The following is a 219,073-nucleotide window of genomic DNA, read 5'->3' as shown; positions in this document are numbered from 1 at the left end:
AGGTTAGATCCATAGTTTGGGGGATTTTTATCACATCTGGTGACATCTGAAAAATGGCAGATTAAAATACAGCTCAATCTTAACCCTGCCTGCAGATTAGCATTTTAACCAAGTTCCCCCCGTGCTGGATGAAGTGCATCAGAGCTCCTTTCCTTACAAGAAGCTACTGCTTGAGTGCAACTGTGATGCAAGAGCAGATCAATCTGCCCCTTTAGATTGCAGCTGCTCTGAAGTTTTGCACTTGTCCTGAATACAGAATTCAAAACAAAGCTTGAGAGCCTGTGTTGACTGAGAATAAGGTTTGTGCAAACCCCTGCCAAGTGATAAGGCAGCTCCCCCTGGCTCTGAGAACGGAGCTTTCATCCCCAGCAATGCTCAGGTGTGAGGGGAAGCTGGAGCTCCTGTGAGAACACCCAGTCCTGCAGCTCTGGGGTATGTGGAGTCTCTTGAAAAGTGCAGACTGGGCGTCTTTCACCTGTGGTTTACCAGGGAGGCAAATCAACAATTTGCTTAAGAAAATATCTTTACAATCCAGCACATCGATTATCAAATGTGAAATAGATAGATGCTTGAAAGGTGCCTTGGTTTTGCATATCTAGGTTTGAATTCTGATATGGTTTTCCCAAAGCTGCTTCCTGCTGTGTGTTTGCCTCAGGCTTAGATTGGTCACTGGGGCTCCAGATTGCAGAAATCAGACGGGTTGTGCCCATCTTTGTTTTCAACAAAGGGACAAACTTTGCCCTTTGCAGTGCCTGCAGAGCGGTGAGCGATGAGTGTTTGTGGGAATATTGGGTAGCTGGGCTAATAACCTGCCTGACCTTGCTGGGGAGAATCCCTGCTGCCCTTGCAAGACAGAATGAGTCTCCCTCTGCAGCTGGGAGTCACCTGCCTTCAGGCAGTCTCACAGCAGAGGGCATGGGGAGATGCTGTGGGTGGGGGAGGCTCTCTCTGCCTGCCTCTGTGCCCTCTGAATGTGCAGAATTGCTGTCTCTGTTGTGAGTGTAGGCATGAACAGTCCACAGCCATGCAAAACTTCACCTTAAAACTGAGAAATTTCCCAGTACAGCTGGGAAAAAGTTGTGCTCTGTTCTGCTGCAACAAAGCCCAATCTACCTGCTTTCAAACATCCCCCCTGCCTGGTGTCTGTTTTGGTGCTTCTTCTGCTCACTTTTTCTGCTGAATGCTGCCCCTGCCCTGGCTTTGGTGATGTTGCCCCTTCTGCAGCAAAATGTCTCTTGTCATCCCTGCAAAGAGGCCCTCAGCTTTTGGGGACAGGTTCTCTCTTTCTGTTCTCAGGATGGATACATCAGTGTATCTTCAGAGTCTCTTGGGAGGTTTCTGTAGGAGGAGAGAGTTTGCACCTGGAGCCTGGGATCTCATTTTGCACTGCTCAAGGCCTTCCTACTGTCGGAGAAGGTAGGAACTGGGTTTCAGACTAACTCTGGGATTTAACTTTAGGATTCACTTCAGGTGCCTGGCTTTGCCTGCCCATCATCCCAGGACAGTGTCACGCTGCACCAGCAGCAAGATCTGTGACAACAGAGCTGCTGACCTCTCTTGCAGAGCCCCAGATACTGAGCTATCAAAAAGAAGTTAATGAGATAATCAGAGCTGACATGGAAACAAAATATTGCCCTCCAAAACTCTTCCCCTTGTCGTTTTCATGCATGTCTCAGTGCATTTTGTGGTTTTCTGCACTGCTTGTGCACACCCTGATAGCTGAGTACACACCTTCTGGTGTGGCTTGTCCTCCTCCATTCTTCTTGCTCAGCCCTCCCTCATTGAATCTGATTGACTCTGAGGCCATTGATTTTAAATAAGGTCTTGGGGGAAGGTCTGAGGGTTTTGCTCTGGTTGTGTGCAGCAGGCTTTGAGTTCTGCTGGGGAGCCACTGAGCACTGCTGCTATATTAAATGATGGTCAGTGATAGGAACACAGTCATCGTTTAATACCCCAAATTGCTGCTTTTAAACGGGCAGGGTTTGGCTCCTGGCCAGATCTCAGTGCTCCTGGCAGAATGATTCATTACCTTGTTCTGGCAAATGTATTTTCATCTGCTAGTTTAAATCTGATTTCTAGTACTCTGTGTGGGTCTCACAGCTGAGGAATTTCCTGCCCTTTATCCGCCTGTTTTCTTCCAATCTAGGCTAAAATCAATACACTTAAATAAATAAAGCCATTGGGCTTGCGACTACCTCCTGCTGTGTCAGCAGCAGAAGTAAAGCTGGGTGACCAAACATTAGTTAAGCCATTTTCTTCTTCTTTAAGTCAATTTGCTGTTGTTGAGGCATGCTAGACCTCAGCAGGGTGTGTTTGCCAGCCTGCAGATCCAACAGCATGTCCTGGCATCCCATCAGTGGCAGCTGCCTCTGTGGGGCAGAGGCCCTGTGCTGGTCTGTGGCCACCCATCAGGGTTGAGCATGGTTTTCTGCCATAATTTAATGCCTTGTGATGGGGATGTTCTGCCACTGAGCTCCATGCCAAGGGGATGGAGGCCACAGGGTGTAGCCCTGTCCTTCTACAGCACTTCCCAGGTGTGCCTTTCACTTCTGCTCTTCCCTGGCAGACGTGATTTTCAGGTCTGCTGCTTCTGAGAGGGTTATACACTGCATGGCAGGGATTTCTCCCACAGCTCCTGTCTGCCCTGCAGAGGGAGATGCTGGCAGGAGCGTCACACACCAGCATTCACACATCCATTTCTTGTGGGGCTAGGGAAAAAGGGAAGAGTGGCATGAAATGAGGTCTTCTCTTTCTTCCCTAATGCCAGGAATTACCCCTGAAGCACTGAGTTCAAGGAGCAAAAAAAAACATATTTAGGATTTCGAGACCAAGCCTTAGGGTTTGTGCAGCCCTGCCCTCATGTGTGGGGGGTGGAAGAAAATGGGGTTTTGTTGGTGAGCTATTAAGTGTATTCCCTGCCCTGGGTTGAGTTCAGTGCTGTACGCTGGGCAGAGAAAACATTAGTGCATTGGAAAACAGATCCTCTCCTGCCTTCCTGGGCAGTGCCCTCAGTTCCCCACAGAGCCCACAGTTCTTCACAGAGCCCAGTAACTCAGCTTTGCATTCATGTGAAGAACAGAAATTGTGCTCCTGGGCCTCAGTCTGGTGCCAACTTCCAAATTACAGTGTAAGCCCTGCTCCAAAGGTCTCCCCTTGACTCAGGGCAATCATTCAGGGATGTCTCTGTGCAGCAGCTGCAAGGATGGAAGGAAACTGCCTTTTTAACATTCTCTGTATGTGGTGGGGTTTGGGTGTTTGTGGGCTTTTTTTTTTTAAAGGAAAATTATTTTTAACTAAATTGAAAATAGTGACAAACACAATTTTTTTGTTTATTAATAGAATCATAGAGTGGTTTGGGTTGAAAAGGACCTTTAAAGGTCATCTATTCCAATCCCCCTGCCATCTGCAGGGACAGCTTCAACTTGATCAGGTTGCACAGAGCCCTGTCCAACCTGACCATAAATATTTCCAGGGATAAGGCATCTGACTCTCTGGGCAACCTGTTCTTATGTTTCACCACAATCATTGCAAAAATTTTCTTCCTTATATCTAACTGAGCTGGCACTCCTCAAATGTAAAACCCCTTGTTCTATCACTACAGGCCCTGCTAAAGTTTGTCCTCGTCTTTCTTGGCAGTGCCCTGTAAGTACTGAAAGGCTGCAGCAAGGTCTCTCCAGAGCTTTCTCTTCTCCAGGCTGAACCACCCCAGTTCTCTCAGTCTGTGCTCACTCACAGGAGAGGTATTTCACCCCTCTGATCCTCTTTGTGACCTCCTCTGGACTCGCTCCCCTGCCTTCCTTATGCTGGGGACAGAGTTGGATGCAGGATTTCAGGTGGGATCTCAGGAGAGTAAAGGGGCAGAATCCCCTCCCTCAACCCCATGCCCATGCTCTCTGGATGCAGCCCAGGATGTGTTTTGGCTTTTTGGGCTGCCAGTGCATCTGGCTGGCTCATGTCCAGCCTCTCAGCCACCAGTACCCCCAAGTTATCCTCTGTGGGGCTGTTGATCCATCCCTTCATGTCCCAGCCTGTGTTGGTTCCAGGAGTCAGCATGACCCAGGTGCAGCACCAGCACCTGGCCTTGTTGAAGATCATAAGATTCCCATGGAGCCACTTCTCAGGCTTGTCCAGGTCCCTCTGGATGGCATCTTTCACACACACTTTCAGGTGTGTCAGCTACAGCACACAGCACACTTTAAATACAGCACACAGCTTGGTGTCACCTGCAAGCTTGCTGAGGGTGCACTCGATGCACCCTTTGTCTGTGTCACTGATGAAGATATTAAACAGTGCCTGTCCCCAGTATGGACCCCTTAGGGACACCACAATCACTGATGTCCATCAGGACTCTGAGCCACTGGCCACCACTTCTGGATGTGATCTCCCCCTGCTATTTGCTGCATGATGAAGAACAGTTTCATCAAACAACTTCCCACTTTTTCTTCTGTTATCATCTTTCCAGCTCTGGCTGCAGCTCACTCTTGGGAGCAACTGGATGTGTTACAACCCAGCAGCTCAGCACAGGCAGAGAATGAAAGTGCAGAGCCTCCCTCCCTCCTTGCCAATAATTGCAGGACCTGCAGATGAAAGCACTCGGGGGTTGCAGCACCAGGCTCATGGCACACAGGTAAGTGGGATGCCACATCATCACTTGCAATTCCTTGACAGTGTGTGGGATTTTCCTGCCATGCCTTGGTCTCTCTGGGCTGAGCTGGGATGCCCTCAGATGTCCAAATTGGTGAGGTCACCGTGCAGTAAGTCGTGCTGTGTATGACAGGGCTGCCCCAGGAGTTCCTCTGAAGCTGAGTACAGGTATCACAAGCTGTGCCCCGATCTGGAGAGATGCAATGGAGTGGAAAGGAGACAGGCTCTGTTTACACACAGATACCTGTGCAGCCAGCAGTGTTACTGAGAGAAAACAAAAAAGGACATGACAGTTACACTGGGTTTTCATTAAATATTAAATGGAGTGAAGTTTTCTAGAGTGTGCCTGGGCTGTTTCCAGTTGTCTGTCTGATGGCATGAGAGAGAAGCCAAGTGGGTGAACCCTGGGCCTGGAGGTGCAGGGTTTCCTGCTCAGGAGCTGTGTGACAGGAAGCATTTGTGTGCAGGCTGCCCCAGGAACTCATTTCACCCACAGCAGCAAACCTCCTCCAGTTGTCCCACTGCTGGTATGGCCCAGAGAAAGGAGTTAACTCTTGCAGGAGACTCCAGCAAGAGGTCAGGGAAGGGAGGCAACTGCTGCAGAGGTGGCCCAGGCTGGAGCAGCAATGGCAAGCAGCAAACATTTGCCTGGTTGCTGGCTGGGGATGGGGAATTAACCACCCATGTACCCCCTTTCCACCAGGTCTAACACAGAGCCAATTCCCAGTATGTAGGGAATACTGAACAACTGCCATAGCTTCTTTGGGCTTTTGGGTTTGTTTTTTTTCTGTGCTTTTTTCCCCCCACTTTTCCCCTGCCCCAGGAGCTGCCACACAGCCTGGGCACAGCCCAGCCATCCCACTCCATCTCCTCAGCAGCCTTGCCTTTCCTTGTGCAGGAGCTTAGCAGGGCAGCAAGAAGGAATCTCCTAACTTGGATTGGGTTAATAAGTTAAAATGCAGAGCCTTAATCCTTGCTGCTAAATCAGAATGTAATTCAGCTTATAACCACAGCCCAATCCATGTGAATTACAATCACTTTAAATACAGCCAGGACTAGCTGGGATTTAGCATCCTCCCAAGAGATCCTGAAAATGAAAACTGGGACACTGCACTGCTCTGGGTGAACCTGCCATCAGAGGGAGCCGAGGCAGTGGGGCAGAGGGATTTTGTTACCTCCCAGGCCCCTGAAGAGAGGGAACCTTGGGTGCAACCCTTGGTCAGGGCACATGGCTGAAAGATGCATGTGAGCCTCCTGCAAGAGCTTATCTGTGGGGAGGGGGACACAGGCTGCCAGCAAACCCACAGCACTTTTATCTTTAATTTAGAATGTTTATCTCAAGAGATTCTTCCAGCTTTAAAACAAACATAAGGAGATCTTCATTTGCCTGGCAGCATCTGACCTCTGAAAGCAGGCACGTACAGTACAGTCCCAGCAGCAGGGCTGATAGGGAGGGCTTGTTCTCTGCCTCCTTTCTCCCAGCTTTAACCTCTGGCAGGATGAACCTTGCCCTTCCTCTCCCTCTTTCAGGGAACCCCTAGAGAAAATGGATCTTTCCAGAGCTTGAATCCACAGTGGGCACCTGGCAAGTGTTCCCATAAGTGCCTAGGAAGACCTTGCACTGCTTTCACTGTTACTTGATGAAGTCCTGGCTTTCACAGCTTTGATGGGGAAAGAACAATTGTTCATTGTCTTCCTGCTCCACCTCGGCCTGGGGAATGGGAGCAGCCGAGTTCTTCTGCCACCACTGGCCCACAAGCTTTCCCAGGGAGCCTCCGGCAGTGTCTGGGAGCATGCAAATTCAAGGGTTCCACAGAAATTGAGGGTCTTAATGGATGCTCTTCCAAACATTGAACTGGAAAGTCCCTGTGGGAACAAGGCATGACTCTTGTAGGCTGCCAGGCACAGATAAAGAGTTCAAGGCATCCAAGTTACTACTTAAATTAGTGGGTAGAGGTTAGAAAATGAGATCTTCTACTCAGACTGGTGCTTATGTTTGAACCTTTTTAGGAAGAAACTGATGGTGTTTTCTTTTCACATCACTCTTTTTTGTGGTTTCCTTATATTTCTCTTTTTCCATTGGTGAAAGGCTAGTGCTGTTGTGCTATCACCTAGCCAAAATGAGAATGCATGGCAATTTTTCAAAGCCTGGCACACAAAGTGCCTGGTGCACTGGGATGGAGAGTTTGTGAGTTTTCTGTGGGTGTGATGAGGGAATGGAAATTATCTGAGTTCTTGGGTGCTTTCCCAAACCCAAGCTAGCCAGTTTTCTATGTTTAGATACGGTTTACTTAGCAGCACTGCTAGAGTGGAGAGGAGAGCAGAGGATTTTCAGGCACCAACAATGCCTCCTGATGCAGCCTGAGACTGTTCCCTGCCCCAGCCAGTGCTGGGGCCTGGGCTGGAACAGGGGGAACTTCCCAGCTCCTCACACAAACAGCACGGAAAGCTCCCAACCATACTGCTCTTTGCTCTTTACAGAAATACACAATCAGCTGAGCAATCCCCTCCCAGGCAGCTGGGCCAGCTTGGCCCCACCGTTGTTCTGACATCCTCCCTGTGTCCTCCAAGATGCACCCCAGGGCCATTGTCCCTCTCAGCAGCTGCCTGGGCGTTTACCAGACTTAAGAGTATGGGCTTTTTTTCTTTCCCACTGAAGTCATCAGAAGATTTTGAATTTTTGCAGGGCTTCACAATCATGTTTTTTGTTTCCCCTGAGCTTTTCAGAGAGAGCTGTGAGCAATGCTTCGCCCTATTTTTGCTGGTCTAACTGCAAAAAGGAGAGACATCCTCACCTGAGTGTGACCAGGATGGCACAGCCAGGGGATCACACCACTTCCCATCAGGGCTGCCCATCTATGGTCACTGCATGTTGGAAAGGGAGGCCTCATCTCTCTATGGACGACCCACACAAGGTGCTTTGAAATGAGGGTGGTGCCAAGAGCTTGTACTGCAGGAAGAGGCCAAGCTGACCCTGGAGCTGGATATGTTTCTTGGCTTTGCCCCTCTGGTGCCACCAGCAAGGATCTGTCTATGTCAGGGTGAGAGGTATGACAAAGTCCCAGGTGTCAGGCTGATCCATGCAGCCATCGTGGCTCAGGGCATGGGGATGACACCTCTGTGCTGGATGCTCAGGGTAATTCAGGTGGAGCACCTGCCCACCTTGGAGAAGAAAGCTGTCCTCCCCCAGACCCACCCCAGTGGTGATGTCCCTGCAGCTGAGCCTGGGAGTGTAGCTGTTTCCACCTTCCAGGCCTGGAGATGCTCACTCCTCCCAGAGGATGGTGGTGGATTTGACCTCACCTCAATCAAATAATTTGTTTTTAATGGTCATGCTGTCCTGGCTGGAGGTTCAGACTTCCTGGGGAACTGCTCTGTACAGGCCCTGCTTTGAGATTGCTGCTTCTATGCATCCCCCAAGGATGCTTGGCTAGAGAACAGCCTGAAGCTGCCAAAGGGCAGTTTGGGGGGTTTTGTTTTCTTGGGTTTGTGTTGGGGGTTTGTAGGCTGTTTTGCAAGGTTGCTTTTGAAGGCTTGAAGTCTCTTCCTATTAGGCTTTTTTTCAGGGTGAATGTTAAAGGGCACATCTTCCATCAGGAGACTCCAGAGCTCTCAGACTGGGCAGACTGTCCCTGGAGAGGGCACAGTGCTGTATCCCTGTCATTCATCATGAAATTATCCCTTCTCCCACGTGCTGCCACACACAGGTGGGCATTGACAAAATAATGCTTGCAAGTGACTCTTACAGGGAATTACAACATCTGCTCCCTCCTTCATATGAACTGCAATACTGGAAGGACCAAGCAATTCCATGTGAGTTTGGCCCCAGCTGCAGTTACTCCTGTGCTGGCAGAGGTGTGAAGGCCATGATGAAGGCTTCAGGGAGATCATCCTAGAAGAGAGGAGACTGGAGATAGCAGGACCACTGTGTGCTGATCCCTGCTCCCTGCAGTGGAGTGAACGTACAAAGGATAATGCCAGGACAGGATGGCCTCCAACTCTTGCCTTCTCCAAAGATGACTTCGGGACCAGAGCACTCTCATCAGCAATCAGACTGGTCCCTACTGGTGCTGAGACAGGGCAGGGTCCCAGAGAGGCACAGGACTGGCTTTTCTCTCCTCTGTTCTGGATGCACCTCTTGGCTGGGCCGCTGCTGAGCACCAGGATGCCTCTTGCGAATAACAAATAACCAAAATGCTTTGTCAGCATGGAAGCCCATCACACCAGCAGAGGCTGTGCCTGAAATACAGAAGCAGTGCAGTTTTTGCTGAGGAACTCCCCCAGAGACAGCCAGCTCCTGCATTATTAACAAGGGTGCTGATGAATCCCTGTTAATGAGACGTGCTCGCTCAGCCAGCCGGCCAGGAGGCCGTGGCCATGCTGTTCTCAGCTCCACACTGCAGCCTGTGCCTTGGGGAGCAAGAGATGATTGCTCTGGGGAGCAGTTGGCAAGGCTGTGCTGTAAGGTTTGGCTACTCTCCCTAAAACTTGCACATGCCCTGCCAGACTTGAGCTAGGTAGACATGGAAATGCATTGCTGGTTCTTTGGTGGCTGTAAAAAGTGAGATAAAATGCTGCCATCCCTATGGGCTTGTGATAGAAAGAAAGATCTGTGTCTTGGTGTGTACTCTCTGCTCTAGGGAGCAATGTAGGCCATATTCTGTGGTCTGTTCTTAAATGGCTCAACCAGGGGAGCTTCCTTCTTCTCTGGCTCAACAGATTTCCATGTTAGGAAAAATCTTTATCCATTTTTTTTTAAGTCAATTTCATCTCGCTCCATTTATCAATTCTCCTTTTGGCTTCTGGATGCAATTACTCTCCCACTGTGGTCATTATACCTCCTAGGATACTTGTAGAAGAGGATTTTATACAGCCTTAGCTGACGTTTGGCCAGGAAAGACATCTTAAATTCTCAGTTTTTGCTAAGTCAAGCCTCCTCTGAGCTTTCCTAGCTGTGTAATAGTTTTTTGACAGTATAGCACTTGGGATGGTATTTAGGAGCCTGTGTGTATACAGAAAGACTGGTCAACCTCCAGTTCATCACATAATGCCAGTCCAGTCCAGCACGCTGTCGCCTGTTCTGATCAGACTGCAATCTTTGTTAATTCCCCAGCAGTGCCGCCAAGACACTTCACTCTGCACTGCAGACACTCTGATGCCTTCCAGATGCCACAGATGATGTCACATTCCCCATGTCACTGTTGCCTTCTGCAGAACAAATCTGATAACCCAATCTGTTTGTGCTGCACCCTTCTGTCTGTTGGTGGTTTTCTGTAATGTGAAGGGTGCTGATCTCCAGAGTTTGTCTGTGCAAGTGGAGGGCAAAGCAAACCCTGCAGGAGCTAAGAGGGCTGGTTAAGATTGCACAGGAATAATTTGAGTAGCACTTTTTCTGTTGGTGGGTTGTTTTTTTTTATTTTGAAGCAGAACTTCCTGCAAATCTTGTAAGGAGTCTGTGGAGTAAGGGCAATGTGGAGCCTGCAGAGTTGAGGCAATTAAATGAAAGGAGCGGTGCTGGAAGAGCACCAAATCTCCCAACAAGATTATGCAACACCAAAATTATTGATAAATTTAAAATATTGAAGTTGTCTCTTTTATACTTTCAGATTTGAGGTGTGTGACAAGAAGAGAGGCTAAGGTAGCCTTGAGGCCCTGGTTTTGGCAGCAGAGTTTTGCAAATGTCCCTCTCAGCTCACATGAAACACCAAGAAACCCTGACAAGATCTTGGAGAAGCCTGCAGCAACTGATGACAAAACCCAGGGGTGCTTTGCACTGAACCACAGGGAGGTGAGATGGTTTGTTTTGGCATCAAGGAAGGCAGAGCTGAACCTTTGGAAGGGATCACAAAGTGAGAGATACACTGAATGGGCTCTCTGCCCAAGAGGCAAGAGAGGCAAAGTCTTATCTGTATGCAAAGTGGTGCAGCCCTGGGTAAAACATCACTGGTGTAGGAGTTGAACAGATCAGATGTGTAACAATGAAGAAACAGCACTGCTAATTCTGCAAGAACAGCACTGCACAGACCCTCCTGTTCTCATGCCGTGTCTCCCAAGCCAGAGGTGAGTTCATCTCCAGAGCAGCCTTGGGCACTGCAGGGGAAACAGAGCCTGAAAAGGAGACAGAAGGCTCCCAGGGTGGGATGGGGAAAGGGAATGAGGCAGTCTCCCCTGAGCAAGAGACCAGCTTTCCTTCTTGCCTGCAGAAGCTGTAACTGTACTGACAGTCTGTGCCACGTGTTGAGTCCTCTGCAGGACCGAAATATCTTGCTTAATTGGTGGCAGCAGGTTAGGCTATCTAAGTTTTGCAAGCCTATTGATCATGCTCTAATCATCTCAAAAAAAGGAACAGGTTAAAACGAGGCCTGCCACTGATCCCTGAGGTGCCCCACCACCCACTCCTCAGTGCCCTGCCTCTCCAATTACCATCCCCTCATGCTGGCTCACTGTCGCTGTGGCAAAGCACCTGGAAAAGCCCCACTAAAATTCCTTGTGAAAGAGGGAACATGAGCACAGAGCCTGGCCTGGCAGAGCTGGGGGTGGTCTGTAATTTGGATATTGCTGCTTGTGCCTCTTGTGCAGTGGGGCCACTGCCTGCCGAGGGTCTGCTCCTCCATCACCCTGCCCTTTTGGCACTAATTCCCAGCTGTGTGCCAGGAGGGGCCTCTCTGTAGGGCCGGGTGATGCTGTGGGCCACCAAGCCCGGTCCTCAGCTGTGGGGATGCCGTGGGGAGGTTTTGGGGCCCAGTGGAGCTGGCCGGGGAGCTCCATGCACAGCGAGCCTGCTGGAGCAACCCTGGGCGTGAGGGCGCGGAGCCCCCATTCCCAATTATCGCCGCTGTTTCGGGAGGGAATGTCTGCGCTGCCAGTGTAACCCATGGCAACCATCTGTGGAACCGGCGTTCCTGCTGGCTGGGGAGGGGGACTGGGGGTGACATGGGGGCCAGGGCAGTGCGGGGGGAAGAATTGGGAAGGCAGCATGCCCTCCCTCAGGGCGCCTCTCCTGCCCCCGCCGGCGCAGGAGAGGCGGGAGGTGTCGGTGGGCCCACCGGCATCCCACGCAGCTGGATAATTTATGGGCAGCGGCAGCAGCTCACCGTCACTTTGTTTGCAATTTGCCTCTAAATATAGCCGTGCTTTAAGGGGGGAAGGCGAGCTCCTGCCGCCGTCCGCCCGCGTCTCCTCATCGCCACTGAGGAGGCCCTGCAGATGGGTCACCGGCGTGGCACCTTCTCCATCCCACATCCCACATCCCTGCCTCGCAGGAGAAGGGCAGCGATGAGACACAAACCTCTGGGGCTGGTGGTTAAACACTGGCGACAGCCTCCTGCCCGGCTGAGACTGGCAGCTTGCCTGGGTGCACTGAGCCCCACCACTTCCCACAGAATGAGCTCCCAGGGGAGGGTTTCTCTCCGTGCTTTCTTTGCCTTTCAGCAAAAAGTGCGGTAATTGCATTAGTCCTGACAGAGGGATGGCACCAAGACTGGAGTAAAAGATTGCCTGCGGATATCACCTCGGCTAATTCCCGTGCTAAACCCAAATCTGCTCTTGTTTATCTGCAGACAAGGGGACAGGCTGTGGTGACAGCACCCCAGTGGTGACACCTCCCAGCCTGCGACTGGGGCCAGGTAAGGAGGCATTCCGTGGCCTGGCATTCCTCATCCATACTCGTGCAGGTGAATGCAAGGGTCTCCTTTCCAGGCTGCAAACCACTGTTCTGACCAGGGTGACACATCAGGAGCTGAACCCAGCTCTGAGGCTGATGGGAAAGGAGAGGTGCTTGAAGTGCTGACGAGGCATTATAATAAGTACCGAGCAGAAATAAGAACCTACTTATGTTTTAAACATAGCATTAATTAATAAAGAAAAGGGTACATTGTAGATACTAAAAGCCCTCAGATACTGAGGAGAAAAAAATCTCTTTTGCCCATAATTTAGAAACTGCCAGAGCATAGTTTCCTAGACCTAGATGACAGCATGGTTACATCTGGGAAGGGGATCCCTCTGCAGACACACTTGCTCTGCCCCACAGAAGAAGGGCTCTCAGAAAAGAGAGTGAGGATAAAAGGAAAAGGTCATTTTCAGACCGCACCACTCCATCACATCAGCATTAATTCCTGTTGGCCCGTTACTTTGGATGTAACCGAATGCAGTGAAAAATGACTCTGTCCCAGTCTGGCAGTACACTTCAGCAAACCTATCTAATAGGTTTATTATAGTTTATTGAGCAAGTGTTAGCCCAGAGTAGATCAGAGCAACCGCCGAAATGCTAAATGGTCTCAGGAATGATGGCATTCCAGGAAGAATTATTGTGGCAGGATGGGTAACTCAGTGTCTAGGGCCCCATGCTACCTCCATCACTGTCAGAAGAAATAATGGCCAAATTTCCTTCTGAGCCTCATGGCCCATTGGACTAATCTGCAGGGGCCAGCCTGTCCAGCACTTACAGTACTTTCAGCTCCACCAGCCTGTAGGATCCTTTACAGTCCCCTTCTGTGAACAGATTATTCTCAGCATGAGAATCCATGATCCTGCCTCTCCTGCTACACAGTGGATGGAAATTCCCTTCTCATGGTGAAGCAGCGAGTGTTACTGGGCCACAACCCCTGTGGGGAAAATGTGAAACTTGTGTCCCAGCTCTTGGTAATGACACAATTAACTCTGGCTGGGAAAGACTTGAAAAACACTTTACTCTTTCTGAAAAAATAATCTCTAAGCCTTGTAAAAAAAAATGGTCTTGAAAATCTTCTTTATAGAGAGACCATATTTTATTACCAGACAGAGTTAGCAGCAAGGTTAGTTTACTACACCAACATAAAAGTTAAATGTCCAATTACTGTCTCTGGAAACAATGCTAGGGAGAGAGAGGAAAGGCTCCACCAGCATCTGCCTGCAACCTTAACACCATCCTGCCCACCAGATCCAGATTTCTTTCATTCAATGTCCAAACCAAGGGTTTATTCTAGGAACACTCTCCCTGCAGAGGGAAGCTGCAAGAAGCCACCCCTCCTTTCCTTACAGTCCATTATTTATGTCCCTATCTTTTCAGGAGAGTTGTAGAGTGAAAATAGAGTGCTGAATGGCATCCTGGGGATTTTACAGCAGCTTTTGACATTTCAGTGCAGGTCTCCAAAATCCCCTTATTTTATGCTAATACAGGGTCTCCAGAGAGGGCTGTGGCTTCAGCCACCCAGCATTTGTGAGACTCCTAATGCAGTGCTTGCAAGCTTATCTGAAAACAGAGAGCTCTGCTGAGAAGAGGGACTCTGTAATCCTTATTCTCCAGCCTCTGCTTCCATCTCTTCTCAGTCAGTTGATAAACTTTCATTGCACCAGTCTCCCAGTTACTGAGTATATGAGTTCTTCAGCATCCCACAGCAGTTTCTCTTTTGGATGCTCTGTTTCTCAGCAGAATGACTTGCAACATGCTCTCTTAAGTGATTTCATAACCACCTGCAGAAAAATCCTGTACTTTTTTCCTGATTACAACCCCCACCTCCCCATAACTAATGCACTATTTCTGACACCCACAACCTGAATTACCCTAGTGCACTCCCACAGAGACTGCATCAGATGTATTAATGATGCCTCCAACTGATTCAGCCCCTGGCACAGAACCATCTTCCCCACTGTCAGATTATAAGGAACAGAGGTTTCCCTCACATTGGCCCAGCTGTCAGCATCAGCCTGGTCTGAATTTTAAGCTCGCAGCCCCTTTCTGGTGTGCATGTGCTACCCAGGAGTACCTGCCTTGAGAAGTTTCCACTTGAAATACACCAGGATCAGGTATGGTTGTACACTAGACGGAGTGCAGAGGGTGGCAGTATCATGTACATATTCATATAGATATAAAAATCCCAGATAATGAATTGACAGGACAAACTCAGCTGAGCTTTGTGCTTAATGGTGTTTCCAAGGAGTACTGCTTCTGCTGCTTGCAGAACTGGGGGTGCCAATGGTGCGTGTAATTGAGGTCTCTACTTGGTGTGCCTCAGTGAGTTATTCCAGGGTGCTGAAGGAGAAGGAAGAAGGCCAGAAGAAATCAAACGTGACCACACTTTTTCCACATATGACCATAATTGTTAATGGTACTTGAGTGATAGCACAGGGCCTGATGGCTTCTGGTGCTGCTCTGTATTAACAACCAAAGAGGAACTTTGAGGCAACTTATCCTCAAGCCTTGTCTTGTTATCCCTCATGTCAGAAGCTAAGGGTATCCTTCCCTTCATCCCCCCCCCTTTTTTTTTTCCTTTGACTAAGCAGAGAATTTGCCTTTTTCCGCCCTGTTTTAATTACAGGAGCTGTGTGACCCTTCCTGGAGCAGCTGCCAGAGACTGTACCAGTGCAAGATCACCAGGCCAGCAGACTCACAGAAAATATGTAAGTAGGTTACAGGGCGGGTGGGGGAGGCTATTAGACACAGCAGGATCCACTTAACAGAGCACCTGCTAGGGGAACAGGCAGACACAGCAATACCTGCATGGCTCTCCTCTTCCCAACAAAGCCTGGCAAGGCTCAGGCAGGACTGTGGGAAGCTGGGGGTGTGGGAGGTTGGCAGGGAAGGAGTTGAGGGTGTTTGGATGCTCTGGGCTGGGTGGCTGGAGGTCTGACACAGCTGACATCTCTCTGCTGCTGGTGAAGAGCTTTTGCTGCAGGTGAGCAGGGAGCAGCTTGCCCTGATCCCATTCCTTCTGTGGGCACAGGGGGGTTGTGTCCTGTCCCCAGGGCAGGGGACAGCAGCAGTGAGGGCAGAGCCAACACCCTGCCTTTAGACCTGGGCTCCTTTGTAAAGGCTTTTGGGGAGCTCAGGCAGACTTCTTCTTTCCTCACAAAATGTGTTTAAATTCAAAGTTTTTAAGGGTGGTGTTTTGACATTTCCCTAAATAGCTTAAGGGCTGCCTTATCTTTTGGAGAGAGGTTCCTCTGGCCACCTGGAGAGCATCTCTGGCATTTGACTAGCTGGGAAATGTTTTCCTTCTCCTGACCAAGGTAAAACTGCTCTTAGTTACGTGCAGCATGAGGAATTTTTTTTCCTTCAAATCTTGTATTTATATAATCTGTCTGCTGACAGATATAGCCAAATCAAACATCTAAATAGGATTAATGCAGGCAGCTTATTACTGGCTCTTGAGGAAGGCCAGGAATTATGGTTATCAACCATAACAGTGAAGTTGGGGTGTCTGACCTCAACAACTTATATGTGAAAAATACTGTACAAATATCTTCTGAACTGGTGAAAAGTAATTTCATATTCACTGAATAACAGAGAAGAGTGCAAACTAAAATAGCTAGATCTGAATATCAGAGTATATTTTGGTTTTTTTTCTTGGTGACAGGAGGATGAACATAATTGTAAGTGAAATAAGTTTTGAGCCATATTTAACCCTCTCAACACCCCATCAAGACCAAACATAACTGTGTCAATCTTTCCAAACACAAAAAATTGCCTGACCACAGCAAACTACAGGGTCTGTTTAGTTTTGGGTCCACTCTGCTATTGCAAGGGAAACACTCAGTGATGTTTCCTGCCTTTGGATGAGATTTAGCTGCAAAACCTGTGGAAAAGCTGCCTAGATGCCTCCTGGTTGACAGGGAGCCAGGTGGGGTGAGGTGTCCAGGACATTCCACATCAGGCTTATGGCTGGATGTGATGGCCCTGCACAGTTCTGGGCTGGGGAACGTAGTGCACAAGGGCATGGTAAGGAATGTACATTTTTTCCACTCCAGATGGCTCACTCAAATTAATCCTGCAGTCATTCAGACTGGAAGTACAGTTCTTACCTCCTGATGGTTACCAGCAGCCTGTTTGAACAGAGTTGATGACTCCCAGTGGTGTTCTTGATGGGCAATGTCTCCATCTTTTAAAATCATCCTTACAGACAGGTGATTAGTTCCCTTATTGGCATTTTCACCTGCAGGAATGAGAACTGAATGGGCTGAATGATCATTTTGCACAGTAATTTATGCATGTAGTCCAATATAGCTCATACTGAGGATCTATTCCTCTTTTATAATTGGGACAAATTCCATCTCTAGAAGCTCTTCTTCCAAGAGAGGATGAAATATCTAAGCCATCACCTGTCTAACACCATTCAGCTGGTATTTATTTCTGACACGTTCATGTCAGTAGAAGGCTTTCCAAGCTCACAGAGATATTGGGAGGTTTCATTTATACAATGCTGTGAGATTGCCTGATCAAAGGCATACAAGTGGAAATCATTACTGTTATTTTCAGACACGTCTTTAATCACAGCCTCTCCCTATTCATCGCAATCATTGCAATTGTAAATCAGAAGTGAGTTCCCTCACCACCTGGCCACTTGGTTCTCTTTTAATTTCTGCCTGTTGCCTGTACAGTTAAATTCCTCCTGCATCCTCCTCCACCTCTCTGTGACACAAACATGTGCACTAAAATTTGCTACGACAGCTCCACTTTTATGTGGATTTGTTCCTGCAAAGAGAGGTGATATTGAACTTTCTGAATCTCTCCCACTAGGAAATGGGGATAATGCTTGGAGATGTCAATGCAGGGACCATACACCAGTGCCTGGCAACCTTGCTGAAGTGCCTGAATTATATTCCTATCAACAGAAAGTAGGAAATTAGTTACAGTGATTTAAAGATGGGAATAGAGGAACTTGACCTTCTTACTACAAAAAGGAATAAGCTTGTTAACACCCTGTTTTCTTGATGATGTATATAATTTTTGTATGATCGTGCACTGAGCCCCAGTGCTGGGGTAGCTTCTGGCCAGGAGAACTAAACTTACTCCATTCTGTTGTTTCTATGGGATTTGTGCACCTGATATTGTGGTAGAGCTGGTCTGTGGTCCCTCCCAAAACCAAGGGGCCCCTCACTTCAAGAAAGGCATTGAAGTGTTGGAGCAAGTCCAGAGAAAAGCAATGGAGCTGGGGGAGTGTCTGGAGCACAGTTCTGGGGAGAGATCTGGGGGTGTTCAGCCTGGAGAGGAGGAGGCTCAGGAGAGACATTTTCACTCTCTACTGCCTGAAAGAAGGATGTAGCTGGGTGGGGTTTGGCCTCTTTTCCCAGGCAGCAAGTGACAGGAGAAGAGGACATGGCCTTAAGCTGTACCAGAGGAGGTTCAGGTTGGACATCAGGAAGAATTTATTAATGGCAAGAGTGGTTAACCATTGGAATGGGCTGCCTGGGAAGATGGGAAAGTTACCATCCCTAGAAGTGTACAAAAAACGACTGGATGTGGCACTTAGGGCTGTGGTGTAGCTGAGTTTAGGTGCCTTAGGTGGTGATTGGTCAAAGGTTGGACTTTATGATCTTGGAGGTCTTTCCCAACATTAATGATTCTGTTATTCAATGCACAGCCATTTATTTTCTTTTCTCCTATCTGTACTATCATTAGAGATCTTGGGAAGTGTGGCGGGTGAGGATGGGGAATCTGCAGAAAGGCCTGTGTGAAAGTGCCCATGAGAATAATGTGACAACTGTGCTGGAGATCCACTAGGGCCAAAGAAGACCCTCTACTGCACTCCTGAGGTTTCTTTCGGAAGCTGGATTTTTATTTCCAAAATGTTACAAGCACACAGAGTGGGGTGGCTTTGCCCAGCAGCTCAGGCCAATCCAGGTTGACAATGGCAATCTGGTTTGGTTTTGAGCCTGGCTTTGATTTGGATCACTGGAAACCATAAGAGTGCCAAGAATATATTGATGTTGCTGACTGCCTCAGATGACAGCAAATCTCATACATCCTGCTGACTGCCTCAGATGACAGCAAATCTCATACATCCTGACCAGGGAAGTGCCTCCCTTCCAGCAGCTGCAGGTACTGACTGTTTCCATGTGTTTGTCTCATTTGGCTGAAGTCCTCTGTGCCTCTTTTATAAAGGCTAAGGTGTTTCCCAGCTCCCACAAGCAGAGATCAATGTCTCAGGAGGACAGGCATGGGAGTTAGAACCTTCCCATTTGAAATCACAAATTCTAGTCTGGGCCTAGGTCATCTGAAAGTTGTCATCACTTAGAATTTCAGTCTACTTGTATTTGCCCTGCATGATTAAATATTCATGCTGGGATATTGTGCCATGCACGATGAGAATATTCAATGTAACCTCACTGGAAAAACTATTCTGCAGATGTAGTCAATGTCCTGCTGCTTTCTGAAATGAATTCTACATTTGTCCATTCTCTAGCTTTTCTCTGATGAATGTCAGACTAGTCCCAAATGTCCACATGATCATCCCATTCTGAGAGACTGACTTTTTTACACACAAACACAAACGCCCTCCTTTTCTTGCCTGATCAGGCAAAGGGGGTAACATGCTAAATATCCTTCTCATTCCCAGAGGTGGGTGATCCATCTGAGAATGAAGAGACTGCTGGGGAGCAAACCCTTTGCTCAGGATCACAGCAGAACAGCTTCTAATGCAACTAGCTGATGGCTAATTTGCTTGGGGCTGGCAGCCTGGTGCTTTCAACTGCCTGAACTTCACTTAAAAAAAATTATAGTGATTAAGTAAACACAGCTATAATGGAAATCTTTACTCTGCATATTACAAACCAAAATGGCCATGAAGGGAGCAATTATGAAATCTCAGGACTGTGGTGAGGGGAGGAATCGTTTGAGCTGTGCTGTTGTTTGTTTTTGTTCATCATTTATTTCCCTTGGGAAACTTGGCTCTGAAGCAGTCTCTGCTGCATTGAGAGATTCCTTACATTTTTGTTAACCCAAATTCCCATCCAGTCTTAAGCAAGATGGGAGGAAATATAAGGGGGTTTTACATGAAATCACAAGACATGATGAAGTACCTTGGGGAAGGATTCCTAGATCCAGCTTCCAATTCCTATCCTAAGCTCCCAGCACACCAATTGCCCTCTCTCTTTTTCTGTTAGTCATCACAGTGACATGACTGATTTTACAAAGACTTAAGGGAGTGGTGAAGATAAAGCAGGAGTGGCAGTGTTAGAGCTGTGCTAGTGGGAAATGCAGTGATGATTCAGATGTGGTGGTCTCCTAGCCTTTCTGGAGATCTATGATTGGTCCTACTGGGTCTTTGTACTTGCCTGATTCAGGAAAATTATAGTGTAAAGCTGCACCAGGCTTTCAGCTTCAGCTGAGTTTTGCTGATATTTGTTCAAGACCAGAGAGAAATTAGCTGGTGAGCTAGTCAGCTGTTAGTAGAAAATTGACTGAGAAATAGAGAACACAGCAGAGAAATAGTTGGCAAATGATGGGATGAGTGGTAATTCCTAGGTAGCAAAAAGATTGATGCAATCCAAAAGCTCAACATACTTCCAAAATGTATATAATAAAAGAAGTTTAAGAGCTGCTTCAAGGGCAGAAACCAACTTGGAGACCTTTTCATTCACTCAACAGGCTTTAACAAAGAGAGAGAGTCCAGCATTTCCATTTGAGCCCTACTTAAAGCTGCAGATGTATCAGCACAGGGGCTCAGTGTGGTGTACAAATATGACAGCTAAGCAAAGCCACAGGCTAATGGTCCAAGATCTCCATATGAGGGCAAACATTCCCAGGTAAGGACTGAGTGTGTCTGAGGAATGGAGAGCAACCTCCCAGGCTTGAAAGAAGAAAGCAGAAATGTCAGACAATTCCCATCACATGGCTGTGTGTTAGCTCAGGAAGAACACTGCCCAGGTAACCATGCAGACTTTCCCCTGGCATCGTGGTGAGCACATCCCAGAGAGGCGGTGTGTGAAATAAGAGAACAAACTTTCTCCTTCCCAGGCAAAATGCACTCACTTCAGGTACAAGGCTTCAGAGCTGAGCTAGCTGGTTGCCAAGGCAGTCTGGAGCAGCACCAATGTGGGTGGTGTCTAGGGAGTAAGGGACTGAGTTTGGTGGGAGAGGGACTGAGGGATAAAAGAAAGGACTTAATTTTTAGGGATGGGAGTAAATATGGCAGGATGTTGACAGCAGGCTTCGGCTCTTGCCTCAGCAAACCAAGCAAAGAAAGGTAACCACAGCAAGCACACACTAAAGGAATTGTTACTATTACTCCCATTCCGGGGCAATAATAAAGCACATACCTGCAGGTTGGTCTGAAACCACCTCCCCTGCTCACCCTCACTTCTTCTGGAAGCCAATTAAGTCCTTCCCGAAGAGATGCTACATGAAACAGAGGTTTTCTGAGATTGGTAATGGCTGTCACCCCAGCAATAATCATAATGAATCACACTTGGGCTCCTGTTGAGCTCATATTTTCAAAGAGATGCTGGTTCTCGATCCATTCATTAATATTAATTAGCATGAAGTCACGTTTCATTTCCCACTTGTGTGCCCAACCTGCAGCATCCTTGTGTGTCCTGTGCTAACGAACCAGATGCCATTTACGGCTGGCACAAAAATAATTAGCTAATAGTTGAAGAATACGTATCTCAAGTTATTTAAATATTTATGCCAGACTTTTTACATTTTGGCTCCCAGCCCTCATCTGGGGGTTGCAATGCAATTTAGGGAGAATATGAGAAAGTTTTCACAGTTGTCTGCAGAAAGCTTTAATTATACATTCTCCATATGGATGCAAATGTTTGATGTTATACAGATGTTGGCACCAAGCTGACCTCCAGGTACCAGAGTAGAAATAGCAAACTTCAGCAAGCAGATCAAAATCAGACTCCCTTGTTGGGACTGGATGCTGCATAATGCAACAGTCACTCTTTCACCTTCTGATCCACCCTCTTTTGCTCAGAGACCTCTTCTGACAAACACTTCCAGCCAAACCTTGCTCCTGGGGGCCTCTGGAGGAGGCTGGGATCACAGAGATGTTATCAGTGAGAGCAAGGACATCCAGAACTCAGAGGAGCTGGGATTCCTGGTGTTTTGAGAAACTGAGGAGCATATCCCCCCTTCTGACTCACAGTGTCATGCAGGGATGTTTGTGTGTGTAATTCCTGCTGTGCCTCCCACTGAGGGAGCAGAGAAGGAGGCTGGCAGACAGGGATGACACAGGGTTGTTAGCTGGATTTCTCCTTGAGGATATGCATAGAACATCTACTCTGTTTACTACTTAATATGTGAATGACGTTGATGTATGAGGTCCCACTGAAGGCTGATTTTTGCTTAACTCACCTACCTCTCCTGTGTTCTGACCTTCCAATCTTAGCAGTGTAGAGATAATTTGCTTTTGTATAGTCAGAAGCTCAGAAACCCCGAATTATCTGTAATGTCTTGAGCACATAATTATATTGAGCTTATCGCTGTGATTCCTCGGCACTTTCACCTTACTGTGCCCTCAGAGAGGCACGGGCCCTGAACCAGCTCTGGTGGAGATCCAGTTCTGCTGAAGCTTTCATTTTTTGGAGCAGGTTTGGGCAGGGAAATGGTGGGAGGTGGGAAGGGAAAATTTGTTAATGCATATGTTAGATGTGATACCAGGAGAAAAAGCTCTTGTGATCAGTTCTCACATGAGTATCACGCCCTCTGATCAGGTAAGACGAGATGGCTGCTGTGTGAGCTGCATCTGGGTCCTGGGAAGGAGCAGTGACCCACACCTTTCCTGTTGCACCTGCAACCCTGCTGCTCCTGCCTCTGAGACTGCCCATTTTCACAAGTAAGCAGAAATGGGCTTACTCACTAGGTGGATGAAAGGACTTCTAAGGAATCTGTGGGTGCTCTAGCAGGTAGTGTTGCACTTCACTGAACAGAGCCCTTCCCTTTGAATCAGTCTCTGCTTTGGCGATTCAGCTTTTACAGGCAGCTCCCTTTTTTTTTTCTTTTGGCTAAGTTATGAAAACCGTGAAGGATTTCTCAAGGTTCCAGTTAAATTGCAGTTTTTGCCATTCCAATCCACTGTTCCATCTCTGCAGGCAAGAACAACTGCATTTTCCCTGCCACTCCTTCTGTGCTGTGAAATAGCTGTCAAGCTCTACCCCAGAGTTAGCTGCATTGTTGCGGGGGAAGAAATGTTTTTTTTCTGTCCATGCACGAAAGTGAATAGATAAATCTCTTTAGATGAAGAGGCAGTTATTTTGTCTCAAAGAGTGGGAAGTGAATGGAGGAAACAGTGAGAAGACTACAGCACGCTACAGCTCAAGAATCAGTTCAAGATATTTATTCCTTGCAGAGGCAAAGGAGAGCAGTCCCACAATTTTTCCTCTCTTAGGTCAGGAACACAGGAGTGACACCACAGTAACTCACTTCTTCCCTCTTGAGGGATGGCTGTAAAGGCAGTGGTTTTAACTTATTGTATTTAATAAGGAGCTGAGAGACAATAAAGCAACAAAATGAAACTTCTGCCCACCACGTAGCAAGAAGGGGAAAGAGGTTAGACAAAAGTCCAAATGCCAAGTCTGAAAAGTGGAAAGCAGGGGTGTACTGGTTACAAATCACTTACTCCACAGAGCTGGCCCTGTACACGATGGATGCACTCTCCTTTTGGTTGCCTACAGCTAACATCACTCCTATCAACATTTTCTACCATGGCAGAAGATCTGTGCTCTTTGCATTGCAATGCAGAACTGCAGGCACTAGGAAGGAAGAAACCAAAGTAGTCTTGGCTGAGGAGTGAGAAAGGCCTGCAGGGTTCAGTTCTTAAGGACTGGTTTGTGTACTTTAATATGTCCATCACTGATTTGTAGCGCCTTGCTGGGAAGGATGCTTGTGCTGCAGCACCCACCAGGGCACCAAGGCAATGCACAGGAGAGGCTCCTCAGGGAGGCCTTGAGAGCTGGTCTCTGGTTGAGGAGGTAATCAGAGACACCTGGGAATGCTGTAAGGCAGCTGCTTCTTTTTTTCATTGCTCTATAAACTTCTGTAAGGTGCAATATAGGCATTAGCCACACTGCCCACGGCATGAGAGGCCATGTTCTCATTTTCAGAGGCTGACTGGAGGTCTGTGCCTGTTTCTGCTATCAGTGATCTGCACTCCAGGGCAGAATAGCTGATCTGCACCCCCAGGATGCTAAGGAAGAGCTAGGAGGAGGATTTCAGTTGGGTATGTGCTTTCCCTCCTCTTCAGGGGAGTGCCTCCTCTGCTCTTGGTTGAGTTTGAAAGAAGAAAGCATGGAGGGCCAAAAAAAGGGAGTTGGCCAAGCAGTTCTGTAGGAGAAGTTCCTAAGGAAAGGAAAAATCCTCTCTCATTCTGGTGAGAATAACACACGGTGCTCTAGTTACTGGGGGCACGGGTGAAGGGAGCTAGTGAGGATGCCAGAAAAAGAGTGCAGCAGGCGTCATTGCATGGTGGTGATCTACTTTTAAGTGATACCAGAAAAACCTATTAAATATATAACCTCAGCGCCCAGAAAAATGTGTTAAGAGGTTTATTTGTGTAGGAAAAGCTTCATCTTATAAATATAGATAAGGGCTTCTTTTTTTTCCCTCTTCTTCTTTTGGATTTCCTATACAGAAAACATATTTGGACTGTAATTTCCCTTCTGGGAAGCTCTACCTAGTTATGCTGCTTTCTGTCTGGCAGGACTGTAAGGTCCATGCAAATGGGAGAGCTCAGTGTGGAGAGTTCTTCCTAACATGTATCCCACTGCATCCCATTCCAAGCCCCATCCTACAGAGCTGTATGCATGTGCTGCTCTGCAAGAGGGCTGGTAGTTTCACCAAGCAGATGTAGGACTGCTGTGTGCTGAGGGTGACGGATGGCTGCTGTTCTTTTCAGGATGTATCTGCTGCAGGGCTGCCCCTGACTCCCCTGAAAGAGAGGGAAAGATCCATAAAATATGAAGAGACAGATCCCACTCTTAGTTTCTCCTTCTCTCTCTCAGCATAGGCCCTGCAGAGGACATCAGGTGGAAATACTGGTGTGAAGATTAAGTAAACCTGCTATCCTCCAGGTTGCCACTTCCTTCCTCAAGAGTTCTCTTTCCTCTTTGAGAGGAAACAGGACCTCTCTGAGGTGCCCAGCCTCATCTACCAACAAAAGTCCAGCCACTGTCTTTATGCTGAACACAAATCAACCTGTGTCTCACCTTTAAATCCATGTCCTCCAGTCCAAACCAAAATTTAATTCTGTTTCTGTGTTGTTTCTTTATGGAGGGGTTCCCAAAAGCTCAAGCTCAGCAATGCTATTGTTCTTGTCCACAATCCCCACTGCTTGTGGGGGATTGTGGTCTCCCCACATGGCCTGCACTCAGGGCTACCAGGCAACTGGTCCTTCCACCCTGGCTGCCTTGCTGTCTTCCCCATCCCTACAACCTTGTCCTGTCTTGCTGATGTGCAGTCTTGTCTCATCCAGACACCTGACATCTCACAATGGCCCATGCCCTCTCCTCTGTCCTTAATAGGAGAGTTCTGAAAACCCCCTCAAAATGATGCTGGTCTGGGTCATTCTCCTCATGCTTGATTTTTTTGGCTTCCTCTCATTTTCCTTGACTTCCCATGCCTTCCCAGCTCTTCAGATGTTCCTGGGTTTCCCTGTTCTAAGTCACCTGGGAGGCATGGAGGGCTGTGCCAGCCTTCCCTCTGCAGTTGTCCAGACAAGCATTGTTGGGCTGTACCTGTATAACCCCTTGCCAGGGAGGAGCCTTCTGAGGACATCCACAATCATCTGCTGTCATCCCTTTTCACATCTCCTCTAAGTTCCTGAAATGTGTGTCTACAAACAAGTAAACTAAATAACTGCCAGTGTAGACACTCTTGGGGCTTAATCACGATGACTAACATTGCCTTATGGCTCCTTCATGCTCTTCTATCCACAACCATCTGCTGTTGCTTTGCTTACCAATCCATAACTCTGAATCAGGGCATTTCCTCTTCCCTTTTCCACCCCACCCCAATCTGCCTCTTTCTCCTAGGGCCTATGACAGCTTCCAAAATCACCCCATTATCACAGGCAGGGCAGCTCACGTCCTGTTGGTACAAGGAAGCTTCCTTTTATGAACATTAAGGACCATCCCTCCATGTGAGTTGTGAAACAACGAGATGACACCATGCTTGCATTATAATGCCATTGTATTTGGCATTATATTGGCCGAGGTGAAAGTGGAACTGGCTTATAACCTGATTGCAAAACTCTTGCCTTGCTCCTTCTCAGGCGCTGTCACTGGTCTGTGGCACACTTCCAAAAATCCCATTTCTGGTGGAGTGCTTTGGATATTTTTTCTGGTTAGTTCTCTGGTGGGTTGGGAGGGTTTTGTGTAGGGTTTATTTTGTTTTGGGGTGTTTTTTTTTTTGTCTTGGCAGTATGAAGATATCAAATCTGGTCTTTCATGGCTTTGTCCAGACCTCTGAGGTGAGTCCTGTCTCTGCATCCATGCATCCCAGATCAGGTGCTAGTGCAGGTGCTTTGGTGTGATCTTCTTCCCCTTCTGGCAGGGGTGCTTGCCAGAAAATTCATGAGACACCGCAGAGAGCATTACTTTTTGCTCCTGGGGTGGAAACCAAGGCAAAGAGGGGTGCAGTATCCAGCTGATTATCATAAAGCAAGCCAGGAGGAAAGGCAAGGTTGGAGTACAAGGCTTGGGCTGAGTGCTGCCACTTCTGCCATCCCCTTGGGATGGGGGCTGGTGCTGGTGGGCAGGCAGCAGGTGACCCTCTTTCCTCAGCTCCAACTGCCCACTGTGGCATTAGCTCTGCCTGGCATGTGTGCCTGCAGAGGAATTCAAACAGCACTTGAAAGAAAACAAAGCCGAGCAAACGGCTCTTCTTGAAAAGCAGCCGGTGAACTCCACTGGCTGGAGCCAGAAGCCCTTTTAGGGCAAGTGCCCTTCCCCTTCTCCCTCAGGGAAGAAGGATCTGCTACAACAGAGACTCCTCTGGGTGGGAGGGTAGCAAAGGAATCTGGCGAACATTTTACTGGAGTAACGATTCAGATTTTCAGTTTACAGCAGCCCTGCTGTAAATCACATTTCCAGGTGGGTGGGATGATCCGGGCAGCCCCAGCACTGCAGAAAACCTGTCCGTGCTGGCTGGCCAGGGCCATTTGGCCCACAGCAAGTCAGAGTCACATCCCTTGGGTTCTTGTGAGGGGGCCGTGACTGGGTCCTGCCTCAGGGGAACCCATGACCTCAGTTCTCTCCTGCTGTGCCCCCTGATCTGTCTTTTGCATCAAGGTAAAGTGGGAGTAAGATAATATCCCTAGGATTTGGTAACCATCTGTGTCGGGGCCAGCTTTAGTCACAGCAGTTGCTTTCAGGCAGGAAATTGCTGAGGACAGCAAATCATCCTGACAATAACCATCCTGCAAACCTGTTGCCTCTTCCCCCAGCTTTGCCCTGCGCCTGCTTCATCTCCATCTATGCAGCCGATGCAGGAGCAGAGTGCAGAGAGGGCAGCAGCAGCAGAGGGCTTCCCTGGACTCCCTCCTCCCCCAGCAGGGCCTCCGTGAAGAAGTGACAGGGTGCAGAGAGGGGGATCACACCAAAGAAGCTTCCAGACTCAGGAAGTTATTTTTTGCTCGCTCTTGAGAAGCAAATATCCCATGACCTGTGTGATGGAAAAGCTCCTCTCAGCACGTGTCAAACAGCATTGAGAAGTGAAGAGTCGGCACAAAACTGTGTTGGCAGTTGACATTTCATGAGCACATTGCCATGAGGCTCAGCTGAGAGAGCTGAGGAAACCCTGGAGCAGGATGGCCCCTTCGCCTCCCCCACCATGGAGCCTCTAGGGGTGCAAGATTTTATCATGTGGGCAAGGCACAAAGCTGTGAACCAAGGTCACCCCTGCTCCACACTGCAACTGGTGCCTTGTCCCCAACGTGGCTTCTTGTTTGCACAGAATTTAAGGAGGTGGCACTGAAGTGTAGGGGGTAAAAGGTATTTCTGGTCCTCTGGGGAGGATTTTTGACTACATTTTGTTGTGGAAATGTAAGTGTGCTTTTCCATCCACAGCCTGCCCTGCTTTAACTTTGCAAGGGTGACACCAGGATGCCTGGATAAGCTCTTGCCACAGCTCACTGCAAGGAGAAGGGGCAGTGCTTACACTGCCAGTGCACTAATTTAAATTACCTGGCTGCAGCACTAATGCACAAAACCTGTTGCCTCCTTTGGGAGACTCTGGGAGCTGAGAAGTTTGAGGCAATGAGTCATTTGCAGTGTAGTAGAAATGCCATTCATTGCCTGCCTGCATTGCAAGATATCTGGCTGCCTGTGCTGTGTGCTTTCAGCTCAGGTTGGAAGGGAAATAGCAAAGCCTGCTGTGTTTGGGAATGGCAGCCTCTTGGAGTGGGAGATGAAATGCTAAGGGAGGAAAAGAAGAAGGTGGTGCAGGGATAAACAGGAGACCAAGTCTCATAATGTAACATTCAGGAACCTCAGTAGAAAGTGAGACTCCTGGGCTTTCATTCCTGCTGTCATGAATATTTCAAGGTTTCTATAATGATTCTTGAATGTAAAATGCAAAAGAGTTGTGGGAGTAAGGGCATGGTGTCCTGGACTTCTCCCTCTTAGATGAATCCCAGACCATTTCTTTATTACATAAAGGTGACCAACACCCACAGCAAAATGCAAGCAGAATTGCTATCTTCCAGTATCAGCTGCTACCTTGCTGTCAGGCCAATACTGAGAGAGGTATGAATTTGCTGTAGTCACAGAAATGAAGGTGTGGAGTCTGAAACCTAATGATAACATATTTCTTCCAGAGTAACAATGAAAGTGCTTATCATAGCTAACTGGATGAAAGAAATGTTTTAAGATAAATGACAGCAGCTGAGAGACTGCTTTTTTTTCTCTTTTTTTTTTTTTTCTGTACAGTTGCCCAGAACTGTTTAGAAAGAATTCAGACACACCCAAAGAGTGTGTTAGATTGGGCCAAGAAATTTAGATTTTCTTTCCTAAAAATTATTCTATGGAAAAATGGGAAGTGCAACCAGGACCTGAAAATCTTGTGAGATGAGAGGCTGAAAGTGTACTTGGCAAAGGTGATTTCTTCTTTCAGTTTTTACTGCTGAAACACCCATTGTTTTGCTGGTTGGTTGCCAATGAAGAAATTGACAATGGAAATGTCCATTTGCCCCTTTTTCTACGTCACTTTTCTTCCCAGGATGGATAGAAAACAAAGATAAACCCCTGCTCCATCAATGATCTTGAGGTTTGGAGTCAACCTTTTACTCGCATGCCTTATTCTGGCACTCACTCTAAGCGTGGGAAGGTCTGAATTAACTGGCAAAGCAGCACAAAACTGGGAGCTGAGCTTGATTTCGGTGGGTAGGATTAGAAAGCAGAAAAGCAGTGTGTTCATTGCTGCCTACAGAAGCTTGGAAGGTCCCAGCAGCAGCTGCAGGTCTGGCTGCCACGAAGCAGAGCTTACAGCAGCTTGCCAAGGAGTACCTGGGGCCTTGTCTCTGTCATCTGTGCCTAATGAGCCCAGTCTTCTTGGCCCTGAAGGGCTCTGCCCCTGTAATTTGTGCATGCCCACGTCAGGACCAAGACATTTTAGCAGTGCAGCACAGAGGAACAGCCTTATGGGCTGCTTTCTGCCTGTTCTCAGAGGATGCAACAGCTGAATGCCACAGAACACAGCATCTGAGAGTTCAATCAGGAACAAGCAAAGCTTTGCCTCACTGTTGCTTTTTGCTCTCGCAGAGTGCTCACCAAGCTGCACTAATGCTCCAGCTGTGTCTGCAGGGGACATGTGGGAGGACTCCTGCAGCTGTCCAGCAGGGGATGGAAACCAGAGCTGACCATCAGCCCAGCTGGGCAGCACCAGCCCTCTCCCCTGCACTGCCTTGGCTCAGCCTGGGGGGGATCCAGCAGCCAGCAGGAGTGCTGGAGAACTGCAGGTCTGCTGTCAGGTAGCCACCTTGCCTCTGGCCTTCTTCATCTTCAGGAAACATCTTTCACTCTGCACATACTCCAAAGCTTGAAGCTGCTGTGTGTTTCTCAGAGAGATGTTTCCCTAATGTTATTTCCCAAGGTGGTAGTATAATGTTTTTCCTTGCAGATAGATCATAACCTCAGGCTGAGTGCAACATCAGACATGGGTACATTTATGAAAAAAATTGGCATGCTCCTCTGTCAAGCAACAGTTAAAAGAAAATCTGCAAAGGGATTAGCTGCCATACACTCTGGGGCTTGCTGACAGATGTCCTGAAAATCTGGAAATGTGTCGATCTATCTTTACACAGGGTTTTTGGTTGTTTTTTTTTTCTCATTCTGTCTCCTTCTCCCTCTCCTCCTCCATCTTCCCAGGGCACACAAATGGGAATTCCATTCAAATCTACAGGGCTTCCTGGGAACTGCCTTGATGCCATCCATGGATTGGCATATGGGTCCTAGGGTGCAATCTGGGCTGAGTTAAACCCAAAACCTCAGTCTCATTAGATGCCAGCTTCCCTGCAATGGCAGCAGTGCGGCTTTGTGCCAGGGCAGTTAGGGTTTTCTTTCTGTTCCAACTGCAACCTCTCAGCTCATTTTAAAGGAGCTTAAATGTTGGCCATTAAATATAAACATCTCCTTTTTCCTCTGGGTGAAACTGATGTTCAAAACTTCACAGTGTAAATAAGGTCTGGAGAAAATGTTTTAGGCAATGATTCTGTCAAAATTAATGGCTCTGGCCGTTCCTCCCCATTTCAGACCAGAGCTCTAGGTGCACCTTCTCCCTTTCACAATGTGACAAAGGAGGTTTGATCCAATTGTGATGTTGGATCACAATTGGATCAAAGCTCCTTTGCCAAGCACATCTCCAGACTTGAGTTCTGAGTTCTGTGGATTGTGTTGTATGATCTTGGACAAATCACATTGGATGATTTTTTAAGTGCTTTCTGTTTCTGGATGGTTTGACTCTGATTGCTCAATCTGAAATGCTCAGGTGGTCTCTGAGAGGAAGGGAATGTGGATACAGCCCCCTGTCTTTGAGCCACGCAGTATTTTCTGTTCTCCAGCTCTCAGGGAGAGAGTCACTCCTGCAACTGCAGTTAAATCTCCCCCTCCTCTTCTCCCCCCACGATCTCTTTCCCTCCCCTACAGGAAGGAAATAATTTCTCCTGACTTATGGAGGAGTCAGGAGTCTCCTGCTTTGCTGAAAACAAGACAGAGGTCTGCCTTGCTCTGTTGAGTCCAGTCCCTCTTTTTGCTATAGTTTATTGCCATTAGCACTCAGGTTACTGCCTGCTCTAAAATCTAAGCATTGCAAATCTGTTCTGTACCTTGTTCCCTCTCCTACCTGCTAATCAGGAGCAGGGTAAATCCTCACTGGGTCCAAACTTGAGGGTGTACAGCATTTTGTCCTGAAAAAGGACCAGCATTCCTGTTTCATTACGTACATAAGTTGCATTTTTGCCAAACCTCTTTTCTCTGAGGGCCAGACAAGAGTTTAACTTCACTGCTCATCTGCGGGCCACGGGCAGCCTGTGCTCATCGGGCAAGCAGCATGTTCAGAGTCTGGATGTTGATGTCACCCTGCTTCCCTCGGGCGAAGGACGCAGCTCTTGTCACAGCTGTTGTACTACAGCAGCCTCTGGCAATCCCGAGTTTGGGATGCATCTACCCTGATGGCTCTCGGCCACACAGCAGCCGCCCAGCCTCGCCTCCCACTCAGGATCCCGCTGGTTGTGCTTCTGCTAGAAAAGGCAGGAGCATCCCAGCTTTACAGAGATTAGGCAACTGAGAGGCGTTTTAAAAGATTTTATTCCATTATCAGTTTTGTTGAAGGGTGAGACATAAGAAATGAAAAACTCAACAATATTCTATCAGAAGCCAAATTATTTCCTAGTTACAATACCTTATAAATGTTTTTCAGCCTATTAGCTTTTGCCACTCAATGCTGCTAATACTCCTAACACCAAACACCTATATTTTTAGCCCACTTGGTCTTGCTACAATGCATCTTTCACAGTTCTAATTCTCTAAAATATTTGGTCTTTTTGCAAGGCCATCGTTTGAACTTGTTTCTAGTTCAATCTCTCTCTCAACAATGTCATCTCTATTCCATGGCCCTTTTAAGCCAGCACAACTTATCTCAGAGTTTGCATACAAATGTACAAGACTGCGTGAGCTTTCAGTCAGGTTTTGAGAATCCTTTACAAATCCATTTCTCACACATGGGAAGTGCCTGTGACTTGGTGTGAGCAGCCCAGCAAACGGCACCACGTGGGATCATTTCCCCATTGCCCAGTCTCAGCCCTGCCTGCCAAGGCAAGCCGTGGGGAAGCAAGTCCCAGCACACTGCTGGCAGTGATCGAGCACTGAGAAAGATGCTGGAGTGGGTTGTGACCTAATGAGTGTATCATCAGCATGGCTTGAGTCACGCCTGTCTGCCTCCAGCTCTCACGGCTGCCCCGCTGCCAAAGAGCAACCGCGTGGCCTGACCAAAGCGATCCTGCTGCTGCTGAATGACTCAGTTGTGCTGGGAGAACAAGGCAGCCCAGATCTGTCTTCCTGGAAAGCTGCTTCACGGTAGCCTTGTGCTTGAAAGGGTTTTGTCTTTGAGGCGACTGTGGTGCTCGTTCCCATTCAGCCGCGTGAGTAAACCACATGGACAGACAGACGTCCACAGGGAGCCAGAGCCCCACCATGTGAGCCTGAAACGCCAGAGCCAAGCCCTAGGGAGGGCTGCCTGCCTCCCTGGGCTACAGAAAGCTGTCCTGCCCGAGCCTCAGTTTCTCTGCTGATGCAGAAGTGAGGCCAATGTTTTCCCCAAAAGGGCAGGAGGTGTTAGTGAAGTCCTCTGAAGAGGGGCTCTCTCGTGAACACCAAGCTATTTTTATTATTGGGGTCAGGGAGGAGAGCACGTGCAAAGGTGACGAAGCTCTTGAAACACAGGTTCCCATTAATAGTCTTCAGCACACACAGTTCTTATTATAATCTAATTTGACTGGAATTGGATTAATCTTATAATGCTATAATGTCATTTTCATGGTCTTTTTATATTTTTATTGTTACTATGCATTAATGCAATAGTCTGCAAGAGCTCTGAGAAGAGGATGTGAGTTTAGTGAATCTCTGATAACATTTTTGCAGGGCATTTTTATGCTCCTTTTAGGCTTGTATGCCATAAAGTCACATAGTGCCTGGAAAATAGCAAGAATTCACATAAAATCATCTTGAATTATCTTCCAACAGGCTCCACTGGCAAAAGCAATGTATTCAGAGCCAAGACACCAGGCTTGTCCCTGACCTGTCCCTGGAAATCACCTGAATCATGTCAGTGTTTTCATCTCTGTCTCTTCATCTGAAGATGGAAATAATGTGTCCACATAGGAATGTCATGAATCTGAGGTCTATATCCCTTGCCATCTACAAAACTATCTTGTGTATCACAAAGCTTTAATACTTCCTTTTTTATTGAGTTTATCCTGCCTGTGCCCTGTATTTCTTAATTTGCCTTTTTTTTGCTATTATTTCTCTAGTTACATATCTTTTGAAGAAAAGATAAATTATCTTTATCCTGCATGAGTAAATGATCTTTATCCTGCCCCAATTTAAAGATGTTGGACGTTTATTTCAAAGTAGTTCCACAGTTCTTGCTCCAATACTCACGGACTTGTCCATGAGCACTTATAATAGGACAAATGTGACAAATATTGGGTAAGCTGAGCAATATTACAGTGGATGACATTTCACTCCTCAAATCACCTAAGAGAAAAGCCAAATAGACTGGTATTTTCTATGAACTCTTATCAACACTTCTGTTCCTTTTCCAAGTCTCACTTGAAGGCAGTCTCGATGCAATTAAAGCTTAAGGGCCAAAGCGTGAGCTTCATTTTCAGAGCAAGTACAACACTAACCCCTTCTCTCCCAGATCTCTATTCTGTTCTTTGGTTCCTCTGCTCAGAGAGCGTGGCAAAGCTTCAAATTAAACCTCCCACTCTGAAAATAGCACGCTTAACATTATTAGCCTGCAGAAACAGAATTTGCTGGGTCACTAGGAGCTGGCTACCAACGCATCTGCCACGACAGCCACGTTGGGAAGCAAGTCCATATGGCAATCCAGACAGCTTCTGACTTCTGCTGGGTACAGCTTCTAAGGACTTGGCATCTTTTATTAGACAGTTTGGGTTTGTGCTGCTTTCTGCCTTTCTGTGGCATAAAAGGGTTGGGTTCCTGCATTTGCATCACCAACACTTCAGTGGGGACACTCTGTACGTAGGCAGAAGGGTCTCCTGTAGAGGATCCTTGCAGGATGGGAGCACTAGGAGGGTACCTCATTCTGCTATTGCTGCCACTTCTGGCCTCCTTCTTATTTTTGTAAGCAAACAAGCAGCTAGGAGTTTCACTTGGAAGGAAATTTGAACGTCTGCACCCTTGAGAAGGGCTTTCTCATCCTCGTTTTATTTACAAACAACCTCACCCCCAGCGCCTAGCGTTGCCATATTTATGCATTTCAGTGTTTCCTGGATGTACTTTCAAAGCGCTTCTGCCATTGACACACTGTGGTGGTGATTGACTGGGCAGCACCCCAAGCGCAGCAGTGGGCTCACATCTGGAAACCTGGCGTTAATGCCAGCCCTGGATTCGGCTCTCGGCGACAGCGCATCGCAGCGGGACGGTCACGAGTTGATCCAAACTTGGAAAGCCCGGCCGTTATTTCTGGTTTGCATGGAAACAAAAGGGTGCATTTATACCATGTCCCAAGACGCCGGCTTTCCGAGGAGCGCCCGAGGACTCTCTTTTTTTTTTCTTTTTTTTTTTAATTTCTTGGTTTTCCTCCTTAAAACAAAGGAACGCGTTTTATCCCTGCAGCCCCTTCACGACCCCTACCCCGCGGCACAACCTCCCCGCAGCCACCTCGCTCCGCAGCGCCGCTCGCCGGGGCAGCGGCGGCCCGGGCCGGGCCGGGGGAGCGGGCGGGCCGGGGCGGGCCGGGGGCGGGGTCTGCCGGCGGAGGAAGCGCCGGGCACCGGCGGCGGCGGCGGCGGCAGCGCTGAACGGGCGGGTGGGCGGGCAGGTGAGGGCGGCGGGCCGGGGCGAGCTGGCGGCCGCGGCGCCCCGCTTATTTTTGTAACTTTCCGGGGTGGGGTCTTTTTGTTGTCGCTCGTGCCTCCCCCCGCCTCCTCTCCCCCGTGCTCTTTTTTTTTTTTCTTTTTTTTTCCGCCCCTCGGAGGAGACGTTCTTTGCTCGCTCTCCTCCTGCCTCTCCCGCGGGAGCCGTCGGCGCGGAGGGGAGGCGCGGCGGCCGCCCCGCTGCGGGGGCGATGCCCCCGCCTGCCTTGGCGCCTCCCCGTGCCGGCCCCGCCGCCTTCCCTTTGTGCCGCCGGGCCCGGCGCGACGCCTGCCCCGGGAGCCGGCGCCCCGCGGCGCCCCGCGGCGGGAGGTAAGGGCGGCCGCCGCCCCGCGCCCCGGCAGCCATGCGGACCCTGCGGCCGCTGCTCGCCTCCCTGCTGCTCCTCGGTAAGTGCCCGTGGCCGGCGGACAGGGGCGGGACGGGACAGCGCGGGGGTGCCCCGGTGGGGCGGGACGGGACGGGACCCCCGGTGGGCGCAGTCCCTCGCCAGGCGTGCCGGAGGATCGCCCCTTGTCAGTGGCAAGCGCCCGTCCCCAGGAGTTGTCACTGCCCGCGCTGCTCCTGCGGTCGGAGGGAGGAGTGGCGGAAAAAAAGAAAAGCCCTGTAAATATGTGTATGTGTATATATGTGTGTAAAATAAATCAGGGTTTCATCTCCAGCCGCAGTAGCCCGGTGGCCGTTCCTCGGCGTGCCCCGGGTTCCGGCCGGGGCGCGGGAGCGGTGGGAGCAGAGGGGACGGGCAGCTCCGGCTCCGGGCGAGCTCCGGCTGCAACTTGGGAAGGCGATCCAGGGGCTGCTGCTGGGGTCGGGGGTGTCTCGGAGGGGAACCGTAAGGGTAGGGAGTTACACGGCTCTGTGCTGAGCTTGCACAATGAAAGCGGAGAAAATGCCCGGGGTAAGGTAGGCTGCAGAAACAAAGTGCTCTGCGTGGCTCTGGAAGAGCGCGTTGAAATGTAGAGGGAAGGCAGTCCTTGCTGCCGTGAAATGCCATTTGATTGCTTTGTGCTGCCTCTGAAAGTGCTCCTGTAGTCCCTTCGGTGAGGTTTTGCACCCGCGCACCGTTAAACGCGTGGTTTTGTCCCGTCCCACAAGTGCCTGCCCCGGGGATGACTGCATCCCTAAAGTCCTTTGGGATCCCAGCGCTGGGTGAGGGATGCTGTGGCAGCGCGAGATTCCTTCCTGCAAATTCGGGAAAAAGCAGAACACAAGACACTTAAAACGCCTCTACGCTTTCTGCTGCAGACCAGTGTGCGAGGCTGAAGTGCTGATAAGTTGATAGGAACATTTGTGGAAAATACAGCACGGCACCCTCACGCTGCCTTCTGCCTGTGTATGTGCACAGCAACCTCGGGGCTGTTTTGATTTGCCTTTTCATCGGTATGATTTTCTGCTGGCATTAACGCTATTGAGGGAAGAAGCGGCAGGGCTGGCAATTTTACTGTCTTGAGAATTGTCACACACGTACCTGCTCTGCCAATTTGGAAACAAGATCTCTACTAGAATTGCAGTCATGCTTCGTGTCTGTAATTTGGGGCGGAGGAGGGGTGGGTTTGGTGTGCTCTGCCTGTCTTTAGCAAAGAGAGAGAGCGAACTCTTTGAAATGGTTTTGGAGATGGTTCAAACTTCCCCTAACCATGGGTTCCCTGGAAAAAAAGCCGTCTCTGAGCTAAGTTTATCCTTTGCTCCGTGAGCGCAGCGAGGCTGCCGTAAGCCCGCAAGATGGGTGTAGCGAAGGGCGCAGCTCTTGCTGCCTTGGCTTCGCACGCTCCCTCTGTGCTGCTGAAGAACAATAGCCCCATTCTGGATTAGGGATTCCTAATATGGAGCGCTCGGGTCTGTGGGTCGCTGCGCTCTCCCTCCGGAGCACGCCCAGCTGTGCGGCGGAGGAGCAGCAGAGGGCATCCCTCCTCCTGCCCGGGGCATCCCTCCTCCTGCCCGGGGCTCCCGGCCGCTGGGACCCGCCAGCCCTGCGCTCCACACCCCGTGCTGGTGCTCACCCGGAGCCCCGACCCCCTGCTTGCAGGAATTACCCTTCTGCCTTTGACCTAAAAGCGGCTCTAACCTGCCTTGGTGCTCCCCGGGGGATGAGCTGCGCGGTGTCAGCTGTCGCTTTGGGAGGATAGGTTGCTTTTCAGTGGCCCCCAAATCCCATGGACGTATCTAGTTCGTAAAAACATCGTGCTGGCCTCCCTGTGCTGAACGTGAGGCTGTTTTTAAGGGTAGGATGTGTACCACGTGTGTGCCTGGAGTTACTTTTTGTTCTTTTCACCTGGACTTCTTTCGCTGGTCGTTCCCCATTTGCCCAGCTGCCAGTTTTGATAAAGCTGGGGATGTGTGACAGTGCCTCAAAGCCACAAGTCACACAGAAGTGCTTTAGGTTGCCCCTTGTAAAACTGAGACATCATTTGGCGTAGTTGAGTAAAAATGCATGTTTTGTAACATAAATGTAACTGACTAGAAAATGACTGTTGCTTTCCAAACAAGTGGTGTTAATGCTGGAATATGGGGATAAGATCCTATGGGTCAAATATGCAGAAAAAGAAATGCAACTCATTCTTTCCTTCCCTTTCTGCAAACTCATTAAAATCACTGAAAGAGGAATTGTGGTTATGGAAAGAGGTGGTGGGTGATTTAATATAATACATCAAGCATTAACTACCTACCAAAATCCAAGTAACTGTGAAACCAGCGTCTGAAAACCCACATCTGGCATGTGGGTGTAACATTTATAGATCTCTGCTGTTTTTTCCCCCCTTCTTGCTGCAGTGTTTGTTACAGGGTTCTTTAAACAAGTGGCACTTCATCACAACAAGTACAAAATGGGAAAATAGAGCAAGTGCTGTAAATAATCCTCATGCAGCAATGAGACCATTAATACTTGTGCCAGCCAGTGCTAATCCTATGTGTAGTTGCAAGATTTACCTCCTTTTTTTTTTTTTTTTTTTGCAGGGAGGGATGCAAAGTCTGGTACTCATATTTATAGTGTAATATATAGGAAACACAATAGGCTTCTGGGGAACGCTGAACTCATTCATGTCAGTGACTGGTTTATGAATAGTTCTGCTTTTGAGTCTCTTGCAGTCTCCAGAATACCACCTGTGAATGCAATTTACGGCTCTTTGTGTTCAAACATTGCATATGTATATATGTACATAGACTCATTACCCTCTTCCTCTCTCTATTCATGCATAGTAATTGGTGATTTATTTGCGATTCCTAGAGGGGAGCAGAGCATGCTGTAAGGTCTTGAAACCGCAGCTCTCTTGTAAATGGCATGTTGGAGTGAAATACCCATGCCCGGGTGACTCTTGGAGAATGGAGGGGTGATCTTCCAGGCCTGTCTCCCGGAGGGGAAGGGGTGCTTGCTGGGAAGCAGCAGTGTGCACTTGGCTGCTGCTCAGGACTTCTGCTCCTGCACCCTCCTGCTCTTCTGCTGCCTGCCCCGGCACACAAGCCGAGGTGCAGTCAACCTGGGGGCTGCTTGGCTGGAGGGGAGCACATGGAGAAAACAGCGTAGTGGGTGTTTGCACACAGGGGGTTTGGGGGTGTTTTTGTTCACCACAGCTCACAGCCCAGGAGCGTTGCTGGCGCCTCATCTGCTCCTGGATGCATTGTCAGCAGCAGTGGCCAAGATCGTACTTTCTCCATCTGCGTCTGCCCCGAGTCCTGCGCCGCCAGCGTCGATGTGCGAGCCAACCCCGCTGCCCTCGTGCCTGTGCTCGCTGCCTGGCATCATTGTGCTGTGCAGTGCTGGAGCTGGACCCATCCCGAGCCTGCTGGGCTGGCCTGTGGCTCTGCTTAAATTGGGGAACGTGCTCTGCAGATGGCTCTCGCCATTGCCTCGTTGGTGAGGTGGCTCTGTGCGTGTCCCTGCAGGCAGGCTCCGCTCCTGCCCGTCCCCAAGGGTAATTCTTCATGGGCAGGCTCCCTCCCTGCAGTCTTGGCCAGACTGTCTGACATCTTGAGGCTCCTGCAGATCCTGTTTATTTACACAGGAGGTTTTGGTTTATGCGAATTGTTGTCTTTTAGTTGACCTTCCGTCAAGTTAGATGTCTTTATTAAAGCAGTTTTTATTGCAAATCGAATGTGTACTTCGAACACTTCTACCAGACCCATTATATAAAGTGAAAGGGAAAAAACAGTGCTGGAGACCACAGGGAAGGGGGTGGGAGAGAGGGGATCATAGGGAGAGCATCACTTCAGTGTTGGGAGGCTTGTTGATGTTTTTTTCTTTCACCAGGAAATTGCCTTTTTTGAAAAAAAAATCTTTTAAAGTTTGAAAAAAAAATCTTTTTTCTTTTGGTATTTCTTGGTTTCTTTCTTATCCGTACAAAACTGGTCAAGCATTCTGTCATTGATTTAAAGGTTATACAGTCTAGTTTGAAGGCAGAGGTGTTTTCATTGGTTTACCTTGGGTGAATCAGAGTGCTGTAACCTGAAAGAGTGCTTTTTGCTGTCTGATAGTTAGCAGTCTGCAGGATTGCTGCAGGATTCCTCCTGCCCAGGAACTTAAAGCACCAAGAAAATCTCCTGAAAGGCAGGAGAAGATTTTCTAGCACAATAGGGTTTTCTTATTGTTGCTAGGGTTCCTCAGCTCATGATTTGACTTGTCTACTGGTATCAAGGGCGTTTAGGCCCTCCAGCCAGTGTCTGGAAAACTGCTGTATTGTGATTTGCCTCTGGCTTTGAAGTTCCTAAATACTTCTTAATGATAACCTGCTAAATGGGTTTTGACTCCATTTTTATATTGGTATTTCTTTCCTAGTCGTATAAAATCTTCTTAAGGAATAGTTCTCTGTGTTAGAATATTAGGAGACGTTTAGCATCTGTTTCTTATCAGCCATGGAGAGGCTAAAATGGAGCCTTTCCTGACAAAGCTGGGTTTGATCACATTGCAAGGCAAAGAAATTGAGTCTGCAGCTGCCTTTGGTGGGTCAGGGGTGTCTGTGCATCTCTGTCATGTCCAGCTCTAACCTGTTGCTCACCCTGTCTCCATGAGGAGGAACGTGTTTCAAGTGATGTAAGTCAGTAAGCTTTTTCATGTTAGGTTTAATTAGCAAGTGGCAGTGAGACAAGAGGAACTCTTGCCTTTCTGGCTGTTGCTAAAGTCACATTTCAGTAAGTAATTGGACACGATCACAAAACCAGACCATCTCAGCTAAGTGATGGGAATCCTTTCTTGGAAAGGGAAAGGCTTTGACACTCAGGACTTGTACCATTGCTGCACAGAACTTAAACAAATGCCAAAAAGCAGGGATGCTCCTGAAAGGAGATGTTCCAGCCTGGTTCCTGCCCAGTGTGGCAGGCAGGGGAGGGTGCAGGTCAGGGTGCTCACATGAGGACCAGTTGGAGGGGTTTGATTGATCTCAAAGGCAGCTTGGCAAACGCAGTAAATACACAGAGGGACTCTGTGTGTGTGTCTGAAAGTAGATCTGTTTTTCATATGGTCCTGCAGATGTCTGTGGGATCCCAAGGGAAGGGGGTGCTGTGGAGGCAGGTGGCTGGAGGGCATGGCAAGTTTGGCTGACTGGGTTCCCCATTTTCCTTGTCCCAGGGCCTCATCACTGGGGTCCAAGGATGTGTGACCAGTTACTCAGCCCTCCAGCGAGCCCAGTGTTTGCTCCAGCCACTCTCTTAGGTGTTACCAGCCCCTGACAGAGGCTGCCTGCTCTGTCCTGCTTAGCACTTAGTCTGTATTTCTGGCTGAAACAGCTGCCTGGACCCTCCTGTCGCTCTTCTTTCCTGATTTTACTCCTGTGCTGGTAGTTCCTTGGTGTTTCTAGGTCCATTTCCAGCTCTTACTGGGCAATGATCCACAGGGAGGGAAAAGGTGGTGCACTGCAAAATGGAGGAGTGACAAAAGGATCACAGACTGATGGAATGATTTGGGCTGGAAGGGACCTTAAAGATCATCTAGTTCCACACCATTACACCAGGTTGCTTGAGGCCCATCCAACCTGATCTTGAGCACTTCCAGGGATGGGGCATCCACAGCTTCTCTAGGCAGCCTGTTCCAGTGCCTCAGCACCCTCTGAGTAAAGAATTTCCTCCTAACATCTAATCTAAACGTCCCCTTTTTTTCATTTAAAACTGTTCCCCCTTGTCCTATCACTGTCTGGCCGTCTATAAAGTTGTTCTCCATCTTTTTTATAAGCCCCCTTTGAGTACTGAAGGGCTGCAGTGATGTTTCCCTGGAGCCTTCTGTTCTCCAGGCCTAAAAAAAATAAAAAAAGGATGAGTCAAGGAAAGCATTAAGGGGGGAAGGAAGGTGAAGAACGCAGCTGGTAAGAAAGATAGAGGAGAACAGGCTCTGAGGGATTGATCTTGCCAAATGCCAGGCCTTGCAGCATGCCCATAGCATTTCCAGTGTCAAAGACTCCTGAATACAAAGGAATCTCAGATAGTGAGGATCTGTCTGTATTTGCCCTGTTCTGAGCAGCGTACTTACCTCTCCTCTTAGCTGACTTCTTTCCAAACAAGGTATTGATTCCATCTGGGACTTGAAAAATCATCTAGCACTTCTCCTGTCTCTTCTGATTTTGGCAGACTTAAGACTTCGCTGGTCAGGAGGGGATGAGGTTGCTGCTGAAGTGCAGGAATAAGGAGATTCTAGTGCAGTTCCTGGTGACAAAGTTGTCCCAGTTGGGATCCAGAGCAGCATCTGGGGCAGCTGCACAGCCATTAGCACTGTCAGACATTTCATTAATGCCAGTTGTTTGCTTTGCTGTTCTGGATGTTGTTTTTCTGCCCCTTGCAAAACAGCTCATCAGGCTCCTATGTGTTTGCAGGTGATTTTTGATAGCTGTTGTGGCACTGCTAAGTTTTGGGGGCTTTTTAACTAGTGGCATGAGCCTGGAATTGCTGTCATTTGCTTGCTGTTCCCTACTCTGCTCACAGAAGCTGATAGTTTTGCTTCCCAGCAAATATGTTCCCTTTTAGAGTCATTGTGATTACAGGGGCAATAACAGGGAATGATGGTGCGTCTGGGGGATTTTTGGGGTGGTTTTTTAGATTGTTCTTCCCACATTGCATTCCTGATGTGTCTGCCTGAAGCCTGCTGTCACTTTTATGGCTTTTGGGCTTTGTGTGGAAGTTGATAAGCTTGTCAAAGGGAGATGGGAGCAGGGGGTGAGGTAGATCTATTTTTCAACAGACTCTGTAGTGCTTTGAGAGGAGCTCAGCACTGACCCAGGCTGCTGCGAAATGGGTGGTTTCTGAAGCTTTTAGAGAAATGGAGGCTTGAAGATGAGATACTGAGCCCCAAAATAGAGAATTTTTGGTTATTTCTTTGGGAAAGAAGGGCTCTGATCTCTCATGACAGCAAGGTTATTAAGATTTGGCTGTTAGATAAATTGGGCTTTTTTCATCTTGGATTAATCATTTTGTCTCCCTTTAGCATCAGCACCATGAACATGGGAATCTGCCCAGTTCCTCCAAATCTCTCTGAAAGGGAAGCTGGACCTTGAGTATGAGTATGAGAAGGCAGTTGTTTGTTGCCAGAAGTCATCCAGAAGCTCAGTACTCTGGAAAATCATACTGCTGGAATCTGGCACTTATTAACTCGAGTTACCCAGTACCTAGGATCCAGCCAAAGGGCTCTGGCTGGCTGCCAAGATGAAATTACCAACCTGGGTGTCAGGCCTTGTTGGTTCCTTCTTGATAGCTTGAAATAAGGGCTTTCCAACCAGCATTTGTGCGCCAGCCTCTCTTCTAGTCATATTTCTCCTTACAGCTTTGTAAAGTGTTGGAGGTAATTATAGTACTTACTAATATTTATTCCGTTCTGAGCAATTATCTGAATGCGTTTACCTCCGGTGTGCTTTCACAGTGCTCTGCCCCCTCTCGCCACATCATCTCATCCCATCTCCCTGACTCAGTGCTTTCTGCTCCTTCCCCTCTCATATAGTCCTGGCCCCTCAGCTTCTTCCACCCTCCGGAATACGCTGTCAGGGTTAGCTTTCCTCTCCTGGAGGTTCCCGGATCCTGTTTCCCTGCTCCGCTGTCTAATCCCATTACAGAGGAGGGATGTTTGCTCCTTCTTGTGCGGGATGAGTGCTGAACTGCCCTGCCAGGTGCTAAGGAGCTTTCCCAACAAGGACATGGATACCAAGGGAAGCTGGGCTGGCATTGTGCCACCTCCCAGCTTTCTGCTGGCTGCTTGTGGCCTGCAGACAATATCTTGAGAGCTCCTGCTGAAGGGTTTGACCTTTATGCCTGCAGTGTTACCCGGCGCCTACAGCAGGAGTCACAGCGTGCAAATTCCACTGCTTTCTTCTGACTTGTGATATAATGGTAGGCAAGTCACTCTGCTTGAAGCAGAGAAAGTGGCTTAAAAGGTGTAGTGGGATTTTTTGGGAGGAGATATGCAGTGTTAGGACTGAGGTCTCGTTTGCTGTCTGTGAGAAAACAGGTGGCTTTTTTTCTTATGCGTGGAAGAAAACATGGCATGGAAGAGATTGTTACAGCCTGATTGATTTCACTCCTGGTGTTAGAAAAAGAAGAAAATGGATTTTTACTTTGAGCTCTGTGGTGTTACTTACCTGCACAAGCTCTCTTGGTTATCCTAGGTGAGGAAGAGCTCTCCTTGCCTCCCCATTAGGCTGGTGGGGCACAGCCCGTGTGACTGTAACGTGGAGCTGCTGTGATTCATCCCAGCCATCAGTGTTACAGCAGCACAGTTAATCTAGGGGTCACTGGCACCTCAGGAGCTGTTACGTCTAATCAGTCCCATGCCATGAGCTGCTTGGCAGTTAAATCTAATCTAGAGTGTGGAGCTGCCAAATGCTTGAAGTTTGCCAAGCAGTTACTCCCATCTGCTGTGAATGAGTTGGACTTGAGCAAGATCAGCTTCAGGTGCCTTTCCTGTGACGAGTACTCAGAGTCCAGCCTCAGATACCTGTGCTGCTGAGGGACAAAAGTTGTGCAGAGTCCAAAGGGCTACAAGGAGCACCTAAATCTACCTGCTCATCTTCATATTTAGATATCAAAACATGCTTTTCTCATCTCATGTTGCTCTTTATCCCACCTCTTCCCCTTGCTTGCATGTGAGGAGAGGTGTGTTTGGAGGTGATCTTTCAGATACTGCCATCATCATTAGAGCATAGAGGGACCTCATCTTGGTTCTTTTATAAGCCTTGCCTGAGAAGTCTAGTTTTTGTTCTTATTTCCTATTTTCTGCTGTTGTTACACCTCATCCACTCCTCTAGAATTGTCCAGTTGTGCCTGCAGGGTCCATCTGCAGATGCTACCCTGTGGCTCCCAAGCAAAGGAAGGGCAACCCTTACTCAGTGGTTATTCTGATTTGTGCCTGGCACTGGGGTTTGGGCTAATTTTTTGTCTTTCAGTCTTTGCAGGGCAGAATGTGGCTGCAAATGTGTGGTGGGAAGGAGGTTTGTTTCCTCCTGGAGCAGTGGGGAGACTGCCTGAGACTGCCCTGAGCAGCATGGGGTAGTGTAGGGGAGGCAAGGGGCTGATCTCAAAGAGGTTTGTCAGCTCTTCTCACAAGGCTGCCTCTGTTAAGCTATTGTCACCCTTCTCATCTGCATCCCCTTGGATTTTTAGGCTGGCTTGTTTTTGGGGAGGGTATAGGGAGGTGAATGTGAGGAAGGATTTTGCTGTGTGTCAAATGCCTAATAGCTGTTCTAGCAGGTCCACTGGGATACATTACTGAAAGCATCCTAATGATCTCAGTGTAATGGATTTGAGCCTTGGAAGGCCACTTGCTGGGAAGGGGATCCCAGAGCTTTGTGCTTGGCTCCTGGAGGTTGAGGGCTGGGTTCCTGGCAGCAGACAGGGCAGGCAGCAGGAGCTGCCTCAGAATCACAGGATCAATTAGGCTGGAAAAGCCCTCTGAGGTCCTTGAGCCCAGCCTGTGACTGAGCACCACCATGGCACTGAGTGCTGTGTCCAGTGGCACTTAGACACCTTCAGGGCTGGGGACTCCATCCCCTCCCTGGGCAGCCCATTCCAATGTTTCATCACCCTCTCTAGGGTACCCATCCCTCCATGAGGAAGTGTCAGAGAGGAGTCATATGCAGGGCTTTGGCGTGGCAGAAAAATGACTCAGTGGGAGGCTTGGCCAGCCACCAACTCCTGCTGCTTACCTCAGAAATGTAGATTACCAGAGGCTGCAGTTGTGTGGGTGCCAACTCAGTCCCTGAAGAGATGTAATCTGAGGAAAGGGTAATTTTCCTTGCAGAGATATCTGTTGGTGGAAGAGGGTGATGTGCATGACCATAACTGATACCAGCAGCCTGTAAACCTGGCTGCTGGCAGCACATGTGGGAGAGATGTGCTGGGGAATGTGGCTCCCACCCCAGCTGCAGGAGCAGCACCCTGTTCTGCTGCTCCCATTCCTCTAACCACTGCTGCTCCTGAGGTGGCATCATGTAGCCTTCTCCTCCTGGTACTGGTGGTGGCCTGAGAAGGAGGTGGGCTGTTTGTTACCTGCAAAAATGATAGGATTGAGGGTCACATGAGAAAGGAAGGTTCCAGTCCTGGAAGGTACCAGTGGAGCCATGAAGACCCCTGCAGTATAGGTGGGGATGATGAAGGGGCGGAAATAAGGGTGGGAGACAGCAGGAGTAGAGTTTTCCAGTGGATGGACAGATGTAAAAGAAATGCATGTCCGTGATCTTGAAAGTGCTGCAGTAGCGATTCTCCATAGTTACTGGGGTGATCAGCATCGTTTTCTAAATCGTCCTCCGTGTGTGGATGCGAATCTTGAGTGTGGGTAGGGTGAAGTGAGGCTTCTGGGGAAGTATGCTAGTGGGAGGCTAAAAATAAATTATCAAAAGAAAGAATTGAGAAATTAACAAAGCTAAACGGATGTATGCAGCTCTAAGAAAAGGGTGTCATATTTGAAAGCATATTTTTGAAAATCCATTTGCTTAGTCATCTTACAGATAAGTTAGCTATTTTTGCCTTCTTTGCTCTGATGACACTTCACTGTCTATATAATAGGTTTAGCATCTGCATTCTTTTCTAGTGTAAAGGGAGAATATATCTGCTAATTTTGAGTTGGCTTTGTAGAATTGCTTTACCTCTTGGCTGTGAAATAAATAAGATAGTGGGCCTAAAACTATTTTAAGGAGAATAGTTGGCATTATTTTCCTTCTAACTCATCTTTTTAACCCATCTGCCATGTCTGCAATCGAATTTGAATAGAGAATGTATACCCTTGCTATTTCATGTGTAATAATAACTGTGCCCTCAACTACTCCAGACATTAAAGTGATGATGTTTGGGTTCAGCACAGTAATCTACTGGGGAATGAATGCAAGATCAAGGGCATTTGCAGGTTTTTATTTCTTTGTGTTTGCAGGGGCTGTGGCACTGCTAGTGGGTTGCTCACAAATGGTGTCTTAGATTACCTCTTCTGCAGGCAGCAAGATTTGCATCTTGCCATTCCTATTTGATTTGCAAGTGGTGATGAGAGCTGTATACTTGAATTCAGATTTTTCTGAGTAGCAGTCTGCAGTCATTAGGGCAGCACTTAGACCCCAGAGGCTTTTTCCATGTTTTCATCCTGTTTCAGTAACCGTGTCTCTTGTTATCTTGTTCCTGAATATTTTCTCTAGTAAGAGGATGCTGTTTGTTGCAGCTGTTAAACCTCAAATGTCTTGAATCTCCCTTAGGGAAGAGAGGGGAGAGTTCCTGAGGTTTCTGTGTAAGCAGACTACAGAAACACCTACATGTCTTTCCCAAATATACAGCCAGGAGGTATTATTGGTGCTGTCCTAACCAGCTGATGGAATCTGGCTGGTTCGGCCTGTGATTCCTCCCTCTTGCTGGCTCACTGTGTTGAAGGGGTTTAGTAAGGAGACAGGGATAACAGAGATTCTTTGGGGGTTTTTTTTTGTTTTTTTCTTTTCTTTCTTTTTTTTTTTTTTTTTGTGGCATGCAGTGGTACTGGATGGCTCTGGTTGCTTTTGTCGGAGCAGTGTAGCTAGGAGGTGTCAAAGGAAATTATGGATGTTTGTTCGGTTTCCTGGCTGGATGCACCATGTGGGTTTTGGAGAAATGTGCATTGAATAAACATTGGGTAAATCTCCTAGGACTAGCACTGCCTGGGAGTGGTGTTGGGAGCTGTGCTTATCTTCATGGCAGGATTTAAAAAGAAACGTTTGTGTGAGAAGAGTTTTGTGCCCTGTGTTTGGTTCCCATCGGTTCAGCGATTTGTGATGTTGCTCCGTCTGTTCCCTTTAAAGCCAGCTGGCCAACCTTAGGAGAGAGGATTATCTGAGTAAAATTCTCCAAAGCCTATATTGCTGTCAGAATTCTTTCTTTCCCCCTCTTTCACAGTGCCAGAGGCCGACCCCAGCCCAGGTGTGACCACTGCCACATTTAAATAAACCTTGGGGCCAGCCCTTGGGATGCAGGTTGTGCCCTGTTTGTGCCCCTTCACTGGGTGGCCGTGGGTGAGAGGGCATGGCCTGAGCAGAGCCAGTGGGATGGACACTGCCAGGAGGGGCAGGAGCTCTGTCCCAGGTGGTGACAGCTTGGTGCCTTTGCCAGGGCAGTGTGTGCCATGGTTCCCTTGTCCCTGCTGCCCCCACAGGTCACAGTCCCTCCTCACCAGGGGACCTAGGGGATGCTGTGGTGGCAGGAAGAAACCCTGACCAAGTGCCAGGTGCCCAGGGCCTGGCAGGGAGCACGTGGCTGTGTGTGCATGGGGTCACCTTCCCAGCCAGGGACAGCCTGGCTTTGGCACGGGGCTGGCTCCTGTGTGCTTTGGAACACTGGCCAGGAGCAGCCAAGTGCCTGTGGTGCCCAAGCCGTGCCTCACGAGCTTGTGCAGGACATTTAATTTTGCCTTCACCTTGGGAGGTGACATTTCACAGCCATGCTAGTGGGTGTAACCCGTGCCAGCCCTCACCACCAGTCTGCTGCTGCTGTGAGGTGAGGAGGGGGATGGCCTCAGCAGCTCCTTTGGGATTGCAGTCCCGGCTTCCTGGCCCTGCAGCCCTCCCTTCTCCCTGTCTCTTTGCTGGTCTCCTCCAGCTGTGTCAGCCCTCGACAGCTCTGGAGCGTGTGTGGTGTTTGGGTGCAGCTGCTGAATCTCTTCAGCTTGCATCAGTCGGTCGCTGTTAAGGCTTATAATCAGTGTAAAATCTCTGGGGTGCAGCTATTTGCTGGAAAAAAAAAACCCACTGCACCCTTCCAGACTTGCATCAAACAAGAGTTTTATTCTCATTAATTGAATTCCTCTAGAGTCTGATAACTTGGGCATGTTGAAATCAGATAAATAAAACCCTCCCTCCCTGGTAGCTGTGTAAGCCTTTCCTTAACTCCCTGATCAGAGGGGACTAGGCTTTGCTAAGCAAGTAGCTGAAGATGAAAACTTCTGCATACGTCTGCTCATTGGGGAGTGTAGGCAGGAGGATGCTCAGCGTGGTGTATTTAGGAAAGATCTATCTCATCCCCCACTCTTCCTTTTCTCAGTTGATTAGGAAAGGGTTTTTTTGTTTAGTGACAAATGCTGTTAAGTCACCCTCAAACACATCGTCTGTGTCTAGCAGCTGGGACTCTGCTTTCTTTCAGACCTTCAGATAAACCTGCAGCCCTACAAAGTGGCAAGTCTGCCCTTGCTGAAGTCAGGGTGTATGGCCTTTGGAGCATCTCTCAGGCTGGGCTGCCCCATCTCATCTCATGGATGCTGAGATGTGTTGCTCTGGCAGGCAGGAGGGCGTTTGGACTGGTGCCCGAGGTGTGGTGTGGCTGAGCTGATTCTGTAATCCCGAAAAAATCCAACTTGCAGCTTTTCCCAGACTCCATACATCAAATGAGACTTGCAGTCGTTAAGGTCATGTCCCTTTCTGTGTTGCATCTCTCGTGTGTAGTTCTTGTCTCGGTGCTGAAGGCTGGGGCCCCTCTTGTTCAGCATATGCTGCTGCTTAGTCCAGAGTCATTCCTCCCTGTGCCTGACCTCCTTATGGTCACCCATGCCATAAGGTGACCAGCGAGGCTTGATTTTCAGTCAGCACTGCTCCTCCCCTTCAGGGTCTTTCTGTTTTTCTCCTCCCCTGCCACTCCTGCTGCTGCTTTTTTTGTGCACGCTGGATTTGGATTTCCACCCACTCCTCTTTTATCAGTATTTCTGCCCACTCTTATTATCAGTATTTACACCACCAATGCAGTGGCACGTCCCCTCATCCCCAGGACACTTTTTCTGCCCTCTTCCCCATCTGCTGCTCCTGCTGTCATGCAGTGGCATGAGTCCTCTGACCATGCTGACCTCCCCATCTCTGAGCTTGGCCTCTTCCCTCTCAGCCTTGTTCTCTCGTCAACTCTTTTAATTTTTGCCTTACTGAATGCTGATGGTGGTATTGCCCCCCTAGCTTGGATAGGCCCTTCTCCATTTTCAGATTTGCTTCTCGAACTGTAGCAACTTTATGAAGAGAGCTGGCATACGAATGATGGTCTGTCTTCACCTGTTAGTTTTCTCTGTCCTGCTTTCCTTCTCCATGCTTTTCACAAAGGTAGAATTCCTAACCTTTCTGCTTGTCTTAAGGGTCCCAACTAATTTTTCTTTGTCTCTGTAATTTGTTTTCCTGCTCACAGCCTCTCCCCTTCATTGCAAAGCTGCTTTATCCCCCCCTCCTCCAGCAGCTGCTGTGTCCTCTGCAAGCCCCATGGGATGCTCTGTCTGGAGCTTTTGCCTCCCAGCTCTCTGCCAGTGTAGTCTGTCTCTGTGATTTACTTCACAAGGGCTTTCTTAATAGCCCCCACTGCTCTACATCTTGGTTGTGAGCAAATATTACCTTTCTTGACATTGTAATCGACCTTGCACTGACCAATTTTGGTCTCTTCCTGGAGTGATTTCCTCTAAGTTCTGTTGTCTTTGTCTTTTCCTGCCTCTTGTAGAGCTTTTCTTATGACCTCATGAGTTTTCTCTGTATACCAGCTTCAGGGTTTGTTTTAGTGTGGCTACAAGGGGTCTATTCTACGACTCTGTCCAGATCTTCCTATAGTCCCTGCCTCTTTGTAATTTTGTCCACTCCTAAAAACTGGAGTGGCCTCTCTGTGCTGGTGTTACAGGCTTGCATTTCTGTTCAATTCAAATTCTAACCTCTGTCTCTGGTGCTTACTTACATGCATGTGCACGCACCTGGCTCTTTCTGCTTAAGGAATGTAAGCTGCAGCATTTCCTATCCATCTCTGCTTCCAAAATTCGTTCGGGTTTTTGGAGTTTTTTTGTCTGCTGGTTCCCCTGAACTCTCAAATTAGTTCCTCCTCCTCCTCTGCTGTGCCAAATGCAATATGTGTGTTTTCTCTTTTAAAGCCCTTCTTAGCCTTGTTCTGCCTTTTCTTTCTAGTGCTTCTTCCCTCTGTGGTTTTAGATTCCCAGCCTCTGCCTCTCATTGTGTTTCCTCAGGCTGGGTTCTCAGAGAAAGAGGACTTATCTGATCATGCTGCCTCTGCCACCCCTTTCCAGATAACCTGGAAGCCCTTTGGCCAATTTTACGCAAATTTGACAGGAGCAGAGAGCTCGGATATAAACAAGTTCCTGCAAGCCTAGTGAAGAGTAGGTGGCTGAGTCAGGGCAGTGGCAGGGGGCTGAAGGAGACCCTTTTCTTCAAGGGCCTCAGCAGTGCTTCCAAATGACTGTGCTGGCTGTAGGAGAAGCTCCAGCTGGAGCTGGCAGTCAAGCCATTAGTCTCAGAGACAGCCTCCCTCCTGAAGGCACGGGAAGCTAGGCTTCACTAAGCCTCCTGCTCCTAGGGCTGTTTGCTGAAAGTGGTGGCTTGGAACCCTTTTGTTTTACTCTCTGTGATGGGGAGTGACCTGCAGCAAGCACCTGCAGCATTTCTTCCCTTGCTGCCTTTGCATAAGGCGTGCTAGAGACCTGGCATCAGGGCATCCAGCAGACAGAAACCTTGGCACTTGCTCCCACTCTGCCCTGCTCTCCTTCCCTGCCCTCTCTTGACCCATCTGCTGTCTGGAGGTGCTGTCTCACAGTGTGCCTGAGCTGGTGCAATATCCCAACCCATTAAAAGGGTTGTTTGCCCCCATTCCCCAAAGAAAAAGGTGTTCCTGCTCTCTCAGTGAAAACTCTTTCCTTGGGTCATTCTTTTTTCAGCTCATGTAGAGGTCAAGCATGGGGAGAGGAGTGTGTGCATTTTGCTAGGAATAAAGTGAGTGGGAAGGCAAGACTGCTTTTTTGCTGTGGCAGCTGGTACCTAGATCAGCTTAGCTGCATTGTGAAACCACATTTTTAAACTGAATCTCCTGGGCTAAGGGTGTTTTTACCACCTTTTCTCTGTAGCTGGTGCAGTGAGGTTGCTCTGTGTAGGTGCTTGGTGCTGAGCTAAGGTAACTGAGTCTACAGCAGTGGTGAAAATGCAGTTTTGGAGAGTCTTTCACAGAAAAGTGGAGGTTGGAAGGGAGCTTTGGAGATCATCTGGTCCAAGCCACTTGCAGGTTGCTCAGGATCATGTCCAGATAGCTTCGAATATCTCCAGGGTGGAGACTCCACAATCTCTGTGAGCAGCCTGTGCCAGTGTGCAGTTACCTCTCACTGTTGTGTGTTGGTTTTGTTTGTTTGTTTAGTATAAAAAGTGTTTTCCTGTGCTTTCCAGCTGGTCCGTTCCCCCTGGTGATGGGCTTGTTCCTCCTCAGGGAGGAGAATTGCATGATTGTCCTTTTTACTCACTAGTAGTAGTACTGTGTTTAAAAGGAATGACTGTACCTTTCTCCCTGGAAAAATTAGTAACATAAATGCTTCTGCATGCCTTTGTTTTGTTTTGTTTTGCTCTGTTTTCCTTTCCAAATGCCAGAAAGCTCCTGTCCTCCTATTTGAAATGAGAGCCTTGATAGTTTGGTGACAACTGCTGATAGTCTGTGTAGCATGTCAAACTAATAAATTATAGTGTATGCAGACAAGGAGTTCTAACATCTTAATTAGCAATAAGAGGGAGCAGGTAGCTGAAGAATCTCCCTGGATCTTTGTCTGTCTTTCAGGGATGCTGACTGAATCACAGAAGTTTTGAGAGGCAGCATCTTGCTGCTGCTTAGTGAACAGGGAAGAATCCAGATGAATTTGTGGAGAGAAAATGGAAACTGACTGCTGCTATATGGCTGTACTTCATATTCCTGTGATCCTTTATGGTGGGGTGGGAAAACTATCTTGGAGAAATGTGTGCTTTTAGCCAATACACTTGACTTTGGGGATAAGTCAGTTTGCTGTTTGCCTGAAAGCTCTTTCTGCTGAAGGAATACAAGATGGCAGCTTTGCCTTGCAAACTGAATATTCTCTCCTGCTGATGGTCATGGCTGAGGGGCACAAATGTTTGTTCAGCATGCCAGAAGGAAGAGGGAGAGATTGCCCCAGCTGCATTCTTTTCTAGATACTACATTTTAGAACTATTTTTTAGTGTTGTTTCTGCAGAGCTGTGTGCTCCAGAGGAGGTGGGGAGCAGCCTAAGGATACAGCTGGAGTGCTGGAGGAATGATGTGCCCTGGGAGGTAGGAAGGAATGTGCAGCAGGGCACTTTGTCATCAGCTCTTCCAGCCTGTCAATATTTACCAGATTGTTGTTAAGTTTCTCTCTCTAGAAGGTAATCAATTGGGGGTTAAGCAATTAATAAATGGCTGCCTGAGGCTTCCAGTTTAGAGGTGAAAAGGAAATGCTGCAGCCCTGCCCAGAAGGACAAAGATGCAAATAAAGGTTATAGAGAAAAATAAGGGTGCTGAACTCCTAAGTGGTGTCCTTGGCAAAGTAAGGGAAAATCTGGAGTCACTTGGAGAAAGGGGAAGGACAGGAAACTAAATGAGCAACTTCAAGGAGTGTGGAACGATGGGCCAAAACACTGGTGTTTCTCTTAGGAGATGCAGGGAGGCACTTGTCTGTCTGTCCTTCCTCCCTATGCTTTAATAAAAGAGAACAAGAAGCTTTGTTTTTCTTTAGGAAAAATAAATTTGAGGGAAGGTAAGAAACCAGGCTCTCCACACATCAGATGTATTTTAAGAGCTCTCATGAAAGAGAGGGAATTCCTTTAATGAAAGCCTGGGTAATAAATGCTGTTTCCTTTTGGCAAGGATAATGTGAAGGTGAGATTTGGGACTCCACACTCTTTTCTCCTGGGAGAGTATTTAAGCATCTGGGATGTTATGAGGTGAATTACAGCAATAATAGGGACATTCTGGTTTTTAATATTGGAAGGGATCGCAGAGCATGCAGGAAAACGAAAAAAGAAGTGACATTAAAACGTTATTGACTGTGAAACAAAATGAAGTTTCTTATTGTCTGAGAGTGAGTGATAGCACAGGGAATAATGTTTGACAATTCTTCGAGTGACCCTAGACGTTGAACATGTAGGACTTGAAGACTAAAAAAGGATAATAAAAAGAAATACAGGGGCTGGAGGGCATAATGAACTATGTCAGAAATTTCCTGCCTAGCTTTGGTGCTCAAAACAATTTCATTTCACCCCCTCCTCTTGATAGGCTGGTGGGAGCACCAAGGGTTCAGCAGTCCAGAATGCTTCCTTAGTGTTGGTGCTTCATAGATTTGGTACTAAAATAGCAGTGCTGAATCTTTTAGAGCAGTACTAGAGGCACCAGGGTAAATGGTGTGTCCTTACATGTATTTTAAGAGCTAGCTACAAGAACAGAAGGAAAAGCACACATAGGAATCTTTGGAGACTTCACTTTTTTGTGCGGGTCTGCACTAAATCTTACAGGGAGTACGTGTGGTGACAGCTTCAAAACTCAGGCTGGGGATGCACTAATGAAGCCATCACTGCTTTTCATTGGAAAATATAAAAGTAGGCATTGCCTTGGGCATTCCAGCAGGCTGCTGTAAATGCTGCTTTGTATTGTAGTGCTTAACCAGACCTGGAACCAGCAGCAGTGATACAAGTCACTAGGGCATGGATTCAGTGGGCTGTGTGGAAGGAGAAACTCCTAAGGATAAGGCACGAGGAGCAGTGCAAGTCAGAAGTACTGCGTGGGCAATCCAACACTTCCTGCCTGCATACTCCCAATATAAGCATAATCTGCCAGGGAGCTTCTGCTCTGTTCTTCCCTTGGTGATAAGGGTAGCAGTGGTACTGTATGTGAAGAACATTCCGATCTGGGAGATGGAAAAGGGCTGCAAAGGTCGTGTGCTGACCTTGGAGGAAGAGAAACAGTTGAATAAATGTTTCACAGGACAAGCTCTACCTTAGGTACAGAAAAGAGCCAGCATTCTGTGGGGTTAGTCAAAACTTTGGTGAATACAGGGATTGCAGGTTATAAGGGACTCTTTTTTTTCTCAGCATCTTTGCAGGAGATTAATAAAACTGCAGTAAGCAGTAGGTGTGTTGCACGAAGATTTTTGGGTCCCCAGCATTTACCATTATGACTCTGAAGCAGCAGGGCAGCCAGCTCAGTCTGTCCCTCGTGCACCAGCATGAGTTGTTACCTTTTACATCCAGGTACATCCTGTGCCACCAAGTGCTTCAAAGCCCTTGTGAAGTAAGGAGGCTGAGCACCACGAGCTCCAGAGCTTGGGGATCTGTGTGCAGAAGGACTGCCCAGCCATCCCCTTTCCTTTGGTTATTATGGGTATTGCTCTTTTTTCTGACCACAGACGTGTCTGGCTGGCTTCTGGATGCTGAGTACTTTGACTTTTCAAAGTAAAGCTGTACTAGATTAAAGGGTAGTTTCAGGCTTCTGTGCAGCAAAGTAACTTTAAATATACTTTCTGGTGGGATGATTGAGAATGATAGAACTGTAAGAGCAGGGAGATCTTGTGTCATGCATCCCCTGGGGCAGGTTCATCTCTGCCTTATGGTATCCTTGAAGAAAGTGAGTGTCTGTTAGAGGAAGCTATAGTGTAAGATGCCTCAGTCTCACAGAGCAGTCTCTCTGGTGCCTCACTTTCCTAGCTTCTGGGAAATGGAGCATTTAGCTAGCTCCCATGACCAGTCTGAATTTCCACTTTTCAAGTCCAAGCCTATTGTTTTTTGTTTTCGCAGGGTCCAACGTAGATAATTAAATATTATTTAATCCTTTCAGCATTTTTAGAAGTTTAGAGGTTGTAGTAATACAGCAACCTTGATCTGTGGCTTAAGAATCTGCTGTTCTAAGGTGGTGTTAAAACTAGCATATTTTAATATGCCTAATTGTAGAACAGGGAAGGAGCAGTTAGAGGAATGTGACATCCATATAGGATGCAGTTTGCTTAAAAAAGGGGGTGGAAGAAATCACAAGGGCAGATCACATTTTACACTGTGCATCTGCAGAATACCAATGCCATACTGGGGAAAATAAGGAAGTCTTCTGTCAATATAAGGGCCAGATCTGAGAAGAACCAAAGGATGTAGAAACGGCTCTGATCTTGGCGAGGGGGTCGGATGTCTGACTGGATGCATATTTATAGCAGAGGTACAAGACCTCTTTTACAGTCAGAACTTGGGAAGCTAGTCACAGGCCACAGCAATCTATGGTGATTAAAAGAAATGCCATCTCTTTCATATTTATTGAAAACATTTTTCTGAAAAGGCAGTAAACATCTGCTGTGGATGTGAGCGGCTGTGAGACGGAGCAGCGAGCAGAGGCGAGGGAAGGCAGTGGTGTTGGAAGAACAAAGAGCTTCACTGGCAGCTCCTGTCTGCTTTGCCCATGCTTTGATATTTCCCCACTGATTCTGATATTTCCATACCAATTATTGTATAAATTGCTCCTGGCTGACCTCGCCACTTAGCCATCCTTAGTTGGCTCAGCAGTGGGAAGAATTCGAATGAGGAATGAATAGCTTTATGAGATGGTTTAGGAAAGATGGTCCATGTGCTGGGGGTGGTGGGATGGTGGCAGGAGTGGAGGAAGGGGAGGATAGGGGATCAGGCATCCTTTTGGTTGCACCATTTAAACATGAAAGCAAAAGGGTGGAGGACAGGGACAGAGTTGTTCTGCAGGTGGCTCCAGCCAGCCTTTCAGTACACTGAGCTCTCTTGGCATGAGAAAAAATACCCCAAGAAAACACTGTATTTTCCCAGAATGAGGAATTGGGGGAATGGTGGGGGTTTACCACATGTTTTCTTCTGATAGCATTGTTTTTATCCATCTGGCAGCAGGTTGCAGTGTATGGAGATTGTTCCTGCTGTGACTCATTTATGCAAAAATTAGGCTCAAACCTAATTTTTGGTTGTGTGCCTTAACAGGAGACTTCACAGAAAAGCAGGTGTGTGTTGCTAGAAGATTGTCTCTGCTTTGGTGTTGCCGTGTGAGGCAGAGTGTCTCCCTCAGAGCTTTTATTAGCCTTCAGCCCATGGCAAAAAAAAATTATGGTTGCTTGGGGAAGTGTTCTCAGTGGCTGGACAATGGTGAGTTTGGAAGAGCCTTCTTGAAATGAATGACTGTTTTGTGGGTGTCAGCTATGCTGTGGAGTCCAGGGGAAAAGCAGGGACTAAGTAATGGGCTGGGTTTGGCAAGAAGTGTCTACAAGCTCTGTGGGTGACAGAAGGGAGAGAGGAAGGACCATCCCCTGGGAAGCCTCGTGCATAAGTGAGGCTGAAAAAAATTAATCTGATTTAAGAGGGAATATGAGGTGGCAGGATGCTAACTGTCCCTGAGTAATTCACTGGCAGCAGAGGCTTGTGCAGTGCTGCTGCTTTGGGGCAGGGGAGTCAGAGCACTGAGGATGCCGCAGCCTGCAGCTCCTGGGCAGCAGGACACGGGGAGCTGCAGGGGGAGGTCTGCTGGTACTTTCCTCACCTTAGATGGCACCATGCCATGCACTGGAGGGCAGTGGCCAGCTGGGTGGTCAGCCTGGGCTCCTGCAGCTCCCCTCAGGCCTGCAGGAGGGCAGCAGTGGCCACAGCCTGTGGTGCACTTGCACCTGCTCTTGGCTTGAGCTTGCCTGGAGCATCTCTGCAGCTCAGAGTTAGACTCTTTAGCATAACTGCCCTTTAGCACTTAGGTCTGAATTGTCTTCATTACTGGGGACTTTCTGCCAGGTCCTGTGGTCTGCTGCAGATGCTAATTTGTCATAGCCAAGTAGGATTTGTGCACGCTCCCCTTCCCTCTCCTGCCCTGCACAGGGGCACAAGCTCCCATGTCAGGTCTAAGGATGTTTTGAGGGAACCAGTGTGGTTGTTCAGAGCAGAAATAGTCATGGTCTTGGAGAAGAAGCCAAAATAGTACCTTTTTTAGCTTCTGTTGTAGTGTAACCAAGGCATAGTCTGCAGACCAGATGTGATCCACGTTGTTGAAGAGTACATGGGTTGTGAAAGGGGGCACAAGGACAGCTGTACTATTCAGAGTAAATCCTGCACCTTGCTCAGCATCCAGGCTCAAAAAGCTGTAGGCAGGTAGCTGTGCAATTGTAGCTTGTTTTGGGAGCCTTATGAACCTGGTGTGATTTACCTGTTTGGTAGCCCTCTTTCATGTGCTTGTCCCACTCATATTTTGACCCATGTAAATTTTTTCCATACTCACAGTGTCCTTTGGCAAGGGCGTTCACAGGTCTGCTGTGTTCAAACTGCCTCCCTTGTTATAAATCTGGATCTGACCAGTTTCAGTTGATGGCCCTTGGTATTTAAACTAGAAGAGATGGTAAAGGGTCAAATTCTTGACCATCTTTGCCATGGTATATATATTTGTGAAAAAACCTTTACCAGATCCCCTTCAAGTCACCTTTTTTTTTTTCCTCCAGACTCCATTATTTCTGACAGAGAAGCCATTCCCTAGTGTTTATCATCATTGTTCCTCTCTTGACACTTTTTCAGGAGTGCCTGTAAGTTGAACAAACAATAGCGACAACAACAAAACCCAGATGCGTGTTGTGTGTTTGTGAAAGGGAGAGGGATCTCCTTGGAAATGTTTTCTGTCTAACAACTGTAGTCAAAGGCATAAAGTAATTTTTAAAGGAAATTTAGGATTAATATTGTCAGTTATTGACAAATAGTACTTTAGAGATTCTCAGTGAAGGAAAACTTCTGTAAAGCTGCAGGGGTAGAAATATCCCCTCAAACCATGTAATCCATTTGGTGTTCATCACTGTTAACCCTAGAGCTTATAGAAGATATCTATACCAAGAAGATATGTATATCATGACTTTTTTTGTTGCTGCCTAGTGATCAGAGACCCAGGATAATACTCATAAGAGCTCAAGTTTCTCCTTCAGATTAAATGACTACTGGCAGTGATTATTTATATCTGTCTTTGATAGATAACTTGGTGCAACTGCTGCAGCGGTTTTGGATATGGTGCAGACATAACCCATATGGTCTGAGATGGGGGGAATATTTGTGCAAGAGGCTCTTCATCATTCTGTCATGAGTTTTTATTTATTCTTTTGAGCTGTCAATGCTGTGGCTGAGTTTTTGTGTGCTCAGGCATCCTTTTATTACACCCACCTGTCCTTTGCAATAAGCCTTGAGTCAATGTTCTCAGCTAAAATTTTGCACACATGTTCTTCTGAAAGGGACCTCCTTCCCAGAAGGTAAATGTTTGGCACTTTCTGAAATGGGGCATCTTCAAAGTACTTCAGATCAGGCACCTGAAATGACCAGTTGTGTGTGGAAAACCTGAGTTCCGAGCTCTGTGTGTCCCTTTGGAAAGGTCAGATCTTGCCAAAATCATCTGAGATTGCTCTGAGGGTACAGATTTTGCAAAGACACCATGTACTCAAAAGCTGAGCTGCAGCACTGCTGGGGGAGATGCCTGGCTGGCAGGGATGCTTGATGCTCCTTTTTTGCTCCTTTCTTTCTTGGAGAAGCATTGAAATCCTGGCTGTGATGTGACAAGGGGGACTTGAATGGCTGTGTGACTCTGACATAGCATTTTTGTCTTGCCTTTCCTGTGCTTTTCAGAGCTGTTTCCTGTGACATTTGCAGTGGCCCTGCTGGGAGAGGTGGCATAGGGCAGCTGCAGGGACTGGGTGTCTGGTGTTCCTGGGTCCTCCACTGTCCCTTGCTGCCTCAGTCTAATCACCTGGCTGCCCTGCCCTCTCTTGCCACTGCTTTTATCCCCCTCCAGGGCTTGGGAGATGCATAAGCTGGTAGCTGCCTGGCTGTTGTTTGGCTTGCTCCTGGCTCAAAAGGCTGGCAACAATAGCACGGATCCATAGGGGATAAGGATCAGGGGATGGCTTCCTCCTTGTCACATGGGATTTGCTGTGTTTTGGAAAAAAAACAGATGCACAAACCTGCAATTTCTTATTAATTTTAAAGTAGCACTTGGCTCTCTACCTCCTCCCTATCAGCCCTTGTGTTGTCAGTAAATTATATTGGATTTGCAATTAAAAGCCAGCTGTGCCCGTGCAGTACCAGCCAAATGCCACCATCACTGTCTCCTGGGTGTCCTAGGGAAGGTGTGGAGCACACAGCTCCTCCTGTAGCGAGTTCTTCTCTCACTTCAAGAGGGAGTGATAAGAGTTTAAATGGGATCTCAGACATGTTATTTTTGCTAATCAGAGCACTTGCTCACTAAGAAATGCAGTTCTCTTCTTAATACTGTGTGACGTGGATATAGCAATTCCCAGAGCTTGCAAAATGCCAAACATCATGCAAAAGGTAGCACAACATGTACTGGTGGATGTCTGCCTCAGGCTGATTGTTTTTCTTCTTTCCTTTCTTGATTAAAATATTTTTGGGGAAGTACTTCTGCTGTTTGGGATTTAAGTGTTGAGAAGCATTTGTGCCCACCTGTGTTGGAGCAGGAGTTTGCAGCCAGGCACAGGGAACAGCACTGAGGATGTGCTGCTCCCTGCTCCTCTGGAGATCCAGCCTGTTCATCCAGCTTCTGAGCCTTTGTGTCTCACCTCTGGGACAGCAGCCTGCTGCAAGTTGCAGCAAAAGCCTGACTGTTTTGTTTTCTGTCCACTCTGGAGCTGGGCAGGAATTTTTCTGCACTGTCTCCTTCTGTCCCTCAGCTTCTTAGGCTGCTGCAGCCAGAACTGGAGGCAAGGAGCCCTTTGGCTCTTAACTCCCTCACTTTTGGCTGCTTTAGGAAGGTGCAGCAACCCAGTTCAGGGGGAAATAGAAGAAGAGGAATGTAGAAAGTGGGTCTCTTTAGAACCTAGAGGAGGACTCCAGGTTAGACTTACCGTGGTGATCCTAAAAGCCACTGGCAAGGGAAGAAGGAAGCTCATGTCAGTGAGAGTGGTTAGATTTGACATCTACCAAAAATCTGTGCTGTGGGTCCCCAGGGTTGTGGTCTTCCAGTGAGCTCTGGAAAGTCCGATACCCATCTCTGATAAAATGATATTTTTTAACTAGATAGCTGGAAAACTCTTATGCAAAAAATCCAGCACCATGTTAAAAGCCTGATAAACAAGTTGTGCGCTTAGCTGAGAAATACCTGATGGAGTGTTGTGTGTGGAACTTCTAATTCCTACCACTGCATATTTGCCTTGTGGTGCAGTTTTAATTGTCATTGCAAGTGGGATACGTGTGTGCTGTAGCGAGGCTACATGTGCATACAGAAATTGTCTTATGAGCTGTCTTTAGGCGTGTAATAAAGATCTTGTCCTTCCTGCTGCTTTGAAAACAGTTCACTTCAAAGGCTGTAATATTTGCTTTGTCCTTTGGCCTTTGTGGGGTGAGAGAAGAGGCTGCCTGCACCGTAGATGTGTTAGTTGTCTCTAGCAGTATCTTTCCTTGGGATGAAGAGATTGGTACAGCAAACAGTGGGGGAGTGTTTGCCTCTGTTGTTCCTCTCCCTGTTTGTTTCAAATGTGCTAGCTTTCCCCGTCCTCCCCTTAAATCACATTATTTCATAAAGAGTAAAAAGAAACATAATTTGGAGCAGCAGCAAGCTGAGCCCAAGTTAATAGTTTGAATTGCACTCCATCTGTTCAGCTGCATGCCCTGATGGATGTGCTGAACCCATTTTTCACAATTTGTTTTAAGCTGCTAAGAACCATCTCTCCTGGCTCCAGTCCAGGCTGGCTGTGGAGAAAAACTTCGTTTCTGGACATTGATGTTCAGAGGGCAGGATTGAATCAATAAACCTCAGATTCAAGGCTACCTCTTCACCTGCAGGATGCCAGTTTTTGAAAGCTTAAATTCTTTTCTAGACTTGAGCATTGTTATTGAAAATTAGAGGAGGGGGGGAACCCCCAACACACAGACGCAGAGAGAGGATGAAATTTGCAAACGTGATTATGCAGGACCTGCTTTAAATCGGCTTATTGCTGTTTTATGATGGCAAGCAAGCAGTCACAGAAGCCAGGGTGATTGGCCTTGCCATGTGTGCATGCTGCTGGTAACTCAATAACCGATGAACACCCACCGTGGTCTCCAGACCTCGAGCCTTTGATGTAGCAACAAACAAGATAGATTGCTGTAATTTATCTGGCCCCTGGAGGGCTGTGCTGGTAATGTGCCATGAGCCCAAGGGCCGGCCATCCATAATCTGTGTAAAAATACGGCGGATCGCCGTCGCCGTGCTGCGGGGCTGGCTTTGTTTTGTGCCTCACGCCTTTGCCTCTGTGCAGCCAGGGCACTGGGCCCTGGCTTCAGAGCCAGGGGCACTGAGCTTTAGTGTAAAGTGCCCACTCCTTCCATTAACCTTAATTGGGTTTGTTATGTGCTACATGCACACCTTGCAAATTGGCTTGGGAAGGCAGTGCCGGAAACCTGATATTTCTCAGTGGGCCTTTATGAGAGAGAATGGAGAAGGTGTGCTGGGTTTGAGGAAGAAGAAGGGAGTTTTGTACCAGCTGAAGCCTCTGGCAGGTTTGCTGATGGAGGATGAGTGCCTGGGGCGTTGGAGTTGGGTGGCCCAGCAGCCAGAGGAGAGGGAGTGTAGCCCCCTGGCCTCTCTCCATGGGGTGATAAGTTGGAAAGTAAAAGTACTGAAAACAAAGACCTGTCACCTTGAGTTTCTGATTTGTTACTGCGTGGTGCATTGCCCTTTCACGCCTGGGTTCTTACCGCTTCCAAACAAGGGGTTTGTGTTACCTCAGAGCTGCTTCTTTTCATGGGGTGTTTTTTAAAACACTTCCATTGAGTCAGCAAGAATTCTACAGTGTGACTCGGGGGGAGCCTGATGTGCTGGATGTAAAATGGGCTGTGGGGCTTGCTTTGTCCAGGGACGTACCTGTGTGTAGGTGTGGGGGTTGCCTGCTGGTCAGTAACGCTGGGCTCCTCTCCTCCCCCAGGCATGGCGCTGGCCCAGCGGCAAGTGACGGTGCAGCAGGGCCCCCTGTACCGCACGGAGGGGTCCCACGTCACCCTGTGGTGCAAGGTGAGCGGCTACCAGGGCCCGGCGGAGCAGAACTTCCAGTGGTCCATCTACCTGCCCTCGGCCCCCGAGCGGGAGGTGCAGATCGTCAGCACCATGGACCCCTCGTTCCCCTACGCCATCTACACGCAGCGCGTGCGCGGCCGCGGCATCTTCGTGGAGCGGCTGCAGGGGGACGCCGTGCTGCTGCACATCACCGAGCTGCAGGAGCGCGACGCCGGCCAGTACGAGTGCCACACGCCCAACACCGACGAGAGGTACTTCGGCAGCTACAGCGCCAAGATGGACCTCGTGGGTAAGCTGTGCTGCGTGGCTGGGCCGGTGGGGTGGCAGAGCTTTCCGCCCCACGTGTGCGGTGTGGTCTGCCAGATAAATACCTGTCACCGCGATATTTTTGTGAAAACCCTTTGCTAGGATTTTTTCTCCTAGCTGAGAAGCCTCAGAAAAGAAATGTAAACAACTATCTGATGGCTGTGGAATGTGGTCTGGACATTGTTTACCAACAGGTGCATCTGTGATTTTTCCATGTGAATTGTTTCTACTTAATAACCAATCAAAGATGCAGCTGTGTTGGACTCTGAGAGTCACGAGGTTTTGTTTCCATTCCTTTCATATTCCTTTCGAGCTTTCTGATAGATCCTTTCTCTCTATTCTTTTTAGTATAGCATTTTAATATAATAACATAATATAATAAATCAGCCTTCTGAAACATGGAGTCAAGATTCTCATCTCTTCCCTCGTCCTGAGACCCTTGAACACAACCATAAAAATCCTGTGAGGGAGAGCGGGTGGCACAGTGGTGTGAATTGCTGGAAATCAAGGTATAGAGGCACAGGAAATAGCGAGCTTTCTTCACTAATAAGGCCTTTATAAAAATGAGATACCAGGCAGCCGGCTGGGCAGAGGAACGTTTGAAGCCATGGCTGAAAGCAAGGCAGATGTGGGACTGATTTACAGAGAGGGAAGGGAGCAGGGAGTCTGTCAGATGGCACAAGTCACAGACCACAGAGCTGCTTGCCAAAGGTGGTAAAATAACTGAGCAGGGAAGAGAGGAGTAGTAATGAGCAGCAGATAAAAGGGAACAGGAGAGATGGTCATCATCAGGCTCTTACAGCAGTGCTGAGTACGTCCTGAAACCACTGAGCAGATTGAGCTGTCTGTAGATGAGTGTGGAGAAGCTGGTTTGGGAATTATTTTTTTGGGGGTTTGTGTTAGAAAAATCAAAAACAGGTACTTTAAAATCTGGAGTATTTCCATGGCACCTCTTTGACTAGATGATTTGACCTTTTCAAGCTTCTGCTTGCTTTCTGTATCTCAAAGCAGTATTTGAAGTGTCTAACTCAGCTAACAGCAGTCAAATAGCTTCCATCCAACTCTTTGGCTGAAAAACTACTAAAAGAGTTCCTGTGCAACACAGACACCCCTCTAGCAAATTCAAGCCCACAGACAGCAAGCAGGCTTGCTTTCCTTAGGTGTCTGTGAGGCTGCAGCTTGGAAACCACTTTGACATTATCCAGCCCGTGGTGGTGTCGCAGGTTCAGGCTGTGTTGACACAAGAAATCCAGTGTGAAAGGAGCCAGGATATGATTGCAATCACAATAGCCTTCCTTTGGGTTGAGCTTCTTGCCTCCAGCCCAGCCGCTCTCCCAGGTGAAGCTCCACAGCATGGATGTAGGTGCTTATTTAGGTGCCTTTTTTGCCATCTGATGTTCATGAGTGGTTGGGGGGTAGATGCCTGAGTATTCTATTTTTTATTTGCAGGTCTGTAATTTGCTTTAGGTGTCTGGATTTGCAGTTCCCACTGCAGTTTAAACAAGACTGAGTCAGCGCTGCTTTTGTTAAGTCACCTTGGGGAGTGAAACCCATTGAAACCAACACCCACTGAAAAAACGTGCCTGGGGACAGGGTGGGGTTGGATGGGTTCTGGGTGGCTCTGCCAAAGAGCTGGAGCTGAGCACAGTCAGCATATCCAGTGGCTGGGCAGTAGGAAGCTCCTCCACTGCTCTCCCAAGAGTTTGGGAGCCATGGCTGGGTTGATCTGGTTTTGCTCTGTCCTTCCCTTTCCACAGCTACAAACCAATAAGATTTGGGAGTCTGTAGACACCCATGAACAGTGCTTGGAGGACATTGGCTTTGGGGCTTACATGTGTCAGAGATACTCAAGAAAATTGATCTAAAGTAACTTTAGTGGATTAGTTAAATCACATTATGCCCCTTCATGGATGTTTGCACTCAGGATTTTGAGCCCTAATTTGGTTTAGCTTAATTCATTTCGGAAAATTCACTTTGGAAATGACTTAGGGTCACTTGCATTTTGAGCATGTGCATCTGTGTAGGTTCCCTTCTGTGGGTTAGCCAAACTCCTGACAGAAACTATATTTTTCAGAGTGCTTCCAGCAATGACCTATAGACAGAATGCCCTTACAGAGAGCCTTCCTTCTGCCTCTCATTTATGGGAAGTGCTGCTGACTTCAACTTTTTTGGACCCTTAAGTCCTTCTGGGGAAATGGGCTCCTCTCTGCAGAGCTGGGCAGACCACAGGTCCTTTCTGTTTTCCTGTCTCAGCTATAGGTTGGGGTTTTTCAGGCTGATTTTGTTTCTGCAGACAGTATGCAAGAAGAGGTACAGAAAAGAGTTACTGTTCTCATTTTCTCGGAAAAAGAACCAAACTTTTTTTTCCAGTTATGAATCCAGTTATGAAATTTTAATTGACTCATTAGATTGAGTGGTTCTTTTCTGGCAGCAGCAAAGCCTGAAGGGAGACAGGTTTGTTAGCATCTCTATTCTCTCCACTTATGTGTGAAGTGGATGGCTTTGAAGCAGTGTTGATTTTAGGTTTGCTGCTCTGGGACCTTGGAATTGTTGTGTCCTGTGGTTTGAGGAAAGAGCTGAAGGAGAAGTTTCTCCTCTTTTCCACCTACATGATACAGCCCTGTGATGGGGGAGCTGCTTGGGACACTGGTGCAGCAGCACGTGGGGCTGCCGTCTGCAGTGGGGCATTTCAGCTTGCAGTGCAGCAGCTGGGATGTGCTCTGCTTCTGCCATGTGAGCATTGTTGAAGGCTGTGTCTCCAGGGCTCTGAGGCTGCTAAAAAATAATCTTGTCAGCTTCAGAGACATGCCAGTTTGGCTTGAAAGTCCAGCAAGCATGGGTAGTTGTCCCTCTGCCATTATTAATGTCACTGCTTCAGATTCCTTTTCCCTCACTGAGACTTTGGCCACAGTCTAGCACTGCTTTGAGGACCTGATGTCTGTGATGGCCTGGAGTAAGAAGTGCTCCCCAGGCACTCTGTGGGGCTCTTATCTGAATTTTAGGCATGCAACACAAGTGCTAATCTCACTGAAGCTAGGAATGAGGCCAGTCATGTGGTTCAAAGGCCTTCTGCCATTCGAGCATGTGTACCAAGGCTTAATCTTCTTCAGCAGTCTTCAATTGCTTCAAAAACAAGCCTTTCTGTGTCTTACTGCTTCTCTTCTCATCCCCCTCTGAGCTGCATCTTTGGGATGATGGAGTTGTGCTTGGGCTGTGTGATGTGTTAGGAGAAGAATTTAGGACATCTCAGACTGAGTTTCAGGTGCTGAGAGAGGTGGGGTAAAAAAAAAAGAGAAGGGGTACAGCTCTTCAGAATGTTGTGGATCCATGGCCTTGTGACTGATGTATGGAAAAGGATTAGCCCATGTACAAAGTCTGCAACTCCGTTGTTTGCCTTCACATTTTAGTTCCCTGAGACTGACACAGAATTGCTGAGACTAGTTCATGCTCTTTTACTCAGGGTGGCAGGAAAATATTTTGGAAGATCTCATGAGTTGTCTGCCACCTGTTTAACACCAGACTCAGTGCCTAAAGTAGATGTCCAGGCAACATCTGCCATCAGAAGGCAGAAAAAGACAAATCTAGAGAGCAGTTTAAATTAAGTGCATCGTTCTCTATGTTGACTAGAGAGAGATCTTACATGTTAGACTTGAGGTAGGCACTAGTGGCTGTAAACTTGGCTGCTTTTGGAGACTTGCCCTATCAGGCTTCTAAGCAACTGGTGGGAATTTTGACTTTGTGGTTGAATTGGGAAGACAGTTGAGTGTATTGAAGAGGGGAGTTACAAAATTTAAATTGGGCTGATTAAATCATGGATCTGGGGACAATGCACACAGTTGTATTGGAGTTCTGCTTGTTGCTGGCTATATGTACTTTTTTTTAAGAAGTTAAGAGACAGCAAAGAATTTGCAGGTGAAGGAAAGCAGCATCCCAGAAGTACAGGATCACCACTGACAAGACAACAGTATTTCCAGGTTGGCATTGGAATTATCTCTTAACTCTTGAAATATGGGCAGAAGAGGAGGTTTCTGCACAGTAATTTAGTTGGTGAAGCTGCAGGAGTGCTATGCAAATTGAGGTGCTGGTTTGTGCTTCTCCTGTTGATGGGTAAACTTGTGTTTTGCTGCAGGGTAGAACTGAGCACATGGCAATTCCTTCAAAGAGCGTGAGTCACTGCAAATTTGTACTCCACTGTATCTCTGCGATGAATTGTTTGTGTGCCTGTACCCTCGCTTAGATAACAGTGAAGAGGCCCAGGTCTAACCTCTTCAGAAGTTTCAGACTTTTATCTCAGTGTTTTTTCATCTGTGCTCCCAAAAACGTTGAGATCTTTTTCAGAGTAAGTGATTTGAGGGAAGAAATCTAGCTTTGAGGTTTTTCTTAAACAGGTAGCGATAGAGCGGGAGAACGGTTTCAAAGCACTTGAGGAGGTGGCAGGTCTTTTAGTCTTTATTTTGGGGGAAGCAGCTGTACAGCATCAATCCTAAACAAGTTAAAGCAAAAAAATGAAAGGGGTTTGGATGGGAGGAGACCACAGTCCCCACGGTACCACAGGCTGGGAAGAAGCAATGTCAGTGCAGACTTGAGAAACAAGGAGCACTCGAACACAGCTGCCTTTGCAGTGGGCAGGGGCTGCTGTGCAGCTGCTGGTAGTGCCTGCAGGGATGGTCACCAGGACCTTCTTCCAGCCAGGCTTAGGTCACAGAGGGCAGAGAGGCTAGGTGCTATTCAGTGTCAGCCTGGTCACACTTTGGCTCTCTGCTGTTTCTCACTGGTCTCATCCTGCCTGGGTGTGTTGGTGCCTTGGCCTCTGCCCTGTTCTCCTGTGTCCTGCATTACCTGTGATGGCTCCCAGGGGCTCTGTGTGTTTTGTTGCTGGTAGCCCCATTGTAGTGGAGTTTCTACACCATGCCAAGCTTGGGAGTTGGTGGAGGGCAGGGGCACTGATGGGTGAAGAGGCATCTGCATCTCTGCCTGAGGTCAGGGCTGGCTGTGGCTCTGCGTGGTGGGGTCTTGTCTCCTAATGCTCCCAAGGCACTTGCAGCTCTCTGCAGACCAGGACTTGGTCCATGGGCACTTAGACCATGCCTTTAGGAGTTTGTCTTCAGGATGCCCTGTGTCCTGCAGCTGTGGCATGTAATTGTGTGGCCACTTGCAAGCCTGTGGCTGGGACAGGGTGGACACGTGTAGGGTGTGTCTGAGAGGCTTTGGTGACATGGGAGGTGGAAGAAAGGTTTATGCAGGCCAGACACTTAGCACTAGAAAGAAGGGAGCTGTGTGTGACTCAGACAAACCTTCAAGAGAAGAAAGCAGGTCTCTTTTGTTGAACTTGCCACCAAAAGCCTCCAGGATCTCTCTGCTGTGTGAAAGAGTGTAGCGGGCAAGAAAAAAAAAGAACTTTTATTTTCCCATACCAGCTGCTGCTGCTTGTTGCCAGCAGCTTCCCTTCTTCTTTGTCAAGTGCTGCCATACGTGATCTGTCAGTGCACAGAGCAGAGGGAGAAAGTCACGTCACAGTTTGGATTTGGGAGAGCACAGTCTGCTCCTGGCAACCTGGCTGAGGGCAGCCACTTCTCTCCATGTGGGGCACGTGGACCTCGGTGGCTGCTGGTTTATTCCAGCTGTCAGCAGGGCTGAAGGTGGCTTTGCTTGAGGCAGGTGTCGAGGAGAGAGATGGCAGTCTCAGAGACAAGGACCCACCAGTTTTGATAGAAGTCTTTGGGGGCTCTCTTTCTGTGCTGCATTTTTCTTCTTTTTCTTCACCTGAGAGACAGGGAAAAGTGTTTGTCACTGTACTTGAGTGAGCAGCTTGTGTCCTGGGGAGACCAGGCTTTTTGCAGATGAGCAACAGCAGGGCAAAAATCGAAATAAGCAGTTCAGCCTGTCCTGGAAGGTTGCAAAGGCTTCATCTCTGGAGGTTTTCAAGACCTGACAGGATCAAGCTCTGAGTGGCCTTGTCTGACCTTACAGCTGACCCTGCTTGACCCTGTAGCTGCACCACAGACCCCCAAGGTCCCTTCCACCCTGAATTGTCCTGTGATGAGCTACTTAGCTGCACTGCAGAAAGGAACCACTGTTAGGCAGCATTTTGGAGGGTTGGTGCTAAATAAAGGAGTTTGGAGGGTCAGAGGTAAATAATGCCATAACATTGGTGATCTCAACCAGGTGAGAACACCAAGGACCTATTTTACATCCCCAAATTCTATTTTTTTTCTGGTATATTTTTTATATTTCATATTGTTCTTATTTCTCTAGTGAGGTTGCAGGAGTTTGTCTCTATTGTGCTCTGGTGTATGAAGGTAGAATTTGGAAATCCTTAGCACAGATGTCCTAATCTCTCGTAGTCTGTCTCAGCAGCTTGGCTACCTCCATGAAACATGTGTGTGCCTTATCTGGCCAAGCTGTGCGAGTTAACCAAAGTGAGCTGCCAGGATTGGTGTTGTGCTGTGTGAGTTACATTCATCTTCGCCTGTTTGGGCTGTGCTTGTTGCAGTAATTAGCTCCCCAGAGGAGCAAAATGTCCTTCACTTTCAAATTACCCTTTAGCTGGCATTAAAAAGGGATTTTTAAAAAAAAAAAATCAAATGCCTTCTTATAGGTGGTCCTTTGCAACTAGACACAGGGTATTTTGTTCTTACTGTCCTCCTTTACATGCCTAATTCTCTCTGTAGTAACCTTCACGAAATAATTGACCTATGGTCCTCTGCTATGGATGGAAAGGAAGTATTTGTCTGTTAACAGGGGAGGAGTGGGGAGGGGTAAACATATTTACCTCTGGCAGCTCCTGTGGCCAGAGCCTGGGGAATTGCACCTGGTTTGGATGCTACAGGCATACATTCTGCCCTGTTATGCTGCCAACTTGCTGCATGTCCCTGGATATGGTGCAATCCATCTCCCTCACCATTTATCCAGCTGGTAAAATTAGGGATAATAGCACACAAGCTTTTCACAAAGTCTATGCTAAATAATTGTGATGGGCTTTGAGCTCCTCAGATAGCGGGAGTTAAAAACAAAGGCTTACATTTCAGCTCTGCCTGGTAATAATGCTGAATAGGATTCATCTCCTGTCCTGCTTAGTCATTTCTGCTATCTTGAAAGTGTAGCTGCCTGAGCTCACCCAGTTTTCCCCTGGCAGAGGCTGTGAGGCTGATAGGCACTGCCAGACTGGGGGGCCGTGGGCAGGGATGTGGGAGCCCGGCACAGGAACCCTGTGCTTTAGTCATGTACAGTCTGGCAGTGAATTCCATGGGCTGGTTATTCCCTGTGCTTCCTGAACCACTCTTTTGTAGACAGCAGTCAGGTTAGAACTGATGGCTTATAACAGAAATCTTTGTGCATGCCCTCGCATAGTGGGACAGGGCTCACTCCTTTGTGTGTCTCTCTCATCCCATGTTACTGTGTTTTCCTGCTAAACATTTCCAGTTATTCCTGTTTCATTGCAGTGTGCTATCTCCTATTCTTTCCTGTTGGAGTTGCTTGCCTTGTTTTTTTCTTTCTTATTGTTGTATTACATTGCATCACTTCTGTACCTCTGGGTGTGCAGGAGAAATGGAACAAATGGTGGGCAGTCTGTGCCTAAAAAATGGGTAATCCATTGTATCCACTCCTTTGTTTCTTTCTGCAGTTTTTTTCTTCCCCTCCCTCGCCTTTCTGCCCTGTCCCTCAAAACCTCAAGCAACTTGGTGGCATGACATGCTTTGTGGGAAGGGCTCTCACTTGGGGATCTGATCCTTTCTTTTTTGTTTTTATGCCATCCACCTACCCATTTCTCAAAAACCTGGCATTAGACACATTTGGAACATATCCCTGTATTCCATATGTTTTTTCTGTATTGTCCCCTTTGAGGCAGAGGTACTTTTTTAAATTTAGCTAGCATGTGGAGAGCAATTACAATGAGAATATCTGTCCTTTTTTGGACATACCTGTACACTTGTACTGATGCACTGTAAGAAAAAAAAAGGTATTCTAAAAGCCACTTCTAAAAATGTAAATTAATACAGCCTCAGGCAATTGCACGGCCCTCTGCTCACAGATCTGGGCTTGTCTTTAAAATGAGCCCTCTTGCTTCCAGACTTTGTACATCCCTTCCTTGTCAGGAAGGCAGGTGTGGAGCCCTGAATGCTGACTTGCCTTCAGACTGTAAAGAGCTGCAGTGTTTTGCTTGGGTGGCTTTCTGTGCAGCGCCGAGCCTGAATCGTAACATCAGGACAGTCAGCTGAAATGATCTTTGAAAACTAAGCAGCCTTTCCTCAAAAAGCCTCTTTTCTGAAGGCTCCCTCCAGTCTGCTCTCCAGGCGTGTCTGGCTCCTCTCAGGCATCCCTCAGGGTGATGGGAATGTGGCATTTGCTCCTTGCTGAGCCCTGTGCCTCCTCAGTGCCTGTGAGGCTGCAGGGCTTGGGGTCTTCTGCTGCCCTGAGAGGAATTGCTGAAAACACAACCCTGCTCAGACCATGTCTTCTGTTTGCTTCTCCTGCTGGCTCTTCCCATGTGCTTTGCCCAGTTCTGATAAAATGAGGTGTTTGGTAATCATAATTGCTGTGTTTTATAAGATGCCTTTCAGTCTTTCCCCCTGAGTAGAGGGACTGGTGACATAGGCTAGTTTTGTATATTGACATAATGTGCTGAGAAGAGGTAAAGGATGCAAAGGATAGAAGAATCCTTAGTCAGAGATCCTGGTGCATCTGAAGACCAGCTCTACCACCAGGGGTTGCTCAGCATCCTGGGTTCAAGCCTGGGGCAAAAGGTTGTCTGGTGTTGAAACAGTTTAGTGCTATCTCCCATCCTGAATTCAGCATTTCCTCCTGATGTTGTCTGGGCAGTCCCAAACCCTTTTTTCTCTCCCCCCCAAATGGTTACTTTTTCACTATATGCACAACTAAGAGAAGCTCTGAAATACAAGACAAAAATGACTGCACACAAAAGGAGAGCCAGAAGGAGCTGGGCTGGGTTGGATGAGCAGGTGGTGGAGCCAGCAGGATGCAAAGTGGGATGGGCAGAGCCTGGTACCTGCCTCCCACCTCCTGTGCACTCGGCAGCTTTCCAGGGGCTGGAGGGGAGCTCAGGGACACCCATCTCTTCTTCCACCTGCACCTCCCCACCAGTGCTGGCTACTGAGCAGCCAGCACGGCCTGTGGCTCCCTGGCATGGGGACCCTCTCCCAGTGTCACTGGCAGAGCCTGCTGGCATTTCTGGCAGCTTTTTTGGAGAGCCTGGTGGCGGGGGAGAGGCTCAGAGTGTGCAGGTTCTGTGTCTCAGACGGGGAGAGCGAGGGCTGTGGGCGCAGCTGGTGACATATGGCACCCGTCCCCTGCCTTAGCGATTGCTCAGTGAACTCTGAAAGTGGAATACGGTCCCCGTGGCTCCAGCCAGCTGCAGCACTGAGAAATCCTGCAATGGAGCGGCCCCTTATTCGATTACCGCCGAAAACTTCGCGTTCCACGTTGACTGTTTTTCCTGCTGTGCTTCCCTGGGGAGGTTTTTGCTGTGTTTACTCTTCCTCCCACTCTTCTTTCTCTCTCTTTTTTTTTTTTAATTTGTTTTCCCTGGAGGATTGTTTTATTTGTTCTTTAATTCCAGCCCTTCAGACTTGGTTGCTGTGCACTTGTGTTGGTCTGCTGCCCTGAGAGGCAGGGGCAGCTGTTTCTGCTGTTGATGCTGATGCTTTCCTTAGTTCTCTTGGAGAACAAGCAGGTCTGGTGATGAACAGCAGAGTCTTCGTGTAGCAAAGGGTGAGTGCAGTGCCCATTGCTCAGCTCTGTGCCACAAAGTGCTCCCTGTGGTGTGGATGTACATCTTGTTGAAAAATTGCAAAACCAACAAAGTGGCTGGTGTTCAGGCAAACTGCAGAGCAGCACAAGTTTCTCCTAGGAGCATTACCAATCTACATCAGATCCTTTCTGTCATCTCAGATAAGATAGTGCTAAACTTGAAATCCTACTGCTTCTGTCCCACCCCTAGCTCTGATGATTTGGAATCCTTATCTCTAATTAGAGATGTTGCTGTTGAGCATCTGGGGGAAGGGGGAGATGGGGAGATTTCTTTAGGTTTAAAGCTCCAGAGGGTTTCTGCCCTGCTTATGCTACCCACAGGAGAGGTGGGAAAGGGAAGGCAATTCTTTGGTGGTTTGGAGTCCCACAGCAGCCCATTCCTCCTCCTTCAGCCCAAAGCCCTGGCAGGACTGGCCTTTCTCCCCTCTCCCTGCAGCTCCAGGTGGTGCAGGGCTTTGCTTTGTGCTGAGAAGGAAACCTGATCTGCCCTGGGACAGAGCTGCCCCTTGGTAGGGAGAAGTTGGGGAGAGAAATTTTCCATCTTGATTCTGTGTCTGCCCTGTCAGTTTAGCCCCCTAACAGTTTTACAATCTTTATCTGATATAGGTTTAAGAGGATTTCCCTGGGCGCAGTGGGATTATTATAAGTCAGAGAGCAGTCTCCAGCTGATATTCCTTCAGCAAGTATTTATTTTAAGTGGGTTTAACAGTATTTAATTTAAAAAAACCCAAACTTTCTGGGTTGTTTTTTTTTCATGGGTTGCAAGTAAATTGTTTGTGCTATCAGAGAAAGTAGAGCCTAAATAAAATGAAGAAATGTATTATTGCTTTCCAGGCTGGGGGTGGTGGAAGGAAAGCAGCAGCTGGAGGTGGGGAGGATAGCAGATAAAATAGTAATGTGGTGGGAAAAGTAACATTATTCCATGCAGCACTGATTAGTAATACTGCCAAACAGCTGTTTATAAATGGGAAATGTAATGGGAAGGGGGGCTGCAAGGAACATGAGAGTGCTGCAGGGTCATCATACGAAGAGGGGATGGCTTCTGTCAACCTTTCATCTGCCCCCTGGGGTACCAGGGGCTGTGCTGCTGCAGTCCCCAGGAGTATGGGGGGCTGGGGCTGTCCCCTCCACCCTCCCTGGCCCTTGTGGGATGGTGCTCAGTTGTTTTTACACATAACATGCTCCCCCTGATTTAGGAGTTTCATGTCACCTTCAGAAAAGATGAGTAGTGGTGACTTTTGGCTTTGGGAAAGCTGTGCCCTTAGGAGAAAAATCTCCTTTCCAGCCACATGTGGGCTGTTTCTTTATCCTCTTCCCCCCTCTGGCAGGCTTTACTGATGGCAGACGGCTCTGGGGCTGGATGTGTGTGCACGCATCCAGAAGTCGTGCTGTCACAGTGAGAGCCGCCTTCTGGCCACCTGCACCCAGGCTGCATCCTAGTCCTTGGAGCATTTCAGAGGATGCTAATGGAACGGGATTAGCCGCCCCACTTGCCCTTGCCATCAACAAGAGATGCTTCTGGAGAGCCTACAAAGAAAAGCCACAGCTAACAGGGCAAACCCGAACAAAGGCGCTTTAGAATGCAGAGAGAAGCGTGATTTTTACCCTGAGGAGGCAAGAGGTGGGGCTGCTCTGCTCCCCATTTGAAGTCTGAATGAGCCTCTGCCTTCAGGGATCGTGGATGATGAGTTGGTGCTAATGGGTTGGATGCCCTTCAGTGTCCCTGCTCTGCCCTGCTCCGCTTCCTTGACATTGTGGTTCAACATATTGCACCCTTCAGGGCTTTATTCCTTGCTGCTTGAGAGTTAAAATGATAACTTAGGGCTCTCCAAAGAAATGGAGAGCTAGGGATGCCTGCCCTGGGGAAGTGTGTCATGGCAGGCAGGGTTTTCAGGACAGGAATGCCTCTGTGCTAGGCACAGTGTGCTCTGAGCACTTAACTTCCTCAGACCCTGTCATCCTTCATTTTTAGCTGCCTATTCAAGAGAGCAAGATTTTTATGAAGGCATTTCTTACCAAAATCATTTCCTGATTGTAACTTGTAATGCCAAACATACAGAGGGTGAGAAGGTTTAGAGGGATTGGTTTTCTTTATGGCATTGTGCTGCTGCATGGAAGCAAAGAGATCCAAAAGCAGCAGGTTAACTTAGCAAGGGTTAAAGTTGGGCTCTGAAAAATTGCACAAAAATTGCATCAGCGTGCCACAGATGACCACAGGTGCTCTGGCAGTTTGTTGTCACCTTTTGAGCTCTCTCAGGTGTACTGATGCCACCTGTCCACAGACAGGAGTCCTTGCAGAGCTGCAGGTGATGGTTGAGCCCGACGGGTGCCCCACCTGGCACTGCGGCTGGAAGGGGGGAGCACTGGCACAGCAGTGTTTTCCTGTGGGGAAGGGAAAGTGGCTGGAGAGGTGGCATTATCAGGGGCATGAGTCCATAATTTGGAGAGATTCTGTGCTTTGAAAGAGCTCCTTTGTTCTGGGTGCAGGCCAGAAGGGCTGCCCTGAGAGGGGCAGGTGCTGTGGGGCAGTGTGAAAGGTGTGCTGTGGTCACAGGGGTGCTTCCAGTGTCTTATTTCTGCAGAACTTAGGAGCACTGCCCATCATCCAGCCAGCCCCTCTCAAGTGCAACAGCCAGATGAGTGTGTAAGCATATCCAGGGAAAAGCAGCCCTTTGCATGAGACGTTCCTGCCTCCAAGCAGAGTCCTGGGGTGCAGGGTAAGCTGAGCCAAAGATGGAGCCCTTTGGCTGCTGTGGGAGAGGGGATTATGGCACCCCTGCCCTTACTAAAGAAAGGAAAGGTTATGGTCATCCCAGTGCTGGGCAGTGTGAAGGAGAGAAAATGCAGGCATGCAAGGCAGAAAGTGAGTGGGCTGAGGGCGATGGAGGTGAGGGGGTTAATAACCAAGCAAAAGGTGAAAGGAGGGAAGAAAGGGAGCAGGAAGAAAAGCAGGAACAGCAGCACTGGGAAGGTGAGTGGAGGAGGGAGTGTAGAAGTGACAGGTGGAAGACCTTGGATGGGAGTTTTTTTTCTGTTAAGAGCAGTGGGGTGTGTAGGTTGGCATCTTGGAGGTACTGAAGCAGGGAGGGCTGAAATGGGGATGACCAGAGAAGGGACTGTGGCTGGAGTGAGTGTTCCTGCTCCCTCCTGCAATGGGAGGAGGTCCCAGAACTGCCAGAGACATGGGTCCCTCTCCATATGGCCTCCTTCTGCAGGGCTTTGTGGGGGCTCTTCCCCTACCATTTCCATGTGTCCTTCAGGTGCCCTAGATGCTGTTTCAGGCTTTTGACTCTGGAGCAGACAATGGGGGTTTCAGTGCTGTCTTCCATCAGGGCTGTCAGGATGCAGTAATTACCTTTGCACTGCTGCCTCCTACCCTTTATTCCTCTCCCTTTGTGACTGGGATGTCAGAGGCAGTGATGGTGCTTTGAGGAGCTCCTTTTGAAGTGACTTTGTGAGTCATAGGACTGGAGAGCAGTGGGGAGTGAGACGCTGGTGCCCGGCACTCTCAGATCCTTTCAGCTCCCTCGAGTCTGTGGCCAGAGCAGCGTGTCCTGCGTGCCCATCCTCGGAGACACCGGGCTGCTCAGATCTCCTCTGCTTAGCGAGCCTCTTGGTGAGGGTTTGGTGGGGATGGAGGCAAGGGGAGAGAAGGAACAGGACGCCAGAGGTGTGCTGGGCTGGGCAGCAGTGCTGTGGTGTTGGGTTGTGCCTGTGGGGCCGGGCTGAGATGGAGCCTGTTGCTGTGAAAAGCACAGTGCTGGCTCAGGGTGCTGAGCTGCCCCTGGCAGAAGTGGGATGAGTTCCTGCAGGCAGCCCTGTCACAGACCATCAGAGCAGCAGGATGGACTTGCTGTCTCCTGTGGTATGTTCGGGCCACGGGGTGCTCTGGTAGGGCTAAGTTCAGCCGGATAACCGTGGGCGGTTTGCACTAATGAGATGTTTCAGATGACACGTGTGCCCCCAGGAGCCACTGTAGAACCTTCCCTTCCTCGAATCTCTCACTGAAAGGCTAGAAGGTGCTTTCCATCACTGCTAAAGTGTCATGAGTTGGAGCCAGGCACCACAGTCCCAGCCCTATTACTGGTCCACTGAGCTGATGCCCACAGGGCCACCCATCCTGTCCCTTAGTATCTTCTGGTCGAAGTTGACAAGACTGAAATGTGAGTCCTCTCGTTGACTGCCAGGACTTAGCACTGCTGTTGAGCGTTCAGGGATGCTGTGCGGAGCAGCAGGACAGCCAGCCAGGCTGTCTGTGAAACCCCTGTACGCCAGCCAGAGCAGAGCCTGATTAAGCTTATGAAACCTGACAAGATCACAGCCCAAGGTGGTATTGCTGGAGGCTGCTTGACTGGGAACCATGTTCCTGTTGCAGCAGCTCGAGCATTAGGGATGTCTCTGGAAGCCTGTCATGACACACAGCTAGCCCCTGAGCAAGGAGCACGTCTCTCACAGCTGTTATCCTGCCAGCAGAGTGCAGGAAGAGCCTGCTCCCAAAAGGAGCACTGCCTGCATCTGCTTGCAAATGAGGAGCTGTTCCTCCTTCTCTGCCATCTTGGCTTGGAATGGATGGTCCCCTGAACAAGTAAATGCTGACCAGGGCACTGCTCTTTTGGCTCTGCAGGTACAGCAGCCCCTCCAGCTTGGCTGGTGTGTGTGTGTCCCCAAAATAATCAGGCTTTGTGACCCGTAAAGGACATCCCCATAGCCCCAGTGCTCCATCAATGGCCTGTGTGTCACTTTGACCCCAGATGAGGAGCTGCTGCCCATCTGTCAGGGCATGGCAGTGGGTGCCCGAGGGTGCTGTGTGCTGCCTGCTGTAGGTCTGGGAGCTGGCAGAGCAGGGACTGCTGCAGGAGGCTCTGTGCTCTGCTCACCATCAGCTAAAATAAGCTCTGAAGCGCGCTGCATCCTGTGGTACAACCTGGGTGGGAGACTACCTGACTCACCGCCTCTGCCTAGCAGCTATTGCAGGGATCTTCGTGCCACTTGTTGTGGATCTGCATGAAATCAGAGGCTTATATTTCCTAGCAATCAGTATTTCTCACGCAGGCACTGCCCTCGGATTCCTCCTGGTCGGATTTGTGGCCGTCTGGGAGAAGCAGCAGCTTCTTAAACAGACCGGCTCTTACGCCTTTGTTTCCTTCAGCCCCACAGGGTAAATCTCCTTCTTGGCACCTGATTATTTGTTGCTGCAGGGTGTGTTTGAAATTCTCATTTAGCTGGCTTTAATCCCCATCTGGGAGCTGTGTCCAGGTCCCAGGGGCTGGGTTAATACCTGAGCCCCCCCTGAGCAGCTCAGTCGCCTCTGCCTCTCCGTGAAGCTGGTGACTCTCGGGTATCCCCGAGGGAGGTACTGAGGTGAATGGACCCCTTCCCAAATGGTTACTAAGCATTCTGTGTTCCTTTGTGAGGCTGGTGAGCATTGGTGTTGCTGGCTTAGCAGCAGGTCTGCTGAGAGGCAGGGATGGAGGCTTGCAGAGCTGTATGGTCAGGTGAGAGATGGAGCTCCCCTTCTGCTCTTGCCATGAGATCCACTCCTTCACCTCTGAGGCACATCAGACATTGATACAGCTGGCAAAAATCACTATATCCCCACAAGCCACTAGCTTCTGTCACCCTCCTGCAGCTCCAGCTTTTTGCCTGACACTTCTGCAGGTAATGGCACAGTACTTTTCAAACCATCGCTCCATCTTTCTGCCTTCTCCTTCCACCCCAGAGATGCCCACAATGACCTTTCCAGTGTTCCTCTGCCACCTGCTTGCCTTGATGCCTGCTCCAGGCTGTCACCCTGCCATGTGTCCCTCTTCCAGTGTCCTTGCTCCTTTGGGCAAGACCATTCCCAGTGGAGCTCAGGGTGCTCTCTCTCCCAGCCCATGTGCCACCCCACAGGGAAGCGGCTCTGTTCTCCCTAACTCCTGCCGTGAGTTACCGGTGGTTTTTTAGGATGCTTGGTTTGCTCTCCCGTTGGCTTTCCCCCCTCCAGGTGCTTCTGTCGCTGTGTAAAGAGCTGTCCCAGCACAGAGGAGTGGCTCCCCGCTCGCTTTGTGCCTCTCTCTCTCGTGCTGCTCCTTAGGGATTGCAGATGGGGAATGAACGGGAGCGCTCTGAACGCGTGGCACCGTAATCCCTCCCTGCCCCCGCCCCTCTGCCCCCCTTTTTGCAGACATTAGTGTGATTAAAATTGCATGAGCCCACACACGGGTGTGTTTTATTTTATTTATTTGTCTCCTCCTAGTGAGTGACTGGTTTGAGGGCTGCTTTGTGGGAAAGCAGCCAGAGGGATGCTGGGGAATTTGGGGTGGTTTAAAAAACTTTCCCTCTGCGGAGCTCACAGCTGGTGTTGTGGGGCTGGTTGTACTGGTGAGACCTGCTTTTCCTGTGGGATGCTAAACACAAGCACCTCTTCCCAGCAGAGCCTGAGGTCCTTGCTGGTGGTACCTGGGTGTGTGCTGGGCAGGCAGGAGCCCCTTCCAGCGCTGCTGTGGGGCAGCAGCATCTGGAAGGGTGCAGTAGGATTGCTCCAGCAAAACTTCATCCAAGGCTTGCCACATTGCTGAGGGCATCTGCATGGCTGAGGGTGGGTGTGAGCAGCCAGTGTGAAACATAGGCATTAATTCACAGTATAGGTAAAACAAAAATAGATGCATTCTCTTTCAGCCAGGTTTGTGCACCCAGATTGGCCACAAGTCTACATTACCGTTTGAAGCAGCCTTCTGTCTCTTCCAGAAATTGAGAGAAGGCATGAAGAGTTGGATTACTTTGTTCTGCAGCTCTATTCCACTCTGTAAATGCAGTATTTTTGCCAATGCTGTGTCAAAACTCCTTGGTGGGCATTTATAATATAGGCTGTCTTACTACCTCACCCAGGGGCATGTATGGTTAGCTTTTGCATGTTTTCTCCCATTTTGGGAAAGAAAGACGCTATTTTCTTCCCTTCGGGAGGGTTTACTTTTAATTAAATGTTGCAAAGTGCAGTAGGACTCCTGTGAGGGCTCTTTTACACTCCAGGCATGGTTTCCTTGTCTGTATCTTTGCCCTGCCCTCCTTGGGCCTCTGTGTTTTTCCCCAGGTGGAGCAGTGAGCGAAAGGGGCCAGCAGCTCCCAAATGTGCTTATCCCAGGGCACTGAGTTGCCTGGAGGTTTCATCTTTTCTTCTCATGCACCACTGTGCAGCACAGGGCTCTGGAGAGATGGGCTGGGGTAGCTGATGTCCCAGCCCTGAACTCAGCCCTGAACTCCTCCAGCTCAGCTGCTCTGTCAGGTCTGCAAGCCCGTGCACTTCTAGAAGGTGGAAATGCACTGGGAGCTGTACATTCCCAGCAGGAGATGGCTTGGATGAAATGGTTGTGTAGTGTCTAAAAGGATAGCAAGGTTTCATGCAATAGCAGGACCCTGCTGGGTGCTCTGTGCAAGGGGTTCAGAACCCCATGAGGTCCTGCCCCTCTAAGGCACGAGGAGCTCCCCACAGCCCTTGCCATAATCTGCTGCAAGATGTGGCCGTCACCTGGTGTCCCCTGGCATGGAGTGCCTTCAGTGACACCACCATGTCCCCCTTCCTTTAGGAGGAGTGGGACCCTGCAAGAGTCCCTGTCAATGCCACAGGTCTCGCTGCAGGATGCACCAACTCCCAGGTTTGATGGGAGTGTCACCTGCAGGACACAGTTCCCTGGGATTCTTGGGAGTGTGGCTGCTTGCCTTCCCCCATGGGCTGGAAATCTTTGCTGGCTGGTTGGGGTTAGCATAACAAAGCATCAGGTGAGAGGGAGGCATTGAATTTCAATAAACCAGCAACTGGGGAATGAAATCTCCTTGCTTCTAATTTGAGCCCAGGCGTCCCTCTTGCTTACCTTGGAGCAAATCTGCTGTAATGCATAGGAAACAGCTCAGCAACTGCAGCTCTGGCTGTCATCGAGGTGCAGGCTGAGGTTTATTAAAGACCTGCAGAGGTCTGTAAAAAAAATTTATGATCTTCTTGGGCTTAGTCATTGCAAGTTAAATATTTGAATAGGTAGGGGCAAGCATTTTGCTGAAATTGGATGATCCCTTTCATATTTATGTTTGGTTACGCTTGCTCTGCGTGTATTGGATGCTTGGCCAGGGGCAGAGAGGGAGGTGAGGGATGAAAGGGACTTAGTACAGAGAGGGGAAAACAGGAGCAGGGAGTGATTAGAATGGAGAAGAAAGCAAAGGAAACTACTGCAGGTTAAAAATAATAACAATTAGGCTGGGGGGAACCAAGAAGAGGCAGCAAAATAAATCGGGGCCTTTGAAGAAAAAAGGGGATAGACAGTGAAGCCTTTTATTAAAATCTAAATGGCTGACTCTGAAGATAAATGAGGTTGCGAAGAAACAATGAAAATAATAAAAAGTGGAAGACAGGAAGGAGGGACATATTTAAAAGGAAAATGAGAGGTTTTCACAGGTGTGAGCGATTGAGCATGTCAGCAGAGATGCTCTGTAATCTGCTCTAATAATGTGACAGCCACTGGGGGCTTTGGAAAAACAAACATAGCCCAAACCTTGCAATTATTTTCCCAGTGAGGTGAAGTTTCCTGCATGTGTAAAGCTGATGGTGTCCTCCTTTTGTGTATCTCTGGGCTGTAGGTTACAATCCAGTCTTTCCTTTGTGGGATGTGTCAGGAGCTGCTGCAAGGACAGTAAGCAAAGCCTCTCCCAGGGCACTGCTGGCTTTTGTTCCAGGTGCAGGGAGGCTGGAGAGACAGTGATTCAGTGCTTGCCTGGGGTTCCACAGCCATTTGATCACACCTTGGGAAAATCCTGCCGTTTTCCACCCAGAGGTGTTGTGCTGCAGGGGCTGTCTGGTCTGTTTTGCTGTGTCAGTGGAAGTGGTTGGTGATTTTGGGAAAGAAGGACCAGGGCACCCTGCTTGCTAAGGAGGAGCCAACCTCCTCCTGGGCTACTGAGAGGATTTGTAAGGTGGTCACCTGGTTTTGTGTGGGTCCTTGGCACTGTGGGAGATTTCTTGTCTTGATAGGACATGGCTCTGATGGACAAAGATGTCAGACTCTGCTCTCTGATGGACAAAGATGTCAGGCTCTGCTCTGGGGAGGTGTGATGTGTTTGCATTTCTGGGAGGTCAGGTCTGACCCATGGACAGGGAGGTGGAGGAATGTGGGTGCTCCAAACCAGACTGGGGTCTCCAGTGCTGCCCATCTCCATGAGTAGCTGTGCACTGCAAGATGGGGAAGGACTGAGTTTGTTGACTTTGCTTTTCCTCCTTTCCCACTGGAGCAATTTTTTAAGGTGTGCCTGACTCCCGGCAGGGACAGTCCTGCTGCCATCCACCAGCCATGCATGCTTCAGTCCTTCTGTGGAAATAACATTTCCAGGAGGGAGCCAGTGCTTCATAGTTCAGTGGAAAGCCCCATCTCAAAATCTTCTCTCAGCAGTGTATTGGTCTGCACCTAGGGCAAAACCACAGTAGTCACCACAAGCTCTAGAGGTGGAAAACAGATAGATGACTCTTTTCCTTACAGGAAAAATGTTGAATCACAGGGACCTAATTGCTTAAAATAAATGCAGAAAATAAAAAAAAGGTAGGAGGAGACTGGTGGAGGTGAAACTCAGCAAGGAGTGCTGGTAGCCCCTGTTAGGCTGCACATCCACCCACTCTGTCTCTACTGCTGTGTTCAGGGTGAACATGACACATTTCTCGGGGATGAGGCTGCCTCTTACCCACTCTCAGCCTGTGTTTCCACAGGCAAACATCTCGTGGGCCATAGGAAAGAGTTCCCAAGCCAGGCTTACCCAAGCCAGTGGAAGGCTGTGCTCTCGATGTTCTCAGTGTGGTGGTGTGCACCTCAGCAGCTCTGTGGGTAAGGGAGGAGCATTTGCCAGCCTCCTAGGAATTTAATCTTCACATTTTCCTCATATTGTTTCTGGGTACTCTTGGGGGCTGAATTTGCATTGGTGGCATGAAAGGAATTGGCTTTTCACTTTGAACATGTGAGGTAGTGAGTTTTGCACTTTGCCTGTGTATCTTTTCCACAGCCTTATTACCCCCACCCCTTTGTGGATACCCTTAAATTCCTGAAATTATCAAGGTGAACTGCATGGATTAAAGTCTGCTACAAATATCTGTTTTAACAGCAAGGCTTAGAGGCTGCATTGGTTTAACTGAAATCACTTAGCGTGGAATTCTCTGGCATAAACCAGACCTTAATAGATCCAGAATGTCTGAGGATGATCGAGTACTCAAATAAACTTGCAATGAATTTCATGGGAAAATAGCTTTCTGTCTCTTTTATGTTGTGGTTTTTGTTTGGATTTTTTTTCAGTGATGGCTAGAAGAATGAGCATTTTTCTTAAACAAGGATGTTTGTTTTTTTTTTTTAATTCCTTCCTTGCTTATTTTGGGGCAGCAATGTACAATGTCTATTTTGCTGTAGAGAGGTGGCATTTCAAAGAGCCAGGCTAAAAGCTGTTTAGAGCCTCAGGTGTGGCCATCTCTGCTAACAGGCCACAGGTAAGAGAGTGTTTCCCAAAGAATTTCTTTCCCAAATGTGCCTGTTAATGGGAGCTATAAGAGTCCAACTGGAGCTCCCTTCCCTTATGTATTGATTTCCCCTCTCCCCCATCTGTGCTGTCATGGTTCCACTAGTTCTTCAGTCACCCTTGAGTTTGCCAGGGCACAGGAGACTTGAATACCTAATGTGCTCAAGAAAAGGTTTTAGAATACAAAAAATCCCCACCAGAATAATTATGTGGAAAAAGGAAAAAAAAAAAAAACTTCATACCATTTTAATGTAACAGAAGAAAAGGAACAGTCTAAAGCTCTTCCCTTCCTTTTTGAAGGCTGTGTTTATAGGAATTTAGCTGTGATCTGAAGTATGATAGCCTTCAAAACTGTTCTGCTTTGTTACAGGGAACAAAACAGTGGTAAGCAAGAAGGGAGGATGTGTCCTAGCTATGCCACAAAACAAGGCTCTTGAGTCTACCTTCATTGGTTTTTATTGTTGAGTGGGTCCCTTGTTTTAGACAGGATAGAATTCTGATACCAGTGCTAACTTTGTAGATTTTTATAAAAGAAAGAAGAATAAATGTGGGCAGAAGAACTACTGAAGATTGGTTTCCTGTGGGTTTTGCCTCCTGGTTGAACTGCTAAGTATCTAAAAAAGTGCAGTCACTGCTTTTCCCTGATTGCCATACCCCCATGGTTATTTTCCAGGTGACTCCTTTGGTGTCTAAAGTTGACCAAACATTTCACTGTTTTCCACAGAGAAATATTAGTACGTGGTGGGTATCTCTTCTGCTTCTCCAGCTATTTAATGAAACCTGTGGAACTTATTCTTGAGCTGCTGTCTTCCCTGTCATTTTGAGTACTTTAGCCATTCCCAAAGTAGTGGCCACTTGCTGAAGTTAGGTGGGAGACAGGTGCAAACACTGCACTGCCAGGTGGTGCTGTCTCCTCTGGAAGCCTAAATATCTGTAGGAAGAGGTTCACCTGAGAACATTTACCAGCCAGAGGCTGGTACAAAAGGTGAAGATGGAAAAAGGTACTGTCCAAAACTCCTGCGGTGCTGAGAAGCCCCTCCTGAAGAGTCTTGTCAAAAGGATTACCTTCTGTCTTGCTCCCTTGTTTTTCCTTCATAGCAGCCCAGCACATTTAGAGATCCCTCTTTCTGTAACTGCTTAGAACTTCCCTCACCCTCCTTCTGCTCCAGAGTCATTTCAGGCTGATGTGAGCTGGTGGTGTTTCCATTATGGAGTGCTTTCCCCCATCTGCTGAGCTGACAGCAGCCAGCAGTGTCTCAGCCAGCCTGCTGTTCCCAGGCTTTTCTCCCTGGGTGTCTCAGCCAGTTAAACACAGAGCCTGCCTCTGCCCAGGGCATTCCTGGGGAGCAGCCTAAGTGAAGTGCTTCATGCTGGCCATTTTGCCTTTTACCTGCAGGCCAGGGAGCAGCAGCTGGGAAGCTGGAAACTGCAAGGGCCTTTTGCACTCGGATGCAATGGTGAGACCAGCACAGAGTGGGAAAACTCGAGCTGTCTGGGGACAGGAGTGTGTCAGCTGTGCTTGGCCCTCATTCAGAGGCTTTACCAGGGGAAGGGCTGGAGGCCCTATAAATAAAATGCTGAATTCTGGTGGAGCCAGTGCTATTGATCCTGCACTGGAGACATCATGAAAACTTCCTATTTACTAGTTTATTTTGTGACTTTCTTTCTTTACTGTTTTGAGTGGGTTTCTTAATGCACTGCTTTGATGCACTGTGTGCCTTTGGGTTAGTGATAGGTGAGCCAAAAGCATCTTCTCCTTATTTTAATGAGAGATTCGTTTCCTGAACAGTTATTTTTAAATGCCCACAGTCTCCTGCAAAGGATTTGGGGTGTCCTGGAAAACTTGGAGCACTGTAGTGTAGGAGACCTACCTGTGTTTTGGAAGACTGAGCTTTTCCTTCTGACTGTAAGCATCAGTGGCCTGTCTGTGCTGCTGAGATCAATGCATATAGAAATAAACTCATTTATTAAAAGGTACTAATACAGAGATGCCAGACATGCTCAGGCAGGAAGTCAGCCGGTTGTACATGCCACATTAGCTTTTCCAGACTAGCTCATTGCTACACAATTACACTTTTTGCAGTCTGGAAAGCCCAAAGGTTTCAAGCAGAGCCATTTCACCTCCCTTTTATTTATTCTCTGTCCCTCAAATTACCACTAGCTGAACCAGACAAAGCTTGGAGAGGAGATATGACCGTAGCCATGTGAGTCAGAGGCCAAACTGCAGAAATACAGTAGAAAATAAACTCCTCAAGAAAACAGATTTGGAGAAGTGGATATTACATTGTTTTATCTATGCTACCTTGACCAGATGGCAGAAGGCTGTCAGCTGTTTGGCTGAATTTGCTTTATTCATCTTAATTCTGCTTTCTTCAGTTGCTAGTTAAGGAGAAGAGCAGGTGGTCTTTGTGGCTGGGGAACTTGGACTCCATCCTGCAAGAGCCAGACTGTGCCTTTCATTCATTATGAGGGTGCCAGCTTCAGAGTAACAGTTCTGACCTGCCAAAACCTTGTTGGAAGAAAGTAGCTTGGAAATATGCAAAAGAGCCACCACCCTTCCTTCCAGCTTCCAGAAATCCTTCCAGCTCCTGCTGGCTTTGTGGCTCACTAGATGGTTATTGTCTGGTGAAGATGTATGTTTGTGTAATATGTTAGAAATAATTTCCATGCTTTAAACAGGACTGATAGATGAAGAAAGGATTTCCACTGTCTTAGTTTGTATGGGTTTGGTTTTTGCCTTAGATTTCAAAACCTCTTCTCATCTACCTATTAACTATCCTATGTCTCTCAGTAATCTGCATGTGAAGGGTTGTGATTCTGTCCTTCCCTGTCTGTGCATCAGGATGCCAGTGTTCTCTCTTTGTCTTTCCATGGGAACTTGAGACCCAGACCTGGGCTGAACAGGAATTTTAGCTGTAATAATAGAGAGTAAAGCCTAATTCTATGCTTTCTTTGGTACTTTGCTTGTGAGGGTTAAAATGCTCCATTCTTGTGTGTTCAGCAGAAAAGTGGGTTTTGGAAGGGATAGACTCAGATCCTACTTGCAAAAACCATCTCCCAAGTGTGCCTTGGTCTGTGTTGTCTTGCCCTGGAAGCAGAAATAAAGCACTGCTGAGCCTAAGGAGTAGGACAGAAGGGGATACTGGAAGTGATCGTGGGCTTTGCACCTCTAGGGACGGGTTAGGTGCCCAAAGGCAGATGGGAGAAAGGTGCTTGCTGGTCTCAAAACCTTCATTATTGAATTAGTGAAGGAGAAACAGCTCTCACGTGCACACCTTGACCTCCTGTGTGATCTCTGCCGAGCTCTTGAAGTGGGGGCACTAATCTCTGAAAGCAGCTCTTGCACTCTTATCTGCTAGTGTTGCTTGTATAGCCGAGGTGGAGGAGAATGAATCCTCCTTGAAAATTGATTTTTGAGAAGGGTGACTTACCTGACTATAAAGCACCACAAACATTATTATAGTCCTGGGGGGAATGTGGCCTGGGATGTGTTTTGAAATGATACTACACGACTCTCCTTGTTCAGCTGCTCATATTGCCTGCCTGCCTAAGTGCACTAGGTGGAATGAAATCAGGCTTTTCAAAACATTGGAGAAAAGAGGATTTTCTAAGCTTCCTATTTCTGTCATTTCTTAACTTCAGCTTCAGAGGTGTAAAACATTAAGACAGTGTTACCTGCACAGCTTCAGAGGAGCCTGGGCTCCTCTGTGTTTGCTCCTTTTCTGCTTTCCCTGCCTGTCCTGCAGGCTCCAGGAGGCTGTGGCTTAGCAGGTTGCCCTGTGCTGGTTTAAGCCACAGCAAATTCCCACATCCCTGCTCTTAGCTCCCAAGTGCTGTTAAGTAAAACACATCAGCTTAACCCTCGGTGGAAGAGTTGCGTGCTGGCGCGCTCTGCCCTCGTGTTTGCAGTGGCTCAGGCTTGCCTTAAGCTGCGGTAGCTGCTCAGGATCAGCGGGAGAGCTAAACCCTCACAGAGGTGAGATTGTGGAGCAGGGAGGGAGGCAGAGGAGGGATTTCTGGTCTGTCTCACCTTGGCTTGCTGCTGGAGGTTGTTGTCTCCACAGGTGAGGGGCTGTGGCACATGGGGGTCTGCAGCCCACTGCTGCCCTCCCTGGGTGTCTCCCCCAGAATTTGTTTTGGAGGGGTCTGTGGGGTGCTTGTGGGGCTGGGCTGGGCTGGCCAGGTGTCACTGAGCAGAGCAGCTGGGTCAGGCACAAGTCCCAAGGCCAGTGTCATCCAGAGCAGAGCCAGGGGGTGAGCATTACCTTTAGGAGAGCTGTGAGAGCAGGGCAGTGCTGTAGTGTGCCTGGATCACATCTGGGGCTTCTGTGACCACAGAGCCTGTCCAGGAACCACCTCCTGCCAAGTGCTGGGTAATGAGAAAGGGACATACAGCTTTTTAGCAAGCACAAGTTCCCTCGTTGCAGAGAAGCAAACATCCATGTCCTTTTGGGTGTCATCTCTGCCACCTCCTCAAGGCTATTTTTTACTTGCAGGCTGATTTGCACAGTCCCTGCAGAGCGCATCTACCTCTCAGAGCAGGATTGCGAAAAAAAGTGTGCATGTGTGAGGGAATAAAGGTTCTCCTCCCTGAGCTGGCTGGGAGATGGAAGCAGGGATGAATCCTGTGCTCTGTGTCACACACCCAGCTCATGGCACTCCTTGGCTGCCTCTCTGTCCTCAATGTCTTTGCCCTTTGGGCTGCTGTCATCAGGGTTCACTCTACTGATGCTCCAGATAATTTTTGCTTAATGAACAAATGATGACTCCCACTGCTGGGTGCCGCCTTGTCCTTTTACCACCCCTTTCTGGTTTCTCCTCTTTTCTTTTTTTTTTTTCATTTTAATGAGGTCGCTTGAACTTTTCCACCTAAATTAGCTGTCCTAATAACCAGATGTACCTTGGGATGCTTTGGGACAGGGTGGATAGAGGAGAAGGAGCTTGTTAGCAGGAGCCTGGCTTCTGGTGTTCCCAAAAGCAGCTTTGGCTGAGGGCAGGGGCTGTGAGTGTGCTCCCAGCACCTGCCACACTGCACCCAAAGCAGTCAGGCGAAGGGGCTAGCATTTTTGGAGGGGCATCCCCTTAAAGGAATGATCTGAACAGCACTGTGCTGTTCAGATCTCTGGGGCTCCAGAGTAAAGCCCAAGGCAAAAGGGGTCCTTTTTCCTGCAGCTGAAGCACTTGTGAGAAGTTCAGAAAGCTTCAGCTCTCCCAGGTCCCTCAAGGACAAGCCAGAACTGGGGCTGAGCACATCTGCTCCCCTTACCCTCCCTGTGTACCAAGGGCATGTGTGCATCTCTGAGAAGGTCCTGGTGTACCTGCTGCCGGCCCCCATGGGCTTGTGTGGGGCTGGGGACGCTGCAGGAGAGCATTGCTGTCCTGTGTGCCTGGGGTGGGCGTGCTGGCTTCTGTCCATGATGTCTGAGGGGTCTCACAGAGCTCAGATGTGCGGGAAGCACCTCTTGCAGGGGGCATTGTGGAGACATGGAGCAGGTTGTGCAGTGGGACCCTCTGCCACTGCCTGGGAGGGAGCACAGCCACAGCCTCAGACGGGTGGGCTGGACATGTGGCAAGTGGAGCCCTTGACAGGCACGGAGAAGTTCAGGCCCTGAGTCAGAAAGCTGACCTAACTTCCACTTTTTGCATCTTCTCTCGGATTCTTTTCTCCCCTTTCTCTTACATTAGTTACTTCTCTTTAGTTTTTTTCCTGTGCCCTTTCTCACTTGCTGCTTGGACCCACCCAGTTGCATTGGGAGATGCATTTCTATTGGCATAATCATTCTGGGCAGTCGTTAATGTACCAACAAGGATACCATTGTAATAGGAGGATTTATTACTGCTGCTGTGAAACAACTGCCATGCTGTCTCACTTAACTCTTCAGCTCCCCTCCTGACTTCTGCCAGCAGCTCAATCAGTAGCAAACTGCCCTTTTAAAACAGCTGCAAGCATGCAACCCGGGGATGTGTTATTTTATTCTGGTTTTTTCCTGCTCTTACCATAGGATGCTGCAAGTGATATGAATGAGACCGAGTTCAGTGCTTCACCCTCTGTTTCTGGATTGAGTTGCAGCTGAAAGTGACTTTGCTGTTAAACTTCTCATTTAAAATAAGATTTAGATACTTCCATGAAGATGAAAAGTATATTTTGTCTACTTTTCTTTAGCCACAGCAGTAGTGTGGCCTAAAGAATCTTGCTAGACCTTGAAAGGAATTAGCTATTTCAAAGAAGTGAATGACTTCTTTTTTAGTTTAGTTAATTGCTAGTATTTATCTGCCTTTAACTATCCTTATTTTTCAGTGCAGAAGGGGCTTTGCTGAAGGAAAGTAATCCCCAAACAACCAGACTATTAATATTTGTTTTTCCCTGTGGTAGGCAGAGCCTGTGGCTGTATGTTGGTAGGCAAGGAAGAGAAGAGGGAAAGTTCTGCACAGAGACCCTGCACCCTCAGTCACAGTGAAAATACCTCTTGGGGTGGTAGGTTTTACTTCTCAAATTCTGGTCTCAGGTAGGACCTTGGGCAGTGGAGGGAACTTAAAAGCAGCAACAGCAGAAACACAGCTTTCCTCTGCCTGCAGCCACCTGAGAGTTTCTAGCTGGTGCTTAAAAATAAAACAAGCTAAAGAGATGCTACCAGTGGTGTGATCAGCTCAGATTTTTTCCCCCTTGCAAAGGTGACATTCATCAGTTTTGCAGTGTGACAGGTTTGTGTTTGCTCCCTGCTGAAGTCTCTACACGTGCTCCTGACTGACAGGGAGGAGTGCCTGGTGCTGCAGCAGGTATGGATCAGCATGTACAGCTAATTGCCAGGCAGGAGGGCTCCAGAGGATCACACTGCTAATCTAGATACTGCTCCTGTCTTACCACCACCCCCTCCCTCCCACTGCACGCCTGCACACCTGGATCCTGTTTGGAATAGGAATCAATATTGCTGTGGGGGAGGGATGGAAGGAACGTGCATCCCTGAGAGCTTCCAGTGACTGGGAGACAACAGACCCCTTCTAGCTGCTCCTGTGTCTCTGGTGGCAGCCCCTCCCTCCTTCCCTGGGGTGGCATGGGTGGCCACAGAAGGATTAGCAGATTTGGCAGAGTCTGGTAACAAAGTGCTGTGCTCCTGTTCCTCATATTCCCACCCTCACTGCTATTCAGGTGCCTCCCAGTGCTCTCCTCTGGCTTCACCAGGGTAGCTCTGGCATTGCTTTTAGCATCTTGTTTCTGTCTTGCACACACAGCTGGAGGGCTTTGGAAGGTTTGTTGGTGCTGAGCTGTGATCCCTATGGGGCAACAAGATGTTGTGGGGCAGATGGAAACATATCTTTTGCACTAATTCCCTGCAAAATCCAGGGTTTATGTCTTAACCAGAAACAGCTTCTTAGGGGTAGGGAATGTATGTGTGTGTTCTTCCTAAGCAGTTCACACCTGATACTTGGTAAGCTTAGCTCTGTCCAGGTGGCATGAAGCAGGCAGCTGGGGGCACTGGGTAGCTCCATAGAGTGTCTCTAAAGTGTATCAGTGGGTAAAAGCTATAAGGAAATCCAAGGGAAGAAGAGATTGCTGGGTTTTGCTTGTTCTGCAGTGGCCCTGAGGTGCTCCAGCTGTATTGGGTTGCCTATCTTAAGTTGTATTACTCCTGAAGAGCCTGAAGTGTAAGGCTGCTGTGGTGCTAAGTGATTTTCACAGCATTGTTTCACCAGCCTCTGGCTCCCAGCCTGATGCTCCTCCTGCATCCCTTAGCAAGGAATGGGAGTCTCAGGCAGGTTTGCTGCCTTGCCTGGGAGTAGACAAAACATCGATCTCTGCTTTGTGTTGGCTCATAAAAGCTTTCATAACCTACCCCTTAGAGATGTTTGGGGTTTTGGAGACCCAAGGATGAACCAGAGCCAGCCTGGGGAAAAGAGAGACACCTGGATCATCCTTGTGTGTGTGGGCAGAGTTCAGCATGGCACTGGGAGCTGCTGCAAGCCTGGAGGCTTGGAGAAAAGTGTGTTGGAGAAAAGGTGTGCACCAAGTGCACACCTGGGAACTCCAGTCTCTGCTCCCTACCTGTTTTCTGGCAGACTGCAAGCCAGTTCCTTGTCCTGAAATTAGCCATAATTAGCTCACTGATGGTGTGTTACTGATGTGTGTGCGTTTGAGGTGGGTTTGGCTGGAGCTGGGTGTGCAGGCTTCCTGAGGAGGGCTGCCCTGGCCAGTGGGGAGCAGCTCTGAGCTCCTCCTCCTGGGACTCTCCCTGGCTGAGTCCCTGACACCCTCTAGTGGAAATATTTATATTTAATATTTCAGGAGCTTTCAGAACGTGGTGGTGGTTGTGAGCACCCTGTGCTCAGCAGCCCATCCAACACCCTCTGCAGTGACCTGTGGCCTGGGGACTCATAGGAAATGCTGTAGTCCTTGCTCTTAAGTGTTGTATGTACAAGCTCAGAACTGTCAGCTGTGACTGGCTCAGGGATGATAGCTCAGTAGATTTGCTGCCAGAAATTGCTTTTCAGCCACTCCTCTCCTTGTCCAGCTGCTTGCTGCCAAACCTAACCTTGATGCTGGAGAGAAGGGAGTTCTACTGACGCCTGCAGAGGGATGGACTTGTGTTTGGGGACAAGGAGGAAGCAAGGCTGGATGCTGGGGGCAGTGGAGAGAAGGCTGCCTGGATGGCACATTGAGAAGAGAAGAGAGGAGAAACAGGCAGGAGCTGGGTGAGAAAGAAGGAGCAAAAGGATGTGTCGTGCAGCATCCCACTTGGCTCTGATTCAGGTGTGGCTCTGCTCCCTTTCAAACAGGGAGGTGACTCTCATCTAAGCTTGTCCTTGCTTTCAAGTGGAGCTCAGCTTACAGAATGTCCCCAGAAGCCCTGGTGCTTGCTGTGGCAGGTGGCTGCAGGATGAGTGTGGGTGGCTGGCAGCAGAGCCAGGGCTCCCAGGTGAGCTCTGTGCTAAGACTCACTCGTGTCCTGATATGCAAGCTGATGTCTGTGACACCTGAACAGGGTGACAGGCTTGGGAGGAACTTCTCTTCCGAGAATGCACATCCTGCATGCTCTGTCCTGCCCTGGTGAGCACCTTGTGGTGCTCCCTTTTTTCTGTGTGACTTGCAGCCCTAGTCTGCTCCAGCCTGATGCAAGCCATGCCTGTAGCTCTCTTGTCACATGGAGTCACAGAGTGGGTGAGATTGGTAGGGACCAGTGAAGATTGTCTCTTCAATCTCCTTGCTTGAGCAGGGTCCCCCAAAGCACATTACTCAGGATTGAGTTCAGAAGGCTTTTGAGTATCTCCAGAGAAGGACCCTCCACAGCCTGGGCAGTCTGCTTCAGTGCTCTTGTCATCCTCACAGAAAATGAGTGTTTCCTCATGTTTCTCTCCTCCTACTGCTCAGCACCACCTTGACACCTGCCCTTCAGACACTTGGATGAGGTCCCCTCTCAGTTACCCCTTGTTGGTGCAAGCCAGTGGGGTCTGTGCCTTGGGAATTGCATTTTCTCTTCTCCTACCAGCTTCCCTCTGGCTGAACACAGCACCAAGGCACATCTTACAGTGTAAATAAAACAGCTGTTTGTGTATCACTGGCCAAGAATGAGAGTGATGGTGTGAAGCACAGAGCCTCCCCACTGTCCCAGCCCCCTGAGGGCTCTGGCTTGTTCCTCTCTGATCATCTGATCCTTGGAAAACTGAGCTTTCATTTATCAAACAAGTGTCAAGTCCTCCTGGTTAGGAAGGTGGCACTGACTGAATATATGTCCCTGCCATGCTGATGTAAGACAACAGCCTGAAGGCTGTGTGCAGCCCAAAAGGTTGGACCAGTTCTTCTAACCAGGAGGATTTTGTTTGGCTTTTTTAAGTAAAGTAGCAGGAGGAATGCAGCACAATGTGTCAGGTGTTACCACAGTTAAATTACAGTGTTAACCACACGCTGACACCTCCTGATTTTTCTCCAGGAGTGCACTTTGCAAAAACTTGCCTATGTGGGATAAAGGATGCTAACCCTCCAGCTGGGTTATGACCTGGAAATACGAAGTCATGGTTCCAGCTGGCAAAATGATGTTTGTGCTAGCCTCCAGCCTGCTCAGGAAATGGTGTGGCAAGTGCTTGCCTGAGACCCAGCCTTCAGACAGGCTTCCCATTGTATTACTCCCGGGAAGTGGGCAGCTCCATGTCTGGCAGGCCAAGTGTCTGTCCCCTCTTAGAGCATGACCTGGCTTGTCCTGCAAAGCCAGACAGGCTCCTGGGGTCAGCAGCTCCCGTGCTTACCCAGAGAGCAGCTGTGCTGCTGAGCAGGGCTGGGGGGCACACAGGGAACTTGTGGGGTACACAGGGCTCTCAGACCAGGGGAGAGAGGAGGCACATTTCCTTCACATGTGCCTGCTTTCATCCCATAAACTGTTGCACAGACTCTGCATTCAAAGCATCTCCTCAGGAAAGTCACTCCAGCAAGGTGATGATGAGTCTTAATTTATTTAAATAACATAGGAGAAGTTGTAAGAGCCCATGGCTGGAGGGCAAAGAGAAAGGAGCTGTGCATCTGTGGAAATTACTCAGTAAGGTTTGAAATGAGAAGTTTAAAGCTTGTTGTGCAGGCATCGTGAACTGGCAAGGTTAGTTATTGCTGTCACCACTGTTTGGGAGTCAGGGTAAGGGAAAAGGTGAAGTAAGAAGGATCCTGGCCAGAAACTATTGCAAACGAGCAGGGCATGAGGATTCCAGTGAGAGGGATGAGGGAAAGGGAGGGAGTAGAAGACGTGGTAGTGGCAGGGCCAGAGACAATGACCTGCAGTGTAGCCAGCCTTACAAGGTATTTTTCCTGTCAGGCAGTAACTTGGGTGGTGAACGTGTAGTAAAAGAAAATGCTCCCATCTGGACTCGATGTGGGAAGATTTCCCTCTCATTTACTCCCAACTTGTTCCCTTTTTTCTTTGCCCTCTTCTGATTTTGACTTTTCTGCCATAAATAATCCCAGTGGTTGTCTTCACTGCAGCTCATTGCTCTCTGTAGCAGTGCCTGAATGAAACAGATGCAGCTTCTGGCAGCTCAGCTAATTTTGTCAAACCATCCAGAGCTGTCAATGAAACCAAACTGAGATATGTTAATTATATTCCACTGGTATGTGGCAAAACCGTGGGCATTAACAGGCTCACTAACACTGCCTTGCCTGCAGAGCTGGGGAGAAGGTTTACATTCTTCTTTCCACATGATGTTCCTTGAGACAGTAAAGTCTAGAAAGGCTTCTTTATTAAAGTTTCATCTTCTGGTGGTAAAACCTCTCTTTAAATCCCAGCAAGGTTGAAGGGCTGCAGTTTTTGGTTTTCATCCTGATTTTAGCAGCTATACTTCTTTGCCTCTGGTTAATCAAGTGGAAAAGTAGCCAGCAGTTTTACTACCAAGTGCCTTGAGGTGACTGTGTCCTGGGAGTCAGCACTGGTCAGGATGCAATTGTATTGCTGCCCTTAGAGGAGCCAGTTCCCTCTGAATGCAGAAACCCCTTCCTTTGGCCTGAGGGGGTCATTAAAAGAGGAAACAATATAAACTATGGAGAAGGCAATTGGATCTCCTGACTTTTTTATAAGGGAAGGTTAAAGGAACTGAATATGTTTGGCTTAGCCCCACCAGTGACTGAGGAGGAGTGAAGACCATACCAGGGGTGAGGAGTGGCTGAAGGATGTGGGCAAGAGGGGCGTCACAGAACATGCTGGGGGACACATGATGGAGGAGAGGCCCCTCGTGACAAAATGCCCTATTGGGAAATGGATGCAATAAACTGTGCTGCTCTGCAGCGTAGTGGAAAACCTTGTTCAGTTGCTGGGGTCCACTGAGCAAGAATTTAAGCACCACGCCTGGAGTTTGTGCTGCAGGTCATGGTCTTTCCCAGCCAAGGGCTTTGGGGACGATTCTCTTCTTACTAGGGGCTAAATGTGAGTTAACACAGCCTTGCTAATTCTTAATGTTTAATTGCAACTGTGAAAAGAAACTTCCCCCCAGCTCTCTTAAGGTATTTGGCCTTTACCCTCAGCATTTTGGCCTTGCTAACTCTGGGCTGTTTGTGTCCTGCTCTGCTGCAGTGATCCCGGACTCGCTGCGGGTGACAGCGATCCCGCAGACGCTGAACAAGGTGGAGCACGACTCCCTGGAGCTGAAGTGCGAGGTGTCCAAGAGCACAGCCCAGCACAGCCACGTCTCCATCGCGTGGTACCGGCAGCGCGGCAGCGAGGCGCCCGTCGAGATCATCTCCCTCAGCCGCGACTTCGTCCTGCGGGCCGGCAGCGCCTACGCCCAGCGCCAGGCCACGGGGGACGTGCGCTTGGACAAGGTTGGGGAAACCACCTCCAAACTCACCATCTACAACCTCCACCCCTCAGACCAGGGCGAGTTTTACTGCGAGGCAGCGGAGTGGATCCAGGACCCGGACGATTCTTGGTACGCCATGACCCGCAAGCGCTCCCAGGGCGCCATCGTCAACGTGCAAGCCACTGGTCAGTGTCTCCTCTGCCCCTTCTCCCTGGGCTGGGCAGTGGGAGGAGATGGAAAATGGGGCTGTGTCGTGTTAGGTGGCTGGGGTTCAGCTCCCTGCTTTGCCATGTGCCCCACCTGGGGGGCTGCTGGCAGGGTGAAACAGGGCAAAGGAGGGCTCAGGCACTGCCTGCAGCCAAGGGAAGTGTCAGCAAAGGGCAGCAAGGGGGTTTGGTGACAGGCCCTGTCTCCTGATGTGGTCAGGGATCTGGGGCTGGCACAGAAACTAAAACATACTTCTCAAGCACTTGGTGCTAGCACAGACAGTAAGGATTTTAGTAAGTTAGGAGGCAAGAGTGATACAGCAGGGAATAAAACTGAAAATTTCGTCGGGTGCTTTTGTATCACACAAGGTCTGTTTACAAGTCAAAATTCTTCTCCTAGCCCCCTGCACAGATTCCTGCTAAGGATCTAAAGATGCAGCTGAGCTCTTTGTTCCTCTGGGATATCCCCAAAGGTTCTGCCTCTTGGACTCTGGCTGAGCAGGGTGTGAGTAGGACTAGGCTCCAGATCATATTCCACAATGGTACTGGATGCTCCAGAACTGCTACCTAGAGGACAGGGATGTGATTGAGGAAGCCTTTGCTTGCTCTTTGCTTGATGGGCAAGAAGGAGGCTCAGTGGGAGCACAGCCTATCTGGTCTGCCACAGCCAAAACAAGTCCCTTACCTTTTTACCTCTGGGTGTGCTTGTCTGAGGGCTGTTGGCTATGCAGGGAGTAGCAAGTTGTGAACACCTGACATGAGGTGTGCTGGCTGTCCTGGTGGGCTTTGCCATCCTGACACGAGTCTCTCTCCCCAGACAAGGAGTTCAGCGTCCGGCTGGAGACGGAGAAGCGGATGTACATCGTGGGCGAGCCGGTGGAGTTCCGCTGCATCCTGGAGGCGCAGAACGTCCCCGACCGCTACTTCTCCATCTCCTGGGCCTTCAACAGCTCCCTCATCGCCAGCCTGGGACCCAACGCCGTGCCGGTGCTCAACAACGAGTTTGCCCAGCGCGAGGCCCTGGGCCAGCTCAAGGTGGCCAAAGAAAGCGACAACGTTTTCGTGCTGAAGATCTACCGCCTGCGCCTGGAGGACAGCGGCAAGTACAACTGCCGGGTGACCGAGCGGGAGAAGACCGTGACGGGAGACTTCATTGACAAGGAGAGCAAGCGGCCCAAGAACATCCCCATCACTGTCATGCCACTCAGTAAGTAGGGGCGTGTCCATCCCGTCAGGAAAAGGGTTCACGTGCTGTTTGGGCTTGGAATCCCTACTGGCAAGATGTATTTCTGTTGTTGGGATGGGGATGAAAAGGAGGGGTGTGTGTCAGGTTGATAGGTGGGGAGTCGTGCCCCCACCTTGTAATGACACCAAGCTGGCACTTCCGTTCTTGAGCTGAAGGTACATGTGACAGCCTGTGACTTGCTCCTCATGTCTCGCTCCTGGCCTTGCTCTGCAGGGACCTGGGTGCTCTGTAAAGTGCCCAGCAGGCACAGTGGGAAGATCAGCTTGGCCTTGGTTTATCCTAGGAGCTGCTAGGTTCCTGCAGGCTGTTATGTGATGGTGATTCAGCTGTCTTGCAAGACAGCTATGCTGGAAGAAACCAGGTGTGCTCCTTGAGCCGCTGTGCTCTTCGGCATGGAGCTCCATCCTGATCACTGTGTGTCAGCCAGCTCTGGTAAAAACAACTGGAGGCTTGCCTTGACTGTCTTTTATATTTGTGAGATAAATGTGGTAAATATGGAAATAACAGGTTGAGAGGAGAGACTCACTGACTCATTCCTTGTTTTGCTCTCTGAAACTCTGGTGGCCGTGGCACGGTGAACCTTGCATGGGATTTCCCAAGCTACCATGGCAGTGGACTTGGACCAAGCAGAGGGTAGCTGCAAGAGGATTTTGTGCTTTATTGGCCTCCTACCTCCGAGATTTGTAGGGAAATGCAGCCCTTTCCTCTAGCTTTTTTTTTCCCTCCTCATTTCTCCAAAAGAAACTCTATTTCTTTTCTGTCCTACCAATATTTGGTCTCATTTGTTTGGTTTTAAAAATCACTCTAGCTAGAAATCTTGCACTGGACAAATTTCTAAAATGTATTGTTTCTAGACCCAGCCACCTTTCAGACAGATTTGATTCTTGCCTTTGATAAATCACCAGCTGTAGGAGCAAATGTGATGATTTTTTTAAGGGTGCTAAGTGTCCATAACTGTGATGGAAGGCAGCAGGAGTAACCAGCACTCAGTATCTCTGAAAAAACAGCCACAAAGCCTTACACCTCTGGGAAGCTCAAGATGCCAGATTTTTTTTTTTTTAACATTACCAAACAGTGATAGCTACCTATAGTGTCACTATCAGTGGGAGTCTGGGAGAGCTTCTCCCAAAAGGTGTTGGTAGGAATGGATGTGGCAAGATGGTGATCGGGATGACAAGAATTGGAAAAGCCACAGGGTGCTGGAAGCTGCTTTTTTTTGGCAGAGCCAGTTGCACACAGTGCATACTGTAGCAACAGAAATTCCCTCAAGTTTTGCCAAGATCCCATCCCGGACCGGTGACCAGAAGACGTGGCCATGTCTCCTGAGCCGTAGGCAGAGATTTCTCCCAGCTTTGGCCTACACCTGCCTTGAGTGTGCAAGTCACCAGGAGCAGCTCGCTGCCCACCAGCTGTTTTTGGATGTGGTCACGCATGAGGTTAAGACGTGCCTGGACCCAAATGCGTGGGCAGTTTCCTGCACCTGGTGGAAAGCGTCTCTGGCCAGCAGCGTCCTTCTTGCAGCCCCAGCAGTGGCGAGTGTGTATCATCTCCCCTGTGTGTATGCGTTTCTCTCCTTAGAGACCAGCATCTCCTTGGAGATAATCAACAACGCCACCAATGTCTTGGAGGGAGAGAGCCTGCGCTTTGGCTGCAACGTGCGCTCGGGCTTGGGGCCCCAGAGCCGCCTCTCGGTGGCCTGGCAGCTGGTGGACAAGCTGAACCGGCGCAGCGAGATCGTGCGTCTGGACCGGGAGGGCACCCTGCACCCCGGCCCCGCCTACGCGGAGCGCAGCAGCTACGGGGGCATCCAGGTGGAGCAGGTGCGGCCCGGCTCCTTCACCCTGGAGATCTTCAACAGCGTCAAGGCGGACGAGGGCCACTATGAGTGCCGGGTGGCCGAGTGGACGCGGACGCTGGATGGGGAGTGGCAGATGGTTGGGGAGCGGCACACGAGCACCCCGGTGTCCATCACTGCTCTGGGTGAGTACTTGAGGCCTGGGGGGCCCTGGGGCCGCGGTCCCCCACGTGCCTGGCCGTCCCCCAGGAGGTCACCTGCAGATCACTGAGGATGTTCTCAGTGCTCCTGTCTTTGCTTGCCGGCAAAATGGAGGCACTCAGCAGCCTGCCCACAGCTCCTCGTAGGGTGGTGCAAAACATGCATGCGCCCTTGTGTGTTGGGGCAAAGTCTGAGGGGTGGCTGTAGCAGAAGCAGAGCATGGAATGGCTGAGGAGAGGGATAGGGCTTCCAGTGTCCTTCAGAGCAGAGAGGCTGCCAGTCCAATGATGTGTCCTACCAGTACTGGAGCTGCGTTTTGGTCAGTGCAGTGGTGGTGCTCCATTGGCAGCTCATGGACATCAAAATTCCTTGCCTGCCCTGGGTAAACCTTACTTCTGCCCACACCAGATGAGGAGTGCAGAATGCTGGGCATCTGTTGGCCCAAAAAGCAGAAATGGTGGGCATCTCTGACAGAAAGCGTGAGTCAGGAATGGTCCTCGCTGCCTCTGCAGGGAGGCACTGAGCTGCTGGCCCAGAACCACAATGTTGTCCATGACCAAAGTAAACCAGTACCTGGGATCATTGCTGCTGGTACTCTGCTCTGCCAAGAGGCTCCTCTGTTCCAACACAGTGAAACACATCAGTTTAGGAGAGGGCAGGTAGGGAGTTTGACATTGTGCGTGGATTGTGAGTTACTTTGGTCCTCCTGGGCTGGTTCCAAAAGGGATCTGCAGAAGGCTGAAGATGGGATGACTGCTTATGTGAGACCACTGATTTTCAGAATGCCAAGACTAAGGCAATCAGGGAGCTGTATTGAAAGGTTAAGATGGAAATTCTGGCAGGAGGGTGGGGATTGTGTGGATCTTACTGTTACTCTGAAGTATTAAGCTTTGACAAGATGTGTGTGAGACCAGACTTCAAAGTCCTATTATATTCTGATGAAAATCTTGCTTTTTTCCTCCTTTCCTCTCCTTTACTTTTGACCTCCTTTCAGAGGCTGTTTTGGCTGGAGTTAGAAATCTTTTCTGTATAGCTGCCAAAAGCAGGTAGGGATGTTCTTTTGTAAAGTACTAAAGCAAGATTCTCATCTAGTTTCAATGGTGTCTTCCTCATGAGGTCAGCAGCATTTGGCCTGCTACAAGTCCCAAGTGTCAGCCCTTCCCTTTACTCTGCGACTTGTAAAAGTCTTGAGATTAACCACTGAGATTTTAAAATATGTCACTTTTGCTCTTGTTAAAATTTAAGATGCTCAGAAGTGCACAGCAGTTCCAGAAGATGTGATGGAAAGGCTGTCCCACCTCAGTCACCAGCTGTTGAGCATGTTCTGTCTGGTCCTAAGAAATTCCTAGGTCTTTTTAACTAGCAAAGCTGAAGTACCTTATAAAAATATAGTAGAGAAACCTAGTGAGTGTTGTTTTGCTGCTAAATCTGTTGGGTTTTTTTTTTGTTCAGCTTGATGTTTTTGAAATGTCCTGAGAAGCCCAAATTCAGGGTACTAAGAAAAAGCAAGTGAGGTTTATTGCCTCAGAAACTGCTGTTCTAAAAAAAATGCAGTAAATTTAGTGACACATTTCAAGTTAAGGTCTCATTGTTTGCCAGCCTGCCGGGATAAGAAACTCTTCAGCTGATGATGTTCAAACCCACAAATCTAACCACTGGGTGGTTCAGAAGCAAGAGCCAGAGGACAGAGATGTGCTGGCAGAAGAGACCAGATGTTCCTGAACTTCTGAGGCTCTTGAGTGCGTGGCACAGACTTATCCCAGTCTGGCCACAGAAGATGGGGGTGAGGGAGTGGTGTATTTTTGTAGGGAGGTTTTACAGAAAACCAATCCACTTTTATGCTTTTTGGACCAAGTCCTAAAAGAGGAAGGGCTTTTGTTTGTTAACGTAAGTGCCATGACCATGTTGACGGAGTTGAAGACCTGAGAAACACACCTGGCTTCTGCATGACTTCATGAAGCTTGCTTGCCCAGGCCAACTGGAGACTAAACTTGATGAAATCAGCTGGTGTTGGTGAAATTAAGTTGGCTTTCCTGGGCGTTCTCTGGCTCAGGGTTTCTCTGAGCTGGGTCTGCTAACACACTTACTGGGGCAGGAGGGCTGCTGCGGGGTCTGAAGGTGAGGGCTTACGTGGGGCTGAGAGACAAGAGCTCTGCAGGGGAGGCAGCCTGGGTCTCCTGGGTAATCACTGGACATGCTGTGAGAGGCTTTAATCCTGAAGATTGACCTGTTTTCTCAGTAATTACACGTCCCAGAGCTCTGGCATGGTGACGCCGTGGGGTTGCAGAGGCACTTGCTGGAAGTGAGCAGATTTGGTGGGCTCCATGCTGTGCCTGGTCTGCCTGCAGCAGCAGGGAGCTCCTGGCTCATCTTTTCGAGCCAGTGGCAGGCTGAAGCTCCATGCTGATCCAGATGATGTTCCTTTTCTGACTGTGCACCGTCTGGGGTCTCCTCAAGCAGTGTCAGCTCCACTGGAAGCTGGGGTGGTCAGCACTGCAGGGAGAGGGAGACCTGTCAGCCCATGTGAGACACCCCATGGAGCCTCTGAGGAGGGGAGCACTTCTTGGGGACATTGGCAGGAGAAAACAAAGTCCCTGCTGAGTCTGCTGGCCACGCTCAAGTGATTGGAAGAGCAGAAAGTGTTTCTCTCTGCAGCTTGATTCAAATGAGCAATGGAAGTACTCTGCCTGAATATGTAAGCCTGACTGGCTAACTGGAATATGTTACCTTTTAATTACTAATAGACTGCCGATTTCAACTCCTCTAAACAAACAGAGTGCTGGGGGTAGACGAGTCAAAGTGTATTGACCAGCTTACAGAGTGGCAGACACGAGAGAATAACTGCATAAAGCTGTCCTGGAGTTGTGATCTGGAAGAGAACAAAAGCTGTGCTGTGTGAAGAACAGGAGCAACCAGCTTCTCTTTCAGTTTGCCAACATCCTGGGGTTTTGTAACCACTGCCACCTCTAGAGTGCATGTTTTGAAGGTTGCTGCTTCTTGCTTTCCTCATTCTTCCTGTAGCTGCAGCAGCCAGACACAGACCTGGGTTGGGGGACAGGGTGGGACCCCCTGCCCGAGAGGTGGATGCGAATCACAGGGGGCTGGTGCTGAGTAGCTACTCTGCCAGGTGCTTTCCCTCACCATTGTGCTGCTTCATGTCCATACAGGGTTTTGGCAGCCTGCAGAGGCTGTGTCTCAGGGGATCTCACTCCTCTGGGCAGAAATCAAGGGCAATCCTGCTATGGCTGCAGCCCGTGCTCACTCAGGCAGTCACTGCTGCTCAGGCCGTCACCATTTGTGTGTTTTTGCCTCTGCTTTTCACCTCACTTGGCCATACAAATGAGAAGCTGACACAGCTCGGGTGGCTGACGGCACCACTGGATGACCACGCTGGCTTTTGCATGCTGACAGCAGGGCCCCCTCAGGCAGGTGTCTCAGCGCCCTCTCCTCTCTTCCCACAGAGGCCGGGTTTGCTGTCACCGCCATCTCCCGCACCCCGGGCGTGACCTACAACGAGTCCTTCGACCTGCAGTGCATCATCAAGCCCCACTACCCGTCGTGGGTGCCGGTGTCGGTGACGTGGCGCTTCCAGCCGGCGGGCAGCACCGAGTTCCACGACCTGGTCACCTTCACGCGCGACGGCGGCGTCCAGTGGGGCGACAGGGCCGCGGCCTTCCGGACGCGCACCGCCATCGAGAAGGCCGAGTCCAGCAACAACGTGCGCCTGAGCATCAGCAGGGCCAGCGACACCGAGGCCGGCAAGTACCAGTGCGTGGCCGAGCTCTGGAGGAAGAACTACAACAGCAGCTGGACGAGGCTGGCGGACAGGACCTCCAACCTGCTGGAAATCAGGGTGCTGCGGCCAGGTGAGTGCCAGGGGTGTGTGGAGAGGGGGTTGGGGGATGTGCTGGTGCTGCAGAGGCTTCCCTTGAGTTAGGACTGCTCTTCTGGCAGTGGGTGATGTTTCTCACTTGTAGCTAGCTCTTCCACTGATTATGTTGGAGCTCCTTTGTCCACCTCTGGGGAAGCGGATCCTCTCTTTGCCTCTTGTATGCTGTCCTGGGGTTTTCCTCTGGAAAGTGAGGTGGCTGAGCTCAGTCCAGTGTCTGGAGTGTTCCTGTGAGACAGAGGTGGTTTTCAGGTTGCCACCTCCATTTACCGTGTCATACTCGGAAAAGAGAGGAGAAGAATGGGGCAAACGGGATCAAAGAGAGGATGTGTTCCCACCAAAGCTGCACGTGCACCATAGGTGGGGTGCTGCAGCTCTCGTCTAATAACTGTGTGCAGCTCTCATTCTGATGGAAGCACCTTCAAAAACAGGTGGTGGTCAAAGAGCCTGATTTTCACCCTCACCAGAAATTGACCCCTTTTGGCTGAAAGTCTCCACAGCCATGGGTGCCCGCACAGAGTGTGCAGCAGATAAGCAACAGGCACCTGGCGTGGCAGGGGCAGTCAGAAAACCTGCAAGGTGCTGTCCCTGTACAGTCACTGGAGAGAGTGAGGGGCCTTCTGTAGGCCTTGTCACTGATATTTTGGTGGTGTCCCTGTTGTGCATGAAAAGTACAAAGATGGGTGGCCATGGTAGCTGTGGGCTGTTGCTGAGCTGAATGGTGCATTGCTGTCTTGGCCTTAGGGATGGAGTTGGTGTTTGGAGTGAGGCTTTTAACACCTTCAGGATGGTTGGCTCTGGTCTTTGCTGTGAGTTCTACTCTTGTGTTCCTGTGCAGAAGGACTCCTTCCTAGGGTCTCTGCTGGTTGGACTTTATGTTTTTCCCATCAGTATCCCTCTTCATAATCCCTCCACCTTCCCCTCTTCATACTCCTTCCACCTTCCCCAACCCTGTCTTTAGACAGCTCAGGGGATGCTGTGAGCTCGAGCCACCTCATGAGCTCTCCATAATTTTTCTTCCCTCTCTCTCCCTTGCCCTCATCTCCAGGTTAATCTTCTCCATTTATCTTGATTATGCTGCCTTGTAATACATGTTTTACTGCTTGCAAGGTCGAGTTGGTGATGTTCATCATTTTAGCTTACTTCCTTAGGAAGCAGTGTTGAATGGATGTGGTCCCCGGAGTAACATGCTTCTTCACAGCCCTATGCATGCATATCTGTGTGTGAGACAGAGAGGGAAAGAGAAATCCTTGATAACAGCTTCAGGAAGAGAGCCTGTGTGTCACAGCTCAGGGTGGCAGGCAGCTCAGTTAAACCATGCTCTGGCAGCCTGTTGTTCTTTACTGGAGCACTAAGACTCAAGTGATGCCTGAGCAGAATAAGTTGTCCAGGTCTCCATGGTTTTCACCTCTCCCTGTCTCCCAGTTGCTCAGCAAACAACTGCAAAAAAAAATCTTAGCTGTCAGTTCAGTGAGTCCTGCATAATGTTTGAGGCTTTATGGCTCACAAGTGGGGATGGAAGGGAAGAGGGACTCCCCAGAGCTCTCCCAGCACCATGGCTGCACCCTCTCTGTGTTTTGTTACCATGTCCCAGGCAGCCTCCTGGAGTGGGCAGTTGATGTTCTCCATGAATGAAATGTTGACTGTCACACCAGGGACTGCTCTGGCTCTCTCTGGTTTTGCAGGTGGCAGAGGGTTGTATTGCATCATTCCTGGGTCTTTGGCTGGATGATCTCCAGAGAGGATCCAGGATGATCTGGGAGACACCTTCCCCAGACACTTCTGAGTGAATGTCCTAAAGCCCTCCCAGTCAAACCTGTGCTGATGAAGTGGGTGCTGGTTTTTAGATAAATGTCCAAGGCTTCTCCAAAAAGGGACCCTGGAATGATTAAATAGCTGAGAGAGCTGTCTGTCTACTTCTGTTCCACTACAGTCACCTTAATCTGAGATAACTTCAGGCTGCTCTTTGGTGTCTCAGTCCTAGCCTTTCCTTTGCCATTAGGCGTGGCTGTCTGCCTTCACCCATAGGCTTGGGGTGACCTATCTCCACTACCAGGCCACTAAGGGACACCATAAAGAAGAGTTACCTGGAGATCTTTTGGCAAATGGAGCCAGCATGTGTTTCTAGGCTGTAAGCTAATGTGGGGATTCTAGTTCCCTCTCAGATCCCTGCTCCCTGTTTGAGTGACCTTTCTGTTTGACAGGTTCCAGGTGCAGACATGGAAATCAGTATACCAGCCTTTGAACTGTGTTGAGGAGAGAAAGGTAGATTAGTCATGGTATCCTTGCTTTGTGAAATCTGAGAAGAAATGAGCAGTATTTTGAGAGATAAAACATGTAGGGGCTGAAGGAGGGAGCAAGGAAGGCAGGCAATGGCAGCATTAACCCAGCTCTGAGTACAAGGTCTGCAGGCATGATGGCACAAGTCTCCTCTGTGGCATCTGAGCCAGATTTGGCCTTTGAGACTGACATTCCTGATCCCTTGGGATCTTTTTGTTCTAAAGACTGGCAGTGTGAGGAAATTCCCTGTAAAAGGTGCTGGCTGTGTGTGTGAGAGGTTATAGAGAATTTAGGTATCATGTAAGTTCACCAGCAGTAGCACTGGGATCCAAAGCTCCCTTTCCTGTCCTGCTGCTCAGTGTCATGCAAGCTTGCAAACCTTGGGTTGAGAGCTCATGTGTGCTTTACAGGGACAGAGATCTGCACTGCTTTAGGGCCACTGCTGAGTTTTAATTTCTGTAGGCTGGGGCAGAAATCCAAACTGGTGTGAGGGGCTGTTAGACATGGCTGGAAACCAGACTTGCTGGATAGCCTGTGGCTATTTCATTTCCCTACAATGCAGTGTTCTTTTTACTTCCATCTCTCAAGATGCCTGTTGTTTCTTTCTTGGTGAGCTCATGTTTCAGCAGAAGGGGAAGAATAATAAAAGTACATCTCAGTTCACACCAGCTGCTTCCCTGAAACCAAAGCTGGCAGGAGACCATGCACAGTAGTGCAGTTGAACTAGAAGTGAGCCTTGAGTGCAGGAGCGGAGATTTCTTTTGTGTTTGGGGCTCCCCTTCTGTTGCAGTATCTGGCCTGCCTCTGAAAGTCTGTGTCTGTTATCCGCAAGGCCATCATCCCTTTCCCCTGAGGGTTCACCACCATTTTCCCATCTAGAGACATTGCTTTGCCCTTTGCCTTGCCCCTTTCCAGGCTGAGAAGAGCAGCCAGCATGCAAGGCTTAGTGATATTTGAGAGATCTGTCAGGATTAGCTGTGTCCTGTCCTTGGAAAGGACATGTGTGGCGGCTCCCTGGCACTTAGGGTTTCCTTGGGTTTTAGGGGAAGCAGAGGTACCTTTTAGAGGAAGCAGGTGGTTCCTTTTGAATCCAAGTGACCCTGGAAGCATTTGGATTCAGGCTGAGCTCTCAGTGTCACACTGAGATGCCAGCTGACCTCATTGTTCCCTACCCCCTTTCTTGCGCAGCGTGGAGGGGAAACAGTGCTGGGTCCTGCCTGAGGGAGGAAGGTGGTAGGTTCAGACAGGTCAAGGGAAAGACCCAAGGGCTGTCAGGCAGGCTCTGTTCCCATCTCCCCCTTGGATCTTGCTTCTCCCTGCCAGGTGTCCAGGGATGAGACAGCAGGCACTGTCTGGGAGCAGTGAGTGCCTGTGTGGTGGGCAGGACTCAGACAAGGGCAGCAGACAGTGCACCACGGGAGCTGTGCTGCAATCTGGGGTGTCTGCAGAGTGCTCTCTCTTTTGGCAAGGAAGCTTGGGGCACATTTGTGCTGGTGTATTAAATTGCCATTGTCATTGTGTGTGTTACTGCACTTACCACTCCTCTGCAGCACAGTTGAGGGGGTGATTCAGCAAAGTCCTGGGGTCTGAGTGCTGGAGAGTGTATCTGGCAACAGCAGAGTAAGAAAGCAGGGCTTTCACACAACACCCCACCCTCAGAGCACCTTCTCACCCCTTTCATACTCATACAGCTCCCCACCCCTCCATCCTTGCATTGTCCCTTGTCCTGTTCCTTCATTGCTAAATCTGGATCGGGCGCTCAGGGAGAAGCTGCAATCGCCTCTATAAATCTGTCCTCTTGCTGCTGGGATTTTGACAGTAATGAACATGGGAGGAGGGATGGCAGGGGATGATAACTGAGCAGAAGCCAGGGGTGCTGGGCTCCTCACTGCTTTTTTGCAAGCCAGTCTACAGCAGATTGATTGACCTGGGAGCTGTCGAGCAAACAAGGCAGTCATGCTCTTCATTAGAGCATTAATTATCTTCCACAGGCTCTCCAGGGGCTGCTTCTTAAAGTTTGGTTTATTAGGAGCTGTCAAGTTGAAACCATCATGGAGGGGGGGATGTGGAGGCTCATCAAGCTGGCCTTGGAGGAGCTGGAGGTGGCTTCTTCCTGAACCTTACTTTAGGAGTAGATTGAGCCAGAGCTATGCTTTTCCTGAAGCCCTGCATTCAGGTGGGTTCAGAGCCTATTTCTGCTCTCCACAGGAAACCAGAGAGTGGCTGTGCTGGGCTAGCAATGGCCAAAGAATGAAGGACTCTTACCTCTTTGTGCAAGGCCATCCATGGCAGCCACAGAAAGACTGTTCAGTCTCATGCTCCTCCTTCTCTCTGAAGGCTCATTGAGCAGCCAAGCAGTGGATGGTTGTGACTGCAGGTTGAGGATGCTGGGAAGATGAGGAGGGCACGAGGCAGAGGAGAACTGGAAAAGGAGGCTGCTTTATAGCACACTCAGTGGTGGGAGGGGAGGACTGATTTTCAAATAATTAACCACCACAACATTTGTGGAGTATAGTGAGAAACTTTCCTTAACTCATATACTACTGTTAATGCATTCATTCCATCTCATCTTTGTAATTCTTAGTAATTTCAGTGCTTAAGGAATCCTCTCATGGATGGATGTGAAAGATGCCTTTTCTACTACAGGTGACCAGTGGAATACTGACCAGACTCTTGAGTGGAGGCTCAAACAAGTGTTTTCAAAGGCCACAAAGTCTGTGCATTAACTTGACACTTCTTGCTTCTGGCAGCATCCAGCAATAAAGTTAAGCAAGCAGAGTTAATGAGCTGGAAACTTCCTTACAGAAGTGAAGTCTGGAAACTGAAGTTTGCTGCTTGCTTGATCCCAGAGTGGTTTTGCTCTGTAGAACAGCTCTGCTTTACATCTGCCTGCTCCATCTGGCAAATGGTTGTACTCCTGCTTGAGTGCTGAAGGAGTTCAAGAAGAGCTCAGAAGAGAGGAGCCTGTTCCTCAGCAGCAGTGGCTGTGGCACAGAGCAGCCTCCTCTTCCCTGTGTGCTTGGGGACTTGCTCCTTTCCCTTCACTGCCAGGGGTGAGACCTGCTGTTCCTCCTCAGAGCTGCTGCTCCTTCCTTCCAGCACACTGAGCACATGAAATGAAGGGGCTCAGTGTTGCATGACCCAGAGCTGTCCCCTTGCATGGACCTGCATTAGTGACCCAGCTGGAGCCCTTGTTCTTCTGCAGATAGTAGAGGTAGGGATGATTCTCCTCCTCCTGCCCATTTGCCCTGGGGAGCTCTGTTGCCACACTTGCCAGGTCCTCTGGGACAGATTCCCCACTTGCTGTCACCTCCTTGGCACAGTTATTCATCCCAGGCCAGCACCCCAGAGTGCATTTTCTCCACATTTAGCCATCACTCCCTCCTCCAAACATCCCTGTCCTCCTGAGTGTAAGCAGCAGAGGAGGGAGCTCATGCTGGATGTGCTGCTGCATTCCTGATGCTGTTCTGGGGATGATGACACTGGCCTTGTGGGGTCAGAGCTGTGATTCACCTCTCCCTGCATTTGGTTTTCCTTCTGGGGGTGGTGCTGCTTGGCTCCTCTGCAGGTTTTCCTGTAAGAGTCCCTTCTGTAAGAGCCAGGTGTGTTGAGCTGATTGCAGCCAGTTATGTTCAAGGTTTCTCTTGGGATTCCAGCCTGGAAAATGCACCCAGGGGCGTGACCTGAGAAATTGAACTTTAAATAGATGAAGCATCTTGGATGCATTTCACAAGGGTGAAGAGTGTGGGAATATGTCCTTGCACCTAGTGGGACCTTAACCTGACTCAGCCTGCTCTGTGTGTGTCCACTGATCTTAGTGCAGGCAGTCTTTCTTTTCAGTCCCCTAACAATACTGACAATGCCAGGAGATCTGGGCCATATCCAGGATATGCTAATGTCTTCAAATTAGCTCTCTCCATGGTTACTTTTTAGGTGCAAATCTTTCACTTCCATTTCAGAGTACTCTCTGCTTTCTCTCTTTGATATCTCCTGAGCAGCTTTCCACTCCTGTTTGCAGCATGGATGTACAAAACTATGGTGTCAGCCTGTTTGCAGTCTGTGCACATGCACCTTCTTTGATGCTGTCTTGAGCAGCTTCTCTCTCTCCACACACTTTAGCTTCTCATCGATTCCCTGTTTGCTTTCCCTGGACTAAAATACTCTGCAGTGAGCAGTATTTAGGTGGTGTCCAGCTCTAAAGCTTTGTACCTCCTCCTGTCCTTGAAGATCTCAAAAGCAGAGTCAGCAGGGGCAGCCCTTGAGGGAGAGGGAGACTGGTGAGGAGCAGCTTTGCAGCCAGGTGTTGACCACTCTTGTCCTGTCCCAGTCTCTGCATGGAGCCCCAGCTCTCTGTGAGGTGAGTGGCCTTGGGGCCAGCAGGCTCAGTGCTGCAGCAGCACAATATTTCTCTTGCTGTATTCTCAGCCCTCCAGTCAGAGCAGTGCCCAGCCCAGGGGTCCCTCCCCATATGCCCAAGCAGCACCTTTGGCAGTCCACCTCTGTGCATGGCACCAGCACCATTTTTCTGTGTGCTGTGTCCTGAGGAATGCTTCTCCTGGCATGAAACTGCATGTTCTGATGTTGGTCAAAGACTGATTCCTGGGTTCACTGAACCTGTGATCTGCTCCCTTACAGCAAAATGGCTGCAAACATGATGAACCTGTGGCTCAGGTTCTTTTAATTTAACATATGTATGTATACATAAAAGTTTTCTCTCAAGGCCATCTTACTTTCTTAAATAGACATTTGGGATGCTACTAAAAGAAAATTAGTATAGTTTTCCTTGTCCTAATTAACAGAGAAGCAGGGAGTTCAGATGATGATGGATCTGTAGCCCATTATGCTGAAATATGTCCTCACTCCTTAAGAAGTTCAAGAATACAATTCTTTCCAAAAGGACAGATGGCTCATTTCACTGGGTTGTTCTTCCAGCAGTAGTTGTACTCACTAGTTACAGAAGCAGCATCATCCATGAACGTTCAGTTTTGGGGAAATGGTGTCTTCAGCTGCAGTTAAAAAAGTAAACTCCTGCAGGTGGAGCTGACCTGGCACTTTGCTGCACAGAAGGAGGTCTGGGCCACTGTGGGCTGCTGGCTGCATGGTCCTGTCCCCTCCCTTGTGCTGGCACAGGTCGTGCTGTGTACCAGCTCAGTTTAGTCCACCTGCAGAAAGCTGGCCCAGTGGAAGGGAACAGTTAAAGGTGAGTGGAGTGAGCTAATGCTTGGGTGAATTCAGCTGGGTCCTTCTCAGGGGACTTCTCTTTGCATGGAGAGCAGCACCTGACACTGGCAGGGCTGATGCGGGCAGTATCCAAAAGATCTCCTGATCCTGCCTGAGCTCTGTCTGGAGAGCTTGCTCTCTGGATGGCAAGAAAACGACATTTCACACCACCCTAAGCAGCTCATCTCTGTGTGCCCAGCACTCAGTTTTTCAGCAGGAGCTGCTGAAAATGCCCAAGTCAAGCACAGCGTGTGTGAAATCAGCCCTACACTACAGGGTGCAGCTGTGCTCTGAGTGTGCAACTGCACAAAACTGCCAAGTTGTTCTGAGAGGGAGGGAATATCTCAGGAAATCCAGCCTCCAGCATGGCATGGGAGTTAGTGTGTGGTGCTGCTGTGTGTGTTACGACTTGCTCTTTGGGTGCATTTAATTACTTTTTTTTCCTAATTGACGGAGCACTCCTTTGTTTGAAATCTTTCTGACGAGAAGTTGATTAAATATCTCTGTATGTTATTTTTTTATTTCTGTATCGTCAGGGTAGCTTGGTACTGAATTTATCTTCCAGTGATCCTATCTCCATATTTTAATTTACAAGTGATCAGTGAGCTGTATATTGTTTTCTGACAGCAGGCACAACTCATGCTGGGAATCTTTGATTCCTCCCTCCCCTCTTCTCTCTCATGCAGAACTTTTTATGTGCATTTCAGGGTTTTGCAGGCAAGTTTCTGATTTTAGGTTTGTGAAGCATTTTGCTTTGGGGTACATTTGTTTCTTGCTGTTCTTTACACTGACATGGTTTCTGTTTCTTGGGGAAAGTCCTGTTTTTTCCAGGCCAGTGGTACATCCCAGCTGGTGGTCTCTGCCTTAGCCTTGGCTGGACCTGGGAGGCTGTGAGCTTCCCAGCTTTTTCCAGCCTTGCCTTTTCTGTATGTGCTGGCAGATGTATGGCTTCTGGGCTTTAGAAAGCCTTTCTGGGTCACTCATGATTCCTCCCCAAGGCCCCACTTGGTTACCTGCTGGTTTTTTGTTGCTCCACAGGCTCCAGCACGCCTGGTAATGCCAGGCTGTTTCCTAGCCAAGCACATGTCCTTGTCACTGCTGCAGTCTTCACATGCAGAGATGGACTTGACCTACTCCCACAGTGGTGGTGGGTCTGCAGTCTGACTGTGCTGCTTTTGGGGAGAGGCAGGCCATGGGGCCACTTCTAGGTACTTTGGGATGATCTGACTTCTCGGGGCTGGAGCTGGCGGGGCTGCGGATGAGCAGCGGATCCACTGTAGGGTTTGAGGAGAGGTGCCTGTTCTGCTTTGCCACAGCACCCTCTGGCACCGTTTTGAGAGCACAAACTCCACTCCCCAGGCTGCAGTAGCACGGTGTCCCTGGGGCTGAGTGCTGGGCAGGGCTGTTGGGCAGGTGATGGTCAGCATGGACGTGCAGAGCTACTTAAATATCCGGCTGGTCTTGCTGCTGCTGCAGCAGCTGTGAGGCTGGGGAGTGTCTGGGCTGTGGACTTCACAGCAACTTGCTGAACATGTTAAAATGCAGGTCGCTTGGTGGTGTTCAGTCACAGGCTCAGCTCTTCTGTCTGACCACATGGGAGGGGGCTGAAGCTGAGTCTTCCTCAGGAAAGGGTTAATGCTGTCTTTCCTTCCCACAGAACTGCTCTCCCAGTAATTCAATCATGTCAGCCTGTTTGCAGGCAATAATTCATTGTTATAGGAACACTACAGTAAAGTGACAAGTTAATAATGGCAGTAATAATGGCAGGCAAAGTCTAATGCTATTTCCCTTTCTGCTGCTCCTGTTGCACCAGCAGCCTCCCATGTTGGCTAATGCAATTTGCAACCTCACTAATCCAGTTTCAGGAGGAATTGTGTTCAGTTAAAAGAGAATAGCCGGAGTCGGGAGCTGTGCTGCCATGCTCCTGCCTTCTCTGGGGAGGTTGCCCCCCGTGCTGGAAGCCTTTGTCTTTACTTCGCTGTGATTTCTGTGCTGTGGTTAAGCTTAATGAGCACAGTCCTCCTAGGAGCATCTCGTTTTCTTCCCTTCTGCAAATGCCTTTCTTCTGATGCCTCCTCTCCAAAAGGACTTGCACATCTTTCCCTTTTGAATGTTGGTTTGATTTCAGCTAACCTAATAAACGTGAGTCACCCAGCTCTCCCCATGCTGAATCAGTAGGCTGGCGTGTACTTGCTTGACTCTGTTCAGGCATTGAAGCAGGAGTCCTTGCAGTGTCTGGGGAGGTGGAGGAGGCTCCTCAGCCCTGATTTGTGGAAGGGAGAAGAGCTGGCAGGGGTCTGAATGTTAGTACATGTCTAAGCCTGTGGCAGTAACCTGCACACTGGTCTCTTGAATCCCAGGCAAACATCCTGGGGGAATTCAGGCACCGAGTGCTTTTCTGGCACTAGTGAGGGAAATGATGAAGCACCTCTGGGATGTGACCACAGGCTGAGGGGATGGCTGAGTTTGTGCCAAAGGCCTGGCCACTGCCCTTCAGGGTTGTACACTGAGTGTGCTGGGGACAGAGGGGTTCCTTGTAGAAGTCACTGTGCTGCTGGAAAAGGATCTCTCCTGACTGCCCTGCTAAGCCCACTGTAGGGTGTTAAACCGGGGCTGGGCTCAGGTTGGGCTGGCCTCATTTCTGCTCCCCCTGCACACACACCTCAGCACAGTGAAATCTCACTGGAGGCTTTTAAAATTAGGACATTTCCCCGGAAAACTTTGTGCAACATTTCATCACTTCTTTCCAAGCCAAAGTGTTCTCTGGAGGAGCTCTCCCCAGCGAGCAGCAGCCTCCAAAGTGGGACACCACCTCCCTGCTTTGGTGACAGGGCTTTCTGGGGACTCCCTGGGATGGTGGTGGCCATCCTCCTGCCCCCCCTTCTGTGCCACAGCTGCTGGTTCATACAGAGCTGCCTCCTTCCCCAGCGGATGGCTCCCTCCTCCTTTGCTGCAGGGGCAACATTCTGGTGTTTTGTGTGGGGCTGTTTTGGGGAAATGCTATCTTCAGCTGCAATTAAACTGTGCCATTCCCAGGCCTTGGTAATAGTGGCTCCCAGGTGGGAAGTAAACTCCTGCTGTTGTGTTTGCTTGCTGCCTACAAGGCAAAATGTTGTAAGGTGTTTGAGACGGAGCATCTTCTTATCATAGCATTTTTAGGTACAGGTTGCAAAGTGCTTTGCTAAAGATAAGTGTTGTAACACCAGCTTGATGATGAGGAAACGGAGGGGAGGGAGCCAAGAGGCAGCAAGTCAGCAGAAAAACCATGAATCACATCACTGTCTCAGTCCTCCTCCTCTAATGACTGCTCTCCCATCCCCCAAATATTTGTATAACTGTGCTTACCCACATGCTCAGCTTGAGGAGACTGATTACCATTGCTTGATGGTGTGGAGAAAACATCTACTACATATCAGCTTGTAGAGGATCTGGCTGTGTCATCGCTTGCTGTGGTTGTAAGGAGTGTCAGACCTGAGGTCCCAGCCAGAGGTGCAAGCTCTGAGGACCAGAAGCTGCCACAGGCATCTTGAGATAATGATTAAAAAAACTAAGAGTTTTCTAACCATGACTTGTTGCCTGTGTAAATTGAAAGCCTTAATAGCATATGCAGGGCCAATTACAGTACATTAAGGTACAATATCCTCTTTACTGGCACTCTCCAGGGAGCCAGGAGACATTGTGGCAACAGGATTATGGTTTGCAAGATGATATGCACGATAACTTCACCTAGACGCAGGCACCTGTTCCTCTCACAGAGCAGATGTTCGGGAGGCTGTTAAGAGAACATCAGCCTCTTGACAGCCAGCAGAAAATTCTGAGTAGCCGTGTCTGTTCACACGGCTGTGCCTACCACCTCTGCTGCCTGACATGGGGCTGGAGCAGCCCTGCCCTGCCTCACTTAAACCCCAGCCCCTGGAGCACACCGGATCAACTCAGCCTTTGAAGACTGAGCCCTTTTCTGGCTCTCTGCCCAGGCAAATCCTCCAGCCAGGAAAGGGAGTTTCCCCCCAGTCAGTAGGGCGAGGTTTTGCTGGCTGGGTGCCTGGGGTATCACACTTCTTGCAACCTTACTGGTGCACCAGCAGCATTTCCATGACATTTCCATGTCATAGCAGCATCTCTAAACATGACCTGGCAAGCTGCACATGGCATGGAGGGACTCAGTTTGCACTGGAAAAGGCTTGCCACCAGAATGGGAAGAGATGGATGGACTCCCTGTTGTTGTATTGTGCCACTCCCATTACCCTGGACCACCATCTTCAATATTATCTGTTTTCCCCTTTTAAAATATTTTTTCCCAAATGCAAAATGAGCTTTGTGGATATGTTTGCATATCTGTGAACAGTGGCTGATGGTCAGCTCCGTGGGAGAGCAGAAGTGCGAGTTACCCCACAAAGCTTCCCATGTCTTAATGAGGATCTTTGCCCTGAGGGTGAAGCTGCCCCAAGGTAACCTGTGTGCCACAGCATTTCCAATTTAGCTGTTACCAGCCTGTGGTCCATAAAAGCCTTGAATCACTACTATAGGATCTGCAAAAGGTAATGGAGAAGAGCTGGGTGCCTGTATACTGTGCAGGAACCAGCTCCAGGATGTTGGAAGCGTTTGGCATTCACAGAATTGGAAAAGACTGAGAATGTCCTCTCTAATTCTGTGAGAGGGAAACAGAACCTGCACTTGCATCTTCTGCGGTGTGCCTCCCTTAGGAAAATAATTCATGTCTGATGAAAAGTGCATTGGCAGGGATGTCATTACATATCACTGATACCTCTAATCTAGAGGAAACTTTGTGCATACTGTTATAAACCTCTGCAAGAGTATAGTCTGGCAAAGAGAAGACCTGTGATTCCCTGCCAGGGCTTGCTGCTCCAGCTGGTAGCAGCTGTAGAAGCACTACCTCATTCAGTATCTTGGGGGACTCAGCACAAATGTGGGCAAATTCCTGACTGATGGCTGCAGTGGCTGCCAAGGGTGGCTTGGAAGGATGCGGGGGGTGGGGGTGTGAAATTTAAAATCTCATTTTTGCCAGAGTTAGTAAGATTGCTTCCCCATTGCTCTCAAAAATATTTCTTCCCAAAGGTTGCATGGGAGCAGGGAAGGCTGCTGAGGGGCCATCTGAGAGTCCTTGGATGACCTCAGGGGTCGGTGCTGTTTGTACACAGTGACAATTACTGTGATTATTGTCTGGGAGCAAGCTCTCACTGCTTCAGTGGAATACATCTGTCATGTACAAGGTGGGTCTGTTGCCCCAAACACTAAGATTAGAATTGCTCAGTGTCAGCCATCCTCATTTAATCTCCTGGAGGTGCCACAATGTGGGAAGAGCACTGTGAGAGAGGGGTGCTTGCCGCTCAGCAGCTCTGGTCTGTGTGTACCCTGGCTGTGTGTGTATGTGTGTGTGTGTGTTGATATTGAGCAACCCACCACACACAGCATGTGTGTATATACTGCATTTTAATAGATATAGGGCTACTGACTTAACATACACAGTTGCTATAGTAACAAAGGTTTCCGTAGTAACGGTTGCAGAAAATAATCCAGTACCAATTAAAAATAAACTGTTTGGAAAGGGGGCTGGGGGAGAGAGGAAACTGCTGAGAACCACCTTCTCCTTTATTGGTTCATCTCCTAGGGACTTGGAAGATTGATTAATGCTTGAAATAACCGTTCTTAACCAATGGTGAGCCAAAAAGCTGGGATGAGGGTGGGTGTGGTGGCTAAGGCTGTTGTCCTGGAGAGAAACAAAGGGGAAGGAATGTGTCTGGGGTATGGCAGAAATACAAGAGGGTGACACTGACTCTTTCCATTAGGTTGAAGTCCCTGGGGAGGCAAAACAAGGACAGTTTCCCTCCTTTCCTTCCTGCAGTGTCTGCATGCCATACCACAGGCAGGAGTCTTTATTAGCATACTGATTAAAGCCACGGGCAATCCAGGCTCCAGGGGAATGTCTGATGCGATACCAGGATGCCTATCTCAGATGTGATAGCGCAGAAAGCATTGCTGTGGTGGGAGTTCCTCCCATTTGAAGTTGTTTGTGCCCATCCTCTCCCTGGGCACTGTCACTCATCACTTGTGCCGACAGGCATCCGAGGCCCTGGTGCCCAAGGGAAGCTGGAAGCAAAGCATGATGCAAAGCAAGGAGCTCGTGCCTTGGTGAGAGAGAGAGGACAACGTTGCTTCCTCACAAACACAGGATGCGTGGGATGTGTTTCCAGGGTGTGGATGGGCACGGGTCCCCTGGCAGCCTTCAGTTGTTTGTGCCTGTGGTGCCACACTTTCGTCGTGCCACTTGGACCCGTGCGCTCTGCAAGTTTTATTGAAGAGATTTGCAACTTGTCAGCAGCAAGGCAGCATTCCCCCTTTCCGAGGGGAGCAGCTGGGTGAGGACAGGTGACGGAGGGGAGGCCCAAGGTGGCAGAGCTGCTGGGAGTGGTGTGTTTTGCTGGGTGGGAGCTGCCCCTCTGCCCTGTCTGCTGCTGACAGGGACTCCAGGGCACAGAGCACAAGTGTCACAGGAGGGCGCCTTGTGTCCTCCCCTGCCAACTGGAATGCCCTGGCTCAGGGCTGAGGTGACATGCACAGCATGGGCACACACTGCAGCAGAGGCTGTGTCTTGTGTTTGTACAGGGAGAGGGGAATTGGGAATCTGTGTGTCTCTCCTTACAGGAACTAGAGCTAACGATTCTGCTGTATCATCCTCAACACCATGGGGCTGCTTAGCTACAGCGTGGGAACTGCACTTGTGCTTGGGAAGCCAGGAGAGATGATGGGCCTGTGGCTTGTCCTGGGCTGTGCAGTTTGTGGTGGACTTGGAGCCAGATCTCCTGGCTGGGAGCAGAGCTTGCTCCCTGCTGATCCCTTCCACTCTGGTGCTCTTTCTCCTTTTCCAGTTGTGCCTGCACTTCCTCCCCTAGCTATTGCGTGTCTGTGGGATACATCTCACTGAGATGGCTGGCATGTGACAGCGGTGGGGTCTCATTTAATTTGCTTTCTCAGAAGTGGTTTTCTCTGGAACTGGTTAACAGCTCATTGCCCTGAGGTACAAGTGGTATGATTTCACCATGAGAAAAACCACTGAATTTGGGTGTAGTCATCTTACTAAGTCTGGTGCCTTAGACCACTGTGAATTAAAAAGAGTCTTTTAAAGGTCAGACTGTGAAAAAGCAGCCTCTTGTGCTGAGGGCCACAGTGGGAGGATCCAGGAGTAGATAGGGGTTGAAAGGAGAGATTTGGTAGAATGTCTAAATGTCTTAAAGGCATATGGGACCCATGCAAGAGGGGACTCTCTGTTCCACCCCAAATCCGGTGAATTTCTTTCCTGTGTTACTGACCCACCTCTCTTCATTCTTCTCCATTCCCCCTCGCAGTGACCAAGCTGCAGGTGAGCAAGTCGAAGCGCAGCATCACTCTGGTGGAGAACCGGCCCATCCCCCTGAACTGCTCGGTGAAATCCCAGACCAGCCCCGACTCCCACTTCGCCGTGCTGTGGTACGTGCACAAGCCCTCGGATGCTGACGGAAAGCTCATCCTGAAGACCACCCACAGCTCGGCCTTCGAGTACGGCACCTACGCGGAGGAGGAGGGGCTGCGGGGCCGGCTGCAGTTCGAGCGCTCCGCCTCGGGCGGGCTCTTCAGCCTGACCGTGCAGCGGGCAGAGGTGCGCGACAGCGGCAGCTACTACTGCCACGTGGAGGAGTGGCTGCTCAGCCCCAACCACGCCTGGTACAAGCTGGCAGAGGAGGTGTCAGGCCGCACCGAGGTCACCGTCAAGCAGCCAGGTGGGGCTCTCTTGGCACGGCCTGTGAGATTGCCACATTGTCCTTGCAACCTCATGCCTGCACATCCCTGCGTGGAACGAGGGTTTTCCCTCCTTTGATGTGACTCCTGTCCTTCCAGGCTGAGCTTGTGTGCCTTTCAGTGTCCCCACGTGAAGGTTGTCCATCCCTCATAGTCTGTAGGGCCACTGCATCCAGCCAGGTTTCATTATCTTTCAGAGCATCATGTAGCAAGAGTGTCAGCTAGTGACTTACTGAGAGAGAACCCCTGTGTGTGTGCCTGTCTGGGAAAGCAATTTTATGTCTTGCACACAGTTTAATTTTATTCTCTGGATCCTGGCAGGCACAGGGAGCCTTGTGTCTTTTCCCTTTGCACATGAGATGGGAATAACGTTTAATGAGGTGGGAAGCTGACTGCCAGGAAAGGAGAAATATGCTCTGTGGGTGGTTTCCGTGGCAGTGGATTACACTGATAAAGATGAGCTGGTGGAGGGGCTAAATATAGCCCCCACATGCTGGGGCAAAGGGGAGAGGCAGGGAGGCAGGTACTGTCCAGAGCATTGGTACTTCATGAGGAAGCCTGCCTTGTCCTTGCTTGCTCCAGCTCCCTGTATCTGGAAGATAAAATCCCTCAGGCAGGATGGATGCAGCTGGATATCAGGGCTGGAGTGGGGTGTTTAGTGCATTTTTTCTGTCTGGATTTGGCTGGCTAGACAAAAGCTCTGTGGACAAGGGTGCAAGAGGGGTATTAGATATGGTCCCCAGTGCAGCTTTGCCTGGTCAAACACGCAGGAAGCACAGCAGGACATGGCTTGCTGCCAGTGCCAGCTCCTCATTTCTGTCTGCAGAGTCCCAAGATAGCTGAGGGGTGGTCAGGGACAGGGGAGCTGTGACTGTCCCCTCTTTGCATCACCCACCTCTCTCTGGGAAGTACGGTGCTTGTCGCTTGCTGCAGCAGTGGTACCAGGGAAGTCCAGGCTGGCTCTGGAAAGAATTGTGAGGGATTTAGGAGAGTTGGACACGTCATTTCGTGTAAAAGAGCTGATTCCAGTCACCCTCCCGTGTATCAATGAAGTTGTGGAGCACAAACCAGGGACATTCCCGGGGCAGCCAAACACTGTGTGTGACTTGGCCCTCATGCCACTTCTTGTTTTGCAGCGGGGCTTCCCTATGATCAGCTGTCTGTTCTCTACCCTGCCGGTTTTTTTCTTTTTTCCACAACAGGGAGCTTACTAGTTGGGACGTGATCAGGCTACTACCTCGTCCTAGGAGGAGAACAAGAAAAGAGTGAGGTGTGATCTCCCTTCATTAGGTCTCTGTGCGCTTAGAACCTCCCAGGTCCTGTTGGGAGATTGTGGATTTCCAGTTCCCCGCACTGAATGGGTCATTGGTGACTGAGATTTTCAGAAGACCCTAAAAAACACAAGCTGTATTTTCTTCTCCTCCTCTATTTTTTTTGTCTTTTCCTTTTTCCATCATTTTTTTCCTCTACTTCCTTACTTCTTTCATCACACCAGGATTGTTGCCATGCAGGAAAGGCTTGTGGGGTGACAAAGGCCCCCTTGGTCACATTGCATTTCTAACCGGCTTTTCCCACAGATAACCGCCTGCAGGTCAACCAGACCCACAGGAACATCACGGTGCTGGAGAACGAGTGGGTGACCCTGGAGTGCCTGGTGAAGAACCGGACCAGCCCCTCATCCCAGCTCTCGGTGGAGTGGTCCGTGTGGCGGCCGGGCCGCGCCGAGAAGGAGGTGGTGGCCTGGCTGAGCCGGCAGAGCACGCTGCACTACGGGGAGCCGGCGGCGCTGGGCGACCTGCGGAGCCGGCTGCACCTGGAGAGCCCGGCGCCGGGCCTCTTCCTGCTCTCCATCCAGAACTCCACCGTGCGCGACAGCGGCGCCTACGGCTGCCGCGTGGAGGAGTGGCTGCTGGACCCAAGCGAGCGCTGGTACAAGCGGGCAGAGGACCTCTCCGGGCTCAGCACCCTCACAGTCAAGCAGCCAGGTCAGTGGGGTCTGGTGCCAGGTGCCTTGAGCAGCCTCGTGCCCTCCTGGGCAGACACGAATCGCCATGTCGGTCAGTGACAGTGGGTCCAGGCACAGGGCAGGACCACAGGACAGGCCACGCTGATTCCTTTTTCCATGTCTTCTTGACTCTTGCATTTCTGGAAAGAGCGTAGAGCAAGTTCTGCAAATACAACTAGATGGGCTTGGCATTTTGTCACTGCATCTACAATTTTCTCTTTTTTTCAGCACAGGCTAGGCTTCTGATTTTACTCACATTTTGATTGAGAATAGGATGGAAGAAGCTACCTGTGTTTCCCAGGTGTGTGCTTCAGAGGCAAGGTCCTTTCCTGTGAAGAGGGCAGTGGAGGCACGCTGCTGACTCTTACTGAGCTTGCTGACAACCAGCACCTCCAGATTGCTTTCTGCAGGGCTGCTCTCTAGCTACTCCTCTCCCAGTTCTACTTGTGCATGGTGTTACTCGGACCTATGTGTAAAATCCAGTCACTTCAGTTTGTTAAATTCCATTCCATTAATTAAAGTCCAGAGCTCCACTCTATCTAGATCACTTTGTAAGGCCTCTTGTCCCTCAAGAGAATCAGCAGCACCTCCCAGCTTGGTATCGTTAGCAAATTTGCTAATGGTGCATTCAACTCCTGTATCCAGATCTTTGATAAATATATTGAACAGCACTGGCCCTAAAATTGAACCCTGAGGAACACCACTGGTGACCAGTTACCAGCCAGAAGTAGCCCCATTCACTGTATTCCTTTGAACTCTGCCCTTCAGCCAGTTCTTCACCCAGTGCACCATGAACCCCCCATCCCACAGCTGGAAGGTGCTGTGAGGGACAATGTGAAAAGCCTTACTGAAATTGAAAAACTGCATCCACTGCCTTCCCTTCATCCACTGACAGAGCAGGTGACACAAGGATATTTAATTATTCAATCAGACTTCCCCTTTTTGAAGCCATGTTGGCTGTGTCTGATGACTGCATTGTTCTGTGAATGCCTTTTAGTAGAACCCAGAATAATGTTCTCCACAGTTTTTCCAGGAACTCGGGTTGGACTAACAGGTCTGTAGTCTCCTGGGTCTTCTCTCATGTCCTTCTTGTAAATTGGAATATATACTGGCCAGCTTCCAGCCAAAAAGCACTTCCCCAGACTCGCAGGGCCCTTGGATAATATTCAGCCCTGCCCTAACACCTGATGAGTCACATCAGGCCCCATGGACTTGTGGACACTTGTCTGACACAGGTCATCCCTCACAATTTCAGAGTCTGCAGATGGAAAAGTTACTGTTCCTGCACTCACTGTCCTCTGACTCATGGGACTGGGCAGCCAAGGTCTATCAGTGTTATTAAAGACTGAGGCAAAAAAACATTGACTGCCTCTGCTTTTTCTTCATCCCTATTAAATAGGTAACTGTCTTCAATAGGTATCAGTTCAACAGTTTCTTCAGACATCTTCTTGCTATTAACAGCTTTTTAAAAGTGCTTACACAACACTGACCAATTTCAACTCTAACCGAGCTTTGACATTTGTCTCTTCTCCCTGAATAAGTGAACTACAGCTCTGTAATCTTCCTGCAGAGCCTCGCTTCCAGAGATCACACCATTTCTTTCTCCTCTTGAGCTCCACAAGGAGTTGCTGTTCAGCCAACATTGCTTGACTTAGGACACAGTGGAGCTGCCTGCTCCAGTGCTCCCAAAAGATGATTCTTAAGATTGACCAGCACTGATGGACTCCTAAACCCTTAAAAGCAGATTCCCAGAGTACTCTGCTAAGTTTTCCCTGTTTTAACAACAGATAAGATACAAAGGCAGTTTACCTTGGAAAATACAAATTCCCTAGTTTTTGTGTTATATGACTCAAGATCAAATGTCTGTCTTAAAGGTTGTAGGACAAATAACAGTACAGTCCTCCTTCACTGAGTGCTTTCCAGCTTCTGAAGCAACCACTCTGTATGTTCTGCAGTGCTTCATGGCTGCCCATTCCAGCAAAATGTCAGCCTTGTAACTGAGCAGCAGAGCTGGCAAAAGCACGAGGTTCTGGAAGGATTTTAGTGGTCATTCCTGGCAGACATTTGTACTGGGGAGGAGGAGCAGGGGACAGCGGAGCTCTTATCTGCCACAGCTTTGCTTGGGAAGTTTTGCTGGCCAGAGCGGCTTGAGCAGAGAGACCTCCCCAGGCAATCCCTGTGCACTGCTGGGTTGTCACTACAGCTCTCCATCCAGTGTGACAATTGCCAGCCCTGATGGAGAGGATAATGAACAGCAGGAAAAATCTCTGAGGCTCCTTTTGAATTGCAGAAGAATGTGGAGTGGGAAGAAGAGAGGGAGTTGGGAGTTCACTAATTGAAGATTTTTTTTTTTTTCTAGAAGTGCTTTGTTGTTGTTTGTTTTTGTTTCATAGCAGTCAGTACTTAACAAAATGACTAACTGTGCTTGTGACTCATGTCTCATTAGTGAGGATCTCCAGCCTCATCTCTCAGGGCTATAATCATCAGCAAGGGGAGGGGGGAACCTCTCAGCACCTTCAGACATCAGTTCTCCTCTTTCTGCTTAACCTGCTAAAGGTGAGGGAGGCTTTGTGTTAGGTTTGACAAGCCATTTCTGTCCCTTCCTCCTTTTTACCTTCGTAGTCCCCAAAATTCATGACTTAACTCATTCCTGTTTCTGCTCAGGAGTCTTCTTTGGGAAGATGTGAACTGCAAATACTCATATTGCTTATGTCCTGAAGAGCTCTGGCCTTAATTGAGGTTTTCCTCACGGGACCATTTAAAAAGTGCTGGGCAGGTGCTGCAATGAGAAGCCCACTGGGCACAGCAGCTCTGTGGCTGATGAGAGCTGAGGGACAGCAGCCCCCTCCTGAGAGACACTCAGGGTCTGCACAAGAGAGGGTTTGCCCAGCTCTCCTTACTGGAGAAGAAAGTGCCTCTCTCTCTCTCTATCGACTTGTCCTTCCTGCTCAGCTCCCACTTTGGAAAGGGCTTTTTAATCTTTAAATGAAAGCTTAGATCCAGACTGATTGTGATCCCTGGAGTATGTGCTCCCTGGCAAGATGACTAAATCAAATGTTAATTGCTCTTGAAGTCAGCCTTTAATCAACTCATCGTGGGTTCTGGCCACTGCGTCTCAGTTAGGTAAAAACATCTCTTTAGCCTTGCAGCAAGCACTAGAGGAAAAAAAATGAGGAAGACTTTCGGAGCATCCTCGCTGCATCAGTGTTGAGGCCATCTCTATGGAGGAACCTCTTACCTAAATGACTTTCCAAGCTGCTGGAAAAGGTCGTCTTCTGTCATAATGATTTTCAAGTCCTTTGAGCAAAGAAATCTCAAGTCCTTTATCTCAAAGAAATAAAAAGCAGGAAGTGCAATGTTCTGTGCAGCAGTAGCTGGGGAGGAATAGCACATGGCTCCTAAGTACATGCACCAGACGTTGGTATCCTGACACACAGCATGTCTGGATGAGCTGCAGCAGCTTTCTCCTCTCATCCCTTAGTTGGGGTGAGGGTGGGCAGGGGTAGGATGGTGCTTGCAGCCAGCACCTGTTTGACCCCATGCCAGATGGTGCGTGGTGAGGTGAGGATGCTGTGCCTGCAGGGTTGGCCTCAGAGGTCCCTGTGAGTCTTGGCAGGCTGCATCAAGATTTGGGTTTTGCTTGGATTGTTCCTTGCACCAGAGTCATGACAGTTTGTGTTGAGACGGGGTGGTTTTGATGATTGCTCAGCACTCACCTCCTGACTTTTGTCATCTCAGATCCCACCTTGCAGGTGGACACAGCCACCGCCAACCTCACGGTGCAAGAGAAGGAGTCCTTCCCACTGGACTGCAGCATCCTGTCCCGCTCCAGCCCAGAGTCCCACTTTGCAGTGACGTGGTACAGCCTGCGGGCCAAGGAGGCGAGCGACCACGCGGAGCAAGGGGAGGAAGAGGAGGAGGAGAGGGAAGCGGTGCTGAGTGTGGGCCCTGATGCCATCTTCAGCCCCGAGGCTGGCCGCTGGGAGGGCCGCCTGCGCTTCCAGAGGCTCTCGGCAGTGCTTTTCCGGCTGACGGTGCTGCAGGCGGGCGGTGCCGACACGGGCAACTACTCGTGCCGAGTGGAGGAGTGGCTGGCGGATCCCAACGGAGTCTGGTACCGCCTGGCCGAGGAGGAGTCGGGCATGGTCGCTGTGCACGTGCAGGATGCAGGTGAGAAGTGGTGATGACTGTCTGGGGCCGTGGCCCTGGCATCCTCTGCATCTTCCCTTCAACCAAGATGAAAAGACCAAGGAGTGAGTGGGACTGGGGCAAGTCTGGGGTGCTGGTACTTTTCCAGTCAGCTCAAGGGTGTATAAGATACTATGAAATCTCCACCAGGGAGGACTCTTACCACTCATGAAACTCTTGGGGGGGATAAAGCTGAAACATGCCTTTACAACTTTCTTCTGTTCTAACACTGTTATTTTTCCCAGAGCTCCACCTCCTGCTTTGACATAGAATAATGAGCATCTGGTTTTCTGTGTTTCTAAGGAAGTTTGCATGCCCTGATTAGAGAGAAACCATGAAATGTGACCACCCTATGTCTCTTTCCAGGCTCCACGCTGCAGTCTGTCATCTGCTCCAATGATGCCCTCTTCTACTTTGTGTTCTTCTACCCCTTCCCCATCTTTGGCATCTTGATCATCACCATCCTCCTGGTGCGGTTCAAGAGCCGAAACTCCAGCAAGAACTCGGAGGGCAAGAATGGGGTTCCCTTGCTGTGGATCAAAGAGCCTCACCTCAACTACTCTCCCACTTGCCTAGAGCCACCAGTCCTCAGCATCCACCCAGGAACCATGGACTAAAGAGGCAGAAGCACCTGTAGGGACGCACAGAGGGAGAGAAGTAGAGATACACCGGGAACCCTGAGGAACACAGTGGGGTTTGTTGTTCTTGTTTCATTTGTTTCAGTGTCTGTGCTCCAACACAGTGGCTGAGCTCTGCCCAGCCAGCAGGAGCAGGAAGGTCCAAGGCTTCTTCCAGCACCTGTGGGAACATACCCCCTCACCCCAATGGACAGAGGCACTTGCTGTACATAGCAGATGTTCCTCTTGGACTAATTTGACTCACATCAGTTGCTGTCTTTTGGGCTGTTGCTTTTTTATCGTTTATTTTTTGGTCACTCAAAGAACTGTAGACTTACCCTGCCCTCCACACAGTGTGGAGTTCCCAGGGGGTATTTGGTCCTAGATGATCTCTTTGGAAGTAAACATATATGTTTTCCAAAACAGACTGTTTTTCCTTCTCGGACCCAGTGCCACAGTGAAGAAGATCTTTTCCCAAGGTGCACTGAGCTAGCTCCTCCCTCTTCCAAAACAGACAAAGCCAGATCTGTCCCCAGAGGGGTTAACTGGGCTGTCTGTCCAGAGGTCCATTTCAAAGACTGGCTGTAGCCTCAGCATCTTCTTGCCTCCAACTTACTCATTTTCTCAGGAGGGAGCAATTCACCTTTTGGGAGTGTTCCCAGGTCTTGGAGAGACTGAATATTGAGCGTGCTTGTGGTCAGGATGAAAGCAATTTAGTTTGTCTCATGGAACTGAAGGGGGGAAAGGAAGGACACCTGAAAGCCCTGACTATGTTGTAGCAAAGAGGGTCCTTGTACAGTCTCACCAGAGTTATGCTCCTCCCTAGTGTCCATGGTGCCCCCTCTGATGAGGCAGATCTCCTCTGTGCCCCAGTCATTTGGGAATGGGAGGCTTAATCCAGTCTCTGAAGGCTTCAACATGACCAAAGTAAAGACTCTAGGAAGGAGGAAAGGAGAAGCTCCACGGGTCAGTTTCACAGTCCCTGGATGGTTCAGCCAAGGAGCCCAGTAGCAAACATGCCACGTAGTGGGGACGTGCAGTTAACCACCATGTGTCACGAGTTTTCCTGTGGCTGCACTGCTCCCCAGTGTGAGCCTGGACAAAGCAAGGGGCCTGCAGCACATCAGCACCCTGGGGACTTCCCTGTCCCCTTGGCCAAGAGAAATCTTCCCCCTGCGTGTATGTGCGTCTGCCGTTTGTTTCTGAGACTTTAGGAAGAGAATTCATTTCTCCATAAGCTCCCCCTCCTGGCAAAGTCACCTGCTCTTGTAAGAGTCACTGTGGCAGGAAATGCTGTTCTTTCTGTGAAAGATATGGCTCTTGTGAACCAAACCAGGGCTCTCGCCACGTGGGGCACCTGACCTCCTGCACCCCCTAATGCCAAGAACCCCTGCCCTGTCCTGTGGAGGAAACCGCCTCCTCCCCCGTAAGCGTTATGTCTGGCGGAAGAAAATGTTTGCCAAAAATGGCCTTTTGTTGTCTTCCTTGATGTCTTCCTGGCAAATCCGGCCATTTCTTTTTTTGCAGCATGGCTGAAGCCAACTGGGGGCAGATGGGCGCAGCCACAAGACCCCCCCTGCCTCACGTGTGAGAGGTGCCATACCCACAGCCGTTGTCCTCTCCGGAGGGTCGGACTGCCCTTTGGGAGCAGAGGGGACCTCAGCAGATGCTCTGTAGCACTAAGTCAGTTAGACCCTGATGCCTTGACGTTTCAGAGGTGGTGAAGCTTCAGGGAGGAGATCTGCACCATGAAGCCTCGCTCCTGTCTGGGAGAGGACCCACGTGGCTGCAGATCATTCCGTGCTAAGGCGTTTGAAGCTCGCCACCTCTGCACCTCCACCAGAACAGCACTGGTTTCTTCTTCTGCTGGGAAGCCCCAGTTTCACTCGTCCCTCTGTGAAGTCTGCCTCCTCGAGAAGTAACTGCTTACTGGCCCCAGCATTTGCATACAATCACATTCCTGTATCTGTATGTATCGCACACCCGCACACTTGTCTTCCCTTTCTGGCTAAGACGTCTGCAAAGAGAGGAGTGGGATGAGAAGTGAATGGAAATGAAGAATCGCGGTGCAAACAGCTGCAGCTGCAAGCCAGTGGGTATTGTTTCCTAACTGTACTATCTCCTGTATGTACTGCTCCCGGGCAGGAACCACGACTCACTTCAGCTTTAAGGAAGAGAGAGAATGAAGTCAGCGGGAGCCGTTCTTTCCCGGGAGAGCTCTGCTCCGCGCCTGAGCCACGCTCCTCCTCGCCATCCTGTCTGCCCCAGAGCAGGGCTCTCCTGGAGGCCTGCCACAGAGCCCAGGCTTTCCTGGGAAGTGGCTCCCGAGTGGTCCCTGAATGTACCTTGCTGGTTGACATTTCTCCATTGCTTTGGCAGTGTGTTGCCCAGTCTCAAACTTCTCTCAGTTTTTATAAGGCAGCCTCTTCCTGTAATGAGTTTTAACACAAAGCTTTTCAAACCACTCTCTCTGCAGTAACTTTCTGTAACGAACCCAAGAAGAAGGAGAGAGACCCTATCCATGCATGATGTGGAAAAAATGTTTGGGATTTTTAAAAAAAGAAAAAAGTGAAAAAAAAACCAACAAAAACTTTGTACTATGTTGCACTAAAACATGTTTTATACAACACACCCGAGAGCTGTAGTAAACTGTGTTGAAATTGTGAATCCTATTGCTGCTGGTTTTTGTCAGATCTGGGCTTTTATTATTGCCTTTATGTGCACTCACAGCATAAAGGTGTGTTGAGGCCCTCCTCTTGGGAACCCTCTCCCTCTGCCCCTACTCCTTGATGCAATAACTTCTCTCCCTATCACTGGTAGCACATCTCTCTCTTGCAGCTGGAGCTTGCAGACACCTGGCACCTCTGATTTTATACCCCATCCAACCCTCACCCCTTGCCATAATAGAATAGAACGTTTAACAGAGGCCTGTCAGGACTTTTATTGAACGGAACACACTGGTTTTGAAATTGTTCTGAAAACAGTAAAAGTACTTTGCTGTGTCATTGTTTGGATTTGAAGAAAAACCTTATTTTAATAGAATTATGCATAGCAAGTGTTAAGTAAATTACTTTTAGTAACCTGGATGAAAGCAGAATATAGCTCACTACAGAAGCTGATGTACAATACAACCTGTTAATTCTCCTTACCCACTTTTGCATTAAGTAAGGATTTGGTCAGGACTCTTGAATTCTCCCATATTCACTGAAATAGGGAAGTAGCATGATGCATTCCTACCTGTATTGCAGAAGTGGTGTGGAATTGGGTAAAATGCGCTGCTCACACAGCTTTAAGGTCGGGTTTGGGGTTTTTTTCCACATTTATTTGAAACAAAAAACATCCTCTGATAAAATAATTTTGTAAGAAAGCCCTGTTGTCCCCAGACACAATGGGCTGCTGGTGCTCCCTGCTCCCCTTGTAGGGGGAGGATGCTGGTTTGGGGGGTTTGAGTGGGGTTTGCTGCCTGTCCTGCTGCTGCAGCAGGACCAGCAGAGCTGCTGTGGGTGCTCCTGCTCCTCTTGAGGACCAGACGATGTGCAGCCACCCTGCAGCACAGGAGGGATGTCTCGGGGGACCAGTGTGTGTTCCCATCAAACCACTAGCCCCAAACTAGCACCCACGTGGCGTCCCCACTGAAGCCAGCACACAGAGAAAAGGCAGCTCTGGCTCTGCCTTACATTATCGAGATTTAATCCAGTGGGTTTGCAAACCAAGTGAGAGAGCACGGGACAGCTGCTGGGTAAGTGTGCCTGCAGGGTGCCCTGCCATCTCCTGCCTAGATAATGCTGTACAAATCCTTGGCTACCTTCTCCAGCCGATCCTTGTACTCCAGGTGGGCGTAGAGGGAGGGGGGAACCCCCTTGAAGGCGTGAATGACGCCCCACCAGCTGGCGGCGATGGCAGCCGTGGAGTCGCTGTCCCCGCCGTGGAAGAAGGCGCGGTGAGCCAGCTCCGTCCAGGAGTCCCCCGCGCCCAGCAGGGCGTCGTAGGCGATCATGGGCGCGTCGTGCCCGCTGCTGCCCCCCCAGCCGCTGTAGCTCAGGGAGGTGTAGAACAAGTCTCTCTCTTCCACGCCGTACTTGGGCGGGAATTTGGGCGATGAGACCCCGTCCGAGATGCCTCTCTCCTGCAGGTATTTTTTCCACTTCTCTTCGAAGTAATACCTGCCAAACAGGATGGGATGGAGTGGCTGTAAGTTGTCCCAGCACACAGCTGAGCCCCACACAGGCACCAGCCACATCAAGAGCCCAGAGCGCGGGTTCAGCAAAATGGCAGGCAGCCCCCGTTTGTCAAAACTAGGGAGGTGATTTACAGTAAAAGGCACAAGGACATGTTTCAGTGAGTTAGATTTCCCCTCCCTCCAGTCACATGGGAAAAGGCAGCCCAGCACCTGCAGGATTCAAAGGCTCAGAGTGAGAACTGAGTCATCCTCCCAAATTCAGAGCAGCTCTTACCTCTGTGTGTGCCCCTGCACACAGAGGTGCAGTGAATATGCAGTCAGATTTGGTTATAACTTTCAAACTGAGCTCAGCCCTAAGCTTGATGCTGGTTCCCCAGCCCTGCTTGCCATCTTTCATAAGATCACAGTTGCATGAGATGTCAAAGTCTACCTACTTCATACTGGATCCAAAAAATGGTCACAAGTACCTGACCCAAACACAGCCTGCCTTTTTTTTTTTTCCCTAGTTAAGGTACTCTGAATTGATTTGATCCTGTGCCAGGTGTGTGCTGCCCTAGGAGTTTGCCATGATGTGATTACTGAAACTTAAGTATGAGTAGAGCTTGCCTTGTCGTTCAAGGGCTTTACAAAACAGCAGTGCAGGGAGTGCAGCTCACCATTGCTCCATGTTCTCCTTCACGAAGAAGCCGGACTCCTGCACGTAGGCTTTTGCCCGTGGCAGCACCTCCATCAGCCCCTTCCCCCAGGCCACGGGGGGCACGCTGTTCACTGCATAAGCCGTGAAGAGGGCTGAGGCCAGGGCCCCCAGGTAGCCGGTGGGGTGGTGGTGGGTCATGCGGCCGCTCTCGACGCTGACTTTGACCAGGCTGTCCAGCTGGGCGGGCTGGTAGAAGCGCAGCCCGATGCACATGGCGCGCATGGCGGCCCCGCAGCCTCCCGCCCGCGGGCTGAACGGGATCCGCCAGCCGTTCGGCTGCCCCGGGCTCAGCTTCACGGTGCTTTCCAGAGTCATGCCACCTGGAGACAGGAGCCGCAGAGCCCAGGAGAAGGAAGAAACAGAAACATCAGCAGGAGGTAGCTTGGGAACAAGGGGAGGACAGGCAGGGCACTGGGGAAGAAAGCATCACTCTGTATAAGGGATTTGAACTTCCTTTAAAACTGTAAGTTGTCTGCTCACATACATGTCTTGCCTTAAACTGCTGGAGTGTCCTGCATCCTCCTCAGCAGACCTAGTAATTTTTGTTTATGAAAACAATTAAAAGGTCTAGAGGGTAGGAAACACTTCACTGCTCATTTACTGGCATGGTTTATATTTACATTTTGTGTTATCAAAAACCCATATATACTAATAGATAAATACACATATACCGAGATATCTCTCTTTCGGTAAACAGAAAGGTTTGTAGATTTCTGGCACAAGACCAGTCTAGGTAACTGCTTTTTCACAGGACTTCTAAAGGCAGAAACCCCACAAGCTCCTCATTTGCCTAATAGAAAATGTACCGATAGAAAATGTTTTCCAGCTCTCCCTTGCTGCAGTTTAATTTTGTCAGAAAGCCTTGAGTGTAGCACCTGTCTCACCTCAACACAGTCTGCATAACTGGCTTTACTGTACTCCTCTTCCATAAGCTGAAGAGCAGCTGTACTAGGTGAGACCAAAGGTTTGTCTGGCTCACTAGTTCATCTCTAAACACTCTCCATCTCTAAACATCTTTCCAAACACTGCCACTAAAGGGTAACTACAAAAAGAATACGAGAAATGAGGAAAGCCCACCTCCACCTCTTTCATATCTCTGCTATTTACTTTTTAAAGACATTACTCTGCTTCTTCCAGTGCTGCTTCTTCAGACTTAACACTTGTTAGTCCAGCACATTCACAGGACAAAGAAAACACACCCAAATTTCAGAGCCTAGCTAGCTTCCTCAGCCAAGACAGTGAAATGTTTTGAGAGCTAAGCCCAAATGCTTGTGTGTAAAGAAGAAACAGGTTTGGAACACGGAATTATCTTTGATTCTCTTCTACCTTGCTTTTTTTCTCCTATTCTTCTCTTCTGGCCCAATTGTGCATACTTCTTTTCCAGCAGGAAGGTAAATCAAGGCAGGTTTCAAGCAGCTTCATTTAAGTTTTAATATGCTGGACAGTGGCAAAGGTGGACTCAACAGACTAACCCCAGTGTAACCCAGACTAACCCCCAGACTAACCTCTCTCAGACACACAGGGTAACAGCAGCAGCTGGCTGTTATCAGACCCCAAAACTAGACTGTTGCTCCTACACTTTGTTTCCTCACTGGCACAGGTAGCTGATGAACTTGCAGGTGTTCAAACTAAGTAGCAAGGAAGGAGCCTGGTCAAGCAAATTCACCTCACTTTGGTGTTACTCAGTCACCATGATCTGTGATCTTGCTCATCACAGCCAGGTGCTGCACTGAGTCCCCTGCAGAGCTCTTGGTTTCTGCATTTCCATGTACATGTTTGGCAGCAGGGTTTGGTTTATGGCAGCCTGTTTTACCTGCATTTACATTACCCTTGTAACTGAAATGTCTCCAAATCCAAGTACAGCTTTAAGACTGGCTTCTGGACATATGCTAAAAATAACTAACACTGTCAGGAATAATGTCACATGCTGGGCCAAGTGTCTTTAGCTCAACTGGGACCCGTCACAACCAGCCTCTAACTGAAGTGTCTGTGAGTTTGCTTTTAGGATGTCTCAGTGTGGGAACATGTCCAGGCCTCTAAATTTCATGTGGTTTACTAATTCAGTACTGGCTGCCATGTATCAAAATTGTTAAGAGGGATAGCAGCATAATTTCCAACTTCACGATGACTAACAGAAAATTGAGGCATTTTTTCCAAAAATCTCACCATACCAAGCATTGTACCCAATGACCTGTAACAGGACATTAAAATGAACCTGTCAAACAAAGCCAGTTTTTTTTTAAAAGCTGTGCCAACTACTCTATTTGTATATTCTGGTAAAAGAGAACTTCTTCCAGGAAAGCAAGGGGGAAGGGAGGGAGCACAGAGACTAAGGTACCTTAAAATCAAAATCTGCATAACAAAAGCAAAGATTACTCTTGCTGAAACTTCGAGAAAAAACATTTCTTCAGGACCTGTCTGGGCAGGCTGAGACCACACACCTCAGTGCTTGATAAAAAGTGATGTTCTTGCACTAATTGTGGCTAAAATTAAAAGGAAGATGACAAGGCTTTAAATAGAAAGACTGATTATTTTGCAATACAATTTGCTTGCAGCTTTAAGACTGTGCATATTATTTTAGGAAATGACTACTGATAACTTGCAAGTGGAAAAAATTGTGTAAAACAAACCAGTGTATGACAACTAAGACTTACAATTTATGAAGTATTACAAGTAGTATCCCTCACACTTTTAAACAGTTAAAATATTAAAACATTGGAAAGCCAATTTAGGAAGACTGAGGTAGAATCACAGCAGGTCTTTTTTTAAAAAAATACCTGATGGTATTTTTTAAATTAAGCAGGTTTAAAAAAAAAACTGCTGTAGGGAGTTTTTGAATTAGCAAATTGTTTTGGAAATCCTTTACATCCAGGTTAGGAATCCTTTGTACTAACAACAGGAAATTAAAAGTAACCTAAGCATGGTACTGGTCTAAGGAAAGAAGAAATACAAGGAAAAAGTAGTGTGTGAATGAGGGCAACCTGAGAAAGTTTCAAGAACAGCTGGACTCAATTTTTGGGATAGGATTTCATTCCACTTACCTAGACTCTTTAGAGAACAGTTGTTTGGGGTTGATCAGTACATTAAAAAAGGTGAATTAAACAAACCACACAGTGGTAAATAATTCCAAAGGGAGAGGACTAGGGCCAAAAGACAATTTTGAAGCAGAAGGTTTCCTGAAGAAGTGCTTTAGTTGTACCATGAGAAAAAGAAGTATGTCTGTGCTTGTGTTGCTTAATTCATTGGCTTTGTGATCTGCAAGGAACAATGAATTTGGGGCTGTGGCACATCACAAATAGCAACAGCAGATGTAGGGATTGCCTTGTCGTTGAATTACTACCCCCAGAGTTCTCTCCTGGGGCTGTGTCCCTGAGGGACCCTGCTGTGGCTGTCCTGTGACTCAGAACGTTGTGGGAATCCCTTTGTTACTGCAGCTTTGGGTTTTCAGGTCTGGCCTGCCTTGTGTGAGCCATCAATGTGACTTTCCCCCACTGTTCTAAGGAAATCTCTTCTGTGTTGGGCAAAAGTTCCAACAGCAATTTTCCATTCTCAGCCTTCAAGGCTGCAGTTCCCTGGTGAGTACTTAGGCCAGAAGAGCACCTCCCTGGGTTATGATCTCAGTTAAAATCCATTTATTCTGAACTGCCAAAAGAAGCTATTGGCATGCAGCTTTTATCATTAGGACTTATCAATATGGCATGGAGAATCCAGACAGCTTTTCAAGGTATGGATTAGGTATTCCCTTCAGTGGGAATTAAACTGCTAAGGGTCAGGATTTAAACTCTCAGAGCTGAATGCCTTTCCTGTACCTGCAGAAGAAGCAATTCTGATTGCAAAATTTTTAATTGTCTTTGGACACACTAAACACTGTGTGTTTCTTTTTTTTACCTAATCTGATCTTTCTTTGTCACTCCTCTTAATGTCCATAGCAAGTCTGCTTTCAAATTCATCACTTGCAGGAAAAGGAACTTCTTTTGGGCATACTGCAGTTTAATCACAGAAGGAATGCAGCAGGTGTCCTTTTATCCTTAGATATTATTTACTAACATTTATATTTTAAGTTCTTTTCATCCTAGGTTTCAGTCACCAAGGTTAGAGAGTGAAAATCCTTCCAGGTGCTGTCTCACTGGCAGCTGTGGTTAGTCCATCTTGGCTGGGGGATCTAAACTATGCTGCTTCACCAAAACTGCCGTGAATCTCTTGGCAGTCTGATCTGCCAACTTCAGCTCTCCTGACAGGCATCATTACCCCTTCCTAAATATTTTATTAATTAGGCCACTCCAGCAACTGGGAATATGGGTGTGAAAAGAAGACTGATAATTTAGTTCTTTATACAAGGATAGGAGCCCACTGTGGAAAGGTAAGCAGAATAAATTCATGTTCAGGTTTCCAGCCTATTTTATTTTGGAAATGCACAGCTCCCATACACTATGCTCAGTGGCAAGATGTGGCCTTTCCCATGTTTAATGTCAAGACAGAACACTCTTTACATACTCTGGCCACTCCAAATAAGCACATCTAAGCATACATACAATTTCAATGTATAAACTTTGCACAGGACTGCTGAATTTGAGTGTTTCCTGGATACTTCATGCCTCCTGTGCTGGTCAAATTAGAGGCCCAGCCTAAGCAGCTCCAATTTAAATGTAAGCCAAGCATCCACAAGAGCCTGGGCCATGAGCACAGAGCCAGAGGAATTCTTGGGGAAGAGCTGGGTCAGGAGGGCTGCGTGAACGAGGAACTACTGGGATATGTTGTACATGTCTTGGCTACTGTAGCCTGTCAAGGTGCCCTTCCTGAATACTGCCTGGCCCAGTGGTTGTGACACAAACTCAGCACCACTGTGTCTATGCAGAGAGAAGAGAGATGATGGAAGTACAGGGTTCAGAAAAGACTGGCCTGACTGTCCTGGTGCAGAAAGCAGGCATGCAGAGCTAGCCACAAACAGACTTTGGGTTTAATAAGTGTAAGTATTCCAAGCAAGGATCTTTATGCCTTTAAATACATTCTACATGTAATTTGTTGTGTTTATGATGAGAAGTTCTGTATTAATTCTCTGTTGAAATGTGTTGCTTTAACACAGCATCTCAGGGTGTGCATTACAGTAGCGGAGTGTGATTTTTTTATCCACTGAATGTAGGAATCCCAAGTTCAAAAGCCATCACCCTTCCCAAGTTGAGGATGGGCCTCAAACACACCCGTAAGAATGTTTTGTAAGTGTGAACAAAACATAATCTTTTTCATCTAGTTCAGAGAAGCCCAAACCACTTCAGCTTGCCTTATTCTGTTATCTTTAGCTCATCCTGACACAGGTACTGAGTGTGGAACACTTTTCCTTTACAGGAAATACAGTGAAATACAGTTAACACTCTAAACATCAAAAGCAGAGCCAGGGCCAGCCGCAGCACCAAGCTGCAGGAGAGACATGAGAGACAGCACAGCTCCAGCCAGACAGCAGGATGGAGGAGTTACCTGGAGCTCTGCCCTCCATGTCATTCATGCACTCCTTGTAGTTCCTTGCAAGCAGGGTGTAGAGATGTGGTAAACTTGGGTTTTTCCCGGCCGCTACCAGGGCCTCGGCCGTGGCCAAGTGCATCACGGTGTCATCGCTGACTCTCCAGCCCTGGAGGCTGATGTTGCCCAGTCCCCCCATGTCTGCCAGCTCCTTGTGGATGACCGGGCCACTCTTCTGGAACTCCCATCTCCCGTTGTAATATGCCACCGTGTCACCAACTGCACTCAGCACCATGGATGCCACGTAGTTTTCCACCCCCTTAGGACACATTTTTTGTCCCACAGCTACTTCAGTGTACAAGACACTATGAGAAAGAAAAAAAGAGAAGGCGAATGAGAATTAATTCTTTCCCAGTTCAGCATGGGCTTGTCCTGCTGAGCTCCAGCAGGCTGGATACCCTGCCTGCCACACGAGTCTCACTCAGAGGATGTGTTTCTTCACAGCACATGGACCCTGTGCACCTACCATGGGTAAGTGTGTGGCAGCTCCTGGGCAGCCCCGCCCTGGGCCAGGGGCACCTGGAGGTGTCCTGCTGGGATGCTGGCAGGATAAAGCTGCATAGCTCAAAGCCCAAACACCAAGGGCAGGACTGCTGAGCCATGTGCAGGGTGACCACAGCCACGTTCTCCACCTTTCTGAGTGCACGAGCAAGCTCACATCGGCACCCAGCGGCTTTTGTGCCCTAGGCTAAGGCGAGGCTGACCCTCAGGGGTACAAAAGAAAGGGGTAAGGGGTAAGGTTTGGCTGACAGCTCTGGCAGGGCAGGCAATGGCAGCGACACCTGTCCCTGCTCCTCGGGCAGGGGCACAGCGGGTGCTGCACAGGCAGCGCCCCCAGCCCGCGGGTTCCTCAGCCGTGAAACACCAACCACGCCCTCCCCCAGACACCCTCCGCAGCTCGGGCCTCGCTTCTCCTTTTCGCCGGCGAGAAGCAGAAGCGGCGAAAGCCGGCGGCCCCGCCTCAGCCGGGCCCCGGGCCGCTCCCGAGCCGCGGGTACTCACACAGCGAGCCCCCCGATCGCCGCCAGCCCGGCCAGCATGGCCACCGCCTCCAGCAGCCTCCGAGCAGCCCACGGCAACCCGCCCCGGCCCGTGGGGCGCGGCTCGGCCTCCGCAGCGCGGGGCGCGGCCTGTTTCAGCCGGCCGGGGCCGCTCCCCTCGGCCCGGCCCTCCGCGGCCTCCCGGGGCGGCGGCAGCGGGCTCGGCTCCTCCTCGGCAGCCCCGCCGGGCCGGGCCGGGCACACCCCCGTGCCGTCCCTGGCAGCCCCGCCGGGCCGGGCCGGGCAGCCCCCCGGGCCCTCCTCGGCAGCCCCGGCGGCCGCGGGCTCGGTGCGGCGCAGGCGGAGGGGCTGGCTGGCTTCCATTTTCGGGGCCGCCCTCAGGAGCGCCGGGCCGAGCCCTCGGACTCGAAAGTGGAACAGGAGCAATGAAACGAATTGTTTCTTTTTTTTAAAAAAAGCGCTGACAGCGTTTCCCGTGGACGAGCAGCCCCTCCCTCCTCCTGGCTGAGCAGCCACTCCCTGATAGTGGCTGGGTCCCACTCTGTGCCTGCGCTGGGGACAGGTTTTGGAGGGCTTTCCTCACCTTTGGGTTGTGTTCCCTCCTTGCTGCAGCCTGAGCAGAGCCTGCAGGAATCCTCCAGCCTCCTTTGCCAGGAGTCTTTGTCCCTGTGCCTGCCCCCTTAGAGAATCACGGAATTGCTGCTGAAACTGCAGGGAAAACAGGAACTCTCTAACATCTTTTCAGTGTTAGACAATCACAGCGTTACTTTATTTTGGCCAGGATGTGGAAATTATCCACGCATGTCCGGGTTGCGCAGTGAATATTATTCCACTATACATGGTTCTTTACTAGGCTTTTCACCTCTTTATACATAAAAAACCTCCAAAGACATTCATATTCATTGGTCCTAAATTACACAATTCTTAGTATTCAATCTCCTGTTGGTTATTGATCCCTTCGCCTTTGATGCTGATTAGGTCCTCATTCTTTGGTTCTCTTATCGATCTTTTCCCAGACCATGTGTTTCTGACCCCACCCCGTGTAATATTCATTAATGTTCATTTACTTCCTGTGTATTTTCTGGCAACTCCCTATCTGTAGACGTTGAACTCATCAGACCTCACCCAACCTCTTTGAACAGAATCTTCTAAAGAGAAACTTCAATTCCCCTCCTCCTGGGCAAAGGCGAACAAACCTGAAGTTACATAAAAAGCTTTTAAAGTTGTATCATTTCCAACAGTATCGTCAGGGTTGGAAGAGACCTTCAAGATCACCAAGCCCAACCATGCCCCCAGCACAACACTTTAACCCCTTAACCACAAAACCATCATCCAGCGCCACGTCCAGACACCTCTTGAACACCACCAGGATGGTGACTCCACCACCTCCCTGGGCAACCTATTCTGTCCATCCTAACAGGGAAAAACCCTTTCTAATACCTAGTCTGAACCTCCCCTGTCCCAGATTAAAGCTGTTTCCTGCAGGGATGATAGAAGAGACTGTAGAAGAGGTAGTTGTAGTCACCCCGATCCTCTTCTTCCCTAGACAACCTTCTTCAGTATTTGGGGGCAATGCTGTCCCCACTACCCCAGCTCCCTGGTGACCCCAACCCCTCCCAAACCAGGGCTGGTCTCGGGATTTTCTCTGCTTGAGATGATCCCGAGGTGTGTTGAAAGTCTTTTTTCCCCAACCCAGCTGTCCATTAAGAAATCAGAAGTCTTCGGCTGTTGTTCTCAAGGTTGTTTATTATTTCTTATCTAAAACATTTTCTGTCTGGCCCTGCCAAGGTCTGTTCTGCAGGTCAGTCTGAGGCACATACTCCGCCCAGGGGGTTGGTGTTGTCCTTTACACTACAAACTATGTATTCTATATTTACAGTTATTTTCCAATACCTATCACCTATGTTAGACAGTGACTTTCTATTCTAAACCAATCCCAAAATGCCACCATCACCAAGAAGATGGAGGCTAGGAAGAAGAAGGGAGAAGAACAGGACAACGCCCAAATCCCTCCATCTTATCTCCTAGACCCCCATAGTGAAATTCTTCAAAATTCCACCTTTCACCCTGTGACAACTACTGTTAGGCTACTTAAACTTTTGTGACCTGTAATTCTTCATATAAACTTGGTAATTTGCTCCATGGGTTAAGATCAAATTCCCAGGTGTCCTTGGCTTCTTGCCAGGGTCTCCGACCCCCCTGCCAGGGCTTTGAGCCATCCAGGGCATCCAGAGGGATGTCCTGAGTTCTGACAGGCTGGTCTTTGCTGTGTCTAGCAGTGCTGCTTTACATAGTGTTCTGAGGCACCTTGGGCTCCCACTGCCTTGCTTTAGCCTTTGTTTTTATTTTTGGTGGTGGTTAGACCGCTGAAGGAGTCTGGTCAGTGGGTGAGGAAGGGATAGGAGCACAACATAGGAGCAAGAAACAGGACTGAACCTGGCTGGAATTGCACTTTGTAGAAGCTGAACATTTGTACCAGCTGGCAATCACCTCCACACCAGGTCTCCAGAGTCCTTGTTCAGCCCAGAAGGTACCAGCACCACTCAGATGTAAGGAAGACAAAAATGTCCCCCTTGGTCCCTACGGGAGAAAGCAGTGGGAGTTTTTGAGCTGCAGCCCTGGGGGATTTCAGGGCAATCACAAGTGTAGTGCTGGGTCAGAGCAGAGTTCCTGGGGAATTTGGGGGCAAGTCAGAGTGGAGAGGACCCTGGGGGAATTCAGGTAGCTGGGAGCACAGGTGTGCATGGGAATATCAGCCCCGTGGCCTTGATGCTTCACCATGCCATGTGCATTCCTAGATCTTCTCCTCCTCTGCACCCTGCTGCGAATGCAGAGTTTGAGAAGCAGCTAGCAGAAGAAATAGTAGCAGAAAAGGAAGTGGGAAAAAAAAGCTGCCGATGTTCCAACACTCCCAGCAGTGCCTGATGACCTTCTCTGCTTCTCTGGTTCATTTTGTTTTCTCTAGAACAGCTCTGAATTTACCCAGGTAGGTGCAGTGCTCAAAAGCAAAGCGGGGTTTTTCGCTCCTAAGTTTTGGGCTTGTGAGAGGGAAAACCCCTCGTGTTTTTGTCTTGTGGAATGGCTGCTTGTGAGGAATGGCTTCTGCTCCAGCCTCAAGGACAGAGGAGTGGAGAGGAAGGTCACAGAGCTCCTCAAACAGAGAAGAAAGATGGGACAACATCTCTACATTGGCAAAAAATTGCCTGCGGCGCTGAGATGTTTGGTTCCCATAATTGCTTCCAGGTTCCTGAATTCTCAGCTTCCTGAAAAATGAAAACATGATGTGCAGTGCAGTTAAGTGACCTCCAAGAGATGTCAGAGAAAAGTGTTGAGGGCTCCTCGCAGACAGATGGAGGATAATGATCCAGCAGCAGGAACCACCAGCAGGAGCCTGCAAACCCGAGGTGGGCAGAGCAGCAGTCTTCAAGCTCAAAGGGATCCCAAAGACATCTCCATGTGTGAGTCCCATGGGATGTCCACAAGTGGTGAGGAGAGCATTCTCCATCAGGGAGCACCTTCATCTCCAAGATGTTGCAGGGAAGAGTTGCCCTGGCTCAGACTGTGGTGTGGGGAGGTGGGCACAATTCTCTGCCTTTGCAAAGACGGCCTTCCGATGCTGAGCACTGCAAAGAGTCAGACTCACCATGTTGCACCATTCTGGGGGGTTTGTTGTATCTTTTATTAATGCAAATTTAGGCTTCTGTGTACCAGTGGCCAGGATATGCCTTCTGGAAAATACCATGTTGGAGCAGCTTGCTGACCTGCCCCTGCCATGTGCTGGACTCTGTGGTTAGCACTAATTTAGACTTAGAATTTTCCATCACGTTCATCTGGAAAAAAAGGGTAATTCTTTCTGACTAAAAAAATGTGCCTTTCTAGATAAGCTAAGGGTTGAGGGCTCCTATTCGAGGGGTAGCACTGCAGCACTGGAGCTACAAACTGGTTGAGACCCTGTAGGACATTTCCTCAGAACTAAAAGAGGTCTTCAGGCCAGGAGTTAGAAAAAAGTTGAATATTAAAAATGCATGGTGCACTTAAACACATCAGCGCCCCTGTTCTAGATCCTACACCTGTCCCCAAAACGGGACTGCAAAGGCACATCTGGGATTCTCATTTTTCACCTCCCCTATTCATCTTTTCTTTGCTTCCCCAGACTTTCCACAGAAATTTTTTGGGCCCTAAAAAATATGCTCATTTTGCACCAGTGCCAAACTCTTACCAGTCTCTCATTCTTTTAATAGCACCTTTTTCTCTGTAACAGCAGCAAGCTTTTTTTTTTTTTCTCCTATTTGTTTTTGAGTGGGGAATATTTGTGGGCTTACCCCAGTTCTCAGTCCCCAGGTGCCTGTCACTGGCCAGTAAATAACAATGCTCTGCAGCAGGGGCATTCCAAGCAGGGGCAGCAAGTGCCACGTGAGGTCTGGATCTCTGTGGGGAGCCTGGGCAGAGTCCTGCTGGGGCAGCAGTGCCTGACCCTGCCTGCCTGTGCGAGGGAAGCACTCACCCTTGCAGGACCCTTGCCCTTGCCTCTGGGCAACTGGACTTTGATTTCTTGCTGAGAAAACAGGGCTGTTGCAGAAATATCAGCCTCGTTCTTCACAGGTTTGTCTTCTACAAACTGTCCAAGAGTGGCCCTGACTCACTCTCCAGGGCAAGAGGGAAATGGTGGAAAATCAATTTGTCTCCTCTTTGTGGCACCTACTGCTCTCCTCATGATGCTTTCAAGAGCTGTCTTTAACACAGATTTTAAAACAAAAATGTAAAAAATACAACAGAGTCTAATTGTTTCAAATAACTATAATTCTGCAGGGCAGAAGGTAAGCAGGGTAATTGCCTTACCACAGAGAGAGGCACTGAATGCCAGCTTGGGGCAGCCCAGAAGGTCAGGGACACAGGGAACATCTCCTGGAGTGTGATCACATTTCCCTTGTCCACATCTATAAAATGGAACTGCAAACTCATCTTTACTGCTCTTCATCAGGTTCATAACTGACATGTTGTTAAAGGGGAGAGTGTGGGCAGTGACCTCCCTAGTACATTCCAAATCCTGCTTTTGAGGCTGGGAACATCAGTGAAGCTCTTGTGGAGCTGATACCTGGCTCCAGTGGTGGATCTGAAGCTCCAGGACTGACAGGCTGGTTACTCCTTGCTGTGAATCAAGTGATATTTTCATTTTGGATTGTGTGCTGGCGCTGTGTTCCCCTCTTGCATGGTGGCAGTGTCTGGGGGTCTGTTTTGTTGTCCCTTCAGGTGCTTTCTTTGCAGGAGCTGCTGGCCTTGAGTCCCTATCCTTTCAGAGAGTATCGGGGTGGAGGGGGAGCCCATCAGAAGTGGGTCATGCCTGCAAGCAGAAGGGCCCATCAATCCTGCCTTTCAACCACTCTCAACTCACCCTACAGCACCAGCAGGCTAAACTTGGAGGCCCTTGGCACTTGCCAGTGAAAATAAACCCTAATGGAATGTGGTGCTTAGCGATGGGAGGGGTGAAGATTTCATCATGCTGTAGGTTTTGAAACAGTGATGCTCCTCCTGCATTGTGCAAGCAGTGATGTTTGAAGTGTTAGATGTGCTTTCCGCTTTGAGAGCAGGTTTCTCCTTTCTCTGGGAAAAGAGACAGTCTGGGGAAAATGATTGCAGTCCACAGTGTAAGAAAGATATGCCAAGTGCAAGGAAAATGAAGAACAGCTGCAGGAGAAGGAGCTCAGTCCTCTGGGACAGAAAACCCTCCAATCCCAGACAAAGCTCTGCTGAGGCCCCTGGTTTTGCAAGGATGGAAGTCATGTAAAAATAAGGATGAGAAATGAGCAAGGTTGATAAGTAAGGGCTTCTCTTTCTTCTGCCAGCAAGTTGCAAGTGTGTTCAAGGTGTCTGAGGAAGTAATGGGTTGTGTACAGGCACAGGAGCTAAGCTTGAGGGAGGGAGAGTTGGAGGCAGTAGCTGAAATTTAGGAAAGCAGGTGGATGGGAATGATACTCAGACATCCCTATTAGCTTACTGGGGAGAGCTTATAGTCCCAGGAACTGGCAGACTGGGGGATGACTTTCCTCAGCTTGAATGACTTAAACTGAGAGTAGGCAAAATTGTAGGCATGACAGGTTAGGAAAAGCCCTGTGGTGGCCTTGAGTTACTTGACTGGCTGGTTATATTCCACCACAGGGATTTCTCTGATGCTGGGGTGTGGCCAGAGCCTCCTTTCTTGTGTTTCTCTTGTGGCTATTTATTCACCAGCTTCCTCTGTAATACTGCTGTTCTTGGGAATGACTCCTGCTTTTGAACATGTACCAGAAGAACAAAAGGGCATGAGAATTCATGAGAAAGGGCTTAGGAACAACAAAAAGCTCAACATTTGAAAAGTTACTTCTGCATTTGATTCTTCATGAATTGAATTTCAGAGAATTGGGAAGTGACTGGTTTGTGACGGAAGAGGAACATGTGAGGTACATCACTGAATGCTCTATTTTATCCATTGGTCTGACAAGGCTTAAAAATATCTGCCTATGTTTCCATTCTCTGTTTATGTGCTTTGTGTGATGCAATTCAGTGGTGACATTGTTTTGATGCATGGAAAAGTCTTCCTGTAAGGATTGCTCCTCCTTCCAGGAGGACTTTTCCATGCATCAAAACAATGTCATCATTGAATTGCATCACATTGACAGTGGCATCTGCTCTTCCAGCTTAACCCTCACCCTGTGCACATACCCAAACTCACAGAGCAATGAAGGCTTTAGAGGGCTCACCAAAGACGCTGATGCTGTGGTCAGTCCCCTGGTGTGTTCCCAGGATGAGTCTGGTCCAGGCAAGCTCCTGATAGCAATCACTAGGCTGCTAATTGATCTTAAAACTGAGACAGCACTTGGGGTCTAGGAGGACATGGCCACTGATCTGCCAGGTATGTGGCTGCACAAAGCTGCCAGACAGTGTAAGAGAATCTGGTCTGGGGGAAAAAAACTAAGCATATTTGATGTGGTGTCAGACCTCATGTTGTTGAAAGTTAAGAAAATAACTCCAGGAGACAGAGAGAGGCACAGGAATAAGGATGCTGCCCTAGGTTTAGAATTGCTGTGATCTGTATCCCTCCGATGCCAGCAGCTCTGCAGTCACTTCTGCTTGGAGCAGGGGAGAAAATCACACTTGTGCTTTCATCCTGTATCAAAGACCCCATCCCTGTGCTCTCCCCCAGCCCCACAGCAGCCAGAGCACGGGACAGCTCCTTGTTTGACATGGATGTGACAAGAGCATGAGCCCAGGGCTTTGTGTCATTTGCTGGGTGTGGGAAATGTGTTGGTCCCGGTCTGTCAGCGCCGCCGGCGCACTGGAGCGGCAGGGGAGCTGTAAGAGTTAGAGGAGTGTGAGATCTTTGTGCACTCTGCTCATGCTGTTCAGTCACCTGCTTGCACTGGGAGCAGTGCTTGGAAAGTGAAATGCTGCTTATCCTGTCCTCAGTCCCCAGAGCCTTTTCATTTTCTTCCGCTGAGTATCCCTGACATGCCAGCCGCTTTGATGTGACCTGCTCATGCGTGGCTTGAGTTGCTTTGGCTGTGATAGTGAAACCTGCGGGGCCACGCTTGGACTGCCATTGCTGTGTCCAGCCATAAACAAGGCTGGGTATGAGGAACCCCTCCGAGCTTTGGGCTGTGGCCAGGAGAAAGCAAACCAGAAGAACTGCTTGTGCTCCTTGCTGAAAGGGCTGTGGGTGGTGGTAAGGGGAAATGAGGGGCAACAAAATTGCCCCGTTCAGGAACTGGCATGTGAAAACACAGTCCAGTGGTGAGACTTTCTACCAGCAGCAAAGGTCATTGCTATCATTAAGAAACTAAGGCTGGAGAGCTGTGTAAGCTGGGATCCCCAAGCAGCCAACTAGCTTGACCTTAGTAAATGGGAAATGAGATCAAGTGCAAAATGAGTTTATCAAGGCTATCTCAGGCCTGGCTATCTTAGTAGGTTTCTTTTGATAAGATAATTGACTATGTAGACAGTGGACTTCAGTAAGGCAGCACTTACAGTGCTACAGGCAAAGCCATTAAGCTGGAGAACCAGGGGATTAATGTGAGTATTGTAAGGATTTACCTAAAGAAAGGATGTCAGGGGGTTGTGCCTCAAGGGAAGTGAGCTGGGTTGAAAGGGGTTATTAATGATGCCCCTCAAAGGGGTGATCCTGTTTACCCAGCAGGAAAACAAGCTGTAATCAGATTTGGTCAGATTTGAAGGGCTAAGTCACTGCAAAGATTTCTCAGGCTACAGAAGAAGAAGAATTGATGGCATTGAGGACGGGAATAGGGAAAATAGGGTAAAAAGCAGCAGCACAAAATGCAAGCTTGCATATGCAGGCAGTAGCTATAAGATGTTTTGCTCCCAGCTTGTCCTCTGCCTTTTGAAAAACACAGAGTAAGAGGAGTTTGATTGAGGATGAGTTCTCACCATAGTGTAGCAAGAAAAAGAGGAAGGTGAGCACATCTACTGAAGAAGGCAAGCATTGCTTTGCCTCTCCTGGCAGATTTTCATGGGCACATTTACATCCCGGGCCTCCCCTCAGTCTTTGCCCTAAGTGGAAGACAAGATACATTGGTGGAGGAGCTGTATGCTCCACACAGCCTCACATGAGCCTCACAGGTAGTGGATGTGGCCTCTGAAGAAAGGCAGAGCCAAGCCAAAGGCATCCATGTCCCAGCAGCCTGAGGATTTCCACCCAAAAAAATTGTGATAGCCATTTAAAAGGGGAAACCCCACAGCTCACACTTACAGAAATTGCTCTCTTTGTGTTCAAATGGAAAAGAAACAAACCAAAGCTGGACATCACATTTAGGTTTGAGGTTCTGAATGTTTTCAGGTTTGGTTCTTGTTTTAGGTTGTGGGGGCTTTTGCTTTTGTTTGTTTTCTCCTGAACTCCCCCTCCTACCTACAAATGTCAAGCTGGCAGGTTTCTGGAATTGAGTCCTTCTGAGCTTTCCTTCCTGAAAGCCCTGAATTTGCACTTCCCATGTTGCTGTCTGATCTGTGTGTGCACTACAGTGAGCTATGTCTGATGATGCATCAGCAAGGGCAGATACAGAGCTGTCTCTAAGAAAGCAAATCTGCCAAGAAATGTTGTGTTTGGCAAGAAAACTGCTCCAACATGAAGACTGGCCAGTCTGCAGTGCCAGCACAACCTTGCTGCAGATGGAGGTTTTGGAGGTTTTCTATACTGATCCCTCTCCTGAGCAGGATTTGCATTTCATGCAAAATAAAACCAGCTAAGGTTTCCTAACACACACATGGACATAATTTTTCAAAGGGTTGGAAAAAGCAGGGGTCCTGACAATGCTCTCCTGACCATTGAATTTCTTTTTCCAAGACAGAAACAACCCAGAGCCCAATAAAGATATTACAATCACAGCCTCAGCAAAAGGAAAAAAAACCCTTTATTTTCTTACTATTAGTGATATAAATACATGTTACTTTTCTTCTTTTTTGGTGGATTTTTAATAGATCTGTTTAAACCATATCTAATGTAAAAAAGAAAAAAAAAAGAATTAATCCCAGCAGGTTAAATTTTTTAAATGAAGCCTGACCACAGGCAAAGCAGACAACAACAATGCCTAGCAGTGCTGATTACAGGTAGTGCTTTCAGCTCTGCTTTTAACAGAGTGTATAATTCTGCTTTTTGGGCATGATTTCCATTGAAAACAGTGTTGCATTTTTATATATAAATCTGTGTCAGAATGGCATTCACACTTACAAATATGGTGCTTGTCCATATGGGCAAATTGCAGGTAGGAAGCTGGACTGCAAGACAGCAGCATGCTCATTGGTTCTAATTAATTCCTTGATTACATGCTCTTGTGGGCACCAGGGGTGATTTACTTTGCTTCACTCTTAAAGGCAGGAGAGGTTTGAACACAATGATTTGGGTGAAAATATATATAACATTTGGAGCTGATTTAATGCCCATTTTTTGTCAACAGTCCCTTCTCTCTTTCTCAGTCCGCCACGTCCTGCTGCTGATGCTGGTTCCAGTAAATCAATGCAACTCACAAAGATGGCCAAGAAAAGCAAGTTTGTTTATTTTTTTTTCCTTTGCAGGGTTAGCATGTTGAGCCAAATTCCAAGGGGACTCTGAGGGATAAATGTGCAAGAGTGAGATTTGTCCCTGCCTCTGATCAACCGTATGGAAGTAATTCTTAGGATCTTTGTAAGCCTGCACCTTAGAAACCAAGCACCATGGGAATCAACTGTGGATTACTAAAATCAAAAACAACGTTCTGATAAGCAAAACACACTTGCAGTTTGTCATTCCTTGATCATATTGACAGATTCCTAAGCTGGCAGGACAAACGCCTGGCAGACCTCACGGAGAAGGCAGATCCAAAGTGCTGCTTCTCCAACACGGTACTTCACATCTTGATTAATTCCTTTTGCAGGTGCATTTTCACATCCACATGTCATCATCTTGGCACACAGGCTTAAATATTTATTTGCTTATGTTTGCACTGTGTCAGTTTCTCGTTGTCGCTGTGGTTTCATGACTAGGACAGTGTGAATTTCCATGGATCTCTGCAAAACCCCAAGCACCAAGGTCCAGATTTTGCCTCTGTGACCCACTCTGAAGCCAGCTCAGAACCTTACACTTTTTTCCCCAGTGAATGCAAGGGTAACACAGGGAAATAAAATCCTGGGTAGGAAACAGCCCAAAAATCACCTTCCCATAGATGCAGTCACTTGTGCCAAATAGCAAAATGCCTGATTAGGCAGGCTTTCCAGGGATCTGGCTGTCCTCAGCTGCACCCCAGCACTGCTGGCTCCTGGAGCAGGGAGCGCAGGTGCCCTGCCTGCAGGGAGAGGCAGGGCTCCAGCAGCCCCCTGACCTGGGCAGGGAGTGTGCTCTGAATGTGCACCCTCTGCAGGGCTTGCTCCTGGTTGCGTTTACATTTTTCTGTGTAATAGCACCAAAAAAATAAATTAATGGTAGTCAGGATAAGGCCATCTCAGCCACAGAGCTGCTGTTCCCTGCCAGCCTGAACTGCTTGTGAAAACAGGACAAAGGCTCACAGCCCCTCATGAGCCAGCAAAGCCTGCAATGCACCCAGCACAAACAGTAATTTAAGTCACAGCACAGCCAGACACAAAGTTTGAGCTGCCCATGTGCTGAAATAGTTGGTGGGAATATTAAAACCAATAAAAATCCGCTTGTGTCTTATTCCCAGCCTGGTGCTGCCAAGGACTGTGACTCCCTGGCACAACCATTGCAGGCAGCCCATCCTGCTTTTGTGAGGGAAACCAGTGTGTTTGCAGCTCTGTCATCACTCACAGGGGTGGAAACCACAGGAGATTGCATCCTCCTTCATGAGCACCTCTGCTGCAAGGGAAGAGCTTGCAGGAGCTGCCCTGGAGGAAGGGTGGGGATGAGGGCAGCTGTGAGTGCCAGCCTGCGTGCACAGACCTGTCACTCTTTCTGCATGGGCTGGTTGCACAAGCAGGGATGCCTCACTACAGCAAAGGACAGCAATCCACTGGGTTCCTTACAGTAGCTTGCTGTGAGGTAATTGAGGGAGGTTAATCCCAGATTATTAAGGAATTTCGTCAAGAAGCCCCAATGCTTTGTGAAGTAAAAATCAAATGTCCACCCACGCAGTAATCGGGTCGAAGTTAAACTTGTCAAACAATGTTGGTGCGTTTTGCATTTGCATTGCTGGGATTAATTTCCCACATTTCCCCCCTCTCTGAGTTTCTGAGTTCAGAAGATTTTGTAAACTTTATCGGTCATTTCTGATGTACCATGGCACACCAGCCATGCTACGTGAGCTTTCAAATGCACCATGGCACCAAAGCACACTATTCCCTTCCCTTCCCTTCCCTTCCCTTCCCTTCCCTTCCCTTCCCTTCCCTTCCCTTCCCTTCCCTTCCCTTCCCTTCCCTTCCCTTCCCTTCCCTTCCCTTCCCTTCCCTTCCCTTCCCTTCCCTTCCCTTCCCTTCCCTTCCCTTCCCTTCCCTTCCCTTCCCTTCCCTTCCCTTCCCTTCCCTTCCCTTCCCTTCCCTTCCCTTCCCTTCCCTTCCCTTCCCTTCCCTTCCCTTCCCTTCCCTTCCCTTCCCTTCCCTTCCCTTCCCTTCCCTTCCCTTCCCTTCCCTTCCCTTCCCTTCCCTTCCCTTCCCTTCCCTTCCCTTCCCTTCCCTTCCCTTCCCTTTTTTCAATCTGTAAACACAATGATGCTTGTGCTCCAATCTGTGCCAAGATAAATACTTTACTTCTTCAAATCTTGCCAGTTTTAGAGTCTGAAGGTTGGGGACAGCTAGGGGGGGAAACAAGAACAGGAAGTCTCTGAAGCTGTAGGAATTTTGTTATTGTTATTTACCTTTGTAAGATGAAAGGGATTTTCTGTAACCTGAAACCGTTGGATTTTCTTCTTACTTCACAAAGTTATTTTATTTTGTTACTGATATTGCATAGGATACCATCAGTCTTTGTGTGAAAGGCCTAACTTCTCAGGATGCTGGGACCACTTTGGTAAGGCTGATTTCTGCCCTTCTCTTACAGGAAATGAAAAAAATAAGAAGTTGTCATATAATTCCACTGAGAAACAGATGAGTATTACCAGCTGAATTAAGTTCATTCTCTACATGCCCTGTATTCCATGTGCTGGTATGGGAGCCATCAAATGCTGACAGGACAAGAGGAAATGGCCTCAAGTGGTGCCAGGGGAGGTTAAGATTCAATATCAGAAAAAAAAAATTCTTCACCAGAAGTGTTTTCCAGCTCTGGAACAGGCTGCCCAGGGTATGAGTTTCCATCCCTGGAGGTATTTAAAAGACATCTAGACATGGTTCAGTGGTGGACTAAACCAAACAGTGCTGGGTTAACAGTTGCACTAATTGATCTTAAAGGCCTTTTCCAACCTAATTCTATGATTTTATGAAAAAAAAAATATCCTTGAAAATGTTTTTTCTGCTTTGCAGTGGAATAATTTCTCTGACAAAGATGTTTTTAGGGCATTTGCACCACCATATTTTGATGATGTACATCTCTGGAAACATATCATGGGTACTTCCCATTCAACCTGGACATTCTGGTATTAAAAGCATGCAGATGTGCTTTTAATTCAGATTAACACAGGTTGGAATGGCTGTTCACCTTGAAAACAATGAAAGGTACTCCAGTCCTGTAGGAGGGAACGTGGTTATGAATCCTCACAAGTAAGAGAGTTGGTGTTGTGTTTTGGTTTAGTGTTTACCCAATTCTGACCTTTCTGAGAGTTCTCTGAGATGCCAGTTGAGAAAGAAAGGAAGGCTGGTTGTTTTTTTTTTAATGTTCTTGTCAATCAATAAATGTTCAAAGTAATGATGTTCGACTGCACTGTAAGTGCATTTCTGCAGAGGTGGGAAAAGTTGGTGATGTCAGTGGATCTACAGGAGAATGCTAGCAATATTTTTGAAAATACTTCCCTTTGAGTGCAAAGGATTTCTACCACAAGTGCTGATTACTGAAATTAATTTCCCCTACACAGCACATGTGCTGCAAAAATTTCACGTCTTTTCTGCTTTTTCCCTAATGGTTTTCTGTGAAAGCAATGGAACAATGTAGTTTTGTGATGCTTTCACATCTTCCTCTTTTCTGCATAAATGTTTTTAGCAGAATTTAGCCATCCTTTCTTATTAAATCTTAGCTTCTCTTCTGCTGTACTTCTACCTATTTAAAGCTGTTTCTGGAGCACATAGAAGTGAAATGCTGAAGGCCTCATCAGGTGCACAAGAAACCTTATTTCCATGGGGATTTTGCTGTGAATTGGTGGGCTTATATTATTCTCTGCAGTGCTCAAAAAAGCACTGTCTCCTCTACTGTGACTTCAGAATGTTTGAGTCCTTCAACTTTGTTAACATCCTAAAGCTGCATAACACCTCTTCCCTTGAACTGATGTCTTTCATGAATCAAGGATATGATATGTGCTTAGGGAAGCTTTAAGTGATGGAAAAATTACAACTTCTGCCTCTGATCAAAGCAGAACAAAGCACTTGGCTGCTCCTCTCTCTCTGTTACTTCAGTCTCCTTGCAATCAGGGAGATCTTCAGAGGAGAAGGTACCAAGAATTGTAATACCTAGGAAAGGAGAAGGAGCCCTGAGTGACAATAACATCCTTGAGTTTAGCTTATCTAAAAATTAGGCAGCCTTAGCTGGTCCAGGTTGCTCTGTGTGTAATAAGGGGTTGTGGAACTTCCCTACTACAGTCTGGCAGCTGATGAGCTCAGTTACTTTCCCTGGGACTGCTCATCCAAAAGTAGGGTTAAGTCCTGAGGAAGAAATGCAGATGCAAACATAGCAGGCTGGAGTTTCCTTCTAGTTGTGATATGCTAATGGCTGAAATCTGTATTTTAAAAAAGGCTTGAATTTAAAAGGAAAGTGAGGTGATGAACTGCAGAGTTGTAGCAGGGTTGCCAGTAACTCTGTAATGATAAGGATTCATGATTAGGCTAGCAGGAGAAAGTTTATTCCATCTGACTCACAGAGAGGCAGTCCCTGCCTGGCAGCTGGAGCTGTGACTTAGGGAAGCTGTGTGTGGCTGGCTCTATTAATGATCCTTTCTCCTTCTCTGAGCACCATGGAAACACTTCTACGTAAACACATGGTGCTACTGTCGTCTGCATTTGCAAACCACGCTGGTGGAAAATGCATGGAGGGAGTACAAATGTACAGGAATTAGATCACAGCCCAAAACACAGGCACTGAAAACCCTGCCATGGAGAAAGTGCCAGTCTGACTCAGTAACAGACTCCTCTCAGCCATTTCATAGACAATGATTTTCTCTCTACAGAAACGTTATAACCTGTATTTGATTTCTCTACAGAGTACCATCGTTTTAATTATGTCAAAATAAAAGTCTGATTTGTAATCCAACCCAGTCCATCTAATCTATCTAATTCAAGGAACCTGTACTGAAGAAAAACTGGAGCAATGTAGCAGCAAATGGTTCCTGATAAAAAGGATGCATTTCATTTAAATCAAAATAATTTAAACCAGCAAACCAGAAGTCTGCATTTAAATAAATTATTTTACTCTTGATTTGTGTTTGTACTATTTTTCTCCTTGAAGAATACCCGGTTTTCATTGGTGTGCAACCCTCTTGCTGTGATTATTACAGCTAAATAAAAACTCCTTACACTGTAACTGCTTGCACTATACCAGGGCTTATTTATTTTGCGGGAGGGTGTGCAGTATCTGTACAAATCTACATCACTTAGCATGCATTTACTCCCTCAGGCTCTTATTTATTAAGTGGTTTGTTTTTCTGCTCAGAATCTGCTCTGGGCTGGTTTGGGATGGTGATGACTCTGCCCTTCCAGGCTTTAAAGCAGGGATTGTCTACAGGGATTGTCCATGCCTCTCCCCCTAGGGCCTTGGGTGAGCAGTGGGTGTCTTCTGGAGAAGGCAGGACACAATGCTGGGGAGGCAAGTGCTCCCTCCCCTTCCACAGGGCTGGTGGATGCTCTCTGGTGACACCAAACCATCCACATTTGGCTCTGCTCTCACATCCTTCTCCCTGTCCAGGTGCTCGGCCATGACATCCATCATGTGCAGCCTAAGCAATCCTTCTTACATTTTCTTTGGAAAATCCATTCCTTGATGGATTACATCCTGCTGGGCCCGGAACTGTGTTTAATTTCAAACATAATCGTACACAACTATTCCCAAAGCAGCACCAGGGTTTCACTTAGCTGCATTTTAACCTCCAAAGCCTCCAGCACTGCCTGACAAATTCACAGGTGGGGTCCTTCTGCCTGAGCCCCTCCTGGCTGGAGGAGCATCCCCAGGGATGAAGGCAGCCCCGTGCCCGTGGGTGGCGGGCGCTGCATCCTGGCACACGCCCCGCGAGGAAGCCGTGGGCGGTGTGAGTTGACTTATGAAGCTGAGCAGCCTCCCAGGGCCACAACTTCCCCCTGCACCCTGTCCGGGAGTGTTTCAGCGGGCTGTGACGGCAGCCAGGCCCCCATGGCCTGGCACTGAGCCCTGTGCATCCTCCTCCCTGCCTCAGGGCTGGCCCCAGTGCTGCTCCACCAGGGAAACGCCAGGTACCAGGGGAGGGAAGCGGGGCAGGCTGGGCTTGTGCTCGGGGGTTTGGCGGTGGCAGCAGGCAGGAAGGAGAGAGACACAGTGGAGGGTGCTGTGACTCCTCAGGCTCCGTTCCCCTAACCTTATTCCCCTCTCCTCCCAGCCCAGGAGCTGCAGGAAGATGATGGACCTGCCTGCCTCCCCACCGGCGTTGAGGATGTGGCTGGGGCTCGGGCTCTTTGTGCTGCTCTGCCTTGGGATAGGTAAGCAGGAGCCAGGATGGGAGTGTGGGAAGGGGCTGGGAACCAGCAGCAGCACCCATGGGTGGTCAGCAGGGGATGGTGGCCCTCAGGACACTCCTGGTGCCTTTGCCAGGGCTGAGCCCAGGGGTTGGGGCAGCTGGCACTTCACTGAGAGCCCTCAGCTCTCAGCTTCCCAGGCCCATTGCACCAGGCTGCTGGCTCCCAGATGGGCATGGTGGTCTCCCATCCCAGCCAGGATGAGAGAAATGAGGGTGCTTTTGGTCAGCTGATGTCTGTGGGGAGCACATGGCACAGCACCTTGTGCTTCGGTTTCAGTGGCGGCGTGGTTTCCGCAGCGTTTTGGGTGGTTCAGAGCGGGTGTGTGGTGGAAAAGATTGGGAAAGGTGGAAGCTTGGAGTGCTCTGCACCTCCTGGGCAGCTCAGCACAGAGCAGAGTGAGCTCTTTCTCCAACAACACAATTGAAGTCTTGCCTGGGCTGTCCCCTGTCCTTTTCTGAGCACTTGCCATAAAGCTCACGCAGATCGATCCTCGCCTCAAAAGGCTTGGGATGAGTCTTCTCAGATGTGTGAAATGTTAACCTGGAGACCACACAAAATTCACTTCTGAGCTGGAGTTCATTGTGGATGCAAAATAAGCTGTGCTTATTGGCATTTTAGTGTTTCATTGCTACTCTAGAGCAATCCTGGGCTGAACTGGGGCTTTCGTTAAAAATCAAGCAATGCAAAATTAGGAGCTTTTCATGCTCCTATTGTGAAACTGGGAGGTATTTGATGCTGGGCTTCATTTTGAGTTTCAGTCTCAGAATTTTAAGATAAAACTTGGAGAATTTAGCAGGGAGTGAATTGCAGAGCTCACTTGTAAAGAAAGCTATGACCTCAAATGTCTCTCTGGGATCCCTGCTCTTCTGTCTTCCCCTCACTCCTTCCCCTACCTCTGTGCTGGCAAAGCATCTGTCAAGCACAAATATATTTTGCTTGTATTCACATCAGGCAGACAATCTATCATGAGCAGAACTGTTTCTGTCTCAGTACTTTAAGAGCTTGTGGTGTGTTAATAATGTAATTACGATAATATGGTAATTTGCCAGTCATGTAATTTCTCTGAAAACAATTCTGGTTGTATAGTTGGATGTATAGTCTGATGCATGCTAATATCCACTACTAGAAGTAGGAGTTTGACAAGAAATCTAAGCGTTCCTCCAGTTGTACTTTTGGGGCACAATTTTTAGATGCTTCTCAAGCAACAAGTCAGTGGAAGTGCTGGTGCCTCAGGAGCAGGTGCTTGGCAGACTGATAACAGCAGGACAGCTGATACACTTATTTTGCTCTCTGTATGCACTCACACACACTCTGAACCCTTTCTCTCCGAAGATCAGCATTCCTACATCAGTGCTCCTGGAAAATACATGGTGCAGTACCCAATAAGGGCTGGGTTTTAAAAGCTTTGCTGGTGCTTGTGGGTGATGCCTTCTCAAGGTTGCCCACAGGGACCACAAGGATGGAGTTCTGGCCTTGTTGTGGCAAAATAATGGAGTCTGGTTGTCTGCCATCAGCCTGGCAGTGACTTTCCACACAATACTGAGTGAGCCACCACATTTACAGGACATTTTACAGGACATTACACATTTTACCATCCCCACGTGGGATTGCTCACGAGCACATCAAGGCACAGTCAGGGCTGGCTCCCAGAGCTTGTGTCCTTGGTTTGGCCCAGGTATCCTGATGCTGGCACACCTCCCTGGTGTAGCCCTGCAAAAGGTCAGGTAGCATCCTGGGATGGAAACAGGTGCCCTCTGTAAAGCCAGTGTGAGAGAAATAGTAACAGAGGGATGCTAGGCTGAATTTTCACATGGTAGCAGTGGAAGGCATTAATGGGGGGCTTAATTAAAAGTTGAAGGTTGATTTGAAGTTGTCTTTCATAGAAATCTCATGTATGTGCAAGCTATGTAGATCCATTTATTTTCCTTTGAATTGAATTTTGCTACTCTGATGTTCACCTGAGGGACCCCACTGAAATGCCAGTGTAATTTAGAGCTGCTTCTGGAATGTCATCTGCTGCTGGAGACACTGATGTCCATGAACAACACTCCTTGTCTCAGCAGAAAGTGGCAGAACAGCTTTGGTTAACAGCACAAATGTTTTTATTTATGATCTGAATGCACTGCTGGTATCTCCACGGGCTTGGTTTTGTCCTGCCATTGCACCTTCACACCTCCCTACAAACTGTAGGATATTCTCAGTCCCTGTTTGTTATCCTAGAAAAATATAGCTTGAAGTCCCTCAGTATGGCCTTTCCCTGCCCTGTGTGCAAACAAAGCGTAGGCACTGACTTCAGGGACCCAGCAAGCCCAGCTTTGTGTCCATGGAGTATTTTTAAACTTCCCTGGAGTCTTTTCTCCCAGCTGGGGACCACTTAGCTCTTGGTTTCTTCCCAGGGGTGAAATTTTTTGAGAAGTTTTGAAGAAAATTCCCTACAGCTTTTCTAAGTTACTGGAGAGTTGGGAAGGGAGGGGGAATATCCACTTCAGTCAGCGAGCAGTGGCTCACAAGCAACTCATTCCGGGAATCCCCTTCCCTTGTGTTACTCCCAGCAAAGAGCTCGGAGTGGAGCTGGGTTTCAGAAAGGGACAGTGTGGCCACCCCTAAATATTGAGGTGCCTGGCAATGAGCTTTAGGTGCTTGGTGTCTGATTTCCATGCCAGCTCTGGTATGGGTCGTGCTGGGAAAAATTTCATGGTGGAGATGGCAGAAATTTCTCTTTACGTACTGGATTTGCCCACTTGAACACTGGATGCAAATTGAGTTTCTGACTTATTCCTCTTCATGCCTTCAGCTGTTGTTTTAATTTCTTTTTTCGGATGAGTTTCTGTCTCCTGTTCCAGACATGTGGGAAAAAAATTGTTTCAAAACCAAGGGCAGCGGATCTAAGGAACTCCTTTTTCTGTTTGTCAGTCTGTCCATAGTGAAACCTGCTGCAAGAGCTTGTCTGGAGAAACAGAAACCCAGCTAAACCCTACTGCTTTTTGCTTTTTGAGACTGTTTTACTTCTTCTGTTGAGTGCTTCTTAAATTAAAGAATTCTTTAGGAAGAAAACCACAGAAAATTTAACTTAGACAAACTACATTGGTACACACAAAATAGAGTTAAAAGCATAAATGCCAAGTTTGTAAGGCTATGGGTCAAATGTTCCTTTCACCCACATCATTTCCTTTTTCCAGTAAGATCGGAATGAACCCAGATAGCAGCAGTGACCTCATGTTGCTCTGATTGCAACAGCTTTTTTGCATTTCTTGGATCACTGAGACATTTGTATCCTGGTTGCCGTGTGCATGTTGGACATTCCTGCACTTAAACATGCAAAGTTTGCAGTGGACACTTTTATTAATTGTGGTGGATTACCAGCAGAAGATGCCACCCTCAGGCCCTCTCACCTTTCCTGCTCATCAGTGACCTGATTCTGAGTTCCAAATGTGGTTTAATGGGGGTAATTAATGTGATATAAATGACTGATGCCATCCCTCTGCCTCTCTTGTGGTGAGTTAATTTTTTTCAGAGCCAGTTTGCTTTTACACCTGTGCTGTGCACCCTGGAGGGGACGGATGCAGACAGGAGTCACAGTTGAAGGGTACAAAAAGGTCATTGCCACAAGAGATGCAATCCTGCTCCTCTCTGGCTGTGTGAGCCTCCTCTTCTTTGCACATGTCTGATCCCTGGATTATCTACTTCACCTTCCAGCTTAGCAGAAAGTTTCCTTTTTTCTTTTTTTTAAATTAAGACTGGTATATTGAACCAGACTCTGGAGAGCCCTGCAAGGGGGAACACGTGGGATTGGAAGGGAAAGGGCAGCCAGATCCCCTCATGCTTGCACGGGGAACGCATGAGATCATGATGAGTTTGCTGTCTGGCTGCATCCCAAGGTCATGCCAGGCTGGGGGAGAATTTCCATATTCAGAGAAATTCTCATATAATTATTATAGAGTTTGTGTTGGAAAGGATCTTAAAGCTAATTTGTTTTAACCTCCCTGCCACGGACACTTGCACTAGACCAGGTGGCTCCGAGTCCCACCCAAAGTGGCCTTGAACACCTTCAGGGCTGGGGCATCCACAACTTCCCTGGGCAACCTGAGCAGCACCTCACCCCCCTCACAACAAATCCTTTCTTCCTCATATCTGATCCAAACCTTCCCTCCTTCAGCTTGAGGCCATTCCCCCTTGTCCTATTGCTACATGCCCTTGTGAAAAGTCCCTCTCCAGCCTTCTTTAAGGCTCCTTGTAAGCACGGGAATGCTGCTCTGGTCTCCCTGGAACCTTCTCTTCTCCAGGCTGAAGGCTTCTCCTTCCTTTTAAGCATGTGTTTCCCAGTATAAATGCTGTGCACATGTGGATGTGGTGTCTTCCACAGGGTGGAAAGATAGATGTGCTGGATGCAGTAAAGTCTGTTCACTTGGCAGAAGGAGGACAGTTTTGTTTTAAAATAGATTATGTTAAATTGTAGCTGTTCTGTCCCCTTTGGAGGGGCATCACCATTGGGAGTCTCAGGAGTTCATTTGAGAATATGTAAATCTTTCCCAACTCGGAAATGCCACAGGCTTTGCTTCTGCTTTTTCACTGTTATGCTTTTAAAATATCATTGGCCCCAGGGGACTGCCTGGCTGAAAAGAAAGTGCTGACTGATGGCTCATGGTGGCATTTCTACCTGCCCTGAGCTAAAAGGACATGCACTTTTTGGTGAGCTCCAGTTCCTCTCTATCACATAAAAAGTTGTTAGAAAAGACGATTGAAGAAAATCTCTCTGCACACCACTGCTCTCACCTTAGCAGGCACCCTCTGGTGAGGTTCTAAGTGCCCTGTAGACAGGGATTGGATCCCTGTGGAAGTGCTTCAGGGGGAGCAGAGGTCTCTGTCAGACACTGGTTCCTAAAAGGAGAGAGCCCTGCCCTGCAGCACCTGCCCAAGGCTCTCCTTCCACTCCCTCTGCAGCTTCTGGGGCTTCCAGACCCCTCTGGGCTGCTCTGCTCTGGTTTCCTGAGGGTCCCAATGGTTAATGACCCCTCTCCACGCCATGCTCTTATCTAGGGCTGTGTAATCCCTCCTCTCCAGGTGACTGCTGGGGCTGTCTGCAGAGCATCCGTGGGTCAGAGCCTGAGCACAGACCAGTTTTTCTAACAAGAGAATGCCTGGCAGGCCTGCAGCGTTGGTTGCTGCACTGGTTAGTGTTGCTATGGCTGTGGGCAAGCACTTTGGCAGGGGAAAAAAATTAAAATTTGTAATTTTTCAGCTGTGAAGTGGGCTTACATGAGAGGTATCATACTTGATTTTCCCAGTTACTGGGTACTTTCACCTTCTATCAGTTTCAAGAGAGGGCTGGCTGCTTGGGGAGCATGTGAGACAGAGATTTAGTAAGCACTGAATAGAACTACAGCCTTAAGCAGCGGGGAGGACCTCAATTTCAGAAACTGCTGTGAGGACAGTAGCATGCATGGCAGTGGTGCTGCAGGAATTAGGAAAATTATCTGAGAACATCTTCAGCTGGGAGATAAATATAGAGGAAGTACAAAGTGATCCTGTCAGCAAGAGACAGAGACTGCAGGGGAAAAAATTAACAAATTTATTTTTGTCTGTCTTTGTGGCAAATCTCCCCCACCAGCCCATCTTACACAAATGCCACATCTAGTTTCTGCTCCCAAACAGGGAAATCAAAAGAGTGCTGAGCAAGATGTAGGAATTTGATCTCCAAAGGAACTAAAATATGCAAATTTTCTGAGGACATCCAGAATTAGGGGCCCTCCCAGCCCATTTTTATTCTAGCAGGGTCACACAGGATAGGAATGGAGAAGGGGAGAAGGCTCAGAAAGATTCTTCTTTTGCTCGTTTCTCCAAGTCAAAGGCGTCCTTCTGTCCCCATGGCCGTGTGTCCCTGCTGGTTTGCAGGGGACAGAGTGAGCTCTCCATCCTCTCCTCCCACTCTGCAGCAGAGGGGAAGATCTAAGACATGATCTATTCCCCATCTCCAAGTAACTCTGGTTCCATATCCAGCTCCTTGCTTGGACCTGACCTCCTGCCTGCTGCCAAGCTGAGAAAATTGCCGGTGACTTGTGCAGAGTTGCGATTTTACTCATGTAACAAACACAGCAGACTGGACATACCCGGGCAGCGGGCTTGTCCCAGGCTGACTCAGAAAGCAGGAGATTTGTATCTCCACAAGTCCTGAAACCTGAGCTGGAGCAAGAGGTGTCAGCTGGCTGGAGCTTTGAGCCCCTCTGCCAAAGTATTTCACATTCCCTTTTGTCTTCTCAGATGCTAATTGCAGATCACCCTCTGGTTTGGAGAGCCACTTCATGGCTTCAAGGGTTTCTTCACTAAGGGTGAAGATGTGCAAACACACACAAAATAAAACAGCGTTACAATGGTATGAAGGCTGTCCCCACCAAAACACCCTGAGAGTGTTATAATAATTGCCAAATCAACAGTACAGAGCTGGGCAAACCAGGGTTATTCCTTTGTTTAGAAGGAATGTGGCAGCATAAAGATGGGAAGTGCATAAAATCATGTATGGAGTGCCCCAAGATTACAGCACAGAAGCAAGCAAGGATCAGCTTTTAGAAAAACCTGTTCAGAGCATTTCCCTACCTCAGAGCTGTTATTCCATCATCGTGCACTAGGATTAATCCTGTCACTTAACTGCTGCAGGCACACCTGAGTAGTGTGAGTGGGTACAGGGAACTGAGGGGAATCACTGTAAACAAAGTCCATCACTGGTTTTCTTTGGGACGCCTTCTTTTCTGCTCCCCTCTCTGACCACATTTGGGATGAGTAAGGGAACTTGACCTGAGCAAAGCATCGGGATTTGCAGCTGCTTTGCCTCACCAAAGCAGCCCAGAGCAGCAGCAGGCCCCCGGTTTGTGAAGAGAGGTTGGGCGTGGGTTTGTGCAAGGGTGAAGGGCTGCTCCTTTTCATGTCTGCCAAGAGCTCTCTTTACATGCCTGAACTTGCTGGAGCGGAGTCTGTGGAGAAGGAGCCTCAGAGGCTTGTCAGGCACTCGTGCCTGGGTTAATCTGCAGCCACAGAGTCCATAAAGAGGACAGGCAGCAGGGCTCAGAGCACCCAATTTTCTCTGTTTCATCCACCTTCCTTAGTGCACAGGGTCTTTTCAACGAAGCACAGAGGAAGGCAGTGCTTTTATGCACTTCGGAACCAGTTAGAGGTTATCTGAACCACACTGAGGTTATCTGGGCATCCATCTAGCAGGGTCTTCCTGTCATCCGTGCGTTCACAGGAGTCACTGATTTAAACACAAAGCATTTCACGTGTAGCACAGGACATTTGCTGGCTTTTGGCTCCATGGAAAATTTGGGGAGGATCTCATTCCTCATTGGTAAAACCACCTGAGATAAAGACGAGATCAAGGGTGGGTGTCTAGTCTTTTAAAGATTCAGCTTTTCAAAATGTCTTGATTTTTTACTCATTCTGTTTTGCTTGGAAATCCCTGTAAAATATTGCATTGCCATCAAAGGAAAAATCATACAAGTTTGGGGTGAATGTGCTATTCACAGAAAATGAGGGGTCTGAGCTGCAGAATTACCTGCAGAATAGCAACCCCAGGTGCATGGTCCTAGGCAAAGTCAGTGATGCTATTAATTTATGAGTCGAGATACCAGCTGCTGTTGCAAAAATAAATAGGGAACCAGAAGGAAAAAAAAAAAGCAAAGCAAGGCTCAGAAGGGCAGAGAAATGGGGAATGCAGGGGAAAAAGAATGGCTTTGGAGCTTCTGTTCACCAGGACTTCTCTGGAGGTTTCCAACAGTTTGAGGCTGCTTCTCCAGGGCATTGCTAGGTCTTTAGCTGCCTTTTTCTGTCAAATCTCTCTGCAAGACTTTTGTGCCAGCTCTCATGTGCTGTCTGACTGCACGTGTGGTCAGGATAACAAAGCTCTCGGTGGCTGGGGAATTTCTGAGTCAGGGCTTGGGCAAAGAGTGCAGGAAATAGGGATACAGGCTCAACAGCTCTCCTGACTCTTTGGAGCAGACAGGAAGGAACAATTCTCCTCTATACTCCTTTCTCTTCCAGTTAGCCCTGCTCTATGGGGCATCTGCAGCACAGGCATACCTTGAATGAAACAAGCTTCTCTGCCCAGAGAAGAGAAAGTCAGCCCTTCCATCAGCTCAGCATTGCCACATGCCACAGGCTTCCAATGATGGAGTGATATGTGTGCACAGCAAGAGAGTGGGTGGGCTTCAGAGGGGTGGGAGGAGGAGGGATCTTTTTTTAGAAAAGGCATTAAAAGTGATTTCCATGGTGAATACGTTCCCCACAGCCTGGCTGCAGAGAGCATTCAGCGCAGAAACGGCACAGAACTGGATTTTCATTTTTGCTTTGCAGTTCACCTCTAAAGTGAAAGGGGACTTTTGTAGGGCTGAATGACTCTTCATGGACTTTGGTTCCTTCAGGCTTGCAGCGTTCAGGTTGCAGTTTCAAGGGTGCAGAGCCTTTTAAGGGTAGTCATGACATCAGCAGGAGTTTCCAGCCCCTGCACATGTACTCCCGAGAAAGTTTTTGTTCTCCTTTTGGTTGCAAAGGAGACTCTGGGGGGCAAGGTAGGGAGAACCTCATGCAACTCATGATGTGATGTCACCCTGACATTTACTGTACACCTACTCTTCCCCTATTGCTGCAAAAGGAAATAGAGAATGATCTTTATCGGTCCCAAAGTTTGACTGGATATTTGACTGGCTGCTCTTTCGAGTCTCTCCAGTAATAGTAAGAGCTGCACTGTGAGAACAAGCGAAGATGTGGTCAAAGATAAAAACACATGTACACACAAACACACTCAGAGGTGCAGGAGAAGCGACTTCAGCAATCACAGCCTGAAGCGGGCTGCTTTTAAGGTGAACAGAAGGAAATTCTTTCACACGCAGCATGAAATCAAAGTGCACAAGTCATTGCCAGAGGATGTTGTGAATGCCAAAAATATGCGTGCATTCCTGAAAGGGCATTGCTGAAAGGGCATTCCTGAAAGGGCAAGAGCTCTTCCTGCAGGGTAGGTCTAGTAGTAGCAATTTAAATGCTGATGTCAAGAAATCCTGAATTTCGGGCTGCAAAGGTTGGCAAGACAAGGCAGTTTTTCTCCTGTGTGAAAGAATTAGTTTTTCTCCCATTTTGTTACCAGTTGATGGCTGACAGAGGTCAGTCCGCTGAGCAGCTCCTGGCCTGCCCCAGCTTGGTTGCTCAGGATCTGCAGTGCATTATAAGGGAAAGTACAGGAAGTGGGGGGGAAATATTGAAACTTTCCCTTTGGAAAACCAGTGGAGTGGCAGAGTAGAGGGAAACCAGTTAAACAAGAAGTTGTTCATTTAATTACATATTCCTTTTTATTTAACTAATATTAAAATACTCTATAGTGTCGCCAGGACCTCCACAATATTTTTTTTGTGTTTCCTGCAGATTTAATGTCAAGTATGCAAGTGGGACAGGGGTGGGTGTGTGGCTGGGGAGGGGAGTGAAATTTATTTCACAGAATCACAGAATCATTTAAATTGGAAAAGACCTTTAAGGTCTTTGAGCCCAACCTTTAACTCAGCCCTGAAAAGTCCATCAATAAACCACATCCCTAAGTGCCACATCTACAGGTCTGTTAAATGTTCTGTCCCAGGCTTTGTGTCTGGGCTTTACTCCAGCAAGCAGCCCCAAGCTCCAGCTGTGGCGGGGCACTGGCTGAGCATCTGCACAGCCCTGGCAGCTGTGGGATTGTGAGCAAATCACCGGGCTGTGCCACAAGGGCCTTGCTGCGACAGTGGCCCCAGGGTCTGTGAGTCACCCCAGGGTCTGTGAGTCACTGCTCAGCCAATGAGGCCTGGCAGGGAAGCAGCTGGTGGCTGCCTTGGACATGGATGTGAATGGTGCAGCATCCTGGTCACAGCCCGAGTGCTGCACTCTGCCTCTGCACAGCGTGGCTGCACTCAGGCTGGGACTGTCGAGAGTGAGCCAGCCCCAAGCCAGACTTTGCTGGGGCAGTGGCAGCTCTGAGGCTCAGCTCTGTGCATGGCTCAGCTCACACTTCAGGCTTTGCACGTGGACTCTCCCCTGCGCCGACGGGTGATGCTGCACTGTCCCCATCAGTGACACACCTTCTGTCAGGACTTTCCAGCTTCCTCTCCCAGGTGTGTTTACTGAGGTGTGTTCTGCAGGGAAAGGAAGAGGGAATCTGAATCTTTTCTGTCCTGGAGACAGCTATTTCCTTGTTTTTCTGCTCTCAGTCAGTGGAGTGTAACAGATTGATGTCCCACTTCCACCACAGGAGATGAGTGCCTGGGCAGCGAGGCCAAGGCAAGCAGGACAGAGAGCAACCTGATCTTCTGGACTAACAAAGCCGGGTGCACATCATCCCCAGGCTTGCACTAACTCAGGTGCAGCACAGGGCTGTGTGTCCAGGCTGGGTCACCTTCCAGCAGCAGCAGGAACTCCTTGCTGGGCTGCTCCCTTGGACGTGGAAAGAGGAAGGAGTGGGAAAGCAAGGCGGATCACGAAAGCAGGGTGCTTAGTAGGGGAATTACTGCTCACATACTCAAAGTTGTACCTAATTTCACCCTGCAAGGGTCTCAGCTTATTGTTGTCTGCACATGGCTGTACTCCAGGTATGGCACCAGCACAGTCACTGGCCAGGAGTTGGGGAACATCTGTGCTGGTTCCATGTCATCCCATGAGCTTTCATTAAGATAAATTTGTTCTAGCTAGACTAGGCAAAATTGTTCATTTGCTAATGCTGGAAGGCTGATGATAGTGTGGCTGCAACCTTTGTGTATCATCGTAGGGTTGATTCTATTTTCTGGGATCTTGAATGTTTTGGGGTTTTTTTCCTTTGCAAAAAAATATCTACCAAAAATCCCCCAGCCCCCCTGAACAAATAGTCCACTGTGGCCCTGTTAGGCATGCAGAGAACCCAGTGGAGAGTGACACAGATCTTCCAAACACCAGGCTCTGAAAAGGGAGAGCAGAGGAGATAACAGTTTGTGCATGTATGTTTCTATCCCTATTTTTAAAGGGGCCATCAAAAATTCTGTTCAGGCAAACAACTCTCCTGCCTTTGCTTTCAGCAATCCCTGCAGCAATCCTTGTGTGCCCTCTGGGTCATGATCCTGAGTAGGAGTGGAGCATGATGCACAAGGCAATGCCCAAGGATGGCTCCCCTCAGTGCAGAGCTGAAAAACAGCTCGGTGGCTGATTGATGAGGGATATGAGCAGTCAGAGCCAAAAGGGGGGAGCTTTAGGCAACAGGTCCTGGCACAAGGCTGTACCACTGACTCACTGGCTTCTGTTTGCCCCTCCCCTGCAGGCCAAGCACTGGAGAAGAAAGTAGTCAAAAGCAAAGTGGGGGAAAAGGTCAGCCTGCCTTGTTGTCATGAGATCCCCAGCTCAGAAAGCCTACACAAGTACCGGGTCTACTGGCAGAAGAACATTACAGACGTGGTGCTGGCCTACTCAGAGGGGAGCAAGATCTTCCAGCACGAGCGCTACCAGAACCGGACAGAGATGGACCCCTGGAACCTCAACCTGTGGATCTCCCCCATGGAAATCCTGGACAATGGCTCTTACCAGTGCGTGGTTCAGCGCAACTCGGTCCTCGTGTGCAGCGAGTCCGTCATCCTCTTTGTGACAGGTAGGTGGATTGCCTCTGTCACCCGAGGCTCTCCAGTGCCAGCCTCTGGGGGAGAAGGATGCTCTTCCAAGCTTATTCATACTGTAGCAGATAGACTTTCATCAGGAAGCTTGAAAGAGTGTTGACTGCTTCCATTCCAGCAGCCTCCCTTCTTACCTTTCTAAAGTACCCCAGGTACAGAAATTTTTTTCCCACTCCCAATCCAACCTCCTCTCCTTGATGTCTTCCTCTTGTGAAAGGATCCCTCCTGAGGTCCTGCCCAGATATCACTGGTGATGGGTGCTTGAGGCAGCCCTTGCTGTCTTTGGGGCAAAACAAGTCCAAGCCCTTAATGCCTGGCAAGCATTCAAGCTGAAAGAGAAATAGGGTGGCCATGGCAGCATCCCAGCCCTGCATCCAAATCCCTGTGGAACTAGCTGCACTGCAGCTCCACGCCCTAAGGCTGAATTCATCATGGAGCTTTGAGGCTTTTTACATTAAAGAAACTGAGTTCCTTTGTTCAAATGAATCTGAGGCCACAAAAAGTTCCACCGACATTTTCCATTTCCACCGGTGTTTTTGTAGCAGTTGATCTCAACCAAAGACAGAGATACTGGTGAAATGTATATATATATATATATATATATATATATATATAAAACCAGCAGAGAGTTACATGAATCTTCCAGACAAGTGAGTGAAGGAGCATTCCTCATCTGGAAGGAGATTTGGCAACAAAAAAAAGACAAGCCCCTGAGGTTTGGCCATTTCCTGCTGGTCTGAGGGCATATGTGCGAGGAGATAAATTTAGTGATCTTTCTGGGAACTGGCATGAAAAAAAGAGAAGTGTACTGCCAGCACCCTTTTTAAACCATGAGGGTTGAGGAATTAACTGCATAAAACCCATAAAGCTACGGATCTCTTTTCCTGTCCACAAATACTCCAATTTCTTTCCGCCCAGAAATCCCCTTGCTGTCTTTAACAGGCCAGCTGTAATAATTATGGTAGACTTCTGCTCCCTTTGGTGAAGTGGGATCAAGTGATTGTGGGGATCAGGAATGGGAAATGCTGGATTCAGGCTGGGACATCCAAAGGGATTTTCCAGGCTGGATGGCAGTGTGGTATTGCTCAACAGACAGTGGGCCTGGAAGGAAAGCTCTCTTTGTCTCTCCTTGATGCCACTGCTCAGCCACACAAGTTCCTTTCACTAGGGACTGGTTGCTTGGTGCCCTAGACCATAGGCAGAGAAAACTTCCCATGGTGAATTCCCTTCAGGTGGGGGAGTCTTTGCTTTGGCCGTGGGTTTTGGGGGCTGCAAAAATTGCTGTGGCCTGACAGAATGGTAACCAAACCTCTCCTGCAGCTGACTTCAGCATGCCCAACATAACGGCAGAAGTGTCCGCCGAGTCTTGCGAGTTGACTGAGATGGTGATAACCTGTTCTTCTCACGGAGGGTTCCCCAAGCCCAAAATCTCTGGAGCCCTCAACAACGTGTCCATGGAGTGGAATGCCAGCTGGGTGTCTGAGTCCAGCTTCAGCCCCTACAGTGTCACTGGAAAGCTGGTGCTCAACGTGACCAAAGACGTCAACATCTCTTGCTCCGTTGAATACAGCGGCTTTGCCAAGTCCTCCAGTTTGCTTCTGAGTATGTTTTATTAATGTTTTTGTAACAAATGCATTTTGTTGAATCTGCTGAGTTGCCTCTCTGAGAATGCAGTAGATTTTATGCCAGTGTTCATGCAAAGATCACCCAATGATCCTGCCTGTGAACTACACACCAAAACATTTTAGAGGTTGGAAGATAGCTGGGGTGGGAAGGGGGAGTTATAGCAGTGACTGACAAGCAGAGACAGCTCTGTCTTCCTGCTGCTCCACTGCAGCTGGGCTGAGAGCTGAACTGGATCCTGCTGGGATCTGGTAATGTCACTTTTGGTGGCTCCCACAGGCTGGGGCTGCCACCATCCTGTGCCACTCCATGGTCTTGCTGCCAGCTATGTGACACAGACCTGGTATTTGAACAGAGGGACCAGAGAAACATGTGTGCTTTAATAGCCACAGGCTGCATTATAAAAGAATTTCCTCATTTAACAAGCATGTTTGTCCCTGCTTCAGTGAAAGAAACTGTCAGCTAGGGTCTAGACAAAATTCTGCTTTCAAATGGAGCACAGGGTTAACTCATACGAAAAGAATTCCAGCACTGAGCATGGCTTAGAAATGATGGCATAATAGATAAGTCTGTGCTTTGAAAAGCTTGAAGCACAAGTGGAAACAGCATGAGGGAAGGCAGCACACTACATTCCAGATGTTTTGCAGTAGGAGGGGATTTGCAAGAAAATTCATGAAGCCAAAAGGATTTTTTTTTCATGTTGTTACCAAAAAAGTATTCTGAAATATCTCTGGGCCTGATGTTTTTACTGTGGAGATAAGGGCACCTTCAAGGGAAGATAGAGAAGCAGCATTTTTCCTAGGGAATTGTACCTTATTCATCAAGGTAGCTTATTCATCTATCTTACTAAAATCAAAGGGGCTTGTGGGGAGAGGTGCCATTCAGCTTCTGAACAAATGCCAGGAACTAGTGCTTTATGAATATTGGCTGTTGCTGGATGTAGAGCATCATGTCCCTAATGAAGGGAGAATAAGGTTAAGAATAGCTCAATACATAGAAACAGAGAACAGCCAAAAAAAAATCAGTAATCAGAGGAGGGTGCAGTCAACAGTGACACAGCCACAGCAGTCACAACCCCCACACTTTTTGACTTTTAGGATGTGGAACCACTCCCATTTTGGTGTAAATGGTCCTCCAAACAAACCTTTCATGAACACTGAGTTAGAGGCAGAACAGAGCCTCTGGTAAATGCAGAAGGCAACCCCTGCAGAGTTGGAGGTTTGAATTATTCTCCTTCACCTGTGCATCCCAAGGCAAAAAAATTAGGCATAAATCTGATAAAAACAGCAAGGAAAACCGCAAAGTATCTTTGAGAACAGAAATTTTCTAGCTCTTAATTCAGACTTTTTCACCAAGCCTAGCTAATTTCCCTGAAACAGCTCATATATCTTTAAATATTTCCTGTCTCAGTCCTGTTCTGGACAAAGACCCAGCTTTTTACGTTCTGTGAATGTGTTAAAAATTTCAGCCCATAGCAAATGTGGGTAAGTGGAAGAAATTTAGGTGCCAGCTTTGTTTGTTTATTGAGTAAGTCCATTTTCAGGCTGAATACCTGAGTTAGAATTTAGCCAGGACCCCTGAAATTCACATACCTGCTCTTACATGAAAATACAAATATCCTTTAAGGAAGTTTATTTATGTTTTATTTTTCTTGTCTCAGAAAAAACAAACAGCTGCGTTGTTCCTCCTGTGCCTCCACCTTATAATGTCATTACTGCTTCAATTATCATCCTTATCATCTTCATTCTGGCTATCACCCTGGCAGCAAGATACCTCCCAAGGCATGGTAAGTGCAGCTTCTTTTTCAGCAAGGTGTCTCTTAGTGCTGATGTAGGATACACATTTATAGAAACTTTACTGTCACACTAAGTATTTCTGTACCTTCTTCTAATTTTTTTCCCCCCTTTAGCATCCACTGTCACAAAATCTAAGTCTAGCTCATGATTTTCCCACATTTTGTGTGCAGGAAACACTTGAGTTCAGGTTTGAGAGTGAAGAGGTGACAGGGAGTTTTGACAGCAGATCAAAATATTTCCAAAATCAGGGATAATGAAGAGGTTCACAAAGGTTCATTTTTGTGTATTAAGATGCTTTAAGATGCTTTAGGATGCCAAGAATCTTGGTGATCATGATAGATACAGCTGAGCACTGAGGTACAAAACTGGATCTCTCTCCACACCCTACATCATCCCTCAGAAAGTCACTCAGCCAAAGTAACAAAAATACCTGGTGTTAGGGCCACAGGAAAGACTTCAGCAGAGCAGTGTCCCACTTTTATGAGAACACCAACCAGGAGAGTTAATTTGTATTCTTTGTACGGCCAAAAATGGCACAGGTAAAGTGTCTGGTCCCATCTTATGAAGCCTTCAGTAACTCCAGACAAGTCTCCAAGAGTTTTTCAATGGCAAAGGGGACCTCAAATATCTCAGGGTTAGTGGAGAGCTGAGTAATTTACTTTTTTATAATCAGAAAAATCCTATCTGTTAGCTGTTGCTCCTAATCATGTCTAAGCTGACCTTGCCAGAAAGTCCCTGAAGATGTGGGCAGGCATTTGATAGATTTATGAAGGCAGGTAGGATTGAAAGTCAGCAGTCAGTAGGTGTTTTATCCACACCCTGTGAGCAGCTCTGCAGAGCAGTCCTGGAAAATGACAGCAGGCCTTGCAAATACATGAGGATACACAACACCCAGCTGAGTTCTGTCAGCTTCTGGAGAAGCCACATCTGGGGACAAGAATCCCACACTGAGGGCTCTGTGCTCACTTACACCACCTGGCTGTGGTGTTCCCTGTTGGCAAAGGTCATTTTCTGGGCAGCAAGGGCTCAGCCCACCCACAGACACCTGTAAGTTTGCCATGCTTGTGTCTTCTGATACCTCTACTTCAATTTCAGACAAATTCACTCCCAAGGCAGATGTGTGGAGGTCTCATTACTATTTTTCTTTTCCCCTCCTCGTCGACCACATCCCTTCAAAAACCAACGTGACCATTGAGTCAAGCTGGGCTAATTTCCTTTCAGTGTTTTACCACAAAGAAAGGAAGTTTCTGGAAGGCTGTGACTCTGGGTCACACCTGTGCACCTCCTCATTTTCCACCCCTGTGCCCTTATGACACCAGTGCCAGTTCTTCTCCCCTGCTGTTCCCTGGGGCTGTGTCAACAGGAAAGCAACAAGCAGGCTGAAACCAAGAAAATCACAGTTGATCACAGCCTGTGCTGTTAGCTGCATGTATAATGAACTTCTAATTATAGGAGAAAATGAACTGGAATCGGAAGGTTTGGCTCTCAACAAATATAGGCTGGAAATTAAAAGGTTCCTTGCCATTAAATTAGCAAGATCCTGGAGCACTCTGAAATAGCCTTTGATATAGGAACTGAGTTGCTTTTAAAGCAGATGTAAAAAGCATACCCATGTGGTAGAATGCAATCACCTGCAAGCAGCATGGCACATGGCCAAATTAACTGGAATTTCCCTTTTAGTCCCACTTCCATAATATGCACAGGGAGTAGATTTGCTGAATCAGGTGGTGCTATTTGGTTCAGCCAGTTTCTAGAGCAGGCATGGAAGAAACTGTAAAAGAAACTGCAAGAAGTGTAAAAGAAACTGAAGCCAGAGCTTCCATTCAGCTTTCCAGATTGTGTAGTTGTCTCATTTCAGTGCTGCTGTGCATGGCCACCTGTCTGGGAGGGGAAATATCTGCCCTAAGAGGCTTCCTGTGGGTGCTGCTGCAGGCCACCTCTCCAGAGCTCTGTGGGAGCTCAGAATAGGTCTGAAAGTATCTCTGTTGTTCTGGGCTATGGAAAGCTGAGTCAGGAGTTGCTAAGAGTGGTTTCTGAGCTCAAAAAGCCATGCTTCAAAGAGCTGCAGCGTGGGAGGGAAGAATAGAAAGGCAGAGCAAAACAAAACGGAAGAGTTCTCAGTTACGTGATTGTTGTGGTGGCCAGAACAATCAGGTGCTTTGTTGAGGTTCACAGCCGCCTACTCTGAGGAGCTCACAGCCTATTCTGCTGTAATTTAAAAATGAAAACACAAAGCACCAAGATTCGAGATCACCTAAAGAATTGTTTAGGATTCACCTTGCATAATTTGTGCTAGCACAACTGTACAAGATTCAACTTGAACTACTAAAATTCTCACATAGATGGTGAGATATTAAGGGGATCTGCTTAATCTGAGATCCTCTTAAAGCACTGAAAGGGTTTGTTGCTTTTAACACAGGCATTCTTTCACTCCATAGGTAAACTGCAATTAGTGACATGTAACTTCCATCATTATTTCCCCTCTGACCTTATCTCAGCATGTAGCAACCTGTTTTTGTGCCAGGCTGAGGTTCTAGCCCTGTGCTAACAAGAGCAGTTTTATCCATATGACAGTGTATAGATAATATTTATTTGGAACAGAGCTCTCTATCGGGACCATATTCACATACTAACAAGGGATCTTCTTTTCCAGTTTGTTCTCAGTGTTGTAAGCACCAGGATTCGGTGGAAGAGGGTGTGAAAGAATACACAAAAGCACCCATGAGCTCTAAAGTGACATCTGAAACATCATCTGTATGACCAGATAGCATTTGCAGGTAGTTTTCTTCATTCTTCTTTTGGCAAAACAGTTTCTCAAATACCATTGCATGCTTGTGCAATGTTAGCTGAAAACAGCACGTGTCATCCAGGTGTCAGATCTGCAGTGACATCCCCTGTGCTCATGTTGTGGGCCTCCCAACTAAACACTGGGCAGTGTTTTAGTGCCTGTCCTGCTGGGCTCATTTGTGAGTTACTCATCCCTACCTCAGGTGCCACACGTGGCTTCACCCCCCAGAGGCTCTGGCTGATTCCCTGTGAGCCTGATCTGATGCCTCAACATGGGAACATCCCTGATGATAGAATCTGAGCATTGACCAAATGGTGGTAAGGGAGGGGGAATAAAAGAACAACTCCAGCTTTCCCAGTATGATCAGACATGCCAGTCCACTTCTGAGATATGTCCATTCCCTTCAGCAGCTGGAGGAACAGAGAAGAAAGTTTCCTTCCTCAAACTTGCCCAGAAAATACTTATATTTTAAAAGGAGTTACTTTTGATAATGGGGTGTTACAAAAGATGGGCTGGGAAAGTCTGGCTTGCCAAGGTTTTATGATTACAAAGGATTATATTTGCTTTGGCTTGGAAAGCTCAGCAGTTTTCAGGGCTGTATCCTCCAAAAAGACACTTAAGTGAAGATTAGCAGCTAACTGTTCTTATTCACATCATTATCCAGGTGACTGCATTTCCTGCTCTCACCACAGCATGCGGAATTGCCAGGGTAATGCTTGCAGAATTGCCAGGGTAATGCCCCAGAGCAACAGCTGGGGGTCCTGGAAGTCACGACTTTGTCAAACTGTACACTGCAGAACCTAAAAGTTTAATAGTTTGGAGATGGAAAGGAGGGGAAACTCTCATTCAGGCCACTTATCTAATTTCCAAACCTGACCACCCACTCATGTTTTCCTCTGGGGAAGGCCCTGTCTGGAACAGATACTAGAGCTTTGGTTAGCATGAATTTTGGGGAGTTTTGTGATGGGAGTGGCAGGAGTTCACCTACAGAATAAACCCATTTTCTTTTGTTATAAAAGTTTGTCAGGATTTTCCTGTAGGTGGCTGGTGCTTCCCGACTCCAGCTGCAGTCTGTGGACTGGGATGGAAGCTGTGCTTCCTCAGTGGCTGACTGCCATGTCGTGATGCACTGGGCCATGTCCTAGTGCCGCTTCAATAGGGAAGCACGTTCATTAGCCATCCTCATCTGTTCCCAGGGATTTGCAGGGAGCATGGGCCAGGCTGCAGCTCCGAGTTCAGGCACCAGGAGCCCTCTTGTGGAAGGCTCCCGCAGGTGGTACCTCCTTGTCAGCTCCGCAGCATTACAGGGCTACGTTTAAGGTGTGAAAACAAAAATAAAAGAATCAGTGAAATCTTTTCCCCAGGTTCCTCGCGCTGTGCATCCCGCACTGCAGACTCCACTGCTGGCTGTACAGCGATGCTTGCTGCACCGCCCCTCTCTGCAAGGGGGTGGCAGCGGGAGAAAACTCTGCTCACCACGGCTGGAACACGACCTCCTGTGGACAGATGCAAACCCCCGGCCACGCCACGGGAGCTGTGCCGTGGCCCGGGCACAAGGAGGTCGCTGGGATCCCAGGACCCTCTGTGTTCCTGCAGCGGGGCAGAAGGATGTCACCAGTGCCACGCCACGTCCAGGCTTCAGCCACCTCTGGCTTTGATGCTGCCTCTGAGAGAATCAGGGGCCTGCAGAGCCCTAGCAGGGTGCCCATGCCCTCCTACCCCTTCAGAAACACGGAGCTGCCCCTTGGGACATCCCAAATCCTGACATGGAATCTCGTCAATTTGTGCCTCCGTGTTGTGAGTGGGAGCAGCCAAAACTGCTTTTATATTCAGCCTTACACAAGTATCCGTTCTTCCTGCTGGAGGACTTTGGATTTGGACTCGACCATTACAGATACACATCCCTTCTCCCCTAAAGAGGAAATAGTGGACACATTTCTCATGAAAAAAAAGACATTTTGGAAGCGAGTCCATGTGCCTCATGCTTATTTGCAGCGCTACGAGACTTTTTAGGGAACGATACACACTGACAGCACTCCTAAGAGCTAATTAATACTGCTTACCTACTGCAGTGGCACAAGTTCTCACAACCTTTCTCTCCTGAAAGGACAGCCTTGCCAACCCAAGCACCGAGGTACAGCTGCTCCATCCAGCTGCAGTGTGAGGGCACACACAGGGCCAAGCTTCCACGTGCATTCCTTCTTCCCAGCCACACCTGTACAGCCCCGCTGGAACTCGTGTGACAGCCAGTGGTGATCTCGTGTGTATCTGCTGTAATCAGATGTAACTCGGGGCCTTGCTTCACAAACACGGCTCTGCTTCTGTGTGTGCATCTGCCACGGGATACTTGTTAGGGAAAGCTCTGCAGATTTTTGGGAGTTTCTCACAGCAACGTGAGGATATTTACATTGCTGCTTTCTGCCAGTGTTCTCTCTACCCAGCCAGGACTAGACGGAATTTCCCTACAGGATGCCAACATTGAACAGGACTCATCTGATCCGGGTGACATTCTTGCCTACTGTGTAGGAAAAAATGGCTTCTCGTTTTGAGGGGAAAGGAGGAAAATGCCCCAACCCCCAATAAGCTTCCTAAGCAACTCTGCCCTGAGTTTGACTGGAACGTTTTTCCCTTTTGCTCTGCAGGCTGTACCCATTCCCTCACTGTTCTATCCATGTTATCAGGGAAACCAAAGTCTGAAAGCACAGTGCCATCCTCTTTGTGGAATATGTTGTCACTTGAGCTGCTTATCTTCCTAGGACACAGCAAAGACATAGTCCATCCATTTCACTTTTTTTCTAGTTGGTACATATTGAGAAACTGCTGGAGAAAATAGGAGGATTAAAAGTGGTTTATAGGATACTGAGCTCTGAGATTAAGTAAAAAATAAGACAATGCTCTCTCCCTACTCCTGCAGAGTCACGCTGTGCCATCACCTTTTTACTGCTTTCCCATTGGATCAGGTGCAATGGGAACTTCAGAACATTCTTACAGAGGAGTTTTTGACAGAGAAAAGGAGGCAAGCTGGGGGTTAAGGAAACAATTGCACTTGTGTGTTCTGGTTGCAAACAGAACACAAGTGACAGAAATCAGGGTGTTTTCAAAAGGCAGCCTGACCCTATTGCAGGACTTGGTGCATGAGTGATGTGTCTCAGAGTTTTCAGGTTTCCTGTTCCTTCAGCCTATGCGTGCTCCAGCACAAACCACCAGCTCCTTGCAGGCTCACCACCCTCTCTTGGCATTCACTTCCAACTTTGCTGATTTCCATCACTGCTCTTCCCTACAACCACACTGCAGCTGCACCTTGGCAGCCACACCACAGCTCTGCCAGTTGTACCAGCATGTTTTCCCTCTCACTATCCCATGCTCTCTTCTGCTCCTGACCAGTAATTGCTTAGTCTCCCGGAAAAGGGCTTGCCTTTTGCTCTGTGCCAAACCTTTCCACAGCACCACAAACTCCAGTAACACTTCCAGTAACTCCTTCTAAAGGAATCCAAAAATTTCACTGACAAGTATGTCTAGCATCAGGTTATTTGGCTCATTTTTCATTAAGCACTAATACTCTGGATCACGTTTTCTATTGCCTTATGCTGTATTCAGTGAACTGCACACAAATGGTTTCTGTGAGACCTTCTCAGCTTCACATCTGTGTCATTGTAGCAAGTGAGCTGCTTTGTTTACCCTGTTTTGTATATAATGTTGTTTCCTGGGGTTCCTCCTTTAATTGTATTAAAAAATAAATTGTAAACTCGGTTTCCTTTCCTTAGTAATAAAAGATGTCTGTCTATGCAGTGGGTAGAACCTCTGTTATTCATGTTAGCCACCATTCCACGGCATCCAGGTAGAAGCAGGGTCACCTGTACCAGGTACAGCTGGCATCAAGCCACAGCTCTGTCCAGTGTGCTGACAGCAGTGACAAAATGACACTCAGGCAATCCAACTTGTGACTTCCACACCCCTCACATCTCTGTTTGCCAGGGGCTAGCTGAGCAGTGTAGCCACAGATCATCCTTCTCCCTCCACAGGAGGTTCTCTGCAAAAGGAAAACTCAGTGTAAGCTGTTCTCACTGTATCCCTGCTCCTTGGGTTACCTACTCTGAAAGTGGAGGGTCAATAATTTCTGTGCTCTGCTTTTGCTGGGAGTGGAGGGAGTGGGGATGTGAAGAATCCTTTACAGATATATAAGAAACAAACTCTGAACCAATTCTTCACTCCCTATTCAGGAGTCCAAGAAATAAGGAAGTGCAGGAAACTAAATTCAGCAGGAAACTGAGAAACAAATGGCTGCTAATTTTCAGTGCAGCTGGAAGTTTCTGCTTCCCCTTAAAAACATGTAGCAGCCCTCCCCTGCACAGAGAGAAAATCCACACCACTGCTACACCTTGGCAGAGCCTTCCCTCTCATGGAAGAACACCCCTGCATCAATGGTCAGGCACAGGAAAATTAGTATTCTTTAGGCATCACATCAAATACCACCAAACAGGAATAGAGACAGAGCAATGACACAGCTAAATGTCATCAGAGCTGCTGTACAGATAAGAGTGTGGGATATTGGGTGGGGATGTAATAGCAAGAAGAAAGAAGATAAAAAAGAAGAAGATAAGACATCACTGTGTATGCACAATGGCAAAAAATGTGACTTAGAAAGGCCTCTCTTCTTTTTTTGGGGGGGAGCAGGGGCAAAGGACAACACCATTACTGTCATCAACACATACAGGAAGAGGAAAAGAAATATCCATATCTCTGTTTATGCAAATCCTTCACTTACACACAGAAAAGGAAAATCAGAGCTGGTTGATGACAACGCTGAAATACACATGTTTCTTCAATGGAAAAATGAGCTACACTGGAGTGTTTAAAAAATTAAATGCTCACTTCAGGAGTCAGAAAACACAACACCTTCTTGAAAGCAAACTGTGCCAAAAATCTGCTTTGGGTGGGTGGAAACACTCTGTGGGATTGACTGTTCATATTTCAATCAACACTAATTATCTGGAAAAGCATTCGACCAGAACAGATTCTTCTCTTATGAGAAGAACACTCAAAAATCCTGCCTGGATGTAATTCCTTTTAGCAGGAGAGGAAAGAAAGGGAACAGGAATTCTGACCTGCTTTGGGGAGAGAGCGATGGGGCACCTCACCCTTCTGAGCCCAGACCATGTTACAGTAACTCCAGCACCACCCACAGGTAACAGCTCTGACTGAACAGTTCATCTTTGGAACAAAATAACAGAGCTGGCACCCTCGTGGCTCTCGCCTCTGTTACTGCCTGGGTAGAGGAATGTCTGGTGGGATCTTAGAGCTCTTCTCAAGGAGTATCACTCAAGGATGCTGCTCTAGTACCAACACTGTGCTGGCATAAAGCACCAGCTGTACTGACATAAAGAGCTTATGGACACAGTCACCACTGCTCAATGGCTTTATTGAGTGTCTTGAACTACATTTCCCCCAAAAGTCATCCCCTGATTTCCAAACTGCAAATGAAATTAGAGGCCTTCTTGTTGTTAAAATGTCCACAGTGCCAAGCCTTCCACTGTCACCACCAGAAATAAGTCATGTTTTCTGTGGCACGCTCTGGCTTTTATTGAGGAACCCAAAACATGCCTTTTTCAGGGTATTTCCATGTAATTCCCAGCTCCTCCACCCTTCTTCCACACTGACTGCAAGATACCCCAAGTACAGTAGGAACCAAGTAAGAAACCACCATCAGCAAGTTGTTCAGGCACTGTCTGAAGAGCAGCTTTCACCAGGGCATAATTCACTTTTGGATTCAGGGCACCTTTAACACACAAACCTTGAGTATTTCTACACCACTGGTGGTTTGGACATTTTCAGCAGTGAAATGGGTTCTAGATGAGGCTCTGGAACCCTCACTTCCTCCCAAAGCTAGATGACACTTCCTGGTCTGTAAAGTCTGTATTTCCACTTCTCAGGTGGAACAGGTTTGGCCCTTCCAAGCTCTTTGTGCAGTGATATCCATCCCTGAACAATGTTTTCAGCAAAACACTTTTTCACAGGATACAACTGCATTCACAGACAACTTCCATGATCCCTTGACTGAAGGATCAAGCAGGATCAAAATGCTATGCAGCTTCTTATGACAGAGATTTGGGGAAGACTCAGTAGCTCTTCAATTCTTTTGCTCTCTCCAGCTCTGCTCTTCCCTGGGCACTGCTTTCTGTTTGGCCTGAGATTTCAATCATACTGAGCTTGGATTGCCTAAGGAGAGAAGAGAGAGTGCAAAGCAATTTTATGCCTGTATCCTCCTGACAGAAACATGACTGCAGAATCCAAACTGTTGAAAATTTCTTCCAGAACTAGTGAGTAAGTTTCAGTAATTCCCAGGACCACTGTCATGCCCTATTCTCCCCCAAGCCTCCAGCTATCCTCCTTCTTTCCTCTCTTTAATAGGGATGGAAAGAAGGCAGCAATGAAGGAAAGACTGGGAAAACTAAATAGTGTTTCTAAGACTGGAATGTGAACAACACCAACAAGCAAGAGAAGAACTGAGGCTTAGAAAACCAGTGTGTCACAGTTTCTCAAAATGTTTGAACCCACAGGCCCAGAGGCCCTCCTAGTCCACGACTGGAGGGGACAGAGCTGCTCCTCACCACTCTGCCAGCTTCTGTTCGTACAGCTCCCTGCGCTCACGACTCCTCTTCTCCTGCAGGGTCTCACCAGCCAAGCCATACATTGCCATCAGGAGGCCTCCTGCAGGAACCCTGAAGGGGGAAGCAGAGGAGTCACCACTCACCAGGGGACACACAACAGCAAAAGGCATCAGCAAAAGGAGCATGCAGGGGCCCAAAACTCACATCACACCACAGACTAAGGTACTCCTGATCTACTGTCACCCACCAACCACAGCCTCTGATACAGAACCATGGATCCTCCATGCCCCAGGGAACTTTAGGAGATTCATGACTACAAGACACACACAAAGACATGTGTCACCTTACAGCCCAGCCATGCAGCTACTCCCAGCTACTTTCCTAATGGCTGCTGCTTCACATTTCAGCTTTGGTGGAGCCTCTGTTGCTCCCTCTAATAAGCAAACAGCAGCAAATAAGATGTTCTACTCAGAGTGCTGAGCTCTCACCACTGAGAGAGCAGCAAAACAAGAAACAAAGAAAAACAGTTTAAAGGTTGGAAGAAAAGTGATCATCATGAGGGATACAGAAAATCCCTCAAGGCAAGAGAGGAAGGGGAGCTCTGATGCCCCAGCTGTGATTCCAGGCTCGGTGTGCAGCAGTCACAACTCACCCAAATGCTGTTCCAAACACAACGCCGCCTGCCAGGCCCTGCAGGCCCAGGTGCATTCTGAACAGGGCTCCTGTGAAGGCTGAAAAAAGAACAAACCCACTGAAACTGAAACAGCCCCGCCACAGACATCTCCCACCAGCACAGGGAGCTGCTTTGCTGCATTTCTCTTCTCCATGAGCTGACATCTGCTTTCACCAGAGCAGAAACCAAGTGCCATGGCCAGTGGGACAGACCCTCACCACAAAGTCACCACGGCCTCGGCACTGAAACATTGCACCAAGTTACTTCTGCTTCACAAAAACTGCCAAGGTTTTTGCTGTATCACAGAAGTATCTATGAAAGTAAAACCAAGCTCTCTCTAGGCTGGAGCATGATCTCCCTCATCCTTTTTTTCTGTTCAACAACAGCTAATAATAGTAGCTGCCATGTAAGGCAGAAAAGATCAGTAAAAAGTGTGTCCAACTGTAAGGGCAATAAAGCCTGTAAAACTGAATAAGCACATCACACACCCAGAGCCCTGTTGCCAAAAGTGGGCATGCAAGACTTAGCATGAAAAGGGCAGCCTATAAACAGTGTGCTGAATTGTTACCAAGAGTGGAAATAAAAAAGGCTTTCCCTGTTAAATAGGTGCTTATGAGGACAGGTTATGCACCAAGTGTTGCCTTTACCCCACACAAGCATTTTTCACCCCAAACACTCCAGCAAGTATCTTGAAGATGAACTGATAACCACAAAAATCCCCAATGGTTTCAGCAGTGCATCAGTATCTCTGTTAGAAACAAAGACAAGCAGCAGGCAAACAACAGAGCAAAGTCAGTGAAACAAGAAGCAAAACCCAAGAGCACAGAAGCTGCTCAATCCCAAGAGATGAGGATACTTGTCTATGCTTTTCTGCTACCACCATGCCAACAAACAGAAGCACACAGGGTTACAGCACTCTTACCTCCTGCTGCAGCAAAGTTACTGATGGAGGTTTTGTCGCGGTACGCAGACAGGCCCGTGCTCACCGCGCTGCAAAGGCAAGGCACAGAGGTCAGCAGCTGCACATGGAAAAGGAGAGGCAGCAAAACACAGCCTGAAATAAAGCTGGATTTCATTAAGCCTGCCCTTGGGTTGCCTCTACCTGCCTGGTTGCCCATCTGTTTAGACCATGCCACCCATGACTTCTGTGACTTTACTGTGGGCAGCTGCACAGACACAGGCCAGGGAATATCAAAGTTCCTGAGCTGGATCTGAGATACTCTTACTTTTTTTTTAAATCAAAGATTTTTCTTTGCTATCATATAGAATGATAGGATCAGAATGGTTTAGGTTGGAAGTGATGTTAAAAGTCATCCAGTTGCAAGCCTCACTGCGGGCAGGGGCACCTTCCACGGGACCAGGTTGCTCAGAGCTCCATTCAGCCTGGCCTTGAAAACCTCCAGGGATGGGGCATCCACAGCTTCTCTGAACTACCTGTTCTAGTGCCCAGGAACAGGTAATATAGTCAAGGAGAAAAGAATTTGAGCAATGAAAAGGTCCTGTCAGTCAGCCAGTCCTGATGGAGGACATTGACCCCAGAAGCTGATCCCTGTGTCAGTAGGATCCTGCCTTGCAAACAGCCTCAGTCACACTTGTGACATCAGCAGGGTCACCTACTCTTGTGGCAGCAGATTTCCCTCTGGGGTAGGCAAACCAACTCCTCCTAAACATCAGCTAAGCCCCAAAATACTGTTCTCAGTCCAGCAGCAATCCTCCTCTCCTTCCCAACACAGATAAACCCAAACAATTTGGGGTTTAATTGTGAAACCTAAAGTTTTCACAACTGCAGGACGGAATTTTCAACTTGGGCTTTACAGAAACAATGCTGAGCAGCAAACAGGTTCGTTCAGAACCTTTTCCAAAGGGCTGGTGAAAAAGGGGCTGATCTGACTGCAGGGGAGACACCTGGTGGAAGATGACGAGGTTACATGTCAAATCCAAAGAAATCCAGAAAACCCAGAGAAATCAGAAGCTCCAGGAGAGAAAGCAAACAGCACGCTGAGCTTAAAAACAGAAACTAAACTAAAAGAAGCCACAGAGACAGTGTGGAAGAAATTTAGAAAGGAACATAAGTATTAGGGAGACAGAAATATAAAGTAATGCCAGTCAATACTGTGGGATCTTAAAAGCAGAAGGAGACCTTAAACAGAACATACCTGCAGAGAAAGTCAATGCAGGTTTAAATTTATAAATTTACTAGTTTGAACAACAGGGGAGGAGATATTTCTAATTTAAAAGGGCTTCGCTCAGAAGACCATGCTTAGTTTGACGCTCTATTGTCAGAAATGCACTGAAGCGCCCAAGGAAGAAAATCAGGGCAGCAGAACACTCCCTGCATTGGCTTTGTGTGTGTAGGAAAAATCTGAAGGCCTGAACAGGCACACAGAAGTGACAGGTCTGATATTCAGCAACTGCTCCAGAACAAGACAATCCCCTGCAAGTGTCTGAGGACAAGAACAAAGAATTGTGAGTAACACCAGTGTACACAAAGCAGGAGCAGTGACAATTGTGAGTACCACCAGCATATACAAACTACGAGTAATGAGACATAGCAGAAAGGACAAAAATCAGTGTGGGTTAGAAAGCACTTCCAGAAACTGCCAACACACTTTAACACTCCCTCAGAGAAAAAGCACAGAAAGAGATGAAGGAAAAACAGAAAACAGCTGTCAAGAAAGAACAGTATTGATGTACAAACAGGGCTTTTTAGGGTTTGTGTTGATCCATTAGAGAATGAGAATTCTGGGGCAATTCTAACAGGTCAAACCCTCTTCATGCTCCTGCCCGATCAACCAGACTCAGGTTAAGGCAACAGCAGGAGCCTCAACCAGTCCCCAGAGCTGTGGGCACTGCTGGCAAGGACAAGCAGCAGCACGGGGCAGCTCTGCTCCCCTGCCATCAGGGAACACTCACTTGAATATTGTGGCGAAAGCCGCCACCCTCCAGCTCCAGCGCCAGCCGTAGCGGATGAAACTCCGGAGACCAGCGCGGTGTGCGGATTGCTGAGGGGACAGAGTCAGGAAAGCACCAGAGGAGAAGGGAGGAAAGCCAGAAACTACTTCATTATTATGAGTTCATAAGTATTAATAAATAATAACCATCAATAAATAATAGGAAGTAAATAATGACCATCTACATTAAATGTTAAGATCCCATCAAGCTCTGCTGTTTAACACTGGCACTTAAAAGTTTGAAGAGTTTTTTTTTTTTTAAATAAGTGGTAAACTGAAGCTTCACAAAAATTAAAAATGTTGCCGTTAATACCATGAAAGTAAATGAATTTTCTCTTCCAGTGCTTGTGGTGTAGGTGCTCAGCCTGGATTCAGATATACCACAGTCACCAGGCAGTGGTAATTTGCAGGTCACCACATCAGAGGCCAAATCTAATTGTAAGTGATACAAAATTTACATCAGGCAGATTTTAAAGGGTTTTTCTTCCTCATAACCCAGGTATTCAATTGAATAACAAATACCCAGACGTTCGAATACATCTATAAAACGTCACAGATATTCTTTGTTGTGCTGTTGTTCTAAAAGAATTTTAAATTGTCTAAAAATGACTCACATTAATAAGACAGGAGTACAATCCCAGTTTCACACTATGAAGTCTCCCGTCAGCACGCTAAAACTTAGAAGCAGGCAGCCTTTTCCAGACACATTCATCAGAACGGCACACTTTGCTGCCAGCCTTCCGTGTAACGCAGGACGCTTGTTTGAAGCAGTCTGCGCGACGGGACCCGCTAATTCCCTTCGCAGCCGACCTGCACTCACTCCCACACTCCCAGCAAACTTTCCGTCCCAGGGCCGGGCAGACACACCTGTCCCACACACACGGGCCCCGCTGTCACCCCTCACGGCGCCTCCAAGGGCAGCCTCCGGGCCCGGTGCCCTCCCGAGGCCGAGCCTCCCCCGGGCCCGTACCCGTACCAAGGCATCGGCGCGGTTCTGGAACATCTCGCCGTGGCTGCTCTCGACGAAGGCCTTGCGGGCGCTGACGAAGGCGGGCAGCCCCCCGTAGAGCCAGCCCACCACGCCCGCCGTGAACGCCGACTTGGCGATGTTCATCGTCTCCTCCGGGAACTGCCGCCGCTCGCTGCAAGGCAAGGGCAGCCGTGGGCGCGGGGTCGGCACGGCGGCACCGCCACCGCCCAGCCGCGCCCGGCCCGTCCCGTCCCACCCCGTCCCGGCGCTCACTCGAGCCGCCAGAGCTCGCTGAGCCGCTCCCAGCCCGTCTGCGGCAGCGGCGCGGGGCGGCCGAAGCCCGCCGGAGCGCCGCGGAGCTCCGCCATGGCCGGGCCCGCAGCGGCGGCGGCTCCGCGCCACAGCGCCCCCCGCGGCCCGGCGGGGCACGGCACGGAGCGGGGCTCCGACCGCTCGGCACCGCATTAATTACTGATTAATGACTCCGGATATTTGCCCGTTTGTTCCCCCCGCGAGAGAGGAGATGAGTTCTGGGGGCTGTGATGCCCGGTTTGCATGCCCGGCTCTGAGGCCGGTAAGAGGCAGTGCTGCACGGCAGATGGAGCCTCTCATGGGGCTCATGCCTTCCCTGAAACAACTGAACTCTCTCCGTTGTGAATTCCTCCTTTCACCAAAGCAGTGAAAGCCCCCCACCAGGGGAGCTGCCTGGGCCTTGCCACCGAGCCTGTGCATATTTTAACCCCTGGGAGTGAATTCCCGGGATTCTTCCCCCACTCCTGCAGAACCATCACTTTGGCCAAGGGACACCTAAGCTGCGACAATCCAGTCTCATCGCAAGATCTACGGGTGGAAAAGCTGGGGCTCTGCAGACCTCTTATTACTCTTCTGGTGAAGCAACATGCATCCAGAAAAACTTCATTTTTGTTTGTTTTATTCCAAAAAACACTTCATTACAAATAGTTTTAAAAGATCATACTGTTCAGTTTCTTGGAGTGCTGTCTCTCCGTTGGCTAAAAATAGGAAACCAGAAAACCCTTTCCACTCTGGCACAGTTTTCCTGGGAAACCAGGTTCTTTTAATGCCTTATTCTGTTTCCTTTGCTGGACGGGATAACCCCAGCATTGGTCCCAAAACCAACACACTGCCCCAGCAACCAGCACTTGATCAGCTGCTGTGTCCCTGTACCAGGGCTGCAAGACCTCTGTGAGGACACACATGCACTTAAACATTATTGTTCCATGCAATTTCCTTCTTCCCTAATCCACACTGACTGCAGAAGGGCCTGGGAGCTGCTGCTGTCATCCTCTTCCATTATAATGTGCTGCTCTCTCAGCCTTGAGGCTGCTTTACCAACAGGGGTGCTCCCCTGGGAGGCTCCTGTGTCCCTCCTGCCACCCCACGCTCTTCCTGTCTGGGTGCCAGAGAAGATGCTGCTGCCTCCCAGCCTCTCACCTGAGGGAGCACAGAGCATTTCAGGAATTGCAGTCCTTCCTAGCTGAGAGGCTGTGGTGGGCACAAACACAGCGAGCACAAGCAGCCTGTGACCACCTCAAAATGGTAACGTGAGCAGTAGCTGCTACTGTGTGACTGAAGACATTCCCTCAACCAGGCTGAGGGAGATGAAAAAAGAAGTGGCACAGCTGTGGGGAAGAAAAGCAACTACTGAAGTGAGCAGATGTATTATCGGTCTCAAAAAAAAAAAAAACTTAAAAAAACCCCAAACCAAAAAACCCCAAAATAATCCTAGAAAGATTACAGAAGAGGATCAGAGCAGACTGCACTTTTGGTAAAAGGAAGTGCTGAATCTACCTCTGTGAATACTTTCTCTGGGTTCCTAAGGATGCCATCCCAGGATGTCTGGCCAGGCAGCTGGTGTGAGATAATTAACAGGGGCTCAGTTGTGCAGGGCTGTGCAGGCACCCAGCTCGTCTGCTGGAGGATGAACCATCTCTGTCTCAGTTGCCAAGCACATCACTGATGATGGCCCCATGTTGATCCCCTGTGAGGTAGGTAGGGTAACTCTGCAAGGATCAGTCATCCTTTCAGGGGCATGTCAAAACCTTACCATCAACCTCTAAAATCCAACATAAACTCTAAGCTATCCAGAAATGTATATACCCCCAAATCCCAGTACCTGCTTCTGTCAGAGAACTCCTAATACCCCAAGTGCTATCACCCAGCTGAGAAAACATTTACCAAACAATGGGGCAGGTATTTACTAGCTGAGTGCAGCTCACAGTCCGTGTCCTTTGCCATGACCTCTGGTAAAAAGTCCAGTAAGGCTCCTCATTGACTGAATGGGATTTAGGATCATTTTGAGACAGGTAGCAACTAAGTCCTAAATGCTAACACCCTTCCTCTAGGCATGACTGACCACCCCATTAAATAGCCCTAATCCAATATGCTGCTTAACATTCTTGTGGTGACAATATAACCAGGTCCCAGTGCCTGGAAGCAAAGTCCAAGTCAGCCTACTGCTGACTTCTCTGTAGTTCTACTGTGAAAGGTAAGTCTGAGAGAGCAAGAAATAAGTTAATACTGATCTTCAGATTTCCACAGTGATCAGTTTGAACCAAAGACAAAAACAGAGAAGTCTCTACAGTTCTGTTTTCAGCTGTCCAGAAGTGATCTCACTGTAGCTCTTCTTCCTTTTCACTTTGTAAGTCAAGATTTGGGAATATTCAGACAGCAGATGCTCCCAGTAGCAAGAGATGTCCTCCATCTCCAAGTGCTCAGTGATGAACTGACGTCCCCTGGAGAACACAAGGCACAGTCAGGCCTGTTTTCTACAAGAGTCATTAGTTTTGGTTTGGATGTATATCAACTTTCACACTTCCTTGTTTCAAATGAGAAACATGCACTGCTCTGTACTGTCTGTTTTAATTTTACAATTTTCATTCATGCTCACAGCTCTGACGTTGCAGTGCTTTTGCTATCCTCAGGACAGTATTTGCTATCTGGGATAATAAATATCAGATTTCACTTATCACATGCAGCTAGAGCAGCACTGATGCACGCTGCTTCAGACCAGCCTGGATAGATAATGTTTACAGTGCAGACACAGCTCCCAGGAGCCAGCTTGTCTCATACTGAGAGGAAAGCTCCAGCCCTCCTGCTGTTTCTGCAGAAGATCAGTTATACTGCACCCTACTAATAGTGGGTTGTCTTTGATGGGCAACCCCTTCAACAGCAGAGTAAGAAAATGTTTTGGAAGAAGACTGCCTAATAGCCAGGAAGGACATACTGCTTACCTCTCTGAAATTTCTTGTGCTATGGCATCATTTTCCTTTACAAACTGCAAGAGCTCCCTAAAATGAAGACACACACAAAAAAAAGGTATGAAACAACTGGCTCAGTGGAGAACATCGCCCCTTGGCTGAACTGCTGGGGAGGGTGAGGTTAAAAGTCTACAAGTGAGTGAAGGTGCTGCTCACCTCAGAGCACAGAAGAAACTTCTCTTCTTGATTGTTTCACATCAGTTCTGGACAACATCCTGAAATCTGGGAGCTAACACATTTTTGGCCCACTGATAAGTTCTTCTTCCCCCTTATCTCTGCTGCCCACTTGCAAATTTAACAGTCTAGTGCCTGCTGATTTCAGTGAGAGTGAAAGACTCCAGTGAAACTGTACTTCCCAGGTAATATCTGCAAAGGATTCTTTGGGGGCAGTGATGAAGAGAAAAGACCACGAGCTCCAAGTGTCTTTGCCTGATGCCTTGGAGTGGAGGCACTTCATGGCTTAACACAAACCATCCCCCCTTCCCAAAGGCTTCCCCATGGTATGGAATGCTGCACGGAGCAGCTCAGCCCCCTCACCTGACATCAGAGAGGTCTGACCGCACCGGGATGTAGTGGACCCAAGGCTTCAGCTGGGGGTAGAAGAACTCCAACCACTCCTCTCCGACGTGAAAGACGAGCGAGCCGCACAGGAAAAGGTGCTTCAAGCGGAAACTGGCCGCCACTCCTCGGAAATTAAACAGGTACCTTTGAAAGGGTGAGCAAAGAGAGGCACCTGGTTACACATCTTGTGTCAGGAAATGCACTGAGGTGCGCTGGTCTCCAGGTAGCAGTGAACCTTCCCTGGCAGGCAGCAGCTGAGCAGCACACCAGTCACTAAAACAGAGGAAAGGCATTTATTTCAAGCTGCTCACAGGAAAGGTGAGCTGAAGTTAAGGTGAGTTTCTACTGTCTGTCAAAACTCAGTGAGAAGTTCAAGGTGTTAGGCTTTACCTTGGATAAAGGCACCTGCCTGTAACAAACTGACGAGACCTCATGGACAATTGCCAGCAAGGCATGGAAGGTCACAACATGGATTCTGTGACCCTGCGGGGTCACCCAGAGGCTTTGTCAACCACAAGGAAATTTTTCCCAATTTTCTCCTGCCTTGCAGTGAAGCTTTTCTGTTCACTGTTGTGCTTTGCCACATCTATCTCAGGTTATTTTTTCCTCTGGGATTCTGCTTTAATCTGAATGTAATTGTTTCATATTAACTTGGGAATGCATCCCTAGGAGGTTAAATGGGCCAGCACACAACAGATGGACTTCGCAGATAACAAAGAATCCACAATTTTGTTTTCAGTATTTTCTGCCAAGTTAGTAAAGTGGGCTTGACTCTGGCAAGGGGATATTTCTCTTAGCAAACTGTATCTCATAGGGATGTTTGTTTGCTTACTTGTTTTCTTTATCAAACCCACATTTCTCCTATTATATGGAAAGCTGTTTTTCCTACGGGTAAATCTCCCCAGAACATAACTGATCTTTGAAGTCAAACATTTTAGGCTGGGGGAAGAGAGTTCTTCCTTTAATGAAGCTATTTTGGGTGAGATGGAGCTTATATATTATATATATTTTGGGCAAGATGGGAAGTACAGCTAAACTTAGTTCAGCAGCAAACAACAAGGAGTAAATCTGAAATTACTTTGCACCCTTTGTACTACCTAGGATCTCAAGGCAAAGATGAGGAGCTCACTGTATAAGGAACTCAGCAAACACATGTAGAGGTGTAACAAGAATGATGGTCTGAAAACAAGCAAATGCCTCTGTCCAATTCCAGACACAGCTCCCACCATCCATGACCTCAGCTGCTGTAACACCTACACTGAAAGGAGCAGACAAAAGTTCATGTTGACCCTACCACCCTGGGCTACAGCAAAAGTGTGTGAGAAGGTCTCAGCCTACACCATATGATGGGCTGGGGAGCACCAGAGCTGGGCAGTGTATGTGTAACAGAAGGGAGAAATCTGTGCTACAGTCTAGTGAAATACAAAATGAGACAAGTCAATCACATTTGCACAAAAACACAGATTCAGCCAAATGACTGAGCTCTTATATCAGCAGATTCTGGCTGGCAGAATCACAACTAGCAGAAGAAAAAGCAAAACATCTGACACACAAATGCATACACACTAGGAGTTTATATTGCACATAGAAACCTGTGAGAGTGTTACACCAAAAAAACATAATTAAGTAGTTTAAGAATAAAAACCTTGGTAAATCAAAACCACATTCTCCTAAACAACATAAAAAGTTTGAATTAATACTGGGTCTGCTCAATCAGATTTCAGGTTCTCTCTTTTACTACATACACCCTGTGGCAGCACTTGCCATGCTAAGCTCCCAAACTTTCAACTGTCTTATATCTGCTCACAACCTCTCATATCTACATGAAGCTGGCTGTTGAATTAGACCTTAAAATAAAATGAGACTTTACGCCATGCAAGGAAAGACTAACCCACAGCCCTTGAACAGCTTTACTAATCAAAACTCTTACTTGTATTTGCAGTGATCAACCAGTGGAATTTCCTTTGCAGGAGGCTTTCCTAAGGTGTCCTTAAAATAAAGAGAATTTAAAAGCAAAACAAAACAAAACAAAACAAAACAAAACAGTAAGCTTCAAATGGTGATTTAACTTGTTTTCCTTCTCAGTTAGAAACAAAGGTAATGTGTCAAAAGCTTCCATTCCCACTTCTGAGAAAACCTTCTCTGGTGGGCTAGAAGGATTATAAAGAATTCCCAGCCCTTCAAACATGAAAAAAAGCTCAGTAAATTACACACTGCCTGTAAGTGAATGCCAGCACAAACACATTAAATGATAATGTTTTGTTGGCAGCTACAGAGAAGAAAACAGCTTGGGACAATGGACTGTGTGAAGCCAAGTGTAACTGGATTAGCCAAGACTGTCTGGAGAGAGCTGGACTGTAGACTAAGTAAGAAACTAAAAAGTTATCAGCAACAGTTATCAGAAAGTTATCCACAATAGGATCAAGAAATGGAGCAAACAGAAAAAGGTTTGAAGACTGACAACACTAGAGAGGCAGCTCAGAGACAGAAGGGGAAGGGTTGGCAAATTTTATTGTAGTGGGAGAGGAGGAGATTGGCAGAGATTCATTTTTGTATGTGTTCTCCTTTCCTTGAACAACAAGCGTGGAAGGAAGAAAAGTGTTTGGCCTGCCAGGCTCTAGAGACTCCTTCCTTTCATCTATCAGAGAGGTGCACCCATCAAGGGAACTACAAACCTCCCCCACTCTAAAGGATCACCCACAACTCTCCAACAAGATGTTTCTCTCCCATCAAAGCTATCTTGCAATGCCACCCTTCCTGGCCTTCTCACTCAGAAGACAGACAAACACCCACACACCTTTTCAGATTTCCAAGCCTGGTTTTTAGTGTACTCAGCGTCAACAAGTTCTGGGTTTTCTCGGGACAGCAGGATGAGGGGATCTCTCTCAGGGCTTGTTCTGAAAAAGAAATGCTGTCACTAATTGTCAATCCCCATGACTCAACACAGCTGACAGACTACAGGACTCAAGGCACTGCTTCTTTCTGACCTCCCTGTGTGTCCCCAAAACATTGTGACGTGTGTACCACAGTGTATTTCTGTCCAAGGGTATATTAACAGAAGAGAATGAGTTATGGGTACCAAAATTATTTGACTGACTATATATCTAACAGTATTATTTAAACAATTCCCGGGACAAATCCTGCTTCCTTTGTCCTGATGAGCGCCAAATGTTTTAACTCCCACCTTAGAGAAAGTTAAAAGATGCTCAGCATCTTCAGCAGTGATCCCTCAGACAGGACTTTAAAACACTGCTGATAAACAAGGTTATGACATGCCTGAGACACATTCCTCATCAGCTGCTGAGCCTACCTGGAAAGCCATTAAATCCTTCCCTATTGGGGAAGGGGAAGAAACAAAGTACAGGGTTTAACATTGTTTCAAACTGTCACTGGAGAGAGGCCAAAAAAAAATCTTCTCTTATCCCCCACCACTCAGGTAACTTAAGGCCAGAATACTTTTCATTCAGTGTGGAGCACTTGCACAGCAAATAAAGCATTCAATTGGCAGGATGCATGAACAGCAATATTAAATCTTTAAATTTGTATCAAGCACCTGCAGTTCCCTTCACAGAACAAAACAAGCGGGCTCCTGAGGTGACAGTTTTAGTCATTAAGAAATAATGTGGCAAATCCATCACAACTTCTGTTTCCAATATTAGGTGATTATAATAAACCAGTTGCAAATGACAGTTCTTGTGGAGAATAACTAATAGTGCAATGCTGTACACCACGTCTCACTTTCCTTACTTTTGGAAAATACACTCTGAGGTACACTTAATTAGGGTTTAGGTCTAGGAGACATGGAGATTTCTACATACAGAGAGCTGTCACAGTCCCTCTTGGTAGAATCTTCTGTTGCAGGAAAAAATGCTCACCTGGATCCTCGGAAATATCCCTTAGAGATTTTTTTCTCCCATGGCCATTTTTCTGCAGATCTGAAAATATTTTTTATACATGGCAATAAATTATTTAATATAACCATGAAACAACACTCTCATTAGCTTTAACAGCATGGTGTCTTTTTCTAGTCTTTATTTTTGGTGGAAATCACTTTCTTCATTATAGCATATAAAACCTCTCAGCCAGCTCAAATGAAACAGGTTTTCCTGTAAATATTGTGTTTAAGGCAACATAATATAGGCTACTTTCCAGAACACCTTTCAGGCAAAACAACGTATTACACACAGCTCCCCATCAAACTTTGAAGGGTATTAAAAGTTTACCTAAGCTTTGAATCCACTTTTTGTGCTGTGGCTTTATTTTGCTGTAGTGAATATGGATAATGAAAAACAACTACAGAGTTTCTAATCAGTCATTTCCCACTACAAAACCAATCAAGAAACAAAAAACCCACCTAGTGTTCTGCACTTAAAACACAAGAGTTCATTGTTTTTATTAATCACTTTCATTTTAATCCTAATCAAGTCCTTCAAAATAGCTGTTCACCTGGGGTTTTTTTCTGCCAGTGCAGTCACCTGCCTCATCACTTCTCAGGGAACTCTGCCATACTTTTCTACTGCACCTGGTGGAACATGCAGGTCCTGACCCCCAAGCTGATCTACCTGTGAAGGTCAGGATTTGCATCTCCTTATAGTGAAAACACAAGGATGAGTAAATGCTTTGCACCTCCATCACACTACAACACATTAAGCTTTAGCTATGAATAATCACGTGGATCTTCAGATTTTGAAGAGCAAAAGATTCCACCTTGCATTGGGATGTCAAGGCAATTCCACAGAAGTGATTTTTGCTGTTTTGTTTCTGTGCTCACTCACTCTTGCACACTTGATTTGTCACTCTCCATGGGAAGCAGCCCCTTACTCTGCTAACAAGTCAAAAGATCCAGCCAAAATGAAGACTCCCAGCCAGAAATGTCTTCTGTTTAGCCCAGTAGTGACTCTTGAATCCTAGGAATGATTCCAGGTTTTTCTATTGCACAATGACACCCAAGTAAAAGCAGATCTAAAGAAGGCTTTCCTTTAGCCTTCCAGTAGCTTATACAAACATCCTGGATCATCCCTGCAGTGAAAAAAACACAGCTCCTAGAGAAGTAGTGGAAAAGCAAGAATATTTCTGTATGTCAGGGGAGATTTCTGCAGGCAAAAGATAACTGCTACTTTATTGACAAACCTGCTCTCCCCAAACCTGATAGCAATCTGGCCCTGACAGCATGAAGGATGTGCATAGTTTGTCCTCTGCATTCCTTACTAAAGGGTTGCAAACAGAGGAGCTAATTATAACTTCCAGTGACATCATCCAAGGTTTCCATGGAGAATTCCCATACAGCAGTTAGGCTGTAGGTAGTTAATGTGAGGCAGCAGGACAGATCACAGGCCAACAGACTTATGGTCTTAGACGTCAACACTGGCCCAATTCAAGATGGATTTTTGTCTTCCATGAAACCTCCCCCCACACACAACCATTTCCAAAACATACCTTCTGAGGTCCTCTCTCATGAGGTCCCAGCGCCCTAAACCTGTTGGGTAGATTGGCCAAACAGCTGGTCCTCCTTCCCAAAATGTCCAGGCAGGATACATGATATCATTGTAGTCAGATGTCTTGAGAAAAAGGAGAGTAATGCAAGAATGAGAGTCATATCTACTTTGGTCTACTGACTGAGCTCACCAGTAAATGCTCCTTCTGGGAGCTCTGTTGGCTTTTTCCATTATGTGTCCAAAAGAGGCCAAAAGAGCTTTGCAGTCACCATTTGCTGGGCTTACAGAATCACAGAATTATCAGGGTTGGAAGGGACCTCTGGAGATCATCCAGTCCAAGCCCCCTGCCATGGCAGGGTCATCTAGAGCAGGTGACACAGAAGCACATCCAGGTGGGATTGGAATGTCTCCAGAGAGGGAGACTCCACGACCTCCCTGGGTGGGGCTCATGTGAAGAGAGCTCTATGCTTCAATGATTTTTAAAAGGCCTTGTCTTACTGTGTGATGACACAGGACTTTTTTGAAGGAAACAGCAAAAGAGATCCATGATGCAGTTGATTAGTAAATACCAGAAGACCTGAGCTCAACTCACCTTTCTAAAGGCTAGTGCCTATGTGTAGCTACAAATGTTTTCTTCTGATGACAAGTCAAGAGGCATTATTACCTCTTCAGAGACAGAGGCACTTAGAGACACTTTGGCATTAAGGTTTCCAACACTGCAGTTCATTCCAGACTTCCTAGAGATCACTTAACATTTCACTGTAACAAATATCCAGGTCATGTAAGAATTCCAGTTCCTCATTCCTGTTTGGTTGTTTAAGTCCCCCTATATTATCAGAGGGAAGACCAGCACTTAAGGCTAAACTCTTCCATGACACCAGACTATAGTCAACTTCCTTGCACTAGTAGTAAACTTCCTACACGATTATCCATCTGTCTGTCATTACCTGCAGATACTGGAGAGCCCAAGCCCACCGAGGTTGTTAGGTTGGTGCACGTGACTTATGAACGGGGGCTGAGGAATGGGTTTGTCTGTGCACAGGAAGAAGAGGCTTGGGGGAATGTGAATGTAAATGCTGCCTAATGGGAGAGTTTAGGAGGAAGCACACTCTTTTCTGTAGTGTAGAGCCAGAATGAGTGGCAGCAGGCTTTGATTACAACAGGAGAAATTCCAGTCAGATAGTGGGAAATATGTTTTCATTCTGACAACAGGTCAAACTCTGTGAATGCCCTGTCCCCAGGGATGCTCAGATCTGAGCTGTTCCTACTCGGAGCAAAGGTGCTGGACTGGGTGACCTTCTGCAGCCCCTTCTGTCCTGGCTTGTAAAATAAGCATGTATTCTATTTTGCCATCTGTTGGGGGTTAGGCAGTTTTTTCTTATCTCTTTCAAGAACAATGACACTGCCAGGAAGATAATCTCCTGCTGATGGGCTATATGGTGTCCTGGCCTGTAAAATAGGCATGTATTCTTTTTTTGCCATCTGTTGGGGGTTAGGCAGTTTTTCTTATCTCTTTCAAGAACAATGACACTGCCAGGAAGATAATCTCCTGCTAATGGGCTATTGAATTACTCACTGTGGCTGGTAAGATTAGTTACATCATCCCATTGGGAGATGCTCCACGCAGAGGGAGGAGCCAAGCATCCCTGCCACCATAAAACAAGCCTTTCTGAGACCACAGACAGCCTTCTTTGCTGGATTTCCCAGAGGAATCAGGAACTGAGGCCCAGCTGCTCCTTCGCTGCATTTTCGGAAGGGATCTACACCCTTCTGCAGATCGCCGCTCCAGGAGGAGCAGCCACCATTTGGCTGGACTGCTGTCAGCACCCTGACTTCTCAGGGTGCCAGGTTTTTCTCACTCTGCCAGTAGTTGTTTTGCTTGTGCTAAATTACATTGTTATTTAGTTTTTTTTTCTTCCAGTAAAGAACTGTTATTCCCGTTCCCATATCTTTGCCTGAGAGCCTTTTTTTTAATTCTGAAGTTGTGATAATTCGGAGGGAGGGGGGTTTACCTTCTCCATTTCACAGGAGGCTTTTGCCTTCCTTCACAGGCTCCTGTCTTTTCAAACCAAGACACCTTCCAACTTGAATGAGTGTATGCTTTTCTATCTTAGTCCTGCTACAACCAGGCACTGGTTAGAGACCATGACAGCTCCATGATCAACTTTGTGAGATGCAGAACAGGACAATACTTCAATCCCTTATACTTTGAGCTTTAGAAAGCACATGGGACCAGCACCCTGAAGTCTTCCTAACACTGGCTGCTGAAATGTGAGCAGTGCCTGGGTCACTGGGTTTCAATTAAGATAGGGCTGAGGTTACAGTTCAGATACTGGACAACAGTGAGTACAGAGCTCAGTTTCTTGCAGGGTACTCAGGGGCAGAATGATGAACACAGCTGCAAAGATTGAACTCATGCAACCTGCTTTGCAAAAACTTGGGTTCTGCTGGCTAGAGTTAAGGTTGTTCAATGGTCAAGGGGAAAGACAGCTTGGCTTTACTGCTGCATCCAGCAGCAAACATGGTTACTGCCTGTAGTGAAAATCTAGAGAGAATTTTAGGATTGCTGTGGAGTAGGCAATAGTTATGGACCATATTATGGTTCAGATTGCATGAGCTGAAGACTTAGGTTCAGAGTAAGATGCTGCAAGTTAGCAGAAACAGAGCTGGGTCTGAACTAGCAAGACCAAAGAGTTCATTGCTCCTCTTTGCATCTTACTGCCTGCAGGACTTCAGCCAAGAATAGGATTTCTCATGAAAGTGCAGGGTTTGGGCATACACTAAGGCAAAGCAAGATTAGCCAAAGCTTGAGGTGTAAGAGCATTTTGCTGAAAAGGATGAGACACTATGCTACAGTCAGGTTTAACAGTGGGAGAGGGAGGAGAACATGCAGGAGGTCTCTTGAGTCTGGGAACAGAGAAACAAAGAGCAATTGTCCATGCATGTGTGCACCTCTGCATATGTGTGCACATTTGCAGGTGGAAAAGGGAATCCAAGAGAAAAGGGTTCAGAGGAGGTGACAAGATTATAAAAACACCCACCTGTGGCACCACAAAAAAAGGACTAAAATATCCACATTAAATGAGATTACTGTATGACCATTGACATGATCAAAAATCCTTAATACTGCTGGTAAACTATGGCTACAATTTCAACAGAGGTATTGTAGCAAATGGGAGGAATACTGGCACATATCTCACCCAGGTGTGTATCATTCCACTGCAGCAGAGGCACACTTTTTGACCTGGAAGAGGAGCTAATGAGGGGAAAAGCTGATCTTTCAAATTGATCTGCAAGTCTGTCTGTCAGAAAACTGGAAGCAAAGAAACAAAGAGCAACAAGGAGCAAGCAATTTCGACACACAGAAAATCTGCAGAGAACCACCCTCAAAAATATGTTCCTAAGAGAAAGAAGAACATGCACGTTTTGAAAATGCTCAGCTTTTAAAGGTGTGTGTACCTTGCTGAAGGAGAAGACTGGGATAATGGGCTTCATCCACTTGGGAACCTGGGGGTAGTCTCGCACGTTGATCACCATTTCCATGTCAGGGAGGCGGTGGATGATCCCCAGAATGAAGTGCTCAACTCCACTGCATCTGTGGAGAAATGACACATAGCAAAAGAGCTACAAGGAGGCAGACTTCTGCAGTTTCTTGCAGGCCTTCCTCTGCACCGAGGCAGAAGAGATGGTGAGCCTAAGCCATACCATGGTGCAAACTGGGAACTGCCTACAGCAGCCTCCAAGTCCCATTGCAGTATGGACACCAATGAGGCAACACATCCTATAAAATCTGGCCTGATCTGAGCTTTCTCTGGGGTCCCACCACCAACCAAACCTTTGTGCACTGTAGTGCAACAGTGACACTTTCCTATTGATGCATGTAAGCCTAATAGTTTATTTTCCGGGCTCCTGCTCAGATGAGGAATTCAGACCTCTGAAATATCATTGTACTCAATAACTGCCAACTTGGCAGTGTTGGAAGTACTCTTCTGTCCCAGCTAGGGAGGGCAGATCCCCTGCACAGCTCTTACCTTGCAGGGAACATGCAGTCCTGCTCACGATACAGTTTGTTTTTAATTATTTGGTAGTGGGTCCCAAGCTTCCGGCTCACCACGTCTGACATCATCTCCTTGGAAATGCCACCTTGGAAAGGAGCCAGGTCCTGCTTCCAGACACTGAAACAAAACCATCAGCCACTATTATGTACCACAGGGAGGACACTGTGCATTAAATACTGCAGTGTGCAGAACAGGCTTCTAGCCAAAAGAAGCTCCATGCAGCTTCTAGGAGCTCTGGAGTGAGAAGTTAAGTCACTTGGAAGTTCCTCAGAGACTCATAGGTCCAAGCTTCACACTTTTACCTGTGTGCTGTTTGTCTGAACACAAAGCCCAGCACAGGACAACTCTGGTCACCCTCTCACAGAAGTATCTGACATACCCAGGCATGTTTTGGGTAAAACCCTCCAGCTCACTTCACCCTTGTGCTCCGACTCTCCGTAAATGATGGAGCACACCAAGACCAAATTTCCCACACAATGTCACGTTGTGTAGGCATTAAAAATGTAGGTAACTGTCTAGTTGCATGAAATACATCAGCCAGGAGCACTGGGTGAGTGAAAGCTGGCCCAGGAGGACAGGCCTAAGCAGCATAGGTCCTGTGACTTCTGCACACCACCAGCGAGCTCCAGGAACACAGTATGGAAGCACAAACCTAATGAATAAAAGAAAACAAAGAAGGAGGATCTGTGTCTAAAATCCTGTGATCTAACTGCTCGGAGCAGGTAATAAACAGTGTCAGATTGTAACAGCCAAGGAAACATCTTTGCTTTTAGGCAGACATTGCATCAATGTTTCAGTTTAAGAAAACACTGTCAGGGTGATCCAACTGTGCGAGGGGTCAAACACTGGTACAGGCTGCAGAGAGAGGATGAGGAGTTTCTTTGGCATATTAACGTTGAGATATTCAAAACCTGACTGGTCACAGTCCTGGCAACCCTACTTGAGCAGAGGAGATGGACTTGATCTCAAGAGACTGGACTTGATGATCTCAAGAGGTCTCCTCCAACCTCCAGAATTCTGCTATTTCCTGATTGAATAGACAGCAGTGAAACTGTGTCAGGAATTGCCACTGTGCAGACAGTCTGACCACAACAGCATGAGCAGTCTGGCAGGGATGCAAACGGGATGAGCTTGAGAACAGGAAGAATTGCGGTGCCATGGCACATTCACAGCCATCCTCACTTCATGTCACTATTGCCTGTCATGACCTGCAGCAGATTTTTGGATGTTGTAACCACTTGGGAAGGTGTCTGGTCCAAAGGTGGGCAGGAGCTGGTGGGGTGTAGGTTTAAAGATTAGGATATGTCTTTAGGCTGTATCTGGATTGGAACTTAGGCAAGACTGGAAAGCTCAGCTAGAAGAGACTTTCCCTCATCAATATTTCAAGAGCAATGAATATCAAGAACTCCAAAGAGAGTGTACAAACAGTAGCTCAACATGACTCATCTGATTTTAAAAGCCAATATAGCATTCAAACCCCAAAATGAGTGAGCGCATCTGATACTTTTAAACAGGAGGCTTGAAGTTGGGCATCTGTGTTTTTGCATCCAAAATCCTAATTCTAAAGGCAGAAGAACATGGTAACTCCTAAATTCCTTTTCCTCCTTTAAATAAAAGTGCTGATTAAAGGCACCAACCCCCCAGTCCTACTGAGGGAGAAGGCAGGAGTGGGGTGTTAAGAGCAATGTCACCAGCCATGTGTGTGGTTTATTGTGTGGTCCATATGAAATGCCAGCGGCATATGGAAATGTGTTCAGCTGCAGAGGGTGACAAGGTGTGTGGCCAGCGGCGGTCCCATAGCTGCGGATGTGACACCTTTGGGCCAAAATATTCCCTGCTTTATCCCCAGTCCACCAGTGCTGCCGAAAGTATTCCCTCTATGTCAGGAGACCTGCGCAGTCGAAAGGAAACCAGTCTCACCTTTGGTGGCAGCTGCAATTTTCCTTTACACACGGCTCATAGGCTTCCACAGCTTTCTTAATCTGCCCAGTTATCCTTTTCCACTTGCCATCTAAAAGGAAAAGCCAAAGGGTTCGATCCAGCCGCCAGCAGAACCAGCGGCGGGCTGCGGAGGCGGGGAACGGGCAGCGGCGGGGGCGCGCCCTCCGGGGCGCTGGGGGAGCCGCCTCCCGGCCCCGTTCCCCGGCCCCTTCCCGTGGCCCCGTTCCCCGGCCCCGTCCCGCGGTGCCGGCGCTCACCTGCCGCCAGGGCGGGCTGCAGGCGGCACAGCGCGGCCGCCACGGCCCACAGCGCCAGCGCCGCCCGCCCCGCGGCCATGGCCGCCCCGCCGCGCCGCCCAAGATGGCGGCGCGCCCGCCCCGCGCGGCCACGGGAGCTGTAGTTCCTGTGGGTCCCGCCCGGGCGTGAGGGGGCGGGCGGGCACCGCCGTGTCGCGACAGAGCTGCCTGCCCGACATTGCCTGTCGCCGTCGGTGGGGCCGTGCTGCGCGAGCAGGCGCTGCCCTGAGGAGCTCTGAGCGTGCAGCGGGGATAGCCGCCACAAGTGTCCTGCCAGCTCGGCCCTCAGGAGGGCCCCTCACCCACCCGGGTCTGGGTGCCGGCCGGCTGGGCCTCGCTCGCTCCGGGTGTTTTCTGGGAAAACTTCTCCCAAAACGCCTGGATTCATCAAGCAGTCGGCCCAGCCTGTAAGAGGCTCTTTCTCCCGGCCCCACCACTCGCTGTTGCCAAGGCCTGGTTCAATCTGAACATCTAAAGTCACAAATCTCATCGTTACTATGTAAAGGTTCAGAGTGATTTGTATAAATTTCTTTGCAACTTCAGGGCTGTGGACTGCGAGGAGTCACGGAATCATCAAATCGTTTAGGTTGAAAGCATTATTTAGTTCCTGCCATGGGCAGGGATGTTTTTCGCTAGACCAGGTTGCTCAGAGCTCCATCCAACCTGGCATTGAACACTTCCAGGGATGGGGCATCCACAGCTTTAGGCAACCCGTTCCAGTGCCTCACCACCCTGACAGTAAAGAATGTTTTACCTAACATCTAATTTAAACCCATGCTCTTTTGGTTTTAATCCATTCCTCCTTGTCCTGTCACTGCATGCTCTTGTGAAAAGTCCCTCTCCATCTCCAGGTACTGGAGGGCTGCAGTTAGGTCACCCCTAAGCTGGTTTTTTTTTCCAGGCTGGACAAACCCAATTCTCTCAGCCTTTCCTTGTTGGAGAGCTTCTTCATCCCCATCGTCATCTTGGTGGCCCTCCTTTGGACTCATTCCAACAGGTTGATGTCCTTCAAGGATTAAATGAAGATCCCTTCCAGCTCAAGCCATTCCATGGCTCTATGAAAGAAGAGAACTGAGAATCGGTGGGTGAGCACCATCAACATAATGTAGGACTTTCACTTTGCAAAATGGTTTGTGAGAATGCAGTATTCAAAGCTATTCTCTTAGTGTTTGGTAGTTGGGTTTGGGTCATATTCGGCCATCCTTCAAGAGATGGGCTTATCAACTAGATGCTAGATACCATACCCATGCTGATAAGCACCCAAATGAACGTAGGTCACAGGGGCTGGGGATAAGCAGATACCACCCAAACATTAATCCAGATGAGCCAATCAATGTTTCTTACCAAGGCTGGATGTGGGAAGGTCTGTCCCAATTTCATGGGGTCTGTATATTCAAATATGAACACTAAACATTCATTTTTCCTAGCTTGATGGCTTTGGATTTGGAAGAGGAGCTGTGGTTGCTCATTAATAGGAAGCAGCCACATCTACACTGTTTCTATAGAGTGAACTCTGATTAGCCACAACAGCCTCCAACTCCACTAGTCATTAATGCCTCTTTTGTGTGGAACTGAATTGGTGCTGTGGATATTTGTAGATTTGGGTGGAGAAACAATTACCAGAAACAGACCAAAGAGGAAAAGCATGGGCTGACAAGGAGTGTGAAGGTTTCCCAAGGACTGCTAAATTCCAGAGACCATTCTACTGAATTTACAAGAGCTGATAAAATCCAGGCACTCTGTGCAAGGCCTCAGGTGAATATTGGTATCAACCCCTGGCTGTGGGACCGGAGGGCAGCAGCTCCTACAGGCAAAGCCTGGGGGATCCTGGGTGCACCTATTGAAATAAGTCACTTTGAGGGACTTTCTGAACACCTGCTTGGAAGGTGCTAATGCCAGCACAGCCCCCTACTGGAGTTGTCCCTGTGAGGGAATAAGTGAATCTTTGTGTATTATCTGCTATTAATAGTAACAACTTCCTCGAGTGAAAACCTTGAGTACTTCTGGCTGTCTCATCCTAAACCCTTGTTGCACGGCCAAACATTTTTTAAGCAAATCAGGAAAATTAATCCCTTCTTTTCATCTTCTCCTTGAGATCCTCTGTCTTCCTTTTGATTTCTGCACAGGGGTCTGCTTTCTTTCTTTTCCTCTACAGTCCTTCTTAGAACTGCAGTGGCCACAGATCCAACTAGAGGCTAGTCTGAAGACTTCCCCAAAAGTGTGAACCTTAGTAAGGTAAAAACAAAAAATTGTTAATACTTTTAGATTTCTATATTTGCCTCCACTGGCCTCTCTCAGTCTTAGCCATCTCTACATCACTAATCCACCCATTAGTTCTAGCAAAGTTTTCTGTCTTCCCTCTCAGGTTCCAGACCAGATTTTCCTGCTTCTTTCCTGGCTGACTGAATAGAGACATCAGCGCACTCTTCCAACACCATTTCTGTTTGTTTCTCACAGCTCTCTGCTAGTCTCCTACTCAGCCAGTAGAGCTGTAGTAGTTCACTCTGTAGCAAAGGTTATTTCGGGTACTTTCTCTGAAGCAAATAGTAGGAGTGGTAGTCAGCATAAATGTTTAATAGGCCCTGAGAGCTAAGACTTTAAGATGAAGCTTCTTTTGAAGCTACATTTACAGCCTCTGCTCTCCCAGGCTTTGTATAATGAAAGCACCCCAGGCCACTGTGGTGTGGTTTTGGCATGTGCTGTAGTTCCCCCCAAGCACCTTGGATGGTTGTAAGCCTCAGAACCCCTTGACTCTCACTTCAAACACAGCCTTTGCCTCACCTTCTCTACCTTCTTAATTTCCTGTAAATCCAGAGCTCCATGCAGGAGCATCTGGCTCTGATCTTTGATACCCTCCCTCAAACACAGCCCCTCCCTCATTTTTTTTCTCTGCCAAATCGAGCATAAACACCCACAAATTTACTTTCATCCTGTTCCATGTGCCCGGAGTGGAAAATCTCTTGGCTGTAAATCTGGTGTCCTTGCTTTACATATTCAACATAGGTTAGAAGAAGGGTGCTCCAAGCTGCTTTTGAGATTGAGTTGAAGAAAACATGCTTCCTACATGTTGAGTTTCTCTCAGAGCTGTGGTCTGGCTTTTCTTTGCTGCTATCTGCTTGAGCAGGGGTGGCAGCGGGGGCTGTTCTCCTTTAATTCATCCTTTTGTGCCAAATGGAATTCCTCAAATAATGGGGAATATTTCCTGTGGAGAATGGCCATCTCAGCAGAGGGAAGAAGGAAAATGTACAGGCTGCTGAGCTTCAAAACCTGTGATTGACATTACCAAGGCTTCTGGGGATGGGTCCAGTCTTTTCTCATAAGAAGCCACGCAGCTTCTGGGGAGTCAAGATTGTTTCCTGTTGGTGAGATCCTTGTGGAGCTTCTTTTCCCCTGGCTCTGAGCTGTGTCTCATAACAGCCCTGTGGAGGTGTTGGACTGTGGCTGTCAGTATTCAGGGCTGGCCACAGCTGCAGTACATGGCTTGGGGATGTTTGGTATTGAATATTCAATTATTTTATGGAAGGAGGGGAATTATAAAAGTGTTAAAGCAACTGCAGCACTGCAGAGAAGTGTAGTGCCAGAACAGGACACCCAGTAAGGGCTGGGGTCATGAAGGCTCAGACTAAGACTCTGCAGGCTCTGCAGAACCTTGGCTTTGGACTGGGCAAAACAATGCTGGAGACCCCAGAGTTTGGTTTTGATGAAATCCCATCGGAGGGTGCCAGTGAAGGAAGTCAGTAACCCAGCCCTCAACCCAGCCTGAGGATTTGTCAAGGCAAAGGAAACAATGGAGCTTCCAAGAAACAGTGGGGAAGGCATCTGTAGCTCAAGCCCAAGGTCAAAGTTTAAGTACTTGTGCATGCTGTGTGAGCAACACAAACCAACTACATCTGGTGCTTGGGAGAAGATGCAAGAACTGCACTGGTTTCATCCCTTGAGGGATTTGTATGTGCCCGAGGATTCCTGTGCTCATGACAGTGATGACAGTGTCATAAAATTTTTTTCCATATTGGCAGCCCCAAAGAGAAAGAAGGACACCTATTTATTGTGAATTGAGTATGTAAATACACTGATAAACATTGGGCCAGGAATATATCTAAGGCTTTTTATTTGTACCCCTTAAAAACAGTACAGATAAATCCATCTTTCTTGGAGTTAAGAAAACCTCGGACTCCTGCAGAAGCATGAACTGAGTTCTGATTCCTCCTAAAGACACAGCACTTGTCACTACCACTGTCATTGCTGCAGCTACTATTTTCCCTGAAGGCCACCATCACTGGAGAATTCCTGGATGTTTGTGACTCCATAGACATTGAGTCATTTGAGTTGTTAAATTATCAAAGCATGGGACTGTAATTGTGAGCATCTTGTGAACTGAGTGACTTAAGTCCCCAGCATCCCTGCACAACCCAAAAACTGGAAAAGACAAATTTGTGGTGGTGGAGCATGGGGGGGATGTTTGGAAAGTAAAAAGCCCTTTGTCTCATCAAGAGGATGCATTCAATATTTGTACCCATTTGCATTTTGCTTTTGAGTCACAGGACATCACCACAAGCTGAAATTGAGCACATTCCTATAGAAAAAGCATTGGCATTAGGCCATGGCTGTAAAGACTTTTAAAAATCTGTTTGAGAGGCCATGTTAACTAAAACTGATCATAAATCACTTTTTGCCATTGCCATTGGGGATCTGGCAAACACCTTCCTGCAAACAGAACGTCTCTTTCTTTAGCTACAGTTGTATAACTTGCAAATTGAATGCGAACCTGAGAAAGATTTAGTAGTTGCAGGCACACTCTCTAGAGCCTTTGACAAAAATTCTGTGGAACAAAGTCCCAGGCTAGATTATGGATATGTCAATTGGGGAAAACAAAATAGAAAAACCCAACCTTGTCGGTTTTAAAATGAAATGCAGAATTTTATTGCTGGTGGTTTGCTGAGGACGAGACACTGCAGGATGTAATTAAGGTTCTACTAGAAAATGATTTGCACAGCTTATTCTGTCCCTGTTTCAGTTTAAAACGATTTAGATACCACTTCTCTGAGGCATGAAGAAAACTGATCCTTGAAGTGTTGCAGGAAAATAAAGACACAGAAAGCCATTTAGAGCCTGAAGGCAGCGTGAGACATCTCTGCCTCCCTCAATAGTCAGAAACACAAGCGATGTGAAATGGAGGAGTGCATGCTGGTGGAAAACACTCACCCTCTGGAAGGAAGTTAGGGAAGCAGGCTGGCATCAGCTTCATGTGGGAATCCTGAGCAGCCATTTTCATATTGCAGGGTAGTCTCTGAGGGAAGACACTACAGCTTTGTAAGGGAGCAGGTCGCTGCTATCTCTTAACAGTGGATTTCATATTCATAACCACATGTCTGTCAATGGACTGCAGGTCAGGGCAGCCTTATGTGTATCCCAGCTAATCCCCAGTGCCTAAATTTACCACAGCAGTGGAAAGCCATGCCGAAACTCTGCCAGGAAGGGGGCAGTGTCAATCTGTTGCTCTCCTGGCACTACTCACTTGCAGTGGATTGTCACATCTGTGCTAGCAGAAACTGATACCGCAGTGAGGGTGGGTTTGTTGAGATAAGCAAAAAGTGGAGAAGTGGAACAAAAACGTGGTGTGATTTTGTAGCCTGGGATTGGCAGTGTTTCCCAAGTGATAGAGATTTCAGTAACAGATTCAACAACTGAAGATGGAGTGTGCTCTGTGGAGACCTTGTCATCACCTGAAGGGGGTTGTTGTAGGCAGTACATGCTATGGAGGAATAGATTCTCATTTCCCAAATTCCACAGGCCAGTGGGAGAGTGTAAATTGCTGCCTTCCACGCTGGTGGTGTTGGCTTAGAATGGCTGTAGCTAGAAAAGTAAGCAGCTTTTTAGTGGGCTTTTTGCTAACCGTGGGATGGGTTCTCCAGAGGACGTGGGTTAGAACATGGGACATCTCTGGCAACAGGACATTTCTTGGGGGAACTGACACCTTGTAAGTACTTGTGGTGTAGTTGAACCTGTGTCCCTAGGGAAGCTTTGGAAATCTTTACCTTTCAGAAGCTCTTGGAGGAGGTACCACTGTGCAGAAGATTGTGTGAGCAGCAAAATCAGAGCTCAGACAATCATCCACGCAGAGCTCCTTGGGGTTCCTGGTTAGGAGGCATTCCTGGACAACATGGAACATGGGAGTTCTCCCATGCTATTTCGTGTTCAGGTACAACATGCTGAGCATTGAGAGGGCTTTGTTTCCTCCTAAAGTCCCAGTGCTTGTCACTGCCACTGTCATTGCTGCAGCTGCTTTGCTTCCTGAAGGCCATCATCGCTGGAGAATTCCTAGATGTTTGTGGCGCCACAGACATAAAGTCATTGAAGTTGTTAAATCATTGAAGCATGGAACTGTAATTGTGAGCATCTTTGTTACAACTTTTTTTTTTGCAGAGCTGCACAAAATTTGTGCTTTTCTCTGTCCTAACATTGGTTGAATGTAATAGAATTTCCTTCTGCTAATAAACTGAGGCATTAAGTTTCTAATTTAGGGATGGGATAAAATGAGTTGTGCTGTGATTTCTAATCATGGGAGAACTCTTCTAATGTGCACACATTCAGTGTTTGTTGTATAAAAATGGTTCCTTAACAATGCCCATTGCAGCTAATTTGTAACTACACAGTGTAAACATTGATTTCTAAAGTTTTTTAATAGATCCCCAAGCTACTTAATTATCACTTACTGACCCTTGTTTTCTAATGGTGATTAGTTTAGTTTCCTCAAACTTTATAAAAGCTGGGTCTCAAGTGGCAGTCATATGGACAATTTCTTATTCCATATTTAATAGGATAGAGGGTCTCCAAAGCATTACTAGATCATATCTTCCCAGAATTAGGCTTTGCCCTCACAGTGATAGCCCTCTTAGAACATTTTGAATGTTCTATCTGGTTCAGCTAAAGCTTGTATTTAAATCAGGGAGAAGAAAATTCAAACCACAACTTTGGGATTTAAAAAATGTGGTTTTAAAAAATCACAAAGTCTTGCTTATGGTAGTTTTTTTCCAGCTCTGGCACAGTTTTTGGTCTATAAACCTGTTGGATTCTTCAGCACTCATGTCTATATAAGTTGAGGAAAGAGACCAACCTGGTTTCTGAGAACAATTTGCCATGAAGAAAGTGTGTAGGGTGACTTAATCTCTATGACTTGAACAGGTAGCAGAGCTGAACTTCTCTTTTATTAGTCTTAGTCTTCCACTGCACTCTGCATCCCCCTACACTCTTTAGCACTCATTGGCTGTAAGGTCAAGAGAAAAGCTGCTTTTGTATCCCCTGAGGTAGAAAATTGGAGAAAAGCTTTTTCTAATCAGAGAGCAGAGTTTCTGGAAGACACTTCCAAAATCAGAAGTTGGTTTGCTTGTCACTTCCCATCATCAGGGAAATAAGTCTGTTTTGAAAGGGGTGCAGGTCCAGCGACCCACCAGTCTGAAACAAGCAGTGAAACTTTTCTTCTTATCAAATATGATACCACTCAAAAGTCAGAACACAGGACTGAAGGGTGCATTTGGATGTCTTCTAGTCCATTCCTCTAGCTGAATGGGTACCTCTATCTGCCACTCTTGACCAACATTTGCCCTTTTCTTAAAGACATGCAGTGGTGGAGCCTGCTCAGACTTGTAGCAGTTTTGGGCTCATTTTGGGCTTGCTTGCCTTGTGATTTCAAGTCCTGCCTTCCAATGCTGACACCATAACTCCCATGTAGCCAGTCCTGCCCCTGTCTACTACATTTGAATAGGTGATTTTTCCTAAGCAACTGTAGAATTTTACATGTCTTTTTTGAATTCCATTCCTTTTTTCTTCCCAGACTTTCTCAGATAATCAAAGATGTTTTGAATACTAAGTCTGTTTTCCAGCATATTTGCAGCCTCTCCCAACAAGGTGACATCTAAAAGTTTAATAAGCTCAGCCTCTGTTTCTTCATTCTTGTCATTAATGAATATATTGAATAATACAAGTTCTGGGAGAGTTCTTTGCAAAAATCTTGCTTGATGCATGTTTCCTGTTTGATGGAGAAGGAGCAGTAACTTCCCTGGATATGAAATTTCCCTCTCCTCCAACTGCCAGTCAAGAACAACAATTTTTGCATATTGCAAAACATTCCAAGTTTCAAATTTTTTCTAAGAAAAGTCTCCAAAGGCTGGGCAAGCACAGAATGCCTAAGAGCAGAATTTATTCATAGACTGTGGAGAATCTAGCCATAAAGTCCATAAACATTTAAAGGGAGATGATCTGCTCAACGAAATTCTTTAAGTATTTATGGTACCCTGCTAGACAACTAACAGGACAAGGCACCTTCTGGCCTTAAAGCTGGAGTGTTACAGAAATAGTCTCAGCAGACTGTTGAAGAGAAGGGGAAAAAAAAAAAAAAACAACAAGTCATAAAACTGTGGATTCAAGCCTTTTGGAATGGGCATGACCTCTACAGAACACTTGGAAATTCCTTTAAGGTTTTATTACTTTGCAAAAAAAGCTCTCATGGTTTGGTGCTTTCAACTTTTGGGTTGCACAGTGATCTCGTACTGGTGGCACAGTGATCTGCACGGAGCTGAGTCCTTCTCACACATACTTCTAAGGGTATTTAAATGACATTTAAATGGCCATCAGGAAGGCTTGAATTTTTCAAGATAGTGATGCCTTGTACCTTCCAGATTTAAGCCAGCCTCCAAGTGTTTGGCATCAGGAAGACACTCTGTAGAAGGCAGATTATCCCAAATGGTTCTGCTGCAGTTCAAAGGGATCTAAACAGCTCTGAGAAATGGGCCAGTGGGAGACTCATCAAGTTCTACAAAGTGAAATGCCCATGCTACTGGAACTGGAACTGCTCCAGCAGAGGACCAGGAAAATAGTTACAGGCTTGGAGTTACACTTAGTTACACTTCTTACATGGGGAAAGTCTGAGAGGGCCAGGACTGTCCAAACTGGGGGTGGGTGTGGTCTTGTCCTTGTGCATAAATGCCTGATGGAAAGAAGACAGAGACAGACTCTCCTCCATGGTATACAGGACAACAGGCAACAGGCACAAGGTGGAACACAAGAAATTTTATCTGAAAAACTTTTTTTTTTAACTGTGATGATGGGTTGGAACTGGAACAGGTTGTCCAGGGAGGTTACCAAGTCTCTGCACGTGAAGATATTAAAGATCTGACTCAATACAGGCCTTAGCGAGCTGCCCTAATTGAAACATCTTTGATCAGGGTTGAACCAGGCAATTTTCAGAGATCCCTTCCCATCTCAATGATTTTTTTGTGTCTTGGGGACACTTTTACATATTCCTCTTCAGCATCTATGTGTGGGATCATCAGGAACAGGGCACTGACTTGAGCCCCAGTTTGCACAGAAGTCCAAACAAGGAAATTCACATTTTGATGTAAGGGAATGAGAGTAAGGTGTCTGTCCTTTGTGTCTCTCACTCTTAGCAGAGACACCTCTGTGTGTGCCAGCTGATGCCAAATTTGCATTTTACACATAACTGAGTCTGGAAATGCAAAAGGAGGCAGTGAAGAAAGCCCTGTGTGATGTCAGTACACACCTTTCCATGTGTACAGGTCTGGATCCATGACCAAGAAATCTCTCACTCCATTAGACACTTCATCCTCTAGTATCATAGTTAGTGTTTTATTATCATTATGTTTTCAATTACAGGCATAGATGGATATGTAAATCATCCCCCATCTGAACTAATGAAGAAGCAATTTCATTTTCTTTCCCATAGTGGGAGAGGACACTGATGAAGCCACATCTCTGACAAGATACCATTAGTTCAAATGACCTGTTTGAAGAATATGTGATAGGGAGCTGTGGAGCTGCCACCTCGAAGGTCCATGGGAGGATCTGGGAGCATTGCCTGGTGAGGAACAAGAGCTTGCTCCAGAGGCAGGCTCCAGTTTCTGTACACAGAAACCACATTTATTCATTTCTACAGGGTGTAGGGAAATGGGACTGGAACAGAAGACAGAGGCTGTGTATCAAGAAAAGCTTTACTGCTGCAACTGATGTCTTCTCCACATAGCAGAGCCTGGAAAGCTGGGCAGTGAGCAAACAGCATACAGGATTTTATGTAAGGTGCATTAACAGTGTGTATTTTTCTCAGCTTCTCAGGTAGAATATTTCCCTTTCTGTCTTGTATCTTATTTCAACATTCTTTTTGCCCAAGCTGTACAGTCTTGGTGTGCACTGCAGCGACACTTCTGTGGATGTAGGATATCCTGTGGATATTCTGTGTAATAGCCCTGACATGCAGTTAATGCTGCTTTCTGAAAGCATCTATAGGATCCTGAGAAAGAAATAACTCTTCAGTGCACAAGTAGGTCAGAGGGCATTATTGCTCAGATATAAGATTCCTCTCCTACTACGGGCTGCAGAACCTACTGCTCCTACTTCAGGTTGTTTTGTGACAGAGCTGCTTGGGCTACCCTGTAACAAAAGAAGGCAAACATTGTGAAAGAGCCATTTTAATGGCACCTGAAGTCTGACTGGTATTTCCATACCGCTTCTCCATATCCCAGAGCAGCAGTGGTCCAACCTTTCTACACAGACACAAAATTTCTGGACTGGATTCGAGGGCTGGCCTGATACTGGAGTGTAACTGGTGCTGTGTGAGGGAGAGCAGAGAAGAGCCCATTGCATCGCTGCACCTGGATGCCACAGAAAGTTCCTGCTGTCAACAGCTGCCTCTGTAACCAGGTGGTTTGGACTGGAGCTGCAGATGGTGTTGGTATCAGCACGTTCTGGCTGCAGAGCCATCAGCCCCTGAGTGCCACCTTCTGTGCAGCAGACCTGGCTTCCTCTGAGGGCATTTCCAAAAAGATGCAGTAAGCAACAGCTGTCTGCCACTGTGACACGCAGCCAGCTCTCTGTCGTGTCCTCTCTCCGTGGCACAGCTGGCTGCTGAGCTCTCCAAATCCCAGCCCTGCCATCCCCACAGGACCTCTGCAGTAAAATAAAATGGCCTGCAGGTCTGGGGTGAGGCTGCTGCAGCTTCTATTATCCCAGATCTGAGACTCCAGGAAGAAGGAAGAATTTCTCCTTCCCAGAACAGTGTTTCTAATTAGTTTTAGTTTCAGGCAAATAATTTTTGGATGAACTGACATCCTTCAGGAGGATGATAATACTTAAATGTGCTCCTTTTGGGGCCCTGTGTGTTGTGCATTAGTCTTTCCTGCCTGGAAAGAAGAGATGTCTGTATTTACAGGTTTATCTAGACAACATTGTATCCATGTGGAGTAGCATACACTGAAACTTTAAAATGTGCCAGACTTCCTGGTTTTTGTTTGTTTGGTTTTTGGGTTTGTTTTTTTATTTTTAACCTTCAAGCCATAGGGTGTTTCTGATTTGTTCTTCGCTGTGCCCTCTTTGAAAAGGGGGAATGTTGTCTTGCAGCCTTGGGCAAGACGCGGTGTGTTATTCCTCTCACCAGCCCTGAGGTGCAGTGCCAGCACCGCTGTGCTTTACCTTGCTCTCCCCTCCTGTCCTCTCCTCCCTCCCGAGGAGCAGGGAGGAAACGCTGCCCCTGTCATTAACCTGTATCCACTCAGGAGCTCCTGCCTCCAGCACAAGTGCAATGCTGCTGGAGCATCTTCAGCTGCAGCCCTGCTGAGGTGCCCCTCCTGCTGCTGGAGTGTAAATCCCCAGCAGCTCTTTTAACCACCCTTCTCATGCTACTTGAAAAATAACTTTCTCTTGTCATTAACGCTGATCTATAGCCGCATTAATGTGTGAAATCACTGGGTGTGAAAATAGTGTACTAACCACTACTTAATGTAATATTACCACAGTAATGTCTCTAAAAATATCTTGTCCACTTGATTGCTTTCATTGTGAACTAGAGATAATGTACCACTTACAGCTGATGATTAAAATTCATAAAGCTTTGGTTCTTAATTACAGCAACTTGCAATCAAAGTGAAATGTCAGATCCTGAATGTTGTTTATCTGTATACAAATTCTCAAAACCAAGAAAATATAAGGATCGTCTACACAACAAAGCTGAGCTGCTTTGCTTTAAGGTTAAGTAAAATAAATACACATGTGAGTATGTATTGAGACAGGCTGGAATCAGTGAGCATGAGATCTTTGACAAGGCAGAACTCACCTCATATGAAATGCACATCCTTGGAAAATGTGTTGATGAAGATGGAAATGTAAACTTCATAGAAAACTGTTGTGGATGGATGGAAGTAACTGTTTGATGTGCTGTGAATAGAAATTTTGCAAGTCAGGCTCAAGGTTAAACCAAAGATGCAGATATCTGAAAATGCAGAGATGGATTCCCACTGCCACTGGGAATTACCATGGTGGCTGGCAGGAGAGGGCAGTGTCCTTGGTTTCCAGTGTCAAAACGACCTAGCTATAATCATGCTCTTGGTCAGCAGTGGCACTGCATGACAAAAATCACTTTCTTTTGGGTGCCCTTAGCACTGCATTCCCAGAGATATGGTAATATTTTCAAGTTAATGCTAAGCCCCAAAGGTTTGCAGTACTCTGAGATGTATCTTACCCTAAATTTAAATTTACTGACAGAAGTCCTAACTCCATAGCTCCCTCCCTCCTTTTTTTTTTTTTTTTTTTTTTTCTGGTATGTGAGATACAGGCATAGCTGAGTGTAGGAACTACAGTTCTATTCCATTTATAGTCCTACTGGCGTTCTTCATTTGTTGCATCTGTCCTGTGCCAGTCTGGAAAAATCCAAACCAGAGGGAGCCAATTTGTCATCATCTTCCAACATCATTAAAACAAAATCACATTAAAACAATAGGATCACTTCCTTACCAAATTTGAGTAGCTTCATTTATTTCTTCTGATTCAATGGCAATTTGAAGGAGATCTGAACCATTATTTGTAAACTTCTTTAGAAAAGCTTTTTTTTTTCCCCACAGGGTACTCCCACTGTCTCCACAGTGATTCTTTTTTGCCAGTAGATGGAAAAAAAAATCTTTGCATGAATGGGAAATCAAAGCTTGACAATGATATTCATTTTCTGAGGGTTTCCATTCCACGTCTCCCTTTGGGTGTTACTCTTCCTGGCAGTTTTGGGCATCTTTGCAGTGACACTGATGAGGAAAATGCCCAGTTTCAGAGCTGCCCCAGTGTCCCCAAGTGTTATTACCTTGGCAGTTTGTTCCATGGACATTTGCTGCTTGCCTCCCTCTGTTCTAGCTGCACCTGTGAAGGTTTTCAAAACATGGGAACCATTCCCTTCACTGGCATCACACAGCTCTGATTCACGGGGACTCACCCTGGCACAGAGTGGTCCTGCTGGCACTCATGGCTTGTGAAAGTTTGGTAGCTGTCTGCAGGTGTTTACGCCACTTGCACATCTTGAGCACAGTGAGTTTGCAGTGGGGAAGGATTTTTCTGGCTGTGTGGCTCAGTGAGCTCCTTGGTGTGTGCTCTCTAATGCCAGCCTTAGCCACCAACAATTCCTGGCAGCTCCACACTTCTGCCACTGCTGCTGGAGCTCTCCTGCTCAGATCCCCTTTCTCCACAGGGATCCTGCTTTAGCTGGAGTGAGCCTGTTCCTGGTTGCCCTCCTGTACCTGTTTCATGGGTGCCATCCAGAAGACATGCCCAGCCACAAACGAAGCAGAAGGCTCTGAGCAAGCAAAGGCAAAGTAAATCACCTTCTCTCCCCAGTTCTGCCCCTTCCCAACTTCAGGCTAACCCTCTGCTCATCTTACAGGGTCCTGCTTGAAGCTTTCCTCTACTTAGTACCTGATCCCTGTTGTAGCATGTAAGGTGTATGTAGCACAGTCCAGGCCAAAAATGAACATTTTTGTAATTAAAACATACTGTGTCATTCCTCCTTTTGTCATTCCAGATAGAAAACTAGCAGGAAATTTGATGCAAAGGTCCTGTTCCTCTTTTATCTTGCAGATAACTTAGTTCCTCACGTCTCAAGCAAAAAATTTGCAGTATATTATTTTCTGCAAAGTCTGTAAGACCCATACTTTCTACTGCCAGTGTGTAGTGATTTATGTCAAGCAGTTTGCAGCTGCAACCAGCATCTGTGGGTACATTTTAGTCAGCTCCCAGAGCTCCTGGTCTTCTTCCAGAGCCTCCACAAGCTCATTTACAGGTATCTCAGGTATCCCTTCTGTGGCACTGTATTCCTCTCAGCTTTTCAGCCCCACTCCTGGGACTGTTCACGGTCCCTGGGAAGTTTAGGTGCTTCTCTTGGGAGCTCACAGTTGCAGCGGGGATGTGAAAGGAGATGTCCTTAGCTAAACTGTCTATGTGGAGCACAGAGGTACAGATAAATGCCCCAATTTTCACGGTACAGTTGCAGCAGGCAGAATGTGGCACAGCAGTGCAGAGACAGGTAACCAGGAGCTGCCTGGCTTGGGGGAGGAATCCAGGATTTTCTGAGCAGCCCAAGCCCACTGAGGAACGTGTCCTCTAGAGGCAATGTCTGACAGTCATCCCACTCGCACGGAACGGCACACGTTGAGAAATTTAATGTGAGCACCGTGGGCTAGGTTTGCATTTCGCCCGTTGCCTCCTCACACTTCCCAAATGATGCAAAAAGGTCCAGGCATCAGAGGGAGGACAGCCCCTGGCAGTCACGCTGCCACTGGAAATCCTGCAGGTTCCTGCTGCCATATGCTGCAGGTTGCTCAGGGAGGGAAGGCTCTCTTGTGCCTCTCAGGTTAGCCTTTTATTCCTCGTAACAAGTTCGGGGCTGGTGATGACAGCTTTGCTCCTGAGGGTGAGACAGTTAATTTAGATCGGGCACCTGTTGCTTCCCTGTCCTCTCTGGCTGAGGATACATCTCCTTTGAATACTGTGTCGTTAACTACTCCGTGAGCAAGGAATCAGACTGTGCAAAGGAGGTGAAGAGGTACAACATGTAAAAAACATGTCCTCCCACTCTCCCTCTTCCACAGGATAGGCGATGTTTGACTTCGCACTCCAGGAAGCAGCTGAGAAATCCTTCAGATGGGTAAACATTTCAAATGGTTTGGATGGCTAAATGGCCTAGATTTTTAAAATTTCACAGAAGCACTTGAGTTACAAAGTGGACCATGAAATGTTTATGGAGATGTTCTTACCCTCCCACTACTGACATCAGAACAAATAATGGAGTAAAGAACAGGAGGTGGGAATTTTAGGGTAACAGGATAGTAACTGAGTGATGCTAGGTTTCAAAATTAATTTCCAGGAAAGGAAAGGCTATACTGGTCCAGTTTTAGTTTTCCTTGTTTCAGAGAATATATAATTTCTGTGAAAATCTGTCCTTTTGATTTAATAGCATTTATATTTCAAGTGAAGCTTTCTCTCTTAGAGGGCTGAGGTTTGAGTGACCCTGGGCTGAGGCTTGGACTAATCAGCGGTCACCAGGGGATCCAGAAGGGAATATTGCCAGTGCTGGTAAATTACCATTTACTAAGAGGCAAATGTGTATTCTGGAAATAGAGCTTCTCATTCAGCGGCATGAAGTGAGCGATTTTTCTTTCACTCTGCAGTGAATATGATGTTGGTGAAAGGTCCTGGCCTGAGCACCCTGGGAATTGAGCCCTGTGCAAGCCCTCAGCAGAGAGGCAAAGGCTCCTGGCTACAGGCTGCTCTTCTCATCCGGTTTCAATGATGGAAGAGGAAACTGAGTTTATACAAAACCCAGCCCAACCCCCAGAAACATCTCGCTTTGTTTATGTTCAGAGCTAAGCCTGCGACTCTCACTGTTTGGAAGAGCTATCCAGACATTTCTCCATCTGACTGACTTCACATCTATTCCTTGATCTCATCGAGAGATCTGGCTTTTAGCTCCCGCTCATGACGTCCCACTTTTCTCTCTCTCTCTCTCTCTCTGCTCTCCAGAGTCTGAAAGATCCCTGTATAACGTGATTATGCAACCATGCAAATGGACACGGTTCTTTTCATTTACTGCAAACCCTGCTTCGTGTCTCCCGTTAGGAAAATAAAATCCTCCGTGAGAGACACGCCGCAGAAGGTAGCAGGAAGGGAGTTTTGTGTGTCTGGGTCTGAACGCTTGAAGGTGGCATTAGAGATGGAAACAGACTATTTGAAGCAAACCGGTGTGCCACCATCTCTCCACAGGAACCAGCATCAGTTAATAGACTCAGACAGCTCTCCTCTGAATCCTTTCCCCCTAGGAAATGGCAGATACTCGCCTTCCTGGTTGTTTTCCTCAGCTGGAGGTCTCCCCCCCTTCCCTCCCGAGCCGAGCTGCGGGGAAATGCGCGGCGCGGCTCTCCCCGAAGGCCAATTCGCACCCTCCCACTGTAAACAGGCAGCTGCCTCTCCACTCTGCGCCCAGCCGGGAGGGCCTCGGGGGGCACTCCAACCCTCCCCGCTGCCGCCGCCGCTGCTCCCGGCGCCCGGCCCGGACTGGGCAGGACGAGGAGGAATGTGGCAGAGCCTTCCTCACACGCGGAGGGGAGGAAAAAACGCCCAAAGCTTGTGCTACTTGGTTAAAGAGCCAAGACACCTCCGTGGCCACCCCGTGTTATCCTCGGAAGTGAGGATGTCCCTCTCCACTGCGGGAGGAATGAGATCTGTTAAGGTCTGGTGGCCTTTCTCAGCACAGTGCCCCAGTCCCCTTTGCCAGGGTTTTGTGACCCTTATCCCACGGGAGGATCCCATGGATTAGATGTGCTAAGAGCAAAGGTACAGGCAGTCTGTCTGCCACTGCTGCGGGCTGCGAGCTTGTGCCCGTCTTCCTCCGGCAGCATCTTCCTCACTGCCCGGCGGTGGTGCAGGGGACGTGCCAGCTCTCTCCGAGTCTCTCCCCAAAAGCTGCTTCTCCATCTCACTGCCGCTTGAGGAGGGTCTCATCTGTCCAGAAAGCTCCTCTTGTGGAGGAGACAGGGCTCCCTCGCGGATTGGGGCAGCAGACAGCGGCTACAGCGTCCTGACAAGCTCAGGAGAGAGGGAGGGCTGCAGGAGAGGGGCCGCCAGACCCAGAGAAAGCTCTGAGAAGGGTCCCCGGCAGGGCGGGGCGGGGGGCTCGGAGAGAACCCCGGGATGGGGGAGGGCTTGGAGGGAGCCCCGGGATGAGGGAGGGTTCGGAGGGACCCCCGGGATGGGGGAGGGCTTGGAGGGACCCCCGGGATGAGGGAGGGTTCGGAGGGAGCCCCGAGATGAGGGAGGGCTCGGAGGGATCCCCGGGCTGGGGCGCTCGGCGGTGCCGCCCTGCAGGGGGAGCCGCGCCCGCAGTTCCACGCCCGGCCCGCAGGGGGCGATGGCGGGCCGGGGCTCCCGCATCCCTCCCTCCCTCCCTCCCTCCCTCCCTCCCTCCCTCCCTCCCTCCCTCCCTCCCTCCCTCCCTCCCTCCCTCCCTCCCTCCCTCCCTCCCTCCCTCCCTCCCTCCCTCCCTCCCTGCTCCTACCTTTTCCGCCTTTTCCCCTTTATTTTCATTCCAGTTACACCCTCCCCCTTTTTTCCTCCCCCTCCTTTCCTTCGGGGTTGCTGTCTCTCCCCTCGAGTTGCTCGCTGCCCTGCTCTCCCTCTCGCCCTGCTCTCCCTCTGTCAGATCTGTGTGTTTCTCTGTTGCTCTCCCCGGCACTCAGCCCTCCCCCTGTGCAGCTCTCTCCATGAAATGGAGCTGAACAATTGCACCGGAGCAGCTTTTTCTGTTCCTGCCATATGTCCGTGTGCCGAGGCACCATTGCTCTTGTGGTATTTTGGATGCATTCGTGCTGGAAACACTGGGACAATAACAAAACTGTGAATTTCTGTCTGCGCCTTCTTGGAGCCTAATGAGATTTGAAATCCAGCGTGAATGAGATGTGATGGATGGCTGTACTGATATTTTGAGCCGGTTTAGTTCAGAGTCATCTGAGATGCCCAGGCTGGATAAAGGGGGCATGGCTCTGGAGGTTACCTGCCATCCAAGCACCAAGAGGACAAACTGAGTCACTGAAGTGACATTATCCTTTTTCTTTTTTTTTCTTTTTATTTTTTTTCCCCCTTTTGGAGATATAGTTCTGCCATATGTATCAAAGAACATCTAGTAATTGCCCAATTCCTTAAATATGAAAAGATGATGCCTGAAATGGCAGTCCCTGTTCACCTGAATATGGTGTTAGCTGAGGCTGCCTCTGTAACACTTCAGATTGTCCCCTGATCTTCCCCCTTGAAATCCCCTCTGGAGCACCTCATAGTTCTGACCCCTCTCACACACTGGGAAGCACAGCCTTGGCTCCTTCTTCTGTTAAAAAAGGAGCTCTGAGGCTGGGAGCTGTGCTGCCCTGTAATTAATGTACACTCAGCCTCAAATATGCAGTGACAACAACTTAAATGTCAACATTCCTAGTTAATCCCTTGCTAACAAAATGTGCCTGGAAAGAGATGGTTCTGCATAATCTCCACTGAACAAGATCTTATTTTAGCAGTACAAGCACTTGGGAGATTTCCCCAGTTTGACCAACGAGACCAAAAGATTGGCTTTGATAATCACAGCTGTAAACGATGCGTTTGATCCTCTCAGGGAAGGAAGGGCTGCATGTGGCAGAGCATGCAAACCCTGCTCTGCCCAAGCCCTCCTCCAGAGCAGCGGCAGCCTGGCCTTCCTGGGTGGTGTCTGCATGACAAGGGATGTGATTTCTGTTCTCTGATGTTCCCTGGCCTTCCTGGGTGGTGTCTGCATGACAAGGGATGTGATTTCTGTTCTCTGATGTTCGCTGCTCTCCCCTCGTGTTCAGGGAGATGTCCACAGCCTCCTCCTGAGTCACGTTTTCCAGGCTGAGCAGCCAGCAGTGTTAAAAGGGAAGTTACAGGGAAAATCTTATTTTAATACATAAAATGCTCCTTGTAAGAGCACCGAAGCAGGGACCACGACCACACATACGGTGTTTGGATTCCTATCTGTGTGCTGAGACCAGCCTCAGGTTTATCCTGGGGAGCCCAGGCAGACCCTGACAGTGCTGCTGCTGTCTCCCTGTGCCTGTTTTAAGCCTTCAGTGCAGGCAAAAGGCAGAGCACCCAAGGTGAAGAGATGAACCTCCTTATTGTTCAAAGCAGCCCGATGTTTTCAGCACCCAGGCTCCCTGCAGGCAGGATTCCTGTGCTTCCAAGGCTGGCATCCCCAGACACAGACCAGCAGGTTCCTCCCCAGCAGGCTGTGGGAGCAGGGGGGCACTGACACACGATTTCTTGCCTTGGGTGGATTGGTGCCTGAGCTCTAGGCCCAGCCCAGAAACACAGTAGGAAAGGTGGTGGCCCATTCTTCTGGGTGTCACCCCAATTTTACAGGCAGTCCTTGCATCCCCAGGTTATTTGTGCCTGTGGTGTGCAAGCACATGTAGAGGAATTTACCATTCTGCCTGTGCTTTTCAATCACTGGGTTCCTGCACACCAGCATCACTTCGCGCTCAGTGATGAAATACCCACTTCTTCCCTTTGCATTTTATGAGGTTTGTTTTTCCTTTTTCACTTTGTCGCTTCCTTTCTGAAGGATGTCTGAGGGGTGCTCTCCCCACCATTATTTCAGTCTCTCATTTCAGCCTGACTGTGTTCACACTCTCTTCCTTACACCGCCTCTCTTTTATTCTGCTTTGTTCTTGTACCACCACCTGTCACCAAAGCCTCTTCCTTCCCTACTGTGTCATCTTCTAGAGACCTAACCATTCCCTCTTGCTCCATTCCTCATCAATCCCCTCCATTATTTTCTAAAGTATCTCCTTTGTCTCCCTCTTTTCCACTGCCTGGCACTTGCCCGTGCCTTTGCCACCCCTCCCCAGCTCCCCACCCTGGAAACACTGCTCACCAAGGTCACAGCTCCCCTGTGCCTGCTGTACACCACGGCTGTGCAGCAGCACTGCCTTCCCCAGCCCTGCTCGTGCCCACTCTGTGCTCTGTGTGCACCCACTGCCACCCCTGTGCTGGGTGGCAGTGGGTGCACACAGAGAACAGGTTATCCCTGGGAAAGCTGCTCTTGTCCTCCAGCATCTCCTCCCGTGGCACTTGGATGCAGGTGCCCAGAGCTCTGAGCTGGCCCAGCACAGCTGTGCTGATGGGTGGAGCTGCCCTGTTTGCTGAGTGCCCCTCCTGCAATCCCTCTTTCCCTGAAAGGAATCCTTCCCCAAGGATATATTTGCCTCATCGCTCCTCCACAGGGGCTCTGGGGGTGCAGCTCTTGTCCCTCTGCACTGCCTCTGCTTGAAGCTGCCTCCCCCTGCCTTGTCTGCTCCTCACCTCTGAGCACTGCTGAGGCTGCTGGTCCCCCTGATCCCAGAGGGATGGAAACACAAGGGCTGGTTCAGCTTCAGCCAGTGTGGCAAGACGTGGCTTCTGGGCCAGGATGGGATCCTTAATTATTGAGTAATGAGTCTAAGGTGTTTGAATCCCAGTAACTGTTAGAGATGGCTTTGTGTAGCCCTGAGCCACCCTCATCTTGCTGAAACAAGGGTGCTGCAGGCAGATTCTGCAGATAATTGGACATTTTCGAAACCTCCATTCTTCTGCAGAACTTGTAGTGCTTCCATCTTTCCCTGCCCTTGCCTTATTCCTGTCTCTTTCCATCTGCTGTGACTGTTTTATATTTTTACTCTTGACAAAGGGTTGTGGGCTTAGAGGCTGCTGTTAGAGCTGCAGATGTAAAATGCCTGCTGTGTGGTGTCTGTCATGAAAGAACCGCTCCTGGAAATTAACGAATTCAAAATTAACTAATTCACAGACCTAACTCATTAACTCTGCAGCCCTGGGGCTGTGGAGGAGCTGTGGAGGTTTCTGTGCCCAGGGCACTGGGCTGGGGGAGAGGGACAGAAGGGAGCTGGAGAGACCCATGTCTGTGATCCCAGCTCTTGTCCATGCCATGTTGGCAGGTGATTCCCCACTCTGTCCCCCTTTCCCGTGCCCCTGGTCCCTCCTGCAGCTCAGCTGATCCAGGCAGGAGCTGTTTCTCGTTGCGCCTCTTTGGTGCCTTGTGCAGGGAGGCCTCGACCTTGGTGGGGGCACTAATCACTCCTGTTGTAGAAACAAGAAGTACTGGAGAGACAAGGAGTTACGGAGGCAGAGAGCTCCAGATGTCAGTTTGTTCCCGTCTGGATGCCCTCCCTTTGCTACCCCTGCCTCCAGGAGGATGGCTGCACGGCTTTGAGAAGCGCAGGTTGATTCCTCCTCTACCTCTTCTCCTCCCCTCAGGCCCAAACCCAGTCCCACCAGGAGCCAGTGGCAATATTCCTAGCAGAAACACACTGGAAGGCTTTTCCACCCTAAGCAGCATAGTTTTAACACCAACCCACATGCCTGGAGTACACTGGGAGCCAGATGAGGTCACTTAGACCATTTCAAGGCTAGATGTTTGATAGGAGAGGTTTCCCTCTGTCCCACAGAGTCCACACTGCCTGCCCTGGCCACTGGAGCTCCCTGGGGAGCTCTGCTGGCCATCTCTGCACCTGAGGATGGGATGAGTCCTCAGCCCAGGGGCCTGCTGAGAGACTGCCAGGAGCTTCCCTGAGCCACAGGAGAGTCACCCCCCCTCCTGCCAGCAGCTGTCCCCAAGCAGGCAGCACAGTGACCACGGCTTCTCCTTGTTGGGATGGTGGTTTGGGCTGGGGCTTGCTGAGCAATGCACAGCTCGGGTGGGTTTCTGAGGCTTGGGGCTGGCAGAATGTGCACACTAGAAAAACCCCATTCCATCGAGTCCCAGAGGGTTGAGGTGGTGACAGCTGGTGCTGTTTGGGATCAGGGATCATGCCTGATGTTGTGGCTGTGTGTGACACTCAGGGCTGAGCTCCGCTGGGAGCGCATCCAGCATGTGCAGAGGCAGAGGCACTCAGGCTGGGGACCCAGAATGAGGAAAGGAAGCAAAATAATTGCTGGATGAGGAAGGAGATATATTCAGCTCCTCTATTTAAGCATGCCTTCCCACAGGATTGCTGGGCTCTGCTTGCCAAGTGTGAGCTCTGGCCACCAGGGACAAGAGAACAGGAGCTTTTCTGGCAGCTGATGGAAACTCGAGGAGCAGGCTCCGAGCCAGGCAGTGCCCACTGAGAGGAGGGTGCTGATGGCTGCTGGGCTGGGGCTGTGGGGCTGTGTGTGCTGAGGCACGCCTGGCACGGGGGCAGGTGACAAAGCACGCCTGAGAGCACCTTGGGATGAACTGTGTGGATTCCCCAGCCAGAGGCAGATCTCCTGATGTCACTCATTCCTCCTTTTGCTCCCCCTGGATACTGGAAACATCTTCACACGGCGAAAGGTGGTGCAAGGATGTCCTGCCAGTGCAGACCCAAGTCACTGTGCCCGTGCACCAGGGAGCCCTGCAGACTTCAAAGCTCTGGCCTTGATCCCACGAAGTCATGGCACCTTTTTGGAGCCACACACAAAGTAATAAGGGCAAGGCTTGCTGCAAAGGCACACTGCTGAAGCGAGGAAGCAGGACTAGTCCTGGACACAAGCCAGCTCATGTCCCATGAGCTCTGCTGTGCCTGCATGCTCTGGTACAGATTTAGCAGCAGCAGAACCCTGTGCTCTGGACTGCATGGGTGACAGGGTCACACACTGGGACCATGCAGACTGGCTCTGCAGGGCAGTGGCTGACCTGCCAGATGTGTGAGGTGCTTTCATAAGGGCAGCCTTGTTGCCAGGAGTCATCCCCATCACTGCAGAGCTGTATCCAACTGTGATTCCCAAGTACCTTCAGATCCGCCCTGCTTTTGGCAACCCTGCCTTGCTTCATAAGGATCACTCTGGTTACTGCTGTAGCTGGTGATTGTGAACCTGTAGAGAACCCAAAGACAAATGAAAGTTATTGGAGTGTTGAAAGTCTCCTCTCTGTAACTTCATCCTGCAAGAATTTGGGGTTCTGTCAGAGCAGATGGTCAGATGTCA

The 219,073-nt window shown here is 48.3% G+C and overlaps 5 protein-coding genes and 5 long non-coding RNA genes across 22 annotated transcripts; 5 read left to right on the top strand and 5 right to left on the bottom strand.

Annotated features, from left to right (window-relative positions):
- The first annotated feature begins 11,610 nt into the window (after window positions 1-11,610).
- LOC135295008 (uncharacterized) lies at window positions 11,611-34,232 on the top strand. Of its 11 annotated transcripts, XR_010357052.1 has the most exons (7): window positions 11,611-12,269; window positions 14,940-15,021; window positions 15,529-15,630; window positions 18,020-18,439; window positions 19,988-20,145; window positions 22,060-22,181; window positions 23,209-25,734. It is a non-coding gene; the product is annotated as an uncharacterized LOC135295008 (long non-coding RNA). The 11 variants fall into 11 exon arrangements; XR_010357045.1 differs by lacking the exon at window positions 23,209-25,734 and adding an exon at window positions 32,578-34,232 and having other exon boundaries at window positions 19,988-22,181; XR_010357046.1 differs by lacking the exon at window positions 23,209-25,734 and adding an exon at window positions 29,101-29,321 and having other exon boundaries at window positions 19,988-22,181.
- On the bottom strand, window positions 14,504-16,819 carry LOC135295010 (uncharacterized). Its single transcript, XR_010357056.1, has 3 exons — window positions 16,720-16,819; window positions 16,423-16,553; window positions 14,504-14,653 (listed from the first exon to the last, which is right to left on the bottom strand). It is a non-coding gene; the product is annotated as an uncharacterized LOC135295010 (long non-coding RNA).
- A 174-nt stretch (window positions 34,233-34,406) lies between the features above and the next one.
- On the top strand, window positions 34,407-126,155 carry IGSF3 (immunoglobulin superfamily member 3). Of its 2 annotated transcripts, XM_064411019.1 has the most exons (10): window positions 34,407-34,844; window positions 61,550-61,927; window positions 94,272-94,682; window positions 95,521-95,910; window positions 97,528-97,929; window positions 101,407-101,811; window positions 116,699-117,109; window positions 118,706-119,113; window positions 122,872-123,303; window positions 123,688-126,155. In XM_064411019.1, the coding sequence occupies exons 1-10, from the start codon at window positions 34,802-34,804 to the stop codon at window positions 123,936-123,938; spliced, it is 3,531 nt and encodes a 1,176-aa protein (XP_064267089.1). In that variant the 5' UTR covers window positions 34,407-34,801; the 3' UTR covers window positions 123,939-126,155. The 2 variants fall into 2 exon arrangements, with proteins under 2 accessions (XP_064267089.1, XP_064267090.1); XM_064411020.1 differs by lacking the exon at window positions 97,528-97,929.
- LOC135295011 (uncharacterized) lies at window positions 78,257-92,325 on the bottom strand. The gene is made up of 3 exons (XR_010357057.1): window positions 89,128-92,325; window positions 86,496-86,599; window positions 78,257-81,140 (listed from the first exon to the last, which is right to left on the bottom strand). It is a non-coding gene; the product is annotated as an uncharacterized LOC135295011 (long non-coding RNA).
- Window positions 126,156-126,864: 709 nt separating the features above from the next.
- Window positions 126,865-135,799, bottom strand: ADPRH (ADP-ribosylarginine hydrolase). Its single transcript, XM_064411021.1, has 4 exons — window positions 135,332-135,799; window positions 134,288-134,634; window positions 128,775-129,135; window positions 126,865-128,101 (listed from the first exon to the last, which is right to left on the bottom strand). Exons 1-4 carry the CDS (start codon window positions 135,691-135,693, stop codon window positions 127,714-127,716), a joined length of 1,458 nt encoding a protein of 485 aa, XP_064267091.1. The 5' UTR covers window positions 135,694-135,799; the 3' UTR covers window positions 126,865-127,713.
- Window positions 134,633-145,728, top strand: LOC135295009 (uncharacterized). The gene is made up of 2 exons (XR_010357055.1): window positions 134,633-134,800; window positions 145,390-145,728. It is a non-coding gene; the product is annotated as an uncharacterized LOC135295009 (long non-coding RNA).
- Window positions 145,729-151,237: 5,509 nt separating this feature from the next.
- Window positions 151,238-173,263, top strand: CD80 (CD80 molecule). 2 transcript variants are annotated; one of them, XM_064411015.1, is made up of 7 exons: window positions 151,238-151,362; window positions 151,506-151,605; window positions 162,935-163,258; window positions 164,601-164,882; window positions 166,564-166,689; window positions 169,353-169,476; window positions 170,852-173,263. In XM_064411015.1, exons 2-6 carry the CDS (start codon window positions 151,524-151,526, stop codon window positions 169,457-169,459), a joined length of 921 nt encoding a protein of 306 aa, XP_064267085.1. In that variant the 5' UTR covers window positions 151,238-151,362; window positions 151,506-151,523; the 3' UTR covers window positions 169,460-169,476; window positions 170,852-173,263. The 2 variants fall into 2 exon arrangements, with proteins under 2 accessions (XP_064267085.1, XP_064267087.1); XM_064411017.1 differs by having other exon boundaries at window positions 151,267-151,362; window positions 151,511-151,605.
- Window positions 173,264-174,888: 1,625 nt separating this feature from the next.
- Window positions 174,889-181,113, bottom strand: TIMMDC1 (translocase of inner mitochondrial membrane domain containing 1). The gene is made up of 7 exons (XM_064411018.1): window positions 180,963-181,113; window positions 180,696-180,861; window positions 179,682-179,770; window positions 177,691-177,758; window positions 176,748-176,826; window positions 176,096-176,206; window positions 174,889-175,703 (listed from the first exon to the last, which is right to left on the bottom strand). Exons 1-7 carry the CDS (start codon window positions 181,055-181,057, stop codon window positions 175,604-175,606), a joined length of 708 nt encoding a protein of 235 aa, XP_064267088.1. The 5' UTR covers window positions 181,058-181,113; the 3' UTR covers window positions 174,889-175,603.
- Window positions 181,114-181,603: 490 nt separating this feature from the next.
- POGLUT1 (protein O-glucosyltransferase 1) lies at window positions 181,604-196,335 on the bottom strand. The gene is made up of 11 exons (XM_064411014.1): window positions 196,220-196,335; window positions 195,942-196,032; window positions 193,995-194,138; window positions 193,423-193,558; window positions 189,965-190,086; window positions 188,404-188,463; window positions 187,326-187,425; window positions 186,459-186,517; window positions 184,505-184,672; window positions 183,941-183,997; window positions 181,604-183,442 (listed from the first exon to the last, which is right to left on the bottom strand). Exons 1-11 carry the CDS (start codon window positions 196,296-196,298, stop codon window positions 183,286-183,288), a joined length of 1,173 nt encoding a protein of 390 aa, XP_064267084.1. The 5' UTR covers window positions 196,299-196,335; the 3' UTR covers window positions 181,604-183,285.
- Window positions 196,336-196,544: 209 nt separating this feature from the next.
- LOC135295001 (uncharacterized) lies at window positions 196,545-200,770 on the top strand. Its single transcript, XR_010357043.1, has 2 exons — window positions 196,545-196,665; window positions 197,160-200,770. It is a non-coding gene; the product is annotated as an uncharacterized LOC135295001 (long non-coding RNA).
- The last annotated feature ends 18,303 nt before the right edge of the window (window positions 200,771-219,073 follow it).

This window comes from Passer domesticus, chromosome 2 (assembly GCF_036417665.1).
Source record: "Passer domesticus isolate bPasDom1 chromosome 2, bPasDom1.hap1, whole genome shotgun sequence".
Classification (NCBI taxonomy): Eukaryota; Metazoa; Chordata; class Aves; order Passeriformes; family Passeridae; genus Passer; species Passer domesticus.
This window is presented reverse-complemented; position numbering and strand designations above follow the sequence as displayed.

Coding starts and splice junctions, on each gene's coding strand:
- CD80 (XM_064411015.1), top strand. CDS start 151,524: ATGATGGACCTGCCTGCCTCCCCACCGGCGTTGAGGATGTGGCTGGGG. Junction 163,259..164,600: donor CGTCATCCTCTTTGTGACAG/GTAGGTGGATTG, acceptor CCTCTCCTGCAG/CTGACTTCAGCATGCCCAAC. Junction 164,883..166,563: donor GTCCTCCAGTTTGCTTCTGA/GTATGTTTTATT, acceptor TTCTTGTCTCAG/AAAAAACAAACAGCTGCGTT.
- POGLUT1 (XM_064411014.1), bottom strand. CDS start 196,298: ATGGCCGCGGGGCGGGCGGCGCTGGCGCTGTGGGCCGTGGCGGCCGCG. Junction 188,464..189,964: donor ATGAGAGAGGACCTCAGAAG/GTATGTTTTGGA, acceptor AAATATTTTCAG/ATCTGCAGAAAAATGGCCAT. Junction 184,673..186,458: donor GTTGATCACTGCAAATACAA/GTAAGAGTTTTG, acceptor ACCCTTTCAAAG/GTACCTGTTTAATTTCCGAG.
- TIMMDC1 (XM_064411018.1), bottom strand. CDS start 181,057: ATGGCGGAGCTCCGCGGCGCTCCGGCGGGCTTCGGCCGCCCCGCGCCG. Junction 177,759..179,681: donor GCTTTCGCCACAATATTCAA/GTGAGTGTTCCC, acceptor TTGCCTTTGCAG/CGCGGTGAGCACGGGCCTGT. Junction 175,704..176,095: donor GAACAGAAGCTGGCAGAGTG/GTGAGGAGCAGC, acceptor TTCTCTCCTTAG/GCAATCCAAGCTCAGTATGA.
- ADPRH (XM_064411021.1), bottom strand. CDS start 135,693: ATGGAAGCCAGCCAGCCCCTCCGCCTGCGCCGCACCGAGCCCGCGGCC. Junction 129,136..134,287: donor CATGGAGGGCAGAGCTCCAG/GTAACTCCTCCA, acceptor TCCTGTCTCCAG/GTGGCATGACTCTGGAAAGC. Junction 128,102..128,774: donor AAGGAGAACATGGAGCAATG/GTGAGCTGCACT, acceptor CCTGTTTGGCAG/GTATTACTTCGAAGAGAAGT.
- IGSF3 (XM_064411019.1), top strand. CDS start 34,802: ATGCGGACCCTGCGGCCGCTGCTCGCCTCCCTGCTGCTCCTCG. Junction 34,845..61,549: donor CGCCTCCCTGCTGCTCCTCG/GTAAGTGCCCGT, acceptor CTCCTCCCCCAG/GCATGGCGCTGGCCCAGCGG. Junction 119,114..122,871: donor CCTCACAGTCAAGCAGCCAG/GTCAGTGGGGTC, acceptor TTGTCATCTCAG/ATCCCACCTTGCAGGTGGAC.